The following is a 281,174-nucleotide window of genomic DNA, read 5'->3' as shown; positions in this document are numbered from 1 at the left end:
CTTCCCTGAGTCCCTGCAGTGGGGCAGGCCGGTGCCAAGCTCAGGACCTGCATTCTTTCCACCAGTCCTCTCTTTCCACCCCATGTGACAGAGGAGGAAACTAAGGCTCAGGGTCGCACAGCTTGGAAAGAAGTCGGACCGTAGTCCTGCCTTCTCTTCCTCTGAGTGCCAGGCCCCCGGCTGTGTGCTGGGACCCCGCAGGCCGACCTCTCCCCACCAGCCTGAGTGGCTGTGGCACCCCCGGTGCGAGGCCCCCTCTCCTGGTGTCTAGGTGGCAGAGGAAGGTACCCACGTCCCCCCTCCTGTTGCGGGCCCTGTGCCACAGCAGCCCCGAGGAATGCCGCCCGCATTCCTGTGGTGGGGGTGTGGCTGCCTGTGGCCGTGTTTGCCCAAGGCGGGTGCGTGTTGCTAAGCAAGCCCCGGCTCCGGGCTCCAGCTCAGGGTGCTGAGTCAGCAGCCCCGATCCTCCCAGCGGAGCTCCAGGAAGGTGGTGACAGGCGGGGAGGAGGAAGTTCTACTTCCCTCGGAGGTGGGGGCTGGGGTGCCCCAGGGCTCACATCTGGGGACACGGTGGGGATAGTGAGGGTGGCCGGCTGAGGTCTGCAGAGGGGAGGCAAGGCTCTCTGGGCAAAGATGCTGGGACGGCGGGGCCCAGGGCGTCCCCCATCCCCAGCCCAGGGGGAAGGACTTCAGGATGGAAGCGGGGCAGTGGCTCTGCTAAGCGCTTTCTACACGCCAGGCTCCGGACTGGCTGCACCTCTGTGTCCTTATCTCATATAATAAAACAAATTCACTATTGATAAACTCCCTGGGGCAACTGAGGTGCCGCCAGGTCCTCAGTGAGTAAAGGGTACAGATGGGCCTCTGACCCAGACCTGTGTTCAGCATGCCAGGAGTGGGGAAGAGCCCGCCAGGCCTGGCTCTAGAAGCCTGAACTAGCCTTTCTCCCTGGGCCTCAGTTTCCCTCCTCTGCTGGGGTCAGCCTGGTGTCTCTCCAAGCCCTCATGAGGAAGGGAAAATGGGAGGCCCCACAACTTCCTCCTTGACCAGGGACAAGTCACTTTCCCTGGCAGATCTCACCACCACCCCCCATCCCCCTCTCGCCCCAGACTTTGATCTGGCGGTGTCTGCCTTCAGATCTCCTTATCTTTAGGGGCGATGCCCCAGCATATCACCCTCACCCACCCCCACCCTACTTGGGCCTCCAGGGCAGAAAGGAGCAGGTGCACCAGGCACCAGGAGGGACCTAGGACTTAGGGGGCTTCAGATGCTGGCCTCACGGTGCCAGTTCTGCTCCCTCCTGGGTCTTCCTTGAACAGAACTGGCGGGTCATGGACACTGGGCACCAGAATAGTGGAGACAGGGTGAGGCAGGGTGAGGTGTGGGGGTCAGAAGGCCAGGAGTTTCCATGTCTTGTGTGTTTTTGTGTTTGTTTGTTTGTTTTTAAATTTTATTTACTTATTTATTTGAGAACATGTGTGAGTAGAGGAAGAGAGAGAATCTTTTTTTTTTTTTTTTTTTAAGTTTTATTTATTTATTTGACAGAGGGAGAGAGAGCACAAGCAGGGGGCACGGCAGGGAGAGGGAGAAGCAGACTCCCCACGGAGCAGGGAGCCCGATGTGGGGCTCGATCCCAGAACCCAGGATCATGACCCCAGCCAAAAGCAGACACTGAGCAGACTGAGCCACCGAGGCGCCCCTAGAGAGAGAGAATCTGAAGCAGGCTCCATGCTCAGAGCGGAGACAGACAGCGAGACACGGAGCTCCATCTCCTGACTGAGATCTTGATCTGAGCTGAAACCAGCAGTGAAATTACTCAACTGATTGAATGGTTTTGGTGGTTTCAGATAAGAGAAGGAAGCAGAGGTGACAGGGCTGGGGAAGGGCAGGCAGGGGTGGGGGAAGTAAGTCCCATCCCAGTCTCGTCCCACTGTCCTGGGTCCCCTCTCAGGCTCATGGGAGGCGAATGGAAGTGCAGACAATGATTTGGGGGGTCAGGGCTGAACAGGGGCAGTGTCTGTGAGGCTTGGGGTGCGGTGCTGGGGGAGGCGGCCCAGGCTGATGGGACAAGGCCTGGCGTCTGCCCTGGGAATGTCTCTACTCTGATCAGAGGGCATACATACCATACCTGGAAAAGGCTCCCAATCTGCTGGAGGAGTGCCGCCCCTTTCGCCTGGTGGGGTTCACAGTCTGAAGGCAGAGGCAGACAGGGAGGCCTGCTAATGAAGCAGGACCCTGCAGAGTCCAGGCCCTGTACCTGCTAGACCTGGTCAGGCCAGTCTGAAGGTGAAGAAGGCAGAGCAGAGCCCAGAGACCCACCTCCATGCCCACAGGGATCAGCCTGGGGTCAGGCCCTGGCTGGGGAGGGGGTTGGTCTCTGAGACAGGCCCCAAGGCACATTTTCAGGCTGTGACATGAGGAGGAGGCCCTGGGCAAAACAATTATTACTGCCTGTTCCTCCAGGCCTGGCGAGACAGAAAGGCTCTATTACAGGGTAGGAACTGCAGGAAGCCCTCCCCCACGACGCCCTGCCTATCCCCCACATGCACCCAGGCACAGACACACGCCTGCACACACATGCGGACAGACATGCTAGTTGTACAAGCAAGCCGCTCAGCCTCCCTAAGCCTGGGTTCCAGGGCTAGGATGAGGTTCAGAACAGCCCATGTGTTTGGGGATACAGAATCTGCGGAGGCGGGCGCCTTCTTCCCTCAACCCACGCCCTTGCACTAGGACAGGGCAAATGGACACAGGCACTCACCCTTTCCTACGCACCCTTTCCTACGTGTGGTCACCTTGCAGCCCTGCTCAGTGTCCCCACTTCCTCTAATGCGATGCACCCACCCATCCTTGCTCAAAGACCTTCATGCTGCTGCACACATACATGGATATGAACTTGGGGGCCATGGCGGGGTTCCCAGGACCCCCCAAAGAGAGTCCTTACCAACCCCACCAGCCACATTTTGTCTCTGGAGTGGACCCCCGAATCAGCCAGGCCCCGGGCAAGGTCCAGGAGCTCAGAAGAGGTAGCACACGAAAGACCTGTAGCTCCGGCTTCTAATGCCAACTCTGCCCTGAGCCTCAGTTTCCCCATCTGTAAAATGGGGATATGTACAGTCACTGAGAGAGCACAGGGCCAGGGGTGGAGTCCATGGGATGATCTGTATCAAGTGTGGCATGGATAGAGCAGGGAGATACAGTAGATGCTCAGCGAATGCAGGTTGGGTTGACTTAGGGAGGCAGAAACTACCCGGAATGTGGAAGATGACAGATATTATCAGGTGTATTCAACAAACCCGTTATGTTCCAGGCCTTGAGCTGGGCACTGGGGCCTCAGCTTTAAGACAAAGCAAAACAAAACCCTGTTCCTGCTCACACCCAATACTGCAGACTTGTGTCAATAGCCAGTTTCCAGTCAGTTATGCCAGAGTTGAGCGGAGAGGCAGTGGGGTGTTGGGGGAAAGAATGGGGTTGCCACTCACTGGGGGTGATCTTAGTCAAGTGACTTTCCTTCTTGGAGACTCACTTTCCCCTTCCATAAAATGGGCATGAAAATAACCAGCTCACTGGGCTGGTTTGTGTTTAAGAAGTGCTGGACCTGGGGCACCTGGGTGGCTCAGTGGGTTGGGCCACTGCCTTCGGCTCAGGTCATGATCTCAGGCTCCTGGGATCGGGTCCCGTATCGGGCGCTCTGCTCAGCTGGGAGCCTGCTTCCCTCTCTCTCTCTGCCTGCCTCTCCATCTGCTTGTGATCTCTGTCAAATGAATAAATGAAATCTTTAAAAAAAAAAAAAAAAAAAAAAAGAAGTGCTGGACCTTTAGCTCCCTAAGCAGAAGGGTTAATGACCCTGGTGCGGCTGTTGCCCAGAAGGTGGTCCCTGCACCCCATTCTCCTGTTCTGAGCCTGTATGGAGGAAGGGTCTGGGGGGTCTGAGACCAGTCTGTTTCCATAGCACAGCCTGCATTTCCTCACCAGGAACCCAGTCCCCAGTCCCGTAAGCCACATCTCCGGGCAGGGCGAAGGGCAGGAGCAGACTCCCAGGATGTGCTTGTCCATGGACAGATGTGGTCAACCACCTTCAACCACCTGGGTCTGTGTGCTTCTGGTGACCACAGCCTGGAGAAGTGGCAGAGATGTACTGACTCTTAGGAACACCCCAGTCTAATGGGAGAGGGTCCCCCCACACCAGCATCCTATCAGAATGTGTCACTCTTCATAATGTTGGAGCCGAGAGGCCCCTTGGAGATGTCTCTTGAGTCACCAGGGGTTTGGCCTGGAAACACCTACTCAGGGTCACCCTTGGGAGCCTGAGGGTGTCCCAAGGGTGGGACTCAAACGGGAGGGGGGGCGGCGGGAGCCAAGGGGGTGCCTAGGCGTGGTGCACAGCATTGGGGCAAACTGAGGAGTGCAAACCCGTCTAAGGACCTCTAAAGTTGGGATGTTACTCAGACCAAACCCACACAAGCCTGTGGTCTCCCTCCTGCCCTTGACTGGTCAGCTGGCAAGTCCCAGGAGCAACCTTCCCCTTCTACAGATGGGGAAACTGAGACCAGAATGAGGACAGAGTTTTCTAGCTATGAGCCAACCTTAGCTTCCTCACCTGCCTTCCCTACAGGGTTGGTATGAGGGCAAAAGGTGATGAATGGGAAGCGGTAGTCTGGTGCCTGGCGCGGAGGTAGAGCCGGCTAACGCCCACGGTGATCATTGTTAATCATTACTGTTATGAGGCCACCGGGTGAGGTGGTAGCGGAGGGCTTTCTGGAGGAGGTGGCCTTTAAAAGTGGGGTGAGAGGGGACAGCTGGGACCCAAGGAGAAGAACCAGCTGTTTGCAAACTGCACAGGGGAGCTGCTGTCGTCCACCTTGAACCCCCAGACGCTCGGGTCCCCCATCGTCGTCCGCAGCACCGCCCCTGGTTACACGCCGATAGGGGCCGCCGCTCCCTTTGAGGAAGGCGGTTCCTCGCAGCGGGGAAGGGGACTCCGCCGGCTTCAGAGCGGGAGCCCAGACCCTCCCCGGCGGCACCTGCGGGGCGGAAGCGGGGGCGGAAGCGGGGGGCGGGGCGCTAGACCGCGCGGGGAGGGGGCCGCCGCTCCTCCGCCCCCATCCCCCCGGCCCCCCGCCCCCCTTCTCGGTCCCTCGCTACGGCAGCCTGGCCCCCGGCAGGTGGGGCGCCCGCGCATCAGGGACCCGAGGCCCCCGCCCGGCCGCTGCGGCCCCCATCGCCTCTCCCCCTCCACGTGGCCGGCCTTTTCTGGGCTCTCCCGCCGGCTCTTCGTCGGCTCTGCGCGCCTTGGCTCCGGGTTTGTCCCTCCGCCGCCTGAAGACCCGGCGGGGCGGCGGCCGCGGTGGCGGTGCCCGTCTGGGGCCGGGGATGGAGAGGGACTAGCCGGGCTTGGCCGGGGCTGGGGCGGCGCGGAGTGGGGTGGGGGGCTGGGTTCCCAGCCGTGGGGCCCTGGTCAAGCTCCTCCTCAGCGCTCAGCGAGCAGGAGATAGGATTAGAGGCCTGGATACTTTTTGCAAGTTGTGTACTTATTTTTGTAGGGCTCTTTGATGCCCAGGGTGCAAAATACGCAGTACCCAGGACGGACACACAGCCCGAGTCACCTCTTGCCCCCCCCCCCCAATCAAGGCCCCACCAAGGTTCCTAGTTTCTCTACTCTCCCCCAACCCTTCCCCGCTCACACAAGCACATGCTCTTCAAGGCGGGGCTGTGTCAAGGTCTCCGGTGCTCAGCACAGGGTTCAGCACGATTCCTGTCCCAGGTCACAGAGGCTCTGCGGGTGTGAGCCGTGTGCAAGTGCACACCCCTACCCAGGGCTGGCTGAGGGGCTCCTCGGGGGGCCCAACCAGGGACTATGTGAACGGCGACAAGTGTGGACAAGTGGCTGTGGGATGATGGATAAGATGGCAGAGGGATGGATGGATGGATGGATGGATGGATGGATGGGCTGGTGGACAGACAGACAGACAGCCGCTGCCGAGAGGTGACTACCTGGCTAGGCAGGACTGTCTGGGAAGTGATGGATGGGGCTGGGCCCATGGGGGAAGGAAGGAAGGAGGGATGGATAGATGGACAGACTGACAGATGAGGGAGACAGATGAGGGGGTGGAGGAAGGCTGGGGGAGGGGGGCGGTGAGTGATGAGAGACCCTGTTGAGTGAGGGGACAGGGTCTTGCTGGGAAGGTTGTGGCAGAGATGATGTATGGGACTGGGTGAGGATGGATTGCTTACTGCTGGGCTGGCTGCAGACAGCAGGACAGACAGATGGACCCATGGATGGGTGGGTGGGTAGATGGGAGAGGAGTCAGCAAGGAGTGACCAGGGCCCCACTGAGACTGGTTGATGGAGACAGATGGAGAGGGAGGAGGGGCAGGGGTGAGGTGGGCTAGGAGCTTCTGTCTGTCTTGCAGTGGTTCCTACAAACACCTGTGTGCCTGGACAGGGGTGTGCGTGTGTGCGTGTGTGTGTGCACAGATATATGTGCTGCTGGGGCTGTGACTGGGTTCACAACACTTCCTAATACGTGTGTAGACTCATGAGGGCACAGGCCTGATGCTGGGCAAGGGAATAAGGGTCTGGAGGGTGTGGGGTCCCTCCCTTTCCCTTAAGGGGCCTGATGGGGTCCTGAGAAGTTTACCCAGAGAGCATGGTCAGAAGGGGACCTGGGGCAGGGCTCCCAGGGAATGGGGCCTTGTGTGTTCACCCGTGCCTTCAGGAAGGGGAACGGGCTGGGGTCAGACTTGGAGGTTCTCAGGCCCAGCAGAACGGCCGCCCTGCCTTTCCTCCCTTCCTCATCAGAGCCTCCACCCCCAGCAGCCAAACCATCAGGATGCAGGAAGCAGGCTGGCACCTGGCAGGTGCTGTGCCAGCCCAGCCCAGCCCCCAACTATGGTGTCAGTGATAAAAATAATCGCAGCTGACGTTTACGGGGGACTTGCCATGTGCAGGCACTGTGCCAAGAGTTTTTCACACTTTCATGGCTCCCCCCCACAAGGTGCAATAGTATTATAATATTTTTATCCCCACTTGACCAAGGAGAAAACAGAATCTCTTCATCCAGGGCTAACCGTAAGTGGTGGCTGTGGGAAGGCGGAAGTGTGCCCTCGGCCCCTCACCACCTGTGGCACAGGGGACCCTAGCTGTCGGGCGGGACCATCACAGCTCACAACAGGGAGGGGACCAGGGTGGAAAGAAGACAAAAAGTCATCTCCAAAACTCAGCTTAGCTGAGTAGCTCTGGGACCATTGAGCCCATGGACTTGGATTCGGATCCTGGCTTTGCACTTATTGTGTGGCTTTGGGCAGGTCACTAGACTGGCTAAGCCTCAGCTTCCTTATCTGTGAAATGGGGGATGTGCTGCTCACGGGCTGCCATGAGGATGAAATAAGATAATGCAGGAAAAGCACTTGGCAGGTCAGAGCACCCCAGGGCCACAGGGGGGTGGGGCGGGAACCCTGGAACTCAGGGAAGATCCCTCACTTTCCGCAGCAGCAGGAATCCCCCCAAGAATCCCATCAGCCCTTGACTCCCTAATTCGTCCTGGGCCTCTGGGTGTGGCTGAGCACTGTGCTTGGGCCATCCTTTTGTCCACCCCCGCCCCCCACCAGCCTGCGTAACAGTTGGGAAAAGAGAGAAGGAACTAGCCCAGATCACACTGAGTGAGTTCTCTTAGCAGTGCAGCGGGAAGTGGGAAAATTAATAAAAGGGGACCCCGGGGCGCCTGGGTGGCTCAGTGGGTTGGGCCACTGCCTTCGGCTCGGGTCATGATCTCAGGGTCCTGGGATCGAGTCCCGCATCGGGCTCTCTGCTCAGCAGGGAGCCTGCTTAAAATAAAAATAAAAAATAAAAAATAAAAAAAATAAAAGGGGACCCCATCTAAAATGGAGTTGGGAGGGGGCGCCTGGGTGGCTCAGTCGTTAAATGGCTGCCTTTGGCTTAAGTCATGATCCCAGGGTCCTGGGATCCAGCTCCTCATCCTGCATTGGGCTCCCTGCTCAGCCGGAAGCCTGGTTCTCCCTCTCCTACTCCCCCTGCTTGTTGTGTTTCCACTCTTGCCAAGTCTCTCTCTGTCAAATAAATAAATAAAATCTTAAAAAAAAAAAAGTCTCCAACTCAGGACCGGTTGCAGGTTCATGAGATCAGCCCCCACGCTGGGCATGAAGCTTAAGATTCTTTCCCTCTGCCCTTCCCCCGCTAAACTTGATTGATTGATTTATTGATTGATTGATTAAAATAGAGTTGGGAGGCCCAAAGGGGGAGACCTCCTGCACTACCACTCTGCCACCTGTCAGTCCCAGACGCAGACAGAAAGAGATGCGCCTTGCTGGTAGTCCTTTAATACTCCAGTCAGAAGGAACATTTCCTTTCCTGATCAGCAGCAACTTGGCCAATGAGAAACCTTCACCACCTGAACTCTCCAGGGGACTTTTGTTCAGAACAACCCCTACAACTTCCTCTTTTTTCTCCACAAAGTAACATTCCTCTCCTTTGCTTTTGGACTCTCCTATGGGTTGCTTTTTCTAAATTGTAATTCTTTGCTATTCTTGAATAAACCCATTTTAAGGGTAAAGTAACTGGCTAGTTTTGTTTGTTTGTTTGATGTTCAACAAGTGCCTATTCATTTAACAAAGCCCAATGCCATGAACAAAAAGGGCAGCGCCAGCCCTCCCGGTGCTTATGTGCTAATGGGGCAGAGGGAGAAGCAGGCTTCCCACTCCATCCCAGGACCCTGGGATCATGACCTGAGCTGAAGGCAGATGCTTAACTAATTGAGCCACCTAGGCAGCCCCCCCCCCCTTTTAAAAAAAGACTTCATTTTTTTGACACACAGAGAGAGGGGGAGATCAGACGATTAACAATACTATGTAGAGTGTGGGGCTGGTGGTAAGCGCCATGGAGAAAAACACAGCAAGGAAGGGAGATAGGGGAGTCCCGTGCAGGGTAGCCTGCTGCCCTTTTATATAGGATGGTCAGGTAAAGTACCACAGTGAACTAGATAACTGCCCGCAGGGACCTGAAGGAGATGAGGAAGGAAGTGTGGGAGGGAGTGATCCTGGCAGAGGGAAGGTAAGTGCAAAGGCCCTGAGGCAGGGCTACCAATTTGTCTTTGAAATTCTCAATCCAAAGGTTAATGAGGTACCTTCCAGGGCCCCGCCTCCAGTAAGGTCTTTCCCCTCTATGGGCCTTAATTTTGTAAAATACAGAGGTGCGGGTTTATCTCCTGAGGTTCCCTTCCGCAGGATGTGCTGTGACTAGTTTTCCATGCATGGTCAAGGGGGTCTGTGGGTATGTCTGTAGGGGCTGGGAGAGCAAGGACTTCGAAGATCCTTCTGCCCTTAGGGATCTTGATCTTGAGCAAGTGACTCAGACCTTCCTGAACTTCAAACTTCTCATCTGTGAAGTGGGAATGGAGTCCCCACTTCTCGGAGTGCTTGTGTGTTTGGGATGAGGCTTTGCAGAGCTCTTAGTCAGGGTCTGGTTCATCACTGGTACTCGACGAGTGGGCACTGCTTTTCCTCTGGTGCTTAAGACACCTGGTTAAAGACTGGCCCCCAGAGAAGGGGGAAAGGCTGGTGGCCCAGGATGGCCAGGGAACTCTTCCGGGAGTGGAAGGTCTAAGCTCAGTTTGGAAGGAGAGGAGGAGGATGTGGCCAGAGTAGGAAGGGAAGGCCCAGAGAAATGAGGGTTGACAACCGGGAGCCAGAGTCGGGAGGAAGGGGGCCCCCAGCGACACTGGCGCCGGAGCCCCCAGCGGCAGCGGGCCCAGGCTGAGGCCCCGCCCCGCCCCCGAGACTCCGCCCCGCATCCAGGCCCCAGGGCAGGATTTGCTGGGAACCCACTTCAAAGGGTCCCAGGAAGCTTGAGCAAGCCCCAGAGGAAGCGGCACAGCCTCTAACCCAGCTCTGGGATTGGGGGAAGCCCCGCAATTATGGGGGGGGGGGCTTCCTCCCAGGCTGTCCGCCTCCACTCCAAATGCGGAGCACACATTTTAGTACCCCCCTCCCCCAATCTCAAACCGTTCCATCGGGGGAGGGGAGCTCAGCGAAACTTCTGCTCAGGCACGTTCACCCGGAAAACCTCACCTGAGTCCAACTGCGGCTGCAATTGAGGCATGTGTTATTTGGGGGGGGGGGGAAAGATTCCGGGTGCTCGCATGTGTGTGCAGCCCGCAAGCATTTACTGAGCGCCTACTGCATCCCGCGCTCCAGTCCCTCCAGGAGCTCCCTTCCTAAAGGGAAGGGCAAGAGGGAGTAGTTATAACCTGAGAGCTGAGGTTAGTTACAGGGTGAACCGATCTGGCCGGGGGTGGAGGGAAGTGGGGGGGGTAGGGGGGTGGGCAGCCCAGCCGCTCTTCAGCAGAGACTTCTGATGGGGAGTGTAACCAATGGCCGAGATTTAGTGCACACTCCCCGCGTGCCGGGCTCCGTGCCAAGAGCTCTCCTGATGTCTCTCATTTAATCCAGCAGCAGTGCTGGAGGGCCAAAACCATTATTATGGTGCCCATTTTGCAGATAAGGCAGCTGAGGTTGTAAGGCTCTGCCAAAGCCACAGCCAGTTAAGCAGCAGAATCCAGGTTCCTTGCTCACGGAGTCCTCCTCAGTGTGTGTACACTATGGAGCAGGTGCTCCCCTACACGTGGGGCACCCTTGTTGCTTCTCCTGGGCTCATCCGAGGTAAGTCTGAAAGAATGAGTGGGGGTGGCCGAGGTGGACGAAAACACGTGGTGTGTTTAGGAAAGAGCAGGGAGACTGGGGTGAGACATACTTAACTTCCTAGTTCTACCTCTGCCAAGGCCTTACTGTAACTTTATTCATTTTTTAAAAAGATTTTATTTAGAAGACATCCAGATGGCCAACAGACACATGAAAAAGTGCTCCATATCACTGGGCATCAGGGAAATACAAATCAAAACCACAATGAGATATCATCTCACACCAGTCAGGAAATGACAGATGCTGGTGAGGATGCCGAGAAAGGGGAACCCTCCTACACTGTTGGTGGGAATGCAAGCTGGTGCAGCCACTCTGGAAAACAGCATGGAGGTTCCTCAAAATGTTGAAAAGAGAACTACCCTATGACCCTATGACAACTGCACTACTGGGTATTTACCCTAAAGATACAAATGTAGTCATCGGAAGGAGCACGTACACCCGAATGTTTATAGCAGCAATATCCACAATAGCCAAACTATGGAAAGAACCTAGATGTCCATCAACAGATGAATGGATCAAGAAGATGTGGTGTATATACACAATGGAATACTATGCAGCCATCAAAAGAAATGAAATCTTGCCATTTGCGACGACGTGGATGGAACTAGAGGGTATCATGCTTAGCGAAATAAGTCAATCAGAGAAAGACAACTATCATATGATCTCCCTGATATGAGGAAGCAGAGATGCAACGTGGGGGGTTAAGGGGGTAGGAGAAGAATAAATGAAACAAGATAGGATTGGGAGGGAGACAAACCATAAGAGACTCTTAATGTCACAAAACAAACTGAGGGTTGCTTGGGGGAGGGGGGTTGGGAAAAGGGGGGTGGGGTTATGGACATTGGGGAGGGTATGTGCTATGGTGAGTGCTGTGAAGTGTGTAAACCTGGTGATTCACAGACCTGTACCCCTGGGGATTAAAATATATTATATGTTTATAAAAAATATTAAAAAATAGATTTTATTTATTTGAGGGTGGGGGCAGAGGGAGAGGGGGAAGCAGGCTCCCTGGGAGCCAGATGAAGGACTTGATCCTGGGACTCTGGGGTTAGGAAGGACCTAAGTCAGAGATAGATGCTTAACTGACTGAGCCACCCAGGCATCCCTAGCTGTAACTTCAGGCAACTCTGTTCTCTCTGGGCCTCAATCTTCATCCGTAAAAATGGCTACAAATTAGCTTTTCCTTCCACAGCTGCTGGGAGGGTGAATGAGTTCTATGTGAAGGCGGCTTGGCCCATAGAAGGTCTTCAAGAGATGGAAATTGAAACAAATGGAGGGAACTGATTTAGAATGCCACCACTGGGGCGCCTGGCTGGCTCAGAGGGTATAGCAGGAGATTCTAGATCTCAGGGTTGTGGGTTCGAGCCCTAAGTGGGGTGAAGAGTTTAGCTAAAAATAAAACTGTAAAAAAAAAAAAAAAAAGAATATCACCATGACATGTGAGCATCTACCGAGAAACTCCTGGGTGCAGGGCACTGTTCTAGCTGGTGCCTCACTCCCGGGAGCGAGGGGGGAAGGGACGGGGTCTGTGGATTTCAGCTTCCAGAAGCAGGGGATGAGACAGGTACCCATGAGGGTGTGCGCTACAGATCATGGTTGCCTGGGCTGGAATGTCAGCTGTAACTTTTAGCTTTGCTCCTTTGCGAAATGGGGACTGTCACAGTGCCCACCTTGAGGGGCTATCATGAGAACTAAGGGGGTCCTTATAGGTCAAGTGCCTAGAGCCAACTGGGCAGGGCCTGGCATGTAAGTCCTTTATAAGTGTTGGATACAATGTTGTTGTGTTTTTTTTTTTCTCCTGCTGCTCTTGGCCAGAGGAAGGCACAGATGAAGGGGTGGGTGAAGCTATTGTTTCAGTGCTGATCTTGGTCATCTGCTTGTCCCCAGCAGGCTGGTGGGCTGGAGGTGGGGACAGTGGGCGAGGAGGCTGGTACAGCCACACAGGAACACGCTCAACCTCACCCTGCCCGTACCTGAAGCCTCAGTGGCACTCAGGCCCCGCAGGCTTTTTGGGGCCTTTATGGGGGTAATTCTATCTCCATTAGGGTTTTATTATGTCACAATAAATACCACTTTTCAGTGCCGCCGCTTCCTAAGACTCACCAAAGAACTTTCCTTGTCAGCATCCAGTCACCCTGAGCAGGAAGGACTCTGCTGGGTCGGGTTGGACGGGAAGGGTGTGTCACCAGGTGAGTGACTAAAGATGGAGGAGCTGTCCCTGCCCCCCACCTCCCACCAGTGCACACACCACCCCTTCCCACAGGCCTCTGCTCCCATGTCAAAGACGAGCGACATCTGTCTCTGGGCTCCGGGTCCCTAGCTAGGCACACACCTCTGAGCACATGGTGGGCAACAGCAGGGCCTGCCCGCACCCCTGCCACGTGGGGCCCACCTGGTGAGGTCCCCAAGGGAAACCCACGCAACTACACCTCCCACGCAGAGGACCGACCAACACAGTGCACGGTGACTCTCAGGCAACACAGAGCTTACCAACCCCTTCCTGCGCTCTTGGAGCGTAATCCCCACGTGACACCCAACATACAGAGCCTGCATGGCAGGTCACACACATGTACGGGCAGGGTCCTACCTACGACATGTGAAATCTTCCATTCACCTTAGCCCGGAGTGTCCAGCACAACACGCAAAACACTCATCCACACAGTTACACACATACACACCATGCATGCGCCATGGGGGAAGCCTAGGGCCCATAAACCCTGCCCAGCTCAGAGGCCGCTTCTTCCCCCTGAGTCGCTTGTGACTGTAGTCACAGCCGGGGTTTAACCAGGACGTCCCACAGCCCTGGCCTGTGTGGTGGACATGCACGACCTTCCTCTGCCATCACCATAAACCCCTGAAGGAGGTTAATCCATCTTCCTGATGAGCAGACGGAGCCTCAGAGAGGGGACATGTCCAAAAACCCGTGGGCTGACTCTAGCCCTTGCCACGAGGGCACACACACACACACACACACACACATCCTCTACACCCACATAGGCTTACACGCACGCTCATACACGTACAGCCACACACCTGCACACACGCACATACACTCACATGTGCGCAGGCATGCGCACACACACCCCGACATGCCCACATGCGCTCCCGCACACCAACACGCACACTCATGGACACTTGCACGCTCACAGACTCTCAGAACACCAAGACTCTCCTATCATCTTGGTCAAGGCTTTAATTACGCTACCCCAACACCTGTAATTAGCCCTCCTCCTTCTCCAGAGGAGGTGTCTGGACCCGCTTCCCAAGGGCAGGCGCCAAGGCCGAGAGAGGCCAAGATGTCCACAGCTGGCAGGGAGGACGCGGGGACTGGAGCAGCACAGCTGGGCCTTGGGCAAACGGATCCGGGGGAGTCGAGATAGCCCAGGATGGGGTCAAAGAGAAGGGAGGTGGACAGAGGGACCTGGAGCCTCTCAGGGAATCAGGCCTGCTACAGCTGTTCCTCCCGGACTGGCCAAATGGTGATTGGGCAATTGGCAGCCGTGGGTGGCCGGCAGGCGGGTGAGAGGACATTTCCCGTTTGTTTCACTAAGTCCAGCCGCTTCCGACTGCAGGGGAGATGAGCTCACGTCTGAGGAACCTTTGGGAAGAGGCCCCTTGAAGGGGCAGGTGGGAGGCAGGTGCCCTCCAAAATGTGGAGACAGACTGACTGATTCAGCCATGCCAGGGGTGGGGTGTGGGGTGCTCCAACAGCAGCCTCCTGCCTGCCTCCCCCCCCCCCCCCCCCGCATTGGGCAGCGATGGAAGCAGAGACTACCTAGATTCAAATCCTGGCTCTACTTCCTTAGCTGTGCAACCTTTGGGCATGTGTGTAAGGGCTTGGAGCCTCAGTGTCCTCTTCTGTAAAATGGGGATAATGACACCTGGTTCCCAGAGGAGAGTTACAGGAAATAATCCATGTCTGACTCATTCCTAGAGGTGGTTGCATTTAGATGACGGTATTCATGTATTCATTTCTTTTTCTTTTTTAAAAAGATTTTATTTATTTATTTATTTGACAGAGAGGGAGTGAGAGAGGGAACACAAGCAGGGGGAGTGGGAGAGGGAGAAGCAGGCTTCCCACTGAGCGGGGAGCCTGATGCGGGGCTCTGGATCCCAGGACCCTGAGACCCTGTCCTGAGTGGAAGGCAGATGCTTAACCACGGAGCCACCCAGGTGCCCCACATTACCATATTCTTAAAGGCTCCCGAGCCTTGATACTCTCCTCCACCTTCACCGGTCTGGGCGCCCTTCAGAGGTCCTAGAAGGAGGGGCATCCCAGTCTGTTTCACAGCTCCCCTTATAGGCCTGCTGCCAAGCAAGGATGCCCCCCACCCCATGTCAGCACAGGCCTGCAGGCCAACGTGGAGCCCCATCCCGAGGGCAAAGGGTGAGAGTGCAGATGGCTCAGGGTCAACCATCCCCACATCTGGGCCGAGGATCCTGGATCAGAGCTGAAACTTGGGAGGGCCTGGGGCGGGGGGCGCCAGGATGTCCAGAGGGCTCCAGGGTCCTCCCGAAACCCCTAGGGACTCCCCTCCTTTCCAGCCCGGTGCCAGCCCTGCCCCTTTAAAGACATTCCTGAGGGCGTGGCTTCGGTGACGTCAGCGCGGGGCATGAATGAACACGAGCCGGTTCTCACCCAACTTCCATTAAGGACTGGGGCAGGAGGCGAGAAGTTGCGCGCGAGCCGCGGGCGGGAGCGGGCAGCGAGGCGGGCGTGCGGGCGTGCGGGCGTGCGGGACCAGGGCGCCAAGGACCCGGCCGGGAGCGAGGAGGCGGCATGGAGCGTGCAGAGCCCCGCGCCTGCCTGGCCCTGCTGTGGGGCTGCTTGTTGGCCGCGGCCGCCGCGGCGCAGGGCAAGGAAGGTGAGTGTGCGCGCGGGGCCTCTCCGGCCCGCTGCAACCCCGGCGGCCTGACCCCGGCACCCCGAGACTCTCGGAGCCCCGCGGGGCGACGCGCGCAACTTTGGAAATCAACCTGGCGCCGGCAGCCCTGTCGTGCTGGGGTCGGGAGGGCGCGCGCGCGCCGCCTTCGCGACGAATCTGGGACCCCCTGCCCCAGAGTTAGGGGGCCTCCGGGGACCAAGGGGTGGCGTCTGGGCGTGCGGGACTTGGAGGCCGTCGGGAACGGGCGGCGGCGCCGGCCACGCGGTCGCAGTCCCGCTGTCGGCTTCAGGAACGCGTCCCGATGGGGGCGCGGGGGTCCCTTGGAGAACGGGGTGTCTGAGGAGCTTTCCGCGAACTCAGCGTCTCGGTGACTTGTCTTCCCTAATCCGCTTGCCCCGATTTTGCAGAGAAGCATCCTTGTGGAGGCCCCTTGTTTTTGGGGCGGGGTATCTTCGGCCGGCAGGGAGCCCCCAGCGAAAGCCCCTGCTCCCTGAGATTTTCTCCACGCCTCCCTTTGCCTCCAGTCCGGCAGGAGAGTATGGGGGGAGTTTCGGGTTAACCTGCCCACGCAGAGCCTCCCTGTCTTCCCAACCCGCATTCCCAGGCTCGGGGGTCAGGTTCGGGGCCGCGAGTGCAGACAGGAAGTCCCAAAGTCAAGCGTTCTGAGCTAGGGGTGACTCAGAACGAGGAAATGCGGCAGGTGGGGGCGCGGTCTCTCAAGGTGTGGAGCCGTCACCCCAGGGCCACCGGGGAGTCCTGGCATCCGGGGGTGGGGGACTGAATCACCCACCCCCGCCCCGCGCTCTCGGAGCGGCGCGGGCTGAGGGGCCGGCAGACTTTGCCCTGGGTGGGGCAGGTGTGTGACTGGGGGCGTTGCCCCTCGGCTAGGGTCGCAGAGCGGGTGGGGGCTCCTGCCCTTGGCCGAGGACCTTCCTGACCTACACCGGCCGAAGCCGGCTTCGGTTTCCAACAGTGAGAGCAAGTTTTCCCCGTCGGACTGGGCACAGGGTGGCTTCCGCAGGCTCCTGCAGGGGGAAGTACAGAGGAAACCCTGCGAGTGCGAAGTTTCCTTGAGCCTTGCTTTCTTTATCTGCCTCCCAAAAAGGGGTGGGAGGTTTTGCTTTTCCAGGTTGGGAGCAAAAGAGGACAGAGTTGGAGCTCTTGGAGGTGGAGGTGGGGGGCGCATCCTGTCCCAGTTCCTGGATGGGTCAGGGCTCTTGGTCCCAACTTGCAGGAGTGGGCGGCAGGGATTGCTGCCATCTCCAATACTCAACCCCTTACCTACCCCAACCCCTTACCTACCCCTCGGCTTTTGGTCCTCCCCCTTCCTGGGGGACTGTGCCTGGAGAGAAGGGGAGAGACAGCTGGAATCACTACAGGCTTTTCTGGGAGGCTGTCCTCGGGGTGAGGGGATTAGGCAGGACCTACACTACTGAGCTGCTGAGCGGCAGTGCGCAGCCCTGGTCGCCAGCCTGGAAGCCTGTAGCTGCCCCGTCCTTGTGCTCCCATTGTGCCCTCCCCATCCTAGCCCACTAGCCACCACCCCCTCCCCACCCCAGCCCCCGCCATGGGACTAGGGAGGAAAAGGATGGTGTATTGGAGAGTCCTGGGGTGGGCGAACATTTTTGCTTCGGCTCCAAGAGTCCCCGTGAACAACTTCCTACATATGCTTGCAATGGTGGTGGTGGAGGTAGGGTGGGGGGTGTTGGCCCAGTTGGCAGCTGCTGGTGGGTTCTGTTCTTTGCTTTTCGGGCCCAGTGTGGTGGATCTGCCTGGGGGTAGATGGGAGGTGTGTATGTGTGGGCAGAGAGTAGGACACACAGGCCCCTTCCACCCGTAATATAATCTGCTCACTTTTCTTCTCCTTTCTTGCTTCCTCCCTGTGGGTAGAGGAGCGAGAGTGTATTTGGAGACCCAGATGGACCCAGATGGATTCTCAGCAGCCACTGAATCTGTCCTCTTTTTGCAGATGGGGAAACTGAGGGAGACCCAAGCTAAGCCCTTGTCAGCCAGGGCCCTCTGCACAGAGGGTCAGATCTGAGAGGCTGGCGTCTAGAGCTGCTGGAGCCCAGGTCCCCTGGCATTGGGGTTTCGGGGCGATTTTCCTGGGGAACAGAGTAGCTGGGCAGGGCTGCTGTGGCTGGATGAAGTGGCTGAGGCAAGGGGGCTGGCGAGTGCCCCGGGGCCCCGGAAAGTCCTTGGCTGGGTTGTTCTGTAAGAGCCCCATTTGCCCTCTGTTCCCTTTTCCCCCACAGAGCTCCTATAGTCCCCCCCTTTTCTTTAGGAATTAGTTGGTTTTGGTTAAGTGGGATGTGGGGAGAAGGAAGGTGACCCCAGGTAGTGCTGTGTTTGAGTGAAGAAAGCCATTTGACATTCCTGATGGAACTGAAGACAGAGAGTCAGGGAGGGAGGTTTCCTGGGGGTGGTGAGGGGGTTCGAGGGCTCCTGGATGAGTGTGCCTAGCCAGGGCGTGTATCAGTGAGCCAAGGGGCTCCCAGGCCCCCCACCCTTTCCAGGGAACCGGAGCCCTCTGTCCCTGAAGAGCTCGGGGAGAGGCCCGGACCAGGCTGGGCTCCGTTCCTGGTGATCAGTTCTAGGGAATTTACAGGGAGGAGGTTGTGGCTGGAAGCCCCCTGGGGAGCCTCCTTCCTGTGTGAAGGCTTCTTTTCTTCTCAGATTGAGCCCCGTGATACTTCTAGATGAGGCCAAGGGCTGGAAGGGGAATGTGCTCTGGCAGGGGTGGTGGGGTCCCTTTGGGCCAGGTTAACCCTTCAGAGGCTGGGAGCCCTGGGCCACCTCCCTCAGGGGCACAGTCTGCAGCTTTCACTAGTCTGGGAGGAGGAGAAATACAGAACTTTTGGGGGGCACTCCCCATTTTCCTTCCACCCACCTAGCCGGAGCCAGGAACCCCCAGATTCCTTCCTTTGTAGCCAGAACATTCCATTTGCTAGTGGGGTGAGTGAGTTTTCCAAGCCTGGGCCCCGGGCATGCCCGAACAAATCTGTGCCCCTACCCCACCCGCTCCAGCCACCCTCCCCTATCCCCATAGCCTTGGGACAGGTGCCACATCGGATTTCCTCCTTCCGGTCTGAGCTGCAGGGCCCTTCCTAGAGAGATTTGGCCCAGGTCAGCAGCGGCTGGCAATGCCTCACATCAGGCCTGGGGGCCTTCAGCCCAGGGGAGGAGGCCATCCTGACCCCAGGAGGGATCTCTAAGACTCCTCTCTCTAGCCCCTCACTCCAGCCTCACCCCTAAATCAGGCCCATCTCTGCCCCCTGCCTGTCCGGATTCCGCCCTTAGAGTTACTCTTCCAAATCCTAGGCCTGAGGAATGCCACTTCTTGAGGCCGTATTCCTCATGCTCCAGGGTCCAAGAAAATGACTGCTTGGTCCCCCTCCACCAGGGTTTTACCCTCTTGATGGTGGAGGTGGGGAACGGGACACTGTCTGGGTTCCCTGCCTGAGCTCCCCCAGTGTCCTCTCTCTCTAGGGATGGTGGCGCCTATTGGCCACGACCTGGGCTTGACTTACCTAGGGTCTTGGGTCTTGGCTGTAGCCACTGAGCCTGGCAAAGAGCCAGGGATGGACGGATGGGAGCTGCCCAAGGGCAGGGCTGGATTTCGGGAGCCGCTGGTAATGCGTCCCTCCGTCAGGCTCCAGATGGATCTCTCTTCCCTCTGGACCTGGAAGTCCCCTCTGAAGGTTTCCATCTCTGGTCCCCCAGGCACTGCCAGCGGGGCCGTAGCCAGGGTGTGAGGGACAGGGCAGTGGGAGCGACTTTCCCAGGGACCTCGCCAGCTGTGTGTATCTTTGAGCCCCTCCTGGAGGCCCTGTGGGTTCAGAGCTTCATCCTGCCTGCTCTGTGGCTTTTGTGGTGGGAAGATCAGTTTCCAGAAACCCCCCCACTCATCGTCCCCCTCCTCCCCTAGAGCTGTTCCCACCTGTTAACAGCCCTCTCGGAATGCCACGAGACATGGATGTACATAACGTGTGCTTCTTGGCTTGGGTGGGGTGGGGGTGTCTCATGCTGGGGGCGGGGGTGTGGCAGGGGCAGACACGAGAGCTCCTGAGCCCCACATGTGTGTGAAGTGCTGTTGAGGGGCTTTGTGCTTGTTTCCGGAAGCAGACGGGGCAGGCGTGGTGTCACTTACCAGGCCTGCCCGCCCCAGCTCCCTGCCCAGCTGCTGTCCCCTGCTGGGCTGAGCTCTGTCTTGCACTACCCAGCTGGGGGCTGATCCCGTGAGGGGCTGGGGCTGGCGTGGCTGGAGCTGTGGCCTGGGAGATGGGGGCCCTAGTCCTCCCCTAGCCTGTCACATGGCTTTGATTGAGTCCCTTCCCTTGCCTGGGTCCCTGGTCTCTGGGATATAGTGGGCTCTCTCTGTGACAGCTGAGGAAGCCATCAAGGCCTCTTAGGGCTCCTGGGGGACTCTCACCTTTCCCGCTGGACCCGGGTCCTGGACACACTCACCCCCCCAAGCTCACAGGCCCTCCCTCCCATCTCTTCCAGTTGTACTGTTGGACTTTGCCGCAGCTAAAGGGGAACTCGGCTGGCTCACGCACCCATACGGCAAAGGGGTAAGCCTTCAAGGTCAAGCGGGGGCATGGGGACAGGGAAACTGAAACCCAGGGAAGGTGGGGCCAGCCTAAATCCAACAGCTCAGTCTTAGAGCAAGCTCCTGCTTCCTACCCCAGGCTCAGAGTCAGGGGCAGGGAGCTGGGGGTTGGAAGGTGGGGGACGGAGAGGCAGAAAGGGCTGGGGAGACAGCTGGAAGCCCCGGCTGAGCAGGGCCCCTTGGATGTCCGGCGGGCCAGTGGTCAGAGGAACCCTCCTGTAGTTTCCTCCATCTACCTCTTGGGAGGAAGGGGTTAAAGGCTTTCTGTCTTCAAAGTCCCAGCCTAGAAGGTGAGGGGTAAGGGAGAGACAGGGAACAGAGGCTCTCGCCCCAGGAAACCGGATCCAGTTCCTTCCTGCTGGGCCCCTCTCCCTTCTCCCCCGGCTGGTACTTCCCCTTCCTGCTAGGGGCCGAATTTGTTTTGCCTCATCCCCACCAGGACTGGTGGGCAAGACCCTGGGATCCTTTTCCTGGCTTTGTGTGACCTTGGGGAAGATACCGATGCTCTCTGGGTCTCAGTTTTTCTCTCTGTATAATGGGCCCTTGCTGAGTTCGTCCTGGGGCCGTGAGCCAGGGAGAAGTACGTTTCCAGGGGACTACTTGGGGCAGTGTCCATTGCTGGCCAGATCTGTGTGAGTCATGTGCTTGTCCCTGGTCAACTTAGCCCCCTGCAGGCCAGAGATACAGCTCTGTAGATTTCCAGGATCCTAGAATGTCCAGCTGGGAGGGACCTAATCCAACGCTCATTTTACAGGGTGGGAGACTAAAACTGAGGCCCAAGGACGTTGGAGTGAGGCCTTGGCCAATGTCCTGTGGTGTAGCCTAGGCTTCTTCCCTTTGAAAGAAAGAATCAAAGCTCCTTTGCTTTGATTGATTCATTCAGTCATTCACTGTTCATTCAACAGGTGCTTTCTTGAGCACCTACTTTGTTCTGTGCGGGCCCTGGGGATACAATAAATGAGTCTGATGCAGTCCTTGCCCCAATGAGCTCGAATCTGGTGTGGGGAAAGATGTAGGTATCAGCACAGCGGTGCCAAGTGCTGTGATAAAGGGGATGTGGAGATTCTGGGAGCCAGAGGGGGGCACTTGGCCCAAGTCTTACCAGAGGAGATGGAGCTCATTCATGTTCTGAGGATGACCTGTTCCAAAGCTAAGATTTAAAAACTGTTAAGTGTCATCCTGATGCCCACTTGCTACCTGGGCATTGCCTCTGGGCCTCAGTTTCTCCCTGGGCACATGCCCATACTGACCTGTGTCCTCCTCTGCGCCCGCCCCCCCCCCCGCCGTGTGCACAGTGGGACCTGATGCAGAACATCATGGACGACATGCCCATCTACATGTACTCCGTGTGCAACGTGGTGGCGGGTGACCAGGACAACTGGCTCCGCACCAACTGGGTGTACCGCGGCGAGGCCGAGCGGATCTTCATCGAGCTCAAGTTCACGGTGCGGGACTGCAACAGCTTCCCTGGGGGCGCCAGCTCCTGCAAGGAGACCTTCAACCTCTACTACGCCGAGTCAGATGTGGACTACGGCACCAACTTCCAGAAGCGCCAGTTCACCAAGATCGACACTATTGCGCCCGACGAGATCACGGTCAGCAGCGACTTCGAGGCGCGCCACGTAAAGCTGAACGTGGAGGAGCGCTCCGTGGGGCCACTCACCCGCAAGGGCTTCTACCTGGCCTTCCAGGACATCGGTGCCTGCGTGGCCCTGCTCTCCGTCCGCGTCTACTACAAGAAGTGCCCTGAGCTGCTGCAGGGCCTGGCCCGCTTCCCCGAGACCATCGCGGGCTCCGACGCGCCCTCCCTGGCCACGGTGGCCGGCACGTGCGTGGAGCACGCGGTGGTGCCACCGGGGGGCGACGAGCCCCGCATGCACTGCGCGGTGGATGGCGAGTGGCTGGTGCCCATCGGTCAGTGCCTGTGCGAGGCCGGCTATGAGAAAGTAGAGGACACCTGCCAGGGTGAGTGGCTGTGCGGGGCTGGCGGGGATGGGAGTGCTGGGGGAGGGGCAGAGGCTGGGCTTCTGGGTTCTAGTGTAGGCTCTGGCTGCGTGGGGACCCTGGGAAGGTCGTCCCGGCTCTGACCCACAGTGGTTCTGTGAGTGGGACTCCCAGAGTCATCCCGGATTTCGGTTTCCTTATTGAACGGGTGGGTTCAGTCATTCACTGAGAAGGAATAAATAGGAAAACCATGCGCCGTGGAGGTTATGAGCAAGGATTGTAGGGCAAACATGCCTTGGTTCAGATCTCAGCTCTGTATTCAGCTGTGTGACTTTCAGCCAGTTTCTTAACCTCTCTGTGCGGGTTGCCGCCTCTGTAAAATGGAGAGGAACACAGGGCCCATCTCTAGGGTGGTTATGATAATCAAATGACCTAATGCCCATGGAGTGCTTAGCTCAGTGCTTGACACGTAAGTGCTTTTAAGTGTGCTTGTTATTTTTGCTTCATTCCACAAATATAACTTCAGTATCGGCTCTATACCAACCCCGTGAACGCGTGGTCCCTTCCCCAGAGCTCGTTCCATCTCTGTTAGCTCACCACGGGACCTAAGGCAAGTCACGTCACTTCTCTGGGTCTCAGGCTGCTCTTTGGTGCGTGGTGGTGAGGGAACTGGACCCAGGACTCACACGCCCCCCTGGCAGCCTTTGGAAAAGTGCCTGCATTGAGGTCAAAGTGGAAGGCAGGTGCAGAGTCTGCCCTCTGTGCCTGACCTTCCCCAAGGCCGTGACCCAGGTTCTCCTGATGAATCTTCTGTGGATGACAGATAGAAGCCAGAGAGGGGCCCGATTCTCTGGGACTGTGTCTGGGAATGGGGCCCGGGCATTAGGGAGCTCGCATAGGGAGGCTGTGGCTTGGCACGGCTGGGGCCAGTGACAGCGGAAATCTCTACAGCAATTTTTTCAATGGGTGGCTTTTTCTAGAAATGGCTGTGGGGCAGGGCATTTGTGGAATGCAGGCCAGCCGTTGGAAGGCCAGCTCATCCGCGCTCTCTGGGAATTTCTTTGCTGAGATCAGCGGGGTGTTGAGAAACTGGGGTTCAGTCCTTGCAGTTGCCTGTACCCCACTGGGTGATCTTGGGTGAATCTCTCTTCATCTTTGGCCTAAAATAAGAAGGCTTTCTGCTTGTTTTTTAGCTATAGATCGTGTGACAGACGAAGTAGGTTCAAATGTTGGAGGAGCCCAAACCCTTTTCTGTTAGGCTCCATTTGCCTCCTCAAACAAGTCCTCAGAACCTTGCTTAACACAATCTGTGAACCCCCGGATGAGAAGTTCCCTAGTAGGCCTTCGGTGTAGTCCCTGCCGCGGCCCTTCCTACTACCCTATTGTCCTTCCAGCTCCCCTATGCCGAGTCTCTCTTCCCTAGGCGGCCCCGCTTTAGGTGACCTCCGGTGCACACTCCCAGTTTCAGACAATGACTGTGGGGTGGGGGGGAGCCAGGGCAGCCTAGTGGGTCGAGCAGGCTCCTCCCACATGACATCCTCACACAAGAATGCAGGGGTGGGGGGTGAGGGGCAGCTGAAAACTTTCCACAGGCTGGTGATTCAGGCCCTGCAGAGATAAGTGGACGTTGGGGTTGGGAGGGCTGGAGGGGGGAGACTCTCTCCAGTAAGAGGGGGCAGGCTTCCTTCCCCTGGAGGTGGAGGGGGGTCAGGGTTCTGGCACGCTTTGCTGGTGAAGAACTGCATAGGCCCCGGATTGGGAGGACTGGTTTCCAAGAGCAAAATCTTTGACTTTGCTGGTGGGCCCAGCCACCTGTTGCCCTACTTTTTCCTCTTTGAGATCCCTCAGCGTGGTTCTTAGGGGCCGTTGGTATGGCTGGGAAGCCCCAGCCGGGTTGCTCCGATCCCTACAGGTGTTTGCAGTAGTGCCTCCGACCATGGGGGCCAGTGGAGATGATAACAGAAACTCCTGCACACAGGAGCCCTCCACGGGCAGGCGGGAGCCAGGTGAGCACTTTCTTGGCAGGCTTGCTGAATTGGACCCACCTGTCCTCGTGGCACTTCATAGACAGGAGACAGAGGCTCAGAGAGGTGGAGAGACTCACCTGGAGTCACACAGCGATGTGTGGTCGCAGCAGGATTTGAATCCGGGTGATGCAGCGGCGCCCAGGCCGGAGGATGGGTCAGGAAATGGGGCGGGAAATGACCAGTTCCTTTGGAATCCCTGACTCAGCTCCTGGCCAGCGGACAGAGCACGAGCTCACTGTGCAGCCCCCGGATGGCAGGTCCTGGTGTGGGAGGGTGGATGGTCGGGGGCACACAGTGTTACTGAGCACACGGTGGGAGAAGTGGAGGCAGGTGCAGGGCCGGCCCTCCCCGCCTGACCCTCCACAGGGGCATGGAGCCAGATTCTCCCACTGGGGCTTTTACTGATGACAAATCGTGCCCAGAGAGGGGTGTGGATTCCCTGAGGTCACCGAGCACCTGGTCCGGGTCATCTTCAGAGCTCACTGCTTTTCAGGGTTCTTTCCCCAGGAACCTTGGCATTCAGGAAAGAGTTAAATGGACAACAGAAGGGAGGCACCTCCCAGGTGCTACGATCTCGGACAGGTGGGCACCCTGCCCGGAGAGCTCTTGGAGCTATGTCAGGAATGAGCTACCTTCACTCTGGGCCCCCGCCCTGCCCCCGGCCCTGCCTGGGGGACAGTGGAGTCGCTCAGGCAGACTGTCCTCTCCCCTGGGGTGGCTTTGTCTCTGCTTCCTGTGTTGGCATCAGCCACTGAGCTGCTGGGGCCCTGCCTGGTGCCTCAGCCGTGGGCACTGCCAGCCAGGTGAGCAGGTGGCCAGCGGCTCTGGCCAAAGGCTCAGCCCAGCAGCTGGGAGGCCAGAGCTGGAGGTGGGCACCATGGGGACTTCCATCTTGGGAGGCTCCTGCTCCTTCAAGGGGCCCAGCCCCCTGGGGATGTCTCCTCTCTAATTTCTGTCCCCCGGTTCATAGGGACACCCCACCCAGTCCAGGCACCAGGCTGAGCATTTCATTCTGTTTCCTTCAGTCTTCATAAACCCAGAAAGGCTGAGGACGTTAGCTCTATTTTATGGATGAGGAATCTGAGGCCCAGAGAGAGGAAACGGTGACCAGTAATCAAGAAGAGGGGGGCGTACTGTCCCCAGCTCACTGCCCCCGGCGTGTGTCCTCCTCATAAGTTGTGTGCCCTTGGCAAGTCCCTTCTGGGTCTCATTTAGCCCGCCTGTCAAAGTGGGGGGGGGGGGTTGGACCCTGGCCGACTTCGTGATCAGAATCTGCCTCCTGTGACTTTCACCCAAAGCCTGAGAACCTGGATTGCCCTGGTAAGCCACTGACTGGGTGACCTCGCCACACGGGGTGAGGAGCAGAGTCCTCGTACTGGCATCCTGAGTGGCCCAGGCCCAGCCCAGGGTCCATAGCTGAAGGGGAGGCTCTCCCTGGGCAGGGGACAGCTCCGGTCAAGGTGGTTTCGGGGCAGGTTGGCCCCAGGCTGTGTGGGGAGCTATCCCCAGAAGCCTCACTCCATCAGGACGTGAGCCCCAGGCTGGGGGCTCTGTGAGCTGTTGACTCTTGGGCACGTCCCTTTCCGGGCCTCATTTCTGTGGTTTCCTCCGGCCCGCTGGGGTGGGAGTCCTGGATGGGCACCCACCCCCCCCTCCCGCCCTCCGCCCTACCTGCCCCACCCTCAGCTCGCACCGGCTGGCAGCTCCATGGGGTGGCCTCTCCCGCCCTCTCCCTCTCCCTCTCCGGAGGTAAATGGGTCCCCAGAACGGAAGGAAGGAGGCAGGGAAAGCAAACAGAAGATAAAAGGCTGGTGGTGGGGAGACAGCAGGAGGTGGAGGCTGGTGGGGGGGTGGGGGTGCTGCGCTTATCTCGGGCTCAGGGGAGGAATGTGCCTCAAGATAGTTCTCTGGGGTGTGTGTGAAGTGGGCGGTCGGGCCATGGGGACATCCCCACATGGGGCTGCCAGGGCCCCCGCGGTGGGGAAAGGGGAGAAGCCGCGGGGTCAGGAGCGAGCAGTTCCCTTCGTGGGCAGGGTCGGTGACTTCTGGGTCACCATTGGCTACCTGTCAGGGTACAAGACAAAGTCCACACTCTGCCTCCATGGCCTGGGGAGGTGACTGGCCCCAGGTGAATGGCCACTGTGACCTCTTGACCCTGTGACCTCGCCACTACCAGTTGGGGAGGTGGCTGGACCTGGGGGGAGGGGCTCCGCCAGGGGCGAGATTTGCGTCACTCCGGAGGGCGTATGTCCCTAAGTCACTCCACGCTGCCGCCTGAGAGGCGGGCATCGGGAACTGGAAAAACCGGGGTGCAGCTCTGGGTGCAGCCGCTGTGGCCCAGTTCCCCTGCTCAGTTGTAGGCCAGGCCCACCAGGCGGCCTGGAGCCAGAGAAGCCATCCACAGGTGCGCAGAGGCCAGGCTCTGGTGCGGGGCGGGGGACGTCCTGGGGTGCTGTCCCCTCAGGGTCCCTCAGGATGCTGTGACACTCGCTCCTGGGGTGAACGTTTAATCTGCAGATCCTAGATTTAGCCGTTGACTCACACCTTCATTCATTAATTCATTCATTCACTCATTCAGTTGCGTGCCCAACCCTGTGCTGAGCCATGGGCCGCAGAGAGACGGGGCCGTGCCTGCTGCCGGTTGCAGAAGGCTCTCCTAGCAGCAGGAGTCCTTTCAAAGGGAGCCCGAAAGCCGGGCTGTGAACTTCCCCGAAGCAGAAATGGGTGTTATCTGCCTCACCATCATATCCCACATGGTGCCAGACACGTAGGAAGTGCTCCGTTTCTGTTTGGTAAACATAAGGTTGAGTAACAGATGCCCCCCCCCCCCGGGGGGGCAGAAGAAGGCCAGAAATTGGGCAGTCCCGGAGCGCCGTGGAGAAGAGCTCCAGCAGGGCATTGAAGGCTGCATAGGAGTCCCCCGGTCGGCTAGGGGACCGTGGGTATTTTGTGCACGTGGGTGGGTTTGGGTGTGTGTGAGCACCCGACGTGTGCCCAGAATGCCAGCAGATCCAGCCAGGCAAGGTCAGAAAGATGCAGGGGCTTGCTGGTGTCCTCACCGTGAACTCCGGAGCCCCCGAGCGCTGGCCCACTGTGGCAGGGCCCTGGGGACAGCCCCTCGTGGTTGTGCTGCTGCTGGAGGAGGGGGCAGCGCCTTCTCGTCAGGCAAGCACATGCCTGTTGACGGGGCCTGTCCGCTGTATTATCTGGCATATCCGCAGCGGAAATCTCTCCAAATTCCCTCTTTCCTGCCGGCAGCAGTCAGGCCACCCCCGGGCTCTGGGTCCAAAGCATGGAACCTGACTCTTCCCCCACCCCACCTTCCTCCTCTTGGCGTAGGATGGGGGGGCTGGCCACGTGGGGGGCACAGCTTTGTGGGGGGTTGCAGGTGGCTAACGCCTTTTTTTTTTTTTTAAGATTTTTATTTATTTATTTGAGAGAGAACACAGAGGGAGAGTGCGAAGAAGCAGGCTCTCTGCTAAGCAGGGGGGCTTGATCCCAGGACCCCAGGACCCTGTGATCCTAACCTGAGCTGAAGGCAGACCCTCAATGACTGAGCCACCCAGGCACCCCCAGCTAATGCCTTCCTTTAGAACCAAGCCCGAGCTGTGGGGGCTTAAGGTCCCCTCCCCAGCCTGGGCTGGAAGGTGATTCTGGGGGTTCCCCCCAAGCACCCTGACTCCACTGGGCTTGGACAGCTGGAGTCCGTCCTTACCTGGGGTATACACGGGCCTCTCTAGGGGCCAAGTCAGGGCACTCGGGGGAGTTGAAATCCCAAGGTAAAATGGCCTGGCTCTCTGGAGTCTCATTTTTACTTGAAGATGCGGGGGGGAAAGAGCTATTTTTGTAACGTGACAGATACATAACGAGGAATGCAGACTACACGGGAGGGGCGCCTGGCTGGATCAGTCGGTGGAGCACACGACTCTAGATCTCGGGGTTGTGAATTCGAGCCCCACATTGGGACAGAGGTACTTAAAATTAAAATCTTAAAAAAAAAAATACACGTGGGTTGCTGCAGGACAGCAGGAGACTTGGTTCCTCAGCCAATGCTGTGGAGTTGATCCTAACGTTTCTTCGCATAGCCTGTGAACGTGCCGTGTTAGAAAGACCTACGTCGGGAGGCGCAGCCCCCCCCGCCCCCCGGCTGCTCTGAAATTAGTCTTGGGATCTTCAGGCTGTTCAAGTGGGGCAGGACTCCTCTCCGGTCTCTTCAGGCCTATATCAGAACGTTGGTTTCTCTCTGCTCCAAAGCGAGGTGCCTGTGGGAGGAGAGGGGCTCAGAGTTAGGCGTCCTGGGTTTAGGTTTTGGTTTTGTGTCCTGGGAGCTTGTTGACCTTGGGTAAGTGGCCTTGCCTCTCTGGGCCTCGGGTTCCTCCGCTCCGAAGTGGAATGAATGATACTGTGTTCTCGTCTGATGAGCTTGTTGTGCGGACTGAACGAACGTCAGGTGTGTGGTCCGGGAGCTGCACATCATAGGTCCCTCATCAGCAGCGGTCACTGTTTATGTCGCTGCACAGAGCAGGAGTGGGTCCCAGGCCCCCTCTGTCCTGGGCGAGCGCCCTCAGGGCCTCTGCTGCGGTTCTGAGCTGGCGGCGGCACGTGGTGGGACAGGCTTCTCACTCATGGTGGGCGAGAGCGGCTGCCGAGCTATCCTTGGAGTCCTGTCCCCTGACTCCCAGTCCTGCTCCCCACCTCTGCTCACACAGAGACCTGGACAAGGAGGGAGATTTTGTCTAAGAATTTTCTCGACAGCGTGGATCTAACTGTGCCTTTTGGCTCTGCCTCAAACCTTCAGTCCTCCAGTGGCTCTCATCACCCCTGGGTAAAGTCCTGGCTCCCTGGCCTGGCATTAAAGGCCTCATACAGTCTGGTCCCTGGAAACCTCTCGGCCTTCTTGCCTCCTGCTCTCCCCGTTTATGGCCAGAAGGCCACTCATACTTTCTCTGTGAGTCTTGCTGTTTCTTACCTCCAACATTACTTCCAACATTTCTGCCCTGCCGAACTTCTACTCGGCCTCTAAGCCTCAGCTGAAATATCCCACCGTGTTTCCTCAGCCCTCCTTAGCTCTCACCTACCCCTTTATGGCAGACATAGTCATGTGCTCCCATTCCCCGAGCTCAGGGGCTTTGGCTCATCTCAGGGTCCACGCCGCAGAGTGATATCCTGAGGTGTCTCAGGACGCTGCCCAAGAACAAGATGGAGGCGGGTACAGTAGTGATGGGGTTACAGAAGAGGTCCCCTAGGGTGATCCCACCCCCCACTCTGGCCATTCGGCCGCTGCCCAAGCCCTGAACAGCCCTGCACCGTGGGCCCTGTGTCTGGGCAGCTTCCTGCCTGCGAAGCCAGGAAGGGGCTTGGGGCAGGGGCAGGATAGGGTGGTGGGAGGAAGAAGCCTCTGGAGTCAGGTGCCTGAGCCCCTAGCCGGCCGGGCCCGGCCAGGACAGGACCTTCCACCGGGGGAGGAAAAGCCGCTTCCTGGCTGCCCTTGTGAGTGGCGGAAATGACTCGGTCCTGGGAGCAGCTCCACAGAAGATGCTGGGGGCCTGGCCTGGCCTGCTTCCTGGTGGCCCAGCCCCGGAACAGGAAGGCAGCCGGGTCCTGGGGTGAAGGGGACACCCGCAGGGGTGAAATCCTGAGTGGGCGTGCCTGGCCGCTGGGCTGAGGCTGGGGTGACCATCGGTCAACAAAGGCCCGTGGTGAAGGTACAGTTCCTGCCCTGGGCGACTGGAAGCCGAGATGGGGACCCCTCGGGCTGCCCTGCAGGGATTAAAGGGGACGAGGCAGGCGTGAGGTGGGGTCCTGGGGTGAGATGGAGCCTGGAGTGCCAGGCTCGGGCATGGCCCTGGTGGGGGCCAGTGGCACGTGTGCAGAGTTTGGAGCACGGGGTGAGGCACTTCCTGGGTGCCCAGCTCTGGGTGCTGGCCGTGCACTTCGTCATCACAACCTGGTTGACCAATGAGAAAATAGGCCCCCAGAGGTTTGGCAGCCTGCATGGGGTCCCACGATGAGATCCCACCAGAACAGTTGCTTTGGGTGAGACATGGTTGAACTGATGTCCATCCCTCTGTCCTCCAGCCTGCTCGCCGGGATTCTTCAAGTCCGAGGCGTCCGAGAGCCCCTGTTTGGAGTGCCCTGTGCACACGGTGCTGGCCCCCGAGGGCGCCACCTTCTGTGAGTGTGAGGAAGGCTACTTCCGGGCCCCGCAGGACCTGCTGTCCATGCCCTGCACGCGTGAGTCTTGCCGTGGGTCAGGGAGGGCGTCTGGAAGGAGGTGTGGGGGGAATGTGGCGTGCTGCTCGATATATGCAGGCTACCTGGCTCTAACTCTGGCCTCTGCCCTCCACACAGGCCCGCCCTCTGCCCCGCACTACCTCACGGCCGTGGGCATGGGCGCCAAAGTGGAACTGCGCTGGACACCCCCCCAGGACAGCGGGGGCCGGGACGACCTCACCTACAGTGTCACCTGTGAGCAGTGCTGGCCTGAGTCGGGCGAGTGCGGGCCCTGCGAGGCCAGCGTGCGGTACTCGGAGCCGCCGCACGCACTGACCCGCACCAGTGTGACCGTCAGTGACCTCGAACCGCACATGAACTACACCTTCGCGGTGGAGGCCCGCAATGGGGTCTCGGGCCTGGTGGCCAGCCGCAGCTTCCGCACCGCCAGCGTCAGCATCAACCAGACAGGTGAGGGCCGGGCGTCAGCGGGACGGCCACCCAGGGCTTGGCTGTGTCCAGAGGGAGGCGGCAGCCCATGGTTAAAAGCAGCAGGCCATGGGTTTACCTCTGACTGAGCTCTGCGGCCTCTCTTACTTTCCTCACCTGTCAAATGGGAGTCGTGATAGGGCTCTCGAGAGGATGCAGTAAATTACCGTGTAGAAGCCTCCTAGGACAGTACCGGTCCCAGACAGGATATACCAAGAGTCAGCTGTTGCTTGGGTTTTATTACGTCCGCGCTCATGAATACTCAGAGGGCGCCCCCGGTGGGCCAGCCCGCGGGGTCCCAGGCCTGTGGCTCTGTGCGACAGAGCCGGAAGAATCCCGGCTTGGGATCTGGAGAGCCCGGGCTGTAGGTGGGGCCGGGTCTAGGGGCGCTCGCCCACACGCCCCGCAGCTGCCCCTGCCGTGCCTCCTCACGGTCCTCCCCCATCCGCTGTCCTGCGCAGAGCCCCCCAAGGTGAAGCTGGAGGACCGCAGCACCACCTCGCTGAGCGTGTCTTGGAGCATCCCCCCGCCACAGCAGAGCCGCGTGTGGAAGTATGAGGTCACCTACCGCAAGAAGGTAACTCCGGGGTCAGGGCAGACCCTGGCCGGGCCGGAAGCAGGGGACCAGACTGGTCATGTAGATGGCTTACCGCATTCTGCTGATGAGGACACCGAGGTCTGGGGTCTTCCGAGAGTCCCCTTTCCTAGGCCAGCACAGCAGAGAGTGGTGGCAGAGAAGACGGAGTGTTCTGGAGTCCCCAGAAGAGATAGTCAGGGTTGGAGGGGACGAGTCAGGCGATCAGACACACCCGGGTTCAGGCCTTGGGTCATGCCCTTGCTGGCTGGAATCTTGAGCGACTCACTTCATTTCTCTGAGCCTCTGTTTCCTCCACGGTAAGAAGAGCATCAGGGGGTGCCCTAGTGGCTCAGTCAGTGGAGCATCTGACTCTCGGTTTCAGCTCAGGTCACGGTCTCAGGATTATGGGATCGAGCCCACGTTGCCCTGGGCTCCCGCTCAGCAGGGGGTCTTTTTCTCCCTTTGTCCCTCCCTGTGCTTGTGCTCATGCCCTCTCTCAAATAAATAAATAAAATACATTTTTTAAAGATTTTATTTATTTATTTGACAGAGAGAAATAGCGAGAGAGGGAACACAGGCAGGGGAAGCCAGAGAGAGAGAAGCAGGCCTCCCGTGGCACAAGGAGCCCAAAGTGGGGCTTGATCCCAGGACCCTGGGATCTTGATCTGAGCTGAAGGCAGAGGCTTAAGGACGGAGCCAACCAGGCACCACTATAAATAAAATCTTTGAAGTATAGATATATAAGTAAATAAAATCTTAAAAAAAAAAAAAAAGAGCATCGAGCCTGCTAACATTAGTGACCTGCTTTGCTAGGCTCAGCTGGGGGTGGTCTCTGGTGGGCCAAGCTGATGCCCCCCCCCCCACACCGCCCTCACCCACAGGGGGACTCCAACAGCTACAATGTGCGCCGCACCGAGGGCTTCTCCGTGACCCTGGATGACCTGGCTCCGGACACCGTCTACCTGGTGCAGGTGCAGGCGCTGACGCAGGAGGGGCAGGGAGCCGGCAGCAAGGTTCATGAGTTCCAGACGTTGTGTGAGTTGGGCAGCCGGGCGTGAGGTGGGCTGGGGCCCTGAAACAGGACAGCCGGGACGTGTGGGAGGAGGAAGTGAGTCAAAGAACTTAGAAATGCCCCCCGTCCTGGTCAGCCAGGGCCTAGGAGAGCCTGGCGGGGATCAGCTCCAAGTCTGGGGAGGGACCCAGGGACATGCCTAAAGGGCAGTGTCGAGAAGGAAGGACATGGGGTCCAGCATTGGCAGACCCAGTTCAAATCCTGTGTCGTGGAAAGACTCCCACACACCTGGCGGTTCCTGCCGTATTCCCTAGGGAACACTTGTCATTTGTCATCTATGAAATGGGAATAAATATTCTCACGAACCATCACGAGTAAAGGCATCCAGCACATGTCCCTAAAGTGGCCCTTGGGTGTAGAAGGGGCATTGCCATGATTTGGAGGGTGGGGGGCTCCCAGCTGATGAGCTGTTCTCCCCCGACAGCCACAGAAGGATCTGGCAACATGGCGGTGATTGGCGGTGTGGCCGTTGGCGTGGTCTTGCTTCTGGTGCTGGCGGGAATCGGCTTCTTCATCCATCGCAGGTCTGTCATTGCCCACGCCGGGTTCCCCAAGGGCTGAGGTGGGACTCAGGGGCGGGAATCTCGGTTTCCTGTCTGGAAAACGGGGCTGATGGCAGATCTAATCCCTGCCTCCCGGGGACCTGGGAAGATGCGGTGAGCTGTCAGGTCCCCAGCCCAGCGCCTGGCATGCCGTGGGGGCTCGGGACACGGCCGTCATCGTCTTTGCTTTTGTTAATAACGGTGTGTCCACACTTCCTCTGGTCACGCAGGCAGGAAGCTCTGGGAGCTCTAATGAGGAAAGCCCTCATTACGGGGCGTTGATCCCAAGGAGGGAGTCCTGCTGGCTCATTTCCTCCCTGCCTCTCCCACTGCCTTCCGTGCGCCCTCTGCCTGCTGAGCGGAGTGCCCAGCGCACCAAGCCCCTGCTTAGGACTGGAGGGTGGGGGCATCAGGAGGCTTGTGGCCAGAGCAAGCCACTGACCTCCCCTGTGTTTGCTTCCCTGTGGGGTTCTCTTAGGAGGAGGAGCCTGCGGACCCGCCAGTCCTCAGAGGACGTTTACTTCTCCAAGTCAGGTGAGATGCAGTGGCCTCCTGGGCCCGTCCGCACCCTGCCCTGCTGGTCCCACAGCCCCCCCCCAGCTCTGTGGTGGAGATGGGGCAGCTGAGGGGGCCCCCAGGGCTCAGGGGCGAGCAGGGGGGGGCCCTGGGGCTTTCTTGAGCAGCTCAGAGGGGCCGAGCTGGAAACTCAGTGATCATCTCCTCTTCCCCTCCCCCCCCCACGGACTCCTCACCAAACTGTGCCCCTGCCTCTCTTTTTCCACTGCAGAACAACTGAAGCCCTTAAAGACCTATGTGGACCCCCACACGTACGAGGACCCCAACCAGGCGGTGCTCAAGTTCACCACCGAGATCCATCCCTCCTGTGTCACGAGGCAGAAGGTCATTGGAGCAGGTGAGCGCGGCGCCCCGCGGAGGGGCCTGAGGCCAGTTGGCAGTGCCCCATGGCCAGGCTGACTCCCTCCTTGTGTTCCCACAGGAGAGTTTGGGGAGGTGTATAAGGGAACGCTGAAGGCTTCGGGGAAGAAGGAGGTGCCCGTGGCCATCAAGACGCTGAAAGCCGGCTACACGGAGAAGCAGCGGGTAGACTTCCTCAGCGAGGCCAGCATCATGGGCCAGTTCAGCCACCACAACATCATCCGCCTGGAGGGCGTCGTCTCCAAATGTGAGCACTGGCCCCCGGAGTTGGGGAGGGGTCCAGGGTGGGGGGGATGTGGGAAATCCCCGTGTCCCCCCACAGGATCTGCCCACCCAGAGTGGGGGTAAAGAGGGGTTGTACACTTAGGCCACCATACAGGGGCTCCGTCCATAGCTGTGCCCTCCCTGCTCCGTCTACACCTCTGGCCGCCCCCTCCCCTCACACCTGTGCTGCCCTCTGCAGACAAGCCCATGATGATCATCACTGAGTACATGGAGAACGGGGCCTTGGACAAGTTCCTTCGGGTGAGGCTGTGGGTCGGGGCTGGTGGGGGCCCAGGGCCGCCCGGGGTGCACTGGGGGGTTCGGGGCCGGCAGCGGGGGGCGCTGGCTGAGGGCCTGTGCTCCGCAGGAGAAGGACGGCGAGTTCAGCGTGCTGCAGCTGGTGGGCATGCTGCGGGGGATCGCGGCCGGCATGAAGTACCTGGCCAACATGAACTACGTCCACCGCGACCTGGCCGCCCGTAACATCCTGGTCAACAGCAACCTGGTCTGCAAGGTGTCCGACTTCGGCCTGTCCCGCGTGCTGGAGGATGACCCCGAGGCCACCTATACCACCAGCGTAAGCACTCGGGCGGCTGTGGCTGCTGGGGGAGAAGTGGCCTCCATGCTGTGCCCCCTGGGCGTGGGCTCCGTGGGTGGGAACACCCCAAGGCCTCACGAACAAGGGGAGGCTGGCTGGAGGGCCAGCAGTGACAGGGCTGGGGTCCCCTGCAGGGTGGCAAGATTCCGATCCGCTGGACAGCCCCGGAGGCCATTTCCTACCGCAAGTTCACGTCCGCCAGCGACGTGTGGAGCTACGGCATCGTCATGTGGGAGGTGATGACCTACGGCGAGCGGCCCTACTGGGAGCTGTCGAACCATGAGGTAGGTCCCCGTGCCCTGCCCGGCCCTACCCTGCCCTGAACTGGATCCCTCGACTCCTTTCCACACCCCGGCAGCCGGGTGGAGAAGAGTTTTGGGGGCTTACTTTCCTCTGGTACATCCAGTCCATGTTTATCGAGGGTCTACTGTGAGCCAGGCCTTGTGCGGGGCTGCGGAGCCGGTCCCTGCTTCCGGTCGGTGGAGGGACATGGAAACGGGTAGTGGGGAGAGCGAGTGCCTTCCTGTGTGCACACACCTGCCTGTGCCTGTGTGCGTGCATGGGGTGTGTGAGTGTGCTTGCCGGGCCGGAGACTAAGGAGCCTCGTGGGAGCAGGGGGAAGACCCGGAGCAGGAAGAGGGCGCTTGCTGGAGGGAGTGGCTGGTGCAGATGTCCCGAGGCTGGAGGGATGCTGGCAGGAGGGCATGCAGTGTGGCTGCTGCCCTGGGGTGCCCCGGAGGGAGCAGGGTCAGGAGCCCCTGCCTCTGTGGAACTCTGGAGACAGCCTCCTCAGCATCCGCCTTTCTGTGTCTCTGACACTTGCGTGTTGGGCTCAAGAAAGAGTGCTCGTCCCCTCTGTGTCTGGGGCTCCCCTTCCCTCCTGTGCCCAGCTGCCCGTGCGGGCCTCCCCAGGGAGCTGGCGGGGCTTTGGCGGCCACGCGGGGCGCCGCTGACCCTCCGGCCTCCCCAGGTGATGAAAGCCATCAACGACGGCTTCCGGCTGCCCACGCCCATGGACTGTCCCTCCGCCATCTACCAGCTCATGATGCAGTGCTGGCAGCAGGAACGCGCCCGCCGCCCCAAGTTCGCCGACATTGTCAGCATCCTCGACAAGCTCATCCGGGCTCCCGACTCCCTCAAGACCCTGGCTGACTTTGACCCCCGGTTAGTGCCATAGCCCCTGGGCTTGCCCCCCCCCCCCAGCCCAGCTCTACCCCTGAGCCACTTCTGTGTAGTGGCCGGCCAGGGCCGGGGCGCTGGGGGCTCCGGACTTCCGCCTGGGCTCTTACCCTGTACGGGGGCTCGAGTGAGACTAAGAGACGCAGTTGACATATGTGAGAAATGCGTCGGGCCCTGCGCTCAGCGCTGAACATGTTTTAACTCATTCGGACGACCGATGAGATGGGTCCTATAATTACCTGCCTTTTGTTGATGAGGAAGCTGAGACGGGGTGATTAAGTATTTTATGTGCTGGCAGCTGGCCAGGCTGGGGCTGTGCCTCCAGGAACCTGAATCTGAACATTTTGTTATTTTGTGGTTATTGGTGCTGGTGTTGGCGGGGGTTGGGGAGGGGCCCAACAGGAGCTGTAAACAACCAGGACTTACAACATGCCCGCCCGGCGCCCTGAACCCTACCAACCAGGCTTCTCTGTGGTCCAGATAAGGAAACTGAGGCCCAGGGCAGTTGGGAGAATCGCCCAGGTTAGGGAGCGTGGGGGGCTCCATGCCGCCGCCGCTCACCTGCAAGTGGTGACCCCCGTTTCAGGGTGTCCATCCGGCTCCCCAGCACCAGCGGCTCCGAGGGGGTGCCCTTCCGCACGGTGTCTGAGTGGCTCGATTCCATCAAGATGCAGCAGTACACAGAGCACTTCCTGGCGGCGGGCTACACGACCATCGAGAAGGTGGTGCAGATGACCAATGAGTGAGTCCGGCCCCGCCTTCTCCCCACCTGCCCACCACGCCCCTCCTCCCCTTCACTCTCCTTTCCTGTTGGGGGGCAGACGGGTTTCCCAGGAAGGGCAGAGCTAGACCAGCCGCCAGGAATTCTGGGCACTCCAGCCTGGCTCCCCGCTGTTTCTGCATCTTTTTTCCAGAATGGGAAAATATAATCACTGTCATAATCAGAGCAGTGTTGATTGTGGGCTGACTGTGTGCCAGCTGTGAGTCCCAGCACCGTGAGTCAGGCCTCAGGATAATTTGGCTGTTGGGGCTCGTCCATCTCCCCACCGGGGGATGGGAGGGAGAGGTGCAGGGACTTGCTCAGGGTCCCATGGCCACTTGGGGCCCAGTAGGGTTCCAGCGCTGGTCAGTGAGGGCCCAGAGATCAGGGACCACAGAGGTCATTAGTGGAGAAACCGAGGCCTAGAGAGTACGTTACCTGCCTAAAGTCACACAGCCGTTTAGGGGCTGCATGTCTCTCTGGGATGCTGAAGAAAAGTGGGCAGAGCCCTTGGACTTCCTGGCTATTGCCTAGGAGAGAGTGTCATAGCCCCTCCTCTCCCAGGGACCTCTCCCCACATGGTTGTCAGGCTGCCCTGTGGGAGCCCTGCTCTCCCCTCCAATGTCAGGGACCTTTCCCGGCATGGCCTTGGCAAGGACACCTCTTCCCATCCCTGGTGGGAGAAGACACGATCCCCTTAGCCTTTTGTGCCTCTAAAAATAGTGTCAAGTCCCAAAAGCCCAGATTGTTTAGGGTCCAAGGTCAGGGCCGGAATGGGCCCTGGGGCTGGGAGGTTTTGGGAATCACATGGAAGGGTCCACCCAGGCCTCCCACAGTTCTGGGTTACAGAAGTTCTGGGATCTGGGCCTGAATGCAGGAACATTCTCCAGGGCCTCTCAAGACCACTCAGCTGGCTGGTGATTGCCGGTCAGAGCTTCGTAGACTGGGCTGTGTCTCCTCCCCGGGGACGGGGAGTCAGACAGGGACAGAGTGAGCCAGAGGGAGATGAATCCCAGGATATCTTCTGTCTCCAGCCAGCAGCAGGGTCCCAGGCTCGAGCTCTGCAGTTGTGCTTAGCTTCAAGTCCCACGTCTGCCATGTCCTAGCAGGAGACCGTAATCAGATTAGGTTCCATCTTTGGGCCTTGGTCCCCAGTTCCCTGCTGTGCAGAGTGGATAGGTGAGTGCAGGGGACATGCCTGGTACACAGTAGGGGTCTAACCCATGTCGCTCTCCTCCTCTCCTCGACCCTTTGCTCTCAGCCCGCAGCCTGTGGGCAAAGGCCAGGGTTCCTGCACCCGCCTCCTTTTGCCTGGGAACCTGGAACAGCCCCTTGGCCCCTCCAGGGGCTCCCACCAGGGACAGCACAGCTACTCTTGTGGGTGAGCAGAGCGGAGGGCAAGGAGAAGGGCTTACAGGAAACACATGTTCTTAGAAGCTTCCCGAAATAGCCCGGGGTGCTCCTCGGCCAATTCCTTTCCCACGAGCCTGGACAGGGCTGTCTTGGATGGATGGAGGTTGTGTGTGTGTGCATGTGCACTGTGTTTTGAAAGGCCTGAATAAAGGCAGGAAGTCATTCCACACTCCCTCCACCTCCTACCAACTCGGAGCTTGGTGGCGCTCGGAGCTGGGGCCTGCGTGACTCACCACCACTGCCTCCTTCTTTATTTCAAATAAGTGAAATGAATGGGGAATCTTAGAGCACTTTTTTTTTTTTTTTACCCCGAAGGCTGTGTCTACACATGCCGTGAGTCCCAGTGGGAGGCAAGGAGTTGGTCTCAGAACTTGGCACTTTCGCCGATGGGGTCAGGTCAAGGTTTAGGCTTCAGCGCTCCCCCCATCCCCCACTCCCATTGCTCCCCAGGGGCCGGCTGCTTGCCACCTTTTCTCAGATTGAGCGTTCACCATGTTATTTTGGAGTTGCTACAGTTTCCAGCTAGACTGGTGGCTCTGCATGTCTTTTGGGGAGCTAAGGAAATGGTAGATACTGTAGCCCAGAAAAATGCTCAGTCTAGCAAGAGGTCCCATCCAGTGTCTGGAGGGATGCAACACGGCTTTCTGGGAGGGGAGCCCAGGCCAATGGGGCTTATGGTCGCCGAGTGCCCTCAGCATAGACTTGCTCCTCATGCCCTGTTTGCCAAGGGAATGAATCATTGTTGTGGGAGGCTCTAGGAGCCCTCTCTCACCGCTTGTGCCCAGGGCCAGTACACAGCAGGTGCTCCTTTGAATTTCCCTGAACCAGGGCAGGCATGGAGAGTGCTCGGGAGAAACGTAGCCTCGGTCGTGTGTCTGGGAGTGGTAAGAGGGAAACTGAGGCTGGGGCAGGAACAGTCTTGGGACAGTCCGTGACTCATCTTGTGTGCCTCTGTGGTAAGCAGATGTGGCGTGGAAGGGGTCAGGGTCTCTCATGTGTGAAAAAGACTGGAGCTGGGGTACGTGGCCCGGGAGCACCTGAGCAAAGCTTCCCATTTTAGATATGCAGAAACTGAGGCCGAGTAACAGGACAGGACCTGCCCAAGGCTTTGATGAAGTCCAGGACTAGAATGGGCTTCTTGCCTCCCAGCCCAGGGGTTTTGCTTCCTCGATGGGCCTCAGGAGCAATCTTGGCTCCGACCCCCATGGGATTAACTACACCAGTATGGAGGAAGGGCCCAAGGCGGCCTGGGCCGTGGCCCCATGTTCACTAAAGCAGCCATCAGTCATTCAGCAGATACATCCTGAGGACCTGCTGTGTGCCAGGCCTATCCAGGAGCCCAGGGGACTAGGTCTCTGCTGTTTCCCTCCTGGCATTCACTTAACCTATTGGTTCTTAAATCAGACATCAGGGTCTTTGGGACCCAATAAGAGGCAGACTCGCTGCCCCACCTTCAGAACTTCGAGGTCAGTGAGTCCAGACTTGGGTCCAGGATCCTTCCTTTTCGGGAAGTGCCTCCTTCCCCAGGGATCCGAGTGTTTCCCTGGGAGCCACACTTGGAGACCTGCAGGTGTGGGGGAAACAGCACTGCTTTTTCAGCGGGCCCAGCTGTCTTGGTTAGAATGGCTTGCAGGGGTGGGTTAGGAAGTTCTCCCTGGTGTCTGACGTCTGGCCTTCCTGCTGCGGCGGGGGCAGCCAGCCCCTCCTGGGGGTCCCTCAGCCACCCTCCCCACGCACCCGGGGCTGCCTTTCCCTGCCCAGCACCTCTCTGAGGGCTCCCAGAGCCTGTGGGAAAGTCATGTCTCCGGAATTGCAAACAGGAGCTCCTACCGTATAATTAGTCTCATTTATAGCCAGGAGACGGCCCATAAAAACCGGGGTGTTTTCATGGGTTTGGGCTGGTGGGTGAGGGTGCTGGAGGAGAAAAGTCCCAGAGTGAGCAGTAAACGTCCTGCTCCAGGGCTCCTGGGAGCATAAGTGGTTTTACAAGGGGACAGGGCGGGGCACGGAGAGGGGGGCAGGAGAGGGCTGTGGGCCCCTGGGCACATCTCCCCATCCGGCACCGAGGCCACCGTCCCTCTCTGCCACCTGTTTCTGGGGGGTCTCCCGCCCTCCAGTTAGGTACTCCTCCCGTTTCATAGATGAGGAAATTGAGGTTCCTAAAGGGAGAACACCTGCCCCGGGTGACCTGGTCACCTGATTGGGGGCTGCAAGCTCCTGTCCTTAGCAGCCTACAAACAGAACTTGAACCCTTGAGGTCCCCATGCAGAGTGTTTCCTGAGTTCTTCCTCGGTTGTCAGCTGTAGGTACTCGGAGGGAATAGGAGTGGACTAAAGTGGGGACTGGGAAGAGCTGTGAGCAGCAGCGCTAGAGGGTCCCTGCCTCCGTTCCCCTGGACCCGGCGATGGCATCTGTGCTGCCCTGGGGAGGAGGACCTTAACTGGGAACAGTGAGGACAGACCAGGCTGGATGCCTTCTCCCGAAGGCATTTGTTCACAGCTCCTTCGATTTCCAGCTCCTCCATCTCCTGGCTGTGTGACTTTGGACACGTTGCTTTACCTCTCTGAGCCTCCAGTGTTCAGCTCTGGGAAAATGGTGGTGGAAAGAGCACTCTGCTTCACAGATAGTGGTGCAGATTGCATGGGGGACAGGAGAACTTCTCACAGAGTGGGTGCTTTAGTCACTTTTCGAACTGTGTCGATGTTAGCAAGCCTTCAGGGTGTGGATCCTGGCATCGAGCCTCTGCCCACCCTCCCCACACCCCCCCATTCTCCCTCACCTCTCCCCAGCCAGCCTCTAACTCCCTCTCTCCCTCCCCGACAGCGACATCAAGAGGATTGGGGTGCGGCTGCCCGGCCACCAGAAACGCATCGCCTACAGCCTGCTGGGACTCAAGGACCAGGTGAACACAGTGGGGATCCCCATCTGAGCCCCGGCAGGCCACGAACCCCCTTGGCCAAGAATACTTGAAGAAGCGGAGTGGCCTTCCTGCCTGTGCTGGGCCACCAGGGACCTTATTTATTTCTAGCTATTCCTTATTGATGGCATCCTAAGGCCTCTGCTGGGGGGGGGGCGGTCTTGGACAACAGCTAGGCCTAAACTGGGGAGATGCTCAGGGACCCCAAGCTGGGGGCCTCTTCGTCTACAAAGGACAGACTGCCAAGCACTTAGGAGGTGCTGCCGTGTTCCCGGCATCCCCTGGGGCAGGAGCCCCACCAAAGCATTTGGACAAACAACACAGGACATTTCCAAATGGACCTCCCTTTCGCCGTCTTGGGACGTGGAGGGGTTGGCCTGTGGCTACGTGAACAGGGTGCCTCCGGCCCCACCGCCAAAGGAGAAGACGACAGCCAGCAAACTCAGCTGGGCAAGACCCAAAGTGGCTCCCCGGTCTCTCTGGTGCCTTCCTCAGCCCCCCAGGCCCTGTCCTCAGCCCCAGCGGGCCGAATCGTGCTCCCCCGGGGCCCTCGCAGGATGCTTGGTTGTGTTGAGGTTTTTTTTTAAATATCTATTTTGTACTTTGTGGGAAGTATGTGTGTGTGTGGCAGGGGGCCTGGCCAGGGCTGGGGGGGCAGACGGTGGCCTGTTGTCAACACATTCCCAGGCTGGGGGCGGGTCCATCCGGTCTCCCTCCCCTTTAGACATTCACTAGTCTGTCAGTGTTACTGATTTTGTTTTTGTTCGGTATTTTTTTTTTTTCGAAACTTAATTTATTATTATTTTTTTTATATTTATTGCTAGGAAATGACTTATTTCTGCTCTGGAATAAAGTTGCAGATGATTCAAACTCTTCTTGGTTTTGAGTCTCTGGGGGAGCCGTGGGCCCGGAGAGAGGCCCTGTGGGTTGGAAGTGGGGGGTGGGGAGCTCACCCTGAGCCCTTAAATGGACCTTTGCGCCCCAAGGCACACACATCGTGGAACCGTGGGAGTGGGGGGTGGGTGGGAGGTGGGCAGGGGGCCAGGGAGCAGGCCCTGCCAAGCCTGGCCTCCATGCCAACAGGCCTCTGTCACCTTTGATCTCTGGACTTCAGGAGGGCTGGGAGGCAGGAGAACTATGAGAACGGCCACCAGCTCCCTCCCACACGTCTCTGCGGGGCTTGTTGAGATAGATTCTTCGACCATCCGTGTAGGGCTCTGAGGTTTATAAAGGCTTCTCACAAGTTTTGGCTTGTTGGAACCTCTGTACTCTTGAGTTTTTGTGAGCAGCCCCATTTCACAGAAAAGGAAAACTGAGACTGGGCCCAGGAACAGGGCTTGCCCCAAGGCCAGGTAGCAAGTTAGAGGTAGAGGCCAGAATTGAAAACAGGGCCGGGAATCCCGGTTGGATGCTTTCTCACAGATGAGGAGATTGAGGTTCAGAGATGGGCAGTGACTTGCCTAAGTCACATAGCAGGAAGGAGCAGAGGGCTTGAGAGAAACTAGAGTCCTTATTTCAAACCCTGAGGCTTCTCTGTGATCCCATGCTTCAGCCCCTGCATGCCAGAGGTCATTCATAGTGATGTTAGGACGGGGTCATCCACAGGCGACCAGGGACATGAACCAGGTGAGCAGAGACAATCTGGAGCAGAGAAGGAAGGCTTCCCGGTGGAGGTGGCCCCTGAGCTGAGCCAAGTAGGGATTATAGGGACAAGTGGGAATTAACCAGAGAAGCAGCGGGAGAGGACAGTGCAGGCAGAGGAAACTGGAGTGTTTTGAAGCCAGATGGTTGTGTGAGGGGTGACCCCAAACACTTCACTGTTGCTAGGGTGTGATGTGGGGGGCCAAAATGCTCTCCAGAGCCTTGTCAGGCAGGTCCAGGAGTGGTGATTTTTTAAGTTGAGGGCAGTGGGGAGCCACTGAAGGTTTTCCAGCAGGGCCATGGTGCGAGGCATGATGACTGTGCCCCAAACAGAAGGCACTGGTAGGGGCAGACCCACAACCCCCGCTTCCCGACTCCACCTGGAGCTGTGGGGCGGCAAATTTGTGAGAACTGTCGGTTTGCCTGGGGGTCACAAGCCTGACCCCCTGCCACTGCAGGAAAGCGGCCTCCATGGGGAGCCAGGTCTGGGTCTGACCCACTGAGCATCAGGGAGCCATGCAGCGTTGGGTGGGGCTGGGGTTGGGAAGGGAGAAAGAGCAGGAGACCAGCTTGCCAGGCCTTCCTCCGTTAGCGCTGGGCCGCCTGGGCGTGGTAGGCACTGTGGCTGAGTCAGGCTTTCCTGGGACCTGACCCTTGCTGGGCCTGCCTGGTTGGCCACCCTGGCTCTGTTACTGGGCTGTGGCTCTTGCCATCAACACCAACAGGGAGCAAGCCTGCAATCCCACAGCAATCCGGGCACTCGAGGGGCCCAAGCCCCATTCCCAAAGCAACTCAGCTACCGATGTCCCTCCCCACTGGTGAGCAGAGGTGGACACAGGGAAGTGGCTGAGCCTGGATAGGAGATGGTCTCATGGGCTCCCTCCCTCTTTGCCCTGATGGATATGAAGCCCTCCGAGGACGCTGACCTCTGAGCCGCAGACTAGGATCTGTGCTCAAAGTCCAATGGGCAGCTGTTTGGAGCCTCCAACAGACCCCATGATGGGCTAGAGGGGACATTTTATTTCTTTTTTTCTTTCTTCTTCTTCTTTTTTTTTAATTAAAATAAACTCAGTTTTGCCCTCTAGAGGGCCTAGAGCCAGCGACACCCCCATAGCAATAAACACATCTGGCTCCCAGATCTTGGCTCCTAAGCACCACTCTCTAATGAAAGAACCTGGGACTTTAGAGAAGTGGCTGATTCCAGGGCTGAGGCAGGGAACGTACAGGATGAGTCTGGAGCATCCTGTAGGGATAGAAGGTAAGGAAATGCTCAAAACAAATAAATAAATGGGGGGATGTCAGACCCAGGAGCCGGCCTCAAAGAGATTCCCCATGGTCAAACGTGGAGCAGGGTGAACAGGACAGATAGCACAGAAATAAATTGTAGCCCGGTAAGATACATACCCACGAGTCCAAACTGATAGAAATAGTGGTGGAAGAAATAAAGAAATAGGAGACACCAGACACATTTTCCTCGGAGAAGAGTTCTGCATAATTCATGCAGATTCACACCTCCAGATCCAGGCTTGGAATGTGAACTGGACCCGGGGACACCCTTCCAAAGAGAGGAACTGCAGAAAGGGTTAAAAAAAAAAAATGAAAGAGGGGGAAACAAATTTTACAGTGCAGAAACCCAGCAAACACTACCGTAACCCAAGCTGACATCATCAGTGAAAACAGAGTCAGGGAAGAAGGGATACGTTGCTTGAATTCCAGATCAGGTATCAGCAAACACTTACGTGGGATTTACTGGTACCAACCGCTAATCTCAGTGCTTTGCTCGTGTCTACTTGTTTAATAGTCACAACAACCCTTTGAGGTGGGTTCCACTGTTATCCCATTTTATAGATTTGAATACCGAGGCACAGGGAAGTCAAGAAACTTGCCAGAGTCACCCGGCACATGCATGGCTGGGGCAGGAATCAAGCCCATGCCGCAGAGCCCCTAATAAAATGCTTTTCTGGGGGTGCCTGGCTGGTGCAGTCAGTGAAGCCTGCCACTCTTGATTTCAGGGTTGTGAGTTCGAGCCCCACGTTGGGTATAGAGATGACTTAAAAAAAAAAATGCTTTTCTGTTTGTCACTCTCAACTGCCAAGACAGGACATTGTCGCTACCTCTGCCACATTGGGCACCTCCCTAGATACAATCTGAAAGCACTGGTTCTGGGGAAACTGAGGCCACATAACCTGCCCAGGATCTCCAAATACCTCAGTCCCCCATGCCCCAGGCACTCAGACTGGGGCAGAGGGAGGAGAGGCTGGAGATGGGTTTGCTGCCTCCCCCTTTCCCTTGGTGGGCGCTGGGCACTGGAGCCACAAAGATGAATCCTGCCCCACTCTTCCCTCAGAAAGTTCTCGGCCGCAGGCAGGAGCGGGCCTACAGCAGGAGCCAGGCTAAGAGGAAGAGGAGTTGGGGGTATGGGAACCAGAAGGGGACACCTGATCTAGCCTGAAAGGTTCAGGTGGGCTTCCTGGAAGAGGAGAAGCCACCCAAGCTGAACCACAAGCGGGAGTCTGCCAGGTCAGGTGGAAAGAAGGGGCCCCCAGAAGAGCCTGTCCCTGGCCTCCATACTCCAGACCTCTGAGGGTAGGGCCTGAGTCTCCCCCACCGAACCAGGACAAGCCACACTCCGATTCCAACACCACCCTAGCCCCTGGCTGTCATGGCATGAGCAGCCCTATGATGCCAGCCCTGCTCTCATCCCCACCCCAAGCAGAGCCTTGATCTTCGACCTCAGTTGTCCCAGCTGGGAAGTGGGCTCTCAGCCCGCTGCCTTCCCCCGGCTCTGAGCTGCAGGGGCCTTGGCAGACCTTTGATACACCCAGCGAAGCCCCGAAGAGGGTAAAGGCAGCAATTAGGAGGGTGCTGGGTGGGGGGTGCCCTCCTTCTCAGCTGCTCCCAGTCCAGGTGGCAAGTTAAAACAGTATCACCGGGCACGGGGCTCAGATTTCCTAATTAATTAGCAAATCCTGGAGGACTGGGCAGGATCTCCGCCCTCCCACCCACCCCACCTCCAGCTGTGGCCCAGGGCCCAAGACAGGGCCTGCGGCAGAGCAGATGCTGCTAGAACAGAGGTTGAGGAAGCGAGCGTGGGGTTCCCGGCTCTGGGGCTCGGAGCCTTCACCCACGCCGAGCTTTATGCCCGGATCTCTGGCTCCCCAGAGCGGAGTCCGGCATCCAGCAGGCCCTCAATAAATACATGCTCAATAAACAAATGAATGAGGGGAACAGGGGCCTTAGGACCCAGTGGGGAGCCATCTGGGGCCAGATTATTCAATATCCCAAAAAGAGGTTGGGTTGGTGGGGGGAGTGTTGGTGGGGGGGCGTGTGTGACAGTCACGGTTCCCGTGGGCCGGGTGGAACCACACAGGCAGTAAAAGAGAAGGGATCAGGATTTCTGAACACCTACTATGTGCTGATCAGCGTGCCAAGCCTGAGACCCACGTTGTCTTACTGAAGGATCACAAGGACCCTGCCAAGCGTGGATTTACCCCCCACTTTAGAGATGGGGAACACAGAGGCTCAGCACCGTGATCCCTCAGCCAGAAGGTGACAGAGCAGAATTATGAGACAAGGGCCCTCTTGTCCCACCGCCTGCTGCTGAGTGACATTTGGGGGTCTTAGGGGTTCTTGGGAAGCAGGGTGGGAAGAGGAAGTCAGGGGCTCTACTGGGCACCTATTGAATTTCCTGGGGGAACCTGGGCATGTTCCGCAGTGTCTCTGGGTCTCGGTTTGTCCATTTGTAATGTGGAGGGCTGGAAATCCGTCCCAGCTGGGAAGAGGGGCTCCTGCCCGCCCCCCGACAATCTGCCCCGGCTCTCTCCCCAGGCAGTCCCCGGCAGCAGGCCCCGCTCCAGCCCCTCGGGGTCTGGCTTCCCAATCCAACCCCTTGTCAGCCAGTTTCTGTCGGCAGAACCAGACCCCGGTTTCTGGGAAGCTGTGGCCGCATCCCGCCCTGACAGGGATGGGGGCCCCTCTCTCCCCCGGGCCTGGGCCCCGTTTCAGCAGCCTCATCACATTCCCCAGTGGCCTCCGCAGCCTGGATGGACGGATGCAGTTGCCACACTGGTCTGGCAGAGCGAGGCGGCTGCATGACCAGGTCTCCCGCTGGGTGGAGGGGGGCCTCCCCCGCTCCAAGGACCAAACCTCAGGGTCAGTTAGATCAACCCCAGCATCTGGGCGCAGACAGATGCACGCCACCCCACCCCAGCCCCAGGACGCATCAGCTATGCCCACCTCCCCCAGACTCTGCACCGGCCAGTGCACTCTGGCACCCCAAACCTACCCGGCTTCCCCATCTGAGCTCTCCCCACCCCCACAGCCCCTCCCTATCTCTGCCTGTGAAAACTGTCCTGAGCCTCCCAGACCCAGCCGGAGTTCCCCATCCTCTGAGAGACCTCCAGAACCACTCCTTCTCCCTGAATTGGGAAAAAACCACCCCAGCTCTCTCCCCTGGCCACCTTCAGCCCATGGATGAGTGGAGATGCAATGGGCCTCAGACGTGTGTCTGTCTGTCCCCAGTTCATCTTCTGAGCAGCTCAACTTCCTTTCTTCAAGAACTATGCAGTGGAACTGTTACTATCTACCCCAGGGGTGGGGACACTGTGTACCCATTTGTCCAGGACCCGACTTACATGGGTTGTCCTCTATAACTAGCAGTAGTGTTCCTCTTTGCCTCTGTCCCCATTGGGATAATAATTTATTCAGTCACCCCACCACGAGACACGAGACATGGAGAAGGGAGGGGCTTTCCCAGAGCCCTAGAGCTAACAAGTGGCAGAGTTAGGCTTCGAACCCGGCACCTCACCCCAGAAACCTGTTCCTCCCTGATGGGTTTGGGCATGAATGAGCCTAGAACATTCTCCAGGGCCTACTATACGCCATCCATTGCCTGGAGCTCTTCCCCACACCCCTGGCCTGACACACCGGCTTCCTCTGACCTTTGGGCTCATGTGTCCACCCCCATCCCCCTTCTTACAGGTGACCTGGACCCCCTACCATATTTCTTTCCTACACTTCTGATCCATTGCAACTAGAGGCTCCCATGATGTGATAACTCTCTGTCACTGATGCCCACCTCCTGCCAGTGGCCAGTTCCAGGAGAACGAGGACAAGTCTGTTTTGTGGCTCCCTGGATCCCCACCGGGGTGCCCCCACCCATCTGAGGAAGGAACCAACCAATGGTAATTGGCACCAGGGAGAAGGTCAGGGGTGGGAGAACCCAGGTGGTGCCCTCACAGACTCCCCGGCTGCTGGGGGAAAGGCCCAAGGGGAACATCCAGAGTGCCTGAAAGATCAATTCTGTGGCTGCCGGGCATGGGAATGGGGGTGGGGGGGTACCCAGTCTAGGGCAGGTCAGGGAAGGCTTCCTGGAGGAGGTGGTGTCCGAGCTGACTGGAAGGGCGGGGTAGTAGGGGGAGAACGGAGTTGTGTTGGGCTCAGGAGCTGAGGCAGGAGCTGAAGCTGTGAGCGCGGGGTGGGCTGCAGGGGTGGGCGGGGGTCTGAAAGTAGATGACCTTGTTGCCCTGCTGAGGATTTGATTTTTATCCTAAGGGTGGGCACCAGGGAGCGCCGCTCAGTGGTTTTCAAGGTGGGCAAGAAAAACCTCAACTTGCATGTTTTTTTAAATTGTGTTGTCCTTTTGTAAAAAAAAAAAAAAAAAAAAAATGTGTGTGTGTGTGTGTGCGCGTGTGAGTTGACTTACAAAAAGAAAAGCCGGGCGCCTGGGTGGCTCAGTGGGTTGAGCCGCTGCCTTCGGCTCAGGTCATGATCTCGGGGTCCTGGGATCGAGTCCCGCATCGGGCTCTCTGCTTGGCAGGGAGCCTGCTTCCCTCTCTCTCTCTCTCTGCCTGCCTCTCCATCTACTTGTGATTTCTCTCTGTCAAATAAATAAATAAAATTAAAAAAAAAAAAAAAAGCCGATTTATTGGCGCGCTCCTGTGGGACCAGAGTCCCTCCTGCCTGGCCCTCAGAGCCGGCTCTTCAGAACGGCTCCCAGGACGGAGCCATGGAAGCTGCAGGTGTCCCCATTCCCATCCCCCACCGCCCCATCCCCAGCCATCTGTCTGCGAACGTCCATTGTGGTGGCCTCTGACATCACGGTGGGGGGCAGCGTGATGTCACAGGGCTCCTTTGTGGCTGGGGAAGGCGAGGTGGCCCCCACCGGAGGCCCCCTTCCCACTCCCGCCCAATCCTATTAAGCATGGGCTGGGGACAAAGGAAGGCGCTTTGTGTTTTAACCCGGTCTGAAGTGAGCCACAGGCAGCAGAGGGAGGAGATGGCAAGAGGTTGTCCATTCCAGGGCCTGCCACCTCCCCCAGCTGGGCCTGCAGGTCAGGCCGTTGGCCCCTGCGGTCACCCCCAGTCAGAGTCCCTTGCCAGGCCTTGCACCTCTCTCAGATCTGGGGCAGAGGCTGTGATGGGAGGCTACAGGCAGGACCTCCTCTTGTGTCCCCTGAACAGTGATATGGCCGCCTTCAGCCCGTGAGATGCGGGAGGCCCTGCCGGGGACCCTGGGCTGGGAGAAGGAGGCAGAGTCAGCTGGAGCCAGAGAAGGCAGCTTCAGGGCATAGAGGGGAACCAGGGCCTAGAGAGGAGCACTTATTAAACTCCTACTGAGAGCCACGCTGGTCTTCGCTGTGGGTCATCAGATCCCTGGAACTCTGGAAGGTGGCAGCCAAAACCAACCCCACAGACCTGGCTACGCTGAACAGGCATTCTGGAAGGGAGGCCCAGCTTGGGGACAGCTACGTTCTTCCTCCTTCTCCCAGGTGTCTCTGAGGGAGGAGGGGGCAGGGCTCCCTGAGGCTCGAGCTCAGGGGTCAGAGGGCCTGATTTCTAGTACCTCTTCTGCAGTGAACTTGCATGCCCTCCCCTCACTGAGCCTCTGTGTACCCGTCTGTAAAATGGGACAAATCATACCCTTCTTCCACAGTGGTGGTAAGGACTGGATGAAACCCCGTGAGCACCCTGCCAGGGGTGGGGGCAGGGTGCCTCAGGGCTGGCACCACCACCTCGACCCCCATCCTGGGACATCTGCCCTCAGCCAATCCCCCTCCCAGAGGGTATCCCGACCCCCTGAAGGACCTGTCTGGCCCGTGTCTGGGAGGAGGGTGCAGCCGACTAGAGGCGCCTTGGTGAGGTAGGGCAGAAGCTCCAGGAGAGGCTCAGCCCCCACCCCCCACAGCAGGCTCGCCATCTTTGGCACAGTCCTCCGGCATGCGAGGAGGCTGGGGGGGGGGCTCCATTTCAGGCAACAAAGCCCCCTTTCTCCCCAGCCTGAGGAATGCCTGGCACCCCTCTCCCCTCCGCCTCCATCTATGCAGGGACGCAGTCCCCCGGGTTCACTCGGTGGGGCCCAGGCTGGGCACTGGCCCTGCCCTGAGCCTGAGAGGCTGCCCAGGCCCTTTACCCCTGCCCCCCCAACACCCACTCCACACACACACACACACACACACACACACACACACACTCACATGCACACGCGCGCACACACACCCCCGTACCCACATGCATCCCCCAAACAGCCCAGCCCTCAGATCGGAACCGCAGCTCAGTCCAGAATCCCAGCGGCCTGGAGCAAACGGGTCCACAGCCTGCCGGGCTGGAGGAAGGGCCCAAGCCAAGGACCCTGCCTCGCCTTGGCTGTACCTGATGTCTTTGTGCTTGTTGTTGTTTTTAAAAATACCCTCACTTGGCAAAGCAAAAAGTCACAGCTCCTCCACCCACACCTGCCCCATTTTTTGAATCGTCCCAGCCTCTGAGCCCCTGACTCTGTTTCTACCCCTTATGTTTACCAAGGAGCCTGCAGAGGCTGCAGAGCCCGGTCAGGCCGGGACTGGTGCGGGGGTGTTGGGAGGGGGTGCGGGGAGGGCCGCATGTCTGCGCTGCAGACTCTCATCCTGGCCTGGGCTGGGGAAGAACAGGTCTCCGTGGTGAAGGCTGCACCCCTTGTGCAGATGAGAACAGCAAGACTCCGAGGGGAGGAGCCCAACGTTACCCAATGAGGAGCGGAGGGAGGAGCTGAGCTCCAGCCCTGAGGCCCCGCCCACTCCCCCCCTCCGTGGGTGGGAGGGATGGTCAGAGGCGCTGAGCCCCCAGATCCGCTCCCAGCCACCGCTGCCCACACCCAGCCCCAGGCCTCAGCTAGGGCAGGCCCAACCTGGAGGCTGGTGCTCAGGCCCAGGCTGTTGCCCTAGTCTTGACCCCTGAGCAGGATCTGCCCCTCCTGCCTCATCCCTGGCCAGACTCTGCCCAGACACCTCAGGAATGTGGGGGGAGGGGGACTCGGGAAAGAGGGGGCCTGGGGTCCAGGGGTGGACAGAACAAAGAAGCCATGTGTCTGGGACTCTCCCTGCACCCCAGGAGGCTGCACCACATCTGCGGGGGGGGGGGGGGGGTGAGGGGGGCTGCTGAGGGTGGCTCAGGCCCCTATGTGCTGTGTGTCCCTGGGTACGCTGCTGCCCTTCTCTGGTTTCCCCGGCTGCAGAATGGACTGCAGGATGAGGGCATCGGAGGCAGAGGAGCCTGCTGCAGGCCTGAGGTTGGGACTCCTGGCAGAGAGCAGAGAGAAGTGGGGGGCCAGCCCTGCGGTGGGCTCCTCTCCCAGCCTCCTCACTCAGCCTCAGGAATCGCCTTAATTACAGCGTCAGCTTCCCTGCGCTTCCTGCCATAAACCCAGGAATCTAAATTAGAAGGCAGGAGGCCGGCTCCCCCTTCCCTTCGACCCCCCAAGTCTGCCGGGAAGTTCTCCTGGAGACAGGCCGCCGGTGGGGGGCTAACTACAGAGGTACCCAGGGCCCAGGCTGGGGGAGTCTGCGAGGCTAGGCGGGCCGGTGGTTGTCCACAGAATCCTCAGCCGGTCACGGCCGAGGGCCTGCTGCGTGCCAGGCACGGGGCTAAACTAGCCCTTTGATCCTCCCATCCTGGGACTGATGTCAAGACTCTCTGTTACAGAGGAGGAAACTGAGGCACGAGGCCAGGGTCACCGGGGGTCTTGGTGGCTGAGCCAGCTTGACCCAGGTCTCCGGCTCCCAGGCCCAGGTTGGCAGCCTTCACGGAAGGCAGAGGGGAGGGTGGGGAGCAGCGGAGATGGCTGGTCCATCCTGGCCATCCTAGTGCCATCCTAGGGGCCGGCGCCGCAGGGGGAGGTGGGAGGCGGTGGAGGGGAGGGGGCTGAGGCGCTGCTTGGCAGAGACCAGGCAGGGTGTAGGCCGCTGGATTCCGAGCAGAGTCCGCCTTCCGCAAGCCTGGCTGGGGCCTCATCCTTTCCCAGGACCTGGCCAGGTAGATCGGGGCTGGCCTGGGGCCCTCTGATGGACAGTGAGGCCCCGCCAGAGAGCAGAGTGTGTTGGTGTGTGTGTGTGTGTGTGTGTGTGTGTGCACATGCTTGGGTGTGTGTGTGTGCCATTTGCATCTGTGGGTACTCGTGTGTGACATGGAGGGCATGTGTGCGTGCGTGTGGTGGGGAAGTGAGGTCATCTGGGCAGAAGGGAGCTGAGCCTGTCCAAACCACTGGAGCCACTGGGGGAGAGAGAGACAGACTTGGGGGGGAGCGGGGTGCAGCGGGGTGGGGGGGGCCTGAGGGAGTTAAAGGGACCAAGGCAGAGAGGAGACAGTGAAAGACAGAGACAGAGACACAGGGATGAGGTGGAATGGGAGGCAGACAGACAGACAGACGGATAGGATGACGGAGGTTGTTGGGGCCGTGGTGGTGAGACCAGGGGAGGCCCAAGAGACACTCCGAGACAGGATGGAAGTTTAACAAAGGAGAAAGGAGAGCATAGGGGCGGAGCTGCCCTGGAGTAGGGGGCTCAGTCAGGGGGGGGCTTCCCACTCTGCCGCCCCTGAGTGGGGGGTGGAGGGAAGAGCCCTCCTGTCTGCTTTTTGTCCTGATCTGTGCGTCTGAGATCACCCATTCCTAAGAGAATGTTTTGAGGACCTCTGACTCATGGATCTCAGGGGTGGGTCCACCTGAAGGAGCCAGAGCTCAGAGGCTGGAGAGCCCAGGGAGTGGTCCCTGGGGTGTGCCCTGAGAGCAGGGGGGCCGGGAGGGGGTGAGGGGGGAGGCCAGAAGGGTGACTTTGGGTGGAGGGGCGGCATGGAGGCGACCGTGGAGGAGGCTGGGCAGAGCAGGGTCAGGCCCGTCCAGGGGGCAGGTCCACTTCTCCCAGCCACATCCCAGCCCCTGTGACCCTCCCATCATCCAACTGCCCTCAGTGGCTTCTAAGTGGCTTCCAAGACCCCATGGGTCCTGCAACCTGGCATGCCCCCCCCCGCCCCCCCCGCCAAGGACATCTGGCAATGTCTGGAGACATTTTTGTTTGTCACAGTTGGAGGAGTGTGCTGCTAATGGTATCCGGTGGGTAGAGGCCAGGCATGCTGCGGAGCGTCCTATAACACACAGACCGGCCCCTACAACAAAGAATCATCCGACATACTCCCCACTCCTCTGTTCCCTGAGCATGCCAAATCAGTCCCTGCCTCAGGGCCTTTGCACTTGCTGTTAGCCCTGACCAGACTCTCCCCACATCATCACATAGCTTGTCTTCTCATTCTTCCAGAATCTGCTCAATCATTTCCCCCTTAGAGCAGTTTTTCCCCACACTGTCACCTCCTTCCACACTAAATAAACCTCAGTTTATTTCCCTCCCAGCACTTATGCCCAAATTGTGACGCTCTTGTTTATTTATTCAAAACCTTATTATAGTTTGTCTACCCTCCAATTGGCTGTGAGCTCCATAAAGGCTGGGGATTTGGCTTTCAGCAATACCCAGACGCTGAGTACTGGGTGTGAAAATTGAGAGCTCACTTAGAACAGCCAGAGGCTATTTTAAGCACTTTGCTTAGAACGCTTTGCATATATTAATTTATTTCAGTCCTGTGAAGTAGGCACCATTGGTATGCCCATTTCACAGACGGGGAAGCGGAGGGTCAGAGATGTTAAGTAACTGGCCCAAAGTGACACAGCTAGTCAGTGCATGAGCTGAGATTTGAACCCAGGGCAGCTGGCTTTGGAGTTTCATGCCCTAACTTGATACAGCCTCTCTGCAAATATGATAGCTTCTCGGTAACCCAGACCCCCGTGTCTCCCAGCCCCTGAGAAGGACTATCCCCCCTGCTGAACCCTGGTTCTCTCACCTCTCCCCCCTGCCCCAGATCTGGGGTGTTGCTATCGGCAGAAGTGGGGCTTCTGAAAAAGAGGAGGCCGGGGTGCTCCCCCTCTCTGCTCCAAGCCAGCAGGGAGAGATGAGGCCCTTGCTGGCAGACTCTGACAGGGGAGACTCGGGGACCCGGGCGTGGAGGCTCCTCACCACCAGGATCCCCCGCCACAGCCACAGCTGCTGCCCTGAGTCACTGCTGAGTCTCCCGGGCACCCCGGGAGCTGGGGAGCAGGCGCGTGGCCTTCCTTGTGCCTGCCTGGTGGGAGGGCAGTGCTGGCATCGGGGTGAATCTGAGGGCTGGGCTGAGCCCCGCAAGGGGCCCTTTCTAGCCCAGCTGGCAGGCCCTGATGAAGACTTAAAACGAGGAGGGGCGGTCTCTGCAGGGACAGTAGGAGGCTGTGGATGCCCTGGCCGGCTGGGGATGGGACAGGAACTTGGAAGGCTGCCTGGAGCCCTTTGCTGCCCAGTTCTCAGCTAGGAGGCCGTGTACTCTCATAGTCGACTCCCTGTCCCTCTGTCCACATCCCGGGGCCCTCTCTGCCGGGCTCTCTGATTAATCCAGCAGCCGGCCCAGTGGCCCCAAAATGTCTTTCCCTCACCCTGGCCCGTCTCCCAACATCCGTGGACCGGATCAGGGACAGCCTGGACCTGGGACCTGCCAGGAAGTGCTTTAATTCCCCTTCAATCGACTGGCTTTGCCTCCTCCCATGTGGTCAGAGTGCAGACACCGAGCTCCACGGCTGATTTCACGTTGTGCTTTGCCGCTCACCTGCTGTGTGATCTCGGGCAAGTGTTATGGCCTCTCTGAGCGCCCAGTTTTCCCACACAGGAAAGGTAAATAGGGCTTTGGGAGGCTCTGCTGGATAAGCCCTAGAGTGCTGAGCATAGTCCTCAGCCTGTGAGAAATGTTTGACTGCAGGAGCTGTTCTCGCTCTTTTTCCTCCGTAAGGAATTTCCCGAGGCCCCTAGAATACACAGACTGCCTGAGAGCAACCCCCAGCCCAGATATGGCTTGTTTGAGGGCTTCCCAGGCAGGCGCTCCAGATTCTCATCCTGGCGTTGCCATTGGGTTGCTGTGTGATCTGAGCAAGTCGCCATCCCTCTCTGGGCCTCCAGCTCTGGGTCTGAACAATGACCAGCTGGCTTGGATGATCACGGAGAATCGGTCCTGTGAGGACCGCCCCCCCCCCAACCCCCGGGTTTGAATCCTGACTCTGACATTAACTGTGACCTTGGCAAGTGACCTCTCTCAGCCTCCGTGTTCCACTCTAAAGAGGGAACAATAATAGCATCTACCTACAGAATTAAGTGAGTTAATACATGGAAGGGGCTTACAAGAAGTCTGGTACACGGTTAGTGCTCCACAGATGCTGGCCGTTACTCTTAGCTAACATTATCTGTAAGGATCTTTTTTTCCAATTGAGATATGATTGACGTACCGTAAGATCACCTTTTGAAATCATACCCTTGAGTCGTTTTTAGTAGACTCACAAGGTTGTGCAGCTGTTAACACTGATTCCAGAATCTTTTCGTCACCCCGCGATGAAACCCTATACCTATTAGTCACTCCCATCTCCACCCCACCACCCCCTCCCCTGCAACCTCGAATCTACTTTCTGTCTCTGTGGCTTTGCCCATTCTGGACATTTCATATAAATGCAATAGGCAGCCTTGGGTCTGGCTTCTTTCACTTAGGGCAAATGTTTTCAAGATTTGTTCCTGGGGTGCCTGGGTGGCTCAGTCGGCTAAGCAACTGCCTTCGGCTTAGGTCATGATCCTAGGGTCCTGGGACCGAGCCCTGCATTGGGCTCCCTGCTTGGTGGGAAGCCTGCTTCTCTCTCTCCCTCTGCTGCTCCCCTTGTATTTGTGCTTTCTCTCAACCAAAAAATAAAATGTTTGTTTTTTTTTTTAAGATTTTATTTATTTATTTATTTAACACAGAATGAGAGAGAGAGATCACAGTAGGCAGAGGCAGGCAGAGAGAGAGGGGGAAGCAGGCTCCCCGCTGAGCAGAGAGCCCAATGCAAGACTCGATCCCAGGACCCTTGAGACCATGACCTGAGCCCAAGGCAGAGACCTAACCCACTGAGCCACCCTGGCGCCCTGCAAAAAATAAAATCTTAAAAAAAAAAAAAAAAAAAGGAGCCGCTCACGGCTCACTCTACTGACTAAGCCAGCCAAGAACCCTGGTGCAAGTTTTTTCTAAACATGTTTTTCACTCTCTTAAGTTATCTTCCCTGGAGTGGAATTGCTGGGTCATAGGGTAACCCCGCGGTTAGCTTTTTGAGGTGCAGCCAAACGGTTTTCCAAAGTGGCTGCATCATTTTAGTTATTTTTAAAATGTATTTTTTTCAGTAATCTCTACACCCCATAGGGGGCTCAAATTTACGACACCAGTCTCAGGAGTCACACGCTGTTCTGGCTGAGCCAGCCGGATGCCCCTTCTGCACCATTTTACATTCCCACTGGCGGTGTATGAGTTTCCAATACCTCCACACCTTTGCCAGCCGTGGCTAATGTCTTCTTTTGTATTGTAACCATCGTAGTGGGTGTGAAGTGGTATCTCGCTGTGGTTTTGATTTACATTTTCCCAATGACTAATGATGTCAGTGTCTTTACGTGTGCTTATTGGTCATTCACATATCTTCTTTGGAGAAATGTCCATTCAAATCCCCTGCCCAGGGGAGCCTGGGTGGCTCAGCGGGTTAAAGCCTCTGCCTTCAGCTCCGGTCATGATCCCAGGGTGCTGGGATCAAGCCCCGTGTTGGGCTCTCTGCTCAGCAGGCAGCCTGCTTCCTCCTCTCTCTCTCTCTGCCTACTTGTAATCTCTGTCTGTCAAATAAAATAAATAAAATCTTTTAAAAAAATCTTAAAAAAAATCCCTTGCCCATTTCTAAGTTGGGTTATTTCTTACTTCATTGTTGTGTTCTTTATATATTCTAGATACTGGGCCCTTATTAGACGTCTGGGTTGCAAATATTTCCTCCAATCTGTGGAGGAAATATTTGCTTCTAAGCTTTTTAGAATAAAATAAAAGCTTCTAAGTTTTTTTTTTTTTCTTTAAAGATTATATTTATTTGACAGAGAGAGAGCACAAGCAGGGGGAGAGGCAGGCAGAGGGAGAAGCAGGCTCCCCAGTGAGGTAGGAGCCCAACAAGGAGCTCGATCCCAGGCCCAAAGATCATGACCTGAGCCAAAAGCAGACTCTGAGCCCACTGAGCCACCCAGGAGCCCCTTTTCACTTTTTAATAGTTTCCTTGGAAGCATAAAACTTCTTAATTTTGATCAAGTCAGTGTATCTATTTTTTTCTTTGTTTCTGTTTAGATGTTGTATGGAAGAAACAGTTGCCTAATCCAAGGTCACACCTGTTTTCTCCTAACAGTTTTATCATTTTAGAGCTTAGATTTCTGATTTTGATCCATTTTGAGTTAAAGATGGACATACACGGTAGACAGGGCTTGAGGCAGAGTTCCAGCCTCACTCTTCTGCACGTGAAAATCCAGTCGTCCCAACATTATTTGTTGAAAAGATTCTTTTCCCATTGAGTTTTCCTGGCACCTTTGTCAAAAATCAATTGATCAGGGGCACCTGGGTCTCTGGTTTGTGAGTCTGAGCCCCACGTTGGGCATAGAGATTATTATTATTTTTAAAGATATTATTTTTTTATTTGACAGACAGAGATCACAAGTAGGCAGAGAGGCAGGCAGAGAGAGAGGGGGAAGCAGGCTCCCCGCTGAGCAGAGAGCCTGATGCGGGGCTCCATCCCAGGACCCTGAGATCATGACCTGAGCTGAAGGCAGAGGCTTAACCCACTGAGCCACCCAGGTGCCCCGGGCATAGAGATTATTAAAACAAACAAACAAACTTCTTTAAAAAAAAAATCAGTTGACCATAATGTCCCTTACCCTTGAAGAGAGTGATAGAAGCTGGTTGTTGCTGAGTGGTATCGAGGCTGGGAGGGGGCAACAGTACATTGCAAGGAGATCCAACCAGGGGAAGCTTCTAAGAGGAAATAATATTTAAACTGAGGCTTGAAGGATGTAGCAATTGCCCAGCACAGGGGTGGGGGAGGGCAGGGCGTTCCAGGCAGAATGAAGATCTGTCTTCACAGACGTGAAGAGATGTCTTCACGGAGAGGTGAATCAGGAGGGAGAAGTAGGGGGCCAAGCCGTGAGAGCGGGAGGTAGGTTTGGCACCCCCGTCTGGCTTTCTGGACAGAGATGGGGCTACACTTGAGGGAAAACAAACTTCCTTGACCTTCTGTACTAAAGAGTTCCTTTCAGGAAAGGTCCCAGTCCTTGGCTCCTTCCAATCCCTCGGCTTCGGCCCCTTTCCTGTCCTCCTGCCTTGGGCAGAACGGAAGGAGACCACATCCCCTGGCCACAGGAGAAGCAGGATGTGGAGCTGAATGAAGCCACAGAGACTGTTTCCCTCAGTGGCCCCTGCCAGACTGTCCTCTGTACAGGCCCTGGGGCCCTTCCTGTGGCACTTCTGTCTCCATCTTGTTTGACTTGGACGGGGGCCCTGACAGAGAGGAGGGACAAGGTGTGGGGGCCCTGAGCCCTGAGCCCTCAGGAGTGGTTCCAACTAATACTGTTCTCGACCCAGCCAGGATTCTAGGGACTGGGGACAGATAGGACCCCAGTCCCTCACCTGCTCTCTGGGTCACTCCAACAGCAAGCCTGGCAGGGAAAAGCTGGTTAACCCCAGGAGGCCAGGAGTCGAGGACAGACTAGGTGTCCATCCTGACCACTGGAAGGTTTATAGCACAGAGCTGGGGGAGTGATCCGAGCCGGGGAGGGGAACCCCCCCTTCACTTAGTCCTCTCGGCCTATGATCCAGATAGAGAAACTGAGGCTCAGGTCACCCGACAAATGAGAAGCAGACGCAAGACCTGAACCCAGGTCTCCTGACTCCTGGCCCAGTGCTCACTCCCTCCTCTGGCCCTCCCACACAGATGTCGGATGCCCAGCCCTGGTGGGGGTGTTTGGGGTGGTTTCAAGGCTCTCATCTGGGCTGTGGTGGATGGAGCCGGCAGGTGCCGTAGGAGTTAACCATCTCCCAGCCCCGAGAGCCTGACACACGGCCTCATGGGAACCGAGGCTCCTCTCCCTTCCCGTCACGCTCCTTCAGAGGCTGACACTTTCCTGGCCCAAGGCTGCGGAGGCGTCCACAAAATGGACTGAACAAACACGTCTTGCTCAGTTGTCCTAAGACTCTGTCGATGCTTTCCAGCCAGAGACCCCCAGAAACACACCTGAGCAAAGCTGGGCTGACTGCTCCCGGTGAGAAGGGGAAAGGCAGCCCTCAGGAGGGCACAGGGCACCAGGGAAAAGGAGCTGGAAGGGGTCTGGGTGCCTGGGTGGCTCAGTGGGTTAAAGCCTCTGCCTTCGGCTCAGGTCATGATCCCAGGGCCCGGGGATTGAGCCCTGCATCGGACTCTCTGCTCAGCAGGGAGCCTACTCCCCCCACCCCCCAACACTCTGCCTGCTTGTGATCTCTCTCTGTCAAATAAATAATAAAATCTTTTTAAAAAGTGTTTAAAAAAAGAAGGGGTCTGGGTGGCTGATGGGTGCTCCCAGGAGGACTCGGGGGAGGTGGGGCCCTGCTCTCAATTGGCTGCCGTCAGGGAGCAGCAGTAATTCTGGGATTGGGTATCTCAATCATTTTAATCTAGAAAGGAAGAGGAATGAATTGAAGCCAAAGCTGTGTTTGGCAAAGAAGCAGCTGTCACTCCTGCAGCCAGAGAGAGGGACGTCTGGTCATTTCTGTGGTTTGGACCGTGTGCATTTTTGTCTGTGTGCAGACACGATTACGGAGTGGTCTTGTCTTTGTCTTATCCGTCAAGGTCATTGGGTGGCCTCGCCAGATGCTGGTGATCTGTGAAATTGCTTGTGTTCAAGGGAGCACGCCATGGCCTAACGGGGAGGGCCAGGCTGTCCGGGGCTGGTTTTCTCTTTCTCTGTGTGAGGGGGAGCCAGCACGGAGCCCTGCAAAGTAAGCCACGTACGCAGGGTGCCCACAAAAGGTACATGGCAGCCACGCTTTGTCTGTCTGTCCTAATTCTACAGAGGAAGCTCTGAGGGAAAGCTAGGAGGCTTCGGAGTCTGGCCGGGGTTCGAATCCTGACTTCGTTCATGCTCTTGGACAAGCCACTTCCCCTCCTGCAACTTCGTCCACTCCACAGATATGTAACCAACACCTGCTGTCTGCCAGGGACTGAGGACCTTGGGCAAGTGCCTTAACTCTCTGGGATTCAGTTTACCCCTCCAGAGAATGGGAATGATCTTGGTACCTAAGATAGACTAGTGCCTGTCTCCCAGGGCTGCTGTAAGTTTCAGTGCAAAACTGCGTGGCTGGGTCTAGAGCATAGTTCAGCCTGTGTCACCTGTACTTTCCAGGGTCCCTGCCTCCCTGACCAGCCCTGCCTTGTGGCGCCTACATGAGCAGGGAAGCAGGAGGGGTCTGCTCTGCGTACAGTCTGGTTTGGAGAGTGAGTCCCCGGCCCCCTTGCCCAGGCACCCAAGGCCCCACTGGTCCCCAAGCAGGTCTGTTGGGGGTTCCCCCCCAAAGGGGGTGATCTCTAGCTCCCGGACTTTCCCCAGAGCCGTGGTGCCAACGTGGGGACTAGGGCCTGGGGAGGCAGAGAGGATGCCAAGGCTGCGGGGGTGGACGAGGGCAGGCACCGTCCTGTCTTCTCCAGGCGTGGAGGAAGGGGTGGTGACAGGAGGGTGTGAGAGGCCATGGCAGAAGGAAGTCTGTGTACCCACAGGAGGTGGCAGGTGGAGGACCTCTTAGGTGGGTCTGAGTGGCGTGGCAGGAGGGGGTTCCCAGCTGGGCGCTAGGTGGGCAGGTGTGTACATGTGCGTGGGCAAGGCCGTGTGCACACTCGTGTGTGCGTGTGTGATGCCCCCGCCATGATGGGTCTTGAAAACAGCCTGAATTTAGGATTCAAACTAGCCTGGGTCCATTCCCAGCTGAGTGAAGTTCTGGCCGTGTGAACTTGGCCCTGGGCACTTATGTGCTCTGAGCCTCATTATTTATCCCACCAGTACACCTTGAGCTCTCGATGGGTGCCAGGCCCTGGGGAGAGAGGGGCACCCAAGGCAGAGCCCAGGCTCCCATGCAACCAGCCTTATTGCCCTGTCTTTAAAGCGGAGGCGACAACTCCCATCTCCCACATCACATCTGTAGAGTATGGGGCATAGGGTCTAAGGGCTCGGTGGGACACCTGTTGTCCTCAGGCTTCTGGAGACCGTGGAGCTGCACCCCTTCTCCCAAAGGACACAGCTCTCAGCTGGTGGGAACGGCAGCCAAGGGGGCCCTCCTTCGGGGCATGATCCAGTTTCCAGTCTGCTCTGCTCTGCCGGCGTGGGCCCTGGGAAAGAGTGGCCAAGGCATCTGAGATGGGTCGGACGAGGGGGAGGCCTCGGCATTCCAAGAACCTTGGCGCCTTCCCAGCACCAGGGAAGAGACATTGGGGGGGGCGGGTCTGGAGGACAAAGATCCTCTGTGGGCCCCCTTCAGTCAACCAACCGCACACACCCACCCACTACGGGCACAGGTGTGGGATGGAAACTCCTCCAACAAGTCGGGACACCCTCGTTCCCCTGGGCGGGGCTGACGGGGAGGGGGCTGGGGAAAGGGCAGAGGGGGTGGCTGCCAACTCCCCACTGGCTGCTGTTTACACCCAAGCGATGAGCTGGTTCTTGGCTTCCCTGCCTTCTCACCTGGCCAGGTGTGCCAGGAGACGCTGGCCACCTCTGCCCGGCTCTAGTCGGCATTCAATGCTCCAGCCTTGCTGGACTTGGGCAAAAGCAACTTCTCTGAGTCTGGGGGACAGCAGCTCCTCTTGCAGGGGATGGTGGGTGGGGCCTCAGGCACCCTGGGCTAAAAAGGATGATGCCCTGGAGAAGGGGTTGGTGACCTCTCTTCCACATCAGTGGGCTGTGGTGCGTCTCAGTAGGCGTGGCTGCCGTTTACCAGCCCAGAAGGCAGGTGGGGCAGACGTAGACGGGTGCTAAAGTGGGAAGGTTTTGGGGTTAGAGCCAAGAGAGTCATTTCAACCCAAGGACCGATGCTGGAGTCAGAAGGGGATGCTTATGGGGCTGGTGGTCTGATCCGTCTCAGGGTCTGTCTTTGCAGGGCTGGGGAGTCAGGCCAGGAGAGATGGAGGAGAGAGCTGCGGGGGGTGGGGGGGCTGGGTCCCACCCCCTCGCCTCCATACCATGTGAAGGGTTTGAAGACCCTGTGCCCAGCCTCCCCCCCCCCACCCCGCCCCCGCCTTCCCTCACACACCGCCAGCCCTCCCCCTGCAGAGAAGCCAAGCTGGGGAGTTGTATGGTTAGATTCACAGGAGGATCACGAGCAGATCCCTTTAACCTCTTGGAGCCCCAGTTTCCTCTTCAGCACGATGAGCAGATCGTGTCTGTGGGGGGGCACCTTGAATACGCTATGCCTCCTTGCACGTGGTTTCATTTTTCCCTCCCGCCGGCCCTCTGAGGCAAGCACCACTATAGCCCCATTTGACAGAAGAGGAAACTGGGACTTATTAGGAGTTCAAGGGAGACTGGTGGTGAGCTAAGATGTCTTGACCCTGTGTTCCCCTGTTCTACTCCCATTCCCTCTCTCAGAGAGCAGAACTAGGCAATACCGAAGACTGGGTATGTGGGAGCTGGTGGGAGAGACGGCGGCCAAGTTTAAGGTCCCGGTTCACCCAGTCCCAGGGGACTTCTCATGCAGGCAGACTCTTCTCTTCCATTGCCTTCCCTTAAGCAACAGGTCAGGGCTGGGCTATGGGGACGGCTCCCCAATGATGCTGATTGGTGTCCAGGTTCCCCCTGCCCCCCACTGAGGCTCTGTCCCCCACCTGCCACCTCCAGCTTACAGGGTGAATGTTGGCCCCCCGAGGGACACCTGCTTCCTCGTCCGACCTCTTGCTGTCCAGGTGATGGCTCTGCCTCCCCACGCTGTGCCTGTTCCTGCTACTTTGTGCGCCGCTGCCTGGCTCTGGGCACCCCCTGCCTGGGGCTTTTGGTGCTGGGGTGTCCAGGGAGAAGCAGGGAGGCATTCTGTGCTGACCCACTTCCAAGCTGGCTTTGTTCTATGTTCAAAGAAGATACAAGAGGTTTAACACACCAGCAGCCTGTGGGTCCTTCCTCTGGCGGGGAGGGGCAACCAGAAATGACCCCAGGGAGATTGCACTTGTAATTCCTCTACTCTTCCCTGGATCCTGGCCCCCCCCCTCCTTGCAGGTCCCTGCCGCCACCCAAGCTGGGCGCCCCTCCAGTGTCCTCCCTCCCGTCAGGCTGAGCTGACCCCTCCCTTCTCCTGTGCTGAAACCTTCAGTGGCCCACTTGGCTTCCTGATAAATTCTGACCGCTGGGTCTGGCATTCAGGGCTCTCCCTGCGGTGACCAGTGGTGCCGTGGACCACCCGGGTCCCCAGGAGCCTTCTCCCTGCTGCCTTCCTGGCCCCAAGTCCGCTCTGAGCCTCTTCTAGCAGTGAGGGGACACAATGGTTCCGTGAGTCCCCAAGGGGAACGGAGGCCCAGAAGGGAGACTCCACCTTGTTCCAAGTCTTCTGGCCGGGCATTCTGGCAGAAGCCAAACTCTTCTCCCTTGCGCCTTGCTTCCGTGGGCACTGGGCCCCTTGGGTGCCAGCTGCCAGTGGGCAGGGCTGAACCTTCCTCCCCCCTTGGATGGCCACCCTGATTCCTGTAGGCTAGAGCTGATGAGCAGGTGGTCAGCCCGTGCAAATCACCCCCAGGTGCTCTGTGCACCCACTGGCCCCGCGGCCCACGTGCCTGCTCCCCCACAACCCCCAGCAGCCTCTTGTTCACCCCTCTGCCTTCTTGCAGGTAGGTGGGGGGCATAGGGCCCTGCGACCTTGTCCCAGACCATTCCTCAGTGAGACGGCGGCTCCGCTCACGCTCCCTCTCCGGGCAGCGAGGTCTCCACCCCATGCCCACCCCACTGGCCGCGCCTAGGCGGCCCCCAGCAGGTTGTTTTCCCGATGCTGGGCCTGGCTCAGCCTCCGGGGCCTGCTAGTCACGTAGCCAAACTTGTTCCTCCTCTCCTGTGGCCCAGGCTGCTGAGCACAGCGATTTCCTGCTGGGGAGAGCACAATGGAGCCGTCCCAAGGGACCCACCCTGGGGAGGTGCCCGCCCAGCTGGCTCTGAGCGCTGTGTGACCTGAGACAGAACCCACACCCTCTCGGAGTCTTGGTTTCTCTGGTGAGAAGGAAGGGGGTGAGACAAGGTCATGAGATTGTCCAGTACGTCCAATACTGATAGGAGTGAACTATCCTTGAGCACAAGGACACGCCAGGCGCAGAACCCCACATCCTCACAGCTACCCGTAAGCAAGGTCGGCTCAGAGCAGGCTTAATGCACTTGGCCGCAGCTGGACTCTCCCTTGTCTGTCCAACCTCCCAAAGCTCCATCCCATCTGCAGCTCAGGGATCTGTCCTCCCCATCCCGGCCTCCCCCTGCAGCAGGCCCCGTGTCTTCTTTCTCCCTCTGCACCCAAGGGGTCCAGGCCTGCTGCCCCAGCGGACAGTGAGGGGGAGGCTTCGGGCACTATGGGGAGGGGGCTGCTGATAGGGGCAGAAGAGGTAGCAGGAAGAGAGCCTGGAGGCCAGGAATGAACGGCAGGCTGGCCTGGGAAGGAGTCAGCCGGTTTGGGAGCAAGAACCACCCGACTTCGGGCGCCTGCGGGGCTCAGTTGTTAAGTGTCTGCCTCCAGCTCAGGTCATGATCCCAGGGTCCTGGGATGGAGCCCCGCATCGGGCTCCCTGCTTGGCCGGAAGCCTGCTTCTCCCTCTCCCACTCCCCATCCTTGTGTTCCCTCTCTCACTGTGTCTCCCTCTGTCAAATAAATAAAATTAAAAAAAAAAAAAGAAAAGAATCAACTGACAGGCCTCCCAGAAGAGGGTTTCCCCGGGAGCCTGAGGCCCTACAGAGTTCCACTCGGCCTCCGTCACCCTCTGCCTGGATTATCTCTTCCTCATCTCCAAATTTGGACCAGGCTCTCCATCCTAGACCATGAACCCGATCCTCTGGGTGTTGGGGGGGCAGTGGCCACGTGTTTCCTCACGGGACACAGAGACAAGCAGCCAGAAACTCCCTGGTTCACTCTGCCGAGCGTCAGGTCACCCGATAGGCTCCCGAGTGAGAACCAGGGAGACAGCAGGGCCTGGGCTTCCAGCAAGACACCCTGGCTCCCCTAGTGGGGTGGAGAGGTGTCTCCTGTCCCTGCGGCCAAGCCTCCTCCAAGGCCTGGCGCATGCGCTGCTGATGATCAACACTGCCCCCTGACCTCCAGGATCAGGCCTGACCTTGCTCCTGCTCAGCCATGACCTCCATCCTAAGCACCCGCCCCCTCCCAGGCCATGGAGCTGCTCCAGTGACTCAGTTTTGAAGCTCAGAGCCCCCAAAGGAACCAGCCCCACACAGCGTCCCCACAAAGAGTCCCCACTTCCAAGGCTGGTGATGAGGACAAAAAGGGACAATGTGCATAAGGACCGCCATCCTGGGGAAATCCTAAAAATTTGTATTATCATTTGGATTTGCTTGCTATCCCTGTGTGTGTCTGTGTCTTTGTCCCATGTTCTCTCTTGCGCTTCCTTTTTTTTTTTTTTAAAGATTTTATTTTTAAGTGATCTCTTCACCCAACGTGGGACTTGAACTCACAACCCCAAAATTCAGAGTCACACGCTCCTACTGAGCCAGTCGGGAGCCTCCCCCACTTTTTTCCTCTTGTGCTTCTGATCCTTTTATATCTTTCTTGCTACCTTCTGGGCCTCCAAGCCTGCTGCAAGTGTCCCCCATCCTCACACAGAGCCCAGGGGCCCACTTCCTGCCAGCCCACCCTAGCCCCTTCCCCAAACTGGCTTCCCGCCCTCCCAGCAGGTCCCAAAGCCCCACGGCTGGACCCCCTCCACCAGTCACACCCCCGCCCTAGCTCCTCAGCAGAGGAGGGAACCAAGACCTGAGGGTGTGGGGGCAGCAGCTGGGCTCTGGAATCTTCCCAAGGGATTCTGAGGCCCACTGTCCTACCTGCTGGGACAGGAACATCTGATTCCTTGGGGAATCCTGGGGGCCCTTCTGTCAGCTCTGGCCTGACCTGATTGCTGCCCCCACCCACTGGGAAAAAACTCTTTCCCAAAGTGTGATTTCACCCCAGCCGCTTCTAGGGCCTGGAAGGCAGGAGCGGGCTGGGCAGGGCTGGGCAGGGCCCCCGCAGGGGAGACCAGCTGTGCTGGGTTTGTTTTAGGGGTTTTCCTCTGCCGCTGGTTTCTAAACAGAACGCCTGGGTGATTATAGGGGCAGAGCCAGACACAGACCCTCATGGGGCCAGGGAGGGGGCGGGTACAATAGGAGATGACGAGGGGTTTGGAGAATCGTTGAAGCCCCCCTGATGCAGGAGTTATTCCCCCATTTTACAGAGGAGGAAACTGAGGCTCAGTGGGGACCCAGGGATATGCCCAAGGGCACACAGGCGAGGAGGGGGCTGGAGGGGCGACTCAACAGGGTAGGAGGTTGGGGCTGAATGGGGAGCTTGGACTCCCTTCCTTTGCTGTACTCTACCCTCCCCCAACTCCGTACCCCCTCCCCCAATCTCTCAGGCTGTCCCTCCTCTCCTCTTCTCCAGGTGACCCCATCCCTGGACCTGTCCTCATCACCCACCCGCAAAGTGGACACAAGCCCCTCATGGCTTCAGTCGCCAACAGCCAAGCCATCGGCCTGAGGTCACCCTAGCAACATTTAAGGAAGTTTCATGGGTCGGGCCCTGCTCTAGAGGCATTCCAGAGGTGTCTTCTACCTAATTTAATCCTCACGACAGCTCTGTGGAGTGGGCGCTGTTACGATTTCCATTTTACAGGTGAGGAACACCAGGCCCAGAGAGGTGAAGTAAGTTACCTGTGGGGCAGATCCAGGGTTTGAACCCAGGCCTCTCCTATGCTTTGCTTCTCCATGGTATCCCTCTGGCTGTCTAGCCCAGACCCTCGACCTGGGCTTCAGGCTGAACGACCCCTCCCAGCTTCCCTTGAGCCTCTGCAAGAGGGTCACCATCCTTGTCTGGCCCCCAACCACCATAGCTCCCATTTCTGTGTCAAGACCCGTTGGTTCTGGAACCCTGGGTGGCTCAGTCGGTTAAGCCTCTGCCTTCAGCTCATATCGTGATCCCAAGTTCCTGGAATCCAACCCCACGTCAGGCTCCCTGGTCAGCAGGGTGGGGGGTCTGCTTCTCCCTCTCCCTCCGTCGGCCCTGCTTTGCACTCTTTCTCTCAAATAAATAAATAAATCCTTTAAAAAAAAAAAAAAGAAAAAGACCTGTTTGTTCCGTGTCCTCCCCCTCCCACCCCTAGACGGCGAGCATCTCGGGTTCCATTCATTGACAGTCATGTCCCCACACTCAGCTCTGCAGGTTTGGTACGCAGTAGGGCCTGGGTCCCTGTTCTAGAAGGAACAAAGGCATTCCAGCTCAGGATCCCGCCTTAGCTTCCCCACAGTGCCCTCTGCTGGTCAGACCAAATGCTGCCCTGGGGCCTTCCCTCCATCAGCCCTTGCCTGATCCCCATCACCCTAATAACCCCCTGGGTTTATAGAGGGCCTTTCTTCCTCTGAGCTCAAAGCACTTTCCCATCTGTGATCTCCCTGGCCTGGAACCAGCTGAAGCATTTCTCTCCTCACTTTACAGAAGCAAACCGAGGCCTGGAGAGGGTTGGGGCGAGCCCTGGCGTGCCTCCGGCAGATCCAGAAAAGAGTGTAAGTTTGTTTCTCCAACCCTCTTGGTTACAGATGAACAGACTGAGGCCCAGAGGGGCATAGACTTTTTCACACGAGTCCTGGGCCAGAACCCGCTGTCCTAAATACTGTCTGGGGCTCTCCCACGACACCGAGATCTCTGCCCATGGCTCAGCCAGGGTCGGCCAAGTCATTAAACAGAAGGAGCCTCTGTTGTCCCATTTGTAGAAGGAACAGTACTTCCTGCTCTGTCTGCCTCCCCGGGGGCCCAAGAGATGGAGGACATGGAGGCCTTGAGGCCAGGCGAGGTCAGATAACGGGAGTATGAGGGCAGTGGTCCAAGCTGCAGACACCAACAGGACCCTCACCTCTGTCTGGCATAAACACAACCCTGGGGGTCGCTCCCATCCAAAATTTGACCTTCCAGTGGGCTGGCATGTCCTGCCCTGGATGACCTGGTCAGGGTATCAGGGGTGGAAGGTGAGAAGTGGTGGCCAGTCTAACCATACATCTCAGTCCCCGCCCCGTTATGCCCCTCCTGGCTCTTCTCACAATTTGTCGATACATTCATTTCAGTGACCTGCTACTATCTCTCTCTCTGCCAAACTAAGTCAGTGTTGGCAAGCTTTTTCTGCAAAGGGCCGGAGAGCAATTATTTCTGTCTTTGAGGACTGTACCATTTCAGTTGCAACTACAAGACTCTGCTGTCGTGGGGCGCCTGGGTGGCTCAGTAGGTTAAAGCCTCTGCCTTTGGCTCAGGTCCTGGGATTGAACCCCATATCAGCCTCTCCGCTCAGCGGGGAGCCTGCTTCCCCCTCTCTCTCTCTGCCTGTCCCTCTGCCTACATGTGATTTCTGTCTGTCAAATAAATAAAAAGGTGTTAAAAAAAAAAAAAAAAGACTCTGCTGTTGTAAGGTGAAAGAAAGCCATAGGGGCGCCTGGCTGGCTCAGTCAGTAGAACCTGCAACTCTTGATCTCAGGGTTGTGAGTTTGAGTCCCACACTGGGTGTAGAGATTACTTAAAAAAAAAAAATCTTTAGGGGCGCCTGGGTGGCTCAGTCACTTAAGTGTCTGCCTTCAGCTCAGGTCATGATCTCAGGCTCCCAACTCAGCAAGGAGTCTCGTACTCTCTCCACCACCTCCCCGTCACACTCTCTGTCTCTCTCAAATAACTAAATAAATAAAACCTTTTTTAAAAAGGCAAAGCTCTCAAATAACTAAATAAATAAAATCTTAAAAAAAAGGTGAAGCAGCCATAGACCACAGGTTAACCAATGAGCATGGATATGTTTCAATAAAACTTTATTTACAAAAAGAGGCCAAGGGCCAGATTTGGCCCAAGGATCATAGTTTGCTGAGAACTGCTCTAATCTCCAAGACAGCTGAGACGTGCCTGATTACTCTCAACTGTATCCCGTTGTTTGGGCAGACAACGCATTGCAGGCACAGATTTGATCAGTATTTGATGAACGATGGAGTGAAACAGGAAAGACCTACGTGGTGAGACTCGAGGGACATGTGTGGTGCGGACTATTCAAGGTGGGTGCAGAGCTTGTGCGAACTTCACGAAGAAGGAATGCAGGGCATGTTGTCCATTTCCGGGAGTCACCAGGCTCGGAATCACCCCAGAGGTCAAGAAAGAGGGGGCGGTGTGGCCACGACTCGGCCCCACCCTAAGGTTACTGGGAGGACTGATGGAACAGGACCTGTACGGGTCTCAGCAAAGCTGATCACACAGGATTATGTTTTGCTGTTATTAACTCAAACACCTGAGACTGCCTCCAAGCCCTCACCAATGGCCTTACCTGGATCAGCGGGGCTCTTCTCCACCGAGGATGGGTCTGTGATGACCACAAGAATGCCTGTCCATGGAGGAACGGGGAGATCTCTGTGCAAGTACTAAGGACACCCCACTGCCTGTTTACTCCCAGGCTGGAAGCTTCTCCAGGGCAGGGTTCGGCCTTTCCCCAGTCTCCCCCATGCCTAGCACAGTGGCTGTGTCTCCTCCATCAGACTGGAGGCTCACCCGACTCTCTCCTTACCCCACCTAGTCCAGCTTGCTGCCTCGGGGGACATGGAGCAGTGGGGGTGACTCTGACCTGTCACCGCACTCCAGAGTGGACATATTCTGAGGTTGGCCTGTGGTTGGCTTTCTTTCTTTCTTTAAGATTTTACTTATTTGACAGACAGAGAGAGATCACAACTAGACAGAGCAGCAGGCAGAGAGAGAGAGAGGAGGAAGCAGGCTCCCCACTGAGTAGAGAGTCTGATGCGGGGCTCAATCCCAGGACCCTAGGATCATGACCTGAGCCGAAGGCAGAGGCTTACCCCACTAAGCCACCCAGGTGCCCCTGTGGCCTTCTTTCTGAGGCACAGTCTGGTCTGCAGAGGTAGCACCTAGCACCTGAACCCTCCAGGTGGAGCAGGAAGCCCCACTGGCTATGGGGGTCCAGTCCCCGCTCTGCTCCTAAGGAGCCTGGGTTCCTTTCCTGGGTCTCAGTCGCTGCATCTGCACAGTAGGGGGGCTAGGACCAGGGGACGTCTGAGCTCAGCAGTGTTGCTGGCCTATAGGGAGACTTTGTACAGATCTGTGTGGACACTGCCTTGTAGAATTCAGCTTAGCAAGGAGATGACACCTTTGGGTTAAGAAAAAGGCACCCCACATGGGGGCAGACACAGCCCAGGGTTTGCTGAGCAGAGCACCAGCAGGATTTTAGTGCCTTTCCCCTCAGCTGGGCACCTTTGTGCAGGTCGTACGATGTGGCTCGGTCCGAGTTGAGTTGCCAACGTAGTACTTTCTGGGTCAGTCGGCCAAGGGAGGGGGGAAAGGAAGATGAAAGTCAAGACTGATGCTGTCTCAGGCTGCCCCCTCGTGGCCACCTCCTGTATGACACTCACAGCTCAGGAAAGGCACCGCTGGAGTCTTACCTGTCTGCCTTGGTCCTAGTGGGGGGCCTCCTACCTGCCTGCAGAGAGCCAACACCCAGGAGGCAGAGTATCACCCTCTGAACCATGAGAAAGGGATCCCGTCATGAAGCAGCCACTGTGGACCAAGCCTGGGACAGGCAGTTAAGTGAGGAATTTAGTGTACCTGTTTACTCACCAGGCTGGAAGCTTCTCCAGGGTAGAGGCTGGTCTCTTCCCGATGTCCCCAGCATCTGGCACAGTGGCTATGTCTCCTCTGTCGACTTAGAGCTCGCTGAGGACTTTGCCTCCTCCCCTATCAGACAGGGGGCTCCCGCTCCTTGCTCTCTCTCCCGACCCCACCTACTTCACCTTGTTTCCTGGGGGCGGGGGTCGTGGTGGGCGGGACTCTGGCCTATCACCTATCATGCTCAGTCCTGAGCGTGCAGCTGAGAATGGACACAGTCTGAGGTCAGCCCACGGCCTTCTTTCTCAGGCTTCCCCAGAAGGGCCTCGCCCTGGGGCTCTGGACCCCCACGCAGGGCTGGGCCTCTAGAGAAACAGGGAACTGGACTGGGAGGCTGGTGTGGGCCTCAACCGCCCCCCGAGGGCGACTGGAAGGAAGGAAGCAGAGGATGGGGCTTCCCAATGCTCTTTGGATAAAGGCCAGATCCCGTGTGAGGCCCCATGGGAAGCAGCTCCTGCCCCCTCCTCCTGCTCTGGGCTCCAGCCACTAAGGCCCTCTCTCCCTCCTGGGAGTCTGTCCCTCGTCCTGTCTCCAGACTGTTCAGACCGCTGCCCCTGCCCGTCTGGCTGCCGGACCAAGTCCCGCTCCACCTTTTTAGCTGTGATTCAGTCACTGTCACTTCTACTGGACACTCCCTCCAGGCCCTAGGCAGGATAAAGGGTTTCTTTTTCACACTGTGCTTTCTCTCTCCTAGTTCTTTTTTGGGGGTCGTGATTCTCAACTCACCCAGGTCGTTCCTGGATCAATGCCCGTCTCCCGCCAGCTCGCTGCCCTTCCCCAGGGAGCAGGAACCTGGTGTGTCTCATCTATGGTTAACCAGCGCCGCACAGAGCTGGGCACACAGCAAGGGCTCCATGAACATTGGCTGGATGAAGGAAAGGCTGCGTCAGTCTTGGCCATAATCAGCTTCTACATACGTGACCTTGGACAGGTCTCACTTTCTGGGATGCAGTCAACAAACCCCGACTGAGCATCTGCCAGGTACCCTTCTGGGCACTGGAGTCAAACCCAGGTCTGCTGGGCTTCCAGTTCTGTTCTTTCTGCTTATCCAGCTCTGCCTTTCCCGAGAAACCAGAGCTGAGATGCTGTTCGAGGCCTGGAGCTGGGCAACCCCAGCCAGAAGCCTTGTCCTCTCCTGCTGGCCCCCCAGACCTCAGATGCTCCGGTCCCCTGTACAGCCTCCAGCATCCCTGCCTCCATGGCCTTGAGCCCACAGAGCGCTCCTCCTTGTCTCCCTGCCAGTATCCCATTCAGCCCTCACATTCCCAATGCAGGGTCACCAACACCTTGCAGCCATCCCCACGACCCTTGAAAGAAGGGACTCTGCTCTTACAGTGCTCAGCCGGCATGGGGACATACCCCAATCCTCACTGACCCAAACTATTTATGCGCATGGCTCCCCCACACCATGCCTGCCCCCCTCTCAGGAGCATCTGGGCTTAGACAGAGTCTGATTCATCCCCGTAAGGCTCTGCTTGATTGATCTTTCTCCCATCAGGCCCCGCAGCATCTGCTCTCCATGCTCCAGCACCCAGCCCAGGACCAGGCACTCAGGCCGGCTATGAATGTTTGCCGCTGCCTAGGAAGAGTGGGGGCAGGCCACAGGAGCGGGGGCTCTGGCTGGATCCCCAAAGTCAGGATGGGAGAATGGGATTCAGGGCACTTCCTGGGCACTCCCACTCCTGGTCCCCTCATCCACAAGGGGCTCCTTCTCTTCCCCCATAGAGGGCTCTGGGGGAGGGTCATGGAAGGTCGCAGGACAGATGGACTGTGGGCTGATCTGGGAAAGGACAGCCTGCCCCTCCCCCGGGAAGGACAACCACACATCTTAGAGCTATCTGGGAATCTGGGAATCGTCAGCTTCAGCAGAATTCCAAGGACTGGGAAGGTGAATGTGGGCATGCAAGGGGGAGCTGCCCACCCCTGCAAGGCCCAGTCTTTAGTTAGTGCCAAGCTGGGCCGACAGGCAGGACACCTGGATTTGACTCCTTTAGCCATTTGCTGTGTGACCTTGGGCAAGCCCTTGCCCCTCTCTGAGCACCAGTCAGTACAAGAAGATTGAGTCAGTGTGGAGCTGCTGAGCACAAATGCTAGAGGCAGGGAGAGCCAGAGCCACTTCACCCCACCCTGGTCCCTTCTCTGGGATGGTGGGGGACTGGGGGGGGGCACTGCCCAGCCTCACCCACCTGTCCCTGTCTTAGGCTGAAGGGGACATAGTGGGCTCCTTTGTCAACTGCCCTGTTGTCTGCTGGGGTCCCCCTCCCAGTCCCCCCTGCCCCCAGAGCTGTTAGGCTGCCAGCTGGGAACATCAGCAGCTGTGACAAGCATCCTGCGTCATGGTGAGTCAGAGCCATCCCTCAGAGCCAAGTCCAGTCTCCCCACCACAGGAAGAGAAAGGATACTGGGGCTGCCCCTTCTCTCTTGCTCATACGGGCACATAGTAGGTGCTTCACACACAGTCATCGAATGGAGACTCTTCAGGCTTCCCGTGGGTGTAGGGAAGCTTGGTGACATAACAAGGCAACATATCTATGATCACTGTCACTGTTATTTCTTTTCAGCCCTGAGTTAGGTACCTACTATGTGCTGGGCATTTTCACATATATTTCTCATTAATGTGTATAGTAATCCTGTGAGGTGAGATTTCCTTTTACCCCCAGTTAACAGATGAAAACACTGAGGCTCAGAGAGGTGAGGCAACTTGCCCAAGGTCACACAGCTTTGTGTGAACAGAGCTCGCACTTAACACCTGGTCTGCCTAGAGCCATTCCCCATCTGGCCCCCACTCCAGAGAGGGTCAGCATGCACCCCCACCCCCAGCACTGCCACCAGGCCTGACTCTGTCCTGCTGAAGGCCTCCAGCTCCACTCCACTTCAGGCTCCTGCCCCAAACCTCATTCATCCCTGAAAACCCACCCAGGTGATCAGCGGGTATTTGAGGGGAGCCAGTGAACCTAGCTTCCTAGCCTGTAAAATGCACACGGGTAGGGGAAGGTGTAAAGACTGAAAGAGATGTGTTTGTGCACCGGAAGGTTTGCTCAGGAGCTGGCTGTGTGCACGTGTGTGTGACTGTGTGTCAGTGTGAATGCAGATGGCTGGTACACTCGGGCCCCTCTGGACCTCCATTCTAAGCCAGCGGGCCCCAAAGCAGGAGCTGGCGGTGAGAAATCGCTGTCCCTCACAGCCAAGGGACATCAGGCAAGGCATCTGGCTTCTGTGAGCCTCAGTTTCTTCCCCTGCAAAATGGGCATAATGGAATTAGTGTTATTGAGCTCTGGTTGTTAAATTAAGGTTGTGTACTCTGTGCCCCAAATGCTGGCCTCTCCGCGCCTCTCCCCTTCGCCCCCTTCCTCGACCTTCAGCCAGGGGCACCGGGTGGCGAGAAGGAGAAGTGAGGGCCAGAGAATCCCTCCCCTCTCCCCGGTTCCCTGCTCCCTACCCTACCCCTTCGGTCCCTCCTCCCAGCCCTCCTCAACCTGCCCCAGGGCCCCGCCCCCCGCCCCTCACCCCTCCCGCCCCCCCGCCCCCCCGCCCCTCATCCCTTCCGACCCCCCGCTCACTGACCCCGCCCCCCAGCCCGGGCTGCGGCCACAGGTGCGCAGGGCGGGCGGCGCCGGGGGCCGGGGAAGGGGCGGGGCGGCCTGCGCGCGGCTCGGGCTCCGGGGCTCCGGGCGAGCGCTCCCCCGGGTCCCCCCGCCCGCCGTGCTGCCCGCGGCTGGTAGGAGCGGGCGCGGCGCGGGAGGCGGCGGCGGCGGCGGCAGCGGCGGCGGCGGGGACGACCCGGCGGGAGCGGCGGGGAGCCGAGCGGAGGGAGCCGCAGCCCAAGCCCCAGCCCCTGTCCCGGCCCGACCGCCCGCCTGCCGCGCCGGCGCCGCGCGTGAGCCCCGGGCCCGCGGAGACATGAGCGCCCGGCGGCCCGACGCACCCGAGGCGCAGCGGCCCGGCCCCGCGGCCCCGTGATGGGCTCCTGCGTGTCGCGAGGTGAGGGGGCCGCCGGCCGGGTGGGGGTCGGGCCCCGGAGGAGCCTGGGGGTTGCGGCTGGGGGACGACCCGGCCTTCCCCAACCGGCAGCACGCCCCCCTCCCGCCCCCACCGAGACCTAGGGGACACGGTGCCCCCGGGAGGACAGGGGACGGGGGTGGCAGCGCGGAGAGAGAGCGGAGGGAGGTCGCCGCATCTCCCGCCAGGCTTGGAGCCACACCCAGGCAGGGGGCAGGAAGCGGGGTCGCTTCCAGCCCTGCAGCCACACGCCCCCTGTCGCGTGCTCTGGAGGGGAGGAAAGCTTCTGGCCGTTCCTGGCTTCTCTGGAGGGCAGGTGGCGGCCCCGGGAGAAGCAGCCGACTGTCCTTCCCACACTCCCCCGAGACACAGGCCTGACTTGCTCAGCGCCCCCACTTCTGTCCCCTTACCCCCTGCGCTGTCTTCAGAGTCCCCGAACCCCATCGACAGCAGTGGGTTAATGGAGAGGAACAGGTTCTATGGAAGGTATCCCTTCCCCCACTCTCATCCCTAACTCCCACCCCACCCCCATCCTAGGTCAGGGGACAGGAAGGGACAGAGAGAGCAGTGTGTCTGCCAACTCCTGGGCCTTTCTTTCTGCCTGGGAGCTTTCAACGGTGCCTTGCCCTGGCTCCCAAGGCTCCCTCTGCTCTCCCCTTGTACTGCCCAAGGTGGCACCCCAGGAGTTGGAGTTGGCTGTCCCTTGGGAATGGCAGTGGAGTCCTACACAGAGCAGGGGGACTGGGGGTAGAGGTGACTGAGGCCTTGACCCCAGCTCGGCAAACCCACTGACCCCCAACCTTGGGGGCTGCCACCCCACCCATCACCCCCAAAACTTACTCAGTTGTAGAGGGATGAACAGGCCTGGGGGGTGCTGCTCAGGCTTTAGGGGGGCGGGGGGCTTGTGCTGAGGGACACTGGGCGCTTCCCCGCCCTCCTCTGGCCTCTCAGGGGCCCACCAGTCCCTGTGGGACATTTGGGTAAGTGGCTTAGGATGTCTCAGGAGGGTGTCGGGCTGGCATCATGGGTGGGAGTTAGGTTGTGTGAGGTTTGTTCACTTACTCATTCATCAGGCTGATATTAGCATGATACCTACTGTGTGCCAGGTGCTGTGTACATGCTGGGCATCTAGAGGGGACAAGTCTAGCACAGCCCCTGCCCTTGTGAGACCCACAGCTTGCCAAAGGGGAAGACAGTTTTAAGAGGGAAGAGTATTTAGGGTTCTTTAGGACTGACAGGCTCTTAGCGTGTCTCCAGAAACCCAAAGGCTCTGGACAGGCTCTGGACAGGCTCTGGGTGTTGGGCATCTGGGATAGGGTATTTCCTTGGTGACGGTGTCCCTTCCCTGTCACTTGGTCATCCTGTACCGGGGACCCAACCTGTAAGCCACAGACCCACTGAACACAGTACGAGGCCAGGGAGGAAGAGATGCCTGCCAAGGTCAGGCTGGTGCTTGGGTCCTTGGGCCGCTCCCGCCCCCCACCAGGGCCAGCACCCTCTGCTGTGCCTGCTTGAGGTCACACAGACTGAGAAGGGGGACTTCCTTCATCCTTCCTTCTGTGGCTTGGGCTCCCGAGTGCCACCTCCAGATCTAGTTGTGTATTCGAACCTTGTCTCCTTCCTGAGGGGGCGGCACTTACCATCCCTGCAGCAGGCAGAGCTGAATAAAGGTTAAAGAAGGGACAGGACACTGGAGCAGAGGACAACCATGATCTCAGTGACTGGACCACTACGTGGAGGGCACATGCCCCTCTGATTGTCACTAACACTGTCAGAGCAATTGTCACCAGTACTGCTTCCGGCTTGCCAGGGACTGGTTGGAACGTTTTAGGCACAACCAGCTCAGTTGGGGTAGGTGCTGTCCTAGTCCTCGTTTTACAAACGGGGAAACGGAGCAGGGGCAGGGGGGGAGCTGAGTGACCTGTAAAAAGCCAGGCCTGTGCCCCAAGCCTCTGCACTGCACCCCCAGCCCACAGCCGGGGGCGCCTGACCTGCTCCTCTCCAGCTGCTGGCTTCCAGGAGCTTCTGGGCCCGGTGCTAATAACCACTCCTTTCTCCAAGCGCTTCCCTGTGCCTGGTGCGCAGCCCTAAAGCCAGGCCAGGGACTGGGAGCCTCCTGCTGGTGCTGATCCCTGAGTCTGCAGCCAACTGGGGCCGCCCTAGCCACTGGGCCCCAGGTACAGGCCACACCTTGGAGAGCCTCCCCAGGCCATTCACTTCCCTGTGCTGGGCCTGAGAGGTTAGGGGTGCAGACTCGGGAGCCGGCCAGCCTAGGTTCCCATCTGCCATTCCCTAGCTCTGTGACCTCAGCAAGTTACTTCATTTTGAATGGGTATCTCAGTGTTCTCATCTCTAAAATGGGACCAATACCAGTATCGATGTCGTAGGATTGCTGGGCAGGGATTACAGGACTTAATTCATGTAGAGCATTCAGACCAGTACTTGGCATGTTTAGCTATTTCTTTAATTTTAAATTTGTTGCTATTACCCTTCTGTGCGGCAGCTAAGCCAGCCCCTTTCAGCTGGGAAAGGGGAGGACACGGAGGCTTCCAGCCCCATCCTGTTTCACGGATGCCTCATGGCAGGCAGTTGAGGTGCTGAGGACTTGGGGAAAGTGACGGGGACCAGAGTAAGACGACACATGCTGTTTCCAGGAGCTATTTTGTGTTGTTGTCTACTTTTTTTTTTTTTTAAGATTCTATTTATTTGAGAGAGAGATCAGGGGGAGGGGCAGAGGGGGGAGGGAGAGGGCTAAGCAGACTCTGTGCTGAGCGCGGAGCCTGATGCAGGGCTTGATTTCACAACCCTGAGATCATGACCTGAGCTAACCTCGAGTCGGACGCTTAACCGACCAGGCACCCCATTCATTATCTACTATTAAGTTACCACCTGTCAGGGGCTTATCCTAGGCCAGGCTGAGCCTTTTTACTCTTCTGATGTAGTTCATCCTCATTCAACCCTGGGAGGGGAGACGTGGGGCTCAGAGACAGGAAGGGTCTTACCTGAGGTCACACAGCCAGGACACGGAGAGGCAGGATTTGGATTCAGGTCTGTGTTAGCCTAGCGCCTGAGCAGGGAGCCCCTGCCCTTTGCTTTCAGATGTGACCCCGAAGAGAGAGACACGGAATGCATGGCCAGTGCTCCGAATTGCTGCCCTCTGCAGTAACTCTCAGGGTTGGTATTTGATTGGGGCTTTGCTGCCACCGCAGGTAACAATGTGCACAGAGCAGGGGAACTAATATCTAGCCCTCTCTCCAGCTCAGAGTCTCTCAGGGCCTGCCCCATGCCCCTGGCCCTGAGAACCTCTCCACCCGCCCAGGGTTGTCCTCCAACCAACCTATCAGCCTCCTGGCCTCACTGTGGGGGTCTCAGTGCCCTGGGTCCTGGGGACGTCTTTTTTTCGGAAGGTCAGACATCTCTTATGTCTGGAAGAAGGCTCCAGCTCTGAGGGAACTGGGCAGAGCACCCCACAGAACGCAGGGCCCACCGACTATGATGTCTTCCCAGCCGCCTTGCACTGTCTCCCCTTCACCCCTGCAGAACCAGTGAGCAGTCTGACACCGGGCACTGGGGGAGACTGAGGAAGGAGTAGATGGGACCTTGACCTTGGGGAATGCACTGTCTGAGAAGACAGACACAACCTTGTCCCAGGGGGTGGTCTAGTGGGGGAGGCAGGACACGGACATGGACACACACACGCACACACACACAGAAAAACAGCCTGAAGAAGAGATCAGTACTGACTAGTGGTTTGAGCGCAAGTTTTGGAATTTCAGGTTTGAACCTCATCTCTGCTGCTTATTAGCTGGTGACTTTGGAGAAGTGATTTAACTTCTCTGAGCCTCAGTTTCCCCATCTTTAAAAATGGGCATAATGGGGTTTAGTGAGGGTTAAACAAGAGATAATGGATGAAAAGGTCTAGGACAGTACCCGACACACAGTAGGTGTTCAATAAATAGTCACAACAAATCACTGCAGGCCGGAGTTTGCTCATTAAGGCTGCTGGTGGCCTAATACAGCGGAGGCCAGTCTAGGTAGGCTTCCTGGAGGAGGTGAGGCTAGAGCAGGATGGGCTCTAGGATAGCTCGTCAAAGAGACTGAGCCCCAAGATGGCAAAGGAAGGAGAAAGGAGCTGAGGTATGTGGAAGGTCCAGGAGAAGAGCCTGTTGTCTCCCTCTATCCTTGGTTGGAGTTAGAAACTGACCCCCATCAGCCCTCTGATGAAGTTACCACTGTGGGCCTGGTGACCTATAAACAGGTGCCCCAGGGAGCAGGAGGGCCCTTTGTCCACTCGAGGCCAAGCCTCCGCCAAGCTCAGCGGGACGGCCTGCTGTCACGTCAGTGACTCACCAGGCAGAGAGGCCAAGGGCTCACTCTTGGTGGCCTCCCTCTGCAGGGCTCCCAGGGGGACTGAGATCTGTCCCTGTGGTCTAGAAAGGGGACCATATCTGGGAGCGGAGAGGGATGGAGCAGCTGTAGTTTCCAGAGCACCTGCTGGGTCAGGGGCTTTATCCTCCAACAGCTCCTTCCTAGGGCGGCAGGTTCATTGCACAGGTGAGAGCCCTCGGCGGCTCACAGGGGCTGGGCCACACGCCCACAGCCCGGGCTGGAAGCAGAAAGCTGGTATAGACCCAGGGCAGGGACTGTGAAAGGAACACTGGGCCCGCTGTGTTCTCCTCAGAGGCAGGGACAGGGCCTGGACCTCGGTGGGCCACCAGCACACCCAGGGCTGGGCGAGGGGCTTCAGACCCAGGCTGCTGCTCTGTTACTATGTGCTTTCAAGGAGAAGTTTACCCTGTCTTGGCTGCTGGGAAAAAACAGGGTTAACCTGGGGCCCTCCCTGCCCCCCCTGGGGTGCAGAGCCCTGGGAGACACCCTGGGGACAGATGGCACCGCAGTGTGTCGGTCGGGCTGGGACTCCAACACCAAAGAACAGCAAAAGGGACTAGGTGGCCTGGAGGCAGGGGAGAGAGGACTGAGCTGTGGACTGACCCGAGGAACAGGGTGGGTGCTTTGCAGCCAGACGGCTTTAGGGGAGACATCAGGAGGAGCTGTCTGGGTGGTTGGGCTCTACAGCAGATAGGGAGCTGGTGTGAGAAGGCGGCAAGCATCCTTGGGCGGCAGAAGAGCGCCCTGCTTGGAGGCAGAGGGATGCAGGAGATGTCCGGGTGACAGTCCTCTCCTTGAAGGACCGAGAAGGCCTCCAAGTTGCCAGGGCAACCAGAGGCTTGTCACTGCCTTGGCTGGGGGAGATGGGGGAGGGGACAGGTCTGAGAAGGGGCCTCAGACCTTGAGGTCAGAGGAGTAGGGTGTGGACAGAGGAAGAAGGAGGTACCCGCAGGAGCAGTGGCCAGGGGTCCCCTCAGGGGACCCCCAGCCCCCAGCCCACACGAAACACTGTGTTTTTCCAGTTGCTGCTGGTGACGTGGCTGCCGGTCCCAGCTGGGCGAAGAGCAGCCTGTGATTTCACCCTGGGCTGCTCCATTACCTGACGTCTCCATGGCAACCAGCCCGTGACATCACAGGGCCCAAGTCCTCGGGGGAGAAGGCAGCTTTGGCGGAGGCTCCTGCACCCCAACTGAGGTGGTGGTGGGGGGCAGGAAAGCTGGAGAGGGGCTCAGAGCCAGCAGTCCTCCAAGTCCCCCTTGACCAATGACCTTGTTCAAGTCCTGTGTGCTCCAGCCCCTTGACGCTGCCTATCAGGCCTCAGCTCCCCTCACTCCCCGGCCCGCAGTCCACGGAGCTTTAGGGATGGCCAGGGGCCCTAGAAATATCCCAGCACCCGTCTGCCTGCACCCCAGCGGGCCCTGGCTTCTGCGCTGGAATCTTAGGAGTGGTGACTTTCAAACGTTTTTGACTAGAACCCGTAGGAATACATATATTTTGCGTCATGACCCAGCACACGCTTAGAACATTCTCGCCGCATGTGTGTGGGCACATGCGGGCCTGTGCGGTTTAAACTGAAGTTTGGTGAAACAATACTTAACCTGACTCCTCAATAGATTCTGGTATTTTCTGTTCAATTCTATTCTATTTATTTATTTTTTAAGATTTTATTTATTTATTTGACAGACAGATCTCAAGTAGGCAGAGAGGCAGGCAGAGAGAGAGAAGGAAGCAGGCTCCCTGCCGAGCAGAGAGCCCCATGCGGGGCTTGATCCCAGGACCCTGGGACCATGACCTGAGCTGAAGGCAGAGGCTTTAACCTACAGAGCCACCCAGGAGCCCTCTATTTTATTTTTTAAACACATGACCTAGTAAGTGGCTTACATGACCCACAGAAGGACATCCCCCTCCCCTGCTGGAACCTGGGATTTGTACACCTGGAGACCCTGAAGCTCGGGGAGGGGCAGGACTCACGCAGGGCGCACAGCCTGGACTCGGGGTGAGGAGCCAGATGAGCTGAAAGCCCCGGTGTGTAAGACCCGGCTCAGCCCACACTGCTGTCGGTTCCTGGGTAACAGAGCTCCGAGTTCAGGGCATGGGGGCATCAATCCTGGCTCTGCCTGCCTTTTCCCGCCCTGTTTCAGACAGGCTCATTCAGACTCCTTCACCTGCCTGCCGGTAAGAGTCTCCAGGCCCCTCTCAGAACTCTCTGGTCCCTTAGGGATCCTAAGCCCAGTCCAGTGTGAACAGAGACTTCCACCCCATACCTTGTTCAGTGTTCACTTCGGCCCTCCAGCCAGGACTGCTGGCTTCCCTCCTCTCCAGGTCCCGTTCTCCTTTGACATCTTGGGGTCTGGCCTGAGGAACTTGAGAAAAAGTGGCCAAGATACATTTATTTATCTGGAGCTCTGGTGGTCTCTGTTAGCCACCACTGGCTCACTGTTGAAGCAAAGTTTCAACAAAAATGAACAATGTGCCAGGCCCTGTGGCAGGAGGTGCTAGGGCTATGGTGGCGACTAAAGCTGACGAGGACCAGCCCTCAGTGAGCTCATGGTTTGGTGAGAGATGGTGAACAAGGAAACAGACACATAATAACGTAAAGAAGAAATGTCGCTTTAGAGAAGGAATGATGGAAAATTAGGAGATAGGAAAGGACGGGTGCCATTAAACAAGGTGGCTGGAGGCCTCCCTGAGGTTCTAAAGTTTGAGTAGAGACCTGAATACGGTGAGGGAGTGAGCCTGCAGCTCTATGGGAGGATGGAGTTCCTGCTGGAGGAAAGGCACAGCCAGTGCAAAGGCCCTGAGGCAGGAGTGTGTTGGGCATATCTGAGTGGCCAGTGTGGCTGGAGTGCAAGAGGGAGAGTAGTGGAAAATGAGAGGGCAGGGGGGCCACGGGCCCCAGGTTAGCATGTGTGAGTTCTCTCAGAGGCTGTTTGGGGGGCCTGCCTGCAGCAGGACCCTTGTCATGGGACCTCTGACCTGGTTTGACCTCTTCCCTTCCCTGCCCAACTCCCTTGCCCTCTAAAGTTGCCCACCCTCCAGCCTCTGGGATCTGGGGTCCCGTTGCCCTGCAGGCAACCCTCCTAGGGGGCACCCGCAAAACTCAAACATGGCCCCTTCCTTAGTGTCCCTTGAGAACGTCACCGTCCTTGCTGTGCAGGGCGAGGGAAGACAGGCCGCTCCACTGCCCCTTTGCGTCCCAGCCATCTCTCCCCAGCTGTGCAGAATCCGACCCAAGGCCGGGTGAGGGTGTGGGATGCTGGCCTCTCCTTCCCAGGATCCCCTGCCTGCTTCCATGCTCAGCTCCTGCAGCTCTGCCCACGGGTTGTCGAAGCCGGGGAAGGGTGCTGGGAGCCCGCATCCAGGGCAGGACAGGCTGCTGGCTGGGACCAGTGCCCTGCAGCGGCCTCGCCTCCCTGCCATGGTGCAGACCCCCTGCTCCTCGTGTCTCCTGGACCTCACAATTTCGTGCAAGCTGCACACCCCACCCACCTCTGCCCTCACCCCCCTTCTCCTGGCACCCCCCCCCCCGCCCGGCTAGCTCCCCTATCAGTGCTTCTGTGTGGCCCCTGACCCCCACAGAACTCATCAAAACTCCTTTTGTGCTTTGGAAGAGAGTAAGCCTGGGCATCAGGGTAACAGGGCGCAGACCCTGACTGCCTGCCACGGGCTGGGTGCCTCTGGGTAGTTCATGCCCGCCGGGGCCTCAGCTTCCTCCTCTAGAAAGCTGAGCCCTGGATCCTTCCTCTTTAGGTCCATCAGTCAGTATGAGGAGTCGGTGCCGTCACACCAGGAGAAGGGGTGCTGCTGTCCCCTGGGGTCAGCCTCGTGTTTGCATAAGGGGCTTTGAGGCTGGTTTCTATCAGACTGGGAGCTCCTGGAGGGCCGGGATGGAGTCTTAATCCCACCTCTGTCCCCACATGCTTGCACGGTAAAGACAGGAGACGGGTGCTCCTCAGGTGAAGGAATGAAAGGTGGTTTCCGTGAATGAATGACCTAGAATGTCACTCTCACTAGAATGTCAGCTGCGTGAGGGCAGCTGACACTCTAGAGTCTCTTTCTCATTTGCCAGTGTTCCTCGTGTGCAGAACAGCGCCTGGCACATAGTAGGTGCTCAGCAAATACTTCTGAATGCCTCAGAAATAGATGCTTACTCCCTGTGCTATGGTCTCCATTCCCTCGGCCTCACACTCACCATGAGGGAAGGGACCGGACACTTCACAAAAGCTTGACCGTGTTGGGGAGTGACTGGTGCCCAGTGTGGGGACAGGAAGAGCCTCTCTGAGGAGGTGACCTTGAGCTGAGACCTGAATGACACGGTTCAGGAAGGTCTGAGGATATGTTCCAGGTGGAGGGGAAAACAAGGACAAGGAACAAGGGGACCATCTGAGGAGCAGCACAGAGGCTGGCCTGCGCGCCCCTGAAGGCCTTGGTGGGGGGCTGGCTGTCCTCCTCCAGGGCAGTGGAAGGAAGCCAGTGGCCGGTTTTCAGCAAAGATGCAGTCTGACCTGTATCCTCCCTGTGCAGAGGGGTGGGGAGTGGGGGAAGCCTGTGGCCCCTGGCGTCCAGGTGAGAGGGCGGTGCCCCCAGGTGGGGAGCGGCGGTGGGGACAGGGAGGGCGGGGTCTGGAATGGAGGTTGGAGAGAGCCAGTAGGACTTGCTGGTTGAGGGGTGGGGGTTGGGCAAAGGCAGCGTTCTGAGAAAACTGGATTTTTTGGTTGGTGCAGCTGGGTGGGCTGTTACATCATTTGCTAAAATCAGGGAAGAGGAGGAAGATGGACCTGGGTCTCCTTGAGACGGCGGCCGCCTGTTGGGCATCCGTGAGGGGAGCTGGCTCTTCATTCGGGGGCTCAAGCAGAGTCGGGGACACAGGGGTAAATGCGGGGTCAGCCGCACACGGAGGAGGTGTCCTGGGAGAGACCTGGGGGCGGGGTGAGAAGGGGCGGGGCTGCAGCAGAGAAGGGGCGGGGCTGCAGCAGAGAAGGGGGACGAAGGGGGGTGGTGGGAGGGAAGCTGGAGATGGGCGTGGGTGAGGGGGGGAGTAGAGGTCGGGCACAACTCTGAGTGTGGTGTGGGAGGGGGCAGAGGAGCGGGCAGGGAGCTGAGGGGAGGCAGGGTTGAGGTCTTTAAAGGATGGGAGATGCTGGGGCTGCTGGGAGGTGAGGGTCTGATGGGGCGGGGGGGGGGGGGGGGGGTGGGTGGGGGGGGCACCGGATGGGTGGGGAGAGCAGGGATGCAGGGGAGAGTCCTGAGGGGAGAGACACCGCAGCACCTGCCGTTGGTGGCCAAGAGGGAGACAAGGGCAGACAACCAGAAGAGAGAAGACAGGGGGCAGGGCCGCCGGTGGGGGGCGGGTCAGGCTGGGGGGTGGTCTCTAGGGTGTGGGGGCTGGTCTTAGATGGAGCAGGACAGCTCTTCCTTTGTCACAGGAAGGAGAGCAGATGGTGTGAGCAAAATGGGGGCAGGGCAGTGATTTCAGGTAGAAGAACGAGGTGATGGGGTGAGGCCTGCTCTGGACCTCCATGAGGGATGGGGGAGCGGCCAGCAGCAGGCTGTGGTGCCCGGGTGGCAGGTGTGAGAAGTAAAGCTGCGTGAGGTAGTTAGCCGGGTTGGAAGCAAACTTTGCAGGAACTGGAGACCTGTAGGCGGTTCCCTGGTCCGTGTCCTGTGGGAGGCTGGGGACCTTCTCCAGCAACGCGCAGCCCCGCGGGTCCCGGTGTGGAGCAGGTGGAGGGTGAGACTGGGCAGGGCTGGGAGTTGAGGGCCTCTGTGAAGGCGAGCTCGTAGGCTGTGCCAGGGAGTGGGTGCTAGCTAACCAACCAAATGGAGGGACAGACAGATGGACGAGAATTCCCACTGAGGGCACCAGGCAGGCGGTCTGGCAGGAATCCCCGCCTGCCGAGGCCTTGCTTTTCTACAAAACGGTCTTTGTTTTCTACAAAATGACATTGGTGGCCATAAAGTAGCGCCCAGCGCTACTGGGCTGGGCAGTACTGGGCTGGGCAGGGCTGGCTTGAACAAGCCTGGTAAGTAGGGAGTGCGGGGCTGTGGGGGGGGGGGGTTCCTAAGTTCCTCCTGTCGTCATATTTCCAGATCTGTTCACAAGTGCCCACAAGGACTGCCCCATGCCCCAGGGCATGGACCCCCGGAACCCGGACTTGCCCTCCAGCCACCCCCACACTGTTACTGCAGACCATGTCACTGGCAAGGTAACTGGTCCCACTTGATCCTTTCCTTCACCTGCCGTGCTGGTTCCTGGGACGCCCCCTACAGCGCTCCCCAGGGAGCCGCAACTGTTCGCATCTTCCCTCCTTGGATCCGAGCCCCTAAGGTTTGGTATGCATTTGGGTGAAAGTCTGAATCCGGCTGGGCATCCAGGGACTTGGACCAGGACCAGAAAAGAGAGTCCTGCTCTGGAGGTCTTTCCACACAAAGTACCTCAGCCTTGCAGATAACAAGTTCCCTGACCAGCCCACCACCTTCCTACTTAGCAGCCTGCCCTGCCTTCTGGAAAGTAAAGAAGTGGTACTTTTTTTTTTTTTAAGTTTATTTATTTAAGTGATCTCTACACCCAACATGGGGCTCAAACTCACAACCTGGAGACCAAGAGCCATGTGCTCTGCGGACTGAGCCAGCCAGGCACCCTAAGAGTGGGATTCTTTGTCCAGATGCCTTAGGAAGAGCTTGCCAGGGGCCTCAGATCCCGGGGTATCATTTCCACCCCACCCCCAGAGGTTGTGGCTTGGACCTACTGGTTGACATAACTTTTTTTTTTTTTAAACACACACCACATGCTAGGCTTTATGCTGGACACTTTGTCTCTATCATGTCACTTGCATCACCACAATCCCTGAGATAAATGGCATTTATCACCATTTTACAGAGGAAGAAACTGACGTCCTGAGCTGTTAAGGTGCTAGTCTAAGGGTACCCAGGTAGAAAGGGCAGAGTCGAAGCTTGAACCCAGGTCCGATCTACCCCCTGCGCCTGCTGCCTTCCTGGCGGAGCCCCCACTGCTCCCCGCCGCCCCACAACATCTTTCTCTGCACAGTGACGGAAGGCCGGGGGGCCGGACCAGGAGTAGGCAGAGCCCGGACCTCAGACAACAGCAGAAGGCTGACCCCCCACCACCACCCGGGGCTCAAGGACTCGTGCCATCTGCTGGCACTGTCTGCCAGGCCCTGCCTGACCCTCTTCCTCCTCTCATTATAGGACAAACAGATGGATTTCTGTTGGGATCCTTGGCAGGTCAGTGCGCTTTGCCCATCCCGCAGTCCAGACAGCCGCCGCGGACACTGTGGCCCTTTGCTCTGCGACCCCAGCTCGGGCACACAGTCCTGCCACCCTGGGGAGGGGGCCTCATGACAGCAGCGGGTGGGACGGTCGTGTGGGAGTGGCAGGGTCACCTGGGGAGGGGGCTTCGTGGGTCGGTAGTGGCCGGGAGATGTCCTCTGGCAGGTCTGCCCTGCCCTACTCCCCCCTCCCCTCCTTTCTGCAGAGGTGCTTCCAGACCACCAACGGCTACCTGGCCGACTCCAGGTCCTGCTCCAGCAACTACAACGTGGCAGCTCTGGCCACCTCGTCCCTTGTGGGTAGGTTCCAGGGTCTCTCCCCTGCCCCAGGGTTAGTACAGCCTGTCCCTTGCCCTTGCTGTGGCTGGAGGGGATGCAGCCTGTGGGAGCCAACATTTCCCGGACCCACGCTCCATGCCAGGTTCTGCAGGGACGAGGGACTTAAGGTTCCTGGCTCCCACCCCTGCTGTTAAATTGCTCGAAGCCGTGAGGGAATGGACCTAGTCTTTCGGAAGTCTGCCTGGTGTGGCCTCCCGGCCTCCACGGCAGGTGCAGTCTGCCCGTCATCCTGCCATGGGTGGGCTTCCCTGGAAGCAGAGCCCGGGCGCGAATTGTGCGGGTGATTTATGGAGGGATCGTTCTCAAGGGCAGCTTGTAGGAGTGAGGGCAGCAGGACCGGGCAGGGGAAGGAGCTCAGCAGAGATGGGGCTACAGGAGGACTCTGTCTCCGCCCCATCCCTGGGAGCTCAGGAGCACAAATCGAACCTCAGAACTTCCGGTGGGCGGCGTTGAGGCTGGCGGCTGGTTGGGTATCACCACCGAGTTGGTCAGCGGTGGCTCCTGGAAGGCTCTCCCGCCTCCCAGGCATCTCCGGGTGAGGCCACTCCCGTGAGCTAAGGGCAAGGCTCCGGAGAGGGCTGCCGGTGGGAGGCACGCAGGCCAGCAGAGGGGCGTCCAGGGGCTGCCACCGCATCTGGCCCCGGTCACCCACGGCACACTCAGGCCTTCCCGCGCTGCCCTCCCCCGTGTTTGCCCTGACTCTCTCCCACCCACCACCCTTTCCCTCTGCCTCCCCTGCCCTGCCAGGGCCACTCGAAACCGCCTCCTCCAGAGCTTCCTCTGGTTGCCTGTGCTCCTAGCTCGGGGGTATGTGTGGCGGGTTCTCCCCCGCTTCTTCCTCATTCCCATCTTTCCCATTTTCTCAGTATTATGTCTCTAGCTTCCTTTCTTAAACATTGCCAGTCCTCACTTCACGGCTCCTAGACCCCAGTGATGGTATGCTCAGCCTCGGTTCAGAGAGATGCTGAATCATTTCTGACGGTCTTCTCTGTCAGCTTCCACACCGAGGTAGTCTACTCCTAAGAGCCCTTCAGGTCCTCTGCCCCGCTTCCCAGCCCCTGTCCTGTCTCTCGCCGCATCCCTTCAGTCATCCCTCCTGATGGTGCCCCATCTCCACCCTTGGCCCCATCCCCTAATTGGGGTGCTCTAAACAACGGCTCTAACCTGCCACTCTTTTGCTTATTACCCTGCTGTGGCTCCCCATTGCTAGAAGGAAAACTCTGGAGTCCTAGGCCTGCCTCTCTCAGTCCTAAGTCTCACCCCTGATGGGCTCCCCAGCCTTTTCTGCCATCCCAGCCTTAGTATGGCCCCCATATCCCATCCCTGGCAGTCCCAGAATCATGCCAGATTCTGCCATGCCTTCCTCCTCGTCTCATCTCTGCCTCCATCTGCCCATCTGTCCAATACACCTGCAAACCACCAACCTACCTGTAAAGCTCAACCCCAGTCCACCTCTTCCAGGAAGCCTTCCTGGCCTGCTGCATCCCACATAGGTCTCCCGCCAGCAGAGCTGGCACTGGCCTTGGCACAGGGGGTGCTCTCTTGGAACTGGTTAATTAATAGATAAAGGGAGAGGGCTGGGTGGAGACCTTGAGTGGATCTTCTGGGACAGAAGGGTCTAAACCTGGTCAAAGGGAATGAGGGACAGGGCAGGTCTGGGAAGAAGCACCAGGTGGAGGGGGACATTGCTGGGAGTAGGATATTGGGAGGGCTTGGGGCCTCTGCATGGGTGGGGACCTAAGTGAGGTAGGGCCTTGGGGCTTGGGGAGGGTGTGGGGTGCTGACTGGGCATGGGCTCTGGTTGGGCAGGAGGACCTGCTGGGATAGATTCAGGCATTGTGAGTATGGGGCTGGGAGGACACGGGGCATGGGGTGAGTACAGAGCCTGAATGCTTGTAGGGTACAGGCCATTAGATGGGCCTGAGTTGTGGGGGGGCGGGGAGATTGGGGTGGGGGGGCAGGCCCCTGGGCAGGGTTTTATGTCAGAGCAGTCACCCAGCTGCCCTCAATGCTCCCAGGGGTGGTGCAGAGCATCAAGGATCACATCACAAAGCCCACGGCCATGGCACGTGGCCGCGTGGCCCACCTGATCGAGTGGAAGGGCTGGCGCGCCCAGCGGTCAGGCTGGGAGCTGTCCCCCGCTGAGGACGAGCATTACTGCCGCCTGCCCGATGAGCTGCGGGAGGCCCGTTTTGCTGCAGGTCAGTGGTTGGGGAGCCTGGGGACGGGGACTGGTCGGGGCTCTGGTCCTTAGGAGACCGAGGGTCGCCACATGGGCATTGTCGAGACGTGGCCATGGGTGGACAGGCATTCGGGGGAGCCGTCTGGTCACCAGGGCCCAGATGGACAGTTGGGTGTTGGGTGCCAGCCCATCCTGGTGCTGAACGCCCCCGCCTCCTGACGCGTCCCTGCTGAGCTGGTCTGGCTGTTCCCCCACCCCCCGCAGGGGTTGCCGAGCAGTTTGCGATCACAGAGGCCACGCTGAGCGCCTGGTCCTCGCTGGACGACGAGGAGCTTCACCTCGAGAACAGCCCTCAGGACATGGTCCAGCTCCAGGGTATGACCCGGGTGGGCGCCGGGGCGCGGTGGGTGGAACAGAGCCGGGGCTGGGTGCCAGCCTCGGACAAGCCCCTCCCGGTCTCAGCCTGGGTTTTTGCATCTGTGGGCGGGAGCAAGGGGTCCTCGCCCCGCCCACTGCCGACCAAGTACAGCGTAAGCGGGGAGGCGAGAAGGAGCGCTGTAACCGGTTAGGGGATGACGTGCTTACCCACTTCGGTGTTGCCCTGTGCCATTTCACTTCCTCCTCACCACACCTCTAAGAAGGGGGCCCTGTTATTATTTCCTTTTACAGATAAGGGAAACTGAGGCACCAGGAACCTTGCCCTAGGTTACAGCTAGAGGCGTCAGAGCCTGGATCTGATCCTTAATACCAAGCACAGCCAGTCCAGGTTACTGCTGGGGCTTCACTGGCCCCGGGGCCTCGGTGACACCCACAGGCCCATCATTTTACAGGAAGAACAGCGGTTGTCCCAGCTGTCCCAGCGCCGGATTCGAGGCCGGCAGCGTAGCCTGCTGTTAACGACTCCAGCTTTCTCCACCACCCCTGTAATCCCCAGGGAGAAACTGGGGCTCAGAGAGGTTCGGTGACACAGCTCGGCAGCGACAAAGGATTTGGAGATCAGTCTTCTGTCCCCGACCTTCCCTCACGCACCAGGAGAGGGTGAGGAGCAGGGCTGGGACTCCGTTCCTCACGCTCCCTACCCCTCCTGTTGGTTTTCCAGACCTGGAGAGCGTCTACCTGCAGGACAGTCTTCTGAGTGGCCCCTCACAGGATGACAGTCTTCTGGCCTTCTCCTCCTCTGGCCTCTCCCCCGAGGGCTGGCCCTCACCCGACGAGCCCCCGATCACTGCTGTCGGCCCCCAGCCCCCCAGCCTGGAAGAGGAGCATCAGCGGCGGCTGCCTCGGGGTCTGGGGCCTGAGGGTGGGGCCCATCTGCAGGGTTCCCTCCCCTCGGTGGACAGCATCTCCCTCTCAGAGGAGGAGGACGAGGTGTTCTATAACTGAGGGGGGGCGGCTGTGTGCCTCGGAGCCTTCTCATACTGTGACCTTGCCCGGTGGGCAGCCCAGGCGTATCAGGATGTTGGGGTCTGGGCCGGGCATTTCTGGACTCCTCAGGGCAGGCAGGGGTGGGTACAGCAGGGACGGGGGCCCAGCCCTCCCCGTGGACCAATCGGTGCCTCCGTGGACCTGCCCCAGGAGTGGGAGCCATAATCCCCCTTCTCCTTTCTTTACTTGGCTCAGCAGGGAACCTTCCCCGCGGGGTTTCCGCTCGAGGACTCTCAGCAGGCATCAGGGCAAGCTGCCACGAGGAGCCAGCCTCTGGGCCCCTGGGCAGACGCTCTCAGAAGGACTCGGGAGACCCACTTGGAGTGGGGTCTGGGGACCCTGCCTTGACCCCGGGGCTCAGTCCTCCCCCCTCCCTCTGTGTTTGTGTCCCCATCAGAGGTGGGACAGCCTCTCTGGTAGCTAAGCTCCTCGGCTCCCTCCACGAGGATCGCCTGTCCCTGGTGCCCCTGCTCCCTTCCTTGCACCCTCCTCCCACCTTCCAGAAGGTTCTCTACAGACATTAAAGTGGTGGATTCACCCTGGATGAACTTGGCCTGGTCTCTGGGGGAAGGTATGTCCTTGAGCCCCTGGGGTAAGGGGGTTATAGAGGGATTTAGGGGAGGGCCCCTAACCACCCAACACACACGCAGGTAGTCAGCCTCGGCCACCCAGCCAGGAGAGACCCCATCCCCATGGAAGATGCCTGAGGTTCTGTCTGATCCCCCAGGAGCCATACCTAGGGATCTGCTTTATCAGCCCTGGCTCAGCCAACAAGGAAGCTGGGGGTGGGGTGAGGGTAACTGGGCCACATGGTCCTCCTTATACCTGAGAACAAGCATCCTAAGACCTGATGGGGGACCTGCTTACCTACCAGGGACCTATCTCCCTGCCAGGAGGAGCAGTGGGAGGCGGGAGACCCAGGCTTGCAATGCCCACATGGCCACCAGGGGGCGCCAAGACCCCACTCAGGGCCAGCACTGAGCTGTCCACATCCTTGGAGCTGAGAGAGTCTATAGCTCTGGGAACCAGCTTTATTTTTCTCAGAAGCCTCTGGTTGGGAGTCCTAAACTCCCAGAGGGCATCTGTGCCTGCCCTTGCCGATAGCCCTACACCAATGTCTTGACTGTGAATTTGGTGAATTTTCAATGAGCACCCACTGTCTGCTGGTTTTCTGTGCTCTTGAATTCTGCTGGGTCCAGGGTGGGATTTGTCCTTTACAGTATGCAGCGCTTGTGTCGCCCAGGATGGAACACAGTGAGCGTGGGGCCCTGCTCAGTGTTAGGTTAGAGCCGCCTGCTTCACCGAGGAGATGAGCTGGTCTGGAGGGCTGTGTTGTGATGGGGGAAGAGAGGCAGGGTCTCGGCCCAGGGTCTTGCCAGGCTGGCTCACTTTGGAGCTGGTGGGTTTGTCAGGCTGGAAATTGCTTTCTTCAACTAGAACAGAGAAAGAGGGGTTTGGGGGAGGGAGGGTGTAGAGGAGGCTGAGAGTGGGGATTCCGGGACTGACTGGCTGCCCTAAGGGTTGATTCAGGGGAAGGGGGTAAATGTTAAAGCCAGTTCCTCCCCATTATACAGATGGCATCATTTAGACCCAGAGAATGGCAGGGCTGGCTCCTGGCCACAAAACAGTGGCCAGGCTCTCTGGGCCAAAAAGTGGGGCTCATCAGAACCCAGTGAGGCCCCTCTAAGTTGGGATGGGAAGATACTGGTGCCCCCCCAACCCCGCGCCAGTCTGCTCGAGCATGGCTCCTCTGCCTTGCTTTGCCCCTGGGACCCTCATACCTCCACCCAAGACACAGAGCCCACAGCTCTGCCCAGAGATGTCACAGGCAGGGACTGAAGTTTCAACAGCTCAAAGAGGTTGTGTGCCTAGAGGAGAGGGGTTGTTAGTAAACATTGGAAGATAGATGGTGCTCAGCCCTTCGCTCTGGTTTCAGTCTCTCCCTAGCCTGGGGCCTGTGATCTGAGGTGGAGGCTCTGGCCAGAGCTCTGTCCCAGGGGTGCCCACCCGTCTATATCAGAGCCTGGGAAAGGGGGTGGGGTGCAGTAACAGTGGATGGGACATTAGGGCCTGCAATGTCCACTATGACCACCAGGGGTCTCCAGAGTCCACACAAGGGACCAACGGGAAGGCCGAGTTTATAAGCATGCTCCAGCGTGATCCCGCCGCACAGAGGGGCTGAGGCCATCTCCGTGTCCCAGCCTGCTTCTGCCCCTCTCTGACCCCATGTACCAAAGCCCCTGTTTTGCAGGATGGGAAGGGATCAGGATTCAGAGGGATTCATTTGCCCGGGATCACACAGGGAGAATGTGGCGGACCTGCAATTGAGACCCCTGTGTGCTTTGATGCAAAGACATATTTTTAACTACAGTCTCTCTCCACCCAGAGCCTTCTGCTCCCTCAAGCTCTCCCTCTTCCCTGGTCCATGCATCATCCCAAGAACCCTAGAAATGAGGGACAGAGAGAACAAGGACTACTGTGCTCATTTTACAGATGAGGAAGCCGACCCAGGAGGAGCAGAGAGCCTTGGCCACAAGGTGCCAAGAAAGCTGGAGCTTCCCCTCTATCCCACGGTCCTTGTCTGCCTGCATGCCCAAGCCCTCCCCATTACCTGATGCAGAGAGGTCTCCGGAGACAGCTGCAGGGTCACAGGCTCTATGGGACAGCCCCCAGCCAGGAGGTCCCGAAGACACTGCCAGCGATGCAGGAAGGCTCATGGGGGGCTGGGCCAGCCTCCGCTATCTCCAGGCTGTCCCTCTCAAACCCCCTTTCCCTGAGGCACCCCCCTCACTTCCCTGCTGACCACTCCCCAGCCTGACACCCCCCCCCCCCCCAGGAGTACTTACCGGGTGCCCTGGAGTCCAAGAAGAAGGCTCAGCCCGGAGTGCCTGCACCAAGTCCTCCCTTCCCACAGTGCCCACCAGTATCTGAGACTCTGCACGAGTGGAGAGGGAGTGAGCCACATGGCATTTACTGGGTGTTCTCACGTATCTCAGGAAACTACAGCAGCCAGTGGGTCGGGAGCTATGACCACCAATTTTATATAAGAGGAAACTGAGGCTAGGAGGCACAGAGAGCTTATTTATCTTGCCCAAGGTCATTGACTGCTGATGTGGAGGTTGGTAATGGAAGGTAGCTGTGGGAGGCTGCCCACCCTGATTCCCCCTGTGGCGGGGTCTCTCGAGGCAGGAGCAGCTCTGGGACATGGGCATGAAGATGTCTATGGGTCAGAGCGGGCTTTGCCCCTCATTTCCCTCAGCAAGTTCCACATCTGACTCAGCCCAGTGCAAGTGTGAACCCAGAAGACCACCACGTTGGGAGGTTGTGCCGTGGGCTGAGGGCTTGGCACGCCTCCCTCCAAGCTGCCACTGGAGTTGGCAGGTGTTGGGTTTTGAGAGGGGAGCCTGGCATTTTTCCTTCTTGTCAAGTAAAATCATTCTCTCCCTTTAGACAACAACAATTAAAGCTATTTCTTAGGTGAGCAGCAGGGTCCAGCAGCCTGGGCCTGGGCTGGTTGGGAGCTCTTGGTTGGGAGCTCTTTGCTTCCCGTGGCTCTGAGGGTAGAAGTGGTCTTGTTCTTGGGGGCCAATTTTGTCTTTGTTCCAGGAGGTGGAGCCTTTTGGAGGAGTCATCCATATGCAAACATTTCCAAATGACATATTTGGTGTATTCTGTGAGATCATGTTAGAGATATCCCAATCTGAGTAGGGAGAGGGCGTGGCATTGGGGTTGAGAACCTCTGATAACTCCATGTCGGTCCCTAGTTTCCAGGTGGGGAAACTGCAGTTCACAGCGGGTTTGCCCATGGTTCTGCTGTTCACAAATGGCTTTATGGCCTCTTGGGGGTGGGTATGGTGGTAACCATACGGTTGTGCAGGTTGATAACTGAACAAGATACCTGCCCAAAGGTTCAGTAGGAGTCAAAATCCAGCTGTGCTATGCTTGCCAAGCGTGTACCTTGTCTCGTTTGCATATGTGTGCTGATGGGTGCCCCTGAGTGGACAGGACTGACTCCCGCTCCCCCCTACCCCTGCAATCTTTCCTACTTTTATTGTACTTGTGTCCCAGTGGGAAATGATGCTGTAGCTAGATCCTTCCCCAAGACTCAGCTTGTGTGTCTTTTCACAAGGCCACCCATTCATTTTTCTTTAAAAAGATACTTTTCTCGTGGCGACAGGGTTTCAGGAGAGGTGAGTTAGCTGGGAATGCTTGAAGGGGAGACTGAGATAAGGAGTCCTCGGACACCTTGTAGCGTTGCCGTTCACTACCCCCACTCCCAAGCACACCAGGCCTGGCTTCTAGAATTTCTAAAACTACCCATGGTGCGCCTTACAAGCCTCCTCTCATCTCATTTAAACATGTCAACCACCCCAAGTTAGGGAGGTCATTGTTTCCACTTTACCAGTGAGGAAACTGAGGCTCAGAGAAATGAAGTGACCTGCCCAAGGTCACACGGCTGCAGAGACAAGATTCAGAGTCAGGTGACGGACAGGTCCAATGCCCTGCTTCCCCTTTCCTGGGCCTACCCCTCCAAGGCCAAAGGTAAAGGTAGAGCAAATGTCCCCTCCACACCCATGCTCCCTCCTTCCTGCTGGGCACCTGTGCTCTCCACCAGGAAATACTTGGCCAGGTCTGTGGAGGTCACCACCCTGGCCACTTCCTCCAGCGGTGCATCCTTGGCCAGCGTGGTGATGGCACAGTTCATGAAGTGTTCCACGATCACACGGTGAGAGCTGGAAGCAGAAGGATGCTCCCCTCAGGTCCTGGAGCGAGGGGGTCTCCAGACCCCAGGACGAGGTAGGGGTACCTGGGGGGAGCTGGGTCTGGGGTGTGGGCAGGCACTGAGAGATGTCTAGGATGAACAGCTCCTAGAACCCCAAGGGGGGGAGGAACTTGGAGACAGTTCACCTATGGCCTGATTCTGGATTCCCAGCCCCTGAACCCCTATCCCCCACCCCCCAGACTGACTCCATTTCAGTGTCTTTTACTCAGAAGTCTTCCCTGGAGAATTTCATCTGAAGAAAAGTTTTATGGCAGAAAGGGAAAAAAAAAAAAAAAGGTTTAAAGTTTGAAAATCACCGGAGTGGCTTCCCCCATTTTACAGATGGAGAAACAGAGGTCTGGACCAAGGTGCCAGTTTGCACATGTTTGGATCTGGGTCTTGGACCCAAGACTCTTAGAGCCTCTTAGTCCTGCTTCTCTGGGAACAGAAGCTGCTCTGGTCCTGTCTGGCCAGGGGAGATTCCAAAGCCTGATTCCAGTCCCAGCGTCACAGCGAGGACAGCAGGGCAGGGGTGGGAGAGAGGAGGGGACATCCCAGATCTGGTGCTGACTCTCTGTGTGATGGGGAGCAAGGCACGGCGCCTCTCTGAGCCCCAGTTTCCAGCAAATGGGCAGCATCAGTCCTGTCGTGCAGACAGAATGATGACTAAGAAGACACAGAGGCCCTGGAGGCCAAGCACTTGCCCAAGGTCATGCAGGGAGTGGAAGAGAGTGGAGATGAGGTGGCTGTGTATCAGCCCCTTCCACACCACCCACATCCAAGGTCAGCCACAGGGAAGGTTTTATACGGGGGGGCGCTTTACCCCAGCCCACCCAGGCTGATCACCCCCATCAGCCAGCCCAACGTGGGTACCTCTCACCTGATTTTTCGGCCTCGGATCCACGGAAGGTATGGCAGCTTCTTGACAATGATGGTGCCGTCATAGAAGGAGGGTTGGCAGCTCTGGGCGATGGCGTTGGCCGCCAGCACGGCCATCAACACGGGCAGCGCATGCACTATCTGGCCAGTCAGCTCGAAGGCCAGCAGCGCCGTGGAGATGGTGTGGGTCACGGCCCCCGAGAAGGCCGCAGCCCCTGCAGGGGGCAGAGCCAGGGTGGGGTGGTTCAAGCCACAGGGGCCATCGTCACACAGAGGCCACACGCTGGCCACTGCTGGAAGCGCCCTGGTGCCTGGGCTCGGGGAGCGGGAGCATGTAAGGGACAGGATGGGGTGTCAGGGACAGACGAGAGCTAGAGAGAATAACAGCGGCTCGGGGGACGGGGCTCAGGGAGGGGCTCTCAATGCCCTGACCCTCCGGGTCCAGCCCAGCGCCTCCAAGGTCTGCCCACCCCGTGGGGACCCAGCCCACTCACCTGCCAGGGCGTACCCCCCAGGCATGATGGGGTTGGTGACCCCTCCGGCCACGATGCCCTCGGGGAAGGCAAGAGCGAGGGCCTCTCCTATGAGACGCCCGATGCCAGCTCCTGGCCAGAGAGAGAGGGGGGCGGGGGAGGCAGACTGATGCGGCCCCCACAGGCTTCCGTTCCTGGGGACCAGCCTCAGTGCCATCTGAGGAGGAAGGGAGAGAGCCGGGAGCCGCGGCCCTGCCCCAGTAACCAGGAAACTCTCGGAGCCTGGGAACCCCAGACTCACCAAAGATGAATATGGGCATGAAGTACCCAGCAGGGATGGGGATGGTGGTGGCCAGAATCAGCATCCAGAACTGTGGGGGGGGGGGGACCCGGAGGAGCGGAGGTTAGAGGCAAGGGGACGAGAATGGGCAGGGGACCTGGGCACTTCCCAGACAGCAGGAGGCAGCCCATGCACACGGCCATCACCACCGTCTGGTGTTAGGAGGGCACTGGCCAACTGAAGGACACCCACCCTGACGAAGAGCCTACTACGTGCCTGGCATCGTGCCAAGGGCTTTCCTTTCTTCCTCCTCAACCTTCCCTTGGAGGTAGACACACAACGACTCCCCCATTTTAAAGGTGAGGAAACTGAGGCTCAGAATTGAAACCACGTGGACTGGGGTCACACAGGGGGCGAGAGAGAGATCAGACAGTCTGGGTGGAAGGCCCGGGCGCTGTGCTGCACCCAGTGGGAGGCCTTGCTCTGCATCCCACCCAAGGCCAGTCTCCACTCTGCACATGACCCCGGTGGGGGGGGGGCACGGCACCCACCTTCATAACCAGAAAGAAGGCGAGGGTCCCAAAGATGGTGAACCGCGGGTGGTACCATTCAAACCACAGGTTCTGGGGGTCGAGCTCCTTGGGCCAGGGTGGGGATGAGTTCCGGGTCATCAGCGCCCACGAGTGGTTGTCGAACAGTGAGTCCAGATGCTGCTTCATGGACAGCTGGCGCAGGGGACAGGTCGGAACTCTGCAGGGGGGGACTGGGCAGCCGCTCCTGCCTCCGCCTCCCCCTGACCCTGCCTTAGATCCTCCCACCTTGGGATGGGCTCTGACCTCCCAGAGGGCAGTGTCCTCAGCTAGAACTCGAGGATGACCCGCAGGCTTCCCCTTACAGGTGTCATGGGGATGAAGTGAAATGACAGGCACATTGTGGGTGAGGGATGGGGGTGCCCCACTCCCACCCTCCCGGCTCAGCGCCTCTTACCCGAGAAGCCAGAAAGCGGCCCACGCCAGGAGGGTAAGTGATGGAGGCGAGAATCAAGGCCGCCAGAGCGGCATACAGAGGCTTGCTGTGGGGCGTGGGGTGGCGGGGTGAGCTCGGGTGCTGGTCCTCCTCTCCCTCCACCCCACGGAGGAGGAGCCGGGCAAGAGCAGGGCCCACCCCCCTGAGGCAGAAACCGGAGGAATGGGGGACACAGGCCAGACCCCCTCCAGGGGAGGAAACCAGGGCTGCTACAGGAGTTGGGGACAGAGCTCCGCCAGGCCAGGGCGGGCCATGCATGGCCAGCCTGGGGCAGAGGCCAATGCCACGGGGCAAGCAAGGTCTGGGGAGCAGAGGGGCTCAGGGCTTCTGGCTCTGTGGGGAAGGAGGGCTTGTGGGGGGCCAAGCCCATTGATAGGGTGAGGACTCAGGGGGAGAGGGGAACACGTGGAAGGTTGAAAGCCCGGCAAGCTGGGGGTGCGGGTGTGGAGCGGTGACTGTGGGGACCTGGAGAGGGGGGCTAGGAGGCAATAGAGGCTCCATAAGCGGAGTGTGGGCTAGGCAGGTTTTGGGGGGCTCAGTAGGAGGATAACAATGCCGTCAGAGAGTGGGGTTCTCTATAAAAGGGAGCTGTGGGCTCAGGAGGCTGAGGAAGGGAGCAGGGCTGTCCTCCCTGAAAGGCCTCCCCAGTTCCTGTCCAGAGCCTACCTGGTGGCCAGCAGTTTGGAGATAAGCCGGTTGGTCTTGACAAAACCAAGGAATGTTCGCTGACAGAAGAGGTACGCGCAGCTCACGATGCCACAGATGGCCCTGGGGTGGGAAGGGGAGGCCAGAGCTCCGCCCCAGAAACAAGGGCAGCGGCTCAGGCCTGGGTGAGGCCCCCCGGCGGGGCTCTCGAGGGACCCGAGGCACTCACTCACCCCAGGGCCACAAAAAAGAAGATCTCTGGCAGGTCGAACGGGACATCCACCCTGAAATTGGTCTTGTAGAGGGAGGTGATGGTCTCTGGGGCAGGAGGGAAAGATCAGGGACCACACCCTGGCCCCAGCCAAACCCAAATCCCAGACTTGACAAAGAGCAGCGGAGGTGATGCTCAGTACTGCCCCTGAATACCCTTTCCTGGCATTCAAGGCCCCGAAAACCAGCCCTTGCCTCCTTGCTCAGCCTTGCCCCCCTGGGGCTCCCATCCCTCACGCCCAATACAGGTCAGCAAGGAAAGGAGAGAGGGAGAAAAGATGGGAGGAGGGGGGATGGGGGCGGGTGGCCGGGGGGGTTGGAGCCAGGGCTGGGTCCAGCGGTCTCACGGGGACTCACCCTGCTCGCTGTTGAAGACGGACAGGAGGCGAAACATGAAGGCTCCGCAGGTGGCCGCAAAGAAGCCCCTCCAGTAATCCCAGACAGAGAAGTGGGAAGACATGACCTCGATGCTGAACAGGATCCCTGAAGGTGGTGCTGAGCTAAGGGCAGAGCCCCGCCTCCGTCCACCCCAGCGCCCTGACCCCTCCCATCCTGCTCTCCCTGCAGCCGACGTGAGACAGGCCAGGCAGGAGCCCACGGAGAGCTTCTCCATCCCTACAACGGCCCTGTGGCAAGGCGCGAGCATCCCCGAGGCTCAGAGAGCTGAACCCACTAGCCCAGGTCACACAGGGGAGCCCAAGTCTGTCTGATGTGACCCTGAGGCGTCTTGACAGCCCCCTCCACCCCCCCACCCTGGGGCGGCTGTGCCCTCCAAGGACTGCAGTGAGAACCGAGACCTGTGTCAGCCCACACCTCCTCCAAGGTCCTCAGCGGGACAGGAGTGAGGGGGTGGTCCGCAGGAGGGGTGGGGGGGGGCCCCAGGGCGCGAGGGAGGGGCACAGTCTCACCACTGAAGGGCGCTGCAAACACCGTGGCCACGCCCACTGCTGCTGCCACCACCAGCATCTCGTTCTGCTTGCTCTTGTTCTGGGAAGATCCCGAGTCTGGGGCTCAGAGTCAGCCCCCCCCCACCCCCCCTCATTCCTCCAAGGGGGGGCCGTCCCTGACCCCCTTACCTCAGACTCTCCAATGGCCTTGGTGTGCACCCGGCCCAGGTAGGCAGCGATCATCACAGACAGGTGCACGAAGGGGCCCTGCAGGGGAGGTGTGGGCACCTGGCACAGGGCTCGCCTCACTCCTCCCCACTGGGGCCCGGGGCTGGGGGGCCGAGAGCCTCATCCAGAACCGCACAGCTGCCCCGCCACACCCTCGTCCTCTGTCTCCCCAGCTCTTTGGTCACACTCTGGGGACCTGGCCTGCCTCCTCCCCAGGCCAGAACCCTTAAAAGCAGGCATTGGCCTGAGTCCCCACTGACCCTGCTTCTGTGGGGCAAAGGGGGGGGATGGTGTGGGGGGGTGCTCTCACGCCTGCCCGTACCACTTTGCCCAGGAAGATGGTGCTGCCGGCGGCCAGGGTGCAGGTGAGGCCGGCCACCTTGGCCCCGAAGTTCTTGATGTCCAGGTAATCCTCCAGCACCACGCCGGTCAGCATAGTCTTCAACTCCGGGATTCCAGAACCTTGGCAGGGGATGGACACGGGGCAAGACAGGGGCGGTCTCTTAGATTACACTCTGAACTCCTCACCTGCCCAAAACTTTTCACATCATGATCTGGTCAGGTTCTCCAAAACCCTGAGTTAAGATCTGTGAACTCATTTGCAGAGGAGGAAGTTGAGGGTCAGAGAGGGGCCGGGAGCTGTCTGTGTGGTTCCAGCAGAGCCTGGCAGACAGCTACGGCAAAATGGGGGGCACCCAGGATAGAATCTCAGGCCACCCCTGGATGCACCCCCGGAGGTCCCCAGTGCTGGCCTGGAGCTGGAGGCAGAGCTGAGAGGCCTGGGAAGGCTGTGCGCCTCCCTCAGCCCCTCCCTGGGGAGCCTGCCACCAGAAGCACCCTCAGAATGGAAGCAGAGCCAGCAGTGACCCCAGAGTCAAGATCTGACCTTCTCGCAGTGTTTGCTTCGGTGCAAGCCACACGAAGCTTCTGAGCCTGCTTCCCGCCTCCCCCCATCAGATGCCCAGAGGGGTATGAACAGGCTCTGGCCCCCGGCACACAGGCACACGGCTCACCTCCAGAGAAGGGCGTGATGCTCTGGGAGAAGCCGGAGGAGAAGGAGACCAGGGCCACAGGGTACACGGTCCAGGAGAGGTACCGGAGCAGGTGGCTGTCCCCAATTTCCCGGTATAACCACTTGTGTGCTGGGGACACCCGGGAGTCAGGAAGCCAGCGCAGGCTTTGCAGCCCTCAGGTGTCCACTAACCCAGAAAGGGAGGCTCGAAGAGGGGAGGCCCCCCAGTGAGCGGCAGATGCCCAAATGGAGGCAGGATGAAGACCCTGGATCCATATCCCAGTGTTGCCACACCCACTGAATGACCTTGGGCAAGTGACTTAACCTCAGTGAGCCTCCGTTTCCCCATGGGTCAAATGGGCTACCGATGGGAGCTCCCCCATGGGGTCATTGCGAGAAAGCACTCAGATGATGTCCAATGTTTGAGGCGTAGCAGGTTCTCAGGATGGCACCTGACCAAGTCTACCAGGGGGTGTTAGAACCTTCCTGCCTATGCTCCCCCGTTCCTGAGAGAACTCAGGGTGCAGAGAGCCCACTGGAGCACAGGGAAAGAAAGTTCTATTTCTGGTGATCCAAGCAAGTGCCGTCCCTGGGCGTTACTGAGGTGAGAGCAAGGAGGAAGGAGGAGGAGAAGGGGCAGGAACAGCGGGAAGAGGTGGGCACTGAGCTCAGGGGAAGAAGGGCTCTTGGGAACATTCAGGTCTTTCTTGCTTTTTGTGCAAGGAGACCCAGAGAGGGGCAGGAACCTACCCAGCATCACACAGCAAGTCAAGAGCAAAGCTTGGACCAGCCCCAGGCCCCCTCCCTACCCCAAGCCCTCCTCCACCCACGATGCACCTGACAGCCCATCTGGCATCCTGAGAGCGTGTGTGGAAGCCTGTGTCCAGAGCAGGTGTGTGTGCCCGGGAGGGGTTACCTCGCACCACACGCCCGATAGCGAAGTTCATGGTGTAGCTGATCAGGGCCATGAGCACCCCGAGGGTCATCAGGAAATACCAGTCCTCCCCAACGCGGAACACTTTCTGCTTCAGCCACTCCAGGCCACCTGGGGCAGGGCCACGTGGTCATAGCCCAGGGCCCGAGATGGCGCATGGACAGCCCCTTCCCTGGAGACCTGCTGGGGCTCAGGGCAGGGAGTGCGGGGGCAGCATGGGGCTGGGTCATGGGGTCAAGTCCAGGGTGGCTGAGAAGGGGCTCTGTGCATGAGGGGCAAAGCAAGAATTAAGGCAAGGGAAGGCAGCAGCATGGTGGGTGCCAGGCGTATGGGCCCCACTAGGGGATAGTTGACCTGTGCACCCTCCCCCACCCCACCCCATGCTGGATGCTCGGGAAGATTGCCGGAGCCGGCTGGGGCGGGGGAGGGTGTGCTGAGAGCTACAGCTTTCTCCAGGGTCTCCACAGGGCACAGCTCAGAGAACGCAAGAATCTAGCAGAAGTCCTCCTTGTCTCCAGACCTGTGGGCCTGTGCTACAGGCCATGCTAGGGCCAGGCCAGGCAGCACCCACTGGGCGCAGAGCAAGGCCCCTAGCATGGCCATCAGGCTTTGGGGTTGCTTTCCCCAAAGGCAGAGAACAGACCTCAAGACCTACAGGCAGAGGGACAGGCGGACAGGTCCCTTCCCTCCCTGCCACCCGGAGACTGTGGGCAGGTGAAGGCAGGGCAGCTCTTGGGTTTCAAGGTGGAGAGGGGAGGGGGAATCCAGGAAGGGGTGACGCCCTGAGGGGTCTTCTACAGGCAGAGGAAGGGGACCTCGCTCTCACCTCGAATGGCTCGGCGGACACGGGGACACGGGCCCCACAGCTCCCGAAGGCTCACAGGGGTCCCCGAGGAGCCCTCACGCAGCCCCACCAGCTCTTCCATTGGGTCCCAGAGCAGACGGACAGACAGACTGTTGGTACCCAGCCACCTGGCACCTCCCAGATAAAAAGGAACTGAGGTGTTTTCCTGTGCACACGTTCGCTTGCACGTGTGTGAAGCTATCAGGAGGGGACATGGGTCTGATGTGTCCTCATCACTGAGGGAGGGTGCCGAGGGTGCACATATCTGTGTGAGGGTACAGGGGTGGGGGCCGGGGTACCAGTGTCCTCTGTGTCCAGGAGCAGATTGGTCACGGCGGGGCCCCAAGCCTAGAACTCCCTTCCTCTGCTGTTGACATTACTCCTATCCTGCCTCCAAGCACCGCTGCCTCCCCTGTGCAGAGAGATCTCCTTGCCCAGCAGAGTCGCTCGCATCGTGGGGTCCGCATGGATGGCTCTGACTCCCCATGCCCGTTCCTGAGCCCCCTCTCTCCTGCTCAGGCCACAGAGGGCAGGGAAACAGCAGATCCATGGTGGTTGTAAAGAGGTGCTGGCTCCCTCCCGCCAAGCCTCCTGCTCCTGTCTGGCCTTCCCTGGGCCGGGCAGGTTCTACCCCAGTCCAGGCCCCCACTCGACACCCGGCAGCCCCTCACCTCTGTCCGTCGGTCCTGCTGTGGCCCCAGCCGGCCCTCCTCTAACAGAGACTCCTTTGCCTGCAGCCCAGGTGCACCTGGACAGGTCTGTGCTCCACCAATCCACACCCTGGGTGCCCCCCCTCCCTCCCCGCCCTGCCACAGGGTTGACCCTGGCCATTAAGAATGTCCTTGACAAACCACCCAGAACTGCCCAGGCCGGTTGAGCCATGCAGGCCAGAGGAGCCATGGGGGACCAGGAGCTGGAGCTCCCTAGAACCCAGGAGAGCCGCGCGGAGGGTGGCACTCGACCACGCTGGGGGCTCCCCGCTGCTGGCTGGCTCGGGGACATGGAGGGGCTGGAGAAGCTCCTGTACCCAGCAGCAGAGTGGCGGGGGGGGGTCCTCTGCGGGGGCTGGATTCTCAGAGCTGGACACAGAAAGGGTTTGAGGAAGCAGAGAAAGGAGGGGGATGAAAGCCGACGGAGCCTCGCTGTGTGCCAGCCTCTGTGCTCAGCCCTCCCCCCGAATCTGTGCTTGCTCACCGAAACCCAGCGAGGTGGGAGGAACTAGATCCCGTGTTAAAGACATGAGGGTCTCTGAGGGGTGATGCTGCTCGTCCAAGGTCACAGAGACCAAGGGGCAGAGCCGGAATTCTCAGCCAGGTGTGTAGGTCTCCAAAGCCTGCACACGGCTCCGCCACCCACCTTGCTTGGAGTGGGGGTGGGGTGGGGGGAGATCGACACACGGGAGCAGTGTGGTGATGTGGGGTGCTGCATGCCTCTGAGGCTTGGGGAGGAACTTGAACTTGATCCCCAGGTCCAGCCCCTCTAGCCTCAGGGAAGGACCTCTCAAACCACAGTGCTTCTCAGTAGATGCCGCAGACGGTCCTGCCCCAGCAGAGGGTAAGGGTGAGGGCATGAGGGGGAGGGAGCAAGCACAGGTTATGTGCCAGCCGCACGCCAGGCCCTCTAGGTCTGCCACACAGTTCATCCTCCTGCATCCTTGTGAGTCGAGGGCAGCATCACCATTTGGCAGATGACAGAGGACCAGGGAGGTGTAGTGACTTCTCTGAAGTCACACAGCAGAGGCTGAGCCCAGACCTAGACTGTCTGGCTTTCCCCCCTCCCTTGGGCTCCTCCAGCCCCTTTGGCTTTCATCAGTCAGGATAGGGGTTTGGGCACAAAGCAGAGGATTTGAGTCTGATGTCACTTTTGGAAAGATTTGGGATAACTGCCCTCTCTCGCTCCCCCAGACAAAGCTCTTTTCTGAAAATCCTGATGACCCTTCGGTAACTTGCCAAAACCCTGGGACCCTGAGCCACCCTCTGCCCCCAAATGCCTGGCCAAGTCCATCCCAAAAGAGATGCCCAAGTGCCTGTGGTGGGGAGGTAGGCGGGGCTTGCTGCTCCGCAGGGGCTGGGCCCACTGTCCCCTTGCTGCGCCAACCTGGCGACTGCTACAGTAACAGGGTAACTGCCTGCCCTGTTGACACCCCAAACCCCAGCCTCTGGCTCCGGGCAGCCTTAGACTATGATCCCAAGCCGGCCTCGGCCGCCGGGCAGGTGCTGCCTGTCCACACCCTCACCTTCCCGCCCTGGGAACACCCGGAAGCTGGGGAGAGAATAGCAGAGTCCCTCTCAAAGCCATTTCCCTGCATCTAGCCCCCAGCGCCATGGAGGGTAAGAGCAACCTTGGTGCTAGAACGGCTCTGTCACCCTGTCACTGTCACCACAGGGCTCTCCACCGCTCAGAGCCTTGGTGTCCTCTTCTGTCCCATGAGGAGAGCCGGAGAGTCATGGACGCATTCCTCATTCATCATGACTCCCCCAGAGCCTAGAACAGCCCCCGTCCCCCACATAGCAGGTGTTCAGCAAACATCTGCTGAGCGATGAGCAGTTTCCAAACACTGGCCTATGGGCCAGCTGTGCAGCTGTGTGCGGAGCTGATGGGAACAGATACCCAGACCCTTCCCAAGAGCCCAAGTCAGAATCTTGGTGTGCAGAGGGAAGAGTCTGTGTGCATTTAAGTTTCCTCCAGGTGACCGGGATGCCCTGGCAGGTTTAGGATTCAAGGCATTGGATCATCTCGGAAGTTCCTTCTATCCCTGGGATCTGGAGGGTTAGCATGCCCAGAGACAGGGGCATGGCCTCGATGACCTTCTGAGGTCCCTCCTGGCCACAGAAGTCAGGCAATCCAGGACATTTATGGGCCATGTCTCAGGGACAGGGGGAAGGGGAGGAGGAACGGTGGGCGGGGGTGGGTAACGGGATCTGACGTCCAGGAGCAGTGACTCAGGCCCTCAGCACCATGACAGCGTGTCTGCATTTAGCCACTGGCTCCTGTTTCCCTGGCGAGCGGGAGGCCTCTGGGCCCCCCACCCCCGCCCCTACCCTCTTTCCGTCTTGCCTCGTGCTGGTCACTTCCTGGCAGCCCCATTGGAACCCCTTGGCCAGGATGGGCGACACGGGCCCAGCAGGAACATTCACTAGGATGCAGACCCCCTCTTGCTCTAGCCACTCCCCCCAGCTCCCAGCTCCACACTGCCCCCACCCACAGACCAGCAGCACCAGTGATTATCCGTAGAAGGAGCCCCCCAAGGATGGTGCTCTGTGGGAACCCAAGAAAAGAACAGCTCCCACCTTCAGGAGCCCCTAATCTAATGGGGAAAGTGGGGACCCCTGCACCAGTTGAACCGCCACTCTGACCTCTGCGTGGCTGCAGCAATCACAGAGGCCTTCCTGGAGGAGGAGGAATGACAGCAGGTCTGGGCAGGAAGGGCAGGATTTGGAGAGAAGAGCAGAAACCCCACACTGTAGCCTGGGCAGCGCCCACAGCCCAGAATAGCCTCCCCTGCTTCACCCCTTGCCCCTCAACCCCATGATGTCAGTCCTGGCTCTGCTGAGCTGTGGGTGGCCAGAGAGGGGCTTCTGGGCCAGTCTGTCTCCATACGTGTATGGTCAGGTCACCCCAGCCTCCTGGAGGGTTGTTGTGTTTTTGTTTTTGTTTTTTTAAATTTTTATTTATTTATTTGTCAAAGAGAGAGCGAGCACAGCAGGCAGAGTGGCAGGCAGAGGCAGAGGGAGAAGCAGGCTCCCCGCTCAGCAGGACTGAGCAGGGACTCAATCCCAGGACCCTGGGATCATGACCCAAGCTGATGGCAGCGCTTAATCAACTGAGTCACCCAGGCATCCTGGATTGGTTTTTTGTTTGTTTGTTCAATTTTATTTGTTTATTAGAAAGAGAAGGAATAAGCAAGGAGCAGGGGAGGGGCAGAGGGAGAAGCAGTCTACCTTCCCCAAGTCTGAATAGGGAGACCGATGTGGGGCTGCTTCCCAGGACCCTGGGATGTTGACCTGAACTGAGCCACCTAGGAGCCCTTCCTGGAGGGCTCGGAATCAGAGGCGCCTGGGTCTGAATCCCAGCTCTGCCACTTACCCACATGCAAGCCCATCCCTCTTTGAGAGGCTCCACTTTCCCACCTGTAAAATGGGAACAACAGCTCTTTCCCCAAGCCCAGCTGCGTGGGGATCAAGTGGGGCCTCGCTGGAAAGTTCACAGGCAGGAGGCACTCCAGAAATCAGAGCTAGAATAGCATCTTGCAGAATTCTCCCTTACCTCTCCCTGAAATCCTGCCCCACCACGGCCCCGAGCATCTACTCGGAGCTGGAGCTCAAACAGACAGTTCCCAGTGACATAACCTTCTAGACTTTTAAGGACACTTATCAAAGTATCTGCCCCTGCCCCTAGTCCTGGCCCAACCCCCACCCCGGCCAAGGGCCACCAGCTTCCTCCTCTTGGGGCCCCAAAATGTTCTGAGAGTGGGGAGAGGGCAAGCACAGAATCTGGGTCCCCGTGGGAGCGGGCGGGGGGACAGCTGCACATTCTAGCCCCCCCCCCCCGGCCCTCCCCAAGGGCTATCTCAGGCCTCCCTAAGACACGGCTATAAACATTATCTGTCCTGAGGGAGGAGTCTCTCACACGGGGCCCAACAGGTGGAGGGTTTCCACCTGCCCCACCTTCTGACCTCGCATCTCCTGCTCTCCCCAGAGCCAGGACCTTGGGACCCTGCTGACCTGACCACCCACCACCCAGATCCCCTCTTCCCAAGGATTGGAAGTTTGAGGGAGAGGGCACAGGAAGCAGAAAACCCTATCCTCAAGAAGCTTCCAGTCTGATGGGGGAGGCAGAGTCCCTAGAGCGCACCCCCACCCCAGGCTGATGGGGGAGGCAGGGACACAGACACCACACACACCCCCAAGGTCCTGCAGCAGGCACGGGGGTCCGAGTGGTGAGGGGAACAGGTTGCCCCCGGCCCGTCAAGCTGCGGAGGCCCCAGGCTGGACTTATCGGCCTGGAATGCCGGGCCATGAGCTCAGCCTGGGTCTGCGTGTGTCGGACTGTCAGCAGGGCCGCCTCACCGGAGAAGATTTCCAGCCCCCTCCGGGGCCGAGGCGAGGCCTAAATTTAGCTCGGAGACAAGGGGCTGGCCCCAAGCCCAGGGCCGGTCGGGCCTTATAAAGCGCCGGCAGCCAGGGCCCGGCACGCTCCCCCAGAGCCCGCCGCCCGCACCCTCTCCTGTCCCTCTGCCCGCCTGGCCAGCGCCCGGCTGCCGGCCCGTGGATGAGCCACAGGACCTCCTCCACCTTCAGAGCGGAGAGAAGCTTCCACTCCTCCTCATCCTCATCCTCGTCCTCGTCCTCCTCAGCCTCCCGTGCCCTCCCGGCCCAGGACCCGCCCATGGAGAAAGCCCTCAGCATGTTTTCCGAGGATTTTGGCAGCTTCATGCGGCCCCGCTCAGAGCCCCTGGCCTTCCCAGGCAAGTCGTCAGGGCTCGGAGGGGAGCTGCTCAGGGAGGGGACCCCCTGCTCCAGGGCACCTGTGAATGCTGCTGCCGAGCTGCCCAGAACAGGTGCTGCCCGACCGCAGCCACGTGTAGCCACCGTGACAGATGTGGCCTTCAAGGAACAGCTGTAGGCCCAGGGGTCCGCTCTGACACCAGTGGCCACACAGGGCCCGGGGCCAGGTCCTCCCTGGAGCCCTGGAGGACTGGACAGGGTTGAGGGGTGGGAGGCACCGTCCAGCCTCCAGGCCCGGGCGGGCTGCCGCCCACGGGGTCACTCAGCTGCCCACGGGAAAGGTGGGCTGCAGGAGGCGAGGAGAGGTGGGCGGGGGGAGGGGGAGTTTAGCAACAGCAGCCAAGGGGGAGGCCAGGCTTGCGGGGAGGAGCCGGAAACCGGGTTCTAGAGGCAGGCCTGCCCGGGTCAGCTCACAGCGGACTTCCCCGCAGCCCGGCCCGGGGGACAGGGCAACATCAAGACCCTCAGGGACGCCTATGAGTTTGCGGTGGACGTGAGTGACTTCTCACCTGAAGACATCATCGTCACCACCTCCAACAACCAAATCGAGGTGCGGGCTGAGAAGGTGAGCCTGCCCGCCCAGCCCAGACCCTCATTCCGACGGACCCTCCGCGCAGTGTCCCCACCCCCTTGCCCCTGCTGGGACCCCAGACCCGGACTGCAGACCTTGCTGCTGTCACTTGGAGGCCGAGGGCCACCCCTCCCCACCCACCGCTGCTGCCCCTCCCTGCCCCAAGGCGTGGAGACCCCTCCTTTAAGAGCCAAGGGCAGCTGAGGGAGCCAAGGGGAGGGACGGGAGAGGCGTGCAGGGATGCAGGCAGGGGGCACCAGAGGAGGTGAGGAGAGGAGGCAGCCGAGAGCATGGAGATGGTAGCTGAGTGCGGACAGCTTTTCTGGCAGGCATGTGGGTAGGTGGGGAGAAGAGCCCCCCCACGTGACACCCCTCGAGTCCCTCTTTCCTCGCCCACCCGGAGGCTCAGCCCCTACACTGGGAACCTCCAGTGGGACCCAAGGCCGGGCTGAGACCTTGCCGTTCAGGGTCAGAGGCACTCCAGACCTCACATTTCCTGCACCCAAGGGTCTCAGGGTCACTGGGTCACTAGGGTCTCCCAGTCCCAGGTCCCAGGAGGCCTCTACTGGGAAGGAGGGTGTGGCCCGGCTCGCCCCCAGAGGGCCACAGCCACCGCGGCCCAGCACACAGGGTCTGTCCAAGGCTTCCTGCAGATCCTCTGTGACCTGACTTCCTGTGCTGAGCACAGAGGGCAGGTCGCCCCAGCGCCCCGGCCAGAGAAGCCGAGGACTGTGGGCACCAGGACCAGCGGGCTGCACGTGCCAGCCGGCAACCCCCGCCAGTGACTCAGCCACCCCAGGCTCCTCTGGACACTGTGTGCCGGCCAAGCCCCGGGGGGAGGGGCGGCCCGTCCAGCCAGGGCGGCGGACACCCGATGTGTCTGGGCATCCCAGGGGGCATGGCCCTGCTCTGTGCTGTCTTCTCTTTGCTGCTCAGGAGCTCCAGATTCCGCCACTCAGCTGCTTCCTCCCTGAGCTAGCCCCCCTCCCCCAGCCACTTATCCCCCCACCCCGGGGAGTGCTGGGGCTCCTCTGAGCACCCTGTTGCGCGAAGTCCAGGCCAGCCACAGCCACCCAGGCCAGCCCCTCTGCACCTGAGACTAGAGCCCTCAATGTGGACGCGCGGGAGGTCTGGCTGGCGGGAGAGGAGAGGAAAGGGCTATGGCTTGACCCGCACAGGACCGGGTCGGGGCACCCAGCCCTGACCCATCACCCCTTCCCCAGCTGGCAGCTGATGGCACAGTCATGAACACCTTCGCTCACAAGTGCCAGCTGCCTGAGGACGTGGACCCCACTTCAGTGACGTCGGCGCTGCGGGAGGACGGCAGCCTCACCATCCGGGCCCGGCGCCACCCGCACACGGAGCATGTGCAGCAGACCTTCCGGACGGAGATCAAAATCTGAGGGTCTCCCCCTCCCCGTCCCCTCCCGTTTCCCCTCTTCTGCCCCCACTGGCCTGCCAGAGACGTGTTCCTCACCCCTCATGACAGCTTGCAGGACATCTCAGCTCAAGTTCCAGGCCCTGAGGTGGGTCACCCCCTACCCCTCCGCCCCGCTAAATGGAGGCCTTCTGCTCTCCAGGGCAGGCCAGGGCACCTTTTGCCTCACCAATGGCCCCCAGATTCCAGATGTGGCCTCTTTCACTGAATCCGGAATAAAGGGATTTAGATGGAAAAGGAAGCTCCCAGAGAACCCACTTTGGGGAAGGGGGACAGGGACAGGCACGATCCCCAGGCAAAAAATCTGCAGGACAGACAGACAAATCCTTTGATCTCTGGAGTTGCAGGGCAGGAGCGGAGGGGACAGGGATCTGGGGCCCCCTTGGCCAAGGGGAGCAGGGGAAGCAAAGGCAGATATTAGGCAAAGCTGCTGATCCGAGCCAAACCGCACAGGGAAGCCGGAGGGGACAGCCACGGCGGGGACCCTCCCCTCTGCCATGCCCTATGCCCTAAGCCCCAAGTCTGCTGCCGGGCTGCCTGCCTGTTTCTCCCACTGGCCAGCTATGCCCGGGGGTGGGGGGGGGGCACACAATGTCTGTATATCGCTGGGGTTTTTCCAATACACCTGGTCAGTGATAAACTGCACAACAGCCCCGCCCCCCTTACCTGTTTGTGCCCTCCAGCAAGGCCTCCCTGCGGGGTGGGGCTGCCTTCCTCCCGCTCAGAGACTCCCCCTGCAGACGGGTCACCCAGCTGAGGCGGGAGACAGCATGGACAGGACCTTGGGTCTTCAAGGTTGGGCCCCAGCTTCTTGTCACCCTTCCCTTGTGGCCAGTCACCTCCCCCACCCTTCCCCCTCTTTAATGGATGAATCTATAGGCTTGGTGTGTGTATATACCCCACACGGGCCCACGGCCCTGTCCTTCAAATACTGAGCGATACTGTTATCTAAGTCTGAATTCAGCACATTCAGAAATCAGATTTTGCCATCTCTACTTTTATCAAAAGGGAAACTGAGTCTCTGAACGGTTGAAAGCCCAGCTCACTCATTAAAGGCTGGATTTGAACCCAGGCTGTGAAAGCTACTCTCAAACTGCGCCACGCCCCCCCACACCCCGCCCCTCTGAGTGCCAGGGGGGGCTTCCCCTCATTCTGCCTCTCATGGCCTCTGCACCCTGCCCCACAGCTTCCTGCTGGAGAGAGCCCCGTCATAGGAAGAGCCCCCAACCCAGTTCCCCTCTAGTCTTCAGTCCAGGGCAGGGGACCTCCAGGCAGCTTTCATCCTGGGGAGTCCCACGTATGCCCAGTGGCACTGGCTTGTTCTCCAACATACAGAAGCAGGGGTGTGGGGGGGAGGAAAGGGTGGTTTGCCATAGGTGAGGCCTCCTGGGGCAGGAGGTGGGGCCAGCTTCTCACTTCTGCAGCTCTTAGGTCAGTGTCCTATGGGGTGGCCTCTCACCCCTGCCATTCTGGGGCCCTTAGGGGACGGCTGGGGGGTGGTGGGAGGGGGCATGGGAGGGCCCTAGCATTGTACCCTGCACACACAATAAACAAGAGAAACACAGACTTCTGGAGATCACCTGCCTGAAGTTCTCAAACTTGAGATGGGGCTGGAAGCAGCCAGGGGGAGAAACCCCAGAACAAGCCGACACGCCTTCCCGAGACCTGGGGCCAGTCCTGGCAGCTCAAGGACCCGTGAGTTTGCTCTGGCCTCCTCCCTGGGCTCCCAGACCCACCTGAGCAGGAATCCCAGAATTATGTCCCTGAAAAACCTTGCAGAGACTTCTCTTTCAACTGCCAGGCACCGTCCCAGGCATAAGGACTTCGAAGGCGAGCCAGCTGTCCTGTGCCGCCTACCCGCTGGAAGCCCGTCGTGTGCGAGGACCAGACTGGCAGAGTGAGCCGCTCAGGGTCGCACAGACCCAGCGGCAGGCCAGGCTGGACCCTGGTTGGAGGACTGGCTGGTTCAGGGAGTCTGGGGGCGCTCCGGAGGGACCCCCCCCCCAACACCAGGAGACGCCACTGAAACCCGAGTGCCAGGCGCTCCCCAGAGCAGCTCCCGCTGCAGGCGGGAGGAGGGCAGGAGGGGGAGAGACCGGAGGAGACGGGAGGAGAAGGGAGAGGGGGCGCGGTATTTCCAGCCTCCGTGACTCACTGATTCCACTGGGCTATTTGCAGCCCCGAAACTCATCGGCTCGGGGGTTGGGGGTGGGGCCGGGCCAGCTTCCCTGTCTCCTTCGACCCCCCACCCACGGACAGGCTCACCTTGGCTTCGAGACCCCAGCGATGTCCCTCCCTGGGTCGCGAAGGGGGCGGGGGCTGGGAGGCGGGCAGCCCGGGCTGGGAAAAGGGGCAGCTCCCCCTACGTGGGCGGTGGGGCCCGAATACGCCCTACCCCACCCCCTAAGCCCCAGCAGCCCTCTCCCCAGACCGAGGTTTGGGGAGATGACGATTTAGCAGGGCGCAGAGCAGAAGCTGTGTCCGAGAGAGCCCTCCCACCAAGGTGACCCTGCGGAGGAGGAGGGCCGGGAGGTGGGGAAGGCAGGCCCTCTTTCATCGGCCCCGCCCACCCTGGGCTCCAGGGCTGGCCCTGGCGCTTTGTCTCCCCGGGGGGCCCCCCACCCTTTCCTGGCTAAATATAGGTCTGGCTACAGGCCCTGCGTCCCACCCCACCCCTCCCCGTGAAGAATAATTTTAGCAGCCCCATTCATCGAGCGCTTAGTGTGCGCCAAGCATACTGCTCATCCCCACAATAATTCTGCAAGGTAGGTACCAGAGAGGTTCAGAGAGGTCAAGCAACTGTCCCAAGGTCACCCAGCTTGGAAATGGCATGGCTGGAATTTGAATCCTTGTCCTATGGCTCTAGGAAGTTCTCTGCTGAGTCTAGAAAGTCCAAATCAGCCCCTCCTCCCCGCCGCCCCCCCCCCAACACAACACTACCTGAGGATTAAGTCAGCTCCCCTGCCCCAACCTGGTGGCATCCTGTACAGGGAATACAAACTTGTACATCTTATATAGTTTTTGAGGCAGACCTGGGCAGGAGGGCAGGAGGGCAGGGGAAGTCGAAACGATGCAGCCTTCCAAGGCTGGAGACCTGAGAGGAGGTCCAGGTCCCGCGGTGCCAGAGACCTGGAAGGGTGCCAAGGACCTAGAAAGTTCCGTCTCATTCAGGTCCAAAGCTGCCTCCTCCAGAAAGCCTTCTACAGCTACCGACTCAGGGGCACAGACAAGCCCAAAGAACCCTAGGCCCAGACTTTGTGTTCAAAAGAAAGTGAAACTCAGATGACAGGGGGTGCTTGACTCAGGGTAAGGGCAGACCCTGAGACCACCCACTTGGTTGGCCGGCCTTGTCCCCTTAGGGAGTCACTCCAAACTCCTCCTGGTGTGGTGGGGAAACTGAGGCCCAGGGCGAGAGCCTTCCCCAGGGTCACACAGATGTCAGTGGCAAAGGAGAGATGAAGACTTGGGCCTCTGGAACCTCAGGCGGGGGCATGTCTTCCAGACCAACCCCCTTCATGCCCATGGCCACCTTTCTGTGTCCTAGAGGTAACCCCCACCTCCACAGTGTGTCCCCCCAAGCCCATCTTCCTTCTCCTCAGTCTCCTCGGATCCCAGTTCTGCAGTAGCAGAAGATGCCTTTTTCTGTCTTCTTGCTCCAAGCCTGGTCTGGGAAGGGAGCGAAGTGCGTGTCTGTAGGATGTTTTGAAAAGCTAGCGAGCCTCAGTAAACAGTGGAGGGTCCGCGCAGACTCTGGAGCTGCGGCCCCTGGGTTCGAATCTTAGCTCTGCTGCTTCTGAGCTGTGTGATCCTGAGTAGGTAACACAATCCGCCTGTGCCTCAGTTGTCCCATCTGTACGTGGTGCTTAAGAACTCCAAGGCCAGACTTGATTTTTGATGCATGGAAAGGGCTTGGCACCGGGTAGCCGACTGGAGCTCACGTATGCCATGCTCTGGAAATGCCCAGTAGGGCTCAGCTACCGCGACTAAATCTAATTCAAATGTACCTGGAATCCCCAGTATCAGCCACACTGTCTGGGGTTCTCTCGAGGCCAAGACTCAGGCCAGAGGGGCAGAGATCTTGTCTGGGTCCTGAAGGTGGAGGTGGAGGGGAAAGAAGCCTCTGGAAGCTTTAATTTCCTCATCCCACAAACAAAGATCAGGCACCACCCTCCCAGGGCTGCTAGAAGGAACCGGAAAGAGATGGTATTTTACTATAAGCTCAATAAATGCTAAAGCCTTATTAGAATTGTGCTTGTTTTCTGAGCAAGGGAAGCCAAGTTTCCACCCACCGCGCACTGCCCTCAGGCCGCAGAGGGCCCTGAGGGGCACGGTGACCGGAGTCTGCAGGTGTCCCCGGTAGGAGCCTCTGGGCAGGGGAGGGAGTGATATTTACAGTCAGCACAGCTGGGCAACCCACCCCTGGGCCTGGGGCTCACCATGACAAGCCAGCTGGACCAGTCCCCAGCTCCGAAGCCCTCCAAGGCCTCAAGACTCAGGGACAACTTCTCATGGGAGTCTGGGGGCTACTAGATTGGGTGTGGGCCCTCTGGGCACAAAGCAGGGCTGCAGGCCCTCGGAGCCCCAGAGGAGAAGACAAGACAGCAAATCTGTTCCTACCTTCCATCCTTCTGAGACCTTCCCTCCCTCCCCTCCTTTAAAAAAAAAATATATAATTTTTTAAAAAGATTTATTTAGAAGCCCCTAGGTGGTTCAGTCGGGGAGGCATCTGCCTTCAGCCTGGGTCCTGATCTCGGGGTCCTTGGATCAAGTCCCTCATCGGGCTCCCGGTTCAGCAAGGTGTCTGCTTCTCTCTCTCTCTCTGACCCTCTACCCACTTATGCGCACTCTCTCAAATTAAAATATCTTTAAAAAAAAATAGACTTCTTCAGGGGCGCCTGGGTGGCTCAGTGGGTTAAGGCCTCTGCCTTCGGCTCAGGTCATGATCCCGGGGTCCTGGGTTCGAGCCCCGCATCGGGCTCTTTGCTCAGCAGGGAGCCTGCTTCCCCCTCTCTCTCTGCCTGCCTCCCTGCCTACTTGTGATCTCTGTCTGTCAAATAAATAAATAAATAAAACCTTAAAAAAAATAGACTTCTTTATTTATTTTGCAGGGGAGAGAGAGAACGAGTCAGGGAAAGGCAGACAAAGAGGCAGAGAGAGAATCCCAGGCAGACTCCGTGCTGAATGCAGAGCCTGATCTCGTGACCCTGAGATCATGACCCGAGCCAAAACCAAGAGCCAGATGCTCAACTGACTGAGCCGCCCCGGCACCCATCTCCCCTCCTTCTCACACCATTCTCAACCACCGCATATCATGCATAAACACTTTAAGGCACTGGAGACAGCCCTGGTGAACCACGGCTGCCAGGCTGGAAATACAGTCACTCATTCACACTTTAACTCACTGGTTCACTTTCTTCTATTTATTGATTCATTCCCACAACAGAATTGTTCTGAGTTCTTGCGATATGGGTGGTAGGCAAAGTTCTGAAGCCCAACAACCTTAATTTCCTTTTTTTCTTATAAGATTTTATTTATTTATTTGACAGAGAGAGATAACAAGAGAGGGACCACAAGCATGGGGAAAGGGAGAGGGAGAATCAGACTCCCCACTGAGCAGGGAGCCCATTGCAGGGCTCGATCCCAGGACCCTGGGATCATGACCTGAGCTGAAAGCAGAGGTTTAACGTCTGAGCCACCCAGGTGCCCCCCCAAATGCCCTTAATTTCAATCCTGATTCTGCCACTTGCTAGCTGTGTGACCTTGGGCCAGTGGCTTTCCCTACCTGAGCCTCAGTTTCCACATCTGTAAAATGGGACAGTGCCTCACAGAATTGTGGGTGGAGAGACTAACTGAGCTCTCTCCTCCCCTCCCTGAGTTCCATCTCAGTGAGGGCCATGCTCACCCATTCAGCCCCACACACTCTCTGCACACAGTCCTGGCCCAGGCTGGGGCCTCTGCCCATTGAACAAATGTGAACACAGTGCCGGCCGCCTGGCTCGGGGTCATGGTGGCTTACAGCTGCGGAGTCACACTGCCTGCGGTTTGGATTTGGGCTCTGCCCCTTTTCTTATTTGCAAAATGCCCATAAAAGTCATACCCTCTGCTCTGGTCTGATACGAGAGGAACAGAGGCAGTGTGTGGTGCATATGAAAAAATACATAGTCATGGGGCACCTGGCTGACTCTGTCAGAGAGCAGGCGACTCTTGATCTCAGGGTGGTGAGTTCGAGCCCCAGGCTGGGTATAGAGCACTAAAAAATAAATACACTTAAAATATATATAATAGGGCGCCTGGGTGGCTCAGTGGGTTAAGCTGCTGCCTTCGGCTCAGGTCATGATCTCAGGGTCCTGGGATCGAGTCCCGCATCGGGCTCTCTGCTCAGCAGGGAACCTGCTTCCTCCTCTCAATCTCTCTGCCTGCCTCTCTGCCTACTTGTGATCTCTCTCTGTCAAATAAACAAATAAAAAATCTTTTAAAAAAATTAAAAAAATAAAATCTTTAAAAGTATATGTATATAATATATTTTATATGTAATATAATATATTGTATATGTATATATGTATACGTATAGTCACTGCCGGGATGAAGGGGGTGTTGGTTAGAAGCAAGTTTGGCCTCTGGAAGCATGGACCCCATTGGGCGGCCTGCCCAGGACTCTGGCCCCTTGCCCAGCAGTTCCCTCCCCTACCCGCCCGGCCAGGACAGGCACGGTGCCCTCCAGTCTGATGCTAGGGCGGCACCTGCTGTTACAAAGCTGGACCTGCAGCCACTGGCCCACCCTCTTCCTTGAGGGCCTCGCACTTCCTTCGCAGCGGCGCCTTCCCGCTCTTCCAGTCCGTGCTTCTCCACCGGGGGAGGAGGGAGGTGGGGCAGACGTCGTCCAGATGACTCTTGTCACTACCCGTCTAGACCAAGCCGCCGCCCCCGTTCGTCTGGATTAGAGGCAGGCTCTGAAGCTTCCCAACCCCCTCCTGCGCCCTCACCCTTGCCTTCTGGTCCCAGCACAAGTGCGAGGGAAAGTTTTGTTTTGTTTTTCAGTAAACTCTACGCCCGACCTGGGGCTTGAACTCACAATCCCAAGATCAAGAGTCATAAGCTCAGGGTACCCGGCTGGCCCAGTAGGAAGAACATGCAACTCTTGATCTAGAGGTCTTGAGTTCAAGCCCCACAATGGGTGTAGCGGTTATGTAAATAAATAAATAAATAAACTAACTTAAAAAAAAAAGAGTCACATGCTCTACCCATGGATCCAGCCAGGCGCCCCTACAGGAACTATTTTTGTAAAGGTAGGTCTGGGCATGTCACTCTCCGCTCACAATTTCCAACAGAACCTATCTTACAATAAAATCTGAAGACCTCATCACCGCCTGCCAGGCCTCACATGATGAGGTCCCTGCTGTGTCTCCGGCCACTGTTTCATGTGCACATGCACACGTTGTCTTCCCCCAACCAGAGAACGAGCTCCTTCAGGGTGGGCTCTTGTCTGTCTTATCACGGCTCCAACTGAGGGTCTTGCCCAGAGCACACAGTAGGTGCCCAGTAAACACCTGGTGAGTGAATGAACACTCCAGCCAGACTGAAGGACTCTGTTCCTTCTTCTGGAACACTCCCTAGCCCTGTTCCCTTGCCTTTGTGTGGCTCACTCTCTGGTCACATCTTAGATACCACTTCCTGCAGGAAGCCCTCCCGGATCTCTTCTCCCCAGAGTGGGCTGGACGCCCTCCTTCAGCCCCAGCATTATTCTGTATGCTTTACTGTTGCACTTATCAGAAGGCATAGTAACAGTCGTCTTCCTTTCTTGCCTCCCCCACCAGGCAGGGAGCTCCTGGAGGACGGAGTTATGGCTACTCCCTCTGGATCCCCTCTGCCTCAGAGGGATTCTGCGGAGTGGAATCTCTGTGTAATCTCTTAGCTCTGTGCACCTCAGCTCCCTAACCTGAGCTTCCTCACACAGGCACGCCCAAGGATGTCGCTTCCCTGGTACAGAGCAAACCACCAGTACAACTTGGCTACTAGGGTTTGTAGGAAACTAGCAAAATAGTTGTTAAATAAGTACGTGAACATTTAGTGGTTTTGTTTTTCAGAGAGGGAGGGGATAGGGGCAGAGGGAGAGGGAGAGAGAGAAACTTAAGCAGGTTCCATGTCCAGCACAGAGCTGATGTGGGGCTTGATCTCACGACCCTGAGATCATGACCTGAGCTGAAATCAAGAGTCAGACGCTTCACTAATGGAGCCCCCCAGGGACGTTCAGCAATTTTAACAAGAAATCCTGGAGACGTGCTTCCTCAGCTGAGTTGATAAAGCATTCCGCACACCGCCATCCATCTTGGAACATACACACAACCTCACACACACGCCAGTGACCCCGCTTCCCGCTGGGTAACGTGACTGCCCCCGTGAGGCAGGGACCCCCCCCCACACTCACCCCTTGTATCCCTATGGGCCTGGTATGCAGTAGCTGCTCAGGAAATAAGGCTCTTATGTATCTGATCAAACACGAAACCCCATTACCTTGCTGAGCCCCTCCCGTGCCCTCTCGACCGACAGCTCCCCTTAGCTCCCATTTTGGGTCACCGGGCCCTGCCTGGGGGCCCGAATTTCCCCACCTGGTGTTCGGGTCTCCCAGGGACCCACACCCTGGCCCAAGAGCCAGGATGGCGGCAGACAACTCATTGGGCCTGCCCGTCACCCTGGGGCAACCTGATGCCACGCAGGTCGCCCCGGGACAGGACGCCAGCCAGGTGGCGGAGGGGAGGGTGGATTTTCACGGTGCCGGCTCCTTCTCGTCTTCTACATCATACTTTGTGACCCGCTCAGAGGTCTTTCCCTCCCACCGTATCAGAAAATCTCCGTGCCTCCCATCACCTCCCAGCCCTGCACCCCACGTCAGGTCCTACACAGCACTTGTTCCATCACTGTTCAAAATCACCTTTATTGATTCAGTTATTTTTTAAAAAAAGATTTTATTTATTTATTTATTTGACAGAGAGAGGTCACAAGTAGGCAGAGAGGCAGGCAGAGAGAGAGAGAGGAGGAAGCAGGCTCCCTGCTGAGCAGAGAGCCCAATGCGGGACTCGATCCCAGGACCCTGAGATCATGACCTGAGCCGAAGGCAGAGGCTTTAACCCACTGAGCCACCCAGGCACCCTATTGATTCATTTATTTATTTAACACTTCACCCACCCCCACCGCCCTAGGATAAGCTCCAAGAATGCTGTGCTGTCTTTCCTAGTACTCTGCTGAGCCTGGCGTGCAGAAGATGCGACATTAGGATTTGCTGTAGGATGAACTAGTCTCTTTCCCTACGCAGGGGCCTTAAGGCGAACAAAGATAAGTGGGAGGAAGGAGGAGGCCTTCGAGCGTGTACGTGACGGCTGCTTCGGATGTCCTTGAACGTTCTAATGTTGTTCCTTGGCTCGGGTACAAAGACTTCTGCTTGGCTGGGGAAGGGGGGCTGGGTTTTGGGAACCTCAGTTCGGAGCTCTCCAGCCCGCTGTGCCAACCCCTCCTCCAGGGCCAGGCTCTTCTAGTTACTCTGCCTGCCTGCAGACACAGGAGGAGAGGGCTTTGAGCGAGCCGATGACCGTACCCCAAGCTGAAGACCTTGAGGCCACAGCCTTCAAGGGATTCCCCTTGGCTTCAGGAGCCTCCTGGGGGACCTGTGGACTGACTGGGGAGGAAGCTGGGGCCACCGGCCCTCTGTGGGCTGGCTGGGCCCCCCCAGGGTGGGCCAGGAGTCCCCCACCCACAGGGGCCTCCTGAGTCAGGTGGGGCGGGGTTTCGCCACAGAACAAGATATAGGTCTTCATTGGAGGAGTGACAGGTCCTGGATGAGGACCGGAGGCTCGGGGGGGCACCGGGGGTTCCACCAGGGAGAGCTGTTTGCCACGGGCACAGTCGATAACAAAAGTGAGGTGAGCGGCAGGGATGGCCTTCGGACGGCAGGCAGGCTTCCCACCTGGAAGGAAGGAGACCGAAGGCTTGTGTCAGCACAGTCCGTCCGCTGTGGTTTCCTTCATTCACCTGTTCCTTCCGCCGGGGTTTCACTGCCCAACTGGCTGACACACAAAGATGGGAAGAGAGTGGGGTCTAAGAGCATGGATTTCAGCACGAGGGAGACCTGAGTTGAAATCCCGGCTTTCCCCTACTCAGCCGTCTGCCTTCTGGAACAGAGCCCCGGGGATCAGAGCTTCTGTGTGTAGGAATTTCCCAAGTGGACTCTGGTATGCTGGCGGGGCCGGCGGCGGGGGGGGGGGGGGGGGGCGTGGCGTGGCGCGTGGTGCTAAGGCTCTGCATTTTTTTTTTTTTTTTTTTTTTAAAGATTTATTTATTTATTTATTTGACAGAGAGAAATCACAAGTAGTCGGAGAGGCAGGCAGAGAGAGAGAGAGGGAAGCAGGCTCCCTGCTGAGCAGAGAGCCCGATGCGGGACTCGATCCCAGGACCCTGAGATCATGACCTGAGCTGAAGGCAGCGGCTTAACCCACTGAGCCACCCAGGCGCCCTGCATTTTTTTTTTTAAAGATTTTTTTTTTATCTATTTGACAGAGAGAGAGACATCAGAGAGAGGGAACATAAGCAAGGGGAGTGGGAGAGGGAGAAGCAGGCTCCCCGCTGAGCAGGGAACCTAATGTGGGGCTCGATCCCACACCCCTGGCATCATGATCTGAGCCGAAGGCAGAGGCTTAATGACTGAGCCACCCAGGCACCCCGAGGCTCTGCATTTTTAGCGATTCCCCAGGGAATGCCCATGCTGCTGGTCCACAGACCACACTGTTGAAGTGATGAGGTCCTTGAACAAGAGAAAGGTCCTGCCATCTTTTACAGATGAGGAAACTGAGGCTCGGCTTGTGCAAATGGTGGTCCTCAGGGAGCACCAGGCTGCTCTCCCCTCCCTTCCCTGAAACAACCTCATCCCTAGCCCTGGAGGCCACTGGTAGTGCCTGGAGCCGTCTGAGGATCCAGACGTGCTGGCATTCCTGCAGTCTTACTTTTGTACCCCCCGGACTCAGCTCAGGGAGAAGCCATGAGCCAGTCCCTCCCCCTTATCAATGAAGCAAGGACCAGAGCAGCTCCATGCAAATCCAGAGCCTGGACTCTCCAACAGTGCACTTCTTGAGTTACCTAAATAAATTCTCTTCGCTATGTGCTTTTCCTCACGACACAGTCTTGGAAGGAAGCTCATGTTCTGGTAGGTTCGTTAACACAGGGAATCCACCAAGCCCACCAGCCTGGCTTGAGAATCCTGGCAGTTCCAGGGAGGGTGTCTGCCCTGCCAAGCCCCACCTCAGCTGGTCCTTCTGCGGTGCTGAGGACCCCTGCCCACCACCTCTTACCTGAGCAGGTCTCCAGATCTGTCTCAAGGCCCATGACTCTGGCGCTGGCTTGTTGGTCGCTGGGGGGTTTCCGAGAGCGGGCGGTCACTGCTGCAGCCACAGTGGGAGAACTTCTAGCTCTGGAAGGAGGAGAACGCCTCAGGAGTTTTTCCCAGGATGTAGTTCCCCACCCAAGGATCAGACCTTTTATATTTACCGGATCCGGATCTGCCAGGAGCCGCAGGAACTGGCCCGGGGCAGCTAGCGGATCGCTTTGATGCTCAGGGTTATGTCAACAGAATTGTTGTCAGGTCACCACTGGGAGGCTGTTTTACCGAACAGACACCATTTCTCTCCACTCCAGCCACTTCCCACCCATTCTGTACATCAGTCTGCCCAGACTTCAACAAGAAAATGGATTTCTCAGGGCACCTGTGTGACTTAGTGGTTTAAGCCTCTGCCTTCGGCTCAGGTCATGATCTCAGGGTCCTGGGATCGAGCCCCACCCGCATAGGGCTTTCTGCTCGGCAGGGAGCCTGCTTCCCCCCTCTCTCTGTCTGCCTCTATCCCTATTTGTGATCTCTCTCTCTCTCTGTCAGATAAATAAGTAAATAAATAAAATCTTTAAAAAACAACAAAAAAGAAAGAAAATGGATTTCTCACAACCCTGAATGCTGGGGCCAGATCAAGATGTTCACGGAATCTGTGTTTGGTGAGGACTCACCAGGGATTGGAAACGGCAGGGTCTTCATGGGGCAAAGTGGGCAGGGGTGCTGCCTGGAGTCCCTTGTATCTGGGCACCAACCTCTTCACGAGGACTCCATGCTCATAATCTAATCACCTCCCAAAAGCACCACTTCCAAATCCCACCACACTCGGGATTCCACTTCAGTATATGAATTTGAGGAGGACACGTTTATCGACAGCCTCTTTTAAATCAACCGACTGTTTTTATTGAAAAAAAAAAAGGTATTTACTTTATTAGCACCATTTTTTAAGGGGAGTGTAGTTGACGTGCAATATTGTGTCCGTTTCAGGTGCCTGACAGAGACGTAATGATTTGACATTTACACATAGTAGGAAATGCTCACTGCGGGAAGTGTAGTTACCATCTGTCACGAAAAAAAAATTATTACAATATTATCAGCTACGGTCCCCATTCCCACACTGCACTTTTCATCTTTGTGACTTCTTCATTCTATTTTTAAGTTATTATTATTGTTGTTTTAAGATTTTATTTATTTATTTGAGAGAGAGAGAGCATGCGAGTGAGGGGGAGGAACAGAGGGAGAGGGACAAGCAGACTCCATACAGAGCACAGAGCCTGATGAAGGGCTCGATCTCACGACCCTGAGAGAATGCCCTGAGCCGAAATCAAGAGTCAGTCGCTCAACCCCTGAGATCAAGACCCAGCCACCCAGACACCCTGGCTTATTCGTTTTAAAACTGAAAGTTTGTACCTCCTTATTTTTATTTTTATTTATTTTTATTTTTTTATATTTTTTTAAAGATTTTATTTGTTTATTTGACAGAGAGAGATCACAGTAGGCAGAGAGTTAGGCAGAGAGAGAAGGGGAAGCAGGCTCCCCGCTGAGCAGAGAGCCCGATGCGGGGCTCGATCCCAGGACACTGAGATCATGACCTGAGCCGAAGGCAGCGGCTTAATCCACTGAGCCACCCAGGCGCCCCTGTACATTCTGATTTTTAATTAAATATTTTATTTTTAAGTGATTTCTACACCAAAGGTGGGGCTCAAATTCAGAACCCCAATACCAAAACTCACAACCCTGAGATCAAGAGAGATACATGCTCTAGCAACTAAGTCATCCAGGCTCCCCAGTGTTGTAACTGGAAGTTTGTACCTCTTAATGCCCTTCGCCTATTTTGCCTAACTGCCCACCCCCCCCCAACCCTCTGACAACCACCAGTTTGTTCTCTGTATTCGTGAGTCTGTTTCAGTTTGTTTGCTCATTTGTTGGAAATATACTTTGAAATGAAAATCAGTATTGTTTCATTAAATGTAACAGTATCACCTCTGTACATTACCAGTAACTCTGCATGGCGTAAGAATAGTGCTCCCCCAAAGAATAGTGCTCCCCCAAAGATAGCCCTAGGGCCATGCCCTAGGCCCCGGAACCTGTGAACACGTTTCCTGACACAGCAAAAAATGACTTCAAAAAGTGATTAAGGGCATTCCACTTCTAACATCAATTCTGATGTGTGTGTCTGATTTCTCCCCACGCCAGCAAGCGATTAACTCTACTCTGACACTGTCTACCTAGAATCAGCGAGATTCTACAGATGAAGGGCTCATTCCAACATGACTGCCAGTTCCTCCACTGCTCATGCTAATTGTAATTCCACACTGTCCTCTGTGATTCTGATTTCTAGATCAGAGCTTCCCATGACCCCCTCTTATATGCTAGAGTGGCACACAGAAGTCAGTAAAACATTTTACTTACTAGATTACCAGGTTTTTGTTTTGTTTTGTTTTTTTACAATTTTATTTATTTATTTGACACTGAGAGAAAGCACAAGCCTGCAGAGCAGTTGGCAGAGGGAGAGGGAGAAGCGGGCTCCCCACTGAGCAGAGAGCCTGGTACAGGGCTCCATCCCAGGACCCAGAAATCAGGACCTGAGTCAAAGCAGACGCTTAACCGACTGAACCAGCCAGACACCCCTGGATTACCAGTTTATTATAAAAGTGCGCAACTCAGGAACAGCCAGGTGGAAGAGATGCACAGGGCAGAGGGCGGAGAAAGGGACGGAGCTTCTAACACTCTGTAAGGCCACCATTCTTCCTCGATCTCCCCCAATCTGTTCACAGAGGATTAAATCATTACCCATTAGTGACCGAACTCCACCACCAGCCCCTGCACCCTCCTTGACGTTGGGGGAGGGGGGGCTGAAAGTTCTAATTGGTTCCCCTGGCCACCAGGTCCTTAGGTGATTTAGGGTCTTTCTAAAAGCCAGGTAGGGGTTCCTGGGTGGCTCAGTGGGTTAAAGCCTCTGCGTTCGGCTCAGGGCATGATCCCAGGGTCCTGGGATGGAGCCCTGCATTGAGCCCCGCATCACATGGGGCTTTCTGCTCAGAAGGGAGCCTGCCTCCCTCTCTCTCTCTCTCTGCCTGCCTCTACCTACTTGTGATCGCTGTCTGTCAAATAAATAAATAAAACCTTTAAAAAAAAAAAAAAAGCCAGCTCATGGGGTATCCCAGTGGCTTGGTCGGTGCAGCGTTTAGCTCTTGATTTCCGCTCAGGTCCTGATCTTGGAGCCCTGGGATTGGGCCCGTGTGGGGCTCCATGCTCGGTGCAGAGTCTGCTTGTCCTTCTTCCTCTGTTCCTCCCCCTGCTCACGCTCTCTCTTTCTCTCTCTCAAATTAACAAATAAAAATAAAAATCTTTTAAAATTTTTAAAAATAAAAGTTACCTTGTTAATACATAACAAAAGGTGCCTTTTCTGGGGAAGGAAAGTAAATCATGTTTTTTTTTATTTTTAAAAAGATTTTATTTATTTATTTGACAGAGATCACAAGTAGGCAGAGAGGCAGGCAGAAACAGAGAGAGGAGGAAGCAGGCTCCCCGCTGAGCAGAGAGCCCAATGTGGGACACGATCCCAGGACCCTGGGATCATGACCTGAGCCAAAGGCAGAGGCTTTAACCCACTGAGCCACTCAGGTGCCCCAAAGATACCTTAAAAAAAAAAAAGATTTCATTTGTTCATTTGATAGAGCATAAGCAAAGGGGAGTGGCAGCAGAGGAAGAGGGAGAGGCAGGCTTCCCGTTGAGCAGGGACCCCAATGTGGGGCTCCATCCCAGGACCCTGGGATCATGACCTGAGCCAAAGGCAGAGGCTTAAGTGACCGAGCCACCCAGGCGCCCCCAAAACACACCTTTCTTGCTCTCAGCACCTGGGCAGTTTGAAAGGGTGAGAGGAGTTCTGTGCCAGGAATTGGACAAAGAGCAGATAACATATATTTCTTATGATAAATCACATTGTCACAGGTGTGCACTTTGAAAGGAAGAGATTATCCTGAATTATTTGAGTACAATTCAATCACACTAGTCTTTAAAATTGGAACACATTTCCTGGCTGGGTTAGAAAGAGATGTGTTGATGAAAAAAAGGCCAGAGACAGGACGTGAGACTCACCTGTCATTGCTGGCTTTGAAGAAGGTGTAAAGGGGCCATGAGCCCAGGAATTCGGGCAGCCTCTGTAAACTGGAAAAGGCAAGGAAAGGGATTTTTCCCCCCCAGGACCTTCATGGAGGAACCTCCCTGACAACATCTTAATTTCGGCACAGTGAAACCCATGTCAGGCTTCTGACCAACCGATAATAAACACATGTTGCCTTAAGCCACTAGATTGTGGTACTTTGCTATAGCAGTGACAGAAAACTGATAGTCCCTGCAAAAGCCAAAGAAAATACAATTAAATTCTAGCTGGATATTGTTGCTTGTGTGATTTGACTTAAAACTGACCGGGCACTTGTGGACACCTGTTCTCCTATGATCGTGTGATGAGAAGGGGAAGCCCCAGCTTCCCACCAACACCATCACCCAGGTCTAACCACAGGAAAAATATAGGGAAAACCAAACCAAAGGACATTCTGTCAAATACCTGCCTGGTGCTCCTCAAGCAGTCAAGATCATGAAAAAATAAGACGGAAAAACCATCACGGAAGGAAGGAGACTAAGAGGACAAGGCAACGAAACGCTTTGTGGGATCCTGGATTGGATCCTGGAATCAAGAAGGGATGTTACGGGCGCACCTGGGTGGCTCAGTCGGTGAAGCCGCTGCCTTCAGCTCAGGTCATGATCCCAGGGTCCTTGGATCGAGCCCCACATCCAGCTCTCTGCTAGGCGGGGAGCCTGCTTCCTCCCCACTCTCTCTGCCTGCTTCTCTGCCAACTTGTGATCTGTATCTGTCAAATGAATAAATAAAATATTTTTTTTAAAAAAGGAAATGCATCATTTTACAACCTCTAATGAAATCATTGATTCAGGCAAGGATCTTCAAAGGAAGGAACTGTTAAATGGGAAGTTGATGGGAACTTTCCAAAAAAGGAAAAGTTTTTTGCTCCCACCCAAACCCGCTATTGATCTTAGCACCACTGAGGGGGGCCCTGATGTGACTCAGCAGCATCTAGAACATGCTCTTACCGCAAATGTTGGACCTGAACCTACTTATCCCTCTCCCTTGAATTTGCAGGAAATGGAAGGAGAGAAGAGTTATTCAGATGACGCACGAGGAAGCAAACAGAGAAATGAGGGATGGTCTAGAGGATGTGATTCCAAAGGACATTCTTTAAAAAAAAAAAAAAAAAGATTTTATTAAAAAAGAAGATTTTTTTTTTTTAAATCTTACATCATGGATACGTAAGAGTTGCGCGCTGAGCAATAGGAGGGTTGAATGACCTACTTGGGGTTTGCTTTAAAATACTTTGGAGCGTGGAAGGGGGTGCCTGGATGGTGCACTTGGTTGGCCATCTGAGTCTTGTTTCAGGTCAGGTCATGATCTCAGCATCATGAGATGGAGCTCTGTTCAGGGCTCATGCACAGGGCAGAGTCGGCTGAAGTTTCTCCCTCTCCCTCTGCCTCTGCCCCTGCCCCTCCCTGCCTCGTGGCTCTCTCCCTAAAATAAATAAATAAATATTTTAAAAAATAGTAAATAGATAAATAAAATACTTCAGTCTTTTTTATTTTTACTCACCCAGGGGCACCTGGGTGGCTTAGTTGATTGGGCATCTGACTCTTGATCTCAGTGCAGGTCTAGATCTTGGGATTGCGAGTTCAAGTCCCACATTGGGCTCCATACTGGGCATGGAGCCTACTCAAAAAAATAAGAAAGAAAAAAGAAAGGATGATGTATTAAGTATCTGTAGGCAAACAACTGTTGAATCTGGATGGTGGGCAAATAGAAAATATTTTGTTATTTGTATCTAGTTTAATATTTTATTATATTATTTTATATAGTCCTCTATTTAAAAAAAAATATTTCATTTATTTACTTGACAGAGAGAGAGATCACAAGTAGGCAGAGAGGCAGGCAGAGAGAGAGGGGGAAGCAGACTCCCCACTGAGCAGGGAGCCCAATGTGGGGCTCTATCTCAGGACCCTGAGATCATGACCTGAGCCAAAGGCAGACTCTTAAACCCCTGAGCCACTCAGGTGCCCCTTTATTTATTTATTTTTTAAGATTTATTTATCTACTTTAGAGAGAAAGAGACAGAGAGTATTGGGGGAGAGGGATAGAGAAAATCTTAAGTAGGCTCCACACCCAGCCCAGAGTCCCCTGTGGGGCTGGATCTCACAATCCTGAGATCATGACCTGAGCCAAACTCAAGAGTCTGACACCGAACTGACTGAGCCACCCAGGCACCCCTTCTTTCCTTTATTTTTTTTTTTCTTTTTAAAAGTAAACTCTGTGCCCAACATGGGGCTCAAACTCATGACCCCGAGATCAAGAGTCACACACTCCACCACCTGAGCGAGCCAGTATGCCCTATTCTATCTAGTACTTTATAACATTTTCAGAATGGACGTGAATTTAAAAAGTGTATGTGAAGGATGACTGTGAAGAGTGAAGAAAACCATTTCATGACGAACAGGCAAAGAAAACATCGTTGCATTTATAAGTTAATAATATATTGTTACATAGTTCATGATTTTCAACCTGTGTGTGATCAAATTGATAAGCTAAATTGCATAAATAGACATTTGTCAGTTTATCTACAGCCTTTCAAGTTTATAGCCACACAGTTAGCCAACCACTGAAGTTCTCCTGGTTGGGAAAAGACCCACATGTAAACGATAATTGAGCTTTGGGACATTAGGGTAGGGGGTGGGTGAGGTTTTGGCTGGAGACTCCAGAGACAGTGAGGGGCCCCGTGTGTCCCTCAGACAGCTAAGGGGAGAGGGGATTGGACCGGAGAGGAGGAGTGGGAGGGGGTGGTCTGAAGTAATAGACTGCAGCAACACCACCCCCCCAACCCCCACCTCCCAACGAGTAAGAAATCAGGCAACCAGCATCCTTCACTCATTTCAGCAGCAGGGTATACTGAGCTCCTGCTCTTGGCCACCTAGCCTGAATTTGTAGATTTCCTCCTTTTGGATTGTTCTAAGGAATTTCTGGCATCTCACCTTCATTTAATGAAGAACACTATTGGGTCTCAACTATCAATCAACCAACTGTGCTGTTAGAACCATTCTCAGCTGTTGGATCTGGGATGTTAAAACCCCAAGGTCTCTTGGATTCACTAATATTTATAAATTCAGCCAAGTTTAATCTTATGTTCCTTCCTCCCTGACTTAACACGTCTAAGTTACAGGTGTATTCTCTATGTTTCAGCACACGGATTAGCTGGGGTTTGCTTCTTTTTTATTCCCCCTCCTTGCTTGCTTGCTTTTCTAAATCAGTAATTCACCTCTAGGTCAGACCACGTGCTTGTTCCCTGGGGCACTTTGGACTGGGGCAGATCTGGAAACCAATAAAGGATAATGATCTCTGAGCGGAATCAGCATCTCTTTGCAAAGTAACTTCCTCAGATAAGGACCTACGTGCTTTCCAAGGAAAGCAGGGTCAGTCTCATTCAATGAAAAGAGGGTGCTGCATCCAAGGTAAGAGTTTCACTGAATTTTGGATTTGGAGAGGTCAGGGAACTTAGTCTTTTGCCTCCACCCAAACACCCCCCATCTTAATTGCTAAGTGCCACTCGTTCCCATTCAATGCACCTAGCCAGCCTGTGAATACAACTTCTATTGTAATTGTATTACAATTCAGCAGTACACAGGATCAGCTCTGTCCAATTTTTGGCTACATAAGCCCTGTAGCTACAAGAGAGGAGATAACGTTTTTAGAGTTGTCAGGAATGGCCCTTGTTTCTCTGGTCCTGTCTTGAGCTGAGAATTTAAACCCTAAATATTTCCTTTTTGAAAGTCTTCAGTGCAATTATAAATAGACAGCCTACGTGATAGTCCTTACGGTCCTCCTCCTCTAATGGTAGGTTGTGGCAACTACTCCATCTACTAAAGCCTATCTTTATTAGGCACGTTCCCCCAGGCAACAATACTTAACTGTGATAAGTGATAATATCTTTAATGCCTTGACCCCCTTGGAGGTCAGTTTCCTGCAGAAATAGAAACCTTGCTGGGCATTCTCTTTAAACTTTTTATTTTGAAAAAAAAAATGTAGGTTCACATGCAATTGTTCTTGTGGGTTTTTGTTTTTTTTTTTTAGATTTTATTTATTTATTCAACAGAGAGAGAGAGAGCACAAGCAGCGGGAGCGGCAGGCAGAGGGAGAGGGAGAAGCAGGTCCTCTGCAGAGCAAGAAGCCCCATGCAGGGCTTTATCCCTGGGATCATGAACTAAGCTGAAGGCAGACTCTTCACCAACTGAGCCACCCAGGTGCCCATGTTTTTGTGTTGAGAAAGAGAGAGAGAGCGTGCTGACCACAGAGCCCACAACCCTGAGATCATGACCTGTGCCAAAATCAAGAATCATAAAGAGTCGAACGCTCAACTGAGTGAACCACCCATGCACCCCAGTTCACAAGCCATTGTAAGAAACAATACAGAGCGATCCCACCACCCTTCTTCACCCACTTTCCTCCATGCTCTCATCTTGTGAGGCTATAGTACCATCATATCACAACCAGGATATTGACAGCGATACACAGTCAAGGTACAGAACATTTCCATTGTAAAAGGATCCTTCATGTTGTCTTCAGACTTCTTTTTAAGCAGAAAGGGATTTAATACAGAAAATTAAGTGTTTAACATTATCACAGGGGTTGAAAGAAAGGTCTCTAGAGGGTCCTCTAGTAATATGACTCCCAGAACACCACAGAACTCACCCACCAGAGGCTATTACTTCTGCCACAATCAGGAAGATAAGGAATCAAGAAGTTATCCCCGAGATTATTGCATTCAACATATCACCAGCAAGATCACCATGGGTCTAAATTTGGGACTAGAAGCTGGTTCCCCCACACTAGAATGCTGAGTTTGGCTGTCACCATCTCACAGATGTGTCTGAACACTCCTGAAGCTGGAGACTAGCCGCCATGTGCTGCTGCAAACCCTCACATCTGCGTGACCTTGCTTGCCAGCGGCAACCAGCTAACGTCGGGAGGACCAATAGCTACTGCCTCCCTTCTTCCTTCCATCCAGTCTTACTAACTGGCAGAATCCATCTGTATCTGGAATTCTAACTGCACCTGAGTCTGGGAAATGGAATTTTACCTTTTTAGACTCTGGAGGAATAGACGTTAAGTCTGAGCTGACTACATCCAACACAGATGGACACAGAGGTGTATTTGTGTCCTTTGTGTTGGGAGGACAAGAGGGGTCCTATCAGATTTGCTATGATTTTCCTGTAAAAGAAAAGGGTGAAATCAACTGCTGCTGAGCTTTTTAGGGTCCCTACTGACTGTGAAGGGAAGAGGAGTGACTTGGCCAGACCGACATTTGTTGAAGTTCCTCTCCAGGCTAGCGATCATGAATTTGTAGGGAACAGTCTGTCCCTTAGGGTACTTTGTCCAACTGTGCATGGCTGTTTGGGTGCCAGCAAAGAGAAAAGGCATGCTTGATTTAGTGAGGGTTGGAAAGCTTACCAAATCCATGTCACAGAAAGACAAGAGACCAAAGAAGTTCATGGTGGTGGCAAGAGTGTTATTAAAACCCATGGGAAGGTGCCAGGGTTGCTCAGTCGGTGAAGCGTCTGCCTTTGGCTCAGATCATGATCTCAGGGTCCTGGGATTGAGCCTGCTTCTCCCTGGCCCTCTGCTCCCTACACACATACACATACACTCTCCCCTGCCTGCGACCCCCACCCCCAGCCAGCTCACGCTCTTTCTCAAATAGATAAATAAAATCTAAACAAAACAAACCCTCCTGGGAAATAAACAGGATCGGGAGTAAAGCAAAGAGAAAGCCCACGAACTGTGAGGAAGTAGAGAAGTCAATGGTGTAGAGGTGCTGCAAAGCTGGAAAGAGGCCACAGGACTGTTCGAGTCTGCAGACACTTTTGTTTCCAGCACCCTCCTTCTCAGGCAGGCTAATCCTGGATCTGCCCTAAATAGGAAATGGGGCAACGGTTGGCTCAGGAGGCAGAAAAACATAAGCGGGGATCTGCAACTTGGGAGCCACAACTAGGTTCACGTCCGTGCTCCTCCACTTCTAAGACACTTAACAATGGACAATTCATTTACTCTTCCTGAGGCTCCGTTTTCCCTTCAAAAAGGGGGAGAAAAAGACGATCCATGGTTAGCGAGAAGACTTAATGAGATCATGCACGTAAAGTGCTTAACACAGTGCCTGGCACACAGTAATCGCTGAAAGCGAGAAAGCTGTTACTGTTATATTTGTAATAGAAAACCAAGGAAGGGTTACAATGAGGACAATTCTGAGTGCAGAAGTACTGTAATACAGAACTTCTGGATACGTGAGCGCATGCGCCTGTCCGCGGTCCTCGGTAGCGCAAGCGTTGCGCATGCGCCGGAAGTTGCAGCCGGGAAGCCAGCGAGGTCGGTTCCGCCCGACTCTGACATGGCGGCGCCCTTTGTCTGCTGTGAAGTGCCGTCCCCGGCCTTCTCGCGGCCGTGATGCACCTCCCTCTACAGTGGGGTCCGGGACATGGCAGGTGAGGGTCAACAAGCGCCCGGGGCTGGCCGAGTCCCAGGAGCTGGGCGGAAGCGGCGAAGGATGGGGCGCGGCGGGAAGCCGGGGACGGTTGTGTGGGGGAGGGGAGGGAAGTGGAATGGGAAGGGAACCCGGACTGGGGGGACCCCACGGGGCAGGAGGGTGCGAGGCAGCTGGGGTGGGGGGCGCCGCCAGGCGAGTGGACGCGGAAGGGGCGAGCGGACCCGCAGTTCCTGCGAGGGAGCGCGGGTCGCTCCCCGGGTTGGGTGACACCCCAGCTGGCAGCATCTCCGCCCCCGCCGCCTGGCTGTCACCGTCTCTTGACCCCCCCCTCCCCCGCGCGCCGCGGCGGGTGGTCGTTCTGCGGCCACAGGGTGACGGGGTGCCGGGACAGCTCACTTCAGCGGGTCGGGGCCGGAGGGCATGGGCCTGCCACAACCAGGAGGTGCTGGCAGAGTGGGAGGTCCACACTAACCCCTGTATGAGATTATTTCATTCATTCCTTCCTATCGCAGACGGTGGCCTGGCACCTGATAGGTTGTGAGGATAGAGCTAGTGAACCGGGCCGACTTGCTCCTGGTCTAGTGGTTTCAAGTGTGAACTGTGGAGCCTGGCAGCCAGGGTTTGAGTCCCGGCTCTCTGCTTCCCAGTGGTGTTCTGAAGCACCTTGGGTTCTCGCTCTCTGCCTCAGTTTCCTCAGACCTAAAGCAGACATAGCAATAAAACCTGCCTCCTAAAGTTGTTCTAAAAGGCCGTAGGTATAAAGTGCTGAGAACATTTCCTGGCACAAAGTAAATGCTCTCTGTGTTCATTGCTGCGATTATTCGTTTCACGATCCGGCCGGATGGACGGAAAGCAGAAAAGTTGGAAAGAGTAGAGGCACCTCACTCAGTCTAGGCGAATCCAGGCAGGCGTCTGCTCCCCAAGAAGCAGAGACCAAAATGATGCTTAGGAGAGTGGAGGCAAGAAACACTCCCCAGTTGAAGATGGGGTTTGTGAGAAAGATTAGGGGCCAGTGTAATAATTAAGTTTTTTGCCTAGAGACAGAGCTAAGAGGTAAGACTAAAGAAGCTGGCCAGTGGACTGGTCCTAGGTGACCTTGTAAACCTAGTTAAGGACTTGAAGTTTTAGGTTAATGGGAAGCCATTTAGGAATCAGAGGGGATTAGAATAACCACCTGGCTGTGTGAAGGATGTGGTGAAGCGAGCCGGCCTGGAGAAATGAGGGCGGTCTCCAGTCAGGTTAGAGGCAGAGGGTGGAGAGAGAGGTTTTGGAGAACTGACAGAACTTGGTGATTTCTTAGATGAGGGAGTTAGAGGCAGAGAGGTGTCAGGATTGACCTCCTCTTCTTGACCGGTGGGTGGTGATGCCACCCAGTGTGATAGGGAACAGGATGGGGAGCAGGTGTGAGAAGGGAAGATACATTTAGTTTTGAACATGTGGAAAGTGGTGCCTGTAAGACATTCCAGGGGAACGTCCAGTGGTGAGGTAGCAGTTCTCATTCATCAAAAGTCCCTAAAGTTGGGGAGGGGGGTGTAGTCACTGAGGGTGAGGGTATGAAATGAGAAGCGAGGGCATCTGAGACATCCCGGGGGTGATGCTAATGCTGTAGCAACTCGGGAACCTGGGCACAGTCTTGTTGCTCTTGCTTTTTAATGTTTCGTTATGTCTCTTGCTGAGCAGGTATTCTGAGTGTAGAGACTGGGAGTGGTTTACTCACCTTTATGACCCTGGTGTCCAGCCCCGGGTCTGGCATGCAGCAGGCCAGTAACGATGCAGAGAAACTTGTACTGAGCGCTTACATGGTGCCAGGCTCTTGGCTCAGGGCTCCGGGTTTGCCTGTGTTTCTTGGATGCGTGAAAGGGCAGCTTTTAGGGAGCAGGTGCCTTTCGGGTTCTCATCAGATTTTCTGCTTGGGTGTCTTTGATTCAGGTAATGAGCTGGAGGAAGAGAGCCAAGCTGGAGTTTACGCAGACACACTGTCAGAAAAGAGTAGCCTGGGCTACTTGGAAATCTGAGGTATGTCTGTAATGCTCAAGGATGAAACAACCCAGGAGGTCAGTTTGTTTGTCCTTCTTCTCTAGGCTCAGCGTGACTCAGATCACCCTTTCAAGATAGCTTTTTCTTTCAAGTTATATAGTAATGACAACATCTGAGTTTGGGTGGGAAATTGTGGCTACAGCTACATCATTTATGCTTGGTTTACCAACACAGACCAGACTAGGGCAAATGCTCACACCTTGTTTTAATCACGTACAACCTAACCTAACATGCTCCAGCAAAGCAATTCTGAAACACAGTGGCCAAAACAAACTCAAAGTATATTCCTCTCCTCTCATCAAACGTCTGGAGGGCAGCCAGAGCTGGTAGGGCCTCCTGCTCTATTCTGTGAAGTATCCAGGAACAGGGTTCTAGTGATCATGTGGCTCTCTTTGCTCAAACCCAGGCTTGCATCTCATGGTCAAATTTGGCTGCTGTAGCTCCTGCCATTGTGTATGCACCCCATCTGGCAGAAAGGGAAAGACAGAGTGGGGAGCACATATTCATACCTTTTAAGGTTCTAATGTTTAAAGATACATATTTTTGTGCAGCATGTCCCCAAACATAAGCATCTGGTGTACAACCAAAAAGAACGAATCATGACTGTTCAGGCTGGAGGGAAAGCTGGCTGAGAGAGCCTGCTGGGTCCCCTGTGTGACTAAATTGCTGTCTCTGAGGCTTGGCCCCAGCCTCAGGGGAAAGTCCACGGCATCGGTGGAAGAGGCGAGCTGCTCTGGCTTTGGGTGGGTTGATGTTGCTTGGGCCCAGGGAGTCCAGACTCGTGGATGTATTCAGCGTTTTCTGGGGTAAGTGCTGGGGATGTAGACTCGATGCTGGGCGCAGGGAGCTCTTAGCCATGTGGATGATCACAGTCTAGTGCAAGGAGCAGCGCGGGGGAGGCACAAAGGAGAAGGATGCCGGAGCCTGGAAGGCCCTGCCGGAGCCCGGAAGATTCGGAGTGAGCAGCGCGTTCGGACTGACACCCATTCGGGGCTCCTCAGACAGAGACAGCGAGGACTCTGGTGTCGAGTGCGAATCCCTGCCTGCCCGTGTCTTGACTCTCTGAGGGCCAGTTACTTCACTGTTGTACCTCCATTTCCTCATCTGTCTGACAGGGCCGACAGCATCTAGCTCACAGGATCGTTTAGAGGCTCCTGAGAGATGAAGAGCGTACTTCCCAGGGTTTGCCATGTAAAGGGGACTTACCTCCTGCTGCGGGGCGCGGGGTGGTTCGAAGCCAGGGAGGCCGGCGAGGGCTGCAGTCCACGAAGGCCCACACCCCTAGGGAAACCGGGTTGTGGCCTCCCTGAGGGCAGGAATTATCCAGATGGCGCAGAGGGGATCAGCGACTGCTCTGTGAGTTCTACCAAGCTCTCCGATGAAAGGTGTCCGTCTGTGGATTCTCAGAGAGCATGCTCTGAAAGGTCTGGTGAAGGGTCCTTTGGGAAGGGAAGGATTGCCTCTGCCTGTTTAATTCCCACAAGCTCAAATGCTTCTGGAAAGCCTTCTCCGGGTGCTGCCTGGCTACCCGCTGCTGCTGAGGTCGGAGCTCCTCCTCTGTTGATTTCTTAGCACCCTGTCCTCATCTCCCAGTGCATTCGGATCTCCCATTATAATCGTGGGTTCCTTTGTCTCCCTCTTGGCCCACCAGCATCTCGCAGGCAGAGACAGGGGATCATTTCTTCTGGTAGCCCCACTGTGTACCTCATTTCCCGGGACATAGCTGGTGCTCAGTAAACATTGTCGGAGGGCGGGTGCTCAGCCTTGCTAGGCTGAAGGGGGACTGGCAGTTAGGCTGATCAGAACTCCGGTGTGATGTGCGGTTGGCATGCTATCGCCAGAGGACAGGATGGGTGATCTGATGTCTGATGGTGGATCTCGTATCTGGCGGGAGTGTGGACATAAACTTGGTGAGCTGTGTGACCTGACGATGAGCGTTTACGTCGGGAGATGGTTTTTCTGTCTTTTTCCAGTAGAGCATGGTTTCTCAGCCTTGACATTATTGATCTTTGGGGCTGCATAAATCGTTGCTATGGGCTATCCTGTGCACTCCAGGATGGCTGTGGCATCCCTGGCCTCCACCCAGAGATGCCCGTAATACCCACCCACCCACAGCTCTGGTGGTGGAACGTATCTCCAGACACTGCCAAACATCTCCTGGGATCAGATCATCCCCAGCTGGAACCCTGCAGTACTTCTAAGTCAGGCATCCCTGGGCTTGGACTAGTTCTTGTACTTATCGGATGTGTTCCTTTGGGCAAAATACTCGGCCTCCAAGCCTCAGTTTTCCCAGCTGCAAAGTGGGGATACTGATGACTTCACCCATAACTTTACTGGCTGGAATTATCGAAGAGGTGATGGATGTAAAATGCTTATTGGAGGGGTGCCTGGGTGGCTCAGTGGGTTAAAGCCTCTGCCTTCGGCTCAGGTCATGATCCCAGAGTCCTGGGATCGAGCCCCGCATCGGGCTCTCTGCTCCGTGGGGAGCCTGCTTCCTCCTCTCTCTCCGCCTGCCTCTCTGCCTACTTGTGATCTTTGTCTGTCAAATAAATAAATAAAACCTTTTTTTTCTCTCCCAAGATTTTATTGACCTGAGCCGAAGGCAGAGGCTTTAACCCACTGAGCCACCCAGGTGCCCCAATAAATAAAATCTTTTTTGAAAAAGTGCTTATTGGAGCACTTGACCCATCATTGGTGACTGGTGTTAGGTGTTAGGAGAAAAGGACCCTTGAGAGGGTCAAGCAAGAAAGTTTGCAGAGGAAGAAAAAGAATGTTTGGTAGAGGGATATGCACAAGGTGCACAAATCAGGAGGTTCTGAAGAATGCAGCGTGGAGGGGCATCGGGTGGCACCGCTGGTTAAACGTGTGACTCTTGGTTTCCACTCAAGTCGTAATCTCAGGGTCGTGGGTTCAAGCCCATCAGGCCCAGCGCTCAGTGCAGAGTCGGCTTGAGATTCTCTCTCCCTGTTCCTTTGCCCCCCCGCCCTCCCGACTCATACTCTCTCTCTCTCTCATGTAAATAAATGAATCTTTAAAAAAAAAACAACGCTTGGCTTCTGTGCCTGACGCAGTTCCCCTCCCAGATAGCTGTTAGTAGTATCTGCGGGTCCTTCCAAAGCTCTTCTGTCCATCGGTCTGTCCCTGTGTTGTCCTGGGAAGACCGTTTTTTAAGGAGTCACATGGTTTGATTAGGTTGCATGGGCGGAGCCCCTGTGGGTCTGAGGGCAGCGGTTGTGGGCGGGGCTTCGGGGTGCGGCCAGTTTGCTGTGTAAAAGACTAGGAGGCTCACTCTTTCCCGGAATTCCTCAAAGGGTGGTGCCCGGGTGGTGGTGAGAAGGGACCCAGACTCCCAGACATCGTGTCTCGGCAGGGTGGCACCACAAAAGGGAGGGACCCAGCCCGAGAGAAAATGAAAAACTTCAAATACATTGTGTGCCCAAAACATGTTGTCTTCGAGACTATTATCTCCTTTTGCCCGTCACAGTTTCTAGATGACTGAAATAACAAAGGTCAAAGAGGAAGCCTTTCAGCACTGAGGGGTTTCTGGGTTGTCTGCAGGCGTGTGTATTGAGTGTCAGCACGGGGGCCTGGCCTTCTCAGAGGTGCTGGGGCCAGCAGCAGCTTGACCTCAAGTCCAAGGGCTACTCCCTCATGTCATCACCACCGCTTCTACAGGAAACCAGGGCTTGGGCTCAGGGAGTCAGGCCTACTGGTGGGGAACTGGAGACTGAAGCCTTGAGCTTCAAAGGAAGAAAGCCAAAGGTCTGTTTAGAATGGAGAGTTGCGGGCGCCTGGGTGGCTCAGTGGGTTAAGCCGCTGCCTTCGGCTCAGGTCATGGTCTCAGGGTCCTGGGATCGAGTCCCGCATCGGGCTCTCTGCTCAGCAGGGAGCCTGCTTCCCTTCCTCTCTCTCTGCCTGCCTCTCCGTCTACTTGTGATTTCTCTCTGTCAAATAAAAAAAAAAAAAAAAAAAAAAGAATGGAGAGTTGCTCACTCCTGTCTACACAGCCGGCTGCAGGCAGAGCTCGGAGGGGGAGTTCCAGCTGAGGGTGGGACTGGCCAGAAAGCAGATGTGGTGGGTTTTGTTGTAGCATCAGAAACCTGCCAGAGGACTTGGTGAGGAGAGCTGACACTGCGGGACATCCAGGCGGGTTGTCGAGAGAGTAAATGCTGCGAGCCCTCATCACAAAAAATATGTTTTCTTTTCCTTTCTGTGTCCCTATGAGAAATGGCCTGAACCTGCCGCGGTCATCATGTCACAGCACATGGGAATTCAAACCATCCAAGTTCACCTTCAGCGGACACAGTGATGTGTGTCAATTATTTCTCAGTAAAACTGGGAAAAAAAACAAACCAAAAAAGAAAGAAAAGCACCGAGCTTCTTATCCTAAGAGCCCTGGCCGTGGAGCCCGTCTCCCCACCCCACCCACACCACTTCCCATGCTGGAACTGTTCAACCAAGAGGCCACCTTCCTGTCCCGAATGGGAGGCGCTGCCGCCCAGCGGGAAGCTGTGTCTCCACCAGCTCCGAAGCCTGGTGGGTGAAGCCCTTCTCATTCCGGTAGTCCCAGGGCGGCCGTGGGCCCGGTCACGGACTTTCCTGGTTCACTGTAACTCCGCTGCCCAAGTTCATGCTTCCAAACATTGTTTCAAGTCAGAAAGAACATTGTTTAATTTTGTAAGTTGTTAAATATTGAGTAGATACAAAGGAACACGCACAGTATAAAGAATAAAGATACAAGGAAACCCATGTGCCCAGCAGTCAGTTTACAAGTGAGAATGTTACCATTAGCTTTGGATGCCCCCTCCCTGATCCTGGTCGTCTCACCCCCAGGTCATTGGAGTTTTGCTTTTATCACTGACTTGCCTTTCTGTAAAGTTTGACCATGTGTGTTCGTATTCCCAGACAATGTATTGTCTCATTGTGCGTGCCATTGAACTTAACATAATAGCGTTGTTTCCTTTGGTGTCTTATGTGGTTGGCTTAGCGTGTGTTCTGGAAGGTAATCCATGGTGCCCATAGTTGCACTTGGCTTTCTCAGATGGATATGTCCCATTGCAAGAGAATTTATTTGTCCTTTCTCTTGCTGATGGACGTTTAGATTGTTTTCGGTATTTGCTGAGACAGTGATGCTATGGACGTTTCTGGAACGCACATGCCACGTCTGCAGGGCGTGGACCCAGGAGTGGGGCTGCATCACAGCGCGTGTGAGCTTCAGCTCGACCAAATAATGCCTGACTATTTCCAGAATGCTTTCCCCAGTTCACAGTTGAACTGACAATTCTGCTTGTTTCACATCCTCCCAACTCTGGTTTTACTTGACTTGAAAATTTTTAGCAGTCTGATGGGAGTGATATCTCATGTGGTTTTGATTTGCATTTTCATGATTATTAGTGGGCTAAGCATCTTTTCATATACTTATTGGTCACTCAGGCTTCAGCTTCTGTGAAACAGCTGCTTAAATCTTTTGTTCAGCTTCCTTTCCCGTTGTCTTTTTCTTGTATATAGACTTCTCGTTTGTTTTTGGTTTTTATTTTGTATACAAATCCTTCATTAGTTATATGTGCTTTAACTCCCTGTTTCCATTTTATGGCTAGTCTTTTCACTGGAGGTTTTTTTTTTTTTTAAAACAAATTCTGAATTTTAAGGTTCATCACTGTTTTTCTTTTATGGTTAGTGCTTTACGTTCCTTTTGAAGAACTTCATCTCTACTTCAAGTTTATAAAGGTAATCCCATAAGTATTGTCTTCCAAACATTTTGTGATTTTGTGTTTTACATTAAGGCTTTCAGCCCATTTAAGATTATTTTTGTGTGTATTATGAGGTAAGGAGCTCATTCAGTTTTTTTAGTAAGTGTACCAAATTGTCCTAGTACTATTTATTGAAAAAAAATGCATCCCTTTCTTGTGGATCTGTGTATGTCACCAGTAACCATTATAATATAGTGAGTGTCCACAAATGTGTGGATCTGTTCCTGAGTTCTTTACCATTTGTTCTCTATCTCTGTCCTGATATCACACTGACTTAATGACTAAATTTTTATGTAACAGTTTCTTGGCATCTGGTAAGGTCTTGGCCCTTTGCTCTTCCATCTTCATTTTATTTTAAGAATTTATTTATTTGACAGAGAGAGACACAGCAAGAGAGGGAATACAAACAAGGGGAGTGGGAGAGGGAGAAGCAGACCTCCTGCCCAGCAGGGAGTCTGATGTGGGGCTTGATCTTAGGACCCTGGGATCATGACCTGAGCTGAAGGCGGAAGCTTAAGGACTGAGCCACCCGGGCGCCCTATCTTCCCTTTAGATTGTGCTTGTCAAATTCCATAAAAATTGTTGCAGTCTTTTATTAGCATTGCTTTCATCTTATTCCACATCAATTTGGATAGAATTAACATTCTTAGGATATTGAACCTTCCATGAACATGGTATATCTCTTAGTTTATATAACTTACCAAAGTCTAACTTAAGTCTCTCACACCCTCCTCTCAAACAGTTAAGGATCTTAGCACACTTTAATTCCCATCACTCCTTCCTTTTATTCTGTAGGTGGGTATTTTAGTTCTTTTTAAATTTTTAGAAGACATAATTAGCTCAGTATTGTTTAGATTTACTCATTTATTATTGACTAGATCTCATCCCTTTTTGCATTTAATACTTTCATTCTGGCATCATTTTTTATCTGCCTGAAGTGTATCTGCCTGACTTAATCATTATGATGTGTGAATTTGGGCTCTCGTCTGTTTGGGGACCATCTAGGGATTTTACCCTCCTCCCATTTGATGCCAAGATTTGATATAGACAGTTTTCTGTGCAGTCTCCCCCCCCCACCCCACTGACTTGAAACTCTCTGTGGCCCCAGCTTTATTCTGGAGGGCACTCCCATAAGACCTCTGCCCTTGGGAGGGAGAGGGAACCCCTGCTTGCTCTGTCCTGCAGATGGCTTTGACGCCCACCCTCAAAACTCCACTTGCTCTCCATACTCCAGCCTCTGCTTGACTTTGTTTGACCCCTCAGTGTTCCTTACTGACTTGCCAGTTCTTTGGTGCATTTTAAAAGCTGTCTCACAAGTCCTCTTCAGCATTTGCAGATGTTTGCTCTGAGACTTGGCTTGGGTACCTGCTGTGCCATGCCTCCAGAAAATCAAGATGTTTCTGAGTCTTAATTTTGTGTTTCATCTGGAAACAGATTTGAATGAAGACTTAGTGATGTCCACTTAGGGCTTTTATGAGATGTTTTGTAACCTTATTAGTATAAGGAGAAGGTGTGGGTAAGTGCCAATTAATGAAAGAGAATTTGCCCTTTGGGGACAAGCTAAGGATCTGTAGAGCCTAGTATTCCATGTCTGTCTATTTGTCTATGGAAATTTTTGTCTTTTTCTGAAGTGGAAAGTTCTTATCTTTTAGAGTATCTGGACGTGGCCTTGAATCTGGTGTGTCAGTGCTACCTAGGTCTGCTGACAACCCCTTTAAGCTTGATTGGCTTCTCTGCCAGCTGGGGGCCATTGGGGAGCCTTTCCACAGGATCACTGCTGGGATGGATGAAGTAGCCTATAGCCTGAAACCCTTTGCAGGCAGCCCCGGCAGCCATTCCCGTTACCTCTTCGGAAACAAAGAGCCTCTGATTTCTGTAACCTCCCGCTGCTTCACAGGGTGGCACTTACGTATTAACAAGGCTGTGTTTTCTCTGGGTGCAGCCCCACAGCCCTACCCACAGCCCTTTCCCAGGACTCCCAGTTTCCCTCCAGCTGGGTGAAATCCCCAATCAGACTGGGAAACCATAGCATCTGCACTGTGGGTTCTCAGATCAGTTACCAACATCCAAGCATTAGCTTTTACCCAGCGAACAAATGAATTCAAACTTTGCCTCATGTGGGCAGGCTGCCGTCTAGACAAAGGTACCATTTCATTGAACACGCCCTGGCCCAGGGTGGAAACGGTCTTTTAGATTTTTGCCAGTTTGATCCTGGAAGTGGTATCTTGTACTTCTTTTCTTTTTTTAAAAAAAGATTTTATTTATTTATTTGACAGAGAGAAAGAGATCACAAGTAGGCAGAAAGGCGGGGGTGGGGTTGGGGAGCAGGCTCCCCGCTGAGCAGAGAGCCGATGCAGGCCTCAAATCCAGGACCCTGAGATCATGACCTGAGCCAAAGGCAGAGGCTTAACCCACTGAGCCACCCAGGTGCCCCACTTTATATTTCTTTATTAGTCAGGCTGAACATCTTTTTCCCATACAGAATATATTGACCACTGATGTTTCTTTTATGAACTGCTTCTTCATTTCTTTGACTCATTTTGCTGTTGGGAGATTTTTTTTCTTACTAATTGTTTGTAACAGCTTTGTTGAGATATTCACGTTGTGCACAAGTCACCCATTTAAAGTGTACAGTTAAATGGCTTGCGGCACATTCCCAGAGTTGTGCAGTTCTCACCACTATTTTCAAGGCATTGTCATTATCTCAGAAAGAAACCCACCACCCATCTGCAGTCACTCCCCCTCCTCTGTCTCTGTCAGCCCTCGACAGTTGCTTTCTGTCCTTAGGATTTGTCTGTTCTGAGCATTTCATGCAAATGGAATCATGTAACGTGTGGTCTTTCGGCTGGCTTCATTTAGCACAGTGTTTTCAGGGCTCATTAGTGTTGTAGCATGTGTCATTACTTTTTTTTATGTCCCAGAATCCCCTTGCACGGACAGATCACGTTTTATTTACCCATTTGTCAGTACATGGACGTTTGGGTTCTTTCTACCTTTGACTATTATGAGTAACACTGTCACGAACTTTTGTGTACAAACTTCTTTTCTTTTCTTTTCTTTTTTTTAAGGTTTTATTTTTTTAAGTGTTCCCTACCCCCAACATGGGGCTCAAACGCACGACCCCGAGATCAGGAGTCACGCGCTCCACTGACTGAGCCGGCCAGGTGCCTCCGAGTGCAAGCTCTTCTGGGGACATCTCTTTTCATGGTTGTTTGTGCGAGGAGCCTTTTGTATAGCCAGACCACTAACCCTTATTTACAACATAGGCTATAAATATTCACGCCAAATTTGTATTTACTTTTGGGAAGGTGGGACCATGAGGGTCATATGAATGAAACAGAGCAAGGAGGGGCGCCTGTCTGGCTCAGTCGGGGGGCGCGTGTGATTCCTGATCTCGGGGTTGTGCGCATGAGCTCAGTGTTGGGTGTAGAGATGACTTAAGGAAAGGAGGAGGAGGGGGAGGGAGGGAAGGACGGAGAGAGGAAGAACATTTAGATTTTTTTTTTTTAAGATTTTTATTTATTTATTTGACACAGAGAGAGAGATCACAAAGAGAGGCAGGCAGAGAGAGAGGGGGAAGCAGGCTCCCTGCTGAGCAGAGAGCCCGATGTGGGGCTCGATCCGAGGACCCTGGGATCATGGCCTGAGCGGAAGTCAGAGGCTTTAACCCACTGAGCCACCCAGGCGCCCCATTTAGATTTCTGACCAGCCTTTCATACTAAGAATTAAGCTCAGGTTCCGCGCCTTCCTCTCTGAGGTCCCACCAAGGGGTCCCTGGGGGCTGGTCTGCGTGCCTTACAGTCAGTCCATGCACGCACTCTTTCCGTCTCTGGCCCACTATACCTCTGTGTATCCGTCTGTCCCTCTTTCTGTCTCTGTCTCTGTTTCTGTCTCTCTCTCAGGCTACCTGCATTCGGACTGGGAATCGGGAGCCGGGCAGCAGTTGGGGGTGCGTTCCAAGTTTCCCTCAGACGCTCTCACTTCAAAGTCACTGGCTGAAAACCCGCCAGGGAGGCAAGTGGTCCGTTCAAAGGCTTCCGGCTTCTTTGCTGATTCACGGCTGTTGCAGGTGGAGGGGATGTGAGGGGCTGGAGGCCGGCCAGCGCTGTTCGGGCAAGGGCAAGCCGGGGCCCTGAGCTTCCTTAATCTTAACTCCCAGGGCTCCTGTCCAGGGACTGTTCTAGAGTTGCACTGCAGCCGCTGGAGTTGAGGAGCCCAGCAGTTTTTAAAGATGCTGGGAAGTTGAGATATTGCATCCCTGACTGCTCTTTACCCAGACCTAACGTGAGTTTGTGCGCGCCCCCCAAATACTCCTCCGAAATACCCTTGCACTCATTTAGTTTTCCCCAGTCAAGTCTCACTAAATATTTTTCAGTTTAATCCTATCAGGGGTAGTCAGTATACAATTTCACGTTGGCTTCTGCTGTATACATCCTCCGTCTGTATAGATACACATTCTGTGTCGGTCCTGTTCAAAGTTTCCAGTACAGGGAGTCTTCAAAGAAAAAGTGTGCTGGGTGAAGGTGTCGTCTTTATCGTCAGGCGCATGGGATCTGTTTTACTTAAGATGCGCGCATTTGCAATCTGGCGATCATGTTAATGAAATCGTTTATTTAACACTTACTATGTCTTCCCTGGAAGGGAGGGGACTTAGCAGTCACCCATCCTGGGGAGGAAGCAAGGCCAGTCAAAGTCAGCCATGTGAAACGCGTGTGCTGCCTTCAAGTCCAGACACATTCACCTCCAAACAGCCAGTCCTCAATCTTGTAGGAAGCAGGAGGCTTTTGCCCTCCAGGCTGAGCACCTCTGTCTTGTGTTTCGGTTATCCCTGAGTAGAGTCAGCATTGCCATTGGCAGGCCTTTGCCTGGTCTGCTTTTAGGCTAAAACTTCATTTGTCTTGGGGGACTGATAAGATTTCACCGCCCATTTTTAAAAGGGCAGGGGTTCCAGCATTCAGTTCCCCTGTTGTCTACGGCTCACCAGTATCCCTAGTGTGGCTTCACACGTGACAAACAGGAGTGATGGTGGCCATGGCTGCTTTATGCGGTGGGAACGGGTGTCATCACCCCCATTTCACAGTGGGGAAAGTGAGGTGCAGAGGGTTACATCCTCTTGTGCAAGGTGCTTGACTGGCTTTGGTTTGATGCCAAGGCAGCAGAGGTAACTGGGTCCAGGATCTTGTCAGCTCCCTGGGGCTGCGTGCAGAACCGCACATGTGTGTGTGTGTGCGCGCGTGCGCGCACACGCTCACACACATGCCTCATCGCTCACTACATCCGAGCGGCTCGGCTGGGGCTGGCAGAGGCTGCCAGCTGCTCGTCTAGGGGATTTTCAGTTTTGTCCCCGTAAGGAATTTCTGCTCATGAACATTTCTCTGGTGACACATTCTTTGTGCAAATTACCATAATTTTCCATTTCCCTTCTGAGAAATTTTTTCCTGTTGAGAAGTTTTGAGTCATCAGGTCTTGTAGAAAATGTCTTCAAGGTTTTATAATAAATAGAAATGAAGAAGCTCTGACTTTGGGGACAGTTTCTTTCTCTCTTTCTTCCCTTCCTTTTTTTCACTTAGTTTCTTGAATAGCTAACATTTATAAGTGGTAAAACAAAATGCAGAAATGGTATGCATGAATTCCTGTGCTTGCCCTGCTTCTCTGAGCCCCCCCGCCCCCCCCATCTCTTGTATGTCCAGAGACATGAACTTTTTGTTTGCTTATGAGCTAGGGTTTCATGGCTTGGGTTTATGGTTTCGGACAAACCACCTGGCCCAGCTTCCCCTGGGAACGGTCGGGTACTGTTTGTTGTTAAGGGACTTTGAGCCACTCCAAGAAGAGGTACTTAGAATTTTCAAAGGATATTATCATATTTAGTTGCTGGGCCGTTAGCACAGCTGCTCCGAATGGGTCGTGTGAGCGTGTGGCAGATCCTGAGCCACCAGCCAAACCCTCCCCGTGCCAGCTGGGGGTGACATTGTCCCCTTTTCACATCCCAAGGGTCTAGCACCGTGGGACTTTCTAACTTACTTTTTCTGCTTCTGATCCTTCCCCTTCCAGTCTGTTCTCCATACTGATGCGGCCGGAGTGACTTTCCTGAAATGTGAGCCTAACCATGGCCCTCTCCTGCCCAAGTCCCTGCCCAGGCTCCCAGCTTGTGTGGGGTGTGTGGGGTGGGGCACATGGGGGGAGGTGAGCGCTGGGTCCTGGCGTGTGGGCGTGGCCCTGCGTGCCCGGCTCCGCCCGTGTCTCCCCACGTGTTCCAGTCGTTCTCGGTGCTGTCCTCCCTCCACCTGGTCCCCACGCTCACACACCATCTTCTCTCAGGCACGCTCCGAGGCTTATGCTATCCTCTGTCTGAACATCCTTCTCACCCTTGTTCCTGCGTCTTATTAGACGCGGCTAGGTGCCCTGTCTTCCTGGGGGTGGCACCCCCTCAGAAGTCATCAGAAGGTGCTGACAGCATCTGGGATTTGCTCCCCAGTGGCAGGTCCTGGCCGGGGGTGCACTTAGGCAGAGCTGGCCTTGTTGCTGGGGGAGCTGGGGCTCCCAGCAGGGCACCGGCCTCAGGCAGCGCTCCGCAGTGGATTGGGAGTCCGTGTCCACCAGGCTCCGTCCTGTAGCCCACCAGATGTGCAGCTGCGCCCCCTGAGTCTAGCCATATTTAACTTGAACGGGCGACTCTCCCCAGGCTTTCTGCCCCGAGTGACACAGTAACAAAGGCCTCACAGCAGACGTTTGAAGCCAGATGGGAACAAAGTCCGAGGGCTGTGGTCACTTTGGACCAGACTGTGGCTTCCTCCTTTTTTCTCCACCTGCTGTGAAGAGGGGCTGTGGATTCACGAGTAAAGGGGGTGCACTTAGGATAACCTGGTTTGTTTTAGTTCATTTTTTTTCCCGTTTTGATTGCCTGTGTGTCAGTCAGACTTCTGGTAGACAAGTAATGTGTGATTCCACTTCTGCCAGGATTCGTGCAGAACTTCCTGGTGTTTCGGTCGTCCCAGTTCTGGCGTGGGTGGTGGTTTCCTGCTGAACGGGCGAGCGGTCTCGAACTCGGAGAAGCTTGCCTGAGGCCGCCTGGCTAAGACTGGAGCCCCGATTCACATGCATGTCCTTGGGTCGGAGTCTTTTGGTGTTTCCTCCTCTTCTTCGTTTTCTTTCTTTTTTTTTTTTTTTGAGAGGCCGGGGAGGGGTTAGGGAAGACGGAGAGAGAGAATCTTAAATAGGCTCCATGCTCAGTGCAGAGCCCGACGTGCGGCTCCGTCTCGTGACCTGAGCCAGAACCACCGACCGAGCCCCTGGGTGCTCTTGTTTCGTCTTCTGGGTCCAGTGTTTGCTCCCGTGGGGACCTCGGTCCATCTTGTGACCTTATCCACCAGCCCTGGAGACGTCTCAGCTGTGTTGGCCCCGCAGAACTCTTGTGCGCCCTGCCCTCCCGTCGCCCGCCATCATTCCTCACTTCAGCAAACGGCGCCTGTGCTCAGCCAGTTTCTCAGGCCAACAATTTAGTGTTGTCCTCAACTCCTTTTCTCATGACATGCCTCCGCTTGATCAGCTGACTGTTGGCTCTCCCGAGCAGCTTCCGGCTCTGACCACGTGCACCCCAGCGTGGGGCCTCCACCCCTGCCCCTCCCCCAGTGTCCCTCTACCCCCTCCTGCCCGCTGGCCATCGCTCCTCTGCACCCAGTCTGCCAGGGCACCGCAGCGTACTTGGAAAACTCCAGAGGCTGACTTGCCTCTAAGACCCGGGCAGATCTCAGCCGCTGGTGCTGACTCTTCTCATTCTCCTGCTGGCTTCCTCCTCTCCAAGCAGGCCAGCCCCTTTGTCAAGGTCATACCAGCCCAATGGCCTTTGCATTTGCTCTTCTCGGTGCCTGCAATGGCCCCTGGGCTTATGGTGGCATGGCTTGCTCTTCATTCAGGTCCTTGCTTCAGTGTCACCTCCTCCGAGAGGCCTTCCTTGACTGTTTTCTGACATATTAAATAGCCTCTGCCTCTTGACTCCACACTTTGTTTCACGTTCTTCTCAGCGCCTAGTCTGTGAGCTTATGTATTATACTTATGACCTGTCTTCCTCACGACGCTCGTAGCTCTAGTTAGACCTACAACCGGCACAGGGGAGACGCTCATTCAGCGTTTGGGAAGTGCTTTTGCCTTTTCCGTGTGTCTGTTTCCTGATTTAGGGCCCACTGACCCTGAGAGGGGATGGTGATGATTAGGAGTCCCTGCCCAGCGGTCTGACCCCACAGATCTTCTGTAACTTGGAGGACATTTCTCATTCTCGTTACTTCTCAAGTATGGATAGATGCCGTTGTGATTAGTGGAATGGAAACGCTTTCTTCCGTGGTGGTCTTGCCCTTTAGTTTCTCAGTTAACAAGCACTCAAAGTACAATGATTATTTCATGAAGATCCGCAGAATATTTGACCTTGAGTTAGTTGCACTCAGAAAGGCCAGGAATCACCACTCTCCAGGCCTGTTGCCGGACTTGATTTACAGCCCTGTGAGAGCAAGGTTGTGGGGTAGGTACTGTCAGCGACCTTGACTGTGAGGAGCCAGTTAGTAAGCAGTCCCACCCCAGCAGTGAGTTTATTGAACCTGATAGGGGAGGCGGGGCAACATACGGGCCTCCTTTCAGGCCAGGGCCGGGAGCACTGGGGTGGAGGGCGGGGTGCTGGGAGATGGAGCAGATGCCACCAAGTCCCACATATTCTGAGTTTGTCTTTGTGGAAGCAAGGCCCTTAATTTACCCTCTGTCAAGAGTTTAGAGTCCCCATAGCAAGTCCTGGCATAATGGGTCGTGAACTGGCGTGGGGAGAGGGGACCGCCCTTTCCTCAGGACCGGCCAGCCTTCCCAGTCAGCCCCGTTCCTGGAGCAGTGGGGGTTCATCGGGTGTCAGGGAAGGGGATGGCCATTCCCTCTTCAGAAGTGTGGTTACCTGTTAGAGGTCATGGTAGTTGTACAATTAGAAAAGCAAAGGCAGTATTACAATTTAATTTTAGGGGCTCCTGGGTGGCTCAGTCATTGGGCATCTGCCTTTGGCTCAGGTCATGATTCCAGGGTCCTGGGATGGCCCTGCATCGGGCTCCCTGCTTGGTGGGGAGACTGCTCCTCCCTCTCCCACTCCCCCTGCTTGTGTTCCCTCTCTCGCTATGTCTGTCTGTGTCAAATAAATAAAATCTTTTAAAAAAACAATTTAGGGGCGCCTGGGTGGCTCAGTGGGTTAAAGTCTCTGCTTTCTGCTCAGGTCATAATCCCAGGGTCCTGGGATCGAGCCCCACATTAGGCTCTCTGCTCAGCAGGGAGCCTGCTTCCTCCTCTCTCTGACTGCCTCTCTGCCTACTTGTGATCTCTGTCTGTCAAATAAATAAATAATTAAAAATTTTTAAATTTTATACTTATTTATTATTAGTTTTACAGATTTTATTTATTTGTTAGAGAGCGCGCACTGGCAGGGGGAGCAGCAGGCAGAGGGAGAAGAAGGCTCCCCAATCAGTAGAGTCTGATGCTGGACTCTATCTCAGGACCTTGGGGTCTGACCTGAGCCAAAGGCAGTCACTCAGCCAACTGAGCCACCCAAGCATCCCTAGTTTTATATTTAGGTACAATTTTTAGGTGTTTAAAAATCCATATTTTTTTGGTAGTACAAGCTTCACAGGAAATACAGCTGAATCTTGGCTGGTGGGGTTATGTGGGAGGTAGCAGTGATTTTCAGAGTGGAGCCATTACCCAGTAGAGGATCAAGTATCAGAATCTAGGGCTGTTGGGAAGGGCTGAATGAGTTTGTGTATTTACCCTAAAGGGGAAAGTGATGTTAGAAGTTTGAGAAATGGGGGCTCCTGGGTGACTTAGTCATTAAGCGTCTGCCTTCAGCTCAGGTCATGGTCCCAGGATCCTGAGATCAAGCTCTGCATTGGGCTCCCCGCTTGGCGGGAAGCCTGCTTCTCCCTCTCCCACTCCTTCTGCTTGTGCTCCCTTTGTCAAATAAATAAAATCTTAAAAAAAAAAGTTTGAGAAACATGAGCTTAATATAAAAGCTGTATTTGCAGGGCCACGAGAACAGTGCCAGAAGGGCTGGTTGTTGGTACTTGCCTCTGCGGTGTTGCTCTGACAAGGGAGAGGGTGTCACACGGGGTGGATGGTGGGTTGGGCCAGTACGTGTCCCGGTTGCAAGGCTTAACCACACTTGCATTTGCTTGGCCTGAGTTTGTGTGTGCTAAGCTGGAGATGGGAACCACCTGTGTTTCCAGAAAATCTGGAATGCCAGGTATCTGGAAGCAGAGTGGTGATCCCTGTCCCTTGCCCCTGGACGTGAGGCGGCTGTGTCCTGCCCAGGCCTGTAGCTGGGCGCAACGGTGTTCGGGGAGCCAGGGACTTCTTGTGTTTGTCAAATCAGCAGCTCCTTGTGCTGGGCTGGTTGTTTTCTGGCTTAATGGCTTCCCTCTGTGTGGCAGTTTGGAAACCCTGAATGCCGTGTAGTGCTTGCTAATAACCTGGGTAATCTTTCATGTTAGACAGATGCCCCTGTGACTCTGAGATGGGGCCATGCTCTGCGGACCCACTGAGAGCTCTGGGCAGGCGCTCTGGCCTTCCCCCGGGAGCGCCCTTGGGGTTTAACAGAACAGTTGTTCGATATAAAGTGCTTCCCCGACAGAGAAAATTGCTCTGAATGGTTCTTGCCCAGCGCCCCTGCTTTCCCTCCCTCCCTCTCTTAACGTTAATTGGGCTCTGGGATTTTTTCCAGATTGCTTTTAGAAAGAATAATGGGTTATGATTACAGCGTCTTAACAAGGTCAAGTCACTAAATAGTTACCCAAGGTACCCAGCAGGAAAGGATATGTAGAAACCATCTGATATGGTCGTCGGCCTAAAAATAAAGCTATAATTTGCATCTCTGCTTCCTGCTAACAGTAGTTTGAGGAATGTTTACCACCAGTCAGGCTCGGTGCAGGCTCGGTGCAGGCTCGGTGCAGGCTCAGTGCAGGCTCTGTGCTTACGGTGGCAAACCGAAGCTTGTGCCACACCTGGGAGGCGGTCCCATTGGCCCCATTTTGCTGGAGGAGGGGCTTTGCTGGCGATCCACTGCTGATGTGGTCCACTGCTGATGTGGGAGCGCGGCCCAGCTGGGGCCCGGGGTCCTCCCCAGGCTGACCCCAGGGGCTCTGCCGCCTCTGCACTCAGAGCAGAGCCTGACAGCAGAGTACCCGTGTTCTTAGATTTTAGGTGATCTGTGGTGCTGTGCGTGCCCCCTGTTGTTGGCCGTGTTGAAGAGACTCCCGTAAATGCCATTTCGTAGTTACTGGGAGCGGGGCTGTGGGGTCTGGGATTTCACCACCCAAGGGGAGCCCTTCCTTATGTCATCGTGTGCTTGCAGGTGTTCTGGAACTGAAGCATGGGTGGGACGGGTTGTGTTTCCCCAGGCCAGTGCCCCTGCCCCCGACTCAGTGACCCTGAAACATGAGGCCTGGGCCCCAGCGCAGCCCCAGTGCGAGCGGTGGCAAGCGGGCTTCTGCACAGCCCCGTCTCGGCAAGGTTGAGGTTGGCACCTGTTCCTCACTTTTTTCTTATTCAAAATTTTGTCAACTTTTGTCAGCTTTTGAAGCATGTTGCCCTACAAAAGTATATGAAATGTATATGTTTAATTTAAATTTAATAATAAATATTATTAATTTATTAATATTTATTTTTAAATTTAATTTAAATAATAAGTAAGTTATCAATAATAAATCTAGGTATATCTAGGACAAGAAATAGAGCACTCCCAATGTCTCGGAGGACCCCTCCTCCTCCGTCCCTCTTCCTCCTCCTCCCTCCCTCTTCCTCCTCCTCCCTCCCCCCTCCTCCTCCTCCCTCCCCCCTCCTCCCCCTTCCTCCCGTCTCCTACCTGTCTCCCATCTACACAGAACCATCGTCCTGGACGTTTTGTTACTCATCGCCTTTTCTTTACAACTTTACCATCCGTATTTGTTCTCTCTTGCTGTGAGCAACTGTCTCAAAACTTCGTGACTTAAACCACCAGCAGTTTATTCTCCCAATTTTGTGGGTTGACTGGGCAGTTTCTTTTGTTCCATGAGGTGTTGGGGTCACTCGTATGACAGCATTCAGCTAGTAATTGGGCTGGAAGGTCCAGGAAAGTGCCTCGCACGCCACTGTCCAGTAGGGCCTCAGAGTTCATCATGTGGCCTGTGCCTGTGGCGTCTCCTCCAGGGCCCCAACAGGAGAGCCTGGGCATCCCTGCGGTGGGGTGGCTGGGTTGCAGGAGAGCCGCACGGAGTCTGCAGCCCTCTTAAGGGCCAGGCCTGGAGCTGGCACCGAGTCCTTGGCTCTGGTCGGTCAGAGCCGCCCAGATCCAGCCGGGATCTCCTAGCAGGTGTGCAGGATGGGGGGGCTTGTCGGTGGCCGTCCGTGTTCACGTTGCTTAGTTCACACTGCAGGCTTCTCCAGGTCCCTCACTTTTCTGTTCCCAGACGGATTCCTTGTGAGGCAGGCCAGGGCTGTGTGTCCGGCCAGACAGCTCTGACGCCAGACGTTGGCCCCTTCGTCAGGGATCAGCACTGAGCAGCCAGCAGCGTCGTGGGAAGTGTCGCAGGGCAGGAGTGAGGAGTGCAGTGGAGAGTTTCTGGAAGGTCGGGCCGTTTCCCGAATGGACAAGTCATGTGCCAGTTTGGAGCTTCGTTTTCTGCATCTAACCTGAGGGCTTTGGGCTTGGTGGGCCCCGTGGTTTTGTTCTGTTTGCGTTTTCTGTAGTTAGGGTCTGTCTTAGAGTAGCTTTAAGGCCACATTGATCACCCTTAAAGCAGGACGAAGTAAGGCAGAGGGAACCCCTCCAGTTTCGCTCCAGTAAAGGCCCTGTGCTGCAGGGGCGGGGCTGGGAGAGTCGCACTTGATCAGACGTTAGGTGGCGGGGCTGTCCGTCCTACTGAGCTGCAGCGGCCCCTGGGTGTGTGCACTGACTGGGGTGGGCAGCTCCCAGTGCCCGCGGGCCCCCACGTCCAGCTGTGTGGTTCAGGCAGGTGCCCTCGCCTCCTCCCGAGCACCTCTGAGCTTGGCCAGATCGTCGTGGGTTCCTTTCACTGTGGCACGGAGAAGGAAACAGGAGACGGTGGGAGGATTGCCGTGATCTTCTAGATCTTCTAGATCTTCTAGTGTTTCACCTAGCTCTGGCAGTGGGGCACTGCCCGGTTCTAGTGCGGCCCCTCTGACAGGAGGACCGTGGCAGGGGGCCCCTCACCTGCTCACCCCCTTGCCTTAGGGAGAAAAGAGCTGCTGGAGCTTTCTAGTGGGCGGGCAGCTGGCGGAGGTGAGCGCAGGAGGCAGCTGGGGGGACCTCTGAGCTCCATCTGCCAGTTGGGGGGTTATAACATCCCCAGTGCTGCTGACAGCCTGGGGGGGACCCTGTGAGCACTCGGGGAGCCTCCACGGCCGGGACGGGGCCCGGGACCTGTGTTGAAGGCCCCTCTGCGTTTGCGGCCTTATCCTTCCTTCCTTCCTCGTGGTTCCGCTCCCGCCCCTTCCCGGTCTTCCGCCGCTTCCTGTCTCCCCCTCTCCCGTTTTCTCCCTTCCTTTTCTTTTTTCTTTTTATTTTCTAAAAGATTTTATTTATTTATTTGAGAGAAAGTGAAAGCAAGAGAGATCACAGAGGCAGAGGGAGAAGCAGACTTGCTTCTGAGCAGGGAGCTCGACCCCAGGACCCTGGGACCATGTCCTGAGCCGAAGGCAGACGCTTAACCCACTGAGCCACCCCGGCGCCCCTCGCTTCCTTTTCTTTCTTCGATTTTGTCAGACCAGATGCACCTTAGAAGTGTTTCTCCGTTGGAACAGCTTTGGGGGCAGCCTTGGGGGGCTCCGCTCCCTACACCCATGTCCAGGCCACAGCTCACATCGCAAGAACGTGGTTAGCGTTCCCTGCCGGCACCTGCTGCTGTCCAGGGGTAGGGTCTAGGGGGTACCCGGCCACCAGCCATATTCTCCCAGGACCTTTACTGGCCCCTCCAAGGTCTCTGAAAGGAGAGCTCCCCCGCGCGTCCAGCCACAGGAGGGCCAGCTCTGTGCCCTTCCCGCAGCAGCTCGAGGGCTCGTGGCAGCCCCCTTCCGCTCTGGGGTCCGTCTCGTCTCGGGGCTCGCTTCACAGCAGGCCAGATCGCCTTCCAGCTGGAGGGCTCTGCCTTCCCGGCCTTCCACCGGCTCCCGCCCAAGGGCCTGGACCAACTCTGTACCTTGGAGGAGGAGGGGTGCGGTTGCTGGGGGGACGCTCCCTGATTGTTTCTAGACCTGGGAGACACTTCCTCCCCCTTCTTTTCGGGTTGGCTGCTGGGGAAGGTGGCGGAGCCGGGTTGCTGCCAAGTGCCGGATGGGCTTGTTCTGAAGCTGAGGGAGCATCTGGCCCTCCGGGTGCTGGTGGTTCTCCCTTTCTTGCATTTGGAAGGGGGTTCTGCACCTGGGCTTCCGGGGACATAGGGAGTGACCAGTGACAGGGACTCGGGGGCGGCCTGGGTGCACATGCGCTCACATCTTCCCCCCCTGGTCCTGGTGAGAAGGCGGATCCGGGGGTGAGCTGGCCCGGCCTCTCTTGGCCCACCACTGTCATTCCGTGTACGCCTTGCCCGGTGTGTACTGCCTTTGGAACCCAGGCCTGAGTGGCCCGGCCTGGGAGTTTCAACCCATGGACTGGACATTGGTTCTTTTCCATGTTCTCCAGAAACATCTCTGTTTTTGTGTTTACCAGCTCGGGCACAGAGCAGCCAAGAATTCTTGTGTTTATTCCTTCAGGTCACAATAGGAACTTGCTTGTTCCGGGGACTGAAGTCCGAGAAGGATGCCTTCCGGGGGGTCGTGTGGCAGTGGCGGCTTTGGCTCCACCAGCCTGACTTGGACTCTGCTCCTGGCCTGGCCCCTGCCGTGGCCCCCCGCGGCTGCTCCTCTCAGCTCCCCCGGAGGCGCGGGGCCAGAGTGGAGAACCAAGAAGCCGTGGGAGTGTGGAGGGTGGGACTGAGGCTGAGCGCGGGGGTGCTCGAGGGAGGAAAAGGCCGTTTCTGGGTCTCCGGCGACGGCTGCTCTGAACTCATGGCTCAGACAGAGGCTGGCATGTGGCTCACAGCCCATTGTCACCCCTGTGCCCCCACTCCCTGCCTGGAGCCCTGCCTGCCAGGTGACACCCCCCCTCCCCCCCCCCCGCCGCTCAGCAAACACCTAGCCCTGCTTGAAAAGTTTCCAGATACCACGGGGTGGGTGGGCTTTGCAGTGATTAGTGCCACCTAAGCCCCGCGGCGGGGGAGGCAGGCATGGCTTTCCTCGATGCTCATCACAGCCAGACCACCATACATGGTCAGGGCTCCCGCACGGTGACTCACCCCCAGGAGGCTGATGTCACAGAACAGTGGGAATCCATGAGGGGCTGCAGAAGCCTGGGGGCTGGGAGCCCCAAAGTGCCATTCCCAGCTGCCCAGAAGCAGCCTGGGGCAGCTCTGAGCAGACCCAGGCCTCTGATGCCGGACCGGGGCCTGCCAGCCTAGCCCCAGGTGGGGGTCTGTGCAGTGCCATCCCGGGAGTGGGGGTGTTGGCTTTTACTTTGAAACTGGGTCTTTCTTGAACGAGGGCCTGCTGTTTTCCCTGTAAAATGCTGGTCCAAGCTGCACCCTGGTGTGTTGCTGGGGAGGAGAGAGCTGTTTTAGATACTTATTTAGTCATGGCTTGTGGTGGTTTGTGATTATTTGGCACCAGGCCATGGAATTTTTCTGAGCATTTTCACTTGAGACAGTTGTAGGATTTCCAGGCATTACGTGAGGCCTTTGACAGTGAAACCGGCCAGCCCGGTGGCTCTCAGGGTCAGGGGCCAGAGTTCACTCTCCCTCCTGGGACCCTGGAGAGGTTACTGGAGGCACAGGAGACCCCAGCGTCATGCAGTTCCCTGAGCCTACGGATCAGAGAGAGAGAGAGAGAGAGAGATCTCTGCCCCCAAGGGCGGGAGCCAGAGCCCTGTGGGTGCCGCAGGAGAGCGCCAGTTCCTGAAGCGATGGGAGGGAACATCCGTCTTCCCAGACACTCATCTCACCTGTGCTTGACAGAATGAGGCAAAAACCAAAATAGAAAGGTTTACATCAAGCCAAACGTATCAAGTTGAAAGATCTGTCCTCCTAAGATTATGTCATGCATTCTTTTTGTAAACGATGTTAAACTGACCACGTCTTTTCTTTCTTTTTTTTTTTTTTAAAGATTTTATTTATCCATCAGACAGAGATCACAAGTAGGCAGAGAGGCAGGCAGAGAGAGAGAGGGGGAAGCAGGCTCCCCACTGAGCAGAGAGCCCAATGCAGGGCTCGATCCCAGGACCCTGGGATCATGACCTGAGCTGAAGGCAGAGGCTCCAGCCCACTGAGCCACCCAGGTGCCCCTCATCTTTTCTTTTTTAACAGTCGCCGTCATCAGGGTTTTGTGTGTGTTTTTCGACTTTCTAATGTTGTTACCTGGCAAGACACAAAGTCGGCTGTTTTGTGTTGGTCCCTCAGTGCTTTTGGTTTTTGGAACTTTGCTGGCCAGTAAACCCAGGGATCTAGGAGCCGCTGATCAGCCTTGGCTTGCAGAGGGAATCTGGCGTTAGCAACCTTCCATGGTTTTCCTTCTCCCATTCTCCGTCGCGTTTCTCACCCGGGAGTTCGGGGGTTGCCTGCCGGGAGGGCTGGCGTCCTCTCTCTGTGCTAACACGAAGGCCCTCCGGCTTTCCGCAGCCATGGATTTTCCCCAGCACAGCCAGCACGTCTTGGAGCAGCTGAACCAGCAGCGGCAGCTGGGACTGTTGTGTGACTGCACTTTTGTGGTGGACGGTGTTGACTTCAAAGCCCATAAGGCAGTTCTGGCGGCCTGCAGCGAGTACTTCAAGATGCTCTTCGTGGACCAGAAGGACGTGGTACACCTGGACATCAGTAACGCGGCAGGTACCCCGTGGGGTCCAGGGCCACGCTGGCGGAGGCTCGGAGGCTGTGGTCGGATCTGTGCCATGCACGGCCCTCCTGACATTCCCGATGTGGCCCCTGCCCTCCCGGGGGGGGGGGGGCATCTTCGAGCTGTGGGCTGCACCAGGCCTCCCATAGGGCACCCAGGCCATGAAAGTGTGGGCACCGAGTTCCTTCCACCTTCGAGGGGCCTGTTTTGACGGGGACCTGGGTGGTCAGAGGAGAACGGACAGGAAGGACTCACGGTAAGCTCTGGGCTGGAGTGTACCCAGTATAGCTCATCAGGAGGGACAGAGAACAGGGGCGCTCTTCCCAGCCCCTGACCCCTTCCCATGGTCGAGTCCGTCCTGCACCCCTACCCCTGTGCTGACCATGATGGGGATGGCCATGGCTGCAGCTCGGAGGGGTGTCAGGAACACCTGGGGATTGAGAGGGAGAACTGGTCTTGGATTTGGCTCCTAACCCAGAATGGCAGGACCTGCCATGAGAAGGTTAGGGTGAGGTGCTGTTCCCCCAGTTTACAGATACGGAAATTGAGACCCAGACGGGTCTCAGTGACTAGCTTGGAGGTCGGATAGTTGTGACAGAGCCCTCGTGAGAGTCAGTGCTGATACCCTCTTGTTGGAGTGTCCTTCAGTTGGGGGGGCGTGGTGGCTGAGCAGCAGAGAGTATCCTTGGGGAAGGGGATGCATTCACACCACTGTCCTCTGTGCAGGGAGGGTGTTTACACTCTCATCCTCCGTTCACACCTTCTGTGCAGAGCGGGTGTTCACACTGTCTCTGCGCAGAGCAGGTGTTCACACTGTCTGTCTTTGTGCAGGGTGGGCATTCATACTGTCTCTGTGCAGAGTGGGTGTTCACACTGTCTCTCTGCAGGGTGGGCATTCATACTGTCTCTGTGCAGGGCAGGCGTTCACACTGTCTCTGTGCAGAGCGGGTGTTCACACTGTCTCCATGGAGAGCGGGCGTTCACACTGTCTCTATGCAGGGCAGGCATTCACACTGTCTCTGTGGAGAGTGGGCGTTCATACCCCTCTCCTCTGTGTTAAGTGAGCATTCACACCTGCTGTCCTCCATGCGGGGTGGCTGTCACCCCCTCTGCCCTCTGTGGGGGTACTTCAGAGGTACTTCAGAGAGGGGCACTGCTGGCCTGCCACTCTGCTTTCCACAGATCCCCCGGTCCAGTGGGGCGGCTGGGCCAGCTGCCAGTGCCAGGTCTTGAGGCAGGTCCGTGATGGCTGTCTGTGTCCTTGGCAGGCCTTGGTCAGGTGCTGGAGTTCATGTACACAGCCAAGCTGAGCCTGAGCGCCGAGAACGTGGACGATGTGCTGGCCGTGGCCAGCTTCCTGCAGATGCAGGACATCATCACAGCCTGCCATGCCCTCAAGTCCCTTGCGGAGCCAGACGCCAGCCCTGGGGAGAGCGCAGTGGCCTCGGCCACGGAAGGTAAGAGGATTGGTGGCTGTTTCTGAGCAGGCACCTTTGGGTGGCCTATTGCCTCTGAGTCTCTTGTTTCCTCTCTCTGGGCTTCAGTTTCCTTACCTGGCCTTGCTCGCCCCATGGGCTGCTAGTAAGAGTCTCGGGAAGGCCTTCAGAGGGGCCCGTCTGCCTCTCCCTTCCCCACCTTTTCCCTGCTTGCTTGCTTTGTGCTCTGCTGCCCCACAGAGCCGGGGGGTGTGCCTGGCCCAAGCCTCTGCACACGGGGGTCGCCCCTCTGGCAGCCCCTCCCCTCTTCTGCTCTTCCTCCTGACACTGGGTATGGCCAGATTCTCATGGCACCCTTTGCAGAGAACCCCGCTCCCCTCCTAAGTGTTGACTCTGACGAGTGGCATTGTTTTGCGTATGAGGTATGTCCCCGACCACCGTGGGAGCCCCACAGGAGCGGCGGCCAGGCCTGGTGATCCTGGGCCTGGCCAGCAGCCTGGTGTGTGGAGCAGGTGCCCCGGGAACAGACGGGCGAACCACTCCATAGCAGTATCCCCAGGGAGGATCTGGAAGAGCGAGCAAGTGTGGGGCCACCTCACCCCTCCAGGTGGTGGCCACATGATGGGAAATGGCAGGTCTGCCCTGTTCCATCTCCAGGAGGAGACAAGAGAGCCAAAGAGGAGAAGGCGGCTGCCTCCACGCTGAGCGAGCTGGACCCCGCCGGCAGCGGTCCCCCCACAGGCCTGGGCAGGGAGCCCAAGGAGGAGCGGGGTGGCCAGGCCGAGACCACGGCCAGTGGTGAGCTGTGGCACCGAGGGCCCGGCCATCCGTCCCACCCCCTCCCCGCGGCCCGGGCCCTGGTGTGGCGAGCGGCTTCCTCGGGGGGTTCCTGGGGTCGGGAGGCAGGCGGCACTGACCTCTGTTCCCTTGGAGCTCTTGTCACCCAGAGTGACATGTTCGCACCGGGGTGCCTGCTCCAGCCAGAGCAGAGGCATAAGCAGCCCGAGTTGGGGTGTGCTGGGCTGCCATCCCGGGCCTCAGCCACTGCTGGGGACCTGGTCCAGGAGAGCCTTCCAGCCCCTGGATGGCAGGCCCTAATCCCGCCTCCGGTGTTCCCACGCCACACCCAGGGGCCGAGCAGACGGAGAAGGCTGACGCCCCCCGGGAGCCACCGCCTGTGGAGCCCAAGCCCGACCCGACCAGTAGCATGGCAGCCGCAGAGGCAGAAGCTGTGTTGTCAGAGAGCTTGGAGCAAGGTACCCTGCCCCCGGCCGGCCCAGTAGCTGGCCCTCACCTGTCCCCCTGGGTCCCCCCCGGACCCCTCTAGCGGATCCCACGGTCAGTCCCGCTTTAGCTTTGCGCCGGAGTCTGGCCTCTGGTTCTCAGGGATGTACCCGGCCGTGCTTCTGCTAGCCCTGGGGATACAGGCCCCCTCTGAGCAGCCCAGAGCACCGTCCCTGGTGGGTGCCCAGCGGGCTTGTCTGCGGATGGGACCCAGCGGGCGCCCACGGTCAGAGGGCGGCGGAGACCAGACCCCTGCCTCTTGCTGGCTCTGAGGGCACCGCGGGTGGAGGCTGGTTCTCGCCCTCCCAAGGCCTCAGTGTCTGCCCTTCTCGCGGCAGAAATGGAGGTGGAGCCGGCCAGGAAAGGAGAAGAGCGGGAGGAGGAGGGCGCGGCTGAGGTCAAGGAAGAGGGGCCGCCGCTGGAGAAGGGGGAGGCCCCCGAGGAGAGCGAGGAGTCGGCCAGCACGGACTCGGGCCACGAGCTGGGCCCCGAGGCCCGGGGCCTGCGCTCCGGCACCTACGGCGACCGCACGGAGTCCAAGGCCTACGGCTCGGTCATCCACAAGTGTGAGGTGCGGCCCTCCCCCCCCCCCCCCCGCCCCCCTCCTCCGCCGCCCACTGCGGGTCCCTGACGCCCCCGCCCCCGGCCCCCGCAGGACTGCGGGAAGGAGTTCACACACACTGGCAACTTCAAGCGGCACATCCGCATCCACACGGGCGAGAAGCCCTTCTCGTGCCGGGAGTGCAGCAAGGCCTTCTCGGACCCGGCCGCCTGCAAGGCCCACGAGAAGACCCACAGGTGCGCCGCGCCCCCTACCCCCGCAGCCCCCCCACCCCCCGCCCCCCCCAGCCCCGCGACGCTCCCCTCCCTGTGGCCCTGTGCCCCGCAGCCCGCTGAAGCCGTACGGCTGCGAGGAGTGCGGCAAGAGCTACCGGCTCATCAGCCTGCTGAACCTGCACAAGAAGCGGCACTCGGGCGAGGCGCGCTACCGCTGCGAGGACTGCGGCAAGCTCTTCACCACGTCGGGCAACCTGAAGCGCCACCAGCTGGTGCACAGCGGCGAGAAGCCCTACCAGTGCGACTACTGCGGCCGCTCGTTCTCCGACCCCACGTCCAAGATGCGCCACCTGGAGACGCACGACACCGACAAGGAGCACAAGTGCCCGCACTGCGACAAGAAGTTCAACCAGGTGTGTGCGCCCTCGGGGGCGGGGCGGCGCCAGTGGGGGGAGACGTGGGGGGGGTGGAGGGGGAGATGGGAGGGGGCTGGGGGGGTGGCGGAGGGGGTGTTCGGAGGGGCTGGAGGGGGTGACCCCGAGTATGGGCCGGTCTCCCCGCTTCGCTGCTGGCGTGGGGTGGGGGGCAAAGGAGGTCTCCGGCCGCCATGCCACGGGGCGGCCCCTCTGACCCCCGCCTGGGCGCAGGTGGGGAATCTGAAGGCTCACCTGAAGATCCACATCGCCGACGGGCCCCTCAAGTGCCGGGAGTGTGGGAAGCAGTTCACCACCTCAGGTAGGGCCGCCCCCCGCACCCCGCCCTTCCGGCACCCCGCCCCCTCCCCGCCCTGCCCCGCCCCGCAGTGCCTCAGGCGGGCCCTCCCCGCGTCTCCCACAGGGAACCTGAAGCGGCACCTGCGGATCCACAGCGGGGAGAAGCCGTACGTGTGCGTCCACTGCCAGCGGCAGTTCGCCGACCCCGGCGCCCTGCAGCGGCACGTCCGCATCCACACGGGTGGGTGAGCGGCCCCGGGGCGGGGGCAGGGCGCGCGGGGAGGCGTGGGTGCCGACGGCCTCTCCTGCCGCCCGTCCCCAGGCGAGAAGCCGTGCCAGTGCGTGATGTGCGGCAAGGCCTTCACCCAGGCCAGCTCCCTGATCGCGCACGTGCGCCAGCACACCGGGGAGAAGCCCTACGTCTGCGAGCGCTGCGGCAAGAGGTCCCGCCCTGCCCCGCCCCGCCCCGCCCCGCCCCGCCCCAGGCCCCACCGGGGTCCCCCCACCCCACCCCCGAGCTTGGATGGGACAGGGGGCCAAGTGCTGCCCCGGCCCAGGCCCAGCTCCCTGGGTCCGCCCCAATCTAGAAGAGGAGGCGGGAGGTCCCAGCCCAGCTCCGCGGCCCCCACACCCAACCCTCCCCGCCAGACTCGGGCAGTGTGGTGCCAGCCCCTCCCTCTGCCGCCCCGCAGATTTGTCCAGTCCAGCCAGTTGGCCAATCACATTCGCCACCACGACAACATTCGCCCTCACAAGTGCAGTGTGTGCAGCAAGGCCTTCGTGAACGTGGGGGACCTGTCCAAGCACATCATCATCCACACCGGTGAGCTCGCACTGCCTGCCTTATCTGGCCCTTGTTGTTGGGGGTGGGCTGGGGGCAAGGGAGGTCCCTCCAGAGCCCAGCCTTGGGTGCCAGTCCTTGCTGCAGGGGGCCTGGGAGGTTCAGTTTCAATGAGGGCCCCATTCTCCTGGTTTCCAGAAGGCACGGTGGCCACTGGAGGCTCCTGGGCAGTCCCGGTGGCCGCCCCAGAGCACTTGCTGCTGGAAGAGACAGGGCTCTGGGGGAGCTGGAGGCCACTGAGGTCCTCCCCCCCCCTCAACGGCAGGCGAGAACCTTGCCTTCCCCCCCAGGAGAGAAGCCTTACCTGTGTGACAAGTGCGGTCGTGGCTTCAACCGAGTGGACAACCTGCGTTCCCACGTGAAGACTGTGCACCAGGGCAAGGCGGGCATCAAAATCCTGGAGCCCGAGGAGGGGGGTGAGGTCAGTGTGGTCACCGTGGATGACATGGTCACGCTGGCCACCGAGGCACTGGCGGCAACGGCCGTCACTCAGCTCACAGGTGCGGGCCGCGGGCCGCTGGGGGGTGGTCACGGGCTTCGTGCCTCCCATGATGGGGCAGGTGCCTGAGGCCCCATGGACTTTGTCCGCAGTGGTACCAGTGGGGGCCGCGGTGACTGCCGATGAGACGGAAGTCCTTAAGGCCGAGATTAGCAAAGCTGTGAAGCAAGTACAGGAGGAAGGTGAGAGGGGCTGCCTGGGGCCTGAAAATTGGTGCCCCCCCAACCCTGAGGGCTCTCCCCAGCCTGACCACGGCCTCTACCTCCCACAGACCCCAACACCCATATCCTCTATGCCTGCGACTCCTGTGGGGACAAGTTCCTGGATGCAAACAGCCTGGCCCAGCACGTGCGGATCCACACGGCCCAGGCATTGGTCATGTTCCAGACGGACGCGGACTTCTACCAGCAGTACGGGCCGGGCAGCGCGTGGCCAGCTGGGCAGGTGTTGCAGGCTGGGGAGCTGGTCTTCCGCCCTCGGGATGGGGCCGATGGCCAGCCCGCTCTGGCAGAGACGCCCCCCACAGCCCCTGAATGTCCGCCGCCTGCTGAGTGAGCAGGCGTCCCTCCTTGTGACTGTTTATTTAAGGATGGATGGCACCCTGGATCTGAGAGGGGTGGCCCCGTTCCCTAGAGAGAATAAATTTGATTATTTTCTAATGCCGCCTAGAGCTCCCTGTGGGGGTGTGGGGGGGGAGCTGGCAGAGCTGTGGCCAATGCCACTGAAGGGCTGCTCCACCCAGGGACCGGCCAGCACCAACCTGTTTCCCGGCCAAGCCAGGCTGTCCCTCCTGCAGAATGGGACTGGTGACTCTGGACCCGTCTGGAAAAAGAACTGGCTTCCTTGTCCCGAGTCGGGGTCTGGGCAGCACGCTTGGGGCCGGAGAGACTGTGGCTCCACGCACCCCGTCCCCTCATCCGGTCTCCTCCTTGGGCTTCTCACCTGTTCAGCTTCAGGACCTGAGCTCCCCTCTCCGCCACGGAGCACAGCTGTGACCCTGCTGTGACCCAGTGGGTTTGGCTTACCAGGATCCAGGCACCCCAAAGAGAGCCCAGCTCAGAAGCCCATTCAGCCAGAGCAAGGTAGGCAGAGAGCCAGGCCCGCCAGGCCACGGGCCCAGTTCTCTTCGGCTTGGGGAAGCAGGAGGGCTTCACACTCACTTCACGGGATCGAGGCCAAGCCCGTACCCTACTCTCCATTGATTTGCCCTGAATCAGTGGGAGTCTACGACCAGCTGAGGGTCAGAAACGCGTGGCCAGGAGCTTTGATGGGGGAGGTGGGGGGCCCAGCCAGCAGGGGCCGTGGAACAGCTCATCCTTGACCCTCTCGGCAGGGAGAGCGGACGCCGTCTCTGCCCCTCTGGTTTGCTCCAAGCAGCTGTAACCCCTCAGAGAGCCCCGTGATTATCTCAAGCGAGACCATCAACTTTGTGGTCCCTGTCCCCACTACCCCCCACCCCCAGCTTGTAGTAGGTCCAACTGCAGGGGAAGCCGGGCCTGGCAGCCCATCCTCCTTGCTGGCACTGGGCCTAGCTGTGCGTCTGCTGCTGCCCAGGCCAGCCCGCTCCAGACCCGCACAAGGAAGGGGCAAAGAGCCAAGACACCAAAGTTTGCCTATGAGGTTTCTGAGTTTGCCTGGCAGGTGGTTCCTCCCCCACCTCAACTCTGAAGTGCCTTCCACGTTACCTGAGAATAAGTTCAGTCTGCGGCAGAAACCTCTTGTACGAGAGAACACAGCGCTGGGGGAGGATGAAGTGGCAGGAAGGGAGCAGGTCCCGTGGACAGACTTGGGGAGGGAAAGCGAAGTGGGAGGAGGACCAGCTGTTCCCGTAAGCAAAGGACCCTTGGTCGTCCCACTCAAGTGACAATCACATCCACACAACGTGTTTTGTATTTTTTAATAAAGTTTGTAATCCAATGGACACACAAAACAAAACTGCGCTGAGAAAACCAGTTTCATAAATTAATAAGTGTTAGGAAGTTGGGGGGGGAGAGGTCAAGGTAACAGGAAGAGGGGAAGCCAGTCTTTTTTGTACAGTCTTTTTTTTGTGTGTGTGACACTTCCAAATTGCGGGGGCAGGGCCCGTGCTGTAACGAAGCGCACTTATACAAATGAGTGACAATACAAAGTCTGAGTATGAAAATAAGATTTTTCTCTGAAAACACATTTTTGGCACAGATTAAAAAAAATGTATGTCAGGGGAATTTGATTTTTTAAGTCAGTATTATATATATTTATATATATTATATATTTATATATACACACATCCCAAGTTCTGCATATCCCACCAGGAAAGAAAATCCTTCTGTTTGCTCTTTTGCGATTGTAAACTGTACATCCGGGTGAATCAAAGATGGTGGTAGGAGAATTAAGAAAGGTGACACATCCAAATGAGCAAGGGGAAGGGCAGGGTGGGGACAAAACAACCCAATGAAATGTTCCTTGACCCCAGTGTTTCAGCAGAAGCTTGAAGTCCTGCGCTCGAGTCCTCGATGTGTGTTTCAGGTTCACCAAGACATCCAGAGTGTCACAGCCTGTCTTCACTGTGCAAAAGTCCAAGTCACTAATTTAGTGCAAAGGCAGTTCTGTTTTGTTTCTTAAAAACAAAAACAACAAAAAATTAATTCCACTGCCCAGTTCCTTTTCTCCCAAAAGAGGAGAGAAACCCAGCCCCAAGGTGTCTGCAGAGTCCATCGGTTGGTGGTCTGTCCTCGGGCTAATGTCATGTAAACACACAGGTAGCAGCACCACTGCCCAGAGGGGTCTGTCCCCCGGAGCCTGGCGGGGAGCGGGCTCGAGGGCGAGGCTGGCGGCTGGCAGTGGAGGGTGTCCCCTTCAGCAGCTGCTTCCTCCACGCGACTGGGGGGTCCTGGGTTTACTTTTTGCTGCAGAGCCTCAGGGAAATACACTGAGTGGCGACCATTCAGTGGCTCACACGGAGGCGATGACAATCATAAGATGGGGAGAAATGTTGGAGATGCTGGCAAGGAGGTCGGGGGCCAGACGGGACAGGTGGCTCTCCGAGAACTCGCAGGGTGGGAAGATCTGCAGCACATAGGCAGGCTGGAGAGGGGGACGAGAGAGAAGAGTGGGATCCCCTGCGTCCACCTCAGCCACCCCAATTACCATTCTTCAGCACTTCCAACCGGGGGCCCTGAAGGGGCGCAACACACAGAGCCTGGGTGAGTCGGCTTCCCGGTCAGCTCGTGCCCCCAGGACTCTGCCCACCCAGAGGAGCCTAGCTGTCCGCAAATGAATGTCCCCCCAACTCTCCTGGGAACCTGCTCCTCCGCACAGAGCTAAACACCGCTGCGGTCTCAGCTGTGTCTCAGCTGTCCCGGGGTTAGATCTGGGAAGGGCCACGGAGGCCCCACCTCTACACTCGAGTTCTCTCTCCAAAACGCCCTCCTCTAAATCCACCTCTAAGAAACCTCTGGCGGCCTCTGAGTTGGCACCAGTAGCCCAGCCCACCCGATTAGACGGCCTGACCAGCCGCGACCGGCCCCCACGTGTGCGCCACAGGTGAGGACACTCGGCTGACCTGATTGGAGCCAGGGTTGGGGACGTTGATGATCCCTGCTGCCTGCTTGGCCTGCAGATAGGTGATGAAGGCTGCCTTGAGGGACTCGGTCTGGCTCACGACATCCTCTTGGTCACGGCCACAGGGCAGAGCCAGCAGCAGACAGTAATCCGTCTCCACCTGTGGCATCAGCAGTCGGCAGTCATCAGCAACCTCCCCTCCAGACAGCAGCCCCATGCAGAGGCCTGTCCAACCTCGGGGTTCAGCTGCGGAGTCCACAAAAGCCCCCACCCCACTGGGGTGACCTTAAAGTCCTATTTGTTGCCTGAAAAAGCAGTTTCTGAGCCTAGAGGCATGGGACATGCCAGCGGGAGACAGAACATTCCGGGTGGGCGCGCCAGGGAGACGGGCAGGTCGGGGCGAACCACATCCTCCCTCAAGGGCACGGCCGGTGCTCGCCCGGGCCCCGAAGCTCACCGTCATCCTTCGGGCAACCCCTTCCAGCTGTGAGGCCTCTAGCCGCATCCTCTGGGCGATCCTCAGCGGGGGGCCGCCTTCAGAGAGGGGCAGAGACCGATGGGCCAGCACGTTGTTGCCGGAGACGAAGTGCAGCTGCACGGCAGCCGTGTCGTTCTTGAGGGCCAGGAGGCCCTGCCACACGATGGGGTACTTCTGCTCTCGGGGAGACACACAGAAGTAAGCTCACGGCTACAGAGCAGAGCCATGCTGGACATGGCCCCAGGCGACAGATGACTAAGTGGGGACCTCAGGACAACACTCAACACGGCACAAAGCTGGGGGGAGCAGGAAGCCCCTGCACGGACTTACCTTCAGAAGCTGGACCATATCCACAGGCCTCTGGGAAGTCAGGTGTGGAGCAGAATCCGGTTTGGGAGCAGGCTGGGCTTCGGTGTGTGTCAGAGCCAGTCCTGGAGGGGTGCTGGGGCTTGAGGTTGTGGGGACGAACAACGGCTGCTTTGGGGCAGCCTGAGCAGGGAGAGGGGCTGGGAGGTCAGGCTTCATGGAGACGGACACGGGGGAGGGGTAGGAGGTCTGGCTCGTCTCCGCCTGCGCCCTCTGAACCTGCACATGCTGCTCAGCTGGCCTGCTCGCAGGGACAGTTGGGAGGCGAGGCTGGTCTACTCCTGTCTGGGTCCCCTTCGCCTCCTGGGAGACCTGAGGCATCTTGCTGCTTGGGGGTTGGCCCGGCTGGCTGAGCTGGGTGGGCTGGCAAGGCTGCGTGGGCTGGGCAGGCTGTGTGGACTGCACGGGTTGGGCAGGCTGTGTAGACTGTGTAGGCTGAGTGGGCTGCAAGGGCTCACCTTCAGGAGCTGGGCCCTGGAGTTCAGCAGGGGAGAGGGGAAGGGAGTGGAGCGCGTGTCACACACAGCACCCTGCCCCCTGGCCCCCAGCTGTGGGCTCTTGGGCAGGATCCGCTGCAGGCATCCCCGAAGTCAGGCCCACGCAGTGATCCTCTTGGGCACTCAGGATTGAGGGTTCCAGGAAGAGGTCACCCACCCACTCTCCCCAACACCTCTGCACACAAGAGGCAACCCCCCCCACCCCCAACCACCATGAGATCCCTGAGTTCGTCCTCTGCATGGTGATCGGATTCCCGAACCCTGCAGTTTCAGAAGCACCTCTTTAAACTCACAGAAAGGGCACCACGTGTCTGGAATGGTGCCGGCAACTCAACCACCACAGGGAGGACGGCTGCTGTGTGGCACTTACCTGAGCGGGAGCCTTGGTCCGAGGAGGTAGACCGATGGAGGCAGCGGCAGGAAACTGAGTGTGCGTGAGCTGAGCAGGGCCGTGGTAGGTGCGGATATCTCCGTATCTGTACTCCTGGAACAGCTCCCCACTGGAGTGCACGATCTGCACGCCGTGGGTCACCACCACAGGCGGGGTCAGAGGCAGCCCCTGCAGCTGGTTGCTGGGGGTGACCGTGAGGATGCGGGCCTCCCCGTGGGGGGCGGGGGCCGGGGCAGGGGCTGTGGCTGCCTTGGCTTCCGCCGTCTTGGTGGTGTCCTTCCCAGGCTGCTGTGGGACCTTGCTGGCCGGTGGCACCTTCACCACCCCGTCGGCCGCCCGGGGCTGCTCGCTGACCGCCGTCACGTGCGGATGTACCATGATCCTCACGTCCCGGGGCACGGTGTAGGGGTGCAGGCGGTACTCGGACTGCATGACCAGCACCTCAGACTGCACGGGGGCCGCAGCTCGAGCGACAGGGAGGTGGTAATGCACTTCCTCCTCGGGAGGGTGCTGGGGGGCCAGGGCCGGCACGCCAGCTGCGGCCGGCTGCGGTGTGCCCGCGCGCTGCGGGGCCCTGACCTCTATCTGCTGGGGCTGCAGAGGGGCCCGCGGAGAGTGAAGGGTCTCCGGCCGGATGCTGTACGTGATGCTGGGTAGCGCGGGAGTGTTCATTCTCACCTCGCCCTGGGACAGGTGGCTCAGGGACACGGTCTGGGTGATGCTGTGGGGCGGCATGATGACAGACTGCTCCGGGTGTATACTGGAGATGAACTGAGGCACGGGAATGCCCGCAGCCAGCATGACCGTGGCGTTCGTGGAGAGCGCGGCGGACGCGGTGCTGCTGGGGTGGCACGTTCTCGGGAACGGGGCCGGCGCCGGCCCGCTGGGCCGAGGAGAGTGTGCATCTGGCTTTGTGGCTGCCAAGTGGGTGACCGTTCGATCTGTCGGGGTACTGGGCCCCGAGGCAACGTGGTTCACTTCTGCAGGCAGTTTGCTGGGCAGAGCAGGAGGGTGGTGGGGATTGAGGGCGGACCCCAGATTCGCTGGCTGGAGGACCTTGGTCTCTATTTTGAGGGTGACAGGGTCAGCAAGCTTTTTATTAGTGGTGACTATGCTCGGGGTGAGGACCAGCTGGTTGTGAACCAGCACTGGGGGCGTGTTTATGCCCTGGGTGAGAACCTTCACTGTGCCCCCCTGGGTGACAGGTGTGGACACAGAGAGATGAATGGGCTCGGGCTTCTCCAAGGACGGACGGTCTGCCTTCACGGATGAAATCACAGGAGATGCGTTATACGTCTGGGCCGTCAGTACCAGAGTAGAGTGAGTGGCCACATTGGCATAGCCCGAAGGAGCCTGGGGGCCTTTGGGCGAAGGCTGTGACGGGGTGACAGAATCAGGCTTGACCTGGGACTTGGACACTGACTGTTGGAATTCGATGTCCATGGCACTGGCCGGGGGGATCTGGCTGATCTTGGCGCTTATCCGCTGCGGGCCTTCAGTCTTCTGCCCCGAGTAGCTCAGGAGCACGACCCCTTCAGACGTGTTCACACGCAGCCCGGCACCAGAGCCTGTGTCTGCCGGGCGGTCGTCGATCACAGACATAGACCCCGGGTGAAACCGACTGTTCTCATTAGTGCTGGCTCTGGGTTTGCACTTTGCCGACGGTGTGATCACTGCACCTGCCACCGTCACTGTGCCTGTTGTAGTGGCGGTCGCACTGCCAGATGCAGCAGTCACTGCCCCCGCTGTGACGGTCACGGCGCCTGCATTCATGGCGCCGGCGGTGGCGTTCACGGTGCCCACAGTGGCGTTGACCGTGCCCGCGGCGGCATTCACCGCGCCCACGGCGGCATTCACCGGAGCAGTGAGAACGTTCACTGGCCCCGTGAGAACATTCACCGGCCCCTTGAGGACGTTCACGGGACCCGCAGGAGTGTTCACCAAACCCTTCAGCGTGGCCACCGAGCCCTTCACGGGGCCCTTCAGGGCGTTCACGGGGCCGGTCAGGGCGTTCACTGGGACCAAGGAGACGTTCACCAGGCCCGTCAGAGCACTCACCAGACCAGTCAGGGTTTGCGGAGCTGGTTTTGCCAGAGTTATCTTCTGCGAGTTCTCCAGATCAATGCTCACGGGCATCCGGCTAATTACAGAAGTGATTTTGGGAGCGATGACTGGAGCCACCTTTTCCTTTTCAGCCGCTACTGGAACCTCTGGGGCCTGCGTGTCAGAGGTGTTGGGTACTGGAGCTGCTGGTTTTTCTTCTACAAGTGGCTTTTTAGGCTCAACTGGAGGCGGGGGTGGCACCTCATGCAGGCAAGGGGCAGCGCTGACAGGCTCCGCAATGGCAGTGGTGACACTCGTGGAAGTGATGCCAGTGGCAGAGACGTATTTGGGGTCCATGAGGATCTTTCTCAGCGTACTGGAGCTGGTGTCAATGTCAGAAGCTTTTGTGTCTGGGGGAAGAGCCGGAGATGAGGTGGACTGAGCCCGAGGCTCCTCCTGCCTGGTGATCCACTCCGTGACCTTAGGAGGGGGACTCGGGTGTGGCACACCACCAGAGGCAACAGGGGGTGGGAGCTTTGCTGCAGTTACCAAAGGGACCGTGGGGGTGGGTGTGCTTGAGTCACTGGGTGGGGTCACGGGGTCACTTTCGATGATGGAATGCACCTTGAATCTGGCTTGTGGCTCCTCCTCCACTGGTGCGGGCTGGGAGGGAGGGGGAAGGGCCGGGGGCACAGGCGCTCTGGTGGGAGTCTTTGCTTCAACGCTGCTCTCCTGGGACAGATTCTCGATGGACGGAGGAGTCTTGCTTGGGTCGGAAGCACAGGACTCGGGTGAAGCAGACTGGGGCTTTTCTCTCTGCTGCTCTTCCTGTGGAGTTTCTGGGGGTGGCACCGCGGTCCCCTCAGCTGTAGCGGGACTCTTGCTTTGTACTTGGTCAGGTTCGGCGACCTGGGTCTCTGTACTGCCCCCTGTTTTCTTATTTGTATTCCGTTTGCGACGTGACCGACTTGTCTTCTGGCGCCCTTTCTCTTTCCGAGCAAGAGGGACTTCTGCTTCTTTTGGTCCTCTGGCTTCTGGCACTGGCTGGGAGGTTTCGCCACTATTCCCCCCAGCTTCCTTGGTGTCTGCTGGGCCTGCTGAGGGGTCAGGGACACTGGCTGGTGGCCCAGAAGATTCTGTAGGAGCTTCGGTCTCCAGGAGGCCAGACACGGCCTCATTGGTCTCGGGCTCCATTCCTTCCCCAGGGGGCTGCGGCGCCTGAGAGCGAGGCTGCAGATCTGTCTGGGATTCTGCAGGGTAAGGTGCAGCTGCTGGGAAGCTCTCTGCCTCCCCAGAAATGTCATTGATGATGGAGCCAATGGCTGCAGCCAGTTCTGTCTCACTGGCCTGGTGTGCCGGCTTGTCCCCGTCCTCGGTGGAGAGACCCTCTGGTGCATCTGCGGCCGCCGCCTTGAAGGCTGCGGCGGCGCTTTCGGTGAGCTTTGCGATGTTCTCCACAGCCTGCTCCAGCTCCATCTGCTTGGCTAACTGGTTGGCTTCCGGGGAAGGCGCAGAGGCCGACACTCCTTCCTTCTCCTCCGCTGCCGTGTCCGGAGGGGCTGGACCACTGCTCAGCTGGGATGATGAACTCCCTTCCTTCTGCGGACTCTCGCTCTTCTCGGCGGGGCCAGAGGCCACCGCCGCTTCCTTGTCCGCCGCCAGCCCCCCGGAGCCTGCCGCCGCACTCGGACTGACGCTGGTGTCCACGTTTTTCAGATTTGCAGCCTTGTCCGCTGCCGACCTGGAGTTTCGAGATCTTCCTCTCTTGGACTTGGAGTTTTTTTCAGGTGCTGTTTTTTTCTCCACCACTTCAACTGCAGGGACTTCTGGTGCATTTTTGTCTGTGCTAAGTTCCTTTTTGTCACGTTTTTGTTCACCTCCTGCTTCTTCTTTATCAGCTTTGGCTTTTGTGTTTTCTTTCACGTTTACTTGGGGACTCACCTCAGCTGCAGCTTCCAGACGTTCAGCATCTACTTTTGGCTCATTTTTTCCCCTTTTGCCTTGTGGGCCGCCAGCAGCTCCTGACTTTTGGGCTCGTGGGGACCTCCATCCCTCGGCTGGTCTGACGGTCTCAACTGGTTCTTTCACCTCGGTCTCCTCCTCTTCTTCAGCACGGCGGCGTGTTTTCGGAGGCCTCCCCCTCCTCGGGGTGGTGGGGACCGCCGCGGCCTCCTGCAGCTCTCGCTCCAGTCTCTTCCTGGTCACTCGTGGCTGCTCCGTGGGCTCCTTGACAGGAGAGCGGCTCTCGTGGTCAGCCATGGTCGCATAGACACTCCTCACGTTCCGGCGCCTTGTTCGGCTGAGGGGCAGACTTGGTTCAGGGTGTTCCGTGTCGGCGGCTGAGTTTTTAGAGGCCGTCCTGGTAATCTTCTCTGCCTCCATCTTCAACTCTAGAAGCTTCTGGGCTTCTCCCCGAGGAGAACTGGACCGCTTGAGTTTCTCCCGGTCTATGCGCTCGCTCTTCCTGGTGACCGGCTTCTCCACAGTACTTGCCGCGGCGGCCTGGACAGGGGTCTTGGAACGCTTGCTTTTGTTTGGCCTTTTATCTTTTGTAGCCACCGGAGGCTCAACCTCAACATCTTCAGAAGCTTGAGGCTGAACCTCGGGGACAACTTCAGCTTTCTGATTTGCATTAGGTTCAACGTCAGCAGCGGAGTTTGGCTTTTCCACTTTTGGCTCATCGGCTTCCTCAGGCTTCTGGGTCGGTTTGGAAGGCGGCTGGGCACTATCCGGTTCTGGATCTGCGGGGACCTCCGCCTGGGAAAACGAGGCCCCGGGAGTCGGAGGCTTGGTGTCCAGGTAAGGCAGCGGGTCGGCGGTAGAGCCCTCTTCCGCAGCCGAGGGAGGCCCAGCAGCGTCTTTCCTGGTGTCCGCTCCTGAGGGCAGGTCGGCCTGTTCGGGTTGCTGCACCGTGGTGGCCGCCTGCTCAGACACGGGCTTTGCTTCTTCTGAGGTGGAGGCCAGCTCCCTGGGTTTCTCTTCTGTCTCCAGTGGCACCTCCCCTGCTTTTTCACTGGCTGTCGTCTTCTCCAGGGACGACGAGGCTGACTCTGGAGCTGCAGCCGTGACGGCAGGAGGCCCAGTCGGAGGGGGAGTCTTCAGTTCTGCCTCCTTATTCTCAGAAGCCGGTTCTGGGGTCTCGGGATGATCCTCGCTATCTTCCTGTTTCTCAACCTCTTTGGGTTTTTGGTCTTTTTCCTTTTCTTTCTGTTGCATTCGCGTGAGTTCCATAAATCTGCTATGGAAAAGAACTACGGGCTCTTGGATCAAATCGGCTGTGCTGTTTGCGCCATCGGATGTCTGCCGCCCATACAACCTACCAGAAATGAAGTCTGAGTCTTCATCTTTTCTCTCTAGATGCTGCAGTCGCTTGGAATCTTGTTCGAAGATCGAGCTGTGTAAAAAACGAGATGCAAATAATTCTTGTCTTTCCTGTTCTTCTTCTTTATGATCATCTTTTTTGTCATCCATTTTTCCTTCTGAATCAGTCCGAATTTTTTTCTTTTTCATGTACCAGGACGGAATAGGTCTTGGGGCAGAGTCAACCTTTTCTTTATCTTTGTTGTTTCGAAAATTAGCAAAACGGGAGTCCCAATCAAGAAAAGACCAATTTTCTTCTCGAGATGAAGACAGCGATTTAGCTCTCTCGAGCAAAGCCTTGGTGTCTGGTGTGATTGTCTTATCCAGTGCAAAAGAATAAAATTTGTTCCTTTCTAAAGAACTGGAGAGTCTTTCATCTCGCTCACGCAGTTTATCTTCTCTGTCCCTCAATAAAAAAGACAGCCGAGAGCTCTCATATAAAGCAGAGGCTCTGGGGGAGTGGGGCTTGTGCTCACCATCTTCATCAGAATCAGAAGGCACCTCACCAGGTTCCAAGTCACGTATACTCCTCTTTCGAAGGCTGTCTCTCTTAATTATGCTGTTCGGGAAACTCACGTCCAATCTGCTGGCATCCTGTTTCATTTGAGAATCCCACCGATTTAGTTCATCTTCAGAACTCAAGACAGAGAGCTTTATTTTGGCCATGTCTGCCATCTGTTCTCTCCTGCTAGAATCATAAGGATTAAACTTTAAGGACTCTTCTCTGACTGTTATGTTAGAATAGGGGAGACCTTTTTCATCTACTTTAGGAGACCCTTTTACTGACATGAGCCTCGGGGAGCCCACAGGGTCGTCCTCCTCGTGGAAGGAACCATGCCGGATACTGGGAGAGCCGCCAGTCCTTTCGGAGTCTTCACTGATTTGGCGTGAACTCCTGTAATTCCTCTCTCTCTTGGTGCAGATATCAAAATCAACGTGGTCCATCCTTTTCTTTTTGCTGGGAGGAGAGTCATCTGTGACATCTTGGGGGGGTTTGCCCACCTCGTGAACCAGACTCCGTCTTTCATATTCATCTACATCTTTTTTAGGACTGCCGAACTTCTCAGACTTGGCAATTTCCATCTCCATCTGCTGTTTTCTACGACTCTGCTCCATTTGTTTTCGGTAACTCTGCGTGTGATCAATATCAATGCCAATTTTTTCTTCAGTATTTACTGACTGTGGTTTCTCTTGGCCTGATTTACATTCAAGTGTCTCATCGCGAAGACTGCAATAGTTTTTCCTAATATCTTCTCTCTCTGGTCCTTGATCATCTACTAACTGCAGCTGTTTGAGTTGTGGTTTTGAGGGAATGGGTTTTTTGGACTGGATTTCTTGATTTTCCACAGATTCGCACACCAGTTCTCCCAGCCTCGCTTGCAGGTCTGAGGTGGGCCTCGAGCCAGTCCCGGCAGAAACACTGGCAAGCTCCTGACAGTCTTTGGGGCTGGGAACAGCATTAAGTCTGTCTAGTTTGAGTTTTTTAGATTCTCGTTTAAGAATTTCTTTCCTCACGGGCTTTCTTTCTGATTCTCCTTCCCTCAGCAGAATGACATCTCTAGATGATAAGTCAGGCTGCTTTTTTAAAAGTACCCGAGCGTCTTCCATCTCTGGACTACTTTTCTTGACTTCGGATTTTTGCCTTTCTGCTTTCAGATTGGAATCGGCGAAACGCCTCTTCCTTGCTTCCAGTTTTTCCAAATCTGCAGCGCTGACCCCGTCGGCAGTCTGCTCTGGTTTTAGGTGCTTCCTGGGCTTAAGCCTACCTTCCTTATCTACCACCTCTATGTGGCTTGACAGTCCCTTTTCCTTTGGCACTTTCATTCGAACAGATTCCAATTTAGACAAGTCAGACTTAGCAGGCTCCGTCTGACAGACCTGGAGTTTCTGATCTAGGGCAGAAGACTTGGCAGTGTCATTATCAAGCTTGGCTTTCAGCTTTTCCAAAGGAGTGTGGTCAATAACTTTCCCCTCTTTCTCTTTCACTCGAGTCAAAACCACACAGGGCATGAGCTCCAGGCGGTTTTTTGCTATTCCTTCTTTGTCAGCTTTCTCTCTGCTCAGTTTATTAGAACTCCTTGATTTTTCAGGGCTCTGTTCTCTCTCATTTTCTTGGTCTGTCTCTGAAGACTGAGAACTAGGGGAATGAATTTTACCTTTTCGTTTCTGCTTTTCGGTTTTGTCCTTTTCCACTTTTTCCTTCCTTATTAAGCGTCTCTCTCTTTCCACTCTCTCAGGATCAAAAGTCCTTTCTTTATCTGTCTTCTCATTTTTACTATAACGTTCCAAGCGAGATTTGTCAAGTTTATCGTATCTTGGAGGAGAAAGTGAGCTACAGCTCCCACTCCGGTCTGAGGATCGGCTGTAAATCCTCCTTTCAGAATCACTCGGCAGCCGCTCCGACTGTGAAGGGGATGCTCCAGGACTCTGTGGGCGCCGCAAGTGCACTGGGCTCTGACTGCGCTCCATCGGCCTCCTCTCGTGGTCTCTGTCCCGGTCAGACTCAAACCTTTCACGTTCCCGCTCTCGTTCCCTTTGCCGGTAACTGTACTCCCGAATGTCTTGTTCATAAGGGTCACTTCTGTAATCCCTGTACTCACGAGGATCGTCATAGTAGCGTGATTCATAGTAGTCTCCTTGGTAAGTTTCCCATTCTGAATAAAATTCTCGCCCTCGGGCTGGATAGTCCCGTCTGGAATCCTCAGGATAGGCGCCTGGAGTACGAACATTCTCATAATATGTACGATCTTGGCTATAGTCGTAAGATCCCCTTCGTTCCTCTCTACCAAATATGAAAAAGAATGCATTAGTCTTTTGTGTTTTCTTGTCACTGACACGTTAAATATACACATTAGATTACAGAGTCCTAGGATCGAGCACATGGGGCTCCCTGCTCAGCAGAGAGTCTGCTTCCCCAACTCTCCCTCTGCCACTCCCCCAGCCCCTCGCTCTCTCAAATAAATACAATCTTAAAAAAAACAAACAAACTTTGCCATTGTTTACTCTTTAGTTAGACGCGGACCATCCAATACCATCTGCAGCCAAACTCTATGCATGGCTATTGAGAACCTGAAATTTGAGATGTGAATACAGAATACACACTGAACTTGGTAGATTAAAAAAAAAAAAAAAAAAGAAAGAAAGAAAAAAGAAATACTTCAGTAATTTATTTAGCTTGAATATATGTTGAAATATTACTTTAGAAATACTGAGTTGAATAAAATTAATTTTACCTTTTCATTTTTTTACTGTGTTGACTAGGAAATTTAAAACCACAAATTTAGTTTGCATTATGTTTCTACTGGACAGCACTTCAGCCCTTGCCATTCCTTTGGTTGAGGTGTCATGACTTCTAATGAGCACTAGTAACCAATATCACATCCCCACATTTCTAAGTCTCTCATAATTACTTTTCTATCAAAAGATATTCTTGGGGCACCTGGGTGGCTCAGTGTTTAAGCCACTGCCTTCGGCTCAGGTCATAATCCCAGGGTCCTGGGATCGAGCCCCGCATCAGGCTCTCTGCTCAGCAGGGAGCCTGCTTCCTCCTCTCTCTCTCTCTGCCTACTTGTGATCTCTCTCTGTCAAATAAATAAATAAAATCTTAAAAAAAAAAAAAAAAAGATATTCTTACCACAGCTTGGGAAACAAATGCATTATTGGGAAATAACGAGAATAATTTAACTGAAATCCTCCTACCTAACGTGACCCATATGATACTGATAATAGTGCATTTTCTCAATTCGCAATTAAAAAACAAAAAAACGGGGCAGGCCAGTCTCCCTGAGCTGTCTCCTCACTTGTAAAACAGTGGTAACCTTTCCTCATAAGGCTCTTAAGAGGATTAAATAAGATACCAGTTTTAAGAACTTTCCTGACATAGTGTGAGGCACATACTTGACCTTCAGGAATGTTACTTTTCCCCAAGCCACCAACTGAACACAAGCTTTGTGAGAGGATTCCTCAACTGTAAAGGAATTCACCATAGTTTTCTTTAATAGTGACCAATCCGGAGGCATTCAAGATAGGATTAAATGTACACACAAGAACATGTATGACAGAGGGGCGCCTGGGTGGCTCAGTGGGTTAAGCCGCTGCCTTCGGCTCAGGTCATGATCTCAGGGTCCTGGGATCGAGTCCCGCATCGGGCTCTCTGCTCAGCAGGGAGCCTGCTTCCCTCTCTCTCTCTCTGCCTGCCTCTCCATCTACTTGTGATTTCTCTCTGTCAAATAAATAAATAAAATCTTAAAAAAAAAAAAAAAAAAAAAGAACATGTATGACAGATAAAAATTCACCCATAACAGAGATCAATTCTTTCACTCTTGTTCACCCTCCAGTTCTTTTTTTTTTTTTAAGATTTTATTTATTTATTTGACAGACAGAGATCATAAGCTGACAGAGAGCCTAATGCGGGACTTGATCTAAGGACCTTGAGATCACGACCTGAGCCAAAGGCAAAGGCTTAACCCACTGAGCCCTCCAGGTGCCCTCACCCTCTATTTCTGTTCCCTCAAGCAAGTCATACATTCTATGCAGTACTGTCACAAGTGGCTTACTGAAACATAAAAAAAATCCAAAATTTAAGCCCCTAAAGTCATTAGCTTTTTTGGGGTCTTCCTGTAACAGTGTTTGGCTCATAGGAGGCACTGAAGTAACTGCTGAAAAAATGAACCTTAGAAAAATATGTCAAAGCTACTCCTAGGTGGTGTGCTAGCCCACTCTCCAAGAATGTTCTCTTAGATGAAGCATCTAAGACAACATTCAGACACTGGGAACAACAATAACACATTATTCCATGAACTCACACAGAATTTCTCGGTCCAAAGAGAACATTACAGTATATCTGTATCATTTTGTTTAACTGGATTGAAGATGATCTTTCTGAAGTTTCAGAGGAATCAGATTCTTTGCCTAAACAATGACCAGCTACCTTAAAATAAATGTTATAAGGCATGGAATTTGGCTAATTTAATTAATCACCAATGTAAATTCAAACTCCAAGGAAGCACGTTTTCATACATAAAGGTAAACACACTGTATGCTTTCTAATATAAAGTGATTGAGACACCTAGAATAGTCACTGGCTCACTGCCCACGTTAAAACAGTAGGCTTTAAATCATACTATAAAAGCACTCTCCAGTAGGTTTTAGATTAATCAAACTAAATAAAACTACATCCAAAAATACGAAGTTACATAAATCAAAGGCATACGTGTGAATAATTGATTTTGGACATATTTTGCAGGGCTCCCGACCACCTAAAGAAATGAATGTTCCTGCCTTCAAAGAATTCAAGACAAGCAGGAGAGTACAACTGCACACTCATACCTTGGACAAAAAGGGTCTCCAAAGAACCTGGAAAAGCCAGGTTTTGAGAGAACTCTTTTCACATGACTGTGCGATATCCCAACTCCCCTAAGTAGGTGGGAAATTCACCTAAAGCATAATAGGATCGGATCCTATAAATTCACCTTGAGAATCATTTTGGTCAAGTATAAAGCTCAATGCACTAGCAGGTAGGAGCACTGGGCTGATCTCTAGCCCAACGTCTTAGCCTGTGACCTTATCAGGAAGTCATCAATCTTCAGTTCCCACCGAAGGTAACACAGGAGAAGAGTAACCACCCTACCTCTCTGACACAGTATTTGAGGGAATAAATGAAAAGGTACTTTTAAACTGCAGTGCCCTATGCAAACTGGTCCTGTATTCCCGAGCTAAGCTATCATTAGAGGGGAAGCATTTTTTTCATTCCTGCATTAACTATTCAGTGGGATGACTTCCTTCCACTCTACAGAAAGGGCAAAGATCCTCAAGTTCTACTGCAAGGAATGCATTCTGTGAGCACTGCCATCCGAAACGAAATGGGGCAAAACTGAGTCAGAGTTAGGTCCCACATCCGCCTGCTTCCTACATTAGGAGATAAACTCCCCTCAGCAGGGATAAGTAACCACGAGTAAGAACCAAAGAACAAAGCCAGAGGCAGATCATCAGTAAAACGAGTGAATTTAAGTGTTAATTAAAAAAAAAAAAAAAAAAAAAAAAAGGAACACCCACACAGCATTATCCAACCCTCACAAGACACTAGTCTTTGAAAAATATTTAATGTATGCACAGAAGATTCTAATGGATGTTTTATGTCTTCGGTGCCACTAGAACACCAACAAACTTTCCACTAGCTTAAGGAGAAGGCTTCCTATAAGCACTTAAAATGTTTTTTTTTTTGAATGGAAGGTTTTGGTTTATTTATTTATTTTTAAGATTTTATTTATTTATTTGACAGAGAGACAGTGAGAGAGGGAACACAAGCAGGGGGGGTGGGCAGAGGGGGAAGCAGACTTCCCTCTGAGCAGGGAGCCTGATGCAGGGCTCGATCCCAGGACCCTGGGATCATGACCTGAGCTAAAGGCAGCCACTTAATGACTGAGCCACAGGTGCCCCAGCACTTAAAATGTTAACAGTGACTTCAAACTGCTACTTGGGGAGCCAGGATGGAAAATGTTTTCCTCTATCTACAGACCCACATATTCTCCAACATATGCACATGCACTCTCTCTCACACACATATACACAAGCTGACACAGGAAAGCCTTGTATCAAAACTAACTTTCCAGCTAGAGGGCTGTGGATTCATCTACTAGCAAAAAACTATCAAATCCTTAGTAGTTCAAGCTTTTGGGAACTGGACTATGGGGTACATTTTTCATTTTAAAAAACCACCCCAGGGGTGCCTGGGTGGCTCAGTCGGTTGGGCGTCTGCCTTCAGCTCAGCTCCAGTTGTGGTCCCAAGGTCCAAGGATCGAGCCCCATATCGGGCTCCCTGCTTGGTGGGGAGCCTGCTTCTCCCTCTCCTCCCTGCCTGTGCTCTCTCTCACTGTCTCTCTCTCTCTAAGTGGGTAAGTAAAATCTTTAATAAAAATAAAAATTAAAAAAATTAAAAACCACTCCAGGGTATGTGTTGTGGTGAGCACTGTGTATTATTGTGTAAGACTGATGAGTCACAGACCTGCACCCCTGCAACAAATAATACATGTTAATAATAATTTAAGAAAAAAAAATCACTATAGTACCTGGGTGGCTCAGTTAGTTAAGCCTTTGGCTTGGGTCATGATCCCGGAGTTCTGGGATGTGTCCTGCATCAGGCTCCCAGCTCCATGGGAGTCTGCTTCTCCCTCTGACCTCCCCTCTCAAGCTCTCACACTCTCTCTCTCAAATAAATAAATAAAATCTTTAGAAAAAATCACTAATAATCTAAACACCTTGAAATAGATACAAATGCTGCTATACATAAATTTCTGTATGTGTATAAACATATATGTAGTCTATGTGTGTGTATGTGTATACAAATCTTTTCAGTCTTTTTTCTTTGCATATATGTGCACACATGTGCTTTTGTTTTATAAAACTGAGTCATACTATACCTACTGCTTCATAACCCACTTAAAAAACTTTCATTAAATCAGTATTGCATTATTAAATACTTTTAAAATATATATTATATACATAATATATATATTAAATATTTTTTAAAATAAGAATGCAGAGTGGTTCAAATACAAAGTTCAATCAACATTATCTACCATATTAATAAAGAAAAAACATAATTTTAACTGATAATCCAGGGCCCTTTCATGATTTTCAAAAAAAGAAAAAGAAAAAACCCTCATCAAAGGAGGAATAAAAGGAAACTTTCTTTTTTTTTTTTTTTTAAAGATTTTATTTATTTATTTGACAGAGAGAAATTACAAGTACACTGAGAGGCAGGCAGAGAGAGAGAGAAGGAAGCAGGCTCCCTGCTGAGCAGAGAGCCCGATGTGGGACTCGATCCCAGGACCCTGAGATCATGACCTGAGCCGAAGGCAGTGGCTTAACCCACTGAGCCACCCAGGCGCCCCAAAAGGAAACTTTCTGAACATAGTAAGTGTATGGGAGGGTGCCTATGGGGCTCAATTAAGTATCTGCCTTCAGCTCAGGTCATGATGCCAGGGTCCTGGGATTGAGCCCCACATCCGACTCTCTGATCGGCAGAGAGCCCACTTCTCCCTCTCTCTCTGCCCACCACTCCTGCTGCTAGTGCTCTCTCTCTGTGTGTCAAATAACTAAACAAAATCTTAAAAGACAAAACAAAGCAAAAACAATTAAAAAAAAAAAAAAAAAAACCCTCCCCAGGGCCACCTGACTGGCTCAGTTGGTAGAGCATGCAATTTCTGCCCTGGGGGTTCTAAGTTCACTTCCACATTCAGGTGTAGAGATTAGTTAAAAATAAAATCTTTAAAAATAAATTAAAAAAAAAAAAAAAAAAAAACAACTTTCCCAATATTCAATGTCTGTCGTACAATATTCCACAAGGAAAGGACTCAAAAAAAATATGTGTGTGTGTGTGTATATACACACACACACACACACACACATATATACACATACCCCTTCTATGACTAAAACAGAAATAAAGTGCAAAGAACAGGCAGTAATTCTACAGGTTTCTGGCAACTGATCAGGATCTCACAAATACTTCCTGTAGACCCCCCTTTCATACTTAAACTAGAGTGTCTAAAGGCATTTTTCACACACAGCCTTGTAACACATGAACAGGGGTAGAGATCCAGTGGTGACATTCCAGAAGACTTAATCACGGAGGCGTGCCTAGGCAAACAGCTTGATCATGTGGATGATAGCTTCCACTTTCAAATGTGATTGGCTATTGAAGCACTTGATGACACTCTGTTAAGGGGTTTTAATATATTCAGTCCAGAAAAGAGTCAACCACCAGTTTGGGGACAGTTTTAAGCTAATAGAGATAGCCTGGTTCAAACTATAAGACCTAACATGATTCAAAACTGCAATGTTTCCTACAAGCAGGAAAAGAAAAAATCAAATATTACCATGACCCAAAAAAAAATTAACAAGAGGAAATAAGGTTTATTTTTTACATGGCTAAAGTTACCAATTTAAATATGCTTTGGCTCACTTATTCACAAATTATTTAGAAGACTCAATAATTTTTCAAAAGGGGCGCCTGGGTGGCTCAGTGGGTTAAAGCCTCTGCCTTCAGCTCAGGTCATGATCTCAGGGTCCTGGGACCAAGCCCCGCATAGGGCTCTCTGCTTAGCAGGGAGCCTGCTTCCTCCTCTCTCTCTCTGCCTGCCTCTCTGCCTACTTGTGATTTCTGTCTGTCAAATAAATAAAATCTTTAAAAAAAAATTTTTTTTAAAGATTTTATTTATTTATTTGACAGATAGATAGTGAGAGGGAACACAAGCAAGGGAGTGGGAGAGAGAGGAGCAGGCTCCCTGCTGAGCAAGGAGCCTGCCATGGGGCTCGATCCCAGGACACTGGGATCATGACCTGAGCCGAAAGCAGCTAAGCCACCTAGGCACCCCCACAGAAGATTCAAATTTAAAACAAAGAAAGCTCCCGATAATCTTTTCAATTAAAACAAATTAAGGCTCCATGCCTAGTGTGGAGCCTAATGAGGGGCCCGAACTCATGACCCTGACTGAGATCAAGACCTAAACAAAGATCAAGAAGAGTCAGACATTCAACTGAATGAGCCACCCAGAGGCCCCTCAATTATTTTCTGACTAACAGTCTGAGTACACGTACAGTTATAATCTGAATGTTGTCATTACTAAATATACAAGGCACTTAACAGTTTGCAGTGCCCTTCAACATGTTATCATATTTAATTTAAAACTGTTAAGCAGGATGATTTGTATATAAAGTTATAATCTAGCAAAACAGTAACTTTCAAATTCCAGCAGCATTCAGTGAGAAATGTATTTAGCTTAACCTAAATCTCATGAGCCACATGAAAACTGGATTCATAAAAATAAACCTGTGTTTGTGTATGAGGGGATAAAATGAAAGATTTGGGGCGGGGGGGTAAGTGTAGATAAAAGGGGTGAGGGGTGCCTGGGTGGCTCAGTCGTTTAGTGTCTGCTTTCAACTTAGGTCATGACCCCAAATGAGTCCTGGGATTGAGCCCCACATCGGGTTCCCTGCTCAGTGGAAGCCTGCTTCTGTCTCTCTCACTCCCCCTGCTTGTGTTCCCTCTCTAGCTGTGTCTCTGTCAAATAAATAAATAAAATCTTCTGAAAAGGGGGCAAGTGAAAAATAAAAGTTAATCCCATCTAAATTTGATATATTTGAAATTTTAAAATTCAAGCTATGATGATAGGTTTAAAATAAACACCTTCTTACTTGGGAAAAAAAAAATACATACCTTCTTTCTGCTAACATTTCATAAAAGTCTCTGATATCTTGACCAGATTTTTCCATACAGTGATAAAACGCCAGCTGACTTTCTCGATTTGCAAAATCCACCTTAAAAAGAAAGAACAGAAGGTGTTTGATTCAAGTTTCAGGTTTCAAGATGGAAAGCATTACTGAATTTGAAAATCCTTCCCAACATAGCCCTCTGGATAAACTTCAAGTAAGAACAATCTGTCTCAACTAAGTGAAACAGTTCTAACTGAAACTGTATGTTGATAATATGAAATCTCTCTCAAATTCAACAGAATTCTTGATAAAGAACTATAATTTAAACCTCCAGAACCCATACTGAAGGAGTGGAAAAGGCAAAATGGAAAACTGAAACAACACCTATGGAGATTCTAGGTTGCCAAATAATGAGACTGTGTTGCAAATTTGCTGGAACCACGGTTAGAACCTAAAGTGAAATATGGAAGAACATTCAAACTTCCCTCACAGCTGGGCCTTAGTCACTTAAGCCGACGGTACCCATCCTCTATCAAGATCTCATTTCAAAAGACTCGTTCCAATTTAACCATTATAGGTATTAAGTGCATAAACCCCTTCAAGTTATCATGAACAGAGGTTTTTAAACAAAACAGCAGACAAAAGATCGACTGTTCAGTGGTTACCCACTCTTTAGGAGAGAAGGAGAGGAAGAAAGGATCATTCGAGAAGCTGGAATGAGTGACACTTCGAGCTCCCAGGTGTGCAGATACCCACAGGTGAATGTGGGCCAGCCTGCACCAAGAACCTGGGTGTAAAGAAGCACATTTGCTTGAATGACATGATTTTCAGGGAAAATTCTGTGGTTAATGGCCCTGTGGCCTCAAGGAGCCAAGTATACAAATAGTAATAGTTCCTTTAAAAACAGGCCATACAGGGGCGCCTGGGTGGCTCAGTGGGTTAAAGCCTCTGCCTTCGGCTCAGGTCATGATCCCAGGGTCCTGGGATTGAGCATCGTGCTCTCTGCTCAGCGAGGAGCCTGCTTCCTCCTCCCTCTCTCTCTGCCTGCCTCTTTGTCTACTTGTGATCTCTGCCTGTCAAATAAATAAATAAAATCTTTAAAACAAAACAAAACAAAACAAAAACAACAACAACAACAACAACAACAAAACAGGCCATACAGTGCACATCCTGTAAACCCCTGGCCCTGCCGGGCAACTACACAATGCTTTAGTAACAGGGTGGGATCTGGGTGTGATGCTGCTGAAAGTCTCTCTGCACACCTTAATTTTATTCCCGCCGATCTTCCTCCCCTTGGTCTCTTTTACAGCTGCTTGTGCATATTCAATTTCATTGTAGAGAACCAGAGCCATGCCTTTTAAGCGGTCAAACACCACCTATAAAAAACAAAAACAAAAACAAAAGCAAAACAAAAACCAAGTAAGAGCCTCATCCATTAGACTCAGTGTCAATCCCAAGAAATCTTAAGTCTCAAGGACAATGCCAAGAAAAAACATATTTATATACTGTTTATTCTAGAAGAATAAATTAGATACATTTATAAAATAAAATAAATAATAAATTTCAGTGAATTCTGGTTATAAGTAGAATTCTTAAAGCTGGATGTTTTATTTACGCTAGCCGTCTTTATGGTGCATTTCTCTGAACAACAAAAGCTACATCAAAAGAAATGCTGATATTATGCGCCATGCCCACCACAGTGTGAATCTGCTTCCAAGGAGTTCAAAGCTCTCCTTTCACGTACGGGAATGGGGTCCAGAGACCCTCCTGCTGGCGCAGGTACGTACATTACCAACATCAGTTAGATGTGTGTACTCTTGTCCCCACTGCCCCTTTAAAGTCATCTTCTTTTTTTCTTAAATGAAATCTAATTACGTATTAGTGCGAATGTAAATAATTAGATAATTAGACTAATTTTAATGAGATAAAATTATAAAAACCCCTAAGAAACATTCTATTTACCAGTATTATGCAAATTAGTTTCAAAAATTAATCATCTTGGCCAGTTCAAAATAGTTTTCCAAAATACTTCCTCATATCATAAGCTAATAGATACAGTTGTCCTTCTATGACAAGTTATGAGTTACTAAAGAAAAGAAAATGTCAACACTAAAACTTCGGGCTGACAGACAGAATCTGAGAACAGGGAGTCAGACACCAATACCAAAACCTCCCACCTACCTTTACCACAGGCCCATATCGGCAGAAATGTCGTGTTAAATACTGATCCGACACGTTTGAAGAAAGCCCGTCTAACCACACACAGTTTGTGGGCATGCTTTTTCCAAATCCCAGCTGGACAGGAGAGGTGAAATTTCTATTAGTAAAATCACCAATTATTCAACTACAGAATTCTAAGAAAAAAAACCTGCCTTCTGTAGGAATCTTATAGACCATCATCCCAAAGGGCAACCATCTGGTTAAAATCAAATAAAAATTTATATAAAACTAATTCTGCCAGGCTGAGCAAGTATTTATTCACCAGATTTTAATTTATGGACTCCAGGCACTTGGCTTCCTGCCCACCCACCCCCAATTTTATTTATTTATTTTTTTAAAGATTTATTTATTTATGGGGCACCTGGATGGCTCAGTCAGTTAAGCATCTGCCTTCAGCTCAAGTCATGATCCCAGGGTCCAGGAATGGAGTCTCCTGTCTGGATTCCTGCTCAGCGGGGAGCCTGCTTCTCCTGCTCCGTGCCCCCAGGTTGTGCTCTCTCTCTCAACTTTTTTTAAAAAAATATTTATTTATTTCTTTAGGGCCGGGGGGCAGGAGGAGAGGGAGTCTCAAGCAGACTCCATGCTAACAGAGCCCTACTTGGGGCTGGATCTCACAACCGTGAGATCATGACCTGAGCAGAAACCAGGAGTCAGACACTCAAAACCCAGTATGCCACTCAGGTGCCCCAAAATTCTATTTTTTAAGTAATCTCTAACACCCATCATGGGACCTGAACCCTGAACTTACAATCCTGAAATCAAGAGTCACATGCTCTATAGACTGAGCCAGGCAGGCATCCCAGCAAGTATTAATTTTCAGTTTATTTTTATTTTTTAAAGATTTCATTTACTTGACAGAAAGAGACACAGCGAGAGAGGGGAACATAAGCAGGGGGAGTGGGAGAGGGAGAAGCAGGTTCCCCACGGGGCAGGGAGCCCCGATGTGGGGCTCGATGCCAGGACACCAAGATCACGACCTGAGCCAAAGGCAGACGCCCAACGACTGAGCCACCCAGACGCCCCTAATTCAGTTTACAGTATAAGATGATGAGGATGCAAAGCAATATATCACCTTTATGGTTATCTAGCTATACTGCAATTTTAAATAATCATACAAACAAAAAACCTCTAAATCATAACAAATCCTAACAGTATAATAACTTATGCAAAGTCCTTTACCTTGAGGCGGTTATTTCCAAGGTACTCCCCATCCATCTTCTTAATAGCCTTACAAACGCTGGCAATATCACAGTATTGCAAGAACGCATACTGAGGAACTCCGTTTACTTTCTTAATATCAATATCCTGAAAAAACCAATAAGCACCCTCTTAGTGACATGCCAACAGAAAAAAATCAGAATAACCCAAACCCAGATGAAGTGCATATTTCTCAAAAACAGTCATATTCCCCAAAATCATTTTCTTAGTTAAAACTGTACATCGTAAAGCAACTGTAAATAGCCAAGACTACATGCACAGCATTCTTTAGTCACAACATGAAAACCTTCCTATGCGAAGCTCTTTGCAAAAGAAAAACTGCAAACTCAAAATTTTAAATCCACAATACCTGTGTCAGGAGACATTTATGAATACAGAAAAGTTTGTGCTTGACTTAGTGGTACATATACTAAACACTGGAACAACACAGAGAAGAGTAATAAAGAAAAGGCAGCCTATTTAATAAAAACCTAAGAAATACAAGTTGACCCTTGAACAACAATGGGGTAGTGGGGGTGTTGTGGGGGGTACCTAGGTGCCAACCCACAAGGCAGCTGAAAATCCACCTACAACTACTGACTCCCCCAAAACTGAACTACTCGCAGCCTACTGCTGACCAGATGCCTTGCAGATAACACAATTAACACATATTTTGTATATATGATTATTACTGTACTCTTAAAGTAAGCTCAAGAGAATGTTATTAAGAAAATCATAAGGAGGGCGCCTGGGTGGCTCAGTGGGTTAAGCCACTGCCTTCGGCTCAAGTCATGATCTCAGGGTCCTGGGATCGAGGCCCGCATCGGGCTCTCTGCTCAGCAGGGAGCCTGCTTCCTCCTCTCTCTCTCCGCCTGCCTTTCTGCCTACTTGTAATCTCTGTCTGTCAAATAAAAAAATAAATAAAATCTTTAAAAAAAAAAAAAAGAAAAGAAAATCATAAGGAAAAAAGTCCACATATAAGTGGATCCAAGCAGTTAAAACCCATGCTATTCAAGGGTCAACTGTAATTCCCTTCTGCATAATCTAAAATCCTTACTAGGGGCAGGCCACTGAAAATATAATACCTGAGAAGAGTAAAAATGGTAAAGAAATCAAGTTTTCAAAAAGTGATTTAAAATTCGCAATCCTAAATTAGAAGACTTGTCCCACCAGTGTATCTAACCATACCAAGCCTGGTGACTAATATGTATGGCAATAACCTCTCACATCCAAAATCAATCAATACATAAATACCTGAACTATTTTGTGAAGTTGTTACTGAACACCATCCCTAGATTAAAGAAGCACTCTATAAAGGTAAAACCCCATCTCTTTATTTAAGTTTGTTTATTTTTAAGTGATCTCTATACCCAACATGGGGCTCAAACTCGAAACCCTAAGATCAAGAGCCCCATGCTTTTTCAACGAGCCAGCCAGGCGCCCCTAGCCCCATCTCTTTGGAATGTTTGAAACCTGTACTCACACCTGATGGTTCTGGTCCTGCCTACAAAGACAAGGTGGTATAAAAATTTGGCTTACTTACAACATGAACATGGTCCAGAGAGGCAAAACTTGTACTTAAGAACAATAATGACCCATATGGTGACTATCTAAAGTATTCTGTAAATCACAATCTAAAGTATTGCGATGATCTAAGCCTCTTAGGGGTCATAAGCCAATAATCAAAAGCTGAAATAGAACAAAATGAATAATGCACTTAAAGAGCTGTTAGAGGAGTCTTAGAAAAAAAAAAAAGCAGTAATTTAGGGGCACCTGAGTGGCTCAGTTGTTAAGCGTCTGCTTTCGGCTCAGGTCATGATCCCAGAGTCCTGGGATTAAACCCCACATGGGGCTCCCTGCTCATCGGGTAACTGGTTTCTCCCTCTCCCACTCCCCCTGCTTGTGTTCCCTCTCTTGCTGTCTCTCTCCCTCTCTCTGTCAAATAAACAAATAAAAAAATTTTTTTAAAGCAGTAATTTATATTCAAAATAGTTCTACTTAAGTAATGGTAAGGAGGAGCTGATTTTCACCATAATGTAGAAAGTAAAAACCCAGGATTAACTCCATTTAAGAGAAACGGTCTCCAACGAATACTGGTGGGTCGAATCACACATAGGTTCTTCTAGCTATAGCATAATCTGTTATTGATAAGCAGCAGACCATTTCCCCAGAGCTTGTGTGTCATTAAAACAGCTACTCTCGTGAGCAACTGCAAACATGGTGAGATGTGGTTTTCAAACAGAATGCTGATGTGGCCAACTTACTGAGAAGCATGGCTTTTAAAACACAATAATCACTCCATTTTCAGCAACCCTGTCGATGAAAATTTATCTGTGTCCAAATACAACTTATTATACTGCCCCAAAATACAAAGTAGCAGCCACACTCCAAAGTAGGTCTGAAAGTTTTTATCAATTATGAACTGACTCAGGGCGCCTGGGTGGCTCAGCAGTGGGTTAAAGCCTCTGCCTTGGGCTAAGATCGTGATCCCAGGGTCCTTGGATGAGACCTGCATCGGGATCCCTGCTCAGCCGGGAGCCTGCTTCCCTTCCTCTCTCTTTCTGCCTGCCTCCCTGCCTACTTGTGATCTCTGTCTGTCAAATAAATAAATAAAATCTTAAAAAACAAACAAAAACCCAATTATGAACTGACTCATAAATGCCAATCAGGAAAATTTTTTTTTAAGATTTTATTTATTGGGGCACCTGGGTGGCTCAGTGGGTTAAAGCCTCTGCCTTCAGCTCAGGTCATGATCCCAGGGTCTTGGGATCAAGCCCCGCATCGGGCTCTCTGCTCGGCAGAGAGCCTGCTTCTTCCTCTTTCTCTGCCTGCCTCTCTGCCTACTTGTGATCTCTGTCTGTCAAATAAATAAATAAAAATCTTAAAAAAAAAAAATTTTTATTTACTTATTTGACAGAGAGAGAGAGCTAGAGAGAGAGAACAGAAGAAGCAGGGGGAGTGGGAGAGGGAGAAGCAGACTTCCCGCCGAGCAGGGAGCCCAAGGACCCTGAGGATCATGACCTCAGCCAAGGACAGCTGCTTAATGACTGAGCCACCCAGGCGCCCCCCAATCAGCAGATTGAATACTAGATCACTGTCTAAAGACAAAAAAAGCTGGAGCCCACACAGGCAGGTGAACTCCAGGTCACTCATCTCAGCGGGCAGTATAGCTGGAATTAGAGTATATGATAAAAGAACTTAAATTGAAAAAGAAAGGAAAATGTATGTTTTGCTGTTTCTCTAAATATATATTTACAGAATTCTGTACAGAATACTTACAGAATCTGTTTTTTGACTTTCTACCAACCACTTCTCTCTCACTCCTACTCTCCCCATAAGATGAGGTTTAGATCAGCTACAAGCACAAATGTTTTATTCTCCAGATTACACCACTAAACAAATAAGATTTTTGCTTACAACAGCAGTGTGTAAATAAGGCCGAACAGCTGGATGGACAGAATGGATGCATGCAGCATGCACACGCACACACACCCACCCCTGAAAGATTAACAAATGTTTTCTCTACCCAGCACATTTTTTTACTCTCCTAAGTCCAAAGTTACACAGCAATTTCTTTGCTGTTATTAATACAGAAAAAATCTAGGGGAGACAGAAATAATTTTCCTACTTTTTCAAACACAAAACAAAATAGTATATGTATCCCAAGGGTACAAAGCTGTAACCAAACTATTTTCATTAGAAAGTGACTCAAAACTTGAGTCACGAGGATTTGAGTCACGAGGAACAGAAAAACCCTCCAAATTCCTAAATTTAACAATGACTTGCATAATATAAAAAGTGATTCTAATTAAAATTTCAAAATAGAACTGAGCTTCCGGCATGACATCCACGTTCCAGTAATCCCCAAGGTAGTCTGATGTGCACTGTGAGAACACAATACTCACACACTAAGCTTCTGCTTCTTTCTTACAAACACATTTTCTCTTATTTTCCTTCCAACCCACAGGACTAGAGATGGCACTGAACAGCACCCCATGGACAAAGAAAAGTAAGAAAATGGACAGAAAAATATGCATGTAAACAAAATAAAGACAAAGATCTCTTACACAGTTTTACACACACACACAGAATAGTTTTGCTGGGTCATCTTTTAGCAGGAGTAAAAAACACATAAGGCAAATGAGAAACATATTCACTACACCATCTAAATATCATCTTTCCAAATACACTCTGTACTCTGCTATACACTCTGTACTCTGCTTTATGTTTTATGACAAAGATCTAAAACTGTTTTTAGTGTAAAAAGCAACATACCACAATTTCTCCAAAGCGCTGGAAGATGTTGCGAAGGTCATGGTAAGTAGTGGTTTTTTCAAGGTTGCCGATGAAGAGGGTTCTTGTTGCTTTGGGGTGAAATTCATCTATCCTTTCATCCAAAGGACGAAATTCATTTTCACTTTCCGTTTCTGTTAAGTGGGATGGAGACAGAGTAAAAAGAGAAGAGTTTTGTTTGTTTGTTTTTCAAGTAATCTTTACACCCAATGTAAGGCTCAAACGCACAATCAGAAGATCAAGAGTTGCATGCCCTATTGACTGAGCCAGTCAGGTACCCCAAGACAAAGTGTTTTAATGAGTATTTATGTATCATGGGAAAATCTACACTTAAGAAGCTATGTCTCTGAAATACTGGGCTTGACTACCATACAATCTGAAAAATTATATACCTTCAGAAAGAGCTGCCTTTTGCTAACTGCAAAGGCTAAAGAAACTTGTCAACAAAACTTAGGGAGACGTAACACTTTCTTTGATCTTTAAAACAGAAAAGTAGACTGAATTTCAGTCTGCAAGTTGATTTGTTTTAAAAATAATCACTGACACAGAAATAGATTTTAAATTCCAGCAAAAATAGTAATTACTTAAGCCTAATCTTAGGTTCCAAAAATTATGCAGCAGGCTGTCAATGGGAAGTATAAAACTACAATCTGAAACACAAATAAAACTCAACTGAAGGGCGCCTGGATGGCTCAAGATGGTTGGGCGTCTGCCTTCCGCTCAGGTCATGATCCCAGAGTCCTGGGATCGAGTCCCACAAGCGGGGAGCCTAAGTCTCCCCCTCTCTCTCTTGCTTTCATGAATAAATAAATAAAATCTAAAACAAAACAAAACAAAACAAAAAACCCAACTGAAAGCAGCCCAGCTTCATTACTTAATTTTTCAACATTTTAGAAAATATTTAGCATTTTACATTTGTCATACTAATTAACACAGCCCAAGTGCCTAAATGTAGCAATTGTTAGGTAGAAGAATAGTAACTGTATGAAAACGGACTGAAGCAGCACTTAGAAACTTGCTGCTGCAAAGTTCCCAATGACAAACAAGAAGAGACTCAATGACTCTTAAAGTTTCTATTTCTTATGATCAAAGCCCTTGTTCAATGTCTTATTCAAGCATAGCCTTTCTCTGAAGCTTCATTTCTAAACTTCACCCAGGGCAGAACATTCAGTGTTTTGTCATAATAATTATAATACAGCCCACAAAATACATGCTCTCGCTTTTTTAATGTAAAACAAAGCCATCCAAAAAAGTTAATCAGCCTGGCTGGAAGTGTTTAGGGTTATGTACTGAATACTACTGATGTCAACTACAACACTGACATTAAAAAGATTCAAGATCTGAGCTGCTGAGTGAACTCAGAACACACCTCACTTCTGATTCCAGTTTCACGGCTCTAATGATAGCTCAGCTTAACCCTTCCGGCCTCATCAAGGACTATGTGCTTTCACTGAGTCCGGTGGACCCGAAACTGCAATCGCGCATGTACCTGTCTCTATCCCATCATATCTCCTAGGGAGAGATCTCATTTCAAGATTAACTAGGTTTTCTTGAAACTATCTAACAAAGGGCACATATTTAGGAATATTTCATTTAACAGGGGAGGAAAAATAATGAAGAGACAAAATAATTCAGACACATCTTGAGATTTACATTCCAAAAGGCAGAGTAAGAAGGATAAAGCATAATTTGCAATCATTTAAATCTATATTTCTATCAAATAGCTCAGTAAACATTTCAAAACCAGAAATTCAGTTTAGCAAAAATTCTTTTATTTTAGCAAAGATTCTTTTAAAAGTGCACTTTCCATATGTGATCAGAATCAGTTTAAGTCTTAATGCCTATATATCATTTAAAAAATTCTTTTCATGTTTATAGGACTGTAATGCTCTGCACAGGACTGAGAGAGCACAATCTAAGGAAGACACCAGGGGTCTATCTGCAAAATTGGCTTCTTGGATTTAGATCTTTTTAACTATAAGAGGTCCTTGGCCTCAGGAAGTAATCAGCTCCATATGCTTCAATACAAAACATTAATCTTAGCCATCCAACAACATAATTCCACCCTTGTCTCCATACTCTATTCAACTGCTTTCAAATATCCCACTCAAGTGTTTCATGCTTTCCCATCTGGGAAAAGTACCTTTGAATTTTCCTATGCCTGACCCAACCAAACTTCTCAAAATCTTCAATGGCACATGCTTAAAGCCCAATTTACATCCAGGGTGCTAATTAGGTAAAATGCATTTTTACAATAAAAATGTCAAGCTAGCCCCATGACTTGGAGATCTGAGGGCAGTATATTATAATGCTCCTAAATTAGGGCCCCGTTACTTAATAATTATATATGGTTCTAAAAACTTTCTACATAGATTATATGACATTCTAAATAATATTCCTCAGACCAACTGTGACCTGTTCTAAATGTGTTAAATAAGAATTCCTGAGTTGTGCTCAGCTCAGTATAACTTAGGTTAGTACATCTCAAACTTGGCAAAGAAGAGAATGTGAGGGCATAACCTATAATCCCTTTGAATTCCTATGTTTATTATAAAATTATGCACATTTTGCAGTCTTCCCTCTAACAACTCTGTGCTTATTTTAATATATACAAATAACATTTACACATTCTTTTCAGGGAAATTCTATTTTTTCCCTCTTAATTGCCAAATAAATGAATATTCCAAGAGAATGAGCTATGTTTACCTTATAAATTCCACTCAGAATCTTTCTTTCTTTTTTAAAAAGTAGTTCTACACCCAACATGTGGCTCGAACACACATCCCTGAGATCAAGGGCCGCACGCTCCACGGACTGAGCCAGCCAAGTGCCCCTCAAACACTTAGTCTTAAAAATTGGTCTCAGTTACATAATGTGACTGCATAACTTAAACACTTCTGTTTACTCCTCCACACATTTACTCACAATGTTGCCTTAAGTCAGGGGTTCCCAGACTTGAGTATGTGAATTCTGAACCATTGAGCAGGGATGGGGGAAAGAGTGTGCCTTTTAAACAAGCACCACAGGTGGTTCTCAAACGGGAGAAACACTGATCCAGGCGACACCTCAGAAGACTTCCTACCTTATGACAGGTCTTACAGGTAGGTTCAAACTAATAAAATGTCCCCTTGAAACTCTCAATGGGTCACACTCCTAAGACCTAGCCCTGATTTTCTTTGTCACTATTTCTCAGGGTCATGGAAGGTCATGGAAACTAGAACAACAGATCCAATTTGTGCTGGGCATAACAGAAATAAAACTGGTCTAACTAGTCCATCAAATCAGTGTAACAAGTAGTCTGTTTTCTAATTCAAGGTAATTCTGATGTCATTCTCCTAAGAACGATATCCTTATGTCAATCAACTCAATCCTTTTGGGAAGGCAGGACTCAACAAAGGGCTAAAACTCAGTCTTTCAGACTCTTCAAAGTCAGCATTTCTCCATCACAGGAACAGAACTATCTTCACCCTCCCTAACCAAAACATAATTTTATTAACTTGAACCAATGTACCCAGTCTTTAAAACAGAAGTCACTGGAAGTATGTCAATAAATAAAGCATCCAGATTCAGGATAAGATGCTGCCTTTTCACAAGCTGAAATACAAATTACACTAAAAATTAGCCTCCTTTCTCTTACCTGGCCCTATCCATGCTGTTACTTCAATCTGCATGCCAAAGAAAAGTTTTCCTTTTGATGCAGTCAGTGCTTTTTCTTGGTCCTCTTGCTGCCGAAAGAATACCAGACCATACCTCTCTTCTGAAGCTCCATGGATCTGCACTGAAGTCACCTTTCCAAATTTCTTAAATTCATGGAAAAGGCCATCTTTAAGGCTTGTATCTAAATCCCCCCCCAAAAAAACAAGGTGCTTATTTTTCTAATTTAGTTACAACTCAGTAAGCAAGCTATGAAATCTTTAGCTTGATTTTTGACCTAAATTTTGTTAGCATTAAAACATTTCTCTTTCAAATAAAATAACCCTAAAAATCACATTTTAGAGACTCCTGTACAATTGTGAAAATAAACTGAGTATCGGAAAATATCACTGGTTATTTGTTAGGTAAGAATGACATTGCGGCTATGCAGAAAAACCACCCTCCTACTACAGACAACAACAAAGAATTTATGTATCTTTAATTCGATATGAAACAATGTAATTCACTTTTAAAAAAACACAACAAAAACAGGAAGGAAGGAAAGTGGAAACATTAGATAAAGCCAAGTCTGGAAGACAGTGACAATTTTTAAATCTGGGGTATGGAGTAAGGGGCATTCACTCTGCTACTACTACTTTTGGCTAGGTTTAAAACTTCCAAAATAAAAATTTTATATACACGTATATATACATACATACATAAAACTTTAAAGACATGAGAAAGAAAGCTGTATTTCTAGCTTTCTAAGCACCATGTCAATGATAAAATTGTGTGGAAAGCAGCATTTAACAATGCTAACAACCCTAAGGTTTTCTACAGCTGAATCAAACCATCTAGAGGGGTCTTCTGTTAATTTCTTTCATTATAAAAATTAAAACTGTACAGAAAGACAAGCAAATTTTACCTCCATCCACTCCTAAACAACTAAATTCTAAATCAAAAGCTCACCAACATTTGTCCCTCAACAATTCTATTCACAAACCTGGTTTATGTAGGTTTTAGAGGCTGCTTTAATGAATAATTTAAGTAGTCACTAAAATGCACTTAGCTAAGAAGTACTAAGTTTGGTCTCTGTTGGTTTGACCATCTAGTAACAGTTGTTTACATACTCAATATGCCTAATGTAAGCAATGACAGTACAGTATATAGACATTATATAACTGTCAATTTAAAATATTAAGAGTAAAAAAGACTTCAGTAGAGCTTTTAACCAGACTTTTCCATTACTCATGATTTTCCTCATTTAAAATGTTAGTATTTCGAAGTGGGTTTCCTATCATAGTATTTCGAAGCGGGTTTCCTATCATAGTTCAAAGTTTTCTCACAGAACATAGGACTCCAGGACAATATAATAAATGTAAATGAAAATATTATTCCTATAATTTCATCGTATCAAATTTCCCTTAATATCAAAATATTTAACCTAGACAGCGTATTTAAAAAAAAAAAAAAACATGCTTTCTTTACAAAACATGCACCATACAGTCTTCGTGTATGTATGTACAGCGTGTATAATAATATATATGTGTATATGTATGTGTACACAGTAAATACAAGTAACATGCCACCTTCATAAAGTTACCGTCATTGCTTGCTTTTCCTCACAGGGCATTATACATTAATGCGCCACAAGAAGGAAGCTTGTCCCAGCACAGACCTTAAGGTGCTCCGTCTCCCATTCCCTCCAGTTGTAGCAGAGAGCAAACTACGGCGGTACAAATTGTTACCTGTAGAGCGTACTGGAAGATTCTGAACCTTGATCCCGAAACTTTTACGGGGCTCATCTTTTTCCAGGGATGAAAGCAACTGGGAAGTGGGTGCTGGGACGGCTGCTGACTGAACCGATCGGGCAGGAGAGTCATCACTTGAACTGCTGCTGGAATCAGTGCTGCGGAACGGTAAACGAAGACAAACCAGAGAAATGAGCAGCACGTGAAACTTCTTAAAATCAACAAGTAGAAAAAATTAGAAGCAATCATCTATATTTCTGGGATTTCTAGCTGCCCTCCCCTCTCCACATCTACTTCACACTCCTGCCTTCCAACAGAGAAAACAACAGCCTAAGGGAGCAAAAGTGTTGATCTTCTACCACTACATGCCCCCTAAAGAAAATGTTTCATTCTGTACAAAATGGGAACAACTTTTTCCAAATCAAGTAGGACTAATAAATGCAATCACTGAACAGTAATAATAAAAGAATAATGGTAATAATGGTTTTGGATTCAGAGACCTCAATTCAAATTTTGACTTAGATGTACAGCACGTATCCTTGGACAAGTAACTTAACCTCTTGCTAATAAGCCTCAATTTCCACAGCTATTAAATGGAAATAATAAAAGCACCTATCTTGCAGGGTCATGAATTAAATAAAATAACCCACAGGTCTGAGGAGTTTGGAGTAGACAGCCATCAGGAAATGAAGTGGCATTGCTCTGTTACTCTTACTGCGAATGCTGCCGCCACCGCCACAATCATCTCAGGGATGTGTCAATTTTGAGGAAAACAAAAATATCCAAAATAATTTCCTAAGTAATTTTAACTTTTAAGTATTTGAGGGACTAATGAGGAAGTATTATGTAAGTGGCTCAAGTGTTGCTGATTTAGGCTCTTTTCTCTGTGAGCAATGTGGGAAATGAGTCAATGAAATTGAGAATTTATTACTCTTCAGTTTGATAGAATCCTTGAAGGGAGAGACGGTTGAAAGACAAGAAAATATTATACCTGTTCATATAAGAGAGAGATATATTTAAACAAGTTTATTATGCCTAAGAACTACATGAAAAATAGGAAAGTCTCTTTTTAGTACCAAATGTGCAAGGACTGCCACGGTTTTGTTCTGTTTTCACATTCTCAAATATATTAATAAAAAGCTATTTACAAGGTCTGTCATTTATTTACAGGTTTCTGAAATTTTGCTTCACACTTTCCCCTCCCTGCTGTGGAAGGCTTATCTTTTAAGCAAATAACTCCAGGGGTGAGGGGACCTGAGAGGAGGTGGTTTAATCCACTTTAAGCATACATTATAGAGGGAAGACCTGACAGTTTTTGTCATTTGAGCTAACAACAGCTCTCATAGCCAAGATAATCTCTAAGACAGCCAGATAAATAAATCCAACTCAACAAATTAAGGCAAATTTGCCACTGCTTTTTAAAAAATACTATAAGAAAACAGGGTATTATAACTAAGAATTTACACAGCATTTTTATTGAGCTCTCACATGCTAGGGCAAAAGATGAAAACGTCACAAGGTTATCAGAGCTCTCTGAAGCTTGAAACATAGAGAAATAAACCTATACTAGTAAGATCCAAAAGGTCATATGTGAGTTACAAAATACAACTTGGGATAGAAGCCTTCAGATAGGACCACAGATTGTCACTGCAAGGCCTCCTATACATGCTTAGGCATTGGTTTTCTCTTTAAAAATTTTTTTTCTAGGGACGCCTGGGTGGCTCAGCGGGTTAAGCCGCTGCCTTCGTCTCAGGTCATGATCCCAAGGTCCTGGGATCGAGTCCCACATTGGGCTCCTTGCTCAGCAGGGAGCCTGCCTCTCTCTACGCCTCTGCCTGCCTCTCTGCCTGCTTGCGTGCTTTCTCTCTCTGACAAACAAATAAATAAAATCTTAAAAAAAAATTTTTTTTCTATATCACTCAAGTAAAGGGAGTGTTACCAGCACTAGGTGAACAGGATACTATGTTCATTCGAAATAAGGGTTTAATAAAATTAACTATGTTTAGCACAGAAGGGGAAAAATCCTTGTTATAAGTATTAAGTCCTCCAAGTAATACAAGATTATTGGCAAAGCCACCATATGATTACAGTATAGAATATGTTATAGGACTATCAACTTAATTCCAATGACTCACAAAATACCATTAAGGAAATTCCTCTCATTACAATACTGCCAATATTATAAATACCAAACTCCTTAGCAGCAACGGGTAAAGAAAATATGGGCAAGAGCAGAATTTCTGCTACTGAAAGAATCAGTGAGGCAAAAAACACCAAGTTCCGTATCAAGTGTGTGTCATGAAGGTGGAGAAGGTGAGGGGCACGTGGGTGGCTCAGTCAGTGAAGCAACCGCCTCTGGCTCAGGTCATGATCCTGGAAGTCCTCGGAATGAGCGCTCCATCGGGCTCCCTGCTCAGCGGAGAGCCTGCTTCTCTCCTCCCTCTCATGTGCTCACGCCCACTCCCCAACCCCACTCTTTCTCAAATAAATAATCTTAAGAAAAAAACAAAACAAAACACGGAGACGGAAACCAATCAATAGTTAACAGTGATTTTGTGGCGCCTGGATGGCTCAGTTTAAGCCTCTGACTTGGGTTCAGGTCGAGATCGCAGGGTCCTGGAATCAAGCCTTGAGTCAGGCTCCCACTCAGCAGGGAGTCTGCTTCTCCCTCTGCACCTCCCCCAGCTGGTGCGCTCACTCTATCTAATAAATAAAATCTTTAAAAAAAAAAAAAGTTAACAAATTAAATTTGTTATAAATGCCACTGCACTCTTGGTGAATTCCCTACTACCACACTAATAAGATATCTATCTATCTATCTATCTATTTATTTATTGGGGAGGGGAGGGGCAGAGAGGGAAGGGAGAGGGACAAGCAGACTCTATATTGAGCACACACACAGCCCCACATGAGGCTCGATTTACTACCCTGACATCATGACCCAAACCAAAATCAAGAGTCCAAAGCTTAACTGAGCCACCCAGGCACCCCAAAGGGGAAAAGGTTTTAAAAATGAATTACAAAATGATAAAATGACTCAACTTCTGAGTTCACATTTCAATATGCTAACCTAACTGCAATGTGCATTTCCCTATGTAGTGTATCAAATGTATTACAGATTTAAAGATCATAAATCAAAATGGGGGCCTAAATCCAGATCCCCAAATACTTCTCAGTCCTGTTAAACTGACAGAAAGCCCAAGTGCCCAGAAGAGCCATGTGACTTTTAATTTTTAAAAATTCCTTTTTTCAGGGCGCCTGGGTGGCTCAGTGGGTTAAAGCCTCTGCCTTCATCTCAGGTCACCGGTCTCAGGGTCCTGGGATTGCTCAGCTGGGAGCCTTCTTCTCCTCCCACCCCCCAACATCTGCCTGCTACTCTGCATACTTGTGATCTCTCTGTCACCTAAATAAATAAAATCTTGGGGAAAAGGGAGAGCAAGCACACAACGAAGGGTCCTGGGATCAAGCCCTGGGCTGGGTTCCCCCATTCATGCGCTCTCTCTGAAATAAATACAATCTTTAAAAAAAAAAAAAAAATTACCAAGAAAACTAAGAGGCAGATTTTTTTTGGGGGGGGGGAGATTTTATGTATTCGACAGACAGAGATCACAAGTAGACAGAGGCTGAGCAGAGAGTCCTATGTGGGGCTCAATCCCAGGACCCTGAGACCATGACCCAAGCCAAAGGCAGAAGCTTTACCCACTGAGCCACCCAGGCGCCCCTAAGGGGCAGATCTTATAGAAATTCCCATAATGGAAAAATATAATAAGCAAGTAGTTACTTAACAATTCTTTTTTAAAATGGTAAATAGCTTTATTTTATAGGAACCACATTTTACTAATAAAAGGGAAAATAAAATGCAGAAGTTACAAAAAGGCAATTTATTAGCAAGCAGATAAAAAGGAATAAACATAGGCGTGCCTGGGTGGCTCAGTCCGTTAAGCATCCAACTCTTGATTTTGGCTCAGGTCATGATCTCATGGTCATGAGATCAAGCCCTACATGGGGCTCCATGGGTAGTCTGCTTGAAGATTCTCTCTCTGTCCCTCCTCCCACTCACACTCTCTTTCTCTAATAAATCTTTTTTAAAAATTTAAAAAAGGAATACACATATAGCTGTACTAAAGGGCACCTGAGCTTGCCATGCAATTGTCTGAGCAATGAGGAGTACAGGAGACCAGGTGGCCTCCCAACAGAACTACATGGAGGATACTGGTCAGTGCCTGATGAGAACCTTTGGCAGGGGCTCCCTGTCTTCTGCACGGCAGCCACAGCCTGGGGAGAAGCCCACCTCCCTGAGCCCCGCTGGGACCCTAATGCCCTGGGCCCCACAACTGGACCAGCTCCCCGCTCCAGTGCAAGTGTCTGAATCAGTGAACCATTCCTCTGGCCACAGGGAAAGGCACCTGCAGCTCTAGAGTCCCCATCTCCAGGTCTACTCTTGCCATGGTCTACAAGAGCCCAGGCCGCCAGGGTAAGGAACAAGGCCCTCCTGCCAAGGGTAGCTCAGGAAATTCTACATAACAATTTTGATAAGAGAACAGAAATTAGGATGCCAGGATTCTCTCACCCCAAAATTATAGTGTCAAATAATCAACTACACAGAACTACAGCAAGCAGTTGACTCCTCACACTGAAAATGTCAAGGCACCGGGCATGCTATTTATAAGATGACTCAGGGCTAAATTTGTTCACACAAGAGTAGCATCCAATTATAGACATTAACACCTGTATCCCTGTAAACATTTGATTATGATGAATATTTGCTTTTTTAAAGCTGAAAGACTGAAATGCATCTCAACCAAGTTGAGAAACAAAAATCTGACATAAAAGGATAAAGGAACAATTAAAGCAACTAGGAAACTTTGCAATTAAAAGTTAAGAGGGCCCATTTGTTAAAAGCAGATACAATCTTTTCATAAAGCATTGCACAACTCATCTCATCACTGAAAACTGGGTTTGTCAGCCACAGAAACTGATAGAAGTATGTTTTCCTTAAAATATTAGAGGCTTATTATTTAAAATTATCTTTTAAAAAAGCAGAATCTCAAAAGACAATTTTCCAACCACCTCTCTTCTAACAGGTAGCTAATAATTTTCTCTCTACATCTTATATAAGCTTCAGTGAAGAGAGAAAAAAGATGCAAAATGCAGATTTTTCCATCAGGCTTCGGCAACTCAAAACATGCCCCATTGTCTTCATATTTCCATTAAATCGGGAGAAAATCATGTAATTTCTTAAATGGAATGTATCACCACACCAGGTAATAACTCCTCTCTATCCAATTTCTTACAGGTCCCAATTTTCAAGATAACCCTCTTTTTTGTGCAGGAGTTCTCTAACTGTGGCTTCACGGACCTTCCAGGACCAAAGTCCTTTCAGGAGGTCTGTGAGGTCCTCATTTCAGCTACGTATCTGTGTGAGGCCAATTCTTCATACACGTCACACACACACACACACACACACACACTATAATGACAGTCTGAATATAGGAGCAATTACGAGAATCTAGCTATCTAATTAAACCAGACTTTAAAGAGATCAGCAAAAATAAATACATAACACAATGCCACTAGTCTCACTATTTTTGGTTTTAAAAAAGTTGTATCATACCAGCTGAAAATCTAAAATTGGTTCCTCTCCAGAAGCAGACATCATGTTGAGGTAAACAGCTCCCCCAAAATCAGGGATGAAGATCTTCACCTCCAATATGAAACCTTTATTCCTTTTGCCTTTTCTTGCCTTTTGCTTTTCTCTCAGTTAATGCACAGGAAAAAAATGTTCCTTAACTCTGACAACTGTCACTTAATCTATCGCTAAGGCCTCAGCTGCACAACAGAATTCCCTACAATTTCTTGCTAGGGTAGTTTTAGATCAGAGAATTGCTTCCCCCACCCCCCCTTTTAAAAAAAGATTTTATTTATCTATTTGAGAGCAAGAGAGCACGTATATATAAGCGCCTGAGTGAGCAGAGAAGCAGAGGGAGAAGCAGACTCCCTGCTGAGCAGGGAGTCAGACACAGGGCTTGATCCTGGCACCCTGGGATCATGACTTGAGCCAAAGGCAGAAGCTTAACTAACTCTGAGCCACCCAGACGCCCCCGGAACTGCTTTAGATTACTTACTGGCTGAACAGTGTTATCATTGCAAATACTTCCTGCTGTACCTGGATCAACAGCTCTGGTAGCACAGCACATGTAAGAAATTAACAAACAGGCTACCTCACTAAAACAGGCTGACGCCCCTTCAGGTATGTCCTTTACTTACTTGACTTCAACTGGCTTGGTTCACAGGGGTCCTAAGGAGCATACTGCAGTCTCGGCACTATGCAGCTGACGGTCATTACTATCATCTCCCTAGTGGGCTACCTTGTCTCAAGGGTCTTAAATTTGTGTTTGTAGCCATCAGAAGCACATCAGATGGCCCTGCTGTGCTTGAAGAAACAGAAGTAAGATGCACAAAATGGACAGCAAAAAACAATTCTTTCACAGACTTGACATCACAACTCATGAGTTTTAGTGAGAGTGGCACTAATACCAAATTTTTGGTTACTCTCTTGTGTATGAGGATGACCAAAGGTAGGGGCCAGGGGAGGAGAGATGTTAAATTAAACAAGGAGGCCATTAGACTGAGGTGGTTCTAATACCTGAGAAGGCTATGTAAGCAAAGCAAAAATCAAGCCTATACATGCCTCAAGTTAAGAAAGGAAACCTGAGGCACCTGGGTGGCTCAGTCAGTTGAGAGTCTGACTCCTGATTTTGGCTCAGGCTGTGATCTTAGGGTCATGGAATCGAGTCCTGTGCCCAGTTCCGCACTTAGCAGCATAGAGTCTGCTTGCAATTCTCCCTCTGTGCACCTCCCCTGGCACGCTCCTGTGCGCGCTCTCGCTCTCTCTCTCTCTCTCTCAAGAGCACTCCTAAAATCTTCTGGTCTGGCACTGCCCAATTTAAAAAACTGATTTTTTTAAAAAAAAGATTTCGTTTAGGGCACCTGGGTGGCTCAGTGGGTTAAAGCCTCTGCCTTCAGCTCAGGTCATGATCCCAGGGTCCTGGGATCGAGCCCCATATCGGGCTCTCTGCTCGGCAGGGAGCCTGCTTTCTCCTCTCTCTCTCTGCCTGCCTCTCTGCCTACTTGTGATCTCTGTCTGTCAAATAAATAAAATCTTAAAAAAAAAATTTTTTTCGTTTATTTATTTGAGAGAGAGAGAGAGCATGAGAGGGAAGAAGGTGAGAGGAAAAAGCAGACTCCCCACGGAGCTGGGATCCCAGGACTCCAGGATCAAGACCTGAGCTGAAGGCAGTTGCTTAACCAATTGAGCCACCCAGGCGCCCTAATTGTTTTTTTTTTTTTTAATAGGCTCCAAAGCAAGGCCTGAACTAATAGGCCTGAGATCAAGCTGAGATAGAGAGCTGGACACCTAACAGACTGAGCCATCCAGGTATCCCAAATATTTTTAATTGATTTTCTACTCAGGGCACCTGGGTGGCTCAGTCAGTTAAGTGTCTGACTTTTGGTCCCGCTAAGGTCATCATTTCAGGGCTGAGAGATCAAGTTCCACATCTGGCTCCACGCTCAGCAGAGTCCGCTTGACAGTCTCTCCCTCTGCCCCTGGTGCACTCTCTCCCTCTCAAATAAATAATCTAAAAAAAATAAAATGATTTTATCTCAAATTGCTGAAGGACGGGGCGCCTGGGCAGTTCAGTCAATTAAGTGTCTGCCTTTGGCTCAGGTCATGACCCCAGAGTCCTGGGATTGACTCCTACACTGGGCTCCCTGCTCAGTGGGGAGTCTTCTCTCTGACCCCCATCCCCGTCCTCCCCTGCTCGAGCTCACGCACGTTCTGATAAATAAATAAAATCTTTAAATTTTTTTTTACTAATAAATAAGTCTTAAAAAGAAAACACAAATACAAATTACTGAGTCATATCAGAATAAACAAAAATTTCAAATTAAAAGTTAACTTCTAATATGGCAAGTGTCTATAGATATTACTTACAATAAACTAAAGCTCATAATTTAATCAGATAAAGGGATCCTAAGCTCAGAAAGCAAAAAAAAAAACAAAAAAAAAAACAATAGTTCAATAGACAATCTGATGAGATTCCACTTCCATTTTCAACTCTATACCACTTCTAACGTAACCTATGAATTAACCTCTGAACTATAACTGTTACTTACAAGAAAATGAGGAAGGAAATACTCAGCTGTGTGGTCTAGAATAAGAAACCTAATTCTGTCTCTCTTAACTTTAACTTCTCTAGTGAATTACCAGATCTTATGACGTTTAAAGGTCCTGCCAACACTAGGTTCTATGAGCCACTACCCACCTCTAACCACTCATTTCTGACAGCTCAAATGCATGCAGGGTAAAGTCCACACTCTTCCACAAGAGAGAGAAGACCCTTAACAACTTGGCCCCAAACTAATTTTCTATCTACTCCTTCTCATTCCCTTGTCTTGACCTTCTTACTCCACCCACCACCCACTAACGATCTATCCACATAAGAGCAATATATCAGGGGGTGCCTGGCTGGCAGTAAAACCTCGGACTCCTGATCTCAGGGTTGTGAGTCTGAGACCCACGTTGGATGTAGAGATTACTTAAAAATAACTTTTTTTTAAAGAGCAACAGATCAGTTTCTAATCATGGACATCTTCTTTTTTAGACATAAGTCCTGGGTTAAATTACTCCCTATTCCTTAATTTTCTTGTAATGTAAACGGTGATAATACTTGGGAGAGATGTGGCAAAGATTTAATAGGTTAGTGATTATAAAATGCTTAAGCACTTTGCCTAGCATATAGCAAGCAGGTAAAGAGCTCTTGCCCATACCCATTCCTATAGAAGAGACCTTTCTGTCCCTCCTTGCCTGTCCTGTCTCTGAGAATTAGCTCCAATGTTAACTTTCCCTGTAGCTGGACATCCCCACCCCACCTCACAACATTCTCTGACTTCTCACTTGTATTACAATGTCTATCTCCTACCCCTTCACCATGTACTGTCACTACTCATTTACCACCATCCTGAAAGGCCAATAATGAATTCACCTCTGCAAACAGAGAACCGATATGATGTGCCTATAAGAAATTACAGACTTGAATAGTGAAAGTTACTGAAATTAATACTTAGGAAAGTACACCAAGTTCAGTAAAATGAAGGTACTAACTGAACTCAGTATTTAAGAATAAAATGAAAATTTCTGACAAAATATTACTTTGGTGCAAACTGCAAGCTTATTTCTTTCTTTAATGTTTCATTAATTATGCAAGAACACTAGTGGCTGTTCTAAGGTTTCAGAATGTTACACTAATAACCTGAGTGAAAAATCATGGGTATCTGTAAAAACAAAAACACATCTTGCATTTCATGCATCCTATTATATTTGCCCTTTACCACGGGACACTTCTGGCCGTCATAACTGTGGGTGGGGGTGACTTACTTCCACCTAGTGAAGAGAGGCCAGGGATGCTCTTAGACATCCTACAGAGCATAGGAGAGCACCAGGAAAAAGGATTATCTGTGAACAGTGCCAAGGTTGAAAAACCCTGCCTACGTTATCTGACTGCTTTCCCTTCTTTTTCAAAAGCAATATGCTAATTTTAAGATCTAATTCATATGTGGGATCCTTTAAAGCAACAGCTCTTCCTTCATAATAATATATTACTTTATATGGGATGCCTGGGTGGCTCAGGTGGTTAAGCATCTGCCTTCGGCTCAGGTCATAATCCCAGGGTCCTTCCTGGGTCCGAGCCCTGCACTGGGCTCCTTGCTCAGCCAGGAGTCTGTTTCTTCCTCTGACCCTCCCTCCTTTGTGGACTCGCTCTCTCTCACTCTCTCTCTCAAATAATCTTTAAAAAAGAAAAATGACGGGGCATCTGGGAGACTCAGTGGGTTGAAGCCTCTGCCTTCGGCTCAGGTCATGATCTCAGGGTCCTGAGATCGAGCCCCACACTGGGCTCTCTGCTCAGCGGGGAGCCTGCTTTCCCCTCTCTCTCTCCCTGCCTCTCTGCCTACTTGTGATTTCTCTTTCTGTCAAATAAATAATCTTTTCTTAAAAAAAGAAAAAGAAAAAGAAAAATGCCCATACAGAGGTGCCTGGGTGGCTCAGCTGCTTAAGTGTCTGCCTTCAGCTCAGGTCATAATCCCGAAGTCTCAAGACTGAGCTCCACATTAGGCTTCCTGCTTAGTGGGAAGTCTGCTTCTCTCTCTGCTCCTACCCTTACTCATACTCTCTCTTGTTCTCTCAAAAAATAAAATAAAATAAAATAACATGACAATATAGTAGCAGCAAAAAAAAAAAAAACAAAAAAAAAAAACAAAAAAAAACAACAACCCCAAAAACAAAAACAAAAAACAAATTTAAACCAGATGCAAAAATGGGCACCTATGAACAGACATTTCTCCAAGGAAGATTACAAATGGCCAAATAGCACATGAAATGATGCTCAACATGACTACTCATTAGGGAAATTGAAATCAAAACCACTATGAGATCTATTTCACACTCATCATGATGGCTATTATAGAGAAACAATATAAAGAACACTGACAAGGATGAAAAGAAATCAGAACCCTTACACACTGCTGCTAGCAAAATAAAATGATAGACATTATAAAAAACAGTATGGCAGTTCCACAAAAAACCTGAATTATCATATTATTCAGCAGTTCTACTTCTGCGTATATTAACCAAAAGAACTGTAAACACGCAGTCAAGTTTATTGCAGTGCTGACCAAAGGACATATAACACTTTCTGCCAGACTCAGGGAGGAGAATGGAAGTAACAAGACCTTTCAATATTAGAAACAATTAAGGAATAATAATTTTAGATCATTTGCCAAAACAGCAATCAATGTACTTCCTACAATTTGACTTCTAGTGCCCTTATGTAAAGGAATTGGATCCCAAAGATTACGGCGGGGAATTTTTGAAGTTGTCTATATTCAAGTGGAGATCAAAGAAACCCAACCAAAAGAATTGTGGAGTGACAGTGACAACTGTGAACCAAACAAAAGTTCTTTTTAAAAGGACTATTTTGGGGGCACCTGGCTGCCTCAGTCAGTGGAACATACAAATTTGATTTGGGGGTGAGTTCAAGCCCCATGTGGGATATAAAGATTACTTAAAAATAAAATCTTTGGGGGCACCTGGGTGGCTCAGTGGGTTAAGCCGCTGCCTTCGGCTCAGGTCATGATCTCAGGGTCCTGGGATCGAGCCCCACGTCGGGCTCTCTGCTCAGCCGGGAGCCTGCTTCCTTCTCTCTCTCTCTCTCTCTCTCTCTCTCTGCCAGCCTCTCTGCCTACTTGTGATCTCTGTCTGTCAAATAAAATCTTAAAAAATAATAATAAAATAAAATCTTTGGGGGCGCCTGGGTGGCTCAGTGGGTTAAGCCGCTGCCTTCGGCTCAGGTCATGATCTCAGGGTCCTGGGATCGAGCCCCACGTCGGGCTCTCTGCTCAGCCGGGAGCCTGCTTCCCCCCCCCCTCTTTCTCTCTCTCTCTCTCTCTGCCTGCCTCTCTGCCTACTTGTGATCTCTGTCTGTCAAATAAATAAATAAAATCTTTTTAAAAAATAAAATCAAATCAAATCTTTAAGGATGCTTAATCTTTAGGTTACTTAGAAGGGAGGGGCTATTTTGAAGATTATGACTTTTTGACTTTGGAGGAACTAACGTGATTGGCAGTGGAAGGAATTACACGTAAAATTCCTTAAAAATTTACTGACTTAAGGAGAATGCCTGGGTGGCTCATTTAACCCACTGCCTTCAGCTCAGGTTATGATCCCAAGGTCCTGGGATCGGTCCCGCATCCAGCTCCTTGCTCAGCAGGGAGCCTGCTTCTCTCTCTGCCTCTGCCTGCCACTCTGCCTGTGTTTGCTCACGCGTGCGCGTGCTCTCTCTCTGAGACAAATAAATAAATAAATAAATAAATAAATAAATAAAATCTTAAAATAAAAATAAAAAGATAATTGAAAACAGGGATTCCAATAGGTATTTGTACACCCACATTCATAGTATGCTTAACACCCAAAAGGTGGAAGCAACCCAAGAGTCCAGGGATAGACAACTGGATAAAAAAAGTATGATCAACATAAAATTGAGCCTTATTCAACCTTTAAAAGGAAGGTAACTGATACTACAATTTGAATGAACCTTGAGGACATTATGCTAAATGAAATAAGCCAGTCATAAAAGGACAAATATTTTATGATTCCACTTACATAAGATACTGAGCAGTCAAATTCATACAGACAGAAAGTAGAGTGGTGGGGGCCAGGGGCTGGGGGAAGGAGAATGAGAAATCCTTGAATGGATACCAAGTTCTAGTTTGGAAAAATAAAAAAGGTTATGGAGGTGGACAGTGGTTGTACAACAATGTAAATGTACTTAAAGCCACTGAACTATATACACTTAAAAATAGTTAAAAGGAGAAGGGCATATAGCTGGCTGAGTCAGTACATCAACTGAGTCTTGAACTCGAGGTTGTTAAGTTCAGGATCCATGCTGGAGAGAGATTACTTTTTTTAAAAGATTTTATTTATTTGACAGACACAGATCACAAGCAGGCAGAGAGAGAGGAGGAAGCAGGCTCCCCAAGGAGCAGAGAGCCCGATGTGGGGCTCAATCCAGGGACCCTGGGATCATGACCCGAGCCAAAGGCAGAGGCTTAACCCACTGAGCCACCCAGGTGCCCTGAGAGATTACTTTTTTTTTTTTTTTTAAAGGTTAAATGGTTAATTTTGTTATTTTGCCAAACGCACACACAGGACTTACTTACAAAGTAAAATACAAAGTGAATAGTTCTTCTCTTTGCCACCTAAGAAAAAGATTCCCAACCAGTCAATGAAACAGGATTCCTAGTGCTTTCTGTCAATAAGGCTCTGCTAAATCAAAGGGTCTCAAAACTGGGCTTTATCCAGGTAAAGTTCCTCAGAAATGATTTCAGAGAAAAGGAATTAGCTGTAACTGGTGATTCTGCAACTACTGCAAAAGATATAGGGAAAACACTAACAGTTCTACCGTATAAATGGTAAATTAAGCTCTTTAGAGCCTAAGGTAATGAAAAGTTGTCTAAATTCTTTAAATCTGGGATCCTTATTCAGAGAAACAATTGATACATTAAAGAGTGGAATTTTAGTTTTTTTATTATGGAACCAATATTTTAACTTCAATTTATTTTGGTTAATAGATTTTATTAGACAAAGGTAGAAGGAGAAAGAGAACTGTATTCCACCAGGAGTAATTTTGTTTTTCACTAGAATCAGCTTTTATTGCTGACATAATTAATAATTTATTCCCTAAGGATTTCTAAGTTTAGTAGAAAGTGTACAGCTCAGAAGTTAACTTTTCCTCTGAGTTCTAGTATCCATCTAGTCTTTAACTATGAATGTTCATAAATATCAAGCATGTCTAAAGCTTAGACAACTACGGGGTTCACTTTTTTAAAAGATTTATTCATTTATTTTAGAGAGAAAGAGTGCACATGTGCGTGAGCAAGTGGGATGGGGGTGGGGGTAATGGGAGTTTCAAGCAATCTCTGCACTGAGCATGGAGCCCAACGCAGGGCTTGATCCCATGACCCTGACTTGAAATCATGACCTGCTTAGTGGGGAGCTTGCTTCTCCCCCTTCAGCTCCCCTATGCTTGTGTTCCCAATCTTGCTATCTGTCATAAATAAATAAAATCTTTTAAAAAAAAAAAAAGTTGATACTTTTTGATACCAATGGAGCCACCCAGGCCCCCTCCCCCACGTCCACTTTACAGGTAGGTAAGATTAATACTAATTAGGTTTAGTGTTCATGGTCACTAAAGCAAATTCAACCACAATAATTAAAATAATTCATTTTATCTATCTTCCTCTTCTGAAATTCAAGAGTTTACATAAGTGAGGGAAAAACAAAATCATTAAAGACTACTTTAAAAGAGTTTGGCAGAAAATACTGCATTGAGCTTAAACATGCTGTATGTGGTTAGCTGTCTCACAAAGGATTAAACACAAGTAACTCTCTAGGATGCAATTACAGCTTCAATTCACGTTTCTTTAAGTTTATTATTTACTATCTTTGGATGGGGTTAAGTAAAAGGAACATGGAAACAGTTCATCTATAGGGTGTGTGCTGGATAATAAAAGTCCCGTCCCCCCTCAAAAAAAAAACCCGAAGGACTATTATTCAGTCTTATAAAGGAAGGAAGTTCTGTCATATGCTACAACATGGATGAATCTTTGAAAACATGTTAAATAAAGTTTAAGCCAGATGCAAAAGGGCTGGTACTACATGACTTCATTTATATGGGTTACCTTGAATAGTCAAATTCAGTAGAGACAAAAAATAAAACAGTAGTTACCAGGGGGCTGGGGGAAGTTTTGCTTGTTTTGTTTGTTCTGTTAAGTAGGCTCCACGCTGGGCGTACACACAGGGCTCAAACTTACCACTCTGAGATCAAGACCTGCACTGAGATCAAGAGGCAGAGGCTTATTAACCCACTAAGCTACCCAGGTACTCCTATGTTTTAATGAGTACAGAGTTTCAGTCTGAGAAGAAAAAGCTCTGGAGATGACTGGTGGCAATGACCGCACAACAAAGTAAATGTACTTAGTGCCCTTGAACTGTACACTTAAAAATGGTGAGAACAGGGGCGCCTGGGTGGTTCCTGGAATCAAGCCCATCACCGGATTCCCTGCCCAGCGGGAAGTTGGCCTCTCCTCCATCTGCTTCTCCCCCTGCTCATGCTCTCTCTCTCAAATAATAAAATCTTTTTTAAAAAATAAATAAATAAATAAAATGGTTAAAATGGCAGCTTTTACACTATGTATATTTTGCCATAATTTAAAAATCTGGCATTAAAAATATAATTTGAGGGAATCCTGGGTGGCTCAGTCAGTTAAGCTTCTGCCTTTGGCTCAGGTCATGATCCTGCGGTCCTGGGACTGAGCCCCGCCTCGGGCTTCTGCTCATTAGGGAGTCTTCTCCCTCTTCCTTTGTCCCTCCCCTGGCTCATGCTCTCTCTTTCTTTCAAATAAATAAATAAATAAATAAAATCTTTAAATATATATTTGAAGGTTTCAAAAGTTATTGTTTTAATAAAAGCAAAAATTCCAAGAGGCTATGCTCTTATTAAACTAGGGGGGCACCTAGCTGGCTCAGGCAGTGGAACATGTGACTCTTGACCTCAGGGTTGTGAGTTCAAGCCCCAAGTTGAGTGTAGGAATTACTTTGGAATTAAAAACAACAACAACAACATTCAGGGACGCCTGGGTGGCTTGGTTGGGCATCTGCCTTCAGCTCAGGTCATGATCTCACATTCTGAGACAGCACTGGGCTGCTTGCTCAGTGGGGAGTCTTCTCCCTCTGCCTGCTGCTCCCCCTGCTTGTAGGCATTCTCTCTCCCACAAATAAATAAATCTTTTTTAAAAGTGCTAAAAAAAAATTCAAAAATTTTCTTTTAAAAACAAATGAATAAACAAATAAAATAAACTATTATTAAGAATCAGGTATGCTGGGACGCCTGGGTGGCTCAGTTGGTTAAGCAGCTGCCTTCGGCTCAGGTCATGATCCCAGCGTCCTGGGATCGAGTCCCATATCTGGCTCCTTGCTCCGCAGGGAGCCTGCTTCTCCGTCTGACTCTACCTTCCACTCTGTCTGCCTGTGCTCGCTCTTGCTCACTCTCTCTGACAAATAAATAAAATCTTTAAAAAAAAAAAAAAAAAAAAGAATCAGGTATGCTACAAGGCCCTAAAATTCCCTAGTTAATATTTCATAATGGGTAAAGTTAAAAAACTTGCCTACGTATTGTCACTGTGTCTGAAACACCTTGCCTTAGAATTACTTTTGGCTAAAATTCCAAAGAGCCTGGGTTCATGGAGTTATTATATTCTTGGCAAAACCTTAAGAGTCAGAAAAACTGCTGCTCAAGTAACTCAAAGCAAAAAGCATCAAACACGCATTATCCCTGAAAGTTGTAAGCAGACGTAACATGTATGCCTAAGGAACAAGAAATTCTGTATGGCAGCAAAGCTAAACTGTCGATTATAATACAGTGGGATTTTCTCATTCCCTTAACCTCACGCAGTTTATAAAATCAGATGTACTTCTTCTTGTTTGAACAACCAAAATGTTTCAGAACACATAAACCAAAAAAAGCTTACAAATCAAGTGAAACCATGGTTCTTTTTAACTTCAAGTGGTTATATACAACGGCTGAAACCTTTACCAAACCCACAAGTAAACTTGAACCTTGAGTTCTGCCTTCTTCCAACTGAACTTTGGTGCTAATTACATCTCCTTCCTGGCCAGAATAAAAAAGAAGTCTGCTATTTCCAACTTCTGAGCTCTCTGTTAAGGTAGTTCCAGACCCAAGAGGTTAGAAGGGCACCTAATTCCCCAGCAGGAAGCCTAAAGCCATCTATTACTTGGTGCACTTGTTTATTTATTTATAAATGACTTCAAATTACTCAATACGACAAACTCCAGCCTCAAGTCCTGCTTAACTCCCGCACTCTCTTCCAGTGGAAACAAACTCAAAGCTCCAGTCCAAATGGCTCTAACCACCATGACAAAGCACATTCAGGACAGGGCTAGTCTGCTCTTCCCTCTACCACCGAAAATGACATTCAAAGAATCACAAAACTCAACACTGAATTCTACTCCAGAAACCAACACTGTATGTTAACTAAAATTTAAAAAACAAAAACAAAAAAACACAGTTTTGGTTACATAAATTATGTCTAGAAGCAACACTATATGCATTAGTCTTATTCTAATTCCAACATCAGAATTCCACTGTACATATACACACACATTTCAAAACTCTACCAAAAGTATTAAACATCACTTAAAACTTACTTTCACTTAAGGAATTTTTTTAATCATTAAAAAATTACTCTGGTTAAAATGATTTAATTTTCTTCTTGGGGAATTAAACTAATTGGAGGCTTAGATATTTAAGTTTTTCAAAAGCTGAAATATTCCCTTGGCCACCCTAGAAATAAACATGCACTTCAGCCTAACCAAAACAAAATTTGCTGAAGATGGAATCTGAAAGTACTTCAGTCTGTATCTTAGGCTCACAAGTCCCAATAACCTTTTCTATTAATCCATAACTGCAAAGAGAATATAAGGGTCTTGGAATTAAAATTAAAAGAATATTGTTTCTCTTTAAAAAAATGAAAAGCATTAAACAGATGCACAAATTACTTCATGACATTAGAATCTTAATAGAGGGACGCCTGGGTGGCTCAGTTGGTTAAGCAGCTGCCTTCGGCTCAGGTCATGATCCCAGCGTCCTGGGATCGAGTCCCGCATCAGGCTCCTTGCTCGGCAGGGAGCCTGCTTCTCCCTCTGCCTCTGCCTGCCATTCTGTCTGCCTGTGCTTGCTCTCTCCCCTTCTCTCTCTCTGATAAATAAATAAAATCTTTAAAAAAAAAAAAAATAGAATCATATAGTATGTGGCCTTCTGTGCTGGTTTCTTTCACTTAGCATGTTTTTGAGGTCTGTCCACTGTATAGCAAAGATTAGTACTGGTGTAAAGACTAGCCAAATTTAAAGTGCTCAATAGCCACATGTGGCCTGTAGACCGTACTGAGCAACCTGGCTATGGAACCAAAAAGCTCCTCAAGAAACAAACATTTTCACCTGTTAAGTAAGAGACTATGTTAGAGGCACGTGGGTGGCTTAGTCAGTTAAGCCTCTGCTTTCGGCTCAGCTCGTGATCCCAGGGTCCTCGGATCAAGATCCACACACTGGGATTCCTGCTCAACCAGAAATCTGCTTCTCTCTGTCTCCCCCCACCCCCACCTCGGTCCACTACTCATTTTCTCGCTTTCAAATAAAATCTTTAACAAAAACAAAAACCTTGGGGGGGAAAAAAAAGACCATGTGAAAGCCATGAGAATCCTTAAAAAGAAATGTCATTTATGACAGATAACAAAGGGTTTGTGTTTTTTGTTGTTTCTTCTTTTAAAGACTTCCTTATTTGAGAGAGAGAGGGAGGGCGGGAGAGCACGAGTAGGAGGAGCAGAGAGAAAAGAAGTCTCAAGCAGATGCCTTGCTGAGCTCAGAGCCGTGATGCGCTTGATCCCACACCTTGGTATCATGACCTGACGCAAAACCAAATTCAGACACTTATCCAACTGAGCCACTGAGTCTGCTTCTCCTTCTCCCCCTGCTTGGCTTCTCTCTCTCTCTCTCAAAAAAGTAATTAAAATCTTGAGAGAGGGAGAAAGAACGTAAGAAAGAAAGAGGGAGGGAGGGAGGGAGGAAAGTACAGAATTAACAGAGAAAGTGGACCTTAACTCTAGGGTACCTACCACTTCATACTTCAAAAACTATCTTTGCTAATGATTTGAAACAAAAAATACCCACCACCCCGTCCTTGTTCAGTATTTTACCAACAATTCACACAAGTGTATTTATTAATTTAGTGACATTAAGAAAGACTCAATGGTTATTAACTAAGCCAAATTCTTAAAATGTCCAACCCTATTTTATTGAGGTAGGTATATATACATATATATATATAGTCTTCCCACCTGAGTCTATGAACATATCTTACTACTACCCACATGGTAGCATATAGTTCTTCTTATCTCCTCATCTATACCAAGAAAAGTTTTTAGAGTACGACTCAGCTTCTTAGGAGAAACGAGCTCTGTTCCGCAAAGTTAATCTTAAAATGTATTTCACTTAGGGACACTTAGGTGGCCCATTCGGTTGATCGTCCAACTCTTGGTTTTGGCTCAGATCACGATCTCGGGGTCACAGGATCACACCCCACATAAGGCTCCGAGTTCAGTGCCCAGTGTGCTTGAGTCTCTCTCCTCCTCTGCCCCTTACCCTGCTCACATGTGTGTACTCCCTCAAATAACTCTACAATACAGATAAATTTCACTTATTATTCTGTCTATCTGGAAAGAGTTAATTCATCTATTCAACAAAGTGTGTTTAGGAAGATGTTCTATAGAGGTCACTTCATACAACTTCTAGCAACAGTAAACTCCAGTAGCATATAATTTAATGAATGACCACATAACTTAAGTAAACAAATCACCAGAGGGTGCTCTATATTTTCATAAGAGAAGCAATCACAAAACTATCCTTCGCAACTAAGGGCAATCATTTAGTTTATACTCTAAGACACAGATTTTTAAAAAGGGGGAAGGTACCTATAATAAAATCTCGGCTAATTCTGAATTTCAGAAAGTGGTAATGTTTAAAATAAGATTTTAACTTAAAAATACGATTACCACATTTTCCTTTATATCTGTGATGGATGATCCCTCATTCAGGACAGGTTGAAATTATATCAGGGTTTCTGAGAATGACCTCCAAATGGAAATACCTCACAAAAGATAAAAGAGAACACCAAAACTGCTCTGAATAAACTTCTACCATAAGTAAAAGAGGTTTCAATCTCATTCCAAAAGCCTGAAACATAAGCAAGGTTATGGAAATTTCCATTTTCTATACAGCCCTGGCATCCAGAAAGACAAAAATAAATGTACTCTTTTATTTGAGGCTTTAATTTGTGGCTTAGTGACTTCTGGGTGTTCTCTGATGAGGAATTAGGCCATGTTTAATCACTTAATTCCCTTATTTCTCAAAGAAGAAAGCTAAGAGGTTCTTTATATGCACAAAGTAGCCATGACACTAACAATTGGCAATTTAAGCATAATATTTTTTTAGAGTTTGCCTCCAAGTTAAACAAAATTCAGCCCAGTTCTTTTAATTTTAAAATTTGTTGTTTAGGATTTTAATCTGAATTACTTTTTGTTAATTTGAAAGCAACATTTTAAAAATTCACTTCCAAAAAAAACTTACTTCACATTAAAATTCACAAGACATGGAGTCACAAGCTTATCCCCAAATCTATTTTCATTTCTTCCATCTAACAATCAAACCAAAACAAACCTCAGCACAACCCAAATGGAAAGAATGAAAATGTGTAAAGGAGGGACAGTTTGTCACTTCAAAAAGACTAACTTAACTAAAAGCGCAATTCCTGAGGAACTCTGTAAATTAGTTACATTTTAACTTATCTGAGAGAAGGAGAGTGGGGAAGGGAAGGAGGGAGAACAGGAACAGAGAGAGTCTCTGCCGGACTCTGGGCAAAGGGTGGAGCCTGCCAGGGGACTGGATCTCACAACCCTCCGAGATCATGACTGGAGCCAAAATGAAGAATCTGAGACTCAAGTGACAGAGCCATCAAGGCACACTAAATTTTTAATAATAAATTCTTTATCACCATGTGCAAATCATGTTATTATGTACCGGAGCAACAGTAGGGCAGACGCTGTTTTTTTTAAGCCTTGGTTTTTAAAGGATAAAAATCAAAAAGTTACAGGGAAAGCAAGGGAGTAACAGAGTAAAATGCACTGGAAATAGCAGAGTTCACACCAGCTTCTTAAACTCCTTGCTCTATCTGAAATGCCTCCGCCTAGGAATGAACCGGGGTTAAGCAGCAGCGGCTTTCACGGCCTGCCCCTCCCCACTGCCTGCCCAGTCCCAGCACAGACGCCTGCCCGGTCACCACCCCACCCCCGGGGCTGAGGGCTGGGCAGAAACTCTGGCAAAATAAGGAAGCCTCTGGGAGATGGCAAGCGGCCAACTCAAACTGGATAATTCCAGTTTAGGCTGGTTTGACTCACAAACAAGCAGTTCTTAGCTTTCCCCGCAATATTCAGACACACTGGCTGCCGAGGCGGCACACAATGAGCTCTCCTCATTTGCTCTCAGCGTTAAGTCTACCTTGTTCTCATTTCCCTCGCAGCAGGGGATCTCAAGTGAAAGCCGGATTCTCCGTACACAGCAAATACGGATCAGCCTAGCACTTGTTTCCACAACTGCCTATTCCATACAGAACCCTAATGCTGATACCACCTATTAAGACAGCCTTACTGAAACGCTGGTACCCAACAAAAAGAAAGGAACCAGAAAGGAAATCAATCTATTTATAGAGCTCCACAATGGAAGTTAAGCCCATCAGGGCAGTCACAAAGCAAACACCTCCATTTTCCATATTCAGCATTAAAAAGGTTTGGCTAGCTAATAGGACTCCCAAAGATAGAAGATTGTGTATAGCTTATTGCCCCCAAAATAAACTTCAAAAATGTAGGCTCTTCAATTGTTGGTGGGAATGGAAAACGATACATACAGAAATATACATACATAACTATACACACACACACACTCTCTCTCTCTCTCTCTCTCTCTCTCTCACTGGGGAGCACTCTCCAAAGCACAGACTGCGGAACACTTATTCCATGCTGCTCAAGAGCCCCCAAACTGATTTAAGAGGGAATGAACAAATGCTCACTCTGCTGGAAAGTAACAGTAATTTAAGGAGCTACTCAAAATATGGGGAGACTTTGGGACACCTGGGTGGCTCAGTTGGTTAAGCCGATACCTTCGGCTCAGGTCAGGATCCTAGGCTCCTGGGATCAGAGTCCCTTGCTCAGCGCGGAGCCTGCTTCTCTCTCTGCTTCTGCCTACCACTCTGCCTGCCTGTGCTCTCTCTCTGACAAATAATAAATAAGATCTTTAAAAATATATATATATGTGGGGAGACTTTGTGTATTTTAAATCTAACAGTTTTCTCCAGGAGTGGCAGACACACTAACATGCTTGCTGTTCTCGTCTTTCCCCTTCTCCCTCCAAGCAGGTAGCTTTTTAAAGAACTTCAATTCCTGTCAACTGTACCGCATAAAATAAAGAAAAAATAAATTTTCTATTGAAAAAAAGAGAACTTAGATACCAGTATTTCAAGGAGAAGAGTCATAAAGTCAATAAAACTATTAGATGGTTTTAATTTCCTCACAAATTAAGAGCTGCAGATCTCAAGACAAAAACTTTATTTAAGGGGCATTTGGGTGGCTCAGTGGGTTAAAGCCTCTGCCTTCAGCTCAGGTCGTGATCTCAGGATCCTGGGACCCTGCCCTGCATCGGACTGTCTGCTCAGTGGTGAGCCTGCTTCCCTTCCTTTCTCTCTGCCTACCTCTCTGCCTATTTGTGATCTCTGACTGTCAAATAAATAAAATTTAAAAAAACACAAAACTTGAATGGTTGAAAATAGAGCAATGAATACATTTTATTTACAACACTGACTTTATGCGAAACAGTTCCATTCCAAATCTAATTTCAGGGGCTCCTGGGTGGCTCAGTCAATTAAGCATCAGGACCCCAGGGTCCTGGGATGGAGCCCCACATCAGGCTCCCTGCTCAGCTGGGACCCTGTTTCTCCCCCTGCTTGTACTCTCTCTCTCCCGGTCAAATAAAGAAATCTTTTTTTTTAAAAGTCTAAGATAATTTGAGCTACCTAAAAAAGTAAAAATGAGGCAGAAGTACAAAATAATAAAACAGGCGAAGAATGGTTGTGAAACCCAGAAATAAATCAGCTATTTAAAATGCATTAAAATGGTTATTTTACTTAGGCTTAAAATAAGCATGCAAATATTTTCATTTTATACAAAAGGGGCAAAAATATAAACATCCCTCCTAAGAATATTTGTTATCTTTGACTTTGGCTTCTTAAAGGCTTGAATAAACCTTTACTGTTCTCCTTCAAAGTCCTCTGAATGCTCCCAAAACATACACTTCACCAGTTATCCCCAAATCAATAAACATCTAATCGTCTATTTTTACATGTTAGTTAGCATAATTTGTTTCAATGGTTTCTTCCCTTTACACAATCAAGAACAAAAAAAAATCTCAACTTAAATGATTCATCTCAAACTGACAGGTATAAACACTAGCAAACAGGAGAAAGGTTGGTATTATTATGCAGTAAAACCAACTTAATTTCTATAATCCCTTCAATCCTACACAACTACAAACAAGAGCTGGGAGAAAAGTCATGGTTCCTAAACACCAATTTCCCAAATATTGTTTGATTCATTGTATCAATTTTTCTCCTGAGATTGAAAGTCATTACTTTAAGTGATACTGACTTTCTTCTGTTAAAAAAAGAAATACAAACTATTTTTGTGCCCCTAAATATATCTGAGAATAAGAAATCATAGTGCAGGGGCACCTGGGCAACTCAGTCGTTAAGTGACTGCCTCAGGCTCAGGTCATGGAGCCCTCCCTGCTCAGCCTGCTTGTATTCCACCTCTTGCTGTGGCTCTCTATGTCAAATAAATAAATAAAATCCTAATTTTTTTCAATTTATTTATTTATTTGTTTGTTTGTTTGTTTGTTTATTTGACAGACATCACAAGTAGGCAAAGAGGCAGGCAGAGAGGCAGGGGGGGGGGCGACTCCCCACCGAGCAGAGAGCCCGATGCGGGGCTCAATCCCAGGACCATGGGATCATGACCTGAGCCAAAGGCAAGAGGCCCAACCCCCTGAGCCATGAAGGCGCCTCAAAATCCTAAATTAAAAAAAAAAAAAAAAAAAAGGAATCACAGAGCAACAAAAACATTTTACTTCCAACTAAATATTAAAATTATTTGCCTATTTGTTATTATAGATAAGAGATCACTTTGAGGATTAAAAGCTCAAATGTGTTTTTATGATTGAACATTTCAAAAATCAGGGCGCCTGGGTGGCTCAGAGCGTTAAGCCTCTGCCTTTGGCTCAGGTCATGATCTCAGGGTCTTGGGATCGAGTCCCACATCGGGCTCTCTGCTCAGCAGGGAGCCTGCTTCCTCCTCTCTCTCTCTCTGCCTGCCTCTCTACCCGCTTGTGATCTCTGTCAAATAAATAAATAAAATCTTAAAAAAAAAAAAACATTTCAACAATCATCAAAAAACTGCTAATTATTAATTCCTTTAACACCAAAATACTGACTTTTGGGGCACCAGGCTGGCTCAGTCAGTGCAGCATGCCACTCTTGATCTCAGGGTCATGAGTCAGAGCCCCAGGGTTGGGCACAGAAGTTACTAAAAAATAAAATCTTTAGGAGGGCCTGAGTGGCTCAGTGGTTAAGTGTCTGCCCTTCAGTTCAGGTCATGATCCCACAGTCCAGGGATGGAGCCCCAGGTTAGGCTCCCTGCTCAACAGGGAGTCCGCTTCTCTACCTGCCTCTACCTCTGATCATGTTCTCTGACTCTGCAAACAAATATTTATTAAAAAAAAAAAAAAAAAAAAAAGGACTTTTACTTCATATATAGTATTGAAATTACATCCAAATCTGACAGTTTCCAGCACATTATACCTATCATAAGCAAACTGTATAGTCCGGTACTAAAATGAGCGTTCCTTCCTTTTCCATATCAGTATTCTATATAAGCATATTTGTAAAATAAGAGAAATGGAAGGTACACGGTCAACTTTGATACACATACCACCACCAATCCCAATGGCTTCCCTCTCACCTTATCGGCCTCATCCATAATCTTACACAAACCTGCAAGATGACAACAATTTTGGAAAATTTCTTCTTCTTCTTCTTTTTTTTTTAAACTTAGTGATAGTAAAGCAAAGTTTAATGAATACAAAGCTCCCAAAGGGGTGGGGGGACCAGAGAGGGTTGCCTAGAAAATTTTCTACATGAACCTGAAAGTTCTCTCTCCTTAAATAAGTAGCTGCAAACCTCCTCTTGAAATCATAGACAAAGGGTATTTAAAAAAAACTCCCCCTCTCAGAAACTATAATGTCTTGATTGTTCACAAAAAGACTAGCAGAACAGGTCTTAACAGAAAAAAAAAAATGCTCACTACATTCCTTTTAACTATGTTGTTGTAAAAATTCAGAATCTGTTTAATATTGCTAATTACTGTTTAAATATAATTCAGGTAAAATAATCTTAAATGGTCTATCATTAAAAAATGAGTACGGTTATGGTCAACTTTGAAATAATTTACTAAAAATGTATAAAAGAAACATACAAATAAGTTCTACAAATAATACAAGCAATAAGAAGTGTTTTTCAGGGTGCTTGGGTGGCTCAGTCAGTTAAGCATCTGCCTTCCACTGAGATCATGCCCCACATGTGGCTCCCTGCTCTGATCCCCCCTCCTCCACTCATCTTCTCTATTGAGTCTGTCTCTCGCTCCAAAAAAAAAAAAAAAAAAAAGAAAGAAAAGAAGTATTTTTAATTTCCTCTTCAATAAGAAATAAATTTTTTTTAAAAAGTAAATTATTCCAACTGCAAAGCTACGACATTAAACAAGAGAGGGGCTTTAGCAGAAACCACACCACATCTTAACAGAGCATCAGTGTTGAAAAGTCTGATTGCTCAAAGTTCCACATGCTTGAGGCACCTGGGTCGTTCAATGGGTTAAAGCCTCTGCCTTCGGCTCAGGTCAAGATCCCAGGGTCCTGGGATTAAGCCCCACATCGGGCTCTCTGCTCAACGGGGAGCCTGCTTCCTCCTCTCTCTCTCTGACTGCTGCTCTGCCTACTTGTGATCTCTGTCAAATAAATAAATAAAATCTTTAAAAAAAAAAAAAGTTCCATATGCTTTTCTTGTTACTTCAAATAAACACCACAAAGGCTATTTCAAATGCCAGTTTTCCTGCCCTGGAAGTAAGAAGAGTGTCTCTCTCTCTCCCCAACTCTTCCTGTCCCCAAGTCTCTTCCTTAAATCTTCCAACTGTGGGGGTGCCTGGCTGCTCAGTCAGTAAAGCATGCAACTCTTGATCTCAGGGTCATGAGTTTAATTCCCACATTGGGCATGGAGCTACTTTTAAAAATCTTCCAACCGTGACGGTATAAAAGAAATTCCAGTAATATAATTAATTATACCAAAAAACATATGAAATTTCATCAAGTTTTTTTTTTCTTAAGATTTTATTTATTTATTTGACAGACAGAGATCACAAGTAGGCAGAGAGAAAGGAAGGGAAGCAAGCTCCCCGCCGAGCAGGGAGCCCCATGCGGAACTCAATCCCAGAACACTGGGATCATGACCTGAGCCAAAGGCAGAAGCTTTAACCCACTGAGCCACCCAGGCGCCCCATCATCAAGTATTTTCCAAATCAATTTATTCCTATTTAAAAAATATGTATGTAGAAAGCTTGTTCTAATAAATTCTGATTCAGGGCACCTGGGTGGCTCGAGTTGGTTAAGTGTCCAACTCTTAATTTCGGGTCAGAATTTTAGAGTTGTGAGACTGAGAGCCACATTAGACTCCATACTTAGCGGGGAGTCTGCTTGAGATTCTATCTCCTTCTCCCTCTGCCCCCCCACCACGCTCACGTGTGCTCTCTCTCTCTCTAAAAAAATAAAAATAAAAAAGAAAAGAAAAAAATTCTGATTTATTCAAACAGGTAACTAAGCATGATTTAATGCGATATGGTTTACCAAGAGCCACAATGAGACAATGAAATGTCACTAACTACCGTTATTTTCATGTAGTTATCTTTGCTTATTACTACTATTCATTTTGTTTCCACCTAAAGACCTATTTTTGTGAGAATAAAACTCTGTAGTTACCAGATGTATTTAGACAGACAAACCAGCAGGATTCAGAAGAACAAAAAGGAAAAGTCTGACCCTAGCCCAAATAGCTTTCAAGACAGATGAGGCTCCTTCTGGAAAGCAGGAAAGATGCACTAGCCACAGACACCCAGATTAATATAAATACATGTTAGCTCTTAATTAGACATATATGTAGTTTTCTGTTTTGGCTCAGCCATTGCAAATGTTTAATCTAAACTAATCTATTCTTGGGGTGCCTGGATGACTCAGTCAGAAGAGCATCTGGGGGCACCTGGGTGGCCCAGGGGGTAGGCCTCTGCCTTTGGCCCAGGTCATGAGCTCAGGTTCCTGGGATCGAGCCCCACATTGGGCTCTCTGCTCTGTGGGGAGCCTGCTTCCCCCTCCTCTGTCTGCCTCTCTGCCCACTTGTGATCTCTCTCTCTCTGTCAAATAAATAAATAAAATCTAAAAAAAAAAAGAAGAGCATCTGACTCTTAATCTCAAGGTCAAGAGTTCAAGCCCCACACTGGATGTAGAGATTACAAAAATAATAATAAACTTTAAAAAATATTAAAAATAAATAAATTAGTTCTATTCTTGGGGATCCATACAACCTATCTTATTCCATAAATTTCGTGTGCACAAACACACAGTATTTGTTAAACAGATGGCTGAATATAAACTCAAAAGTTAAATTTAGACTAAATTTAGAGATTTAGAGAAGTAATCTACTGAATAGGAGGGAAAGGAATAGGAACAGGTTTAGGATTATCCAAATCTCAACTCTCTCCCTTTACCCTTTCATCCATTTTTTCCCCATGCTTTCAGTAAACTCTTAAAGCATGTAGAATCAAGGACTAACTGCAAGGATATCTTTTCAGCAATCTGGTGAAGCCTCTGCACTTTTCAGAATAATGTTTCTAAATGCATAAAGTAAAATAAACAGGAATAAAAATGGAAGCCAATTATATTGACAGTTATTAAAATATTCAAAATGTTGTGTTATAATGTTTTCATTAACATTAACTTATAATACTTAACACTGAATTTAGTAACTACGTAATTCCCAGTAGTCCCAGTAATGATGACTAGACAAGGCATTTTGAGATATCTGCAACTATAATAAACTACCTGCGGATTTATACTGGTAACAAAGTAACCCATACCGTCAGTACTACTTTTTTTTTGTTGCCTACTTTCATAATGCGAAGCGATAATTAATTTCAGTTACAGATTACTAGTGAAAAGATGTAATTTTCCCCATTCAAGTTCAGGAACCCTAAACCAGCCCAATCATCTTTCGGTTCGATCAAAGTAAACCACTGGGAAACAAAACACAAAAACTATTTTAAGATATCAGGATGGAGCACCTGGGTGACTCAGTCGTTTAGTGTCTGCCTTGGGCTCAGGTCATGATCCCAGGGTCCTGAGATTGGGGCCCCACAACGGGGACCCTGCTCAGTGGGAAGCCTGCTTCTTACTCTCCCACTACCCTTCTTGTGTCCCCTCTCTCGCTGTCAGATAAATAAATAGAATCTTTTTTTAAAAGGGGGGGGTGCCTAGGTGGTTCAGTGGGTTGGGTGTCTGCCTTCTGCTCAGGTCATGATCTCAGGGTCCTGGGATCCAGCCCCACATCGAGCTCTCTGCTGGGCGGGTAGCCTGCTTCCCCCTCTCTCTTTGCCTGCCTCTCTGCCTACTTGTGATCTCTGTCAAATAAATAAATAAAACCTTCAAAAAAAAAAAAAAGCTATCAGTAAAGTTTATGAACTAAATTCAATAAATTCTTCAATTCCTTTAACCTGTATTACAGAAAATTCACTAACATGACAGGAAAAAGAAACCCAATGATAGGAAACTACAAAAATCAGGTATGTTCAACTTCAATCTGGCCTTTAAAAAAAAAAAAAAAAAAAGGAGATTTATTTATTTATTTATTTGACACCGCTGGGGAGGCAGGGACAGGGAGAGAGGGAACACAAGCAGGGGGAGTGGGAGAGGGAGAAGCAGGCTCTCTGTGGAGCAGGAAGCCCAATGAGGGGCTTGTTTCCAGAACCCTTGGGATCATAAACTGAGCCGAAGGCAGAATTTTAAGGACTGAGCCACCCAGGAACCCCTCAATCAGGGCTTTTAAAAAAAATACTTTTGTGGAATATATACATTTAAAATTTTCTGTTGAAAGGAAAAGTGACTCCCTAAACCACACAAAGAGACAGACAGCACCACAGAGCTGCACACAGGAAAGCTTATACCATTAAGTTCCAGGTCTCACCAGTTAAATACTGAGAATAGTTATGCAGAAACTGTAGGTGTGTCATTTATAAAGAGTTCACAACCAGACTGTTATCAATCCCACGTTTACTCATTGGAAATGCACTGTTAGGAATATGTTCACCAAAGCTCCAACAATTAAGGGGGATGGAGGGTGATTAACTTCCCTGTCAGTCATGCAGACAGAATACAAGCTTGTTTCTATCGCTAGAACCAAGCTACATTTCATCTACTATAAGACGTTAATTTGTAACATTTTTAAAGAACTTGGAAGGTCATGGTTTCACAGTCATAAGGTTTTAAAGATTACAAAAAAGAACTTATTCCCCCCAAAATAAAATTCAACATTCTGAATCTATAAAACATCTCAAAATAATTACCCTCTGGATGTCAGCAAAATAGTAAAAGAAAAAAGGACATCTGATGAAAGGGAGGCTGAGTGGGTATTCTATGCACATCAAAAGATTTTTTTTCTCAGACTTGCTTGGATCATATATAATGACCAATCTTTCAGCTATTTACATTAATTCTACTTTATCCATTGTGTTAACTAAGAACTGTATCTAAGTATTTCAACTATTTACTGAACATGTACTTTGAGAAAGACAATATGCTAAGCTTTATGGTGTGCACAAAGGAAGACCTGGTCTTGTTCTTAAAGGATAGCACTGAAAGGCCTGTCATTCAGTCCCATTTCCAGAAAGTCCACTGTTTCTCACAATCAACATAATCTGATTATTAACACAATGTCTCTTCCACTTGTCCCAAGTTAGGCATTCTCAGAGTCCAAGACTTCCTTCTCTGAACTACTGAAATAGCCTCCTCACCACAATCTCAGTCTTTCCTACTCTAAGTCACCAGATGCCTTTCTAAATCTAAAGCACAGATCTCAACAAACTATCTCCCTTCTCAAAATCTTTCAACCACTCATCTCCGCATAAAGAACTAAACCCAAAATCATTATCATCGTTAAGTCATTCTAAATTACGTGCTGTTCACAAAACATTCTTCCATCTGTATCCTCCAGGTTGTTCCTTCAACCCAGTGTTCCTGCCTAGCCTAAAACTCAGCTCTTCTTGTCGATGAAGTGCTACGTAACAGCCTTTATAGCCCTAAATCATAAAAGCTTCCAGCCCTAAGCACGAATCAGGTAGCTGACAGAAGAGGAAATATCTTCAACAACTGTTAATTTAGGGGCACCTGGGTGGCTCAGTGGATTAAACCCTCTGTCTTCAGCTCAGGTCATGATCCCAGGGTCCTGGGATTGAGCCCCACATCGGGCTCTCTGCTCCATGGGGAGCCTGCTTCCTCCTTTCTCTCCACCTGCCTCTCTGTTTACTTGTGATCTCTGTCAAATAAATAAATGAAATCTTTTTAAAAAAATTATAATTTAGTCCCCGTGTACATTTTCTAAGTTTATCCTGCCTGTGTGGCGTTATCTTTCTGATTGTAAATATTCAGAAGCATATAACCCTTCCTTTAGATTGCATACAGGGATTAGCTCCATCAAATTCATCAGACAGCCTCTGGGTTCAAGTTTTTGAGCCTACAATGCTAAGGGCCAGATCTCAAATCACTATCACTCCCATCAAAGTATAATGCCATCCTGAAGGCCCTGTATCATATTTCTCCAACTTCAACACTTCCACAATTGGCTGGCTTTTCAGTAAGTTTTGACACAATGGAATGCTACGGTGTCCCTTTAAAGAGGTAGGTTTAGAGAAAAAGGACTAAAACCTGAGTACCTTAATTCTATGTAGGAGAAAGTAGGACATAACAAGACTTCATAATCAGCTTATTATAGAGTTCAAATGAATCTTGTCAATTGTTTAACTTGACAATGTAGCAAATAAAATCATGAGAGGCTGAGTTTTCACCCATGTCACAGAGCTGCAACACTGGAGCCAGTACATAATTTTCCCCAAGTACATGATCATTTACTTGTCTCAAATTAATTCGAAGCAGGCAATGCTAGAAGAAAAATAATTAATCTGGGCATTTTAATCAATCAAAAAATTTCGTATCCTATAAATTTAAAATACACAGCATTCAAATATAAAACTAGAATATTTGGCATAAACAGGATCAATAACAGTAGATGGAAACAAGGAATGGTTAAAGACCATTCAAATGCTTCAACAACTGAAGCAGTAATAATAATAGCTAATAATTACTAAAGGCAGCATTTAATATATATGGATATCGAGCTAAGCACTTAAACACTTTTTTCGTTTAATCTTCACAATAATTTTAAAGCCTGATTCTCACAGAAGATGAGAAAGCTGAGGTTTAAGTAACTTGTCCAAGGTTATAAAACGAGTAAGCTGTACTATCTACACAGATCTGTGATAAACTTCTAAGCGGTTTCCTGTTAAGATTACCTTCAAATTATTATTTTTACCTTTAAAATAAAATTTCTTTGTAAAAAAAATTTCCAACTAATAAAATTAGCTCACTCAACCTTAATGAACAGCTAAGTTACAAACTGCATTTAAAGAAAGCTTTTCTACTTGAGATTGTAAACTGGCTTTTACCTTGATATTAAAATTAGTTAAAATGTACTCAAAAGTTGATTTGGTCATTTATAATAGATGGGTCACCAATACATCTTTAAACAAAAGGCTTTTATGAATTTTCAACCAAAATAATAAGTTAGCATTATACACCCAAGAAATTAAAAACTCTAAAGAGATAGATTTTCAGCGGCACAGGATTTACTTCATTCAACTAAAGTTACCGTTTTTCTACCTCTTTTGGCCATTTGAATATTGAACATCTGGAGCAAAAAACAGCATTTGCAAATCACTATTTCAGGTACTTGACAGAATGGTGAATTCCATGGCCACCCACTAATCACAGCTTCTTATATACACAATCCAAGATTACTTACTTTAAAAAATATTACTATGCTACAAATCATTACCACTGATTGTTGAGAATTTGTGACATATTATTCAACAGCTCGTCTGTGATAACAAAAGGCTGTTAACCTACCTGTCACTGCTGGTACTACTGCTGCTGCTGATTGAATCACTACTGGAGGATCTACTCCTAGAGCCGCTGCCGCTAGGGGACCTTGTAGGTCTAGACGCTTGGCTAGCCAGCCTCTGAGGAGACTGATTTCTAGACTGGGATGAATGTGGTGACCGACTCCTGCTGTGCTGGTAATTCCGCTCTGGCCTTCTGCCTCGTACCTCCCGGGTAATATCATCCCTGTAGATATCCCTGTGTACCACACTGGGCAGTGTAAACTGCTCCCGAGCCCTAGGTTCGTATCGGGGGTCATGAGCATCAAAACGGTTTGGACTTCGACTCCGAGAAGCATAATAGAGCCCATGTTGTAAAGTCCGCTCGCGAGGATCTCTATAGTAATCCTGATCGTAATGTCTTGTCCGATCAAATCCTCCCGTCCCCCGTTCATGGTGTCCATAGGCACTATGTTCATAAGCACGCTCCCTGTTATCTGAAGCCCTGCATTTAGGAGGGGGGGAAAAATATTTAATCAATCAGAAAAGGGCAAGCAAAACTAAAAGCAAGTCATGCAAACATTCATTTCAGCATTGTCTGTCTTTGCAACTGTCATTTTCTAAACAGCATTAACCTACTTAGTAAGCAAACACTACCAAGCTTAACATTTTACTTAACTCCAAATATTATTTTCACAGCTGAGCAATCATTGTGTATATTGGGCTTTCATGACTAGTGTTCTGCAAATCAGATGCTCTTTTTATTAGGGATTTTCTGGCTTATATGCAGAAATATACATATACCATCTCCTTTTCATTTGCAGTTTAATGGAACAAAAAGAGACTGTCATTTTAATATCAAAGTTTTCTATACTTCCATCTGATTAAGATACATACCAAACTTTTACTTACTTGACAAATTTATTTTAGGCAAAATTTCCATGATACATTTTAACACAGACATGAAAGCCCTATTGCAATGTATGTCCCAGCAGTAAGAGGGCATTTTCAAAGAAGTCCAGAAAAGAATTTTAAGTATAATTTTCTTTCATTAACTTTCGACTTCTTGGGTAATTATAAAAACTACCAGATTATGTAAACTGCTGTGCCCAAACAATCACATTTAATAACAGAAATGGAATCTTAAAAGAAAAGGTTATCAAAATACTGGATTGACACAAGCTATTTATTCTACGGTAAATTTAACTAACTAAAGAATAAAGATTATTTCATCTACTGGTGCTATCAAATTCCACGTAATTTTTTAAAACAACTATTCCATGATCCCACTTGTTAATGTCTGTGCTTAATGTTTATAGGAAATATGCTCTTAGTCATAGCTAAGCTCAAATTGCCTCTGATGAAATTAGCCAACTTTGGAAACTGTAAGATATTTGAAGGTTGCTATTAGCAATGGATTAACCTAAAAAAATGTTTCTGTAGGACATGACTATTTGCCAACCTACGGTTACAAGAGATTGCTGCATGTTCAATTAAACATGCACTTTTGTGTTGATAATGAAAACCAATGCTAATCCTACACAGAAATCTTAACATTTTCTACTTTTGTAGGAAATCAGAACTCATTTCCTGAGTTCCTAAAATACCATTTCATCACTTGATTCTCAAGTTGAGACTGAGTTTCTTTCCAACATTATCTTTGGATCTGATCTTCTATCAAAAGATTAAGAAATCATCAAAGACACAGAATTAGAATCTCTCCAGTGAAGAATATCTGGCAAAAATCTTACAACTAATATTATGTCCCCAGTAGATACATAAATCCAAATCTCTCCACTAATCTTCATTTTCACCCACCCTTTCTTTCACTTAGTAGCAACCATACCTTCCTAGGCTGTACTTGCTTTTTGCTATGATGTGAAGCAACTGCATGGCAAAAAATGTCAGTACTATCTTTCCTATTTAAAAGTATTGAATAGCTTTTTCCTTTTTAAATGTGCTACATTTCTGGCATTTGGATAGATATTTCAATGTCTAACAAAAAAACAGGGTTTCCTTTGAGACTTAAGAGAAAATTTCACAAATAATTTAATTAGCACCCTATCAAATGTTAATTGGTAAAAGCTGTTATTAATGATATAACAAGCAATAGGCAATAGTTCTAGGAGAATTACTGCTACAGCTGGTATTTTAGAAATATGCAAAGTTCTTATCTATTAGGAAGATACAGAAGGCAGGCACAAGAGCTAGCAGAGCTGAAATCTAATAGCTATTCTTTGATTCATCTATTAGTACTAAATACTTCTAGAGTTAGTGGGGGGGAAAAAGAAGAGAGTTTGACTTGGGTTAGGAGAGGGGCTAATATACACAGGTCAGGACATACCAACCTTTTCCAAGTGTGGAAACACGACCTATAATCCCAATTAAATCTAGGGAGAGAATTGTGAACATAACTTCCCCAATTTTGGCCCCTCTTATGGGGGTAATCCACCTTCTTAATGGGCAAGGGTGTCAAATGATATTTAGATGAACCACAAGGAAAAAAAAAATCTTAGTGACCAGATAAAATAATTCCACTGGAAGCAAGTAGTCCCAGACAAACTGTAACTCTCAAACCCCCAGACTTCTTTCTTGAGATAGTAGACAATTATAAATTCATCCACATTCAAAAAAATTTCCAGCCCTAAGTAGGAATCAGGCAGCTGACAGAAGAGGAAATCTCCTCTACGATTCCACCAAATGAGGAAGAACAGTTGCTCCCCATTAGTTCACCTTTGTAGCCATCCACACAGTCAATTTTGATTGCTGTATCCACAACTGATCGTCACCATGTGTTCAAGGCTAAAGTACCTTTAATTGGACAGCAACTTGCTTAAGAAACAAAATAGTAATCCTCTTCCCCTGGGCTAATGGAATCTTGACTGCATGACATCCCATACATTCCAGCAATTAGAAAAGAATGGCTATATTCCAGGATTTAGAAACATTCATCATCTCAAATTTCCCCCATTCCATCAAGGAGTATAATTCCAACATGGAAAATGTGTAGATCCAAAATGGAAAAAAATCAAACATTGCCTTCACTCTTCTTCATCCAAGTACAGATTTCCAGATTAAAGTATTGTTTGTAGAATCCAAGCGGTTGAATCATTATGGTCTGCTAGGTTTTTTGTGACAATCCAATTTGTTTGTACACTTTGTGTAGTGAAAATTGAGAAGCAGATATCAACTTCTAAAAGAATCTGTAGGCTCTAATATTCCAGAAATATTCCATATAGTACAACCACAAAATCTGTAGCCAAATAGCTCCATCAGATAGCAGAGATATATCCAAGGAAGGCCTTCAGATTATCCAACAGAAGGAATAATTAATTCTAGAAGATAGGTAACTCCAAAAATGATACTGCCATACAAAATCTTCCACCATTTTACATCTCAGGAGTAGATATCCAACCAGCTGCAGGAAATATCCTCTACGATTCCACAAGATACCAGCCACTGGGATAGAAATCACTTCCGTTTCCAACCCAAAATAGGAAACATTGAGAATGCCCAAAACTTTAAATCCATCTGGGGCCCCTAAATATGAGTTTCTGTTTCTCACCATATCAAATACAAAATACCTGCCTACAGAAACCTTGGAACTTACCCATCAAGTCTCCGCTCATAACGTCCTTCTCGTGCATGAAGTGATGGTGGAGGGCCATAAGCAGGCCCTCCACCACCTCCTCTGAACCCAGAAACCTCTCTACTACGAGATGCTATGGAAACTGTATCATCCAATCCCCGAGCAGCACTCGGAATGGTGCCTGGTTCATTATAATCCGTGCGTAGGTCTCTATCTCCCATTTTGTTGACTGAGTTGTGAGCCTTCTGTGCACTTTTGATGTCCACAAAATCCACAAAGGCGGCCACTCCTCCTTCAGATCCCCTCTTGGGGAGAATTTTGACACTTTCCACGCGGCCATATCTGGAAAAAATAAAACATTATTGTTGCATAACAATAATTTTCCAAGAATAGTCTGTGAAAATCTTAGACAATTTACATTAACTGCATATGTAGAAGGAGTTGCAAAGTATACAAGATGGCTTTTACACTCACATTTTTCTTGGGGCAAAAATTTACAAAGATTTTTTAAAAAGCAAGCTCTACACCCAATGTGGGGCTTGAACTCATGAGTCCTGAGATCTAGTCGCATGCTCTACCACCGAGTCAGCCAGGTTCTCCAAAATTTACAAATGTTTTAACCATTACTCTTACTTCTTAAATACATTAACTGAATTACTTTTCACCTTTTAAGAACACTTAGCTGAAATGAATCTGTTTTATGAATTTTTACATTCTTAAAAAAGGTTACTAAACCTAAGATGCTTCAATGTTACTTAGATATCTTTAAAGATGTTTATCAGGAGGGCCTGGTGGCTTAGTCCTTAAGTGTCTGCCTTCAGATCAGGTCATGATCTCAGGGTCCTAAGCGGACTGAGCCCCGCACCCAGCTCCCTGCCCAGCAGGAAGCCCAGCTTCTCCGTCTCCTACTCCCCCCTGCTTGTTTCCTCTCTCGCTGTGTCTCTCTGTCAAATAAATAAATAAAATCTTTTTTAAAAAATAAAATTAGGGCGCCTGGGTGGCTCAGTGGGTTAAGCCGCTGCCTTCGGCTCAGGTCATGATCTCAGGGTCCTGGGATCGAGTCCTGCATCGGGCTCTCTGTTAAGCAGGGAGCCTGCTTCCTCCTCTCTCTCTCTCTGCCTGCCTCTCTGCCTACTTGTGATCTCTCTCTCTGTCAAATAAATAAAATCTTTTAAAAAAAATTAAAATTAAAATTAAAAAGTAAAGAAACATCTTAACTAAAATCAGCTACTTTACAGATTTCATTTTTTTTTAAAGATTTTATTTATTTATTTGACAGAGAGAAATTACAAGTAGATGGAGAGGCAGGCAGAGAGAGAGAGAGGGAAGCAAGCTCTCTGCTGAGCAGAGAGCCCGATGTGGAACTCGATCCCAGGACTCTGAGATCATGACCTGAGCCGAAGGCAGTGGCTTAACCCACTGAGCCACCCAGGCGCCCCTACAGATTTCATTTTTAAATCATTAAGTGAAAATGAGCCTACTGAAAAAATGAGATGATTCCACAATCTCTACTTGAAAGTAATCCATTTGAAGTGATAGTCTTAATTTTTTTAAAAGATTTTATTTATCCAAGAAAGGGAAAGCACAAGCCAGGTGAGGGGCTCAGCCTGCTGAGCACGGAGCCCACCACAGGGCTGAATCCCACGACCCTGAGATCATGACCTGAGCTTAAGTCAGACACTTAACTGACTGAGCCACCCAGGTGCCCCTCAAGTGAGAGTGAGATTTTTTTTTTTGAAGATTTACTTTACTTATTTGACAGAGAGAATGCAAGCACACAAGCAGGGGGAGCAGCAGGCAGAGAGAGAGGGAGACTCAGGCTCCCCACTAAGCAAGGAGCCTGAAGTGGGACTTGATCCCAAGACACAGATATCATGACCTGAGTCAAAGGTTGACACTTTACCAACTGAGCCACCCAGGTGCCCCAACAGTCTAATTTTTTAATGCAGTTTTCTGCTATTTAATTTTTTTCAGGAGGTTAAAACTACTAAAACTTATAATTTAGGTATACTTAAAACTGTTTTTCATATAATTCGAGAAAATCTTTTGATAGACCTATGTTCCCATTTTTACTCCCCCCACCCCCACCCAAAAAAAAAAAGCTTGAGATGTCTGTAAAGAACAATTTTAGGGCACCTTTTATATTTGGAAGATATGTGCAAGAAATATAATGATTCAGAATTTTAAAAGTCATGAAATTCTATGAATTTCATTAGGAGTTAACTATGCTTTATGTACTTATAATCTGGCATTTTAGAAAGAAAAGCACAGCAATTTTAAATATAGCATTCTTATTTGCTGACAAACCAAAATCATAATTTTACACTTCTCCTGGAGCTAACATTATCAGAAAGCAGAACTCTTCTCTTTACATCCTCCAGTATGATTTAAGTTATACCTCTCACAATGGAAACCTAATCCTAAAATTCTGTTTCATCAGACAACTGAACTAGAAGAAACAAAATTATCTGTTGATACTGAATTAATGAAAGGAGCTTCCTAATTTGGAAAAAAAAATTGTGAGAAATTGGAATAGTTCTTTTCTTTCCATACAAACATTAAATACCTTCCAGTGTATCTGACAAAGGACTTGTATCTAGAGTACAAAAACTTTTATAATTCAAACAATTTTTTTAAATAGGCAAAACACTTCAACAAAGAAGATACACAGATGGCAGATAAACCCAGAAAAATAGGCTCAAAATTAATAGTCATTAGGGAAATGCAAATCAAAACCACAATGAAATACCACTTCACATCCATTAGGATGACTATTTAAGTCAGGAAAAAAAAAAAGGAATAAAAAGTGTTGACAAGAATGCAGAAAATTTTGAAATCTAGGGCAGATCTAGTATAACTATAAAAACGTGGAACCACTGTGGAAAAGTTTGGAATTTTTCTCAGTAAGTTAAGCATAGAATTACCATATGACGCAGCAAATCCACTCCTTATCTGGGGTTCAAATAGCTATGTGTACACCAATGTTCACTGCAGCATTATTCATAACAGCCCAAAGATGGAAACAACCCAAGTGTCTACCAATGAATGAATAAACAAAATGCAAAATATATTTATAATGGGATAGTACATTAAGACATAAAAAGAGGGGCGCCTGGGTGGCTCAGTGGGTTAAAGCCTCTGCCTTTGGCTTGGGTCATGATCTCAGGGTCCTGGGATGGAGCCCCGCATTGGGCTCTCTGTTCGGCGGGAAGCCAGCTTCCTCCCCTCTCTCTGCCTACTTGTGATCTCTGTCAAATTAATAAATAAAAAATCTTTGAAAAAAAAAAAAGACATAAAAAGAAACAAAGTTCTGATACAAGCCACACATGGATAAAAATTAAAACATCACCCTAGGGGCACTTGGGTGGCTCAGTCATTAAGCGTCTGCCTTAGGCTCAGGTCATGATCCGAAGTCCTGGGATCAAGCCCCGCTCAGCGGGAAGCCTGCTTCTCTCTCTCCCACTCCCCCTGTTTGTGTTCCCTCTGTCGCTGTCTCTCTATGCCAAATAAATAAAATCTTTTAAATAATTAAAAAACAGGGGCACCTGGGTGGCTCAGTGGGTTAAGACCTCTGCCTTCAGCTCAGGTCATCCTGGGATGGAGCCCCGCACTGGCCTCTCTGCTCAGCAGGAAGCCTGCTTCCCCCTCTGCCTACCTGTGACCCCCAAATAAATAAATAAGATCTTTTAAGACATATATATACATATATAAAATCAAAAAAATAAAAAATAAAACATCGCCCTAAATGAAATAAGCCAGACACAGAGGGAAAATTCGTTTGTGATTCCACTTACATGAGGTATCTAGAATAGGCAAATTCATAGAGACAGAAAGCAGAACAGAAGTGAGGAGGAGCAGAGACAAGAGGGAAATGGGGAATTACTGTTAATGGGAACAGAATTTCTGTATGGGATGAAAAAATTCTAGAAATAGTGGTGAATGATTATATGTAACACCACTGAATTGTATGCCCCAAAATGGTTAAAATAAATGTTTATATTATGCATATTTTACCACACCCACACTTACAAAGATTCTCAATAAATGGAAGGTTGCAAAGGTTTTTCTATTAAAAAAAAAAAGAAGGGCGCTTGGGTGACTCAGTCATTTAAGCACCTGACTCTCGATTTCAGCTCAGGTCATGATCTCAGGGTCGTGGAGCCCCGAGTGAGCCTCAGCACTCTGCGGGGAGCCTGCTTGAAAGTCTCTCCATCTCCTGCCCCTTCCTATGCCTGGATGCATTTGTGCTCGCTCTCTAAAATAAATAAATTTAGGAAAAAAAAAAAAGCAGTGGCTAACTCTTCATATCCATGAAAACTCAGTAGGTAAAGGTGATGTCCTGATTTTGTCTACTCTTTCCAAAACAACGCATTTCCGACAGTTTTCAAGTATCCTTCAAGTATTCAAGATTAAACATTTATCTGAAATTTAGTAGTTAAAAAAGAATCAAACCACAATTAGGTAATATTTCCTTTTCAACAACACCAAGCCTTAGATACAGGTTTTCAGAGAACTTATGGAATATTTTACAGTAATACACAGAAAACCTCAGTTTCTAAAATTACATGGTTACTAGTTATATGGTTAAGTTAATGCATTTATAATTTCTCAAGAATTAAGAGAGCCTAGAGTTGGGGCACCGGGGTAGTTCAGTGGGTTAAAGCCTCTGCCTTCGGCTCAGGTCATGGTCTCAAGGTCCTGGGATCAAGCCCCACATGGGGGGGGGGGCGGGTGGTCTCTGCTCAGCAGGGAGCCTGCTTCCTCCTCTCTCTGCCTCCCTCTCAGCATACTTGTGATCTCTGTCAAATAAATCTTTAAAAAAAAAGAGAGAGAGCCTAAAGTTAAAATAAATGAGAACATAAGCTAAGAAACTGTGTTTGACTGCTACAAACTGCAGTATGTAACTATTTAATAGGTTTGTCTTCAAAAACAACAGTCAAAATCAATACTAAACTGGTTTCTATTTGGTCAAAATGTTCAACATTAAAAAATACTAAACTGATCAACATACACTGTATTGTAAGGTTTTGGGGGGGGGTAAGTTTTGAAGAGTCAATTTAAAAATTATCTAAGATAAGGGTGTCTGGCTGGTTCAGTCAGTACTGTATTCAACTCTTAATCTCAGGGTCCTGAGTTCAAGCCTCATGTGTGGAGCCTACTTAAAATTAAAAAAAAAAAAAAAAAAAATTTTTTTTTACCCAAAATAATGCCAGGTTTGGTGAAATGTTTGGTCTCCTTTCAACAATAGACAATTTAGGGACACCTGGCTGGTTCATTTGGTGGACCTTGTGACTCCTGAAGTTGTGGGTTTGAGCCCCATGTTGGGTGTAAAGATTACTTTAAAAAAAAAAAAAAAAAACCCACAATGGACAATTTAAATACGTACTGACAGTCGTTAGCGTTCTCTGAAGAATATAATTTCAGTGAATTAATGGCCTCAGAGTTCCCATTGGAAAGCAATGTTGACATAGTGGAGGAAATGCATAAGTTCTGGACTAGCATTATGATCCTAATTCAATTATTAATTATATGGTTTTTAACAGGAACTGTTCTAGGCACCTGATGCATTATCAAGGAACAAAGCAAAGATTCCCTAGTCTCAGGGAATTTAATTACAATTTAGATTCCTGATAGGTGAAGAGTAGACCTAAACTATTTTTATCAACTCCACAAGAAACATACTTTATAATTTCCAAAGCAACACCATTACATAAAGCTAAAGACATACCCCTCAATACAAACGTACCTCTCAATACCCTTTCTTTCCAGAAGGCACTACACTCTACCATTTTTGGCTGGGTTTTCAATAAAAATGCAAAGATTACTTATAATCCTAGTTTTTGCAACTGACTCTACTAATAAGCAATAGTAAAAAAAAATAGCCACATACAGTACTTGCTTTTCACAAAAGGCCTCCTACTACAGAAAACAATCCTCCCAAGTCATTTTTTTTAAAGAGAGGGAGGGAGAGAGAGGTGGGGGGGGGGCAGTGGTAAAAGGAAAGGGAGAGAACCTCAAGCAGGCTCCGTGACCAGCAGGGAACTCAACCTCACAATCCTGAGATCATGACCCGAGGCAAAATCAAGAGTCAGATGCTTAACCCACTGAACCACACAGGCGCCAATCCCCAAGTCATTTTTGAAACGACAGATCCACTCTGCTTAGACAATACACTCAAATTCTACTTCTACCCTCCCTTCTTTGCCCCATTAACTCCTAGAGGCAAAATATCTCATCTGAGTTTTTTATGATTGCTAACACTACTGCTGCTCTATTTCCAAGTAAAGAGATCCCTTCTAAAGCTTCAATATTGCCCGCTACCCACTCTCCCACCCTTCCATCCCATAATGGCCAAGATGCTCCTTATTCAAAAGTAAATAACCAATAAGCACGGACAGAAAGAAGTGAAGAGCAAATGAATATGTCTTAAGGGATAAAAAGGCCTAAGAGATATTATATTAAAGACAAGAAATGTTTGTGTTTGTTCTTTACATTATAAAAAGACTCAAAATCGGGTCGCCTGGGTGGCTTAGTGGTTTAAGCCTCTGCCTTCGGCTAGGGTCATGATCTCGGGGTCCTGGAATCAAGCCCCACATCGGGTTCTCTGCTCAGCGGGGAGCCTGTTTCCCCCTCTCTCTCTGCCTGCCTCTCTGCCTACTTGTGATCTCTCTCTATCAAGTAAATAAATAAAAATCTTTAAAATAAAATAAAATAAAGAAAGACTCACAATCTTTCCTCTTTTAAAGTCAGTCAGTCATAAGTATATCCATTACAACTACCAAACTACCTGAAATAATGCAGTAACATCAACACTTATCTTTTCATAGTAGTAACTTTTCATGAGGGAATTACTTATATATAAATCAACCCATTTGATCTTTTTAAGATTTTATTATTTATTTGACAGACAGAGATCACAAGTAGGCAGAGAAGTAGGCAGAGAGAGAGGAGGAAGCAGGCTCCCCACAGAGCAGAGAGCCCAATGTGGGGCTCGATCCCAGGACCCTGGGATCATGACCTGAGCCGAACGCGGAGATTTTAACCCACTGAGCCACCCAGGCGCCCCAACCCATTTGATCTTATATTTAGAAGAAAAGGCTGGTTTCCCCTCTTGTGACAGACCTTTATTTTACACCCTACACCAATGACTAGAAATACTACAGGCAGACTAAAAGGCAGAATCCTTAGCAACTTAGTATGTTATAACAGTGTTTAAATTAGAGCTGCCCAGGGGTGCCCAGGTGGCACAGTCAGTTGAGCCAGACTCTCCATTTCTGCTTGGGTCATCATCTCAGGGTCATGAGATCAAGCCGTGTGTCAGGCTCCACACTCGATGCAGAATCTGCTTGGGGTTCTCTCTTCCTCTCCCTCTACCCCACTCCCTCTCACTCTCTCAAATAAATTAAATAAAGAAATAAATGAATAAATAAATAAATCATCATCATCACACACACACACACACACACACACACACACACACACACCGAACTCATGGTCCTGAGATTAAGAGTTACATGCTCTACCAACTGAGCCAGCCAGGTGCCCCTGGACTGTACACTTTAAAAGGATGAGTTTTATGCCATGTAGATTGAATCCCAATAAAACTTATTAAAAGAAAAAGATATGGGACACCCGGGTGGCTCAGTCGGTTATGTGTCTGCCTTCAGCTCAGGTCACAATCCCAGGGCCCTGGAATCGAGTTTGGCATCAGGCTCCTCTCAGCAGGGAGCCTGCTTCCCCCTCTGCTTGCCTCTCCCCCTGCTTGTGCTAGCACTCTCTTCTCTGACAACTAAACAAATAAAATTTCTATTTAAAAGAAAGGGAAGGGAGGGCAGGAGAGGGAAGGGGAGGGAAGGGGAGAGGGAAGGAATTTATAAACATTTTAAAATAATTCATATATTCCACCTTTAATCATCTTATCTTTTGCCTAAGTACAAATAATCACTTAAGATGGCAAAAGACAGACTAAGGATCCCTAACGCCAGCAAAAGGCAGTCAACCACAAACCCCCAGCCTCACTGGAGAAAAAGCTAATACTCTGAGAGATGTTTCTCTACTTGGAAGGACAGGGGGAGGAGTGGAAAAAGATGAAAGGAGAAATGATTTGTAATAGTTTCACGATTTGTGTTCTCTCTCTGCCAAAAATAAACAAATAAAAATTATTCATTTGTTATATAATCTTGGATCTAGGAAAGACCCAACACAGAAGGTAAAACCTCTAAATCATAAAGAAAAAGACCACATGAATTCCATTTTTTCTTATTTGTTTCTGGAATGTCCATGTATATATATACCTACTAAGTACTAATTGCTATGTGATTTTTTTTTCTTTTTTTAATTTTGTTTTTGAGAGAGAGAGAGAGAGCTAGAGAGATAGAGCACACAGAGGAAGAGGAAGAGGCAGAAGCAGGCTCCCCACTGAGCAGACAGGCCATTGTGGGGGCTTGATCCCAGGACTCTGAGATCATGGCCTTCGTTTAACTGACTGAGACACCCAAGTGCCCTACTATGCTATTTTTTTAAATGTTTTACTGTAGAATCCTTCTACAAATTCAATAAAGCTGTAATCTGAACGATTCTGTATGATCTCCAAAAAAAAAAAGAAAGAAAGAAAGAAAAAGACCACACAAACCATAGAAAAATTATAGCCCCTAAATAACAAAACAGTCAAAAGATAAATGGGGAAAAATAGCTGTAACACATAAGAAATAAAATGTTTTCTGAAATATACAAACAATGCTGTCAAATCAAGGGAAACACAGGTCCAAACAAAAAACAGGTAAAATATTTGAAGTTCTTTTAAAATATGCACATACTAGGGCCTGGGTGGCTCAGTCAGTTAAGTGGGTGACTGGCTCAGGTCAGGATCCCAGGGTTCTAGCATTAGGCTCCCCAGTCAATGGTGAGTCTGCTTCTCCCTTTCCCTCTGCCCCTCCTCCCATTTGTGCCCATGCTCACTCACTCTCTCTCTCAAATAAAATCTTTCTTAAAATTAATTAACTAAATTAAAATGTGCACATACCCATAGAGGGTGCCTGGTTGGCTCAGTCGCTGGAGCATGTAACTCTTGATCTCAGGGTTGTGGGTTTGAGCTCCACACTGGGCATAGAGATTACTTAAAAACAAAATCTTAAAAATGAATAAAATAGGGGCACCTGGGTGGCTCGATGGGTTAGGCCGCTGCCTTCAGCTCAGGTCATGATCTCAGGGACCTGGGATAGAGTCCCGCACCCGGCTCTCTGCTCAGCAGGGAGCCTGCTTCCCTCTCTCTCTCTGCCTGCCTCTCCATCTACTTGTGATTTCTCTCTGTCAAATAAATAAATAAAATCTTTTTTAAGAAATGAATAAAATAGGGCGCCTGGGTGGCTCAGTGGGTTAAGCCGCTGCTTTCGGCTCAGGTCATGATCTCAGGGTCCTGGGATCGAGTCCCGCATCGGGCTCTCTGCTCAGCAGGGAGCCTGCTTCCTCCTCTCTCTCTCTGCCTGCCTCTCTGCCTACTTGTGATCTCTGTCTATCAAATAAATAAATAAAATCTTAAAAAAAAAATTAAAAAAAAAGAAATGAATAAAATACACACAAATAGTAAACAAAAAAATACACTCAAAAAATGCTGTTCAATTGTATTCAAAAATTTTTAAATCTAAATTTTATTTATTCTTTTTTAAGGTTTTTTTGTTTGTTTGTTTGTTTGTTTTTTGTTTGTTTTTTTTTTTAAAGATTTTATTTATTTATTTGACAGAGAAATCACAAGTAGGTAGAGAGGCAGGCAGAGAGAGAGAGGAGGAAGCAGGCTCCCTGCTGAGCAGAGAGCCCGATGCGGGACTCGATCCCAGGACCCTGAGATCATGACCTGAGCCGAAGGCAGCAGCTTAACCACTGAGCCACCCAGGCGCCCTGTTTGTTGTTTTTTTGGTCAGGGAGGGAGGCAGGGAGAATGGCAGTCAGAGGCAAAGGGAGAAGCAGATTCCCTGCCAAGCAAGGAGCCCGATGTGGGGTGTGGGACTCGATCCCAGAATGCTGGGATCATGACCTGTGCCAAAGGCAGCCCCTTAACCAACTGAGCCACCCAGGTGCCCCCCAAAATCTAAATTTTAAAGAGGGTAAAATAACACAAAACCCAAAATTCTAATAATACCTAGGTACAGTCTAACGTAACAGATACTTTCATAAATTCTCTGAAGAACAAATCAGAAAAACCTCTTAGGAAGATAATTTGATAGTACTGATTAAGAATTAAGTACACATCCCAGAAATTCAACTCACAGAGATTGATCACACGTGCAATTGCAGGCATCTGCAAAGAGTACACAACACTGCTTACTGCAACACTGCTTGTTCCGTGTAACGGGATAACCATTCCACTTTCTGCCTATGTGAATTTGACTGCTCTAGGTACCTGCTACAGGTAGAATAACACAATACTTAGCCTTCTGGGACCTGACTTATTTCACTTAGCATAACTTTGTTTAGTTTTTGCTTTTAGAGTAGGCACTCCACTCAGTCTGGAGCCCAATGCAGGGCTTGAACCCAGGACCCAGAGATCAACACCGGAGCTAAGATCGAGAGTCGGATATTTAACTGATTAGGCCACTCAGGCACCCCAGCATATTTTTTTTTAAACAGGAAAAAAGCAAATTTAATAGGCATGCATACAGAGAATCCACAGAAATGTCAAATTCCCTCACTGAGCACAGTTTCTTCAAGGTTCCTCCACGTTGTAGCAGGAGTCAGACTTTCCTTCCCTTTAAGAGTCAGACTTTCCTTCCCTTTTTAAGGCTGAGTAATATTCCATTACATGAATTCTGTTTGTCACAAATCTAATTAGCACATTCTGTTTATTCACTCATGGGTCACAACACTGGCTGCTTCCATTTTTTGGCTATTGTAAATAATGCTGCTATGAACATAATAGATGACTTTTTTATATGAAAAGCTACTTACTGGTTCTGGCTCGACTTCAGAGGGTTTAAGAAAACTTGAAGACTGGCAACAAGCTTAATCCAACCAACAAAACTAAATTCATCTGTTTACTGAATCTATGATGAATGCCTAGAATCCTGTATGAAAATTTGATGACCAATTCTTAAGAAAAGCAATGTTTTCAGTAAAGCCTCAAATAACAAAATTCTTCAAACTATTATAGGCATCATTACCGGGGACACACACACACACACACACACACACACACACACATATCCATTATCCAATCTAATGAGAAACTATTTACTAAGTACAATTAATTAATTTGAGGGGTGCGTGGCTGGCTCAGTCAGTAGAGCATATGACTCTTGATTTCAGGGTGGTGAGTTCAAGCCACGTTGGGCATAGAACTTACTTTAAAAAAATTTTTTTTCATTATTTTTTAACAAAAGGATAGTGCTCAACTGACATATAAACCTCTGAAAGATTATTCAATTATGAGGAAAAAATGGCAAAGATCCTATAATCTTTAGATCCTACTGGTGAGATCAAACAGGAAGACTGAGTATTTTAGCCAATATTAGAAATAATTCATAAAGTACTCCTCTAGAGAACAGGAGAGATGACTCTGTACTGGAAAAATCAAATCTATAGTATAGGAATATTGTAACTACTAAGTTAACACTTGGACGTTTGTTCTCACAATAATTCATGAATAACTTCATAATGTGTCTGATTTACACAGTACTTTTCTGGGAGAAGTTCAAGTATAATTAACTGTCAATAGAATGCAAGTGATGATTATCCATTTCTTAGAGTAATGACAATAAATAAAACAGATGGAGAAAAGAGGAGCAAGGCAAGCTGATCAAAAAAAGGGAAGACTGGAGAGAACAAAGTGGAAGTAACAGAAGCCTAGAGAACAAGTAAGAGCAAAAATCCACATCAAGAGTCCCTAGTATGAATACAAAGGGCTCTTTGAAAACATGATTCCTACCTGGTTTACCAGAACTATTATTTACAACTACTGAGAAGAAATTCATTTTTTTTTACGATTTTATTTCTTTGAGAGAGAAAAAATGAGCGAAAGAGAGGGAAGGGCAGAGTGAGAAGCAGGAGGAGATTCCCAGCTGTGCAGACAGCCTGATGGGCCCCCCCATCCCAGGACCCTAAAATCATGACCTAAGCCGAAGGCAGATCCTTAACCGACTGAGCTAACCAGGCGCCCCAAGAAATTCATTTTTAACCTTTTAATTTCTTAGTAAAATGATAATTTAAACAATGACTTTGGAAAACTTACAAATACTTCTAATACTTCCCTTGACTACTGACTTTTATCCTTATTTCATACTATATAGTTGCTAAGATAAAATAGAAGACAAAAACATGATCCCATCTTTTTGTAATGTACATAAAGTCCATATTCTTTTCATATTCCACTGTGAGTTTTTTTTTGTAGAATCTCTGAAGACTACCTCTACTCCTAGCTTTAGGAAATGGGTTATCACTCCTCAATCTTAAAAGGTCTTTGGACTTTTTTTTACTGAATTCCAGTGTTTTATAAACTTTTAAGTAAAGGTGCTTCCCCATAAAGAACCTTGGCATGGAATTAACCCCATCCAATTAAAAAATAAGTTACAGTGCACCTGGGTGGTTCAGTCAGTTAAGTGTGAGACTCTTGATTTCAACTCAGATCCTGGTATGAGGGTAGTGGGATCAGGCCCTGTATGGGTCTTCATGGTCAGTACAAGAGTCTGCTTATCCCTCTCCCCCTCCCCCTGCTCAAGCTCACTCGCTCTAAAAAGTACAAACTCCTAAAAAAAAAAGTCACTGGGGCACCTGGTCGCTCAGCCAGGAACCTGCTTCTCCCTTCTCTGCCGCCACTTCCCCTGCTTGTGTTCATCTCCCTGTCAAATGAATAAAATCTTAAAAAAAAAAAAAAAAAGTCACTAGTTTCTAAGCCAATCATTTTATTAAATATGCAAACTCCCCCAGTCAACATTTTAATCTGATTAGTTATAATCTCTAGAACTAAAAAGCTTTTTTTTTTTTTTTAGGAAAAATAAAACATTCAGAAAAAACACTCAGAAGAACATTTTTAAAACAAAATTTCCTGTAAGATCAACACAAAGGAAATCAAATGTCATAACCCTGTGAGACCCAAAGCTGTGATGAAAGTTCCTTCTATACATCTACTTTTAGAATGACAAAGCAAATATATGCTAAAAAGGATAATCTGTGTCAAAAACCCCTATGGAAAGGGTTACTTCACAAGAAAAACAGAGAGGAGTGAGTGTAAAAAAAACTATAGAGTACAGCCTTACACACTTTACATGTAACAAAACATATACACCTTTTTTTTTTTTTAATTAACTGCAACATGGAGCATCTGGGTGGCTCAGTGGGTTAAGCCTCTGCCTTCCACTCAGGTCATGATCTTGGGGTCCTGGGGAGCCCCGCATCAGGCTCTCTGCTCAGCAGGGAGCCTGTTTCCCCGCCCGCCCCCCCCACCCCGCGCGCCTCTCTGCCTACTTGTGATCTCTTTTTTTTTTTAATTAACTGCAACATGCTGTTAAATTATTTAAAACTTTACAAATACCACTTAAGTCTTGACCCAGAAAGGCTACTTTTGACTGAAGAACATAGCTGGTTAGCAGAATGATTCATTTCAAAGTGATACACTATGTTTTGTATGATGGCTACAGTAGTATTTCTAGATATTAAATTCTCTTATAATCCAACTGAACATTAATACATACTTTTTAAAAATTTATAGCATTCCAGGGGCCTTTAGGTCATCTTACGAATGACAGCTATAACAAGGATTTCTTAAACTGGAAAGACCCTAGGAATCTTATAACCCAACCCACTTGGTTTCTGGGAGGAATTACATGTACCCACTTTAGGTAATAAATTTGTTATGTAGAGTTAAAGCATCTTATTTTACGTACAGCATCACATAACTAACTGAATTTTAAGAGCTCTCTATAAACTTGAGATTTTCACACATCTTTTTTCTTCTGATTAAAGCGTGGCCTACAGAGGCACCTGGGTGGCTCAGTGGCTTAAATGTCCAACTGATCTCAGCTCAGGTCTTGATCTCAGGGTCATGAGCTGAAGCTCTGCACTGGGTGTGGAGCCTACTTTAAAAAAAAAAAAAGGTCAGTACTTACTATGGAGTTTAATTCTAACTATGGATGTGCCTGAAATTCCCGTCATTGAGAGAATTCAAGCTGACTAAAAGGAGCAACATTAGAAATATAAAGACTCCAAATTTCTAGAATAAGACTAGGAGTAAGAGGAGGAGAATGCAAAACTTAAAAACAACAAAAAATCCATGGGAAAAAAAGAGCAGTTTTTTTTTTAAAGATTTTATTTATTTTATTTTTTTTTTAAAGATTTTATTTTTTATTATTTATTTGACAGAGAGAGATCACAAGTAGGCAGAGAGGCAGGCAGAGAGAGAGAGGAGGAAGCCGGCTCCCTGCTGAGCAGAGAGCCCGATGTGGGGCTCGATCCCAGGACCCTGAGATCATGACCTGAGCCGAAGGCAGTGGCTTAACCCACTGAGCCACCCAGGCACCCAGATTTTATTTATTTATTTGACAGAGACCACAAGTAGGCAGAGAGGCAGGCAGAGAGAGAGGGGGAAGCAGGCTCCCCGCTGAGCAGAGAGCCCGATGTGGGACTCGATCCCAGGACCCTGAGATCATGACCTGAGCCGAAGGCAGCGGCTTAACCCACTGAGCCACCCAGGCGCCCCCCAAAAAAAGCAGTTCTAACCACTAAGAGTACAATGAGTAAAAAAGGGGGGCAGGAATCAAGCTATTCACCTAACACTATCTTTGTTTTATTTTCCAGTCCAAGTCTTTTGGTGATTTTAACTTTTTTACCTCAACATTTTTTTTCTTTTTAAAGATTTTATTTACTTATGACAAAGAGATAGCAAGAGAGGGAACACAAGCACGGGGGAGCTGGAAAGGGAGAAGCAGGCTCCCTGCTAAGCAGGCAGCCTGTATGGGGCTCAATCCCAGGACCCTGGGATCATGACCAGAGCGGAAGGCAGACGCTTAACTGACTGAGCCACCCCGGTGCCCCTCACCTCAACCCTTTTATGTCAAAGCTAAAACTAGTACATAAATTAGATGCTACTATTCTATTCTTAACCTAATGGTTTGTTTAAACCAATGGTTCTTAACTTTTTCGTGCCCTGGACTGACAGTCTGGTGAAACCTATAAACCCTTCCTCAGAATAATATTAATAAAATAAAATGAACAAGATTACAAAGAAAAGCAATTATACTGAAATACAATTACCAAAATACTTTAACATGGTTCCCCTCAGGGGCGCCTGGGTGGCTCAGATGATTAGGCATCTGCCTTTGGCTTGGGTCATGATCCCAGAGTCCTGAGATCAGTCCCTCGTTGTAGGGACTCCCTGATTGGCAGGGAGCCTGCTTCTCCCTCTCCCTCTACTGTTCCCGGGATTGTGCTCTCTTGCCCTGCCAAATAAATAAATAAAATCTTAAGAAAAAAAAAAAAATCAAAGGACAAAAGGTGATATTAACATACATCATAGAGAAAAAGAATTTTTTCTTTTTTCTTTTCTTTTTTCAGAGAGGGCATAGGGAGGGGCAGAGGGAGAGAAAGAATCCCAAGCAGGCTCCAAACCCAGCCGGCAGCCCAACTTGGGGCTCTTATCTTACGGCCCTAAGATCATGACCTGAGCCAAAATAGTCAGATACCTGACTGAGCTACCCAAATGCCCCATGGACAAGAATGTTACCAACAAAATTCACACAGTGAGAAACCCCATAGAACAATCAACCTGGTTTGCAACAAATTAAGTTGTAAGGAGAGAGGGAGATTAAAATCTATAGATTAAGAGACTTCAATAGCCAAAATGTTCATCAATAAGTAAATAAACAAACTGTAGTATCTCGACTAGGGTAGTGGTGGTGGTGGTAGTGGTGGTAGTGGTTACAAGATGCCTACATTTCTCAAAATTCAACAAACTTCACACTTAAAATAAGTACATTTTATTGAATGCAAATTAAACCTAATAATTCTTTTTTTTAAATTTACTAGGGCTTTAACTCACAACCCAATACCAGTCTCATGCTCTACCAAAGCCAGCCAGGTGCCCTCCCCCCAACTTTTTTTTTAAGTTTTTCAATAAAATTTTTAAAGAATTACATATCACCAATTATAATTGGTATACCTTAAATAGAGCCCGAGTTTTTAAAAAAACATTCTTAAGCAAAATAAGTCAATCAGAGAAAGACAACTATCATATGATCTCCCTGATATGAGGAAGTGGAGATGCAACATGAGGGGGTTAAGGGGGTAGGAGAAGAATAAATGAAACAAGATGGGATTAGGAGGGAGACAAACCATAAGTGACTCTTGATCTCACAAAACAAAATGAGGGTTGCTGGGGGGAGGGGGGTTGGGAAAGGGGGTGGGGTTACGAACACTGGAGAGGGTATATGCTATGGTGAGTGCTGTGAAGTGTGTAAACCTGGCGATTCACAGACCTGTACCCCTGGGGATAAAAATACATTATATGTTTATTAAAAATAAATAAATAAAAATTTAAAAAAAAACATTCTTCAAACACACACACACAAAATCAATTACAAACTTGAATACTGACTGGGTATATGAAATAGGAATATATCTCTTTAAACAATCCTTATCTTCTAGAAATAAATACTGAAATATTTATGGATAAAATGTCTGGAATCTACTTCAAAATATTACAAACTGTACAAACTCCAGCATTCCAGGGCTTGTGCTAAAGAATAAGGGTCTTTTTTTTTTTTTTAAGATTATTTATTTGACACAGAGAAAGATCACAAGTAGGCAGAGACACAGGCAGAGAGAGAGGAAGGGAAGCAGGCTCCCTGCTGAGCAGAGAGCCCGATGCAGGGCTAGATCCCAGAAACCTAGGATCATGACCTGAGCTGAAGGCAGAGGCTTTAACCCACTGAGCCACCCAGGCACCCCAAGAATAAGGGTCTTACCTCATTAAGGAACCTGTTGGATAGGGACCAAGAATAAATACAGGAAGGAGAAAAAAAAGTTGAGTGCAGCCACTTTGGAAAATAGTATAGAGATTCCTCAAAACTTTAAAAATAGAATTACCATATGATCCAGCAATTCACTTCTGGGTATTTATCCAGAGAAAGTGAAAACACTAACATGAGAAGATAATGTGCACCCCATGTTCACTGCAGCATAATTTCTTACAGCCAAGACATGGAAACAACCTAACTGTCCAGGGACTGAAGAACAGGTAAAGAAGATGTGTATATACACAATGGAGTACTAAACAGCCATAAAAAAAAGAAGTCTTGCTATTTGAGACAACATGGATGGACCTTAAGAGCATTATACTGGGCGCCTGGGTGGCTCAGTGGGTTAAAGCCTCTGCCTTCGGCTCAGGTCATGATCTCTGGGTCCTGCTCAGCAGGGAGCCTGCTTCCTCCTCTCTCTCTCTCTCTGCCTGCCTCTCTGCCTACTTGTGATCTCTCTCTGTCAAATAAATAAATAAAATCTTAAAAAAAAAAAAAAAGAGCATTATACTAAATGAAGTCAAAGAAAGACAAATATATGATCTCATTCTGTGTAAAATCTTAAAAACAAAAACCATAAGCTCACAGCTACAGAGAAAAGATGGGGGGGCAGTGAGTAGAAGGGTAAAATGAGTGAGAGAAAGGGGGTCAAAAGGTACAAACTTCTAGTTAGACACCAGTCACAGGGATGTAATGTGCCGCATAGTGATGATCAATACTGTATTACTTACCTGAAAGTTGCTAAGAAAGTAAATTTTAAAAGTCCTCAACACAGGGGCACCTGGCTGGCTCAGTAGGTGGAACATGAGACTCTTGATCTTGGGGTTCTAAGTTCAAGCCCTAGACTGTGTGTAGAGATTACTTAAAAAATTAAATCTTGGGATGTCCAACTGGCACAGTAGGTTAAGCATCTGCCTTAGGTTCAGGTCATGATCCCAGGGCACTGGGATGGAGCCCCGAGTCAGCCTCCCTGCTCGACAGGGAGTTTGCTTCTCCTTCTCCCCCTGCTCCTGCTCTCTCTCAAATAAATTAAATCTTTTAAAAAAAGGGGGGGGTGGCAGCTGGGTGGCTCAGTGGGTTAAGCCTCTGCCTTCAGCTCAGGTCATGATCTTGGGGTCCTGGGATCGAGTTCCACATCGGGCTCTCTTCTTGGCGGGGAGCCTGCTTCCCCCCCCCCTCTCTGCCTGCCTCTCTGCCTACTTGTGATCTCTCTCTCTCTCTCTCTCTCTGTCAAATAAATAAATAAAATCTTTAAAAAAAAATTAAAAAGTCCTCTTCACAAGAAAAAAAAATTGGGGGCACCAGGTGGCTAAGTCAGTTAAATGTCTACCTTTAGCACAGGTCATGGTCCCAGCATCCCAGAATCAAGCCCCACGTCAGGCTCCCTATTCAGCGGGGAGTCTGCTTCTCCCTCTCCCTCTGCTCCTCCCCCCACTCATGCTCTCTAACAGATAAAATCTTTTTTAAAAAAAATAAATAATAAGGGCGCCTGGGTGGCTCAGCGGGTTAAGCCTCTGCCTTCAGCTCAGGTCATGGTCTCAGGGTTCTGGGATAGAGGCCTGCGTTGGGCTCTCTGCTCAGCGAGGAGCCTGCTTCCCCCTTCCTCTCTGCCTGCCTCTCTGCCTGCTTGTGATCTCTCTCTCTCTCTCTCTCTCTGTGTCAAATAAATAAATAAAATCTTTTAAAAATAAAATAATAAAAGAACAAGAAAAACATTTTTTTAAAGATTTTATTATTTATTTGACAGACAGAGATCACAAGGAGGCAGAGAGGCAGGCAGAGAGAGGGGGAAGCAGGCTCCCGGCTGAGCACAGAGCCCAACACGGGGCTCGATCCCAGAACCCTGGGATCACGACCCGAGCTAAAGGCAGAGGTCTTAACCCACTGAGCCACCCAGGCGCCCCAGAAAAACATTTTTGTAACAATGTATAGTGACAGGTGTTAAGTAGACTTACATGGTGGCCATACTGAAATATATACAAATATCAGATTATGTTATATAACATTATTAGTTTCAAGTATACACCAATTATAACTCATTTATTTTTTAAAGTTAAGGTCAGTAAGGTTTGGGGGAAGGTAGGGCAAAGGTAAAATTTTGCTGAGATACCAAAGTGAGTGACTGACAACCAAATAAATAAATGAAGCAATGATGATTCCCAATATTATTCCTAAGAAACAAACTTCTTTCTCACTATCTCCTCTTCTGTGTGACTCAGCATATAATAAAGCTCAGACAGATCCAGTGATTATACTCATGTCACCAAGTCAGTGGTGGCTTAGAACCAAAACTACAATTTTAAGAATCATCAGGTAGCTCTGTATCTAATTTTCTTTTGTTTTGTTTTCATTTTTATTTCTTTGACAGTGAGAGGGCACAAGTAGGGGGAGCCGCAGGCAGAGGGAGAAGCAGGCCCCTCGCTTAGCAGGGAGCCTGACGTGGGACTCAATCCAAGATCCTAGGATCATGACCTGGGCTGAAGACAGACACTCAACCAACTGAGCCACCCAGGCACTCCATATCTGCTTTAAACCGAGATGGGTGAATGTATTCATCCATTAAACTATCTCCTAGGAGAGGAAAATATTGAAAAAACTTGCAAAAAATGCAAGTCACTTCCAGTCCCATCTTCCTTTCCTGTTCCTCACCCTCAAATGTTGGTTTCCAAAGAAAGTAGTTGAGAGGAAGGGAATGAGAAACAGAGGCAGCAAGGTGTCGGAGGTGGGGGAAGTAGAGTGGTGTAGAGCTACTTCTTAGTGTAGAGCTACACTAAGAAGAGAACTGATTGGGCAAAGAGAACTGACTGGGCAAAGATAGTGAGAATAGCAGTAGTCAGGTTTCTCACTAAGAAAAAAATTTACAAATATAAAAATGTAGAGATTATGGGGCGCCTGGGTGGCTCGGTCGTTAAGCATCTGCCTTCAGCTCAGGTCATGATCCCAGAGTCCTAGGATCAAGCCTCTCAACAGGCTCCCTGCTCAGCAGGAAGCCTGCTTCTCTCTCTCCCTCTCCCTCTCCCCCTGCTTGTGTTCCCTCTCTCAAGGTCTTTCTCTCTGTCAAATAAATGAAATAAAATCCTTAAAAATATATGTATTTTTAAAACTGGAGAGGTTAGAAAAAATCTTCAGGTATTGGAACATAAGTGAACTTTTTAAAAAATGGGACACAGAGGTACAGATAACGTGTATATATGGAAAAAAAATATATATATATATCTCATAGTTAGGTACCCACATGACACACATTTTCTTAGCTCTGTAGGAATGGGTACACTGAGCATCCAGGTGTTGGTTTCTAAATACTATCCTACACTAAAAGGAACTAGAATTTCTTGGAGAAATGACTGATTATAGGACAAGGAAAGTACATGATAAGCCTTTGTTATGCCTGAAATAAAGAAATGCTTAAACAGTGATGGAGAGATATCAAAAGGACACAACAGCCAGTTTGAAAGAGCTCCAACTGGCCAAACCTAGGACAATTTGGGTATCAAATAATCCCTGGACCAAAGCTCACTGAAAAAAGTAGAAATCGTAAGTATTCTACACATACACAGAAAGCTCCTACCTACAGGAAACTAAATATAGAAGGAATCACAACACTATACTTACCGGCAAGAGTTAGCACTGTTAAAGCTGGTGACTGTAGGCTTGATAAAAGAAGAAAGACTATAATATTAAGATATCTCCCCATAAAATGCTAATCAAATACAAAGGGGAAAATAGTAAAGATTTAACCTGACTAGGTGAGCAGTTAGAACTAGTATCACCAGTTGTGGCACAGATCCATACTGTCTGCCTCCTTATATGCTACTCTTGAGAAGAGCAAAGAATCACTTCTGTGGTATTCTTGCCAAGATGCATGCTCTGATCTGGTCATGAGGTAATACTGGACAGATTTCAACTGGAGGGTTTATCCTGCAGAAGCAAAGGCCTATCCTTTTTAAGATTTTATTTATTCAGTTGAGAGAGAGAGCACGTGCGAGTGAGCAAGCATGAGCAGGGGGAGGGGCAGAGGGGGAAGCGGACACCCATTGAGCAGGGAGCCCGACACTGGGCTCAAACCCAGGACCCTGGGATCATGAACCCCACTGAATGCACATGCTTAACTGACTGAGCCACCCAGGTTCCTCAAAAGACCTGTGCTTTGTAAGACTACCAGGCACATGAGAATTAGCACAAGACTGAGAAAGTATTCAGAATGATGAGACACAGCCACCAACAGCAACACATGACCAAGCTCCTGGACGGAAAATGGAACACTGTGGGGATGGCTGGCATCAGGTGAATGGGGTCTGTGGACTGGGCAGTAGGATGGCACCAATACGGACTTCCTGGTTGGGAAGACAATGAGGTGCCATGCAAGAATGTCAACAACTGAGGAATCTGGATGAAGGGAATGTGGGAATTCTTTGTACCATTCATGAACTATATTCCAAAATAAATTTTAAATGAGAAAAATATTACTGGTAAGAAAGAACTGGGTCTAAACGTGGTCAGACACTCATTCTGGTATATCAAATACCATTTTATCTTCCCTTTTATTTTTTTAAACTAAGGAGAGTTAGTGTTTGGGTTTTTGTTTTTTTAAGATTTTATTTATTGGGGGCGCCTAGGTTGCTCAGTGGGTTAAAGCCTCTGCCTTTGGCTCAGGTCATGATCCCAGGGTCCTGGGATTGAGCCTCGCTTCGAGCTCTCTGCTCAGCGGGGAGCCTGCTTCCTCCTCCCTCTCTCTCTGCCTGCCTCTCTGCTGACTTGTGATCTCTGTCAAATAAATAAATAAAAATCTTAAAAAAAAAAAAAAGATTTTATTTACTGGGGCACTTGGGTGGCTCAGTCTTTAAGCATCTGCCTTCGGCTTGGGTCATGATCCCAGGGTCCTGGGATAGAGTCTCACGTGGGGCTCCCAGCTCGGCAGGAAGCTTGCTTCTCCCTGCCTGCTTCTCCCTCTCCCACTCGCCCTGCTTATGTTCCGTTTCTCACTGTTTCTCTCCGTCAAATAAATAAATAAAATCTTTTTTTTTATGTCTATTTATCTATTTATTTGACAGAGAGAGAGAGAGAGAGGGAGAACAAGTAGGCAGAGCAGCAGGCAGAGAGAAAGGGAGAACCAGGCCCTCTGCTGAGCAGGGAGCCCAATGTGGGGCTCAATCCTAAAGCCCTGAAATCATGACCTGAGCCAAAGGCAGCTGCTTTAACTGTCTGAGCCACATAGGTGCCCCACAATACCATCTTTTCAAAGAGGCCTTACTCATTCCTCCCACCCCCATGACTCTCTATTCCCTCCTTTGCTTTAATTTTCTTCATAAATCAAAACAGGCCACAATTGATAGTTGTTTGGGCTAAATGCTGGGTACACAGGATTCACTTACTATTTTTCTCTTTTTATATGTGTCCAAAATTCTCCAAAGTATAAATTTTAAACTATAAAACAGTAATACATATGCATCTTTATTAATACATTAAAGTATCTAGCAGCAAGTCTAATAGCTACTTTAGTTTCTAAGTTGTGATGAGCATGAATTATTTACAAACATGGAAATGAGGAAGTCAGAATCCTCTGCAGGGTGCCTGGGTGGCTCAGTCCACCAAGCCTCTGACTTCTGCTGTCATGATCTTGGGGTCCTGGGACCAAGTCCTGCAATGAGCCACTCCTTGGGCTCTGTGCTCAGTGGGGATCTGCTTGTCCCTCACCCTCTCCCTCTGCCCTCCACCCCCCAACCTCATGTGCATGCACTCTCTCAAATAAATAAAATCCTAAAAAAACTAAAAAAAAAAAAAAAAAACAAACCCCAAGGCGATTTTTTTAAAAAAGATTTTATTTATTTATTTGACAGATAGAGACCACAAGCAGGCAGAGAGGCAGGCAGAGAGAGAGGAGGAAGCAGGCTCCCTGCCAAGCAGAGAGCCCGATGTGGGGCTTGATCCCAAGACCCTGGGATCATGACCTGAGCTGAAAGCAGAGGCTTTAACCCACTGAGCCACCCAGGTGCCCCAACCCAAGGCGATTTTTAAGAAATCCTGAATACAAAAGAGCCTTTACTACAGTGTAACAGCGTTGTTTTTAAAAATTAACGCTTGAGACAAAAAAATTTACCACCTACCAACTTAATGATGACACAAATCACTGCATGCCAGATGTCATTTTGAAAAATACAAAAAAAAATTTTTTTAATACAAAAAATTTTTAAAAGATTTACTTATCTGAGAGACAGCGAAAACACGCACATGCTTGTGTGCACTCAGGAACAGGGATAGGGACAGAGGGAAAGAATCTCAAGCAGACTCGGCTGAGCAGAGAGCTGAAGGTAGGGGCTCAATCTCACAATCCTGAGCCGAAACCAAGAGTCTGAGAGGCCTAACCATCTGAGCCACCCAGGTGCCCCTAAAATACAAAATGTTTAAAAAGAATACAAATGTCCTAGTTTTTGAATGAAAGGAATAAAATAAGGTGAAGGTTGAAAAAATCAATTTTAAGAATTTATAAATGTGTATATATATATATGTATTATGTTATATATATTATATATATATATATATACATAAAACTACAAATGCATTACACACACAAGTTCATATACCGCATGGAAACATGATAGGAATGTAACCATCAAAGTCTATACAAGGTACACTCAGAAAATCGCCATTCCATTTGTCCAAATTCTCAAGTAAGCCAAAGTCTGCACTTAACAAAGACATATATTACTCTAGAGGTTTGGTATGCTGGACTAAAAAATCTAGCACCAAAACAAGCAATAGGACAAACAACTGTGTTTCCCATGTGAATTTTCCCACAAATACTCCTTAAATGTAAGAACTGGAGTGGTTCCTTACATAATAAAAACCTTTATGCTAAATTTCAGTTTATCTCTATATTCAAAATGAACTAAGTAATTAAATCCAAGAATTCACTAAATTTAGTTAACATTTTACAGAGACATTTCTTTGTGGGTTTCAGATGTTTACAATTTTCAACCTGGCAGATACAGAGGCGGGGGGGGGGGGGTCTGAATACTGTAATACTGTACAATTGTATCAAGAACATCTCTTCACAGCAAAGCGTATTTCTGCACAGCGAAAACAGGTAGAATACAAAAATTACATGGTTTCTAATAAAACGATTAAACATACTAACTGGTTTCCACAACAGAGTATGCTATTTTCCTTTCTTTTCTTTTTTAAAGATTTTATTTGACACAGAGAGATAGAGAGAGAGGGAACACAAGCAGGGGGAGTGGGAGAGGGAGAAGGAGGCTTCTCACAGAGGAGAGAGCCCAAGGCAGGGTCGATACCAAAACCCCAGGATCATGACCTGAGATGAAAGCAGACTTTTTTTTTTTAACTTTTTTTTTAAGATTTTATTTATTTATTTGACAGAGAGTGATCACAAGCAGGCAGAGAGGCAGGCAGAGAGAGAGGAGGAAGAAGGCTCCCTGCTGAGCAGAGCCCAATGTGGGGCTGGATCCCAGGACCCTGAGATCATGACCCAAGCCAAAGGCAGAGAGGCTTAACCCACTGAGTCACCCAGGCGCCCCTGAAAGCAGACTCTTAACTGAGCCACCTGGGCACCCCCAGAGTATTCGATTTTCACTCAAAACATGAGTAGCTCTAAGGCAAATAATAATAATAATAAATTAAGTAAAGATAGCAGTAAACTTTAGAAATTTAACTATAAAAAAGTATTACTTTATTTTGTCTCCTTGTTCAGCAGGCTAATATAGGTCTGTTTCAAGGGCTTGAACATTTATTACAAAGCATCCAATAAGGAAATTCAGGAGCCCAATTTTAATAACAATATATACTAAAGTTATTTGCAGACCACAATGCTTACATTAAATAATGTGGACTAGCTAACTACAGCTCAAACACCACAGATTCTTATAAGTAAAAACAGAAATATATCATCTCCAATTGTATATACTAGTTCTCACAAACTATTTCAAACATTTTTTTTAATTTTTATTTTAAGATTTTATTTATTTAGGGGAGCCTGGGTGGCTCAGTGGGTTAAAAGCCTCTGCTCAGGTAACGGTCCCAGGGTCCTGAAATTGAGCCCCACATCAGGCTCTCTGCTCAGTAGGGAGCCAGCTTCCCCTCTCTCTCTGCCAGCCTCTCTGCCTACTTGTGATCTCTCTGTCAAATAAATAAATAAAATCTTAAAAAAAAAAGATTTTATTTATTTGACAGAGACAGCGAGAGAGGGAACACAGGGGGAGTGCAAGAGGGAGACGCAGGCTTCCCGCCGAGCAGGGAGCCCGATATAAGGCTAGATCCCAGGACCCCAGGATCATGACCTGAGCCAAAGGCAAACGCTTAACGACTGAGCCACCCAGGTGCCCAGGTGCCCCTCAAACTTTTTTTTAAAAAAGCAATCAAGACGGTGCCCTCCACCAGTCAAACATCACCAATCTTCCTGGCACCTATTTTCCCCCAATCTGCCAGAGGCATCCTCCTTAGGAAATAAAATACAGTATTTCAAGCATTCTGTATTAATTTTTAATGCTATTTATCATGATAACTGAATTTTATTTTTTAAATGTACAAAAGCCCGACACATAAATATCAAAATTATAACATTCAAAACCAGAGCTGTTTCTACATAGAACTGGCTGGGCTCTAAAAAAGAAACGATGTAGCAATGATGTAAGGCTAGGGTGAGTCAAATTTGTTTGAAGTCTAAAAATACCTCCAGTTATAGAATACTAAAGACAAGGAAATTCTTCCACTATATTTTTACTGTGTCCCCAAAGTAAAGATATCCAAATACATGTAACATGTATTCCAGCTATTTTAACTCAGAAAACCATTGTAATATTTAAAATTAGCAAAGCCAAAAATACATTTTTAAATGGGTCTCATTCTTTGACAGAATTTTTACATAAGCTGCTACCTTGCTCTACCTCTGCACAATCTTTAACGTCTTCTCTAAAACTGGGGATGGATGGGAAGAACCTGAAAATGTGATTTACTTAAAACAGGCAAATAAAATAGAGAATTTTATATTCTTTAAAGGGCTCTATTCGTTCGCTCATTCTAATTCAGGGAATCATCTTTGCACACACCTCTCTCTCTTACAACTAAAAGACAGCAACCAATTGTTGTGTAACTCCTCCCTTCCCCCTTCAACCCAGCTAACATACAAAGGAAAGGACTTTCTCTATTGTGCAAATTCAGTCCCTGCAACAGACCTTTGTTAACTAAAATCTGATTCAGAAATAGTCCTCATTTAATTTTTTTCAGCGGTATATTAAAAGCTGTAAAGAAAATGAACACAACAAATATATTCTATTGCAAGAAGGTAAAGCCAAATTTTGAAAATGCTCTGATTATATTTTAAAGACTGGGCCTTTCTTTAGTTCGAACGGGGAAAAAGCCTTTATCAGCATCCTTCCCGCAATCTATTTTCCACCAAAAATACTGACCATTGTAAATAATAAAAATAATACACTGTAAATAATACAAAAAAGATCTGGTTCTGACCCCTCCCCCAAACACACACAAAAGTGCCCTCTAAGCTGCCCTGCTTCCAAAACTGGTTTAATCTTTAAAAAACAAAAACAAAATCCCAAACACTTACTATAATAGCCTAATCAGTGTTACAAGAATAATTCTGAAAACGTTTTATGTAATATATTCCCAATATACACCTCTTAATCCTGTAAAACAGTTATTAGTTAATGTTGTAATTAGCAAGGGAAAAGGGTAAAAGCTGGTAAAAGGTATTAGAGAGTTTCTCTCATCTTGAGTTCTAGAAAACACTAGAAGTGTATATCCTTACATTTTCTTACACAGCTATCATTCCGGTACAACTACCTTTTTATTTTTATCCCTTTCACTTAAATTACTCAAATTTCGCCTTCCCCTAGTAGCAATCACACATTTTACAAAACATTTTCTACAATAGGGATAAAAGGCTTTGAATTCCTCCAAACAGGGTCCATTTAACTCCACAGCTGGAAAAGCAAAAACATTTCTTATACATATGTAAGAATAAACAAGAAACCATAAATAGAGATTACCTGTCCCGGGGATTGGGTGGGAAGTGGGGGATGGGAACTGGGAATCCCGAGGTCAGGGGTGAAGGGGAGATTTTTCTCTGTGAACCCTTCACACTCTTTAAACCCATAAGAATGCACTGCCTTTTCAAAGAGCTAAGGACGTTTGTCTAAATTTTTTTAAAAATCGCTTTTAACATAAAGGAGTGTCATGGACACACGGTCTGCTTAGTTTTAACAGAATCTGCTTTTGGTAGCATCTGCTTGTGCTCTGCAATAGGTGAGATACCCCTTTAAACGCAGTGTGCCCGCTAAGCCCTGTTTAATACAGTAACGTTCCTCCAGACCTCCGCTTTCGAAGGCAGCTCGCATCCTCCGCCCCCTCCTCCCTCTGTGCATTCTGAGAGCTGCTGCTGATTCCCACATAAAGTGGGTCCTGGCCGCCATTTTAGAAAGTCATTCACACAAGCCGGACCGCAGCCCCATCCACTTAAAAATCTCCCAAAACTCCCGCGGACGATCTCCTCTTCCCATTCCCTCTCCCCTCATCTTGAGAGGAGTCAAACTCCCTGCAAGAGGTATGCAATGTCTCTGGAATGTGCATAATGCGAAGTGACACGTCTGGCCACAGAACACTGAGGAGCAACGCGAATGCTGCAATGCACGTGTTTGCACGTCGGTACAGCCGAATTTCCCAGAGACCTACAGACAAAGTCCACAGGAGTTAAAAGTGAACACACCTAAAGTGGCCTTTCCACTCCGATAATCTGCGTCTACAGGACTTTCCCACCAAAGCACTGAACACGGTGGGGCGGTGGGTGGAGGTAAAGGGTGGAGCCGCGCCAGGGAGGGAAAAGTTCCCATCTGCTTCCCCACTGAGCCCGGGGTCTCGCTCCCCTTTACCCCCGGGGTAGAGGTGAGCTTTTGCTCCCTGCCTGCCCTTGCCTGGTTTCTCAGCACAACGTAGTAAACACCGGGAGAGTCCCTGGAAGCGCGCCTCCCCCAGCCCTGCCGAGGACAGCCTGAGCAGGTTATGAATGGCCTCACTATTGCCGGCTCCTTTTCACACGCGGACACGCGCAGACGCGCGCTCCAGCGGTGAAGATTTAATACCCCAGTAACAGCAACCACCAACAGAATCAATGATCCTCCATTTAAAAGACGGAGTGGATCCAGCTCTGCTGCCTCTGCTTCCATTTCCCTATCCAAGCTGCTCAGGAGCAAGCGACGCAATCTGTTTTTCCCATGGTGACTCACTAATAAGGGCGCTCCATAATTTCCTCCACTCACTAGATAGTAAGAGGAATTAGGAGTAAACCGAACTGAAGATCGTTCCGGGTCTGGAATATCGCAAGGAACGGTAATTTTCGAGGACGAGCGCGGATCTGCTACAGTCCTCCTCATTCTGCACCAAGCTTAAGCACAGCGTCACTTTCAGGATGTTCTAGCGAGGACGCTACCCGTCACGGTACGCATACGTTCCACAAAGAAAGCAGGCGCTTGAATGCTACCGTAGCAGAGGTACCAAAACAACAGTGATCCCACCATCTCACCGAAAAAAATATATATATTCTGGGAAGTTAAAAAAAAAAAAACAAAACTACATCTCCTGATCTTAAAAGACGTGCATTCTTCCAACGACCGGTTCAAGAACTCTGGGCGGGAGGGAATCACCGTTCTTTCAAAGGCGGCCCCTCAGCGCTAACCCCGCGCGGCCGCGGAGGTAGCGATCCCGAGGCTCTCGGGCTCCGGCGCCCGCTGGGCACCGTCCTACCCGCCGTGGGGCTTCCAGTGAAAGCCCTCGGTCCTCACCACCGTCCTCACCCAAGGACCCCAGAGGGCTGAGGCGGCCTGGAAGGCGAAAGAGCCGAAATAAGCGCACCAACTTATTTTCAGACACCATACTCGCTAGCCAACCCCGAAAAAATAAGAATTAAAAAAAAAAAAAAAACCCACAGGAGAAATGTGAGCTTGCCATTTCCCTGTAGTTTCTAGGTCTGTAAGCCGTTCGGGAGAGGTGCCCAGAACCTCGCAGCTGCCCCGGTTCCGAGCTGCTCCTACACCACCTACCGAGCCGTGTGTCTGGGTGAAGCCTCTCATGTCGCACAAACCCCTCTCCCGGCTAGACATTTCCAAGCGTCGGCAGGGCGAGGAGCGGGACTTGCGGCGGGACTCCGGAGTTGGCCGCGCCGGGACGGGGGTCCGGGGCGGCGGCGCGCAAGGACGCGACCCTACTCCTGCCCCGCCGGCTGGCGGGCGCCCTCCGGGCGCCGGTTCCGCGGAGGCCGAGCGACAGCCTCCTCCTCGCTGGGGCGGGAGAGGGCGGCAGCCGGACCGCTCCGCCGAGGCCCGAGGCCCAACGCCGCGACGCGGGCCGAGCGGCGGCCAGACAACCGCGCGCCCCCCGCACCAGTCCGCGGCTCTGGCCCGGGTCCCCTCAGCAGTTCCGCGCACGGGGAGGGGCCGGCAACGGGTCGGGCGGGCAGCAGCGCCCGAAGGGAGAGCGCGGCCCCGGGCCGCGTGTCACTCACCGTTTGAAATGCTCGATGATCTTCTCTTCCCGCACGTTCTCCGGTAAGTTGCCCACCCAGAGGTGCCTGGTTTCCCGGACCATGCTGGGCGGTGTGCCGGCGACCGCTGGTGCGGGTTCTCCCTCGCCGGCTTCGTACGAGCCCGTCAGCGCCGGGAGGCGGGCGCCGAGGCGGCGGCGGCGGCGGCTGCGGCGGTGGCGTCGGCAGCGGCGGCGGCTCCTCCGGCTCCCCCCCGTGCAGAGACCATCCCTCTCCCCCAGGTTCTGACTCTCGGGCCTCGCAGCTCCGCTCTGCCGCCACCACACACCCGAAGCCGACCCTCGCGCTCCGGCGGCGCATGCGCCCGGGCGGCGGCGGGCGGGGGAGCGGGGAGGAGGGGCGAGCGGGACCCGGGCGGCAGCGACTACGACGGAGCTGGCGCTGTGGCAGCCGGACGCTTCCCACCGGTGCGCGCGGCCCGCCTCCCTCGCCGCGGGCACGCGCGCGTCCGCCCGCCCGCCGAGGCTGAAACGCCGAGTTCCTCCCAGCCGGCGCGCAGGCGCGCGGGGGAGGGAGGAACGCGGGGCTTGAAAGGAACGCTCGCGCGCCCGATCCTGATGCGCAGGCGCGCAGGCACGCAGGGAGTGGGCCGCGGGGCGGGCGCTCGGTCAGACCTGGGGCGCTGAGCTTCCAGGGACCGGGACGGTCTCCAGCCCCTCAAACAGGGGTCCCAGGCGCGGGCCTAGAGGAACAAAAGAGAGAAAGGGAGTTGGTTTTGATAGCCCCGCGTGTCAGAGCGGCTGCCGGTGCCTCTCCCCGAAGAAGCCAGGACTCCTGACCCTACTCACCCTTCGGCCAGGAGCTGGCCGTTTCCGGGCACCAGGATCCCCGCCTGCTTGGGAAAGTGTCAGAACAAGGCCGCCCTTCTCACTGCCAAGCGAAGCAATGACGGGATCAGAAGCCCATCCCTCTCAAGAATAATTAGCCCTAACGTAAAGCAACTATTTTATATAGGATCTTACGAAATGTTTTGCAAGATACGTTACGGTATATCAGGAATAGAACTGAAAGAAGACGGCTACATGTCTAATATTGTTAAAAGGATTTATATAAAGGATTTGCTGTAATTTAATATTTAAGCATAGGAACGGATCAGACCTCTGGCCTTTCCAGGCCTAGCGACCTTTAAAGACCACAGCTGAACTTTCATATAAAGGCCAGTTTACAGAACCCCAGAGAAAACCGACAAAATTAAGGCAAACTGTATTGAGTTCAGAAAAATGGAATCGTTTAGAACAGTCAGCAACTCAATTTTCCATTTTTTATCTGCAGAAATAAAATATCAAAGGTGCGGTACTTCAAGTACACACCAGATTTTAAATATTTGGTCTTATTCACGGTCTCCTTAAATACAGCCGATTTATCACCAGACTATATTGTGAACTGGAAAATATGGTCACCATGATCACTGGCACTAATACCTGGAGTCACCTGTGCACAGCAATTTCTTCTGTTCCACAGACAGTAATGCTCCAAGTGGTTTTTTACTTTGTTGTTTACCATATAATGTGACATAAGCTAATTAATTATTGTGTCTGGCTGAGAGTCACATCAACTTTTCTTGTATTTGGTCTAATAGTCCATACTATAGGGGCGCCTGGGTGGCTCAGCCCATTAGGCGTCTGCCTTCTATGCAGGTCATGATCCCTGGGTCCAGCCCAGCAGCTGGCTCCCTGCTCAGTGGGGAGATTGCTTCTCCCTCTCCCTCTGTCCCCTAGCTTGTACTCTCTCTATCCCAAATAAATAAAATCTTAAAAAGAGAAATAGTCCATGCTATAAATCTGACCAGTTGAGATACTCTCTCTTCCATTGACAAGGCTAAGCAAGCCCCAGTCTAACACAGTTGCAATGATTTCAGTAAAAGATGAGCTAGCTGAGGGGCTAAGCTTACCCTCCATTTGAAATGATTTTTGGAATTTTGACTAATTATTTCTAAAACTTCTAGATTCTGAGCCAGGTAATTTAACCAATTTAACTTCAGTAAGAGACAGAAGAGGTAGAGAAAAGCTAGAAACAGAAAAGCCCCACTACAATAGTGGCATTCATTGATAATTTACTTAAAGTATTTAGTGCAGCCCCACAGGCTGTCCTCGTCTTCATGCAAATCAGCCATTAAATGAAATGGAAATTTGTGTTCTTGAAAATATTATGGAATGGATTCCTCAGTAAAAGCAAACAAACCACAGATGTAGGATCAGCCATTTACATGTGGCCATTTCTTTGTCCTGACACTATCACTTAAGGAGTGTCAAGCCAGCACACTATTAACCTAAACTCATGAACTATATAGCTGTTGTTGTTTTTAAGATTATTCATTTATTTATTTGACAAGGAGAGAGAGCACAAGCAGGGGGAGCTGCGGCAGAGGGAGAGGGAGAAGCAGACTCCCAGCTAAGCAGGGAGCCTGATGCAGCGCTCAGTCCCAGGGTCCTGGGATCATTACCTGAGCTGAAGGCAGCCACCTAACTGACTGAGCTACCCAAGCACCCCTGAACTATATAGCTCTGCATGCACGGCTGCAGTTAACATTGAACTGACATGCATTTTTCCATGAAGCATGAATTTCAATATAAGCAACCACCACAATTTGAAACACACTTTAAAATAGGATGTAAACTCCTCATTTAAAACTTGATAGGCTCTGTATTAGCTGAAACCTCTTGGAAAGACCAAAGTGTCACCATGAAGAACAGAAGAGATTCGGCTCAGTTGCACTAAGAGGGGCAACTGACAAGAGGATTCACAAAATAGTGTCTTGCAGTTACAGAAGGGCATATCTGACCTTGCATGCAGACTTCAGTTAAAATCAGTCTGAGGAAAAAATTCAAGGACTGAAAAAAAAAGGGGGGGGGTAGACTTTTAGAAGCAAAATTATTAGAAAAAAGACTAATTAGAGTAATTCTTGAATGCAGTATTTGGTATCCATCTAGGGCTCCCAAAGAACAATAAAAGGATAAAGCAGAACAAAATAAGAAGCAATTAAGATATTTTTTCTAATACTTTCTCCATGGCACAAGAATGAAGGTACATTAAGTGAAAGTTAAAGCAACATCCTTACCAACTAAAAATTTTTTGAACTAGTTCTTTTCAGTTAGCCTAAAAGTCTTGTTACAGCAGTGCTGTTTTTCCATGTAAAAAGCAGAATAAGTACTTAATTTTTGTAAATTATTTTAAAATGGGCAAAGTTATTTACAAATACTACTTCAAGTCCCCCACCTTTGGGAAGTAGTGGAGGAGAAACCTGGTAGAAGATTACCAACACATAAATTATTAAGCAAAGTTGAGTTAAAGTTCTCCCAAGACCAAAGAGCTCACAGAATGTCAAAAAGATTAGAGGCAAATATCAAATTAAGAATATCATCTCATCGAGCCAGAGATCTACCAAACAACTGAGAAACAGTCTCTCTTTAATATAAAGCCTAACAAAATCTCATCAAACCAACCTTTATACTCAGATTCGCTTGAAGTATTGTCAAACTACCTGTTTGGCACCAAAAATAGCAACGAAAGTATACATTTTAGTTTCTTGGTTTCTTAAAAATCCGATATATATTTCTCAAGAGAATTCTCAGTTTATAAAATGTCAACAGATATCAGCCTAAATAAATTTAATGAGTAAAACAAATTTCAATTATCTAACGTGCTCCTATGATGCCAAAAGAAAAAAAATATGACACTAACTTCAACTGAACAGATTCATTTAAAGGAAAAATAGCTCACATATAGATGCTGGGTTCAAATGAGCAATTCAGGTAGGAATTCTATCCATCTTTATTAAACTTAATAGTTACAGGTTAAAAATACTGTCCATGGGGCGACTGGGTGGCTCAGTGGTTTGGGCTGCTGCCTTCGGCTCGGGTCATGATCTCAGGGTCCTGGGATCGAGCCCCGCATCGGGCTCCCTGCTCCGCGGGAAGCCTGCTTCCCTCTCTCTCTCTCTCTCTCTGCCTGCCTCTCGGCCTACTTGTGATCTCTGTCTGTCAAATAAATAAATAAAATCTTTAAAAAAATAATAATAATACTGTCCATGTTCCTTACTGATTCTTTTAGCATAACAAACACTACTTGGCATGAACTCTGTGTTATACTAAAAAAATAAAAAATAAAAAACAAAACAAAAACAATACTGATGATACAAACAATAGACAGTATGTATAATGGAATACCCCTGGGTTACTGGGTTAAGAGTTAGAAATTCCAGTTCCAGTTTTGTCACTAGCTATATGACCTAGACAAATCGATTAAATCCTCAAAGTCTCAATATCGTTATCTGCAAAACGAAATATCTATCAAAAAAGCTTCCTAGAAGTATCAAAGAAGATGATATATGTAAAAGGATTTGGAAGTAACATACCGTAAATATCACGAATACTATTAAGTTGGCCACTAATTTCTCATTAATATCAAAAGTAAGTATCAGCTGAAATTAAGAACATATCATTATCAATTTTCAGGGTTTTATAGCCTACATAGGTCCTACAGTCAAATCAAAATGCAGTGATTGCATATTAAGTATGCCAACATTCCGTTTGTTTTTGCAAAGCTCTTAATAACAGCAAAACTGATAAGTACACGCCCTTTGCATAGCCCCAAATCAAGTACTTGATTTTTTTCAATGCCTTTCATTTTTATTGGCAATGTATCAGAAAACACTGGGAAAGCTTTTCTCTATTTCTGTCTTTGGTACAAATATTTACAAAGGCAGAATTTCTTCAGCAGCATTTATCTTGGTATATTTTCAATAGCAAGGCAACCCACTCTGTTATTCTGATTTTTAAATTTATTTTAACAATAAATAATTGATGCTCATTGAGAAAGATCAAAAGTAGGGTGTGATCTCTCCTTTCTTCTGATAAATGGATGGTGAAGTGAATTTCCTCATTTGAGTCTTAATGATAATTCGGAAAGGTAACATTAAAAGCAGAACCATTTGCAAAGGGGAATTAAAATAGATGTGTTTTTAATCAGGTCTTATTTTCACACTGTGAGGAGCTCCTGTATTTAGCATGCTAGATGTGCTCAAAGAGTTCAGTCATGCGTAACGGAAGCCCAATGGGAAAAGCATTTGAGCCTCAAATTTGGACTTTGAATGCTAACCTAGCCAATAGAGCAGATAAATTAATATCAACATTTAAACAGAAAGACAGAATCGTTACCAGATATTTAACAAGAATTTGGTTACAAATCTAGTCCCAAGCTATTAAAATTAAACTATTTCATGACAAAACGTATACTTAAAATATAAGCACCTGTTTCTAAAGGCATCATATAAAAACACATTAACTAGCTCTAAAATGATCAAAGCCTACTTGACAATACAAATTTTTATAATCAGGTTTTTTTTAACAGTAGAAAATAAAACAGGCAACACTGCTATATTATTCTCAAAGAGTGTTTTACATATTGTTAGTTTTGAGGGAGCAAGAAAGACCAGTCCATTAACAGATCTATTTTGATATAGAAGGCAGAGTCTGGTGGAATTACATAAATTATAACTTATATCAATTGACCATCAGACAGCCAGTCCTCTAAATCATACTTTCAGCAAGCTAACATTTCATAATCTATTTTACTATTCAACACTCTATGTAAGCTAAATTATCCCACATTGTTTATGGCATTCCAGAAATGAATGTAATGGCTGATACATTTTTTTAAATAAATTCTTATGTTTTTACCATTTCCTTGGAAAGTTGCTTAATTTTTCCCCTCTATGAGGAAATATTGCTAATGTATCTAATATTCAGAATTACAAATTAACGTTTAGGGCATGGGGAAAAAATGGATTGGAAGGATATTTGCAAATACCTTAATCACAGCTGTGCCTATATGGTAGAATTTAATTCTTTTCTTTTTTAAATTTCAATTCTAGTAAAGTTAACATACAGTGGTAGTTTCAGGTGTACAATATAGCGATTCAACAATTCTATACATTACTGAGTGCCCATCACCTAACCTACCCACCTCCCCTGAAATGTAAAAATTTTTTAAAGTTTTTATTCATCTATATTTTCTAAAAAAATTCCATCTATATTTTCTTTGGTTAACATATATCGTTTTTATAATTAGAAAAAGTTATAATAAAATGACTTTTGGAAGTCAGTATCTGTGTTTCTTTTTTTTTTTTTTTTTTTTTTTAAAGATTTTATTTATTTATTTGACAGACAGAAATCACAAGTAGGCAGAGAGAGAGGAGGAAGCAGGCTCCCTGCGGAGCAGAGAGCCCGATGCGGGGCTCGATCCCAGGACCCCGGGACCATGACCCGAGCCGAAGGCAGAGGATTTAACCCACTGAGCCACCCAGGCGCCCCAGTATCTGTGTTTCTTTCAAGGTTTCTCTGAAATGTTGGTGCTGGACTATACTAAATCAACATATTTATGTTAAGAGATCCCATGTGAACAAAGTATTATTCGCTATGTTAATTCGGATATTTCATTCAACCCTTTAAACCTCTATTGTTAATCCTCATGTAAGAAAAAACTTAATCTCTTCACTAGAAATAATATACATTAACTGAACACCCCATGTAGATTGTAACTTTTGAACATCAGGAAGTAAGAATATAATAAGGCTATTGATTAATTCGGGAGACACTACCAAAGTACAGTTAACACAATCTCAAAAACATTAATGCCAAATAAAATGTGTTTAGTAACTTGTTACATATGTCTTGAAATCTTCAGACTTAGGGTCTTGAGCTCCGTGGCTCTAGTTTGAAATAGCAAATTAAAAAAGAAAATTATTTATGTACTTTTGAAATGTTTTTAAAACTGTATCCATCTTAACTCAATTATTGCTATTTAATAAAAATGGCTCTTTAAATCACATCACTGCCTCAATAATCTCCAGGATGGTAATAATTGATAATTTTCTATAGTATTCCATAATTAGACACTTGAAACATTTTGGCTTAAAATAAAACCACACTATTTAAAGACTACATAGGACTGATACCTTTCTAAATTAATGATGGAATTATTTTTAAAGCTTCAAAAAGTTAAATTTCAGTATTTTGATGGAGCTCATTGAATTTTTTCAGGCCATATACTACAGAAGTCATGAGAACCATCGCTTACACTTTTATTTGAATGATACTCTGGCTAAAACAAAAAACACAAAAACAATGCCTAAGTATAACTGTCTTTGAGGGTGCTAGATTAACTTAAAATGATTTCTCTGAGAAAACAGAACCATTAAGTGTCATAACTAAAGATTTCACTGAATACTGTCAGCTGGTGAAGGGACATGGTGAGATGAATTAATAAAAGGGGTCTGTGTTTCCCCCACAATACCAGATAATTTAAACATACACACACACAATCATAAACCTTTCCCTTAAAAACTTCACTCAGAAAAGTGGCTTCAGGGATGCCTGGGTGGCTCAGTTGGTTAAGCATCTGCCTTCGGCTCAGGTCATGATACCAGGGTCCTGGGATCCAGTCCCGCATTGGGCTACTTGCTTAGGCGGGAGCCTCCTTCTTTCTCTGCCTCTGCTTGCCTCTCTGCCTGCTTGTGCTCTGTCTCTGACAAATAAATAAATAAAATCTTTAAAAGAAAAAAAAAGTGGCTTCAAACAGAGAAACTGTTGTCTTTCACAGTTTTCAGTTTAAATATATCGTACCCCTCAACATCAGTTTCCAGAGATTCTCAGTTAGACTGCACATAAGAACTTTGTTTTTATGCCTATTTAAAATTTTAAAACATCCAAATAAATGTACAACTTAAAAAAAAATCTGGTGTGCCTATCTGGCTAAGTGGGTAGAGCCTGCGACCCTTGATCTTGGTTGGGAGTTGTGAGTTCAAGCCCCATTCTGGGTGCATTTCCTTTAAAAAAATTTTTTTTAATTATAAAACATAACAAACACAAAATTTTCTTCCCCTTATTTAGTGGTGTTATCCTTACTTTAGGAATTTTGACTCTGAAGACACTCATTAACCGTAATTTTTTAGAACAGAATCTATAACCAAAATTCTAGCAATTCAAGGGACAGTTGATTTGGTCCTTTCCAAGCTTCAAATTACAGTCTTGTTAGCAGGGGGAGAATTCTATTGCTGGCTAGTGCTTCAACAGCCTCTAGACAGCTTTTCATATACTAAGAGCTCCTAATAGGAATCTGGCACCAACTCAAAATTCCCACCAGGAAGAAAGATCTCCCTTCCTTAGGACCCACTGCGTGGCTCCGCCCAGAGCCTTGACCCGACCTGACCTCAGACTCTGCGTGGTCAATGGTGCACTCGCACCTGCGGGCAAGTTAGCACTGTCCAACAACTTCAGAGCCCAAACGCGGGTCGCGACCATAAAATGTGAAGCTGCAAGTGCCACGCCAGTCTTTAGGAGCCCCCAAGGTGCCTTGTTCGCGAACAAGCTCCCTCTTTCAAACCTCGCATCTGTAAGGATCTGAAGGTACATTACACGCTAAACGAATATAGGAAGGCAATTACTCCACCAGCGAAACGAAGGTCCTTCAAAAGGAAGGAGGCAAGGAAACAAAGCTCGGACTGGAGACGTGGCAGACCTCCATGCCCTGCCAAGGGACCCTTACTTAACCTCAACCTGCTGGATTTCAGAAACGGGCTCGCATGGAAGTGGATTATACAGCAAGTTAAAAGAGCTGGGGGGGGGGGGCCGCCGGCTTTTTTAAGAACCCACAACCCTGGCAGTCATTTCCCCCACACTCCTAAGGGAAGAGAAAAGGAAAATAAAACCAAAGGCACCTTGAGAAAGGGTAAAAGCTGTTGCTATGGTTACCACTCTCCAAGCTGAAGTCAGCCCAGGGAGACCGAGCTGCACGCCCAGGCCCTTTCTTTGTCCGCAGCCACACACCGAGGACAAACCTAGCGGCCAGCCCCGCCACCCCCAGCAGAGGCTTGCCTCAGCGGCCCGGGCAGCGTTCCAAGTAAAGGACACCTCTATTTCGGCTTAGTGAGCAAGAACTGCGGGCAGCGCCTGACGGAAGGCAGCCCGGCCACCACCCGGTCCCGCGGCCAGGGCTGTACCCCCCATGGCTGGGTGAAGGTGCCACCACACGGCAGGCACCCGATCCGGGCAGGAGCCGGGCCAAACATGGCGCACGCAGGAAGGGAAGGGAGCCAGCCAGACACGGCCCGACCTCATCCCTTAGCCACAAAGGAAGGCTAAGCTCGAGGAAACCCCTCAAGAAGCTACAGTTCCCCCGAGTGGGAGCTGAGCAAACAGTGAGTAGGGCGCAGGCGAGATGCTCAGACGCACTTCACATCAAAGACGCTACTGCAAGCAGCGCGGAGAACACAGTTCGGCAGAGACGACCTGCTGCGCAGGCGCGCAGAGCAACGATTCGAGCGCTACGGACCTGCCCCTCCCCCCCTTCCAAAGGCCAGGGGAGTTGCCCCAACGCGCCGGCGCGACGACGGAACGTGGGGGGAGGGGGGAGAAAAAAAAAAAAAAAACCTGTTCCCTTCATTGTGAGAGCGAACCGCCCCGCCCCGCACGGCGCGCGCGCACGTCCCACTCTCACACTTGCACACGCGCGCGCCGAGCTTGCCGCCCTACCCGGCGCGCATGCTCCGGGAAGGAGGCGGTGGCTGAGCCTGCGGCTTTTTTTTTTTTTTTGCTGGTTCCCTGAGAAGTTTCTGGAAAGACGGAGGCCAGGGGAAGCTGGGGGATGGGAATCGCAGGGAAGCGAGCGTCTAAGAGAAAGCGAAACGTCCAAAACACACCGCCACCTCCCCGCGTCCATCCATCACGCCATGGCCACAGCAAAGCCCAAGACCACCGAGACCCTCAAACGTCGGGGGGAAAAGCATGGAAACTGCAGCAGACCCGAACTGCCTGTGCCTAGCCCCGAGGCCTCTAACCACGGGGAGAAGGGAAAGGGCAGGGGGAGCGATGAAAACCCTAAAACGCTCACTGGAGGCTTGCGTGGTGGAGTGAAAGCCGACATCCGCCCTCTGGAGCTGCCCGCGCACTTGTGGGCCGCCCGTGGCTCTTCTCTGGCTCTCGAGCGTGGGCTCTGCATTGGGATTCTACGCGGCTGCCGAAGTACTACTCTGGGGCTCCTTGACCCGTTTCCTTAATTTCCCCCCGTTTTGGGGGGGGGGGGATGTCCTTTGCTTTCCCCTTCCTGTCTTCACTTTGGTGGCCAAGAGCTACAGCTGAGGGTGTGGAGACCCTAGGAAAGGGCTGCTCCCTTCCCGCGCCAGCCCGAGAAGCGTCCCGGGCGGGCAGGGGTCGCCCGTCTGTTGTGCGAAGCCGAGGTCTCTCTTTGTACCGTTCAGTGTGAGCCTCCGGCAGTGGGGCACGTTTGGAAGCGCAAAGGCAGCGCCCGCACAAAGGCGCCGCCTCGTTTGCGGACTCGAGGAGCGGCCGACGCGGAGAGGGAAGGGGTGCGGCGTCAAGGCGCGCCGGTGCCCAGGGAGGGTCACCTGGGCAGCCACCCTGAGAGAGCCCGAGAGGGCAGTGCCGTGCTGCCAGGACCGGTGGGGGGGGGTGTCCGCGGCGCCTTTTATTTCCCCGCAGGCGCCCGCTCTCGGACAGGCGCGGCTGCCATTTTGTGGCGCGGCCGCCATTTCGCGGAGCCAAGGGGGCAGGGCGGCGGGGGAGGGGCGCGCGCCGCCGCGGCCTGCGGGCTTGGGGGGCGGGGCGGGCAGGCGGGGCTGGCGGAGGCGCCCGGGCAGCCCCCGAGCCGCGAAGGCGAGCGCGTCCCCTTTGTTCTTCGCCTCTGGGCTCTCAGGCGCCGCCGCCCCGGAGCCGCGCTGAGTGCGCGCGGCGTGTGCCCCCGACCGGCGGCCGAGGGGCGTGCGCACAGTCCCAAATCCCTTCTGGCCTCCGAGCCTGTCCAAGTCGGCGCTCGTCACCCCCACCCCCGCTCTTGGGAAAGGAGTGCATTTTATTTGGCCGTGCCCCGAACGCCACCGTGGGAAGCCGTATTCGCCCTGAGAATGAAGGCGCTTTCCGCGAGCCTCGCGCGGGAGGGGCGCGGGGGGGGGGCGCGGACGGGCTTGGACGGGCTTGGACGCCGCTGCCTCGAGCCGCAGAGGCGCCCTGCAAATAGCAAAATGCCGGGCTTCGAGCGCTGGGAGACCCGACCGAGGTGCCGAGCACCGGCGTAACCGAGAGGTCGGGCTCTTTAAAAAAAAAAAAAAGAAAGAAAAAAATGTCTTTGAAGTGCTGTCATCAGTAGGAGAACCGAGACGTTGGTGTTCATTGGCTGGCTGCGAAGCACGCACTGCGCAACTGGTTTCTGATAGGTTTTATAGCCCATTATTTCGATCTGAGCCATAAACTGGAACAATAGATTGGAATATTTTATTTCTGTCTGTTGAGAACATCTTCCATTTAACTTCTTTTTGGAGGCCCTTATGAGTATGTAAATAGCAAATTGACTCAATAAAATAACTATGTGCCTTCCAGGGTCATTCACATCCTGAAAGAGCTATTGTTTTTCTGATTTCAAGGGAATATTTAAATATGAATCTTGGCAATTTAATGTTAACTTTGCGGCTGGAATCAACAAAGCCAGGAAATTCAAGAGTAATGTTGCTATATTTGTCTTCCAGCCTTACTTTTTGTGCAAGGTATTTTTGTTTAATGTGGGGCTTTTTTTATTATTATTCTGGAACATAGAAAAAATAAAAAATAATGAGGTGGGGTGGGGTATTTTGTTTTTGTTTTGTTTTTCCTAAGTTTTGTTTTTCTTCACAGCAGCGTGAGTTCATAACCGAGCCAACCTTTTCTGGCTCAAGTCTTTTTTGGTGCTGCAGCTACAGTAGGGCTTTTTTCTCTCCCCTTACTATGTATAATTACAGGGGTTTGGTTATCTATTTCAGTAACAGGAGCGTTAAGCTCGTAATGATAGGATGAAGAGTTTAAAAAATATTTTTTCGAGGGAACGGATCAAGATTTGATCGCTTCCAGATGAAAGAAACATCTGAGGAGTGGTTGTTAGATCCCAAATTTTGTCTTAGTTTCAATATGACTGAAAGCACTTTCTGGAATTTTTAAATTTTTTAAACTCATCTCAATATTTTATAAAGAACAGTATTGTATATTTTTGGTATGGAGAGTTTATGAAAATTGTTTTGAAAATGCTGTTACTTTTTGCCTGCACAACCAATATTAAGTAGTATGAAACTATTTTATTGGGAATTAGGACAGATTATCCTAATAACACAGACAAAACATTATGCCTTCAGCAGCCAGGCAGCTGAAACTAGAGAAGGATTGCACAATCCTTTCACTTTGTACAGATGTAAAGGATCTATTTAACAATTCTAATTCCTAGAATTTGTTTTTATTTATAAAACATTCTTATTTCACACCTTTAACTGTTAAACTTAATGCTAAAAGCACATCCTTTTTTTGTACAAAATATTTTCAATTTGTATTTTCTTTAGAGTGGGTGGTATTTTGCACTGTTCTCTCCCATATGATCAATGGCAAACATTTGCAGAACAGTTGAACAGAAATTCAGGAAAACTCCTTTCTGACCCGAATGTTGGCCTCAAAACATTTTCCAGCTTCCTAAGCCAAAAAGCCCAAACAGTATTAAACAGGTGGACTTTAAACATGTAGAAGGCCATGTTCAAATAAACATTCCGAATTACAACAATTTTATGCTCTGCCCTTGGAGTAAAAATGCTTTGTATGTAGTCCTAGGACTGGTTTCCTTTTGTCAAACAATAAAGGACTAGAGAATTCCACGATCACCAACCAATTGTTCCTGTAGTTTTTCTTTCTTTTTCCAACTGTGCTTCTGAACTAATTTGTAGCATTTTGTGTTCCCTGAGAGAGACTGGATGTTAACCAGAACCTTTAATTATACCAAGATCCTTTAGCCAGGGCAGCATCTACGTGGCATGTGCTAGGCCCCTTGGGCTTGTTTTTTTTTTTGTTTGTTTGTTTTTGTTTTTTTGGCATTTAGTGAAGATTGTGTGCAGCCTTTCTAAACAACGTAGAAATACTGAGGCTCTCTAGCCATTGTTCCAGGAAAGGACAGCTTTTCATGCCAATTCTAGCATAGGAGGGAATTTAAAACAGTAACCGTAATGACCTTTTCCTGGTAAGGATAATTTAAACTCTTTTAGAGACTTTAGTAATATGGGAAGTTCTTCAAAATATTTTTGGCAGCGGTGAAACACTCACGCATGGTGTAATAGCCTCTCTGCTTTGAGGCAAAACTCAGAAGTTCAGCATTTCAGAAGTATTGGAGTTCAAAGAAAATCTTTGCAGCCAATAGTATGTTTCTTAAAAAAGTAGAAACACATCTATGAAAATAAAAAAGACTCCTGGAACAACCCAACATTTATCTTGTCCGAGTATACATGGTCATCCCTGTAACAAGATTCTATCCTGATAATTGTGCAGATTATATGAAACCTGTAGATTTATCGTTTGGCGTCATGGTTTAAATGGCCTGTATAGACATCAAAAAGATGTCTAAAAAGTCAAGATCTTTATTACTTTGTTTATTTAACAAATAATTTTTGAGCATCAACTTTGTGCCAAGTACTTGGGATATTATATCACTGAAGAAAGTAATCAGATCTGTTCTCATGAAGCTGAATTGGCTTGGGGAGGGGAGTGTAGGCGTGCCGGTGGGAGGGGGAGAAAGACCAATAAGGCTAGAAGCAGGAGCCCGTGAGGAGAAAAAGTTGGCTTCACTGGCTAAGGGGATCCTGGATTTATTTTGAAGGTAAACCCAGAGGGCCTTGATGATGGATTGAACAGAGTCGATAAAAAGAGTCAAGAGACGAGCCTGAGGTATTTGACCTGAGCAACTAGAGAGATCAAGTTGCCATCAACTGAACTAGGGAACACTGGCTAGAACCATTTTGCAGAGCAGTATTAAGATCTCAGTTTTAAGTATGTTCAGTGTGAGGTATTAGACGTTCAGTTGGAGGCATCAGGTAGGCTGCTGGATATGAGTTCAGGAAGAAGTCCTGAAGATCTATATTTTTATATATTATTTAGGAGATAAATTGTATGTGTGTATATTGTATCTATGTGACTGTGTGCACTTGAGAGAAAGGGAGAGAGAGACAGCAAGTAAACCAGAGGGAAGGAGAGTTTGGAGTTGCCAGCATGTGAATGGAATTTGACGTCTGAAACTGGATGATGTCACCAAGGGAAACCAGCAGGGAAAAAAAAAAATACCCAGGAAAACCCTGGGGCACTTTGACACTGAAGAAAGAGGTCTCCGCAATTATCATAGGATCCCTCTGATATGAGAAATTTGAGAGGCAGGGTGGGAGTTTTGGGGGGTAGGGAAGGGGAAAAAAACACGCTGGGAGGGAGATAAACCTTAATAAGATACTCTTAATCTCACAAAACAAAGTGAGGGTTGCTGGGGGATAGGGGGTGTGTAGGGATAGTGGTTGGGTTATGGACATCGGGGGAGGGTGTGTGCTACGGCGAGTGCTGTGAAGTGTGTAACCCTGATGATTCATAGACCTGTACTCCTGGGGAAAATAATATATGTTAATAAAATAATTTAAAAAAAAGAAATAGGTCTCAGAAGTGAGGAATTTGCAAAGCAACTGAAGGAACGAACACGTCGGGGAGGAGGAAAACCCAGAGAGGGTAGTGCCTGGGAAGGCAGAGGAAGAAACTGAAGAAGGGCGTGATCAGACTTCTCAACTGTGGAATGCAACCAAAAGGTTAAAATGAGGAAGGAGGACTGACTGTTGGAGCACCGCAGAGGTCACTGGTGACCTTGACAAGAGACATTTGGGTGGAGTAGTGGGGCCAGAGCTTGACTGGACTAGATTGAAGGAAAAAAAAAAAATCAGTGACTCTGAAGTCACTTTGGGAAAATTACTGCTGTAGACTTAGAGGGGAAGGTGCCAGGGCTGGTGATGGTAGAAAGTACATTTTGTTTCAGAAAGTTCCTGGGTCAGTGCAAGAATCAGGAACTCAAAACCTTCAGGCTTCTGGAAGAATTATTACACCCTCAGGATATGGTCTGCTTCTCGCCTTGTATCTGTTCCATAACGACATGAATAATACACAGTTTCTTTGGAAAAAGACTACTACTTTTCTATAAAGTCTGCAGATCCTTATTTTTAAATTTATGGGGCGCCTGGGTGGCTCAGTGGGTTAAGCCGCTGCCTTCTGCTCAGGTCATGATCTCGGGGTCCCTGGATCGAGTCCCGCATCAGGCTCTCTGCTCAGCAGGGAGCCTGCTTCCTCCTCTCTCTCTGCCTGCCTCTCTGCCTACTTGTGATCTCTCTCTGTCAAATAAATAAAATCTTTAAAAAATAAAAATAAAAATAAAAAATTATTTATAAATTTATGTTTTTATTATGTTCAGTTAGCCACTGTATAGTACCTTAGTTTTGTTTTTTTTTTTTAAGATTTTATTTATCTATTTGACAGAGATCACAAGTAGGCAGAGAGGCAGGCAGAGAGAGAGAGGTGGAAGCAGGCTCCCTGCCGAGCAGAGAGCCCGATGCGGGGCTCGATCCCAGGACCTTGAGACCATGACGATCCCAGGACCTTGAGACCATGACGTGAGCCAAAGGCAGAGGCTTAACCCACTGAGCCACCCAGGCACCCCAGTACTTAGTTTTTGATGTAGTGTTCAACTGATTCATTAGTTACATGTAACACCTAATGCTGATCACAGCACTGCCCTCCTTAATGCCCATCACCCTGTTACCCTCTCCCCCCCACACCCCTCCCCTCTGAAACCCTCACTTTGTTTCCCAGGGTCCGCAGTCTCTCATGGTTCGTCTCTCTCTCTCTGATACACTCTGCAAATTCTGAACGTGGAGTTTAGTCGGTACTTGGAAGAATTTGGTCAGTAGGACAAAGAATGTAGCAGAGAGCTTTTCCTGGAATTTATATAACCATCAGTGCTCACAAGTAGTCTCAGGTGATTCAGCCAGTCATGAAATGCTTAGAGATGCAACAAAGCAGACTTTGCCCTGGTTTCTCAAGTGTGTACCCCAATAATCCCTGATGACTCTGCAGATTTTGTTGGACTTCCTGTAAATGATGGCAAATTGGCTCTGTCACAGGAATGGTAATGTCTTAAGAGCGAACTACCCTGGTGTTTCCTTTCAATAGGTTTCCCTGCACCTGTCTTCTCTGAACCTGCTCTAGTCACAGCAGTCCCCAGCGAATGACAGTTAACTAGATTGGCTGCTTTATTTGAAGACGTATTTATCATCCTGGGCTTGAGCTCCACTGTTAGAATCCTGTCCATGGATAAACATAGATCAGTTAAAAAAAATTTTTTTAAGATTTTATTCATTTATTTGACAGAGAGCAAGAAGGGAGAGCAGCAGGCAGAGGGAGAGGGAGAAGCAGGCTCCTGCTGAGCAAGGAGCCCAATGCGGGGCTCGATCCCAGGACCCTGGGATCAGGACCCAGGCCAAAAGCAGCGGCCTAACCAACTGAACCACACAGGTGCCCCAAAATTTTTTATTTTCAATCACATTACCTTATTTCTTAGAGGCACATGTGATAAAATACAGATATAAAGTATTATGTGTACTTTATTCTGAACTATTTATGCTGAATAGTCACTGAAACCATCTCTATTTGGAAGTATTTCTCAATTTGGGTGGCTCAGTTGGTTAAGCATCTGCCTTCGGCTCAGGTTCTCATCCCAGGGTCTTGGGACTAAGTCCCCAGATTGGGCTCTGTGATCGGCTAAGAGCCCAGAGCCTCTGCAGCTCCCCTTCCTTGAACTCTCTCTCTCTCTCTCTCTGTCAAATAAATAAAATCTTAAAATGGAAGTATTTTTTAATTTGGATGCAGCCTAGAATATCATACAGTTGTTTGTGTTTCCTAATACTCATGAAATGATGCACTGGCTAGCTTATGTAGTCTTAAACTGTTTTTCCCTTGTCCCAGAACACAATGTGCTTCTGTCAGTTACCCTGATTTTTTCTGTAGTGATTCATTTGGCGCCTGACATTCTCCCTACAGCAGAATGTCAGAATCCTAGGGCATTCTGGTACATCTACCTTGTGGAACTTTCTCACACCTCCTGAAACTCACTGATGTAGAACTTAAATATAGCTGAGGAACAAAAGGCCATTTCCTTCGAAAACCAGTTATTTGACGTGAGATTTATTTCCGGCGATATGAGGGCATCAGTAGCTGGCACAGAGGATATATCATGAATATTTGACTTCCTTCAGAGGTTTAAGAGTACTACATTTTTAAAAAGACATATCTCCTTTCTTCTTATTTATTTATTCTTTAGTAGGCTCTATGCCCCATGTGGGGCTTGAACTCATGACCCCAAGATCAAGAGTTACGTGCTCAACCATAGGGAGCCAGCCAGGCACCCCCATATCTCCTTTCTTATTTTGAAAAAGTGTAACATCTATTATATTGGAGATATTGAAATTATTTGCACAAATATCATGGTAGATGTTGTTTTGTTTTTTAAAGATTTCATTTGTTTATTAAAGAACGCACGTGAGAGAGCATGAGCAGGGGAGGGGAGGATGCAGAAGGGCAGAGGGAGAGGAAGATGCAGACTCCCCTTGGAGCAGGGAGCCCCATGTGGGACTCAATCCCAGGACCCTGGGATCATGACCTGAGCCGAAGGCAGAGGCTTTAACCCACTGAGCCACCCAGGCGCCCGCCATGCTGGATGTTTCTAACCATTGGTCATATTTCTACCTTTTGGAGAAAAACAGAACAAGTTTTTTGGGTTTTTGTTTTTCTTGACAAATCCTCTGAATATTTTAACTTTTTATTAAAAAAAAAAAAGACTTTATTTATTTATTTGGCACAGAGAAAGTGTGCACGAGCAGAGAGCAGCAGCCAGAGGGAAAGAGAGAAGCAGCCTCCCAGCTGAGCAGAGAGCCCAACATGGGGCTTGAACCCACGACCCTGAGATCATGACCTGGGCCAAAACCAAGAGTTGGACGCTTAACCAACTAAGCCACCAAGGCACTCCTACAATACTTTTTTATAACTCTGCTTATACAGTAGACAATTGATGTGGGCAGGAGAGTTTGACTGGATCTATGTTCTTAAGTAGGGGAGAAGGAATGCAGTGCCTGCATACAGGAAGGAACTGGTTTTGGATGAGCATATAAAATGGTTCATCTGTCTGCAGCCAATTAAGCCGAATGTGCTCTTTCCCCATGGGGCCCAGTGTGCAATGGCTGTAAACAGTGCCCTCCTTGGTAGTATGTGCAGCCTGTTGCCTGTATGAGTTGCTTCAAGGGACCTTGGAGACAGTGGACATTCGTGTCTGACCTCATGCTCTCCCCCGTCCAGGCCCCAGACAGTAAAGCAGGTGCCTTTGGAAAGCCTTAGGGCACAGTGATCAGGGTCCACATCCACCAGGTCATCACGTCCATCCGTGTCAACCTGCAGAACAAGTGACTGAGCTACCAAGAGGCATGTGATTGAGGCTCTAACCAGGGCAAAGTTCAAATTCCCTGGCCACAGCAGGAAGAGCCACATCTTCAAGAAGTGGGGTTTTTTTTGTTTTTTTTTTTAAAGATTTTATTTATTTGACAGAGAGAGATCACAAGTAGGCAGAGAGGCAGGCAGAGAGAGAGAGGAGGAAGCAGGCTCCCTGCTGAGCAGAGAGCCCGATGCGGGACTCGATCCCAGGACCCTGAGATCATGACCTGAGCCGAAGGCAGCGGCTTAACCCACTGAGCCTCCCAGGCGCCCAAGAAGTGGGGTTTTACTGGGTTTATTGTGAATGGATGTACAGACATGGTGGCTGAAAAGCCCATCCTGGGTGGCCGTGGAGTCAAATACACCACTAATGGTGGCCCCTCTGAATAAACGGCATGCCCTGAGCTCATGAGAACCTCGGCATCACCCCCTGCTTATTCATGCCCATCAATAAATCCTACTTCTGGTCCAAAAACAGTAGATAGCTAGATCGCTAGGTAGAAAGAAATAGTTCACCCAGTGGAAGACCAGAAGCCAGGATACAGGCACGCAAATGCCACGAGCTATGGTTGAACGAGTGTGTCCAGGAGATGCCACTTAGGCTGAGACAGCATCAGGAAACACAAGTGATCCACGCTACATTTTTCCAACTTACTAGGAGACTGATGACAGAGTACACCGGCCGAAAGGTTTGGATTTACTTCCTGTGTTCTTGGGCATGTCCCTTAAACGTTTTTGGCAGGATCTTGGTGTGGTTTATGTGCCACCAAATGGTCATTACCTAAAATAGTGCCTGGCAAACAGTAGTTGTTCAATAAACATTCACCAAATTGGTTTCAGGAACTATCTATCAAATATCCATACCACACATGCCACATCTATCCCACGGGGCTGTTTTGAAGATCCCATAAAAGGAGAGAACAGATGTGAAAATGCTTTGTCATCTGAGGAAAGCTCTTCACATCGGATGTGTTTTTGTTCGGGAGAGTTAGGATAAAGTCCACAGAGGTTTTTTTGTTTGTTTGTTTGTTTGTTTGTTTGACTCCTTAAATGAGAAATATATAAATGTGGAAACAGGGTCATTGTTACTTAGGACTTTTTTTTTTTTTCCTCAGCAGGTTATATCAAAACCTACAGGGTCTGTCAACTGACTTAAAACTCAAGGGCAGACACAACATTAATACAGAATAGGATTTGGCTTGTAACCCACATAACATCACAGAACTGACAAAATAAAAAAACAAAAACAAAACCCCACCACCAACAACAAACCATGTAAGTCAGCTACCTTTATATGAATGTCATAAATTAAGTTCCAAGTTACATTTATTTATTTACATATTTTTATTCAAGTGATTGCTGCACCCCACATGGGACTTGAACTCACAACCCTGATGGGGCACCTGGGTGGCTCTGTTGGTTGAGCGTCTGCCTTAGGCTTGGGTCATGATCCCAGGAGCCTGGGATCGAGCCCTGTATCAGGCTCTCTGCTCAGCGGGGAGCCTGATTTTCCCTCTCTCTCTACCTGCCGCTCCTCCTGCTTGTGCTCTCTTTCTCTGTGTCAGATAAATACATCTTAAAAAAACAAAAACAAACAAACAAAAAAACCACCTCATGACCCTGAGAGCAAGAGTTGCA

At 51.0% G+C, this 281,174-nt stretch overlaps 6 protein-coding genes across 18 annotated transcripts; 4 read left to right on the top strand and 2 right to left on the bottom strand.

Annotated features, from left to right (window-relative positions):
• Positions 1 to 15,368: 15,368 nt before the first annotated feature.
• On the top strand, positions 15,369 to 42,014 carry EPHA2 (EPH receptor A2). Its single transcript, XM_082685226.1, has 17 exons — positions 15,369 to 15,580; positions 20,108 to 20,175; positions 21,509 to 22,178; positions 30,263 to 30,418; positions 30,536 to 30,868; positions 31,348 to 31,463; positions 32,345 to 32,498; positions 32,960 to 33,059; positions 33,556 to 33,611; positions 33,865 to 33,990; positions 34,075 to 34,260; positions 34,477 to 34,538; positions 34,645 to 34,854; positions 35,010 to 35,159; positions 35,846 to 36,039; positions 36,641 to 36,796; positions 41,051 to 42,014. Exons 1-17 carry the CDS (start codon positions 15,496 to 15,498, stop codon positions 41,154 to 41,156), a joined length of 2,928 nt encoding a protein of 975 aa, XP_082541352.1. The 5' UTR covers positions 15,369 to 15,495; the 3' UTR covers positions 41,157 to 42,014.
• Positions 42,015 to 74,573: 32,559 nt separating this feature from the next.
• FAM131C (family with sequence similarity 131 member C) lies at positions 74,574 to 91,017 on the top strand. Its single transcript, XM_082685486.1, has 7 exons — positions 74,574 to 74,831; positions 85,329 to 85,444; positions 86,448 to 86,483; positions 86,734 to 86,827; positions 88,885 to 89,067; positions 89,313 to 89,423; positions 90,148 to 91,017. Exons 1-7 carry the CDS (start codon positions 74,810 to 74,812, stop codon positions 90,429 to 90,431), a joined length of 846 nt encoding a protein of 281 aa, XP_082541612.1. The 5' UTR covers positions 74,574 to 74,809; the 3' UTR covers positions 90,432 to 91,017.
• Positions 91,018 to 91,490: 473 nt separating this feature from the next.
• Positions 91,491 to 112,644, bottom strand: LOC309841889 (chloride channel protein ClC-Ka). Of its 5 annotated transcripts, none has more exons than XM_082685459.1 (20): positions 112,495 to 112,644; positions 102,696 to 102,848; positions 101,852 to 101,980; positions 100,937 to 101,065; positions 100,246 to 100,385; positions 99,885 to 99,962; positions 99,717 to 99,795; positions 99,166 to 99,291; positions 98,772 to 98,856; positions 98,560 to 98,661; positions 97,855 to 97,939; positions 97,419 to 97,592; positions 96,889 to 96,958; positions 96,609 to 96,719; positions 96,116 to 96,329; positions 95,073 to 95,206; positions 93,320 to 93,408; positions 93,085 to 93,165; positions 92,255 to 92,341; positions 91,491 to 91,906 (listed from the first exon to the last, which is right to left on the bottom strand). In XM_082685459.1, exons 2-20 carry the CDS (start codon positions 102,793 to 102,795, stop codon positions 91,859 to 91,861), a joined length of 2,061 nt encoding a protein of 686 aa, XP_082541585.1. In that variant the 5' UTR covers positions 102,796 to 102,848; positions 112,495 to 112,644; the 3' UTR covers positions 91,491 to 91,858. The 5 variants fall into 5 exon arrangements, with proteins under 5 accessions (XP_082541585.1, XP_082541587.1, XP_082541584.1 ...); XM_082685461.1 differs by having other exon boundaries at positions 102,696 to 102,841; positions 112,495 to 112,627; XM_082685458.1 differs by lacking the exon at positions 112,495 to 112,644 and adding an exon at positions 103,385 to 103,488 and having other exon boundaries at positions 96,609 to 96,716.
• On the top strand, positions 107,926 to 111,300 carry HSPB7 (heat shock protein family B (small) member 7). The gene is made up of 3 exons (XM_082685490.1): positions 107,926 to 108,180; positions 108,652 to 108,785; positions 110,015 to 111,300. Exons 1-3 carry the CDS (start codon positions 107,985 to 107,987, stop codon positions 110,192 to 110,194), a joined length of 510 nt encoding a protein of 169 aa, XP_082541616.1. The 5' UTR covers positions 107,926 to 107,984; the 3' UTR covers positions 110,195 to 111,300.
• A 19,171-nt stretch (positions 112,645 to 131,815) lies between the features above and the next one.
• Positions 131,816 to 164,390, top strand: ZBTB17 (zinc finger and BTB domain containing 17). Of its 7 annotated transcripts, none has more exons than XR_014299380.1 (17): positions 131,816 to 132,187; positions 134,119 to 134,205; positions 156,692 to 156,898; positions 158,174 to 158,362; positions 158,999 to 159,139; positions 159,472 to 159,597; positions 159,964 to 160,196; positions 160,281 to 160,423; positions 160,515 to 160,815; positions 161,050 to 161,137; positions 161,240 to 161,356; positions 161,438 to 161,558; positions 161,808 to 161,938; positions 162,222 to 162,456; positions 162,548 to 162,637; positions 162,727 to 162,865; positions 163,406 to 164,390. XR_014299380.1 is itself a non-coding variant. In XM_082685465.1 (17 exons), the coding sequence occupies exons 3-17, from the start codon at positions 156,694 to 156,696 to the stop codon at positions 163,416 to 163,418; spliced, it is 2,247 nt and encodes a 748-aa protein (XP_082541591.1). In that variant the 5' UTR covers positions 131,816 to 132,187; positions 134,119 to 134,205; positions 156,692 to 156,693; the 3' UTR covers positions 163,419 to 164,390. The 7 variants fall into 7 exon arrangements, 5 of the variants coding, with proteins under 5 accessions (XP_082541591.1, XP_082541590.1, XP_082541588.1 ...); XM_082685465.1 differs by having other exon boundaries at positions 162,247 to 162,456; XM_082685464.1 differs by having other exon boundaries at positions 162,247 to 162,456; positions 162,727 to 162,899.
• SPEN (spen family transcriptional repressor) lies at positions 164,339 to 264,006 on the bottom strand. Of its 3 annotated transcripts, XM_082685427.1 has the most exons (17): positions 263,963 to 264,006; positions 261,969 to 262,050; positions 261,142 to 261,862; positions 231,640 to 231,960; positions 228,058 to 228,534; positions 196,437 to 196,597; positions 194,693 to 194,893; positions 191,038 to 191,189; positions 186,745 to 186,870; positions 185,527 to 185,640; positions 184,608 to 184,721; positions 183,350 to 183,450; positions 167,707 to 175,912; positions 166,804 to 167,313; positions 166,453 to 166,647; positions 165,997 to 166,155; positions 164,339 to 165,518 (listed from the first exon to the last, which is right to left on the bottom strand). In XM_082685427.1, exons 3-17 carry the CDS (start codon positions 261,222 to 261,224, stop codon positions 165,387 to 165,389), a joined length of 11,052 nt encoding a protein of 3,683 aa, XP_082541553.1. In that variant the 5' UTR covers positions 261,225 to 261,862; positions 261,969 to 262,050; positions 263,963 to 264,006; the 3' UTR covers positions 164,339 to 165,386. The 3 variants fall into 3 exon arrangements, with proteins under 3 accessions (XP_082541553.1, XP_082541554.1, XP_082541555.1); XM_082685428.1 differs by lacking the exons at positions 261,142 to 261,862; positions 261,969 to 262,050; positions 263,963 to 264,006 and adding an exon at positions 260,681 to 261,029; XM_082685429.1 differs by lacking the exons at positions 228,058 to 228,534; positions 261,969 to 262,050; positions 263,963 to 264,006 and having other exon boundaries at positions 261,142 to 261,669.
• Positions 264,007 to 281,174: the final 17,168 nt, after the last annotated feature.

Source organism: Mustela nivalis (assembly GCF_964662115.1).
Source record: "Mustela nivalis genome assembly, chromosome: 10".
In the NCBI taxonomy this organism is placed as follows: domain Eukaryota; kingdom Metazoa; phylum Chordata; class Mammalia; order Carnivora; family Mustelidae; genus Mustela; species Mustela nivalis.
This window is presented reverse-complemented; position numbering and strand designations above follow the sequence as displayed.

What these genes read in the sequence shown, in the direction of transcription:
- EPHA2 (XM_082685226.1), top strand. Translation starts at nt 15,496, where the DNA reads ATGGAGCGTGCAGAGCCCCGCGCCTGCCTGGCCCTGCTGTGGGGCTGC. An exon ending in AGTAGAGGACACCTGCCAGG is followed by an intron (nt 22,179 to 30,262) that starts GTGAGTGGCTGT and finishes TCTGTCCTCCAG; the next exon opens with CCTGCTCGCCGGGATTCTTC. An exon ending in GCAGAAGGTCATTGGAGCAG is followed by an intron (nt 33,991 to 34,074) that starts GTGAGCGCGGCG and finishes GTGTTCCCACAG; the next exon opens with GAGAGTTTGGGGAGGTGTAT.
- FAM131C (XM_082685486.1), top strand. Translation starts at nt 74,810, where the DNA reads ATGGGCTCCTGCGTGTCGCGAG. An exon ending in GGAGGCCCGTTTTGCTGCAG is followed by an intron (nt 89,068 to 89,312) that starts GTCAGTGGTTGG and finishes CACCCCCCGCAG; the next exon opens with GGGTTGCCGAGCAGTTTGCG. An exon ending in GGACATGGTCCAGCTCCAGG is followed by an intron (nt 89,424 to 90,147) that starts GTATGACCCGGG and finishes TTGGTTTTCCAG; the next exon opens with ACCTGGAGAGCGTCTACCTG.
- LOC309841889 (XM_082685459.1), bottom strand. Translation starts at nt 102,795, where the DNA reads ATGGAAGAGCTGGTGGGGCTGCGTGAGGGCTCCTCGGGGACCCCTGTG. An exon ending in AGGCCATTGGAGAGTCTGAG is followed by an intron (nt 99,796 to 99,884) that starts GTAAGGGGGTCA and finishes GGATCTTCCCAG; the next exon opens with AACAAGAGCAAGCAGAACGA. An exon ending in CGTCTTCAACAGCGAGCAGG is followed by an intron (nt 98,857 to 99,165) that starts GTGAGTCCCCGT and finishes CTCCTGCCCCAG; the next exon opens with AGACCATCACCTCCCTCTAC.
- HSPB7 (XM_082685490.1), top strand. Translation starts at nt 107,985, where the DNA reads ATGAGCCACAGGACCTCCTCCACCTTCAGAGCGGAGAGAAGCTTCCAC. An exon ending in AGAGCCCCTGGCCTTCCCAG is followed by an intron (nt 108,181 to 108,651) that starts GCAAGTCGTCAG and finishes ACTTCCCCGCAG; the next exon opens with CCCGGCCCGGGGGACAGGGC. An exon ending in TCGAGGTGCGGGCTGAGAAG is followed by an intron (nt 108,786 to 110,014) that starts GTGAGCCTGCCC and finishes CCCCTTCCCCAG; the next exon opens with CTGGCAGCTGATGGCACAGT.
- ZBTB17 (XM_082685463.1), top strand. Translation starts at nt 156,574, where the DNA reads ATGGTTTTCCTTCTCCCATTCTCCGTCGCGTTTCTCACCCGGGAGTTC. An exon ending in CGGTCATCCACAAGTGTGAG is followed by an intron (nt 160,197 to 160,280) that starts GTGCGGCCCTCC and finishes CGGCCCCCGCAG; the next exon opens with GACTGCGGGAAGGAGTTCAC. An exon ending in GCCCACGAGAAGACCCACAG is followed by an intron (nt 160,424 to 160,514) that starts GTGCGCCGCGCC and finishes TGTGCCCCGCAG; the next exon opens with CCCGCTGAAGCCGTACGGCT.
- SPEN (XM_082685427.1), bottom strand. Translation starts at nt 261,224, where the DNA reads ATGGTCCGGGAAACCAGGCACCTCTGGGTGGGCAACTTACCGGAGAAC. An exon ending in TCTTCCAGTACGCTCTACAG is followed by an intron (nt 194,894 to 196,436) that starts GTAACAATTTGT and finishes GGGGGGATTTAG; the next exon opens with ATACAAGCCTTAAAGATGGC. An exon ending in GGACCAAGGCTCCCGCTCAG is followed by an intron (nt 167,314 to 167,706) that starts GTAAGTGCCACA and finishes GCTGAACTCCAG; the next exon opens with GGCCCAGCTCCTGAAGGTGA.